This window comes from Drosophila suzukii, chromosome X (genome assembly GCF_043229965.1).
Source record: "Drosophila suzukii chromosome X, CBGP_Dsuzu_IsoJpt1.0, whole genome shotgun sequence".
NCBI classification, from domain to species: domain Eukaryota; kingdom Metazoa; phylum Arthropoda; class Insecta; order Diptera; family Drosophilidae; genus Drosophila; species Drosophila suzukii.
In genome coordinates, this window is record NC_092084.1 from 8,377,264 (window position 1) to 8,621,056 (window position 243,793).

Consider the following 243,793-nt stretch of genomic DNA (forward strand, 5'->3'; position numbering starts at 1 on the left):
CAGCCGGGGCAACACTTGACATTGACTTGGCTGGAAAACAGCAAAGTAAAAAAAGCGAAGCAGAGGTGGGGATCTCGGGATAGGGAGCCAAAAGCGTGGACTTGGGGCGACAATTTCACCTGTTGCCTTTTGCCGCTGACACAGTAACTTATATTATTTGCATGCGTCGAACTGGTTTATATAGGCAGGTATATGAAAAAAAGATGAGTATGGCGGAGACTGCCACGTGCAAAAAATAATAAACGGCATAGAGAATGATCTAGTTTTAGTTTTTAGAAGGAGGAGTGGACAATTACGGTCAGAGTTCAGGGGTCATTTCGAGGGGTCGCATGCTGTGAACTGGACATGGGATTAGTGAGGAATATCGGTAGGATTGAATGCGAGAGGCGTTAACCCATGTCTGCCAATTTAATGTGGGTCACTTGTGGCCCCGAGGCAATAACAAATGTTTTCCCAATTGCCAGGTTATTTATTCTCCTTCAGCACGTCATTAGATCATTGCTATAGGCTGCAATTAATATGGCTTTCCTTGGAAAAACGAACATTAACATTATTTTGCAGACCAAAATTGAAATTACAATGTTTATATATAATTTTAAAAAATATTTTGTGTATAATATAAAATTGTGCAATACAATTTATACAACTAATACAATTTCTTTGACCAGACCTTCTTAGCTTAAGTAAAAAACCCACCTTTCCGGTAATATTTCCACCTGAGGTCCTGAAATATTTTGTCTGCCTGGCCATTTAATGTGGGTCACTTGACTCCGGGGCAATTACAAATGTTTTTTCGTTTGCAGGCTATTAATTTTCCAGAGGCCCAGCCACTTCAGCACATCATTAGAGTGCAGATCTTGTTTAATTTTTTGGTGGCTTATTTTTCGTATTTTTTCGCAGGCTCAGTTGTTTTTTATTCTTCAGTTGTATTTTGTTGTTACCTTTGTTTTTTGCCTGAATGGGCCGATTGCGTGCGCCTCGTGTGCTGCAGGTCTTAACTGATTCTCATTGATTAATTGCCATCATTAGCATACGGCAACGACGGCATGATTGATATGGATATGGCCAAGTACGCGCATATATATCGCCTATATATATGCACATATCTGCTATATATGGCTGGACCACCGGCGAAGTTTCACCTCGGCAAAGTGGAATGTGGAGCTCTTAGTGCCGCACAGCACCTTAAAAGGCAAGTGGCTCTGAGTTTTTGGCATAGAGAGTTCCAATGGGCGCTAATTGTTAACAAATTGTTGGCCAAAAGGGAACAAGGGGGGAAAAACACGCAAGGTTCCTCCAGTATCGGCGAATATATCTCCCCCTTTTATTTTTATATTTTTTTGGCGACGCACGCAATCTTCGCGTAACTGAGAAAATCCATTACAAGCCTTACAGGGTCACGCAGCCCAAGTCCTAAACCCTTTTCCGATTTTACATACACACCCTACACCACCAGTAGCCAAGAAAGCCGGTGGAGAGCGGCATTGTCAAGTTTATTAGACCATTCCGCAGGATGGATGGCATAATAATAATGATGAGGCACATTCCGGGCATAAAAATCCAGACCCTGGGAACCGTAATTGAATATTAAATGCAAATTTTACACTAATTTGAGGCACCTGAAGGTCCAGAAACCGCTAACAACATTTTGATTAATCTCATTTAAATTACAGGTATTTATCTTTCAGGTTTTCTTTTTACTTTATGAGTTCTTGTTAATATTTTTGTCCTTAACGTAAAGAATCTTTAGCAAAATGCTATTTTTATGAAAACTTATTAACAATAAGGGAACTATTTTAACAAAAAATGTTAAGATAAAATCGAATATAGATTATTTTAAAACGTTTATCAATTTTAAATTGCGTTTTAAGTAGAAAATGTATTTAGATCCGTTAGCAGTGATAAAGTCATCACTTTAACCATCAAGTTAACTACCAATTCATGGCAATTATCTAATCTTAATCTAAAGGCCTCATCTTTGAAGGGAAGTAGCGCCCCCTTGGCCCATAAATATTCCCCCCAGGATCGTGAAATGTCCCGCATTCAGTGATGGATAGACTTATCGAACGAACTCAATTCCTCGTGGATCTCATTCACACGTTCTCATATTTCCTGTCCCCACTCGAGCGACCATTTAATGGCCTCCACCTGCTCCTCCTCCATTCTCGTCTTCATATCATATGTGATCGATTGAATAGACGGGGCCGCCCCATAATCTAGAGCCATCGTGATGATCGGGGCTCGTCATCATTATGCGGCCCATGGAGCTCCCATAACTTTCCATCAACAGTTTCAATTTCAATATAGTCCAGTCCCCCGATATTTACTTCGTATCCCTCGTCCTCTGTCAATCGATCGGGTAAAAGTAGCTAACTACCAGTTTTTCCTTCCTTTTCCTTCCTTTTCATTTCATTTATGTTTCTTTTTGATTTTCATACCCTGCCAGGGAGTATGTTAAATTTTTACCAAGTAAGTTATATTAAAAACTAAATATTGTAAATATCTGTGGAGTTTATAGATACTTTTTTAAATATTTAAAGGTAAAAATAACTAGATTAAATTCTTGTAGTATGTATTTGTTATGTAGTATCTCACTCAATAAGGGGAAGTCTAGATGTTATTCAAAAATAGCTTGAGAGATTTCTTGAGTTGATATTACGGGCTTAAAAGAGTGTTGAAAATTCCCTTCCATTTTGTTTACAATATTTTTTTTTAATTTTTGCCGTTTGTGTTTTTGCTGCTGGCGTTTTGAGGAGGATGAGCTGGGGACCTTTGGACACACCGCCTGGGGCAACAATTTCATTTTCACTCCCGAGGCACCAGCACTCGATGATTATGACGACGAGGATGATGATGATGAGCTTGCGACGACCGCAGGCAAAAGTGTGCCCCAATTTAATTGAAAGCGGTTTTCGAGCGGCCTTGGCCACTCATTTTTTCATCGGTCTTATTTTGTCTTTTGCACTTTTTGCAGTTTCATTTCGAGGTGTTGCCTTTTAGCTTTAGCTTTATTGATTGAATTGACGAAATGGAAATTTGTCAATTCTCACCTGGCCATGTGAATAAATATTTGTGGTCGTGCAGTGAGTTCCCGTTTCGAGACCTCTGCGGTCGACTTTCAGTTTTTCGTTTTGGTCTTTCGTTTGCCACAGGCAAGGTCAGAAAGTCTTTAAGATAAGGCGCTGAATAAATACCCTCGGCGCAGACAACTCAATCGCATCCTTGCGGCCAAAGTGTTATCCTGCCTACAAGAATAACCTTTTAATTAAACCATGACGATAAGCGCTCCTCCGAAGGAAAATAAAAAACGTTTGACGCTCTTCACGCGTGTTTGTCATATCGGAAATGAAGAACCGGACTTATCGCCATGGTTCTCCGTGAATGAACTCTCTCACATTTTAGGAAGGAAAGGGAAAAAAAAGGGAAAAAGGGGACTTAGAGGGGGAAGGGGTATCGCCTCATGAATGAAACTCGTTTGACATTTGGCAAACGATTAGATTGGACTGCAAGTGCATTAGTTTTATCCAGCTGCACAAGTTGTCTGCCTCCTTTTTTTACCTGCAGATACAATTGTATCTTTTCTTTTTTTTGTGTGGCTACACGCTACACGCTCGCTATCCTTATCGCAGTTTTTTCTCTGTCGATTTCTGGTTCTGTACTGGGTTCTTTCATTTACGATCCTGCCACCAACAACGTCTTTTTGGCCAGCAATTTTGCGGTTGGACCGCCTGATGTCATAAACTGCGTCCATTAAAATGAAATTTCAATTGCAGCCGAATAATCATCAGCGCATCCCAAGGGGCCAGGCGATCGCGAATTGAGCGATTAACTTGCACTTTCCCTGCTCCCAATCGAGATCTCTCTTCCTATTATGCTCAATTAATGTATGAACTTATTGAAAAAATTGGAAAACAGAGGCATTATTAATGTTGAAAATTTGTTGTGTACACAAATCCTTAAAAATATATTATATTTAATACTTAGTTTCATTTGAACAGTCCATTGGCACTGTAAGTTTCAAAAGTCCCTTTGCGGCACCGCGCTTAATTCAACCCTAGCCATATTTTCAATCCGTCCTTCCAATCATCTTTTTATGTGGCCCCCTGGCTGAGCTCGCATTTCACGCCTTCCTGCGACCTTCTGCAATCAATTAAGTCTTTGGCTAATGAGCATAAAACTTTTGATTTGCTATGCTTTAAATTGAATTCAAAAGGGGATATGTGCTTGGTAAAAAAGTGAATTGTTAAATGCCAGTTTACAGGTTCATCTTAATCCCCCTAGTGGCTAAACGAAAGACTCAAGCGACGAACTTGATTTTTTAACAGCTTGATATAACTTTGTTGTCAGCACAGCGGTGGCTCACTCTAAACTAGGAATGAGATGGCGCCTTCAATTAAAATCAAAATTATGCAGAAAACACTGATGAAGCTGCAAAAATGTATTTCTTTTATTTTTTTGAGCGTAATTATAAAACCGCAGGATATTCAAATTGAAAATGCAAACCGACCAAAAACTCATACGAAACGGAAGCCACAAATGGCAGCGTGAAATTAAAGGGCGTCTAACGTGAAATTAGCAGCTCGTTTCGTTCAGCGGATTTATGGCATTTGAATAACTCAAATTATAGGGCCTCCACTGACTTTTATCTCAATATTTGTTTTGGCCAAGCAGAGGCCGAAAGAAAAGGGAAATTTCTATAATTTGCATGGACTGCGGTCTGGCTTTATTTTTTGGCTATGTAAATCATGCGGCCTAAACCGCAAATTAGCCACACGTACGATATTCCCTTTTCTCGTTAAGCCGCGACTGAGTCCTCCTTAATGTTAACCAATAAATATCGGACAGTCTGGCGTGTTAATAGAGCAAGTGTTGTTTTGCTCACTTTCGGCGTTAAGTGTTTCGCACAAGAGGCTTTTTCTCCTTCGAATGTCGAATGTCCATCCTTGTCCGTCCGTAATCACTAAGTAAATAAATGTTGCCCGCTCCTTATTCCTCTGTTTGTTTTTCGAAAGTTGGACAAAATGCCACGCCCCCGAAACGGGGGCATAAATCATCGCCTGGGATGTGGGGTGCTGTGAATAATCGCTGATGCACAGAAAATAAAAAGCTTGATATCACTTGTATAAAAATAATAAGCCATCCTCCTGCTCTTCTTCCTCACTTAACAAAATCTCCTAATTTTGGTTAAATGGGGTCAGGTTCGAATCCCCCTGCTGCTCCTATAAAGCTTTTTTTACTATTAACACCCTGAGTATTAAATAATTATATAATGATTTTACAATTTGAAATTTAAGTTTGACATCTACATCTTAAAACGATAAAAAAAAACAACAAAGGGATTATATATTTATTTTCTTACTGTGTAGTTTTGATAGCTTTAAGCCGCGATATCCCAGATGTGGGGCCACACTTGTAATTATGTGTGAAATCCTTACTTTCGGAGGGCGTCGAAAACGTAGCATTTGCATGCCAAGGTGGGTTATTGCAAACGGGTTTATCCTTTGAATTTGTTCAGCCCTAAAAGTAGGTTACTCTTTTACAAGCGCGCTTGGACAATTAAGGAGTGCTGTGTAAACTCCAAGAAGCGCCATCTATCGGTTGGTTTAAAAGAAAAGTATGCAATGTTAACTTTAAACAACGCTATCTTTAAAAGATAAGTCTCAAAATGTAAAGTAACTAATGTCGGGTATCTAAAAGTATACAAAAATTTCCTTACAAAGAGAGACGATTTTTTATTTGCAGTATACTTATAGATACTCCTTATTTACCTATTTATAATGCAGCATGTTGGAAAATTCACTCACAAGCTCATAGAGATATCCCACATCAAATTTGGAATCCAGTTACTAAAGTAATGGAATCTAGAAATCCACCTAATATTTTTTAAGGATCTTAAGCATACACTTAATTTCCCGTCTCAAAATAAAATAACAAAATCCCTTTTTTATATAAAAAAAAATATTTATTTATTTCTTGCTTAAAATACAAAACTAGGTGAAATTCTTGAATTGCCACTTGCCAAAACATCGTGGGATTTGTCTTAAATAACCGCTGTTGCCCCGTGTTTATGATTCGTTTCCTCATGATTTAAATATCCTATCATCAAGCGTGTGTGATTGTGAAGATGCCCATGCACCGTGCACGGGTTAATGTTAACCCTGATGCTGGTGGTGCCACCAGCCGGACTGACGGGAGTTCACATAGGTCTTCAGGCCATCCTGTCCACCCGACGGAGCGGGCTGATGGGTGGGGAACAGATGGGGGCCACTCGTCTCGTAGTTGATGCCATTGTGCTGGTTGAAGATGTAGGCCTTTGGCACCTCAACTCCGGCAGGACCCACGGCATTTGTGGACACACTGATGCTGGAGACCACATTTCCCGCGTTGGCGGCTGGCAAGTAGGTGCGACTCGGCGGCGGTGGCGATGAAACCCAGCTGGTCTGGGGTTTCTGGGGCAGTGCAGGACGATAGTTCTTGTTATACGAGGGCGGACCAATGGGCAGGGCGGGCTGTTTTGGAATCGAAACGGCATTCGGTGGTCCATAGGCATTGTTCCTCAGATCGCACACAGTATTCTCAATCAGGGTGGCCAACGGAGCCGTGTAAATCCTGAAGTTGATATCGGCGTAGTCCAAATCGGAGAGCAGGAAGACGGGCATCCTGTCGGACAGAACCCACACATCCTTGTTCTCATCAATCTTCACATCAGCCGGGAACACCAGGCCCACATCATCGCGATCCACAATGCCATGGAATTGCGGTGAGTACGGCATCGATGAGTGCCAGCAGCCCACGGCATTCTGATCGATCAGATTGAACAACTCGATGCCATCATCGCTCATCACACGCGAGGTGGTGTGGGCATTCGGACCACGTTCATCCAGGGCCACAAAGTCGTGGTAACTGTCCTCCGTCCTGGTCTCATCCCGCAGAACCCTCGTGGAGACGGCGAACTGGCGATGGCTGGCCAGGGGACTGAAGTACAGGGTACGATAGCCGTCCGAACGAATCGGCGACAGGGACATGCCGAAGATACCCTCCTCGCCCCATTGGAAGTTAATTCCAGCCACATTGAAGTCACCCCTCAGGGGATCTGGGAAGAAGTACGAGTGGGCCGAGAATCTCCAGGACTTGTTCAGCTCCCAGGAGTAGGCAATCAAACCATAGCCCAACTCATCGGCAAAATAGGCATAGGCATCATCGCAATTCTTGCCAATATCCACGGCAATATTGGCGATGAAGGTATTCGGATTGGTGTCCACGGCGGGCAGTTCGTACCTCCGAATCCTCGTATCGGTGGTCAGGTCGAAAACATTCACGGCATAGGGACAGGGATTGGTGGTGGTGTTGCCAATGCCCACGGTACCGGTGTCCAGGACCCACAGACGACCGCACTCGTCCACCTTGATGCGATAGGCGGTGGTGATACTATTGGCGCAATCTCCGGCCGTATTCGAACGCCAATCCGGATAGGGAATCAGCTCCGGCGAACCCGTCAGACTGCGATCCATATTGATATAAGTCAGAGTGGCTGGAATTCCTGAAAAATAAGAGAGAATAAAGATATCATAACCAAAGCAATCGAAGTTTTTTCAATCCCCAAATGAAAGGTGGGCTCATTAAAAGCGAATATAAAATTGTGAAAAATTGTTATTACTCTGAAATCATTACATATTTATTTGTAATTTGTAAAACTTGACCTGGTTTATTTTTAAACCTGGTTTTTTATTGTATAACCTCTGCATTTATTAAAAAAGTAAATCATGCAAATATTTGTGAACATTTTTATTCCACCCAGCTTAAAAAGTGCGCTGTCTGCGAGGTAATAAAAAAATGAGATAGTAATAAAATAAGTATCTATAAGTATCCACTGGAAAGGCTATAAAAGATCTTAAAACTTGTCTTTTTAAAGGAAAGAAATCGTTAAGATCTTATGCAAATAGCTTTGCCTTTATGTTCGACACCCGGAACTTTAAATTATAAACCATTGCGCTGCGCTAACGACACTTTTAATTTCTGGAATTGTAAAATTTCTGGAAGTTCTATTTTTGAAGTGGCCTGGCTTGGGTAAACTTGAGTTTGAGTCATGAATTGGCTCATAAATTTGCACTGTTGCCGCAAGTTGCGTGCAATTTCGGATGTCATTAGCCGGTAACTGAAGCAACTCGCTCTGACATCACCATCAATATAAATGCATCTATGCGATGCAACTGTGATGTATATTTGTTGATATATACGCGACGACCACCGTCAGAGTCTCGAGTGATTTCCGCTCCAGTTGCTTCTTTCCATATCTCTTGGTTAATTGAATTCCCAGGCATTTCTGGTTTCTACGTTGGTTTATCTTTTTTTTTTCTGTGTAGCGTGCAAGCGTCATTGCCACGCCCCCTTTGTGGACCGAACCGCCCCATTTGATCGGCCCATAAATCAGCAATTATGCGATACATCTGACAGCGATTTTCCGCCCCATCGGTGCTTTTCACTGCGTGTGGTTTTCTGCAAATTAAGTTGTTCAGTGGGGGATTTGGGAAATTGGTTATTAATGGATTTGATTACAAAGTGGGATAATTAAGGCAAAATTACATCTTGATCTTTTGTTTATAAAGGAATTGGTGGCCTGAACTTGTAGACGAAGAATCCCTATAATTAAATCTTAATCTTTTTTTTTATAAAGGAAAAGGTAGCTCAAACTAGGTAATCCACAGTTAAAATATAGAATTTCTAAAGCTATATAGAAGAATCTCTAAGATTAATTCCTAATCTTTTGATCTTTTGAAACAGGTACACTTAAAGATAATTCTTAAAATCTATGTATCTCTAAGATACTTCTTTTGAAATTCGTTTTTTCTGTGGAATTTACTGATTCATTTTTTATCAAACAAAATGCTTGACAGCCCAAACAAGTAATTGAATTATCAACATTCTGCGTTTTTTCTTGCAACTTTGTAAGCCAGCTATCAAGTCTCCGCCCCCTCGTGAAAGTCAGCCATTTTTTGCGATCTCATTTGCGATTGAGATAGAGCCGCTTCTTGGCAAAGACCACACATATGGGGGCTCTGTGGCGGTAATGCGTCCACTCGATGCCTCGATGGCTCAATGGCTCTGTGGATCAAGTGGCTAAGTGGCTGAATGACCGGCGGTTGGTGGTTCAATGGCTAATGGTGGACTAATGAATCTGTATGAAACACGAGCTGTTGAGTCGTTATCCGGCCAATTAAAGTTGGCAATTCTCGGTTTTCGCTGCAGTTGCAGTTTCTCGATCACATTCGCATTCTCATTTTAATTTCATTTTCGATTTCTCAGACTCGATTTCAATTTGTAATCCTGTCGCATAGCTCATTTCGTATGTGGGAACAGACAGCGAAAAAAACAGAAAAATTGCCGCAATAACTGTCGGTTTATTTTGTGATCGGAACTGATTTACACGAACCTTCATCGAGGGGATTATCTAATGGATTTCGATTTGCCTAAGTCCCATTAATCATAGCTCATAACTGTCAACTTCAGGTGTATTTTTTCAAACACTTGTTGCCACCGCAGATTTGCTCTGACTAATTGATTTGGTTCGATGGCCATTGAAGCGTGCCTCAAAATATTCCACTTTGCCACAACTTTCACGTGCTTTTGTTTGCTTTAATTCGGGCTTTATTTTTTGCCGATTCGGCCTTCTGGTTTTTGTTATTATTTCTTCGAGATAGGCGTTCGAAATCTATTTCAAAAGAAACCCCAAGGCTGGGCCAGAATATCGGGAAGTACTTTGCAGTAACTAGCATTTACTAATTTAGATTTCAAGATTGAAATATTATATTATTGTAAATACCTATTTAACTACCTATTTAATGTAATTACCTATTTAAATTGTGGACTATTTGGCTAATTAGTAAATATTAGAATATTGTAACACATAAATGTTTACCTAACTATCAGTGAATTATTCTTTCATGCATCCACTAACATTTACTAATTTAGTTTTAAAGATTAAAATATTTAATCATGTTTTAGATATTGTAAATAATATTCCTTTTCAATATGTGGAATCTTTGGCTAATTGTAAACAATTTTAAAAATACTGTAACATATAAATGTTTACCTAACCATCAACATATCATTATTTCCTGCATCCACTTGTGAAATATGATTTAGTAGCAATTTTGCAAACTCGCGAAACAAAAACCATTTGCTAATTTGTGTGTGAAATAGTCTCTAAGCCGCAGAACAATGTCTTTATATTTAGACTTTGTGCAACTCTCACTTCGATCCAACTGAAAGCTAATCATTGGTTAATAATGGCATAATGCCATAATAAGTTATTGTTTGTGATTGGATTTCCATTTCCATTTGTGTGTGGCGACCCTGAAGAAGCCTTCACAACTCGGATGGTCATATAATACCATATAATGCCAATGCCGCGCTATTGGATCCGATTTTACAACGGTTAATTGTTTAAAGTTTTCAAATGTAAATGCAGCACGCAAGTTCCAGCCGGATTTATGAGAGGTCAACGCGCTGAAAACCGTCAAACACAATATTTGTCACTTTTCTGGAACTTCTTTTATGAGTTCTTTGTTGGCTGGAAATAGAGTAAGTCTCATAATAGATCTCATAATTTATGTTAAACTACCAAATGTTTGAAAAAAAATATTGCATTTATAATCTAGGATTTTAAATCTGAAATTTAGAAACATTTATTTAAGCATACGATCTGGCTTTATTTATTGGTTTTTTTTTATAAACAATTTATTTTGAAGTCTTTGAACCATGTTGTGTTTAGTTAAACTATACTAGAAACTATAAACTAATAATTTTTTTTTGGAAAGTTCCAAAGGGCTTTTACCTCGAAACCTTTTCAGTATTTTTGCCGGGAGAACTTCTTTAGGCGTTTGTGCTCTCTTTGCTTCTTTTCGGTTTTTCGGACAAAACTCAGTGGATCAAATCCTTAAAAGCTTAAATTTTTAAATCACATTTTTAATTTTGATTTGGTTTTTAAAAACTTTCAAACTAAAGATCGAATTCTATATACTTGGACTTCAAATTTTTAAAATAAACGTTTGACACTGGAAGAGAACTCGAAAATTCTTAAGTGCTGAGAATATAAGGTGCATAAATATACGGCGTTAAAGAATTTATTTAATTCATATTTCCCGTTTTTATTTTTATTTATCATTCTAGCACATACATTATCCATAATTGATATCCAATAGAATTTATTTTATTCAGACAACTAAGACAAGTCTCCTTTTTTTTAATAAAGGTTACTTTTATCATATCCTAATACCCAGGTTAAAAGAAACCCTCCTAAAGTATATTCAAAAGAAACCCTCCTAAAGTATGCCTCACTTATTTAAATATGCACAGTATTTAAATACGCAACAGCTCAGATCCTAATCTAAAATAAATATCTCTAAAATTCCTCACACATTTTTTTGGGCGCACGAACAGTCAATTTGTTTACAGCATCCATCGCTATTTTTCTACCGATTTTCGCTGGTATCGCACTCTTATTTTGGTCACTCGAACCAAATACGAAAACTGTGAACCGCGAGCAATCAATCACTTAGATTCCACACCCAATTTGTAAGTGCTAATGATGCCCAAAGTGAGATCGGCTCGCTTGCAATCTGCATTGGGGTCTCTAAAAGGGGTGGCTGTCCAGTCAGTGAATTAACTTACCATCTCGCCAGCGGGGAACTGTGACGAAGAGCCGGTTGCCAAAGTGCTCGACACCCACGGGAAGACCATTCTGAGGGATATAGTCCCCACTGGCCAGAGCCTGCTCCTTCAGGCGGGCATTCGGGAAGGCGAAGTCCAGCTGGTTCCAGTTATACCGCTCCTGGAGCTTATAGGCCGCCCACGAGGGCGTGGCCAGGGCGATCAGGGTCACCAGGATCCATCCTTTGTCCTGAAACATGGCACTAAACTCTTGGCTCTGAACAAACACGACGATCACTCGGGCCAACAAATGGATTGGCAAAAAAAAAAAACAAAAAAACAGCGAACTTTAAATGAAATGTTCTCAAGGAGGTTCTTAAGTTAGTATCTTGGTATCTTAGTATCTTTAAGATATCTGCTTAATCCTCTTCTGTGGACCGTGGCGCGCTTACGACTGTTGGCCACAATATGTCGGCCACGTTTTATATGAGGTTTTTTTTCTCCGAAGACGAAGGCAGGCCAATGAAAACGAAAACGAAGGCGCCAACTTCGGTGGTTTCAGTGATTCGGTTGTTTTCAACGGTTCGGGTGGCGGTGGTCCACTATATGATCTATTTGGTCACCCATGGATCGGCCAACTTCGGATACTTATGTTTTTTTTTTAGTGCGTGGCTTTTGTCTTCAGTGATTGATTTTCACGCGTGTTTAATAAATACAAGTATCTCAAAACTCCGAATTCACTGAATCAGCCAACACCTTTCGCCGGACTTGCCATTTTTCATATAATTTTGAAAGGGTATGGTTTTTGGCACACCGAATTCTTTGAAATTCCTGGCCTTCATCTACATTTAGGATTTTGCTGATTTATGTGCAAATCAACTACAAAACATTAGGTTCACATACAGTAGGTGGAGGCAATTTTATTTTACTTTTTTACTAAGGTTACAAATTTTGGATTATTTATAATGTATTTTAGGGGAGTAGGATTTAAAGCTGTAAGGTTTATATATGCAAAGTTTATATATGCACTTCAAAAGAATTTTTAAAAGGCGTCTCATTTTTAAATGGTATTTTAAATATGTAAAGTTTATATAAATTAAATCTAGGGCAATCAAAAATAGCTAGTGCACTTAACTATAATGTATGATATGTATGTAAGTAAACCAGATATGGTTATGAATTATATATTAGTATAATGCTTATGGATACAGAGTATTCAGAGCGGGTATTTCTTGTACAACATTAAATATGAATTACTTGGGCTGGCTTCGAATGGTTTAGCTTTGATTTCGATTGGGCAGCTCCGATGATTCACAATTCAGCGAGGGTCAAACATTTGGTTTCCGCTAATTATGAGCAGGTGATTTTTAGCATATTTATCGCACATACAATTCGAGAGTTACATAAGGCCGCCAAAATTAAAGAAGTGCGTTTCGGTAACTCCACTCAACTGACTGTAATTTGCAATGCCGTTGTGGTCCCTGTGGACCACCTGGATTTTAGGGGCGCCCTAAGTGGGTTTTGCTCTAATGGCCATCGCCGCAAGTGAATGTGAAAACTCGAAAAAAATCCGAAGGCGTTCGCATAACTCTTTGGCCCAACTGCAGCTGGTTAGCAAAAAAAAATAGGAAAAAATCTAAAAAAATAACGTTATACCACACGCATAATGAACGAACCAAATAGGTAAAGATACGTTTTACGACCTCAGCTGATGAAGTGGTTTGCATTAATCTGGAGTCCCACAATCTACACTTTGGCTAAGGAAAATCTTTCAGAAAAATCGCAAAACAAGTATTATTATTTGATAGGTGCAACTAAAGTCTGAGCAAGTCTAGGAAAAACAAATATATTTGGAGACAATTTCGTAACAAGAATGGTGACAAAGAATTCGATTTGCCTAGTAAATAAATAATAAAATCGTACCTTCCCTTTTTTTTTTAATTCTACTTAGAACACCTAACAAAAAAAACCTGGTAAACATTATGAATGATACTTCTAACAATATTTTTGAATTGTTTTCCTCGTTTTATTCATTCTTGGCATTTGTTTTCGCTGTTTATGCTATGGTAATATTATGCAAAATGCGAAAAAGCTGTGTGGTGTGCGGAAAAGTGGTTTAACTTGATCCCTTGGCCGCATTCTGGACTTCGGCTCACCCACAGAAAAATGAACCGAGACACGCGGCAGCCGAAACTATGTTGCACATAATTACGACTAATGCTGCTTAAATTTATTGCGATCGGCAGGTCCATAAAAAGCCACGGCTAAAATAACCAGTACGCTTTTATTAATTAATTGTGTGTGTTTGTTGCATAACGCAGCCGAGTATCCACTGAAAGCGCAATTAATGATGCGATTCGCCAGCAGCCGTTGAACCTATAATTTAAATCGAATTGACTCGTTTTTCTGTTTTTCATATCCATTTTGATTTTCATTTTGTCGTGTGGGATGCTATGTTTGTTTCGGTTTGTTTTGGGTTACACTTTTCAGTTTTCATTTTTCAGTTTTCGCAGATTTCAGCAGCGATGATTTATACGCGCTTTTCCCAATAATTGAAACGGGTTTGTCTTTGCGCCAGCACGCGAAAAACAAAACATCATTATCAAGCGCGGCGCACTAAGTGGCCAAAAAAATATAGTAGCAGCGGAACATGATAAAAAAAAATTAAAAATAAATAAACGAATCTCTTTGGCATAATTGCCACACGATTATGCAACCGGCATGCAACATTAGACATTATTTACACACAGGATCACTACAACTTAGGCGGAAAATGAAGCGAAAACCAAGCGAAATGCCGCATGACATTGCCCGGCCCGTGTTTCATGTTTTGTTTTCCTTTTTTCCCACTTATGGCAGCCTGAACATTTTCCTTTTTATTTTCTCCCCCCAGTTTGGATTTCCATCTATCATTGGCAAGTGGAAAACCTGTTGCCAAACTCCCCTAACCTTAGCCAACGACACACCACCGCACAGCATTTGTCGTTCGTTAAACACAATGTTTTCAGCGCTTTCTGCGTTTTCAAGTTCAATGTCCATGGCCCTGACCGCCGGGTCCCCTCTTCTTATCTCCCAGCCGGATTTATTTGTCTTGGCCAAAATCAGACAGGCCGCAAAGAAAAGATTTCCTGCTCACAGGCACCCATCGCAAATGTCCCGGTTTGACATGCACTGCGCTAAAAAGCACCCAGCTAGCCATCTTCTTTAATTAATAAATGTATTAAAAATGCCCTTAAACATAACATCTATTATATAGAGAATATATAACTTTATGGTGTACTAAAAATGATGTCCACAAAACGATTTCCCAATATATATGGTTAGACATCAATTAAATGGATTAAGCAATTTGTAATTAACATTAAAATACAAGAGATCGCCTTTTTGTCTATTTTAATAGTCAGCGGGGAATTCGATTAATTTATTCAAGCCAAATGCAGAGAAATTTAGATCTCTCCATAAGTGTGTTTTAGCTCAGAAAATTGCATCCTTAAACGGAATAATTAGATGCCAATAAAAGGCGCTGCTGCGTTCACTGCGCAAAAAACTAAGCAAATAAGTGAATAGAGGTTGCCGTAATTTGATTTCGGTGTAGACATGCCCCAAAACATTGCCTCAGACATAATTTGCCTGCAATTGCTGCGGTGCACTTGTCTCATGCAAGCGGAAAAATCCGTGGTCGAGAAAAGCTTAATAGTAATAGCTTTTCCGTGGTCTGCATAAATCTGCGGACTGCATTCGAAATTTATGAGCAACTCGACAACTTACTTATCTTAAGCCACCATCGGTTGCATTTCTTATGGGTCTTTAAGTTTACTCAGCGTGGTAATCGGGCAATTATCGATTAATAATCGCCCGATCTCCTCAAGGCGAACATTTCCATTAGTGGCGGTCCGAGAAAACTATAAGTAAGTAAATGAGATTGATATATGATATATATTTCGCATTAACTGGTTCACTGTTCATCATCCCGTTTCGCTGCATTGATTTATCAAAAGTAAAGCCACCACATTTGCCAGCAGTCAAAACATTTATGGACCACAATTTGTAGCTTTCAATTAAAATAACTAGATGGAAAATATTCATAAAGAAGCACTTACTGAAACTGGGTTTATAGGTTTAAATAAATTTCGTTAGGCGTATTTATAGGTAAGCGGGAAAATATGCATAAAAAGCAAATACCTTCTGAACTAAGGATAATTGAGCATTAAACAAATGGAACTGGCTTTGTGGGTTTTGAATAAGTTGGTTTCGAAATTTGCGGTGGGTATTTATAGGTCGAAATTTTAAGGATAGAAAATTATACCTATAATTTTATAGATTTACTGGGTGGCAAAATAAACTTGACATATAAATTTAAATTTAAAAAAAGTAAGATATATGTTTAATAAAGTTCCATAAATTTAGTGAGACCATTTAGTATATACAAATTTAACATTAAAATTAGTAGGTATTATTTAAATATAAATTAAGTAAAATATAATAATTATTATTTACATTTAAACTAAGTAAAACCATTTACTATTTTTAAATTTAATATTTAATTTATTATTATTATTTAAATCTTAACTTCAATTTTATTAAATAACCTACATGATTTTATAAGGAACCCTTCCCTCCATTTATTAACATGGTATATGAAATTCTGGTTGACATGGGTTTATTGATTAAAGAACACAATAAATTCTATTTAATTTTAATACAATAAATTAATAAAAAAAAGTAAACACAAAACATTGTAGAAATCCTTTAGAATTTTCTAGTTCCACCACCATGGAGGAGAAGCAGTGGTGTAGTCAGCCACGTTGATATAGTCCTGCTGGGCGCCTTCGGGCACAGATTCGCCCAATTCCGAATTCTCGACTAGGGACTCATCCAAATCCTTGGCCTCCTGGGGCTTAGCACTAGCCAGGGAACTCATGATGGCGAAGATGAGCACCAGACCCAGGATAATTTGTTGGAACAGCTTCATGTTTGAAATACTTTTGGACTTGTTGTGAGTGAAGAAAGTTATCAACTGCTGGCTTTTATAGTCCAATTTATAAAATCGGAACTAGAACTCAGGTGTTTTGCTGCGTATTTTCCGGCCAGCATTGTTTGTCTTTTCACATGCCCAAGGAGAAAAAACTGGGCTATGTTTGCTTTTATACTTTTGGCACGAGAAATTGAGCTGGTCAGGGTTGGTTTTTTGTATCTCCACATTTTTTTAGTTGCTACTGAAATTGAGATGTGCGTGCTACGATTATTTTTTTGCTGCTAGACGAACGTTTATTGATTTCCTGGTGAAAAGCTGCTGCTGCTGCTGCCACTGTCGCTTTTGCTGCCAATTAACTTGCTAAAGAGTTGCAATCCTAGCCCGGGTTGCATTGAAAACGTCACAGCCATGTCGTCTTGTTTTGGCACTTGCCTCGCCGCAATTAGTAATCAATTAAAAAGTATTTAAATTGCAACAGCTAAGTGACTGTTACCTGGCTTCCTCCTGGGTAATGGTATCACTGGCCATTTGGAAGCGCTTCTGGGAAGATACGATGGCACTTCCGGACATTAAAAACAAAATAAAAATGGAAATGAAAATAGGGGTTTACACCATCTAATCATTAAATTTCATAATTATTTTCCTTCACCTAAGAACTGAAACGGAAAAGATGCATCATCTATGAAAAGTTCCAATCATAAAAGTTGGGCAATTATCAGCGGGAGTGATTGAACTTGTCCAGGGTTAAACATCGATTGATTGCGGTGAAACGATCCCCGCTGCTTTTTCGAGTGTAATTAGCTTATTAAGTTCTCATTCTTTTTTTTTTTTGGCAATGTGAAGGACTGTGTGCCGAAACCCAAATTGTAAGCCTCTAGTTATGCATAAAAACTGTGCCTTTGTCTTGACCAATTAAAACTTTAGCGATAGGCAACTACATAAATATTATTATAATTATCAACTGAAGCTGAACCGGCCGAAGCCAACAAATTTTTGTTTGAACAACTGCTGCTAAACGGAGTTCTAAGTGGGGTGGTGTAGTTTTTTATTTATTTTTTTGGTGCTTTTGATGGAATTACCAGCTGGATGGGTAGGTTTTAGCCAAGCTAAACGACCGACCTTGTGTTTCTGGCCACGCTCTGCTTCCTCGAGTTTTGACGACACGCCGTCCAGAAAGTGCACTGCACATACAGAAAAAAATATGAGTTACCAATATTGTCGATTTAGCAAGTTTTCAAACTGAATTAGAAGAGCGAGGGGATTCTTTACCCCTAAAAATATATAAACTATGTCAATATCTATTTAATCTGCAAATTTTCAACGCATTTTGGCCAACTTTTCAGATAGGAAATGAGTTTGGCCCACAATAACCAAGAAGTCAAGAGTTCCGCTTTGACTTTTCGATTGCCTTTTTTGGGGGCGATTACGCATACGCCCCGGTGTCAAGGCTAACAATGATTTGCTCTAAAAAAATGTACGCAAAGCAGCAATGAATGTACTTCTAGCATTGAATTCAATTGGATAGCAGAAACAGGAAAAAAGGGGGTATGTCTGGTGTGGTCGAAGCGGGCAGTACTCTTTATTATAGAATTAATTAAATTCAATTCATTGTAAAATGAAAGGTAAACCATACGTCCCTTAAAAAAATATATTACCATATTTTTACAAAATATTCGTATACTCATTTTTCATCACAAGTATTAAACCCTTCAAAAGGGTATGAAAAACAATACGAAATAATTTGCCAATTGGTTTCCAAAATTAACAAATACCCGAGTGACTTAGTGACCCACCACTCCCCGTTTATATTATTGGCTTGTTGGCCCTCTGCCCACAAGGCTGAAACGGTTTCGATTCCGTTAGCGATACTGCCAGCAATGCATCCATCCATCAATCAATCAATGCTAACATTTCACTTTGCGATCGTTTCGGATCGAATCAAAGCAAACAAATTGAGCCACAAAGCACGGGCCAAAATCGCCTGTCATTTCTCAAGTTCCGATCGGAACCGGTTCGCTCGAGTTTACCTGATCACGCTGGGCAAAACTTTAGTTCAAAAGCTATTGGCAAAATGGTAAGTGTCTTTGGCTTTACAAGAAAAGCTTAGGAGTGAATGGGTTGTGTATGGGAATCAATGGTTGGGTAAATATCTGGTCAAATTTATAAGTTACTGTAAAATGTAGGAAAGTTTATCTGGTAAAAAGAAGACTATTTTACAAGAGAGCTTACAAAAATGGTTTAAAAATATATATTTATTCTACATCTGAGTACTTAAAAACTAAAAAAAAATATATTTTTACAATTAGGTCAGGATATCTATAGTTTAGTTGTACCACCAAGGAGAAGGAGCGGGTGTATAGTTGTTCACATTGAGGTAATCAGGATTGCCTTGAATTACGGTTATCGTCGTGGGCACAGCCCAAGCTCGACTCTCACTCTTCTCAGGATCTTCAAGATCTGGCAAAATCCTCCTTCGATTCCATCTCAATCTTTTGCTGTTCGGCCGCTGTTTAATGGTATCTGAATTGGGGACTTTAATATTTTCCTGTACCCGCTGACGTTCGAGCTCATTTATGGCCTCCAAAATTTGATTCAACTGTTCATCGCCTTCCTTCAAAAGGCTTTGAGAACTTTGCTTTTCACTTTTAACTCCGGTTGAGAGGATAGTCACTGCGACAACAAAAACAAAAATAATCCACTGACTCGACATAGTGCTGAACTCGATCTAAAGTGTTCTCAAAGAATTATCCACATATTTATACGCCACATGAGTAGCCAACTAACAGATAAACAGATAAGCTACATCTGTTGATATTGCATCGATTATTCTTGACATCGTTCGGTTCTGTTTGTAGAAGCCCAACGTCTTACGTAATGCTGGGTAAATGTTTGGGCAACATACAAAACCAGAGATTAAAGATATAATAGAAAGAGCTCGCGCAATCAAGGTTAAGTTCAATATTTTAGGGTTAAGATACGATTTCAGTAAGAATCTAAAGATCATTTTATATATTTTTTATTATATATAATATATATTACAGTGAAGCAGAGTTATGAGCTGATAAAGAGCTTACCTAAGATCAGATCCCAAATATGTATCCACCTTATCGCAACATAAACAACAAAATGCCACTAAATAAATTTTCATGTTTTTCCTTTCGTTTTTATTCAATATAATTAAAAGTCGTTTTTGTTCATAATTGTATCTCAGAAAAAAAATATAATAATAATTGTATCTGCTATGCACGCGTCGATTGGGATGCGTGATCAAAGGAAAAAGGATTGGGGCAAGGTCGGGGTATACAAATAGATATATATATATATCGTAGAGAATATATATATAAGAGGGCACAGTATTGTTCTTTTTTTAGGGGTTTTTGTGCTTAGTGGTCTACGAGTGGCTTGGATCTCCTCGTTTTTGGGCTCGCTCCATGTATTCCGATTTGGTGACTTTTTCTCTTGGCGCAAGGAGGGATCTTACTTACATAGTATATCCGCATTTATCAGTAGTTTAATTAGTGTAATATGTGTACAAAGCTAACGAGTCCTTGGGGGAGGAGTACGAGGAGGAGGAAACTTAAAGGACGTACATATATCAAACAATTTGTAAGAGTTATTATCGCTTGTGTGGGCCATCATCCCAAGTTTTTTTTTGTTTTATAGGAGTTACAGCTGCGAATCGTGACGAGTATTCTATTCAGGATTCAATGGGGCGGATGGCGATGTGTTTATAGGGTTGGATTCGATTGGATTGGAGTGGATTTACAGGATCGTTCCGGGCTTGCGGAGCGGCAGACGACGACGCTGACCCAAGAGTCCCAGTCCACGGGCCTGCTGTTTAGTGGTGGCCTCCGTCGCCTCCGTGGTTTCCTGCTCCTGCTTTCCGGCTCCCTCTCCGGCGGACTCGTCGCTTCCTCCGGCGGACGCCTCCTCCTTGGCGGGCTGCTCCGCGGAGGAGTCCGGCGACGAGTGCTCCTCCTCAGTGGGGGATTCTGTAAAATAATACAAATCAATTAATACTTATTACCCATTGGGTGACCCAAACCAATCCGTTTATTGGATCTATTTGCAATCACATTTTAAAGTAATATACATGATAAAGATTGTGATTTGATTCTTTAAAAACCTGCTTCAATAAAATTTAAGTTCCATTTTCCAAAATTTGTAAAGGATTGCAAATTGGTGACCCAAAACTATTCTTCAAAGGTCACAACTTGTCCATTCACAATCCAATTCCTACTTTCCCACGACTGATTTAAAAATTGGTGACCCCAACACCCTACCTGTAGTGGAGGTGGCTCCCAGGTGGAGTCGTCGCTTGGCCAGCAGGGGATTGATCTTCCTGGGCGCTGGGGCGGGGGCTGCGGCTGCCTTGGGCTTGACCGCATCAGTCTTGTGCGTTAGGGCGTTGAGGCGTGGCCGGGTCTTGAGGCGATTCAGCCCGGAAACGGGGGCCGCTGGAGCGGCAGCGGCGGCGGAATCGCCCGCCTCGTTGGCTTTGTCACCGCCCTCGCCGCCCGCCTCCTCCTCCTTGACGTCATTGTGATGGCTAGTGCTATCGGCGGCGGAATCCTCGGCCGCTGGTGCTTCCTTGGGCGCCTCCGTGCTGACTCCCGATCTTCCCAGTTTGCCGCGGGGCAGCAGGCGATTGCCGCCGGCGCGGTGCAGGTTGAAGCGGGACGGACGCACCGGCTCCGCGGAAGAAGCCGCTGGAGCAGCCGCTGCGGACTTTGCCTCCTCGGTGGAACCACTGTCAGCCGCCGCCTCACCGCCCTCTGAATTGGCGGGTGCCTTGGTGGTGGTGGTGCGACTGCGTCCACGTAATCCCAATCCGGGACGACCTCTCAGAGTGCTCCTGGTGGTAGTCGAGGAGGGGGCGGCGGGTTCCGCGGCGGCGTCTCCCTCAGCGGGGGAATCCTCGTTGGGTCGCTCAGTGGTGCTCGTGGTGGTGGAGCCGCGCAGGTTGAAGCGGTTGCGAGCTATAAAAATAGTGGCGATTATTAGGAAACGTTTTTATAATTTTCATATTATTCTTAACTTAAAATATACATTCGGCTAAAGGAATATAAGGAAAATCAAGGGAGACCGCTATGATAACGAGTATAAGTAGGCTAAAATGTTGATCTTTTTTTAATATGACCCTCTTAATAATATTTGAACGTAGAATATTAGGGAATTCAGCCACAAACTCATAGAAGTATCCCCCGTTAAGATCGGAATCCAATTACGCAAGTTATGGATTTTAGAAGTGCAGTTTTTGGGTCCCTACTGAAAGCCATTGGAAATTTAGAAAAATCGAACATGAAAATGGGCTAAAATTTGGACCCCCTTTTTAAAGAAATATTTGAATGTAGAATATTAGGGAATTCAGCCACAAACTCATAAAGGTATCCCCCGTTAAGATCGGAACCCAATTACTCAAGTTATGGATTTTAGAAGTGCAGTTTTTGGGTCCCTACTGAAAGCCATTGGAAATTTAGAAAAATCGAACATGAAAATGGGCTAAAATTTGGACCCCCTTTTTATAGAAATATTTGAAAGTAGAATATTAGGGAATTTAGCCACAAACTCATAGAGGTATCCCACGTTAAGATCGGAACCCAATTACTCAAGTTATGGATTTTAGAAGTGCAGTTTTTGGGTCCCTACTGAAAGCCATTGGAAATTTAGAAAAATCGAACATGAAAATTGGCTAAAATTTGGACCCTCTTTTTGTTGATATATTTGAACGTAGAATATTACAGAATTAAACGACAAACTCAAAGAGGCATCGCACTTCTAAATCGGGGTCCAATAACTCAAGCTATGAATTATATGCTTGACCCATATATATATAATAAAAATGCAGCAAAATGTTTGTTTAATTTTCAATAGCCTTGAAATAACCCTGAGCGCAATTTATAATACTTCAGTTGGTGCTTTCACTTTCTACCAATTCGTTTCAAATAACAACTTAAATTTTCTTTCCCAAATGTCCGAAATTTTAGTTCGGACTTAAGCAGTTTGCCCTTGACCCAGTCAGCAAAGTCAGTGGCAGCAAGCTGAAGGTTAAATGCTAATAACCTATCATTCAGATGCCATATTTTAAATAAATTAGATCTAATCAGCTTAAGCTTTGAGTATTTAGTGTCGAAATAGTGCACAGAAAATCATAACTTGTTGAAAAAATTTCCAATTTATAATATAAAATCGTTGTGTTTGAAAACTTTAAGTTGCATACATATTTATGAATGTTTGTTTATGCAATATAACTAGTTTGGTAGTTAATTTCAAATTAATTTGTAGCAAATACTTACGTCTGCCTCGTGCGAAGCCCGTGCTCACAGGTTTAACTTCCTTGGCAGCAACCACTTCCTCCTCGGCGGCGGGGGCGGCGGATGATGTGGCCTCTGGTGCCGCGGTGGTGCGGGCTCCAGGACGAGAACGTCCTCCGATCGAAGGACGGGAGAAACGATCTATTGATAAAAAATAATATTTATATACGTTCCGTTAAGATTGTGGTCTAATAAGATCATTACAAGGAAGTGGAAATCTTTCATAAAGGTGTCTAAAAGTAGGCAATACTATTTTTTTTACTGCATACTTTCAGGCACCTTTAGAAGTGATTTCAAAACCCTAGGGCCCTGGCCCAACTTACTTCTTCCAGTCTTGGTGGTTTCGGGGGCCACCGGTGCCTCGGTGGTGGTGGTGGTGCTGCCGCCCTCAGCCCTGTTCAACTTGAAGCGGTTGCGTCCGGCCAGACCATTCAATCCGGATCTCCTGCCACCAAAGAGCGAAGGAGCCACCGTGGTTGTGGTGGTGGTGGTGGTTGTGGTCGGTGCCTCCGTGGTGGTGGTTGTGGTGGTGGTGGTTGTGGTCGTTGTCGTGGTGCTGGTGGAGGAAATCTCATCGGTCAGCGTGGTCAGAGCACCGTCCTCATCCGTACTGGCGGTGTCCGGGATCAAAGTGGTAGCACCCTCGGCTCCATCGGCTCCATCCGGAATGGCGGTGGTTTGCTCGTTGTTCAGGTTCTCATTGGTCAGTATGGCATAGAGATCGAGGGCGGCCTTCTCCATGGAGGGTGTGGTTTGTTCGGATTCCTCCTGCTCAACGGGTGCTTCGGCGGCTGCGGCCTCCTTCTCCTTTCTGGCCTGCTCCTCCTTGGCCTGCTGCTCCTTCTTCCTGGCCGCCGCCTCCTCCTGCTCCACAGCAATCACCGGCTTCAACTCATTTTCACCCTTGCGCGCCGCCTTGGTCTGCTTCTCATCCGTGTTGAAGGTGGCACTGTCCACCAGTTCCAAGCTGGGACGCTTGACACTGATCTTCTTGCGCTCGGCGGCCGTTTCCAGGGAGTCCAGGGCTGGCGTTGGTGGCACCTCGATGTTCTTGCCACGGCTGGGGAACCGAGTGATCATGGGCAGACGTTCGGCCTCGATGTCCTCAGAGGCGTCGGAGGATCTGCCCTTTGCCTTGCCGCTGTGCAGGCTGTTCTCACTGGGTGTGGCCGGCGTGCTCCTCTCGATATTGGTGTACCTGGTCTTGCCACGCACCTCGGGCTCCGCGGATGCCTCCACCTTGCTGGGCTCATCATCCTCTTCGTAGTAGTAAACATACTCGTACTCGTAGTCCTGGCCATTGGGACCCTTTTTGATCTCAATGCGGGACTTCTTGCTGTTCTCACTGCCTGCACCCTCGAGGGCAAAGTTCTGGTTGACGAACTCCTCGTGGGGATCCACGACTATGTCCTCGTCCAGGTTGTCGATCTTCTTGCCAGCCGTCGGCAGGGTGGTCAGCAGTGGAGCAGGTGCCTCGGTGGTGCTGGTGGACCCCCTCTTTTGGGCCAATTCCACCTGGGCGGCCTCCTCAATTTCACGTCTCACTTCGGCCAGCTCCTCCTCTTCGATGGCCCTCTTGGCCTCGATGCTCTTCATCACATCCTCGTTGATCAGGGCACTGAGAACGGGATTCAATTCAGGGCGCTCCTTGGTGGGCAGCAGGTTCATCGAGTAGTCGGCGGAATCTGTGGCCCTTATGCTGATTCTGTGGGAGGTGTGGAAGCCCTCCTCTCGCTCCGCGGCCTCCGGATGTTTGTGCGAGGTCTCGAAGGGAATCGCCGGAGCTGGGTTTTCCTCGGCCAACGTGATTTGACTATCGCTGGCAGATGTAGCAAGGGGATCCGCTGAGTCTGCCGAGGATTGAGAGGCCAGGAAGGCCAGGAGGAAACTGTAGAAGAAGAAAAAATGGGGAGTTAATAGGTTAATTAGAAATGGGGAACGAAGGCTCTATATGTAATGTAATGTAATGCAATACCATCTTTCTGTCTTCTTAAAAAAAGTTGAAGTCTTTTATTGTATTCGATTGTTCATCCTCTTATTTCTCCATTGGCTTTATTATTTCAAATTACCTAAATGGTCATTAGTTTATCAGCTTTGGTTTAACAAAAAAAGCAACTTAATTAATAGCTATTTCTTTGATAACTTTATGTGAAATTAATTTGAGAGTAATGAGCTTACTTCACCTGTGATGAAAATCTCTCCTGTCTTGACTTTAATAGCTTAAGTGCTGCCTCAGCATTATCAGTGCCCCATGTGAATTCATGACTCGATGCATTCAGCCATGTCTAACCCAATTAATCTTACACAAAAAACTCTATAATCACACCGGGCTTTAACTTCAACCTCAACTGCATTTGCTGCACACTTAAAGCAAAGTATCTTAGCTATTTAGAAATTCGAGATGTTTTACTTTGACAATCCTATCTGTAAACCGGAAACTTCTTAAATATGTAGATTCAATTTACAATTCAATAATTTTGATTTAATTGTTATTCCTCCAACTTTTAACTAAAGGTTTAATTAATAATTTTTCAATATTCAACTTTGAGTAACTTTTCATAATATGAATATTTATTTAATCTATGAGCTTGTAGCTACCCAATAATTCAGGCCAATAAAAAGACAGCCAATATCTAAAATATCCTACGATTTTATTTAAATTGCCTAGGGTATGCTTTTTATTAAATGTATGTTAAATTAAAAAACTATTTTGATAACTACAAAAATAGTTATTATTTTGCAAAGGGTATTAATCAATCCGCGATACGCCTTTTGGCCTTTCTTTCTGGTTTCTGATCGGCGCGTGCTCTTAATCAGCCATCACGGCTAGCCGGTTTTCCGTTGGCTTATTCAGCTTTTCAGCCTTTTCAGCCGTTTCAGCTTTTCAGCTCCAGCTGGCGATCTTCGATGTGCTGCCTCATCTCTAATCTGGCATGAAAAACCTTTCACAATTTCATTAGCCGCACAAAGTCGATTGCGCATGCGATCATGATTTGGCCATCATCATGTCTAGCCGCCGAATGGAGCGTGCACCACCGGCCATATCGCCGTATGCCGTATAGCACCACCGACACCACCGACACCACCGGCAATATGGCTATATAGCACCGCCACACAATAGTTCATTGGGCTCTGCGAATCCGCATTGCAATGCAATGAAAGCGATGCTCAAGGCAAACCGCAAAACGGTTCCAAAACGACCGGGAAACTAGAGCCAGGAATCGCGGACCGGTTTTCCACAACGAAAAATAAGATACAAAAGGTGTTAACCCATTTCGATACCAGACCAGATCGAACCAGATCAGAGGTCCCCAGTGTGTATGGGGTTTTCCTTTACCCAGGTATATATCCAAGATGTAAGATATAATAATCAACATTTTTCGAATTCCGAATTGATTTTGATCTTTTAAGATTGGAAATGCATAAAATCCTTTTGTGAGGACAGTTTTCTATAACTAAATTATTTTCTATTCCAAGATTTTTTCCTGTGCATGCGAACAGAGCGCTCTTGACGATAACTTTTAACATTTTGAATTATGTGCAAGTCTGGCTGGCTGGCGTTCACTTCTCGAACAAGTTTTCGGGGACCAGCGAACAACCAACAACCAACAACATGGGCTGGCAACACCTTACTGCAAAGGTAGACAACTTCAACTTATTTTAATTGCAACAGCCCCAAAAACGGGCAGCTCAACAATGGCCAAAAGCCATAAGTCTGCGACTTCAAGAAAAGTTATAATTATGGCCACATCGCCGTGCAAATAAGTCGGTGGTGCAGCGGTGTCTCCTCGGACAAAAAGGGTCTACATCGGTGGTTGGGGCCATGTTATGCATGAGGTGACAATGCGCACAGCATGTATTTTCCCATTTGGAATTGCAGTACTCGCAGCAAAATAATATCCAACAATTAGTGCTTAGTTTCGGCTGGCAAAGGCAATTTATTAAATAAAAAAAAGAGTAAAAACCCCAGTTGAAAGTTAAATGTCATTCAAGCATTTAATTCCGAAAATTGGACCATGGCCAAAGATATTAGGACCTGAACTAGCCCATCAAATGTGTGAATAAGATTCCTCAATACCAGACCATTGCCTTGATTTAAAATGAAAAAAACCAGAAACACTGAATATTAATTAACTTGTTTCAATTCGGTGTCAATCATGTTTCTTGTCCAAAACTCACGTAATTTCCCGCAGTTTATTAGCTTCAATTAGTTGCTCAGACATAATCCGTAAGTGACTCACACAGAATGTGTGTGAATCGCATTCCGAAGAATCATTTACACTCATTCATGGCAAGATCGCCTTGACTCGGATTGCCATTAAACACCTTCAGCAAAATTGGATCATTTATTGCCTGTTTTTTCGAGCATTTAACGGCATCAACTGGCATTTTGCTACTCTAAGCTGTTAAATGATGGAAATTAACTACGCTGAGTGATGATTTTTGCCTTTAATAGCTACACTGAGGGGAAATACCAGTACTAAATAAGTTATTGGGTATTCAAAAATGTATATCTTTTGAAAAAGGGGAATGGTGAACGCTAGCATTGATGAACAATTGAGGATCTCAGAAAGGGCTGAGAATTAATATAGCACTATAATAGAATATTAATATAAAATAATATTAATATGTATTACGGAATATTTCTCCATATCTCATTTAAAAACCTGATCCGCTTTAAAGTACGAAAGTAAATATAGGTTTTGCATAAAAAATTTAATTACCAGGGAGTGCTTTATTACCCGTTTATTATGCTCCTCTAAGTGCACTATTACCGCTATTGTTCGGGTAACTCTTTCGCATAGGTAATCCCCATGTGGGGGTGCCTTCAGACGGAACTCCACTCCCAATCTTAACCCCATGTTGCCCATTTTATCTCTTTTCTTTGGCGCACTGCACTTCATGCAACCTGAAAATCTGCCAAAAGGGAGTGCTGTTAATTTGTTTCTTCTTTCGGCTGTTAGCGGGTGTGGCATGCAATTTGTATTATAATTTGGCAATTCATTTTGGCCAAATACGGCAGAAGAAGTATGTATTTGCGAGCGCTTTCAGCTTCGGATTCGGAATTTGGTTTTCGGTTTTTCATAAACTTCGGCGGCCATTGACGTTTTCGAGAGGCAGTGAAGCGGCAATAAGACAGTTAAAAAACCAGATAGAAAAAAACAAAAAACTGCTAAATCGGCGGCAACAATTGCAGTGGCAACAACAATGTTGCAGCAGCCATGAAATGTAAAGTAAGTTTTGCATTGTTAAGTGGATGCGTCGTCGTCTTCGTTGTCTTGCCAAAAGGTTTGTTGACTTCACCTCTCGCGATTGCCTTTGCCTTTTCCCCCCACATAATAAATATACATGCTTTTTTCTGCATAGTTGACCTTTCCGAAAGAGAGATCGCGGCACCTCGCCGGTTTGACCTTTTGCGCGCAAAAAATTGCAATAAAAAATATCATTGCCACGCCTTCATCAAGCATATTAACCCACTGATTGACTAACTGTCCGTTTGATTGACCAAGGTTAACAGTTCGCTGCGGGCGAAAATTCGGAATCAAGCGGAGATAGCGGTCCACATGGCGTATACTTAATTAATGTGGAAATCAACTTTTTTTTTAAATTCTGCTGCCAAGAGAAGGGATAACTTAGTATACAACTTATATGAAGCTATTTCCAAAGCCCTAATTATAATAAAATGAACTATTTCAAAAGCAAAAATCCCGTATTTAGCTAATTTTAGTAATAATTCCTTAACAATTCATTCCTACAAAATATTTTAATATCCTTGAACAAACTTATTATATGGAAAATTCATTTCCCATATAAAAACATTGTGTCCCCTTTATTTTTAAACTAACAATTACTTAGTATATTAAAAATAATTAATTTTATAATATAAAATATGTTTGTGTGGCGGCCTAAAAGTACTGTTTCCTCTACATATTCAAATATTTCTATAGAAATAAATGTTTTTCCCAAGGAGAGGTCATAATTAAACACTATCATTATGCCTACCAAAATAACAGCTGCATAGTAAACCCAAAACTAACTTTGCGTAATCCGCCAAATCGTTAACTTGACCTTGAACGGCTGCAATTGTTTTTCTTGTTTTTTTTTCTATCTCTGGCCCCTTCCCCTAAATAATTTCCTAATATTTTGCTATTAGTTTTATAAAGTTTACTTACATTTTGAGCAGCATTTCGAGCTGTGTTTGTTGCTGTTGCTGTGGTCCTAGGTTGCTCTCCTTGTTGTTGTTGTCAATGCTGTTATAACAACTTTTTCGTTAACTGCTTTTTTACATAAATTTTATTGACACTTTTGAAAGTCAACTGCCTGCTTCAGCTTCAACGAGAAAACAAAACAAAAAACAGTAAAAAAATGGGTGTAAAAATAAATAAACAGAGTGTAAAAATTGAATGACAGAAATTGATTTTTCGAAAAATCTTTAATTGTTATGCACTTTGGATTTTGTATGTGCGCGTTATTTTTTTTTTAACATTGGACACATTAGCTGCTGTTGTTTTTGTTGTTTAGTTGCTTTTGTTGATGTTGTTCACTTTGGTCATTTTTCAAGTTGCACTTTCACTTTTCACTTTTAGTTTACGTTTTGTACACTATTTTTGGTTGTTTGTATATTTTTTTTGTCAGCAGCAGAAAATCAAATCAATTAAGGAAATCGAATTTGTTTTTGGGTGAGGGAGTGTGTTGAAGTGTGTGGTGATTAGTTGGGTAGCAAAAAAAAAACTCAAAATAGGACTGGAAAACTTTATGGTTATTTTTGAAACTTACAAAAAAATATTGAAAAAAATTGTGTGTTTTAAAAATCACTTTTAGCGGCTTTTTCGCGCTCAAGTTTCGACTGGGCTTTGACTTCTTGAACCACTGGTAACGCTTATTTTATATGGCCAACCAACACACACAAACACACGCACACACACACACACACACCTGCCGGGAGGATATGTCGGCAGTACCATGGACTTTTTGTGAAGACCTCTCTATATATATAGTGATATATATATACGTTTATCTCGGGTCTTCGGGGAGCAGTCACTTTCGATTTCGCTGCCAGCTGAACGTGAAATGGCAAAATGATGAACGCTCCAACCATCGAAAACCGTTGCCGTTGCCATTCTGCCGCCGTCGACCGCGGCAGCGACTGCGGCAGAGGCTGCGACTTCGACTTCGACTTCAACTTCGGCTTTAACATATCGGTAACATCGGGCATTGGGGATTGGGGATCGGTGCTCGGGGGCCCCTGGGGTCTTGACTGTGCGAGGGAGAGGGCTACAGAAGCGCAGAACGATCGACAGGAGCGCTGGTCTCTTTTTTGTCTTTTTCGGTTACGACCATGTTAACACTAAATCATTCACACCTGCCGCCGATCGTTGTTGCTTTTCAATGGCGTTCGGCCACTAGGAAGTTCAAAACTGCACTAGTTTCGGCGGATCGGAGAGGGACTCCAGAAAAAAACCCACACTCGCAGAAAAAGTTAAGATTGGTAGTTCCCTTTGCTGAAAATAAATAATATATGTACTTAGGCGCTTATACTCAGTTTGGTAAAATATGATAGCCCATGTACTTTTGATAGAAACAAGAAAATTATAGAAAGCAAGTACCTAAAGAATTCGCGTTCTTACAAAAATGTCATAGTAATATAATCCGGTGCTCTAAATTTGTATACATTTTCAATTTATATATTTATATTATATATATATGTTTCAAGAAATTATTAAGGAAGGAAATATCTATATTTTTTGGACAGTTTTTTATCTCTATTACCTAAGTAGACCCCTACAAAAATGAATATTGCAAATACATTGCACTCAAAAAATGTATAAGTTCATATGGAACAGTGGCCCTTTTTCAATTGAAGTTCTTATTAAATTAAACAAGTTCTACATGGGTTTTTCACCTGATAATCAAAAATTTCCCGCCACAAAATATGGTATAAGCATACTTAAAAGCTGGGACATCAATACGAAACTGATACGGATATGCTTTATGCTTTTTTCTTTGTGCAGCAGCGACATTCACTTGCATTTTTTGGGATGCTCTCTGGTCGCCGCGGTCTCAACTAACTGCTGCTGATTTCATAAGCCAAAACTGGTTGGCAGCTGGTCTCAAGGCCGTTTGCTCGTTCGTTCGTTCGTCGCCGTCGCCGTCGTTGATTAACCGCATTACACATACGCCGCGTTGGCCGCAGTGGCCGCTTTTTTAACCGCTTCGCCTGCAATTAGCAGGGCACGCAACATGCTCGTATGCAAGCCAACCGACAGATCATCACCCCGATCTCCCTGGCCGCCCCTTTCCCGCCTCCGAGTGATATTATCCAATCTGTGGGGCTTATTGATTAACCGTTGCTCATTTGCCTACCGAGTATTTATGCAATTCCAGCAGCGAGATCACCAACTGGCCAACTGGATGCGCCATAGGTGGGGATACATACATCGTTAGTTCGACTCCGAAAGGTGGGGCGAAAACCCCACTAAAAAAACACCTGCGGACCAGAGTGCAAGTGTCCAACTGACACCTTTTCTCGCCATCCAGGGTATAGAGAGTATAATACTGGATGTTTACCTAACTCAAAAGAGAACCATATTCATAAGTCGAAAGTAGAAATTAATTCAAAATATATTATTTTATAATTTATACCAATTCACACAAGTTACCACGGTATATTCTTAAGCAGCGAATTCTTCAGATTCATAAACATGCTTATAAAAGTCATCACAGAGCTCTTATTTATCAGCAAAACATTTTAAAAATGGTTTAGTATTGTATATAAGTTAAATCGCTAACATTAAAATATATATAAAGGGTATTTTTTGGTCGATTTCATGGGCATCTTTCTTCTTCTTCTAAATATTTCAGCTGTTTTGAGTTGGGCTTCAGTTACGCTTTGAGTTTGGTTTGGTAATCCCCACAAAGTGGTTAAAATCAACCTGTACCCCGAAGCCAACATCTCTTTCTTCCTCTGTCTTATGCCATCTCCCTCTTTCCCTTTTTTGGATTTTGTTTACTTTGCAAGTGATTGATCAATCGATTTTCTAATTAGCATTGATCGATAAACTGGAACGAAAAGTGTTTTTTTTTCATCAGGTGCTCTTTACTTTTCTGGTCCCCCTCTTTTTGTTTGTATTTTGTTGGCTTGCAAATTCGATTATATGATAAATATTTGCAAATACCGAGAGGGGCAAACAGAAGAGGCTAAGAGCTTCCTTCTTTGCAGCGAGTGCAGCGAACCGGGAAGTGATCCTGAGTACCATATATGTGCATAATTAAGGGATCCTTAGGCACCTTATGTGGCCTTGGTTTTCCCCCGTGGATTTTGCCTTTTTTGCAGCAGCAGCAGCAGCTGCATGGACTGATTAAATTTCAGGTGATCGTCTTTTAGGAATATAAAAGTATACACAAGTGACTCAAGCTATTCCGAGGTCACATTGATCAAGTTACTCGGGCACATTGCTATGGATGCCACGATACGGACATACAAAAAACCCAACTAAAAAACTACGTACATGAAAATGAGAAAAAGATAAAGAAAGAAAACCAGGTTTCGATCGGGTGAAACAGGATGCATTATTGTGGGGAGTGCCTCGAGGTCAGAAGTCGAGTTTCGATGGTCATAAAAAAGTGCACGGGAGTGCTAATCGACTGAGGGCGTGGCACTTTGAGGCGGTGTCTCAAGGACGGAGTCAGGAATATGGAGGTATAATGATTGATAATAATGATGGCGATGATAATTACAATGGCACTGATTAAGGTCGGGGAGTGGGCAATTTGGTAATTGCATAAGACAAAAAAGTGGGGAAGAATTTAAAGGAGAGGCAACCGAGTTACCATTGTTAACTTTGAAGATATGTGGGCTATTTTTAAAAGTCTTTTATTTTGTACATCAAAAAAATATATATCATTGTCAAATTAGCAAAATAAATAGTCTCTTTTAATTAGCAAAATATTGTAAATTTTATGTGCGAATTATTGAAAAAGTTAATGCTGTAATCCCAAGATCACACTTTTAAGAGTCTTAACCAAAAGCCAAGACCGATGACATCACAACGACGCTTTTAAGCCAGTTGCTTTTGCCAATTCATGGGCCAAAAAAATAAAGAAAAACTCCAAATACCCGGTACCATTTCAAAGGAACCCAACCGGGAGATAAAAACACTTCAGGTACCGACTCTTTTATGTATTGTAAAAAACTCATAAAATTGTAATAAAAACAAAACCAGCAAAGGGGAGAAAAAAAGAAAAGAAACAACAACTGTTATCCAACATTTCAAGTGTTCGAGAGTGTATATATATAGAGATATAGATATATATATATATATGCTATATGTGGCCGTATCTGCATACAGATGTACGCAAACAGGAGTGGCCAACTTGGAATGTTAATGCGGCCTGCAGTCGTTGGCGTCGCCGAGATCTCCGATCCCCAATCCCCAATCCACTCAAAAAAAATGGAAAAGACACTCGCACGTAGGCCCAGCCATCGCCCCGTCTCTTTCGCACACCATCAGCCCGTCTCTTTCTTCGCTTCAGGTGCTGTCTCTTTCCCCTTCTGCCGATGAGAGTTACGTGAACTTTGAAGGGAGCTGAGGGCTATAACTGACCGGCAAACTGGACAAGAGCCAAAAGAATTAAGCACTCCTTAAGACTGTACACTGAAAAGAAAAACTGTCACCAGTTTCCAAGTTTAAGTAAATATTTTTAGATTTAAAAAAAATCTTATTGGAATTCTTAATACTTTGAAGAAGAACCTAAGTTCCAAACTAAAATATGATATATTCCAAATATATATATTACACTTAAAATAAATTATTTTTAACTGAATTTAAATATTTTAAGATCGTTATTTTGCTGTCATCTTTCTGCTACCAATATTTTCCACAATGTATGTATATCGACTGACTTTTTCTCAGTTTTTCTTATATTTTCAACCTGGGCGCGCATGTTGAGCCGAGTAAAATTTATAACTGTCAATTATTATGCAAGAGTTGTGTGTGTGCGTTGCGGGGAGGGGGGCGTTAAAGAGTGGAGGAGGGGGCGTGGCACGGGAGGGGACTCCTCTCACAGAGCAATCAGGAAATACCCAAACTTAATGGTTATAAACACCTCCCTCGGCCTCCCAAAAAGCAACCATTCCACTCGCATAGTCTGAACACGTAGTACCCCCAGATATAGTACCCCCCCATCCGGAGACCCCTAATGTTAACCGAAAGAACTTTTTTTTTACCGCTTCTTCTTTTTGTCTTTTGGCTTTATCTTTTATGTTGCGGTTAATGAAAATATTTTTAATGCCTCCTTTAACATTTCAATAACCACGCCGATCATAAAGATGTTGTCGATCATCATCGTTTCATCATGAAATGGTTTCCACGTAGGCTGCAATTAAATGATTCATTTGGACAATTTTTTTCCCCGTCGAGAACCTTAAACCGTTTTTAGTTTCGACGACCTTCCGAAGATTTCCGGCTCGAACGTATAAATTTGTATATATGGGCTTTATAATTTCGGTGACGAGTGGTTTTTCACATGCATAATAATGAATAATGAAGCGCGAATCTGAAGTGCAACTTCATCGCGATCATTTGTCGTTTTGGTGGGCAGAAGTCAGTGGGTGGATGGGATTTCCTTATTTGTCGAGATATGGAAATCAACTTGAACATTTAACAGGCATAAAAGTTCAACGTTTTTTCGAGCTGCTCTTGATAACCCCAAAATAGCATTTTGCAGTTTGATTTTATCAAGTTTATTTTCAAGACTCGGTCTGACTTGAATAATAAAATCTCTAGTAGGTATCTAGTCTTTATATCAGTTTACATTGTATTTATTTTACTTTAATATCCCAAAACTAATTTTTGACATTCATTTCCATTCAATTAGTTCAATAAAGATCTAATTTTCTTAAAAGAAAAAAGTCTTCCTTCTTTTTTACTAATCAATCTTGGATCTTTAACATTTCCCTGTCTTATTTACACTCGAATTATAAGCCATTTAACCGTGTCAATCTGTCAATCCCGCCCGCCCATCCAACCATCCATCAATCACAGCGCCATTGAAATTATGCAGCAAGAGCGAAAAATTCCAAATCACATATTGTTGATTAAATTATGATCGACTGGACTTGCCTGCAGTTGTTAAGTTTTAATTTTTATTTCATTTTATTTTGTTGTAATCACTTTGTGACCCACTTTGAAGTGCTTTTGGTCTCGCTTTTTGGGTGTTGTTGCTGCTCTGCGGCTTTTATTTTATTACGAAAATTTGTTTAATTTTAAACTGTTTAACTTGAAATTGAGTCACGACGGCGACGCAAGGCGGAGATCAAAGTGGAGATGCGGATCGAAGTGGAAACGCTGCCCGAAAGTTACATAAATTGGCATTAAAACGATTCAATAATCGAATGGCAAGGGGGCGTGGCAGATGGGGAGGAGGTCAGCGAGAGGGACAGCGGACCCAGACTCAAGAAACTCAAGCCGAACCTCAAACTCAAGCCTCAAAAAAGAAAAAAACCTGAAGCAACCGAGACGAACCACCGTTTGGCATTTGCATACAAGTGTGTGTGGAGCAGGCACAGCCGGGGGCAAAATACTAGGGTTAATGTCAAGGGTTCCGGCGGCGAATCTCCATAAAAAGAGAGGTCATTCCCCAGAGGTATTGAATTAATTCAAAGTAATTCAGATGGCTCTTTAAAATATATTTTGAAGATGGCTCCAGTATACTGTATATGATTTGCCTTTACAATGCATGAAATGTATTTCAATTAGCTTTCTTATCAAACACATTTTAATATGTTTTTTAACTTAAAACAGGTCTGTAAAAGATTTCTTTTTGATATAACTCAGCTAGCTTTTCCAAGCTATTTGCCACTATTTAGCTGGCCTCGCGTGTCTTTGTCGGGTGCGATCAGGTGAACATTAAACAACATGGGCTGCAAGTGACAGTCAGACCCCTTTTATTTTGTTGTTGCCTTATTTTTCAGACCCCGACCGAAAGGTGAACAACATTTTTTCATCCCCCCTTTCTCGCCATTTTCCCCTCCCTTTTTTCTGCATTTCTGCTCACCTTTCTCGATCCGTCTTTCGATGGCATTTAACACTTTGACATTATTGCCACAGCATACGTCTTTGATCAGTGATCATTGATCATTGATCATTGGGCCGGCGAGTGAACCACCTCACAACTTCATTAAATATTTTGCTATTTTGCATGGCAAACAACTTGGTCTATTTTTTATGATCGAACCTAATGGCCGGCAAGAGCGCAAAAGCGCTCAAGGTTAAGCCTTAAGCCCAAAGACGACTCTGTATGCTAACTAACTAGTTGAACTAGATTCGAGCGGCGAGCTGCGGGCTATGAATCCGGTATTTTGACTGTGTTTTCTAGGGAGGATTCAAGAATGTCCGATGAGTAAGCTTCGATTTGGATTGGCTTAAAGCGATTGCAATCGTGATCGCGATCGTGTTCGTGATCTACTTGTCAACACCTACACACGCCTTGGGATCTTTGAGTGCTGTGAGTGGTTCCGGTTTGGTTTCAGTTTCGTTTCATTTCGGTTTTTATTTTGGCTGCACAGGGAGAAAAGGTAGATCTAACAGGAGGAAATGTACACATATTTCAAAAAGGTTACTACAGATGTTGAGTAGTTATTATATCACTTTACATAATTGTATGCGCGAATTCTTTAGCATTTTTCTATTTCGAACCTTTCAAAATGCAAAGCTTGCCAATGAGGAGTCAGAAAGTGAACAGACCCAGACTTTTCTTTCTGTGTGGGCTTAAGTGATCAACGATCGGCAGATCCAGTTATGCATTTGGCATGCGGGGCACACTGATAACTAATTATGCGACCGCTCTCTGACGTAAGGCCCCGAAATGAAGGGCACTATAACCGATAATGCCCGAAAGTCGGAGAGAGTGATCGATTCGGCCTGGGATCGGATCGGATCGCATTGGATGGGCAAAGAAAGTGACATCTAATTGCGATGGAAGCGGTGACGGCGATTAGGGATAACCCATCATAAGCCCAGTTCCGCATAATAAGTGAAAATATAACTGCGATTAACGATCGCCAATTAACGATTAGCGATGCTCGCGATCACTTAGATTTCCCAACGCACGTTTATGGCCTTGCGATGCGTTCATTTCCCCGAAGAAATCGAAATCGATTAAATACCAGAGTCAGAGACCAGGCCCAAAAGTCAAGACCACTCTCATCCTCAATCTGCCAACCTGACTTTTGTTTATCTTCCTCCAAACAATTGGCCACTGTCACTTGTTGATTAGAAAACTTGTTGTACAAATAACCGCAGAAGAGGCGACTACTTTCATTACTTGTCTGCCGGTTGAACAATCGTCCCAAATGGGTGTTTTCTTTTTTAAAAATTGGCAATAGTCGAAGAAATGATCGGGGCAATCACAATCGACAAAGCGTCCATAGCATGCATATTTTGGTGGCTATGAGCGTGATTTATATATATATAAATATGTAATATTATGGACGCAACTATCAATCGCAGTAAAATAGAGTGGTCGAAATTCAGACAATAGAAACCTAAGTCGGGAATGTAAAATATATATTTCAAAATTGGGCATTTATACAGCAGCCTGTAAACTTTCAGCTCTATTTCCAATGTAGAGTAAGTTTTCATGATGTTTTGATGGTTATATCGTCTTTACGCTTATGTAAATTTCATCTGATGATCCAAAACCAGACTTCCGGCTAGTAGAAAATGAAATTAACAAGAATATTTTCGGAAATGTCACCTATACAAAATGTGCAAAGTTTGTCTCACCAAGTTTCGGCTAAGAACCAGTTATCAAATCGAATTTGCATTAGTAGACATAGATCTCGTTAAATTATTTCACACTTTTGGTTTGCTTAAATATTTATGAAGCTCTGACGTAGATTTTTTAATTTATACCACGAATATTTGATTTTTTATTTTAAATATTCCGTGGCCAATGAAGGAACATAGCCCGAATCGTATTTCAAAAGAATTTCGGAATGTGATTTTGGTGGGGATTTTCTTCGTCATTGTCAGTAATAAATTGTGGTTCAAAAATTCATCAGCTGGATAGGCTACGAAAGGAATTTTAAGTTTTACCTCTATGCTATGGAAGTTCGGCAATTCGTCAAACAACCAAAAACAACCAAGTCACTTCACTTTTTTGCACCCTTTTTTCACTTTCCAAACGCGAATTGTAAATCAAATCGATTGAATTTTTATGAAAACTGAAAAAAAAGCAAAACAAAAACGGCGAAACAGAGATTTTTTAGCTCTTTGTTTGCCGATTTCTGTTTGTTTGTTTGTTGGGGACTGGGACTGCAGATGGATGCACTGGATGGATCCATCCTGTCATCCATCCCAACCCCTCTCCATTTTTCCTTCCACCACGTTAAACGCGTCCAATTACCTCCACAGACTTTCCGTTAATGTTTCGAATTTCAAAAAACTCACGGCAGAAAAGCCAAAAACAAAAAAGCAAACAATAAAAGAAAAACGAGAAAGAAAGGCTCGATTTTTAAAGTCGAAGCCTTGAATACCCTTAAAGCTTATAATGGAAAAACACTATTTTGGTATTCCCAAAAAAATTGTTACTGGGATTTTAAATACTTTAAATCACAAGAATTGCATGATTGTTTCGCAAAAGCCCAAATAAGCTCTACAAATTATTTCGTTTGGAATAAAAATATACCCTGTACACAAGGGTATTACCAGAAAAAGAAAGAGAGGGAGAGAGAAGCGAAGGCAAACCGAAAACTAAAAACCAAAAAACAGAAGACAGTAGGCAAAAAATGTGAGCCCAGGAGAATGGGACAAAGCTGCAGCTGGAGAATGGGGACTGGAGAATGGAGAATGGGGGAGTCTCTGCACCCGTCTCTTTCTCCGCCAGTAGCCCCGTCTCTTTTCGTGTTTTTTGTGTGGGTGCAGTGTGGCATGCGATTGCACTCGCCCAAGTCTTGTGACTGGAATCAAACTGGAAGAAAAACGAAGGAAAAACCGTCAAAAACTGCACGGAAAGAAATGCATTTAAATTTGAGAATTATGTGTGGGTTAATAACGAGCTTTTACATTTTTTATAAGGCATCATCTTTTTTTTCAAAAAATTTTCAAAAAATAAATTTTTGAGATTTAAATGCCAAGTGATTGGAAATTTAATTACGAGCTCAACGAGGTATGACATTCCTTATTCTGGCTCCATTTCGCAATTTGACGGCGAAAAAACTGATCTTTTTTGTGCAAAAATGGGGAGTAAAATTTTATGGTCGAAAAATACGTTTATTTTAAGCCGTTTTTCAGTCGTAATTTAGTAAAATCGAGGCGCACAACAAAAGGACCGACTGTTTTGAGCAGCTAACAATCTCGGCTAACGATTCCCATCTCTTTTTGGGAAATTTATTTTTTTACCAAATTTCGCATTTTTTATAAGGGGTTGCTTCATTTTTTTTCGAAAAATGTTCAAAAAATAAATTTTTGATATTTAAATGCCAACTGATTGGATATTTAATTACGAGCTCAACGAGGTATGACATTCCTTATTCTGGCTCCATTTCGCAATTTGACGACGAAAAAACAGATTTTTTTTGTGCAAAAATAGGGAGTAACATTTTTTGGTCGAAAAATACGTTTATTTTTAGCCGTTTTTCAGTCGTAATTTAGTCAAATTGAAGCGCACAACAAAAGGACCGACTGTTTTGAGCAGCTAACAACCACGGCTAACGATTCCAGTCACTTTTTGGGAAATTTATTTTTGACCAAATTTCTCATTTTTTATAAGGGGTTGCATCATCGTTTTTTTTGAAAAATTTTCAAAAAATAAAGTTTTGAGATTTAAATGCCAATCGATTGGAAATTTAAATACGAGCTTAACGAGGTATGACATTCCTTATTCTGGCTCCATTTCGCAATTTGACGACGAAAAAACAGATTTTTTTTGTGCAAAAATAGGGAGTAACATTTTTTGGTCGAAAAATACGTTTATTTTTAGCCGTTTTTCAGTCGTAATTTAGTCAAATTGAAGCGCACAACAAAAGGACCGACTGTTTTGAGCAGCTAACAACCACGGCTAACGATTCCAGTCACTTTTTGGAAAATTTATTTTTTGATCAAATTTCGAATTTTTTATAAGGGGCTGCATCATCTTTTTTTTTGAAAAATTTTCAAAAAATAAAGTTTTGAGATTTAAATGCATATTGATTGGAAATTTAAATACGAGCTCAACGAGGTATGACATTCCTTATTCTGGCTCCATTTCGCAATTTGACGACGAAAAAACTGATATTTTTTGTGCAAAATTAGGGAGTAACATTTTTTTGTCGAAAAATACGTTTATTTAAAGCCGATTTTCAGTCGTAATTTAGTCAAATCGAGGCGCACAACAAAAAGACCGACTGTTTTGAGCAGCTAACAACCTCGGCTAACAATCCCCATCACTTTTTGGGAAATTTATTTTTTGACCAAATTTCGCATTTTTATAAGGGGTTGCATCATCTTTTTTTTCGAAAAATTTTCAAAAAATAAAGTTTTGAGATTTAAATTCCAATTGATTGAAAATTTAATTACGAGCTCAACGAGGTATGACATTCCTTATTGTGGCTCCATTTCGCAATTTGACGACGAAAAAACTGATATTTTTTGTAAAAATTTTGTGCAAAAATAGGGAGTAAAATTTTTTGGTCGAAAAATACGTTTATTTTTAGCCGTTTTTCAGTCGTAATTTAGTCAAATCGAGGCGCACAACAAAAAGACCGACTGTTTTGAGCAGCTAGCAATCTCGGCTAACGATCCCCATCACTTTTTGGGAAATTTATTTTTTGACCAAATTTCGCATTTTTTATGCATCATCTTTTTTTTCCAAAAAGTTTTAAAAAATACATTTTTCAGATTTAAATGCCAATTGATTGGAAATTTAATTACGAGCTCAACGAGGTATGACATTCCCCATTCTGACCTTTTTTTTTGCTTATTTGCAGACAAAACACTAACTCTTTGGGCAGTTTTGCCGAACCTGGGACTTTGCATGATCTCAAATCGAGACAAGTCAAGCTTTTCTTTCTGTGTAACAACTGCTGCCCGAGTCGCGACCAGAATCGCTGATGTTGTAATTGTTGCAACTGGCAACTGTCGCATGTGTTGCATGTTGCCGGTTGGCTGTTGCTGCTAGCCAGTTGTTGCCGTTACTTCAGCGGTTTTTATTACCCGATTTCATATGCGGATCTCGTCTTTGGCTGCCTGTGGGCCCCTCCTTCACAATATCTCTGTATTTGTATTTTTAGTTTTATTTTCGAGGGTATGCAGAAATCGGCTTAGGTTGGTTTGCCTTTATTTCTCTTTTTCCGCCAACCAGTTGGCACATGAGTCACGGGACTTGATCGATTGATCGACTGAGCCACGCTTGTCAATGTCTATGGCAATGTTAATGGACTTGTCAACGGCAGGAAAAGTGTCCAATGTGGCGAGAAAAGAGGGATAGAGAAATGCCTAAACTGGTTTATTTATTAGTTAATACAACCGAGTAGCAGTTAAATGTCAACGGGAATTCAAATTGCTTATTTTTCTGGCGCAGAAACTTCCTTGAATATCAATTCTACACAAGTTCAACGGTTTTTAAAATGGCTTGGTCCAATAAGGGTATATAGTGAAATCATGCTCCCCAACTGTATGTCCCCAAAAATTTCGAATATGTTTTAAAAGGTAAAAGGTTATTTGTATGTTGATTTTAAATACCAATTATCAGCAACACAATTTTTTAGATGTCGTTTTTTTAGCACCAAATTACTCCTTTATTTTGAAAATTGGTCAACTGATGATTAAGTATGATGCGTAGATATTAAGTAGATGGTAGATTTTACTTATATAATTTAATGGATATTGGCTAAAAATTATATATCTGTTTCAAGCTTAAATATACCTTTTTCAAAACTAGTAAATGTTAATTTCAAAAAAAAAGCTTCTCTTAAAAAGATAAAAACTAGTGACGATCGCACCTTCAAAATGATGGCAGCTAGACTGACATAAGACGATTCATCACCTTGCCAAACTTCGCTGGGTTGTCATCAACATTTCATCGGTGACACCGGCTTACTCTGTACATAATCTTTAAGTTGTGAACAGATACAATATTAACTAACATTTACGTTTACTTACATTTTTACATTTGAGATCGTGAAACTTGGTACTACAAACATGATAAGGCAGTGCAGGTTTGTGTCCCAACTAAGCGTTAGTTCTATATGCAAACACACCTTGTGAGAGGGCGCCACAATATCTTCCCGCTTACTTTTTGAAATCAAGGTACATTTATTTTATAGTTCAAGGCCCTGGTTTAGTGTGGTTAAGCCTTAAATTAAAAATACAAGTATTGGCTATTTTTGAATTGGTAATCAGAAATGTCAACTTCTTTTGTATGATTTTTATTTGTAAAAAAAGATAATAAATGAAATTAGTTTAATTTAAATCATGAAAAAGATTTTTTACGGAGCCCTGGTTTTTAAGTGCTGCTTAACAAATAAATTCAAATTTCAAAGTTTGGCGCTTGTTTGGATCAGTGTTGAGAAATTTGACTCAAACGATTCCAGATTATCAAGTTTTCTTTAAAAAATATTTAAAAAAAGTAATGAACTACTTTTTAATCTCTTTTTGCATCGATCATGATCAAGATACGATCTGTATTTGTTTAATTGAATGTTATCATAAGCAGGACTTTATCGCACGGCCTGTATTTATTAATTTTATTGATCTGCTCTCATAAATTTCGGCCCACTTTGCTGTTAATCGATTGTATCTCTCTATCGCTATCATTAATTTCGCCGCAATTATTATTAATAATTCGCACTTTTTATTTTATTGCAATTGCGAAAAGGATTTTAGGTGAGCAGAGCGATTATGCCACACGCATTCCAGTTGCATTTCCATTTCCAGTTTGATTTTCAATTTGCGTTCGATTTACACCCGATGGATTTCCTCCTTTGATTGCGAACTTTTCAACTCGATCCCCTCCCTTTTTTTACACAGTAAAAAAATTATATATTATAGCTTAGTTGGTATATATTTCTACTTTAGGTTTGTCCATATTGTTCGGGATTAAGGCAATTTAATATAGAATTTATGGTTCCAGAGTTGTTGAGAATATCATTGTTTTTATGCTCTTCAAACAATTATTTTATTATGCACATCCTAAGCGATTTTCTCTCGGTGTGCCACCTAGTTTTGCGTCTTATATCCAGGTTAGTGCCATAAATCTCGGGACTTAGCACTCGGTACGTATCCGTAGGGCAGACAAGTTACAAATGGGTGTCTCGAGATACACGGATTCATGTCAACCCATTGGTCATGGCCCACGGGAAGACAATTGCGACGGGGCGTCAAAACTTGTCTGCGAAATCATAGCCAAAAGTCGAAAAAAACCCACAAAATCGGAGCCAGAAGAGAAAACTATCTTTTTAATGACAGGCCGAAAATGGCAAAAAATGGTGAAAGAGGCGGGGGGATATGGGGGAAATGCATTTGCTGCGCCTGGAGCAGGAAGTCGATGCTGCAGATCGACTCCGTCGCAAAATCCAGACTCAAACTCAGACATCGACATCGGCGACAACTGCGAAGAGTGCGTAATTGCTTTTTAAGCCTGATTTTTGAGGCACGCCCTGGTGGCCCCCCTCTTTTCAAAGAAAAAAGAAAAAGAAATGCCATACTATTAGCTCTAAAAGCTGAGCGCCAAAACTGTGAGATTACGGCGCCTTGGCGGAAGAGACGTTGCCTTGTCGTTGGCCAAGTAAGTATCCCAAAAAGATACACATTTCGATGTAGAGACCGCCCACATATGAAGCTAATGCCAGAGTGCAGGAAAAAAGGGAGGTTTTCTAAAGGAAAAACCAAGACAAATTCATAATAGCTCTTTTGGAAATTCACTTGAATCAAGAAAGCATTCCAATGAACTTTAGGGAATTTTTTAATTTATTTTATAATATTATATAACAAGGTATAGATAGATAGGAAAAAAGTTAAGATCTTTAAAAAGGCTTTTTTATTTCTGATCATAAATTCTTTGTACGTAACTTCTTATGGTTAGTTTAAATAACCCATGCATTTTCTTAAAGAACTGCATAATAATTACCAATTAAAACCTAACCAAACTAGACCAAGTTCGACAGCGATAGGATGTGGAATATGGAGTGTGAAATCAGCGTGAAAACTAAACGCTACGGGGAATAAAAAATCCGATTTCGCGACCTCATCGTTAAGATGATCGGCGATAAGACCCATTGGTTCAGGCACTTGATGGCACATCTGGCCACATCGATTAATTAACCAACTCCAGCTCGTTATGGCCATCGATTTGAGCGATGTTCGAGCATTATCTTATGCAAAAGTTTCGCAGGCCTGTTAACTTGTCCCTTTTGGCGTGTGTTTTCTTTCCATTGCGTGTTTGTTTTAACGCTAATGTCAAGACTAATAACGCTTAGGGCCCATTATGGGTTTCAGGGCAGAAGATTGATCAGCGATTGAAGAAAGGTTCGGGGGCGGGGAGGAGCCCAATTAATAACCATACCCTCGCGAGTGGCGAAAGACTAGGGAATTTTGGTAATTACCATTGGGCAATGTTTTTAAAATTTAGGCAGTTTAGGAGATTACAAATAGATGGGGAGGAATTTTTACTAAAAATAAGTCAGGCCCTCAAGGTGAAAAACCTTAGGACTGGATTAAACGAAGATGGTGATTGATGACCCCGATTACTATTTCAGCTTAGCAGGTGTGAACCAGAACTGAGCTATCTGATGCCCCGACTTCATAGTGGATTGCCTGGTTTGGCTTTGGTTTAAATCTTTCATAATCTGTATTACATTTCATAAACTTATTTACCTATTTTAAAATAAAATAAAATTGTTTAATCTAATAACGTCACCAACCATGTTTGTATCTAAAAAAGAACACAGCTCTTATAATTAGTATTATAATTATCATAACGAAAATATAATGTTATTATGTCGTGTTGGTATTCGTTAGTATTATTTCTCAGTTTGTTAATAACTCGTTGTTTAAATGCTCAGAAAATGTATCTAATATTTACTCTATAGGATAAGATGCAGGAACAAAAAATATCTTTAAATAAATGTATAAGCTAGGTAGTGCAATGTCCCATTGTCCATGCATCCTACTGTCCCTATCTACTGACTTATCTCCTTGAAAGCGACCATTTTCGTACCGCCCCACGTGGTGACCCCTTGAAAGCGCCGCCGTGGCAGCGCGGCCATTGAGAAGCGGTAGCCGCTAGCGGCAGCCAAAACAGTTGTACAACATTTACCGGTTTGTGGGGCACGCAGTTTGGCTGGCAAAAAAACAAAGTACATATAAGCCCAACAGCTGATCGAAAGCGATCTCTTTGGAGTTGGAGTTCCATTCATATTCATGAAAGCCAGCGGTCGAGAGAGAATCGGTACCACTCGCTCTCTGCAACACACTTCTCCCTCTCTGACTCGCTCTCTTTGGGCTGCAATGCGCTGGCTTAAAAGTTTACGACTGCGCAGGCGCGCCGCTCAGACCGTTGATGGCGTTCGCAGCGACCGCTTGGCACACGTCGCGTTTTTAGCCGCCAGCGCGTTTTAAACCGCCAACCGCCAAAGTGCGTTTTTTAACCCCTGTAAGCCCCTCCTAAACGAATGTGTTTTGTGTTTGCCTCCATCTAGGAAGTGTTTAATGGCTTAACTTCTACACCATACCATACTGTATATATTCAAGAGAAACAAATAATACGCTTCATCGCCTTTATTTTCATTTGAGTTTTCACTTTACCTACTTTTTTTTAACGCTTTTTGTTCAAGTGCTCAAAGTTTTGATGGCGCGCCATTTCCGCATTTAGGAAAAAAAGTGCTTGAAATAATTACTACTCGAAACTCTAACGAAATGCAAATTAATTACAAATAATCGAATGAAATAAGTTTGTTTTTTTGGATTTTGTGTGTGTGTGCATTGTGGTTCCGCGCTAATAGTTTCCTGCATAACAACAACAACAGCAGCGGCAGCACCAGCAGCGATTACAATAATAATAATGAAAACAACAACTTTTGACCAAACTGGCCAAATAAAATTGTTGCGAAAGTGTTTCTTTTTTGTTTAGTTTTTTTTTGTATTTTTGTATTTTGCGTTGCATGTGGCAGCGAAGGCAAAAGCAGCTGCTGCAAGTCAAGTTAACTTGTTGCCGTTGCTGCTACCTAACAAAATAAATTTTATTTTTATGACTTTTATGCGAAGCCGATAAGATGACAGGCATAACAACAATAACACTAGGCTGCAGCAGCGGCAGCCAAAAAAAACAACTTTGGCTGCAACTGCAACACAATAGCCACAAGTTGGGAATAAAATTTGGGAGGCAAATCGAAGCTGGGTTGCTCTTTATGTTCGAAGATATACCTTATAAAAGGATATATCATCATTTGTTTTTCGGACTATGAAAAATTAATATCTAAAATGCAATGTATATACAAATGTAATTGGCTGACACACAAATATCTCTAAGGGACAATGTAAAATGTATTTAAAATTTTAAATTAATGTACATACTCAAACTGAATTCCTTTAAATATTAAATATATTATTTTTTATTTAATTGAATATTTCAATTTTAAAACGTTCCCTTCTTATCTTGGACATTCTAAATACTCGTAGATAAACTTGGTGACCAAAGGATTTTCCTAAGCACTTTTTTCTATACATTTAATAAACTCATAACTTAAAAATTGTGAATTCCCAATCCATGTACCTTTCCTGATTTATTAGAGTATTTTCTACAGCCAAGTTGGAGTGCGTGACCCCCAGCTCACATGGGCACCAAAAACTCTGCCTCTGTGTGGGTTATTATATCTGTGTACCTTTGTATCTGTATATTTGTGGCCAGACTTGCTCTTGGACCAAAGAAAAAAAACAAAAGAAAAACCAACTTTTGAGCCTGATCCCAGTTAAATCCACTTGAATGCCCGAAAGTGAAATTTCACTTTGCAGTTGTCGTTGCTGTGTTTGTTGTTTTGCAGCTGCCTTTTTTAATTCATTTCGAACAATTGTCATTACGGGGCGGTATAAATGTACCACAAAAAAGAAGTGATTTCATAATAATTTATTAGAATTTTACCAAACGCACAGAAGAGACCAAAAAGCCAAGGCAAAAACATATAAAGATGGCAGCGAGCAAAATTAGCAGCAAAATCTGCAGGAGCAGCAGACCAAAATCATCAACTTCATCATCACCATCTTCAACATCGGAAAAACCAGCAGATACAACGAGCCAAATCAACAGAGGATTAACACTAAATCACTTAGTGATCTGCGGTTGCCTGGCAATAATCTCCATGGCATCTGTAACCATGGCCAAACCACCGGATCAGGAAGCTATCCATCACAAAAATGGTAAGTTTCAAACACTATGTGTATCTCTCTGTGTCTGTGACTTAATTAGCTGGCTGTGAAAGTGAAACTGAAGCTGAAACTCTTTCGCTGCCCCGAGAATTATGGGGCTTAAAGTCATCAACATCCACCGGCGGCCAATGGCCAAAGACTCTCGACTTGGGATCAAGTTGAGCAGCTGCTGATGGCTTTGATTTGTGGCGGCGGCGCTTTCACTTTGCCAGCCTTTGTTTTGGTTTTCGTCGAAGTAGAGATATAACATGGGGGATAATACTGAAATTTAGTTTTATTTAAAAACCTATAGATAGTTGTCTTTCTGGAGGTTTTTCTAGAGAACCTCTTAGGATTTTAATAGTTATTTTACAATGTTTACTTGTTTGTTAAAGTAGAGATATAACATGGGGGATAATACTAAAATTGATTTGTTTTTTGGTCTTACATTTTAAGGAGAACATTTAAAGATCTCGAAACTTAATTTCATAATTTTTAACTTTATCTAACAAGGTAGATTTGGCTTGCATAGGGGGTCAATAAATTTGTAAACCATCTCAAGTTATGATATTTTGAAGGTTAATTCTATCAGCAGGGTTGAAAATCACACATGTGGCTTACTTCGCTAAAAGCGATTACAAAATTTGTCATTGGTTTGGTTTCAGTTCAATTAAAATGTGAAAAATCTCAGCTAGAGTTGCTAATTTGTCGGCAACAGTTGAGTAAGCCATATAAAACAAAAGGGCGAAAAGAAAGTCAAACAAATTAATCAGCAGAAACGAAGATGTAAAAAAAACCATATAAAAAGGTGGTCTGGAACTCTGGGACTGGGGATATGATACCACCGAAAAAAAACAATGCCAAAGACATTTTCCCAGACATCTCGCGCTGCTCTTACGACATCTTCGGCAATTACTGGAAGAGTTGTAACTCTGTAGACTGGTGATTGAAGATCGGGAAGCGAGGGGGAAAACGGGGGTATGGGGACAAGAGACCCACAGACCGCATTTTCCACTTGCTTCCGTATGCTGGGTTAATTTTCCTTTGTTGTATGGCAAGACAACTCCATCTGGCCGTTCATCTGCCTTTTCCCAACCACTTTTCCCCCCAGTCTCTCTCTGTGTGTCATTATGTCATTGCAGCCTGTACCATTTACCAATTACCATGCACCTTTTCCCTCCACTCGACGCTAAAAACATTTCCCCTGTGACATTTTCCTGGCCACAAAACAATACAAAAAAAATAATAATAGAAGGGCCACAAAAAACCTGGGACTCGAGGAGAATTTCAAAATATTTTCAAACTGTTTTGATCTGATCTGATGTCAAAAATATAAACAAAAGCATTTGTTTAAATCGTTAAACAATACCATGTACAAAAATTACGATATTTACACTGTCTTTCTAAGATTTATAGAACCTGAAAGCACTTAAATATTGTTTTTTCAAATTTAATAATATTGTATCCATTTAAAAATGTACTTTTAACGAACAATAATGATTTTAATATTGCTTTATAATTCATGTAAACTTCAATAACATGCCTCATTACATTTTGTTTCCATTACTTGACTAGTATTTATGCAAATGCAAGTAATTTCAGAACACTTGAGGTCGGTGATAAATGTTTATCTTAATTTGATTTTTATTTATAGCTTGTAGCACACAAATTAATTATGCAAATTCAAGTACAGCTTCAATATTCTTTATACAATAACTTGAAATACCCCAAACAAAAATTTGAAGCAATCTTCATTATAGTTTCGAATGCTTGAAACAATCTTTTGTGGCTGCAGATGTGTCTTAATATTTAGCAACTCATTGGGCCAAAGTCAAAAACCACAGATTGCATCACGACCGCAGTTACAGCTACCTTGTGACAATTTCCCAGGCCACGGGTATGGTTATATGGCTTATGGCTTGTCAAAGAGATGTATACATATATATAAGATCTGAACAATCTGCGCACTGATGATGACGCCCCCAATTTGGGCCACAGATCTCAACTCTCAACCATATAATGATCACATTGGATCCGAGATTCGAGATCCGAGAAAACGAGGCGGCAAAATGCAAGCGGAGCGTACAACAATTGCCATTCATTTGCACAATGAATGAAATTTAATGAGCGCACCTCGCATAACACAAATAATAAGTACGCGAAATAATAAGTGAAAAGACCTCTCGAAATAGCCAAAAAATGGAGGAAAATACATGCTCAAAAAATTAAAAATAAAATGAGCTGAAACGGACAAACGAATCTTGGCCATAACGTAATAACCAGAGGTAGAAAAGAGCCAACAATCGAAAAGCTAGCACTAAGGCATAAAATCGATGTGGCATGCAACATTATCTGGTACACAGAAAAATATTTATATATCTTTGTTTAGTGATTTGGGTTTAATCTTGATGTAAAATAAAAAAAAGATTCTTTGAAGCACAACAAAAATAGAAAGAATCTAAAAAATGTATACAATTACTCAAAGCATCTTGTTAAATATTATTTTAAACTTTTTCCCAGTGTAGCCGTAGCCTTTCATGATGTGTGTACCAAATTCGATTTATTATTTGTACAATTTACGAGCATCGATCGCCGAGGGAGACAGAAATCAGGAGATCTGGTCACGTCAACTACCCAATCCCAATTTTGTATCTCTATCTCCATCTTCGCCTTCTTCTTTTTCATTTTCATTTTCTGGGGCTACTGAATTTGCTACCACATGGGTTTTAGGCTTCTTGTATTTTCATTTTAGCCGGGCCGTGGGCGTTGTTGTGGGCGTTTGTGGTTGTTTTTGCGGTTGACAGAAGATCGGAGGGGATATCGGGGTTTTTTACGGCCCAATTTGATCAATTGAAATTGGAAAATTGATTGAGGTGTTATTTCTTACTGGAGATTGCAGGGAAAATAGAGCAGACTGATTGCTGTGTGAAGTTTGTGTGGTACAAAAAAGTAATGAATTGGAAGCATTATTAAAAATCAATGTAAATTCTTCTTGTTGTTGTTTATATTAATAGCTGTTATAAAATATTATTTTATATTTTTTAAGATATGACTGATTTCAGATCTAAAAACACTAAGCCTGTGCAAGCAATCACGAAAAACATAAAAAGCCTAGGCAATTTCAAGCCGGATCATAAACAAAATTTTTCTTATAAACGAAGCAATTTTGACCTTCAGGCTGAAGAGTTTTGGTTCTTAATTAACTGCTTAATTTATTAAGACTTAGAAAAAATATTATTTTAATATTGGAATACCATTCGACCTTTTTGGGTGTTGCTTTATTTTTAAATCATTCTAATTTTAAAAAATTTTTACGTGATTCCCCTAAGCTTGCGGTTTTCTTGATCGATTTGTGTGCCTTAATTTTGGGTGTGCAATTTGGGGATTTTCTTTGCTGCCCATTTACCATGAAGGCGTTTCTTCGCCTTCTGCCAGCAATTAACATTTCGAACTTTGGCCAAATGCCGCCTGCAAAGTATAAGTACATAAAAATTGGAACAAAGCCCCAATTCGTTTAGCTTTAGTTTCGATGCTGTTTGTTTTTTGCTGCTGTTGTTATTGTCTTTGTTAATGCCGTGCATTGTGTTTAGAGGCTGTTAAATTTAAATGGTGAGTCTTAACCTTTAAAAATTAAATTCGGCGAACTGTTTGAATGGGAACCGCTAGACTGAGTGTAATTACACACTTTTTCGGGGCACTGTGTTTGCGTTTCGTTATTGGGCAATATGAGAAATCGCAATCACAATATCGCAATCGAAATCGAAATCAAATTCGGAGGCAAGATCTTGAATAAAGGCCGAAAGAAATGCCGCTACATCAATCAATTTGGGAAAACAAATGGTGTCGCCAAACGGTAGCGACAACCCAAAAAATGCGAATCGAGCAATTTAAACTGATCGTAGATCGTTGATCATTGAGTTATGCAAATGGGGCTATCGATAACACACACTCGATGATTCGTTTACATAATCCACGGATTGAATGGGAGGTGGGTGCATAATTAGCCCGGCTCATTAATATTTTTGCTCTACATTGGGCGAAAGTGGCAGCGCAAATTAATCAAAATCAACACATCGAACCGCAAAGTGCGGCACATTTGATATCACGCTTGCCTTTTGTTTTGCATATTTTTCAAATCGATTTTATTTGCAACATAAAAAAGCTAATGAAAATGTGCGACACGCTGGGCAGGAGGTTTCTACACAAATCCCATGGATAGATACACTTTGCCTTTGGTTTTTTGCTTGCCAGATTACAAGATATTTTAATAGGTTTTTTTATGGCCTCTGAAAAATGTTCTAACTTGAAAGCACAGAAATTAAACTAGATTTTGCAACTATAAAGTTAGAGCTAACAAATTAATCATTTAAAATAAGATTTTGTAATGCGAATTTGAATGGTGAGTTAGTTCTGGTAGTTTATGGGAAACATTAAAGAATACTTTAGGCAATTTAATGCTTTAATAAATATCTACTAACGATAAGAGTGGAGTAATATGTATTTAAATACGTTGATATAGTTTCTGTATATTTGTAAAACTATTACTCTTGGGGTTTCTGGAAAATGTTGAACCATAATAATCTACCTTCAAGAGTATCTACATTTCGTACTATACACTTTCCATTTAAAGCACTTCCTCCGGGCTGATTAATTGCGTTTTGTTAGCTTCGCTTTTTGTCCTAACATTTCGACTGCGATTTTGCAGTTACAAGCGATAAACTTGAGTTCATTTTATTTTATTTTATTTTACTGGTGCCTTTGTGTGTTTCAGTGTTTCGGCGATATTTGGCGCAATTTGTTGAACAAAACGGTGTGGCAATCGACTAATTCGAACTTAATGATGTCTTCTTTGGCTTTCGCAGGGAAAATAACATGGATAAACGAATATAACGTAATTGCTCGGTGCGTTGGCCCATTGGACATTATTTTGAACGTCGCTTTGAGCCGAGCATTTTGCCCATTTTCGACACGCACCGCTGGCCATTGCAATCAATCAAAACTCGGCAAAGTTCCATTTCCCGAAAGCCAAGCCGAAATAAAAAAATAAAACGGTAGAGACAACAAACAAAATAAACGCAGCTTTTGGAGAGGTGAATGCAAATTGCGTTATGAACATAATGATCGGTTTGTGGGGAGTGTTGTAATAATCGCCTCCCCCCATTCCCAATCCAAAGTTTCCGACAGAAACAGAAAATCAATCAGCCATCAGTTTTGCAGCTGCCGAAAATGCTCGGTTATTTGGGGATCGTTTTTTTTCTTTGAGGATTGAGGATGAGCCAACACCATTTGGGTAAACAACTATCATTGGGGTTTTGTTTGCACTGCCAGCTGTCAGCCGTCATCGAATTGGATGGGTTTTGGGATCTGGGCTGGGTGTTCAGGATTTGTTGTTTCTCGGGTCCACCACTCGAGAGACCCCAAATATGAATCCGAGTCCGAGTGTGTGTTGCTTTAATGGTTCCCCCACTTTCGACCCGGTGGCATCGAGTGTGCTCCACTCTGATTACAATGTTTCCAAAGAGCCCCGAAATACATCATTATTAAATGGGGGTTATCACTGGGTCTGGTTTATTTAGTAATCAAGTTGATGGTGCAGATTTACTTAATAGCAGGTTGCTTGATTGATAAACATTTAACAATCAAATATCATTATATTGCCTTGATTTTTTATTTATTTTATAGAAACCACAATAACTTTACTTTAACGCTTTTTCAAAACATATTCCACTCAGTCGCCTAACAGACAGTTTTCCCACCGCAATTTTCAATCTGAAAACAACCCATGCAGTCAAATTAAGATCTTTTTGCTGACACTTTCGAGCCGAAAATAGCTTGCAGCGTTTTCGTGTCTTTTTAGCCGCGTTTTAAGCTGCTCGACCATTAGATTAATTGCATAACAAATTACCACTAAATGCCACAGAGCGACAAATGGCCAAGCGGAAAAGGTATCGGCCATCATATCACGTATACTATATATATACGAATGTATCGTATTTATTTCGGATGTGGCAAAATAATAAAACTAGATGGCCAAGAAGGTGGCATTTTGCATGTGTGTGGTATCGCAAAAGGAGTTGCTCCCATAACTTTTGGCAGCACTTTTGGGTACTGAGCAGTTTTCGAATTCTCTTGAAATTCTTTGAAGCACAAGAAAAAGTTGTCTTTTAATACTTCTTAATGTTTTTTAAACTGAAGATGATGTATCAACCATAAATGTGCATGCATTTTCACCGTTTTTGGGACGTTTTATTTGTCCCCTAACCTTCACCTTGTTGGCCAAAATGAAAAAAAAACTAAACGAATTGGCTCGAAAACGCTGGCTGCACATTTGAAAAAAAACCGTCCCCTGTCCATTTGTCCGATGTACGTGCCATGGTCTCTAGTTCCAGGCCAAAATGCTGCCAGTTTTGGGCTTTTGGCCTGGAAACGTGTTTGCGTTTGCTGACTCAGTGTGCTCTGCTCCCAATGTTTACTACTACTGCTCAATGCCCAAATGCTCACTGTCCGCCGGGGCGAATGAGATATATCATGGATATATCGTGTATATATCACGCATACGCCAAGTGTGCAATTGCAACCTAATTAACCATTCAGCCACACAAAGCGATATGCTCGTACCTACGAAGCCATTACATTTCATTTCATTCCATATCGTTTGACTTTATTTGATTTGATTTCATTTCATTTCATTTCACTTGCCGCCTCTGACCGCCAAAAATTGCCAAGAAAAAATCGGTTGGCTTGAGTTTGTTTCTTTAGGGCGCGTGCGCCCTTGTCTGTAAATATTTTGAAAGGGTCTAGCGCAGCCAATCAAAAACATAAATTGGCAGCAATCAAATCGAATCCGAAAGCCGCATCGTTAATCATTTCGGGATTTTGCACAGTCTGATTGTTTGTAATTTATTGTGATGTGTTTTTGATTCGGTTTTGATGCCTTTTACCTCTCTATTGGCTCGCAATTAGCCAGTGGCGATTTCTTTGGGCGTGGATTGTACAGCACGTGCCGGTTATAAGCTACCTTTTTTGCTTCAAACTCTATATTCTTAACTTTTTACACTGCTCTACATTAACTTTGTAGTACCTTATAATATGATGACTCACTTAACTGTTGGACAATGTTGTTAATACTTAAAATACAAAATATAAAATGAAAGTTTCGTATTTTGAAAAACTTGATGCTATTTAATGTAAAGTCTTTATAAAATCTAAAATATTTTATAATTAAGCACATATCCTTTTGCAACACTGGCCATTTCAGTAACATAACTAACAACCGTTGCAAGGTTAATCAACACGTATTTAAGCACTTGATTGACTGGCACATGCAATCGTAGGGATATCGATATGGTGGTGCAGAACCTACCTCTGTCCAAATCACCGCACCCACCAGGTTTGCAGAGTTGCACTTCGAAGTCGAGATAGAAGTCGATGTCTGACTGACAGCACCCACTCAAAGGCGCAGCTCGAAACATTGCACAAGCGTCAAGAAGTACATGAATGGGTTTCTGAGCTTGCAGTACAAGAATAAATATGTCTATGTGCAAATAGATACAATGCCTGGGCACTCATGAGATACGATGCCCAGCGAAGCGCTCAGCCACTGCACAATGATCAGTGAGGCATGCAGAGCCAGTCAGTCAGTCACTCAGTCAGTCAGTTAGTCAATCATTCAGTCAGTCAGTCAGGCAGTAGAACAAAGTATGGAAAATGCGAAAAACCTCAGAAACAAAACGCAACTAACTAGCCCGTCCTTGGCCAGTCAGCATTATATATAATTATTTCTACAAATTCTTCATTCTTCATTCACCGCGATCATGATGTGATCATGAGGCTCCGATAGGGAAGAACGTTAGCGGGTGTACGAGACAAAGACTTTAATAAGACCTAACGATGGGAAAAGTGTTCTAGCGAGAATGATTGCGATAGAGTAATTTATTGCATAAAAAGCTTGATTGTACAGAAAGAAAAATTAATATGATATGATGAGCAATTTTAAGATTTTACATGATCCTAAGAAAAAGCAAAATAATTTGATAATAATCAGGATTTTCTAAAACCATTGTGTTGTCCCTTTTTAGTACTATTCACTTCTTCAAAGTGAGAAATCATAAATGAAAATCTTATTTCTCCGTGTATTAACACTATTATTACCACAGAGCTGTGATCCAACATAATTTACAAATAAGGTAATTGTCTCTAGCATGATTTTGCTACGTGTGTGGAAGACCCTGAGGGTCACACACATATTTATGTCATGCAACAGTTAGCGGAGTCATAAATAATATTTAAAAGAGCCATTTAAATGCTATTATTGCGGCTGTGCGACTACGAGTGCGACTACAACACAAAATCACACAAAACCACTGCAACTGCGCTTGGCCAACCAACCACCGAACCACCAAACCACCGCCAACTCGCTGAGTGAGTGACTAACTGGCAGTTTCATTAGATTAATAATGGTAACAAATACACATAATGGAGATCAAGTGCTCGGCAAGCGGACTGCCATCGTTTTGCCAACAGCCAATATACCCTGCAATCAGATTGAGGGATTTGTCTCTCGGGGATTACCAATTGGTAGAGAATGATTACAACTTCCTGGTCGAACAATGTATTTATGGGTGAGATCATAACTGGTTATTAATGGTGGGTGACCCTGAATTGTTCAATTATTGTGACATGACATAACACTCCTGATTTGTCCTGACGTACTATCATATCACCAAGGTAATTCGGAGATTATTTCCTAAGGAATGGTTCCTTTGAAGCTAAAGAACAACTTTGGTGACCTCGATTTTGAATAAATTTACTCCTTACGACTACTATTACAATGACATTACCAAGCTTAATTCTTTTTCTATTATGTTTAGATTCCATTTTTAAAACATATATAGTAAAGTTGTAATGATATTGCCAGCAGAGGTGACCCCGACACATACCTTTTTCTCTACATCTTTTTGAATCTTCCACCTTTTAGAACCCCATTGATGGCCTCGATAAAATAATTACCTCTCTAACTTTAATTGTTTGGGCTCTTGGCTTTTAAAGCGTTCTTCACACCCCATTAAAAAGATATATACCCCTCCGATTTTAAGTACTTTTTAAAGACAGACAAATATGACTTATCAGATGGGATCGAGCAGCTAATGTGCCTTGTGTTCTCAGTTACGTTTCGATGGCATTTGTGATGTTCGTGAAAAGGCACTACAAATCATTTCTATTTCCAGATGCTGGCCAAGAATTCACGAGCCAAATGTTTGACATTTAAGCATTTAAACGTGGCTATATGGCTGGCATTGTTGTTCTTGGCTTGGTTTTGACATTGAAGCTCATCGAGGAGCCAAATCGAGGAGATCGTAGATCGTTCGACAGCTCTGCTCCGCTAATAATTTATGGCATTTTCACAACGACCTAAGGTCAGGCATTAAGTAATTGTTGTTTATTGGAAAATGTCATGTTCAATTAGTCGATCGATCGGGCGACCAATGTCAGGCGAAGAGTTCTGAGCTACAGATCTTCAAATGCGAATTGCTGTTAACAAATTGGAGCTATGGAGGTGGTAGAACAGGTGGCACTTCCCATTTTCATGTCCGATTCCCAGCTGGGGCTCAAAACCCCTGGGCTTTTTCGGGCATTACAACACTTAACGCATTGTAAGCCATTAACCCAGACAATAGCCCTGATGTTAGCCGGAAATATGGCCCCCGGGTGGGGGAAAACGAAATCAGAAAGAAAAACAAAAAAACGGGCTCTAACTACAAGCGAAACTCGGTCTGGCGTAAAACTGCAGCTTAATGAATCACTTCAATGACAATGCCGGGGTCAAAATAAAACTTAATGATAACACACACTCAGTCGAGAGGTTAATGGGAGAACGCCGAGACTGGAACTAAAATCTTTCGAGAGGGCAGAGATTAAGTCAAGAATGGTTACTGGAACTAAATTCAATTTAAGGCTTACCTTGGGCTTGAAAAGGTAGAATGTAATTACACTTACAATCCAATTATGAATTGGTACATGAGATATATTAAAAGAGACCACAGTCTCTAGGGATGATTAGCCCTAAGGTATCAAGAAGGTTTTACCATTTGTGGTAGGTTTTAATTAAAGCAATCTAACTGGCTGAACCATTTTAAAAACGTAATTTCCCAACAATGAAAGCACTGAATATGTAAAACTTAAAGTAGTTTCCTTGGAATTGCAATAAAAATGTGCCAGTGGATTGCAAAAACATGTTAACTTCTATTTTAGCCTTGGCTGAAATGCGGAGAAAAGATGGCGATAGCAATCTAAACATCTCATGATACATTTCCCGGATGAAGGAAAAATCGTGCTGTGACTAACTTTGATTTATCATATTGTATTAGATCAAGGCATGGCAACTCAATTAAAGTTCAGGCGGTGTACACGGTGAAGTTGTCATAAATAAAAGCGGTAGCCGGAGACATTTTAGGGCGGGGGGACGACACTTTATGGATGCTATTTATAAGACAAGCACTCGGCAGACCCATAAATCAATAGCAATGCACACCGTTGAGTGGAAGATTTATATGAAGCACTGAAGCGGGAATGTACCTAGTCGTGCACAGAGAGAAAAGTGCGAATTATATTAAATATTATGATAAATTTGATGGATTTACATGTGATTTTTGAGCTGCCATGTTGAAATGATGTGATTTATACGGTTTGTTATTCATATGGCTTAGAAAAAGGGAAGATATATATTTTAAATGTATCCCTTTTTGATTTGCCTCTGTTTAAATTCACAACTTGATAGTTATTTCAAACTGATTTTTTCCCTGTGCACATAAAGTTGGATTGTTTATGCATAGCTCCAAGCTTATGGCGATCATGTTGGCATGCCGGGCACGAAACTGTAACTCAGGCTCAAAACTGAAGCTAAAATTGAAATGGAAATTGAAACTGAAACTTAAACTGAAACCGAAGCGGAGAGCGAAGCAAAATTGACTTGGCTCATGGCTAAAAGATGGCTAATTGCCGAGGGACGTGTGCTGTGTGTAGAAATTAACTCCAATGCTAAAGTTAGAGCACGTTATTCAAATCGGAGCAAACTCATTTATCAAGCGGCGCAATTACGGCTCTTCTCTGCCATAAGTGTCTTGGTGTTCAAAGTTTAAAACCGAAATGGATATGAAATCGAAATCAAAAACGAAAACGAAACTAAAAACCGAAGCGAACAAAGGCATTCTAAATGAAATGATTGGCGAAGACTTTAATTCTATGTCATTTGCTTGTAGCGAATTGAATTGAAAATTGCCATCTGCATGCCGAATGAGCGGTTTGCTGTGTGCTCGGCATAATTGAACCACTCCCACCCAATCGCCACCCCCAGAAGTTTGTCCTTGTGGCGCGTTCGTGTCTTGAGTCTTTTGTTTCGTTATTGGATTCTCATTTTATTTTTTTGGTGGCCTGACATTTGGCGCTGCAGAATTCTTCTGCCTTTGTTGGTCAAGTTAAATGTCATCCGCTTGCTTTGAACTTTAAAGTTCAAGTGTGCAGCAAGAAGGCCCCACAATTATTATTAATATTCCCCTCCAGATGGGTTGGGTATTATACGAATTTAGTCCACAGACCCGCAGGTCTATCTATCTAATGACTGACCAATGCGGAAGTTATACATCTTCAACTGGGATCGAGGAAGAGCCATTCTATTTTTTTTTTGCAGTTTAGCAGGGCCAAGGCAAATGGAGCACACCCAGTTTAAAATTGACGCGAATGATGGATAGGTCTTTAGACACTCACGTACCAAAAAATGTAGTTCATTTGGAACGAGCAATTTCAAAAACTATGTATTACCCACATAAAATCTTAATTGCCCAGCGTTATTTTGAGACCCACAACTTTGAACTAGAATTTAGCTTAAAACCAATTCAGATTTAATTTGTAAGCCATAAAGTTTTTGACTTTGCAATATTCCCGTCAAGGGTAGATCTTCGATGAGTTATTACCATTCGTACTTTTGCTCATCACACTTTAGGGCGTGCCCCTCAAAAAAAAATCAGTTTGTGGCAACCTCGACCGACGGATTTTCTCAGCCAGCTAAAGGCGATGAGAAAAATGCAAATTTAATTATGCCCCAACAACAGCAAACATTGTAAATGGCAGTCAAGTTTACTTGTTTGTTTGTTTTGTTTAGTTCGTTGTTGTCTAGCGTTGTTTCTGCACTTTTCATTAATTTGGTTGTTTGGGTTTCGGTGTCACTGCGACGAGGCACTGCCCAGCTGTCCCAGACCATGGCATAGAAACCATTTATTCTAACATAATGATCGCGCACCCACTCCATCGCCATCGCCATCTCCACTACAACCATTCAGGCCCCCGATCTCCGGGTGATAATTTATAGCATCGAGTATACGCCGTGTTAGTCGTGTAAGCATCTTTTTCGCGCAATTACAACACAGAAAGAAAAATTGTTACCAAAATGTAATGATAATAAACGGAAGAAAATCTAGAGATGAATTTGAACTTCTCAAGATAAATTGTCATACACAAAAGCGGTTAATTTGCACAATTGAAAAATGTGATAATGGGAAATAGCCGAAAATTGAAAAAGTAATCAAGAGCAAGATGACACATATTGTCTAATCCTTTTTAAGATAAAATATAAAATCCATGTGAATATCTATCCCATTTTTTCTATCTGTGTATTGACAATTAATGGGCAGCATGTGCTGGCCAAGTGGTTAGTGGTTAGTCTTGAAATGCGATTCTCGGCGACTCGTCCGAGTGGATATTTCTCAGCCAAGTTCTACGATTTTCCCTGCCCCAACACCCGCAATCGCCATGTCCATCTCCATCCCAATAACAACTGACATTGACCGCCTGCATCGCCGGCCGGCTAACTGAGTTGAAAACTTCGAAAAACTCAACTAGCAGCTGAGTCATCATCATTATATTGCATTTTGCTTACAGCATAGCCATCATGCCATGGAGCTGGCCAGATTCTTTTCGGCCAAGTCAAGTGCAATCGAATTGCAAATGAAGACAAATGAAGTGGCTGGCTTGCTGCCCCAAGGTTGCCTCGCCTCAATGCGGAAAAACATGACAAAAAGGCGGGGAGCTACCATAACTAAACGAAAAAAAACAACTGACAGAAATAAAACAGCAAGTAGAAATAGAGACACAGACAAAACTGTCATTAAAATGTAACATAAAAAGCAGCTAATTGCAAACATTTAGTTATGTATGCAAGCTGCTGAAACGACCTCATAAATAACCCACACGACAACTGTCATTGTGAAAATCCAACACCCTCAACACTTGCTGATTGCCAGCGAAATATCAAAGGTTGCTAAAATACTTACGTTGGTAACAGAACTGAAAGGGCTATTAAATGAGACTGAATGAGGTTGCATTTTGATTGCGGTTTGCTTTAGAGACTTTTCATGATAAACATTAAAAACTGTGGTGTTGTGACAGGAAACCTTTGTTTATTTAGCCCCCCCTCCCCAAAAAAAAGAAAGTTTTCTGTGCGACATTGACACCCAAGGGTCAGATCTAAGCCACAGACTTGATTAATACCAATCCCCCCAGACTCCGCCATTATAACCCATCCCCGAAAGCAATTGCATCCAACCTGTTGTGAAAGTGGCGAATGGCGCTTGCAGTTTTTGATTTGGCTGCAAATTTATGAGGTGCAGAGGAAAAGCTGAAAGGCTGAGGAGGTGGACACGAAACACAACCCACGACCCGATCTGTGTTTACACGCATGCGCCGCTGTAAGTGCCAACAAAGTGCCGGAAAATTTCATACCGCCGCTGATGAGTTGCCACAGGAGATGGGGATTTGGGAAGCCCGGGGGATAGGTGGTGACTGCAAGTCGCGACTGCGAAATGGGGAGTGCCCCAGAGCCTCGAAAATATGGGGAAAATGGATAAGGAATGAAATGAATATCATGAGTGGAGTGAGTGCCGTGAGTGATCGAGGGGCTTGGGAAAAGTCGGGGCGAGATTGGGTGAATATTTGTGGGCTGTTAGATCTTTATGTGCATTTATTAAAGGAAACCTGGAAATTAATTTAAAGGCATTTATTGTGGCTTTTATGGCTTTATTATACAACAGTTGCAGCCAAACTCCTTTGTAGTGTTGGTAAATGCCCAGAACTTAAGCCAGTGTTGCAGAATCATTTTAACCATAGGCTACATTATTGTTTTTGTCTCCTTTAAGTAAGAGGCTCTGCTTATTAACTAGCCAATGCCTCATATTGTATTATTTTTCCATTTAAAATGCCCCTATCTGTTATAGCATACCAACCAGTGTTGTAAAAACATTGTCTAAGCGTGTTTTCTCACCGCCCCATCATCATTTTGTCGCCTTGATTGAAGAGCCGCCTCTTGTGATCGCCACTTGGCATTTTTTCGCTGCACTTACAGCGATCGTTTATCGTGCGGCAGCTATTTCTCGTATTATTTTTTGTACTTCGGTGGGGCGCGATAAGTGGGCCTACCCAAAAGATGATGGCGATGATGATAATGATTATGATGGACGCATTGAGGCGGCCATTTAACGCCCACTTAGACACGCTTCCCATTGCTCCATTACCATTACCATTACTCATTGCAACAGCCGCAGAGGCAGACGCAGACGCACACAGATACTCGGGGATCCAGTAACAATGTGTTAATTATACGGCTGACGCCCACGTCGCAATCAGATACAATCGTTCGTAAAATCAGACACAATCGGCGGGGACTGAAGACTGAAAAATTAAAGAAGAGCCGTGGAGAAAAACTCGCAATGACGATCGTAGTGTGCAATTTTGTTGTAAGTGACTAAGCAGACATGCTCATGTCATGGTGATCGCACACCGATATGGTTAAGTATATAGATATGTTCATGTATATAAGGATGGGTATACTTGAGCACACACCCAGGAGTTTTTGTTGTGGGCACGACGCGCTCAATTTAACGCATACGCCCCATTGTACCACACCATCCACATGGACATCTACCCGAACATCTACATCGCCATCCCATCAGGGTCATCGTGTTACGAGTACTCTCGTATATATGTTTACCCACCATATATATCATCTGCCTTGGATCTCATTTCGCTAGTTCACTCCACTTTTCCTTTGGCTGATTTTATTGCGCTCTGTCTTTTTGGCACTTTCATAATTTGCAGGCAAAAACAAAGAAAATAGTGAGCAAGGCAACTTTAATTGGATAATGAATAAAGCAATTGCCACAGGTTTTACATTGTGAGTGACAAAATTTATGTACTAATTTTAATCCTCATAAAAAAAAATAAAACCTTTGGAATTTTGTTTTCAATCTGAGATAATATCCATCAAAATGCCAGAGCAATGTCACCTTCAATTTAACAAGTTAATTAAGATGCACAGTGCTAAACACGTAAACATATTTCTACTTAAAAAGTTGATTCATTAAACTTGCTCCCATTTTTAATCAGTTATGTATGTGCATTAATTTTATATATTATACAAAGTGCTCTAATGGAAATTTAAGAAAACTGATCATTACACATTGAAAAAAAAGGAAAACAAATATTTGAATTCCATGTTTGTTATGTATCAAGAGTTACAAAAGAGCCCTGAAAATAGTCAAAGGGCCAGAGAGAAAGTCGTTTTATTTGCTTTGATTTCCAAATCGATACCATTTCATTTTTGATTGCCAGCCTGTGGCTCAAAAACGATGATTGATGAACCACGGACAGACACTCCAAATCGCCGCCAATTGAGTTGAGCTGTTCGACAATTTTGTATCATTTGATATTGATGTATGGAAAACGCTTGCCGATGCAGAGAGAAAAATCTCTGTATGTTAGCTTTTAATAAATAGTAATATCCAAATGGGCCATTCGAAAGCCTAATCATGGCTTGTATAAGTCTTAAAAGACTTGATAAAGAAATCATTCTATCAGTATCAATCAATTCATACTCACTTACCTTTTTCCATCAGTGTGACTTTTCCCCATTTGCTGTGGGTGTCCTGTGTACGTGATCGATTATCCAGCAGCAAATCGGGGCAATTTCGAAAATTAGCCGAATCGTGCCACCAAATATCCCCCACTCAAATAAATAATAAAGTAATCTATACTTACCACACGACATATCGGCGTGTGTTTGACCCATTTCTGGCAGCAAGTCACTATCAAGAGCCAAAAATCGACGAAAACAGACTTTTCGCTTTGAGCCAAGAGTCGACGAAACCCAATTACACTTAACAAACTCATTATGTTCGGCATTTGCCAGTTGAAGCGAAAGATAAAGAAAAAAAACTACCAGCGGGTGTTGGGCTAAAATCAAAAAAAAAAAATAGCATGCAGTGAAAACTTTGAAAAATTTCAAAAAGCCAAAAAAAATATTTACAAGCAGCAGCAGCAATTGTGTTGAAACGAAAATCGCATGCGAGTACGAAAGGCTTTTGGCTGATGAGGGTGGGGTCTTAAATATATGCTATTATATGGGGGAGATCGGGAGCTGCAGGGGCCAAAACATTTATGCCTAGAACACAGGCCAAAGCACACAACATTTATGCCAGCTGCCCGGCTCACATTATTATCGACTTTTATCGATACGACATTTGACTGCCCAGCCAGACCCAAAAAAAAATGAGAAACGAACAAAAAATGTACAAAAAACTGCAGAACAGACCTCAAAAACCAAAACTCGGGCCAAAACTAGAGTGTAATTGAGTTGGCATACGACTTCGCATCGCGTTAACTGAATCTGGCCCAAAAATCCAGTGGCCACGAAATGAAATGCCTGAAAGATGTGGAGATTGAAGGTGCCAGAATGCAGGCCAATGCAAAAGTATTTAACGCATTTCGAAAACTATTAACCTCATGTTTAATTACAGAAAATAATAGTATAAAATTATTATTACCGTTGGCAAACTCAGCAACCATAATTTTCAAGCTTTTTAATAATTAAAAAAAACTATGAACGAATTTGTTAAATTTTAGTATTTATATGGTTATTAAATGCATTAAATAATAGTTTTATATTAAAAATAGATAATAATGAGGTGTTATGAGTTATTCTATGAAAATAAAAACCTTGCAAAGTTTATTGATTTAAGTAGAGGGTTTTCTGAGCCACATTTGCCAGAGGAAATGTCATCTTCTGCAGCATTTCCTGCTCCACTGAGTGATCTTTAAAACTACAGACGCATGTTCGGCAACACATTTCACCACTCGATGTCTGAACATCGCACAAGGGCTCCTCGAAAAACAAAAACTCGAAACACCGAAGCCCTCAAAGCATTCGAGTGGTTTTCTTTGACTGATTTCTGATTTCTCCTCTTCATTTTGTATATTTTCAGCTGAATTCCCGGAAGAGGACAGCGACATGCTGATGGAGCCAAATGATTTCTCGCCAATCACCGTACTCAGATCGCATGAGCAACACTTCCATATGCCGCCGACTACGCAACTTCAGCCCCAAATCCAGGCCAGAATTCAGCCAAGAGCACAGCCCAGGCAATTTCAAGTGGCAGCCCAGCAAAATCCCGACGAGGAGGAGCAATTTCGACCCATTGCCAATCCGAATACGAAAATAGTGGGCGATTCGCATACACAGGCTGCCCAAAACTTCTATCCACCGTTCTACCACGAGGCACCACCTCTGGGTCACTCGAGACCCTACTTCGGTCATGGTCCTCCTGTGTCGGAGACCACTCCCCTGAACCTGCCCCTGCCACTTCTCGCACCCCAGCAGCAACCTCAGCCGGCAAATCAGCAGCGAAACTTCGATGCCAGCATACTGGGAAGCGGGGATTTCGGTGTCCTGAGAGGCGGAACCTTCTATCCGGAGGAGGAGATGCCCTACCATCCCGAGGACAACAGTGACTACATCTATGGCGATGCCAACAATGGCCACGGACGTCCCTCCGAGGGCTTCGTGCAGAAGTACACCTATCCGGAGGAGCAGTTCGCCAATTTCCGGGACTTTGCGGATATCAATACACCCGCCGATTCGGCATTCTCGCAGTTTGTGGTTGTCTATGCGGCCAAGAATGCCACTGCTCCGCACTCACATCCGCATCCCAAGAACATATTCGAGCAGCTGGAGCTGCTGGACAGGGAAAAGGAGTTGGAGAAGGCCAAGTCCCAGCCGAAAACCTCATCCAAAAACAAGTCGAAGTTGTCCAAGACAAAGCTGCAGAAGAAGTACCGCAAGAAGGCGGGTCCCAAAATCCAGGATCCCCTGGAAATAGAGCCCTTATTGGCCCTCAGTTAAGCGTCTATTAAAAAAAAAGAATAGAAACAAAAACAAACAAAACCTAAAAAACACCCATCACCACTTTCGTTTTCCCTTGTTAGTTTTATTTATTTTATTTCGAGATGAATGCAAGCCACCACAAAAGAAAAGAAGAGCCACACCCCTATATCTTAGTGTTCATTTCCACAGAAACACCTGTATTGCAAAAATCTATACCATACTATATGCTACATATCAGTGTTTTTTTTGGTCTGTCTGCTTTTTGTCTCGCATCGTTTGTTAATTCTTAAACTTAGCCCGTAGTCTACTATATCTATATATATATATATATGTGTCTTTATGTCTTATACGCGTATCTAATGTAATTATTTTTTGTCTAATTGAGCATAATTTTATTATGTGTGTGTACATAAAACGAGAAATGTTAAATGTAATTTTAAACCTAAATAAAAACGAAATAAAAAACAATAACACATGCCTTTATTGAGCTATAAAGGAGGGGTTCCAATATAAAAATAAGTTTATTGTTTCTAAGATGTCTCGTATTTTGCATACAGTGCATTCAGCAAAGTTGTAAAAGAGCCCGCTGTGCGAAATATCTAAAAAAAAATATTTTTATGCGACATTTTTAATGGAAATATCATTGAAGTGCTCACCCAGACGAGTAGAGGTCTTCCCAGCACGAAAAAATAGGCACCCAGGACAGTTTCGTGTTGAGCTCTTTGAAGGGGAAAAAGTAAAAGCCTTCGATGTTGTGGAGAAAGTTTTTGCCAAGGTATCACCTCGTAGAGCTTCCTCGAAAATCCCTCAGCCTCCAAACGCACCTGTTCTGCACCAAAAAGATAGATGCACAACTGGGTGGTGACCACCATGGAAAAGAAACCCAGAAAGGCAAAGTTCTGATCGGTATGTGGCATTATGTACTGGCAAATTACGGAGCAATAGAGTACACAGATCACGACAACCTCAACGAAAGCAATCTCCATAAAGGTGATATTGAAATTTCGGACTAGCCTTAAAAGACGAGCATGCTCGGCAAAAAGCCCACTTAAACCCAAATCATAACGAGTTGGATCGGAGTGCTCCTGGATCCACATCAGCTGCTTGCCAAGGCGATGGTACTGGGAACTCAGGCCCAGGGCACACCATCCATATAAGGTATCCACTCCGGTGGTGGAGCAGCAAAAGAAGGCTAGCACGAATACCATCAGGCAGCAGTCCATTGCGTAGATATGCGGCTGAGATACGTCGTAGGGGAGGCTGTAACAAGCACATACAAATAACTATCTAACTATCTAACCCGTAATACTCTTTGGTAAGATTTGAAGGGATTTGAATACCTTTAATATCTTAAATACAACTCACAGCACTCGAAACGAACTGACTGGTGCAAACTCCCCCGTGGAATGGTATTTCAGCATGGTCAAAGCCACTGGCACAAGCAGAAAGGAGACACTTGTGCCGGCGCACATCATAAAGTAAATGGCAGCCATGAGTTGGCCCCTGCGACTCTGGGCTCGCCACTCCGAAACGCCAAGATCCTCGTCCGTAAAAGGCGTCTCAATCAACTGAATGAGGGCCACCAGGTCGTGGGACTTGGCCAAGAATATGGCCATCTTCAGCAGCGAGGAGATCATCTGCAAGCCGTGCATCAAGGCCTCGGAGCAGAGCACGATTTGGTTGCGATGTTGGACCATAAAAGCGCACACGGTGCAGAGTTCAAAGCCGGTGGCCAGAAACATAATGCCATAAAGCATCGGAGATCGCAGAACTTTGCCCTTTTTGCCATTGTTATACGGTTGCAAGTCCAGGCCCATGCGGGCAAAGGTGAAGCGCTGCGTCCACAGATTCCCCAGAAACACCTCGATTAGCTTTGACATTTCGCCTTTGAATGAGGGCTGGGAATTGCCTATCAAAGAAGTTCAATTAAATATAACATTTTCGGGGGCTGGCCGGGAAAAACTTTGGCCAGAACTCAAGTTGTCGCCTAATTGGGCCTTAAAATACAAGTTAATTTAGCGCCCCCGGGCAGGCGGAGAAACTTGGCTAAGTGAAACTGGTCGACTTGGCCAGCAAATGATTTAATTATACGCCCGGGGCGACTGTCCGTCTAAAAAAGCACCCAGCACCACCGCCAAACGCACCACTCACACTCATATGCAGGGTACCGTGGGTCTAGAACTTTATTTTAAAAATATAGAAATATACCATCTATGATCTCTTAATAATAATATCTCATTCAAGAGAAAATTTCATACTTTTCTATAAATAACATGATAATGTCGGCTTGATTAACATTTTGTTACATAAATTTGTATAAAAAATGTATTAATATTATAAAATATTATTGAGTAAAAGGGTACTTTATAAATTAAACAGTGCCATACCCAGAATTTAAGATAGATTCTTGAAATATTTTTAAAGACAATTTTAAATTGTAGTACCTTTATTAGACATATATATTTTTAAGCAACACAATATCTAAAACCAAGTTTCCTATTTTCCTCTAACCTATACATCTTAATTGCGCTTTATTTCCTTTATAAAGTCATTAAATTCTCCCATTCATTGCCCTCTAAAAACTAACTGAATTTATGGGTCTTTGGTACCCCCTTTCCCAACCTTTTATGGCTGCTCTTTCTGGCCCACTGTGCCCCGTTCGTCATGGTTAACGGTAACGCTTTGCTGCTGGTCTTACCGACTTTTTTATAGAGATATACTTACATACGAGTCGTATATATCTTTCTACGACCGCTGCAGTCATGGTCATTGTCCGCTAGCGGTTCTTGTTGCTGTGGGCCGACTTTACCGACTCCACTGATTTTGCTGCTGGTTTTGCATTGCGTTTGTCTATCTATTCCCGACTTTGGCATATGTTTTGACATTCGGAGGCTGGCACTTAATTTACGGCCTCACCTTAGTTCCCCCAGTCGCTTGTAGAGAACTGCAAATGCGATATACATGGTATAAATGAATGCCAAAGTCGGGGAGAGAGATCTGTTTGCAGTGCGTAATGAATGTACCTATGTATGTATAATGTACATCTGGTCTAAGTATTTTTAATTAACTGAGAAAACTAATTACAAAAACTCCCTGACCCGCCTTCAAACTGACAGAAATTCAATTAAGCGGCAATTGCCGCCCCTTGCAGATCGTGGGAAAATATATACATATCCAACTGTATATTCAGATAAATCCGAATAGGTAAACAAAGAATTTATTTGATCGCCGGGCTAATAAAATAGCGACAGCTGTGAGTTACAATAAATAGCTGACTTAGGGCACCCACTATATTTGGCTGTAAATCAACCGCCAATTGCCATCTTCAACGCGGGCCCACGCGGCGTATGCTTGATGTGCGGCATTTAAGCAATTTGCTAATTAATAATGGGTTGGCCAGCGATTCAAATCAATCGGATTCGACTTGCAAATGCCTTAATTAATTAATATGCACAATAAACGGCAATTATGGCTGTGGGAAAGGTGTGCAAATGATGAATGGCGAACTTATGAACTCCACTCGGAAAAATACAAAATATTAAATTAAGAAAAAATGAGTTTAAGTCTTTTACGATTTTTTAATGACGAATATTGGTTTAATGGGGAATTTTTGTTTGCCAACCAAGTGGCAGGTTAAACAAATGTCACATAGCTAAGAATGGGCAACTGGCACTCCTCTTTCAAATTTTTTCGCGGCCATTTGTCAACGCGCCCTGCCAAAATATTCGACGGAAATTAGAAACTGAAAATCAGAAAATTATTCGAGCCCCCCAAAAAGTAAAAAAAAACAGAACCAATCCAGAGAGTTGAAAATCCAGTCAAGCACCCACACGATCCAATGTCTGTTGTCTTAAACTGTGTTGCCAATAAACGCGGGCCATGAAAATTTGTACAAGCCACGGATTCGGTCTACAAATCTGGCGACAAGCGCAAAATCACCAGAAATCACCTCCAAAAAGCCAAAAAAATATAGAAATAAGGTTTACACACTTGGCATCCGTTTGTGGCCTTATTTTCGGTGCGGTTTTTTCGGGCTATTTGCGTTTCGTGCCGCTGAAAACTTTATTAATATCCAAATCGTGAGCTTAATTGAAATTTATTGTTAATGAAAACAAAATTATGGCCGGTACACCGAACTATGGCCACTTGACACGAAAGAACAACGCCAGAGAATCCGAAATGAGTTCGAATCGAACCGAATCGCCCACCGAAGTCACGAGTTTCTCAGCCAAAAGAAGGGAGCCCATTTTTAATTTGGCATTTAGGCGCTCATTAAGTTGACAGAAGGCGACGGCTGAGTGACAGAATCGGTGGATATATGGTGGGTGGATATGTGTGGCCATTTGAATGTGTTATGCAGAACTGGCCAATCTATAAAGTGTCTGCAGAATGATTAAAGTTTTCCAGTTAATCGATGCTTGTGTCAAGAAACCTTTTTTGGAATTTTTTATTTAGCTTAAATTAATAAACAATTCTTTATTTTTTAAACCTTCTTTGGTATTTTTTGTTTAACCATTAGTTATTGATTTTTAATTTAAATTGGATTATTAAGAAATTCTTTATTTTCGAATTTTATTAATGGATAATCTTTTACCCCACCTAGGTACTTATGTAATGTACCCTTTCCAACACTGGTGAGCCATGACCACTGCCATTGATTCGAGTTCTGTTCAGACCCTTTTCTTATTTGGTGGCCAAATATTTACAATCGAACTTCTGCGAACCCATCATCGACTCAAACTTTTCTTGCCGCCGGCGGCTTCTGTTTGCCTAACCACTTTGAAGTCTGTGGCTTTTCAGCCTTTTAGCCTTTCACAGTTGCCAACTAATGCAAATAAATTGTGAGCAGTCACCTGTCAAGCGGGCTCATCAAGTCCCTCGGCTTGGCTGCCTTTTTATGCCACCAAAGTGGCAGAAAAACCTAGAGGAGACTGCCGTTTTGCGCCGAGGAAGCGATTGTTGTGTGTCCCTCAAACGAAATAATGTTGTGGCGGATGTAACCTGTGCATTCATTGCATAAATGCACTTTGAAAAATTTTCTTTGAATATTTTTCAAGCCCTTCAGGGGGCCTTCAAACTTTCTAAAAGTAGACTAGATGGATTTCGTTATCATACATAGCCTAACACTTAATGAATTTATAAGTAAAGTAATTTTTCTAGGTATATTAGAATCTTTGTCAGCTTCATCAACCGTTTTCCAACACTGCTTGAACATAATCGTTGCCTCGTTAAATGATATTTTTAGAAGGGCAACCAACTGCCAGCTCCTTTTAAGGATAATTTCGGCGTGTTCTTCGGTTTTTGCAAGTGTTTGCAGCTACCGTTCATTGTTTGCCGTTCTCACTTGGATTTTTGCACGGCTTCCTCTCTCCGGCAAACTGTCAATGTTAATGCTGGAAACTTGAAAAATTTCAACAACCGACGCGACTGCGTTGTATTTGTCGTTTTGTAATGATTTTAATGCCAAGCATAAACAATTATTTTCAATTGCAACACATTCTTTTGTTGTTCGTCGGCCGCCATTTGCCATCGTTTGTTTTCGGTTTTCAGTTTTCAGTTTTCTGTATTGTACTTTGTGTTTTTTGTGTGCAATTGGAATTGTAGATTTAAGATGTCGCAGATGTTCGGATGACTCGCTGGCTGCACAAGTTTTTCCCATCTGACAGCTCGATGAGTCAGTCACTCAGGCGCGCAGTCAGTCAGTCAATCAGTCAATCGGACAATCAGTCAATCGGATACTCGATCGATTGCCAACTTAGTAGGCAGCACGTGTCGAGAAAAAAGTGCGTTTGGCCAGCTGCTCTAAGTGGATTATTGGAATCAAGAAATATGTCTGTCAAAAAATGACATAAGTGTGTTTAAAAATATCTCAGTCAGGTAAGCAATCCTTCATTTAATAACCATTCTGATCTCCATTATTGGATTTTTCTTAAATACAGAAAATTTACCCATTACGCAAAACTTTTCTCCAGTTCTTCGGAGTGCAACAAAAGGCAGAGGAGGCAGCAAAGTGTTAATGGTCATTGTTCAAACAAGCGATCATAATGATTACTCATGTCAATTATTATATAAGACAGCTGTCGGCATGCGGCGAAAGCCTCAAAGAGCCAGCAAAATACAAAAAAATAAAAATACAGCAGAAGCAGAAAAAATAAAAACAACGAAACGGAGGCAACCGAACTGCAATTGATTTTGTTGTATAATTTCTACAGCTTTATCTTGTCGGCAGCTGCATGAAATTTATTGAAGATGCGCTGTGCTTTATTGCCATCGGTTTTTTTTTTTGGTTTTTTGTTCGACTTGCTTGGGGGAATTGCTGCTGTAATTCAACGACACAGAGGAAATTTCGCAAAACGAAAGACTTAAGGCACGAACTTTGGTTTTGTTTCTGACCGAACTTCTGGGGCTTTGCGCCATAAAACTTATCGCCCCTGATCTTAATTACCTGTGAGCTTTACTGTCCCTTATTTATCTCTCTTTGCTCAGCGATTTATTGCTGTTGATAGGCTGTAAAATGATGGATCTGATGGAATCATTTTTATATAGGCCATTGTAAAATCATATTTAGTTTATAATCTGTTGAAAATCTTCAGTTGGGGGATATCAAATATTTTTTAAATATTTTTAAAAATATCATTTTCTCTTTTCCGAATTCTTTAAAATTTGAATTCCCAAAAATATGTGCTTTAAATATAATTTCTAGATGTTTAAAATATTTTATATCATTTTCCCAACTCCGTAGAATTCGAGTTAAAATAGTTTTGGCCTTGCCGTTTCGCATTTAACTTTCTAGCAATATTTTTGTTTGGTAATCTAATTGGGTTATCCAATGGAGCAGCACCATAAGGGTTGTGTTCATGTCGGCGAAAGCAAGAAAACTGCCAATTTGGCCAGCAGAAGTTGTTGGATGCTGGTTATTGGAGAGAGCGAAAGTGAAATTGTCTTCATGGTTGTCGTTTTCGTTGTCGTTGTCGGCATGCAAATTGAAAAATACTCGCCGAATGTTGACAATTTCCAGGCCCCCGTGTTTTGTCTGAAGTTTTCCCCGCAGTGCACGATTTGCTGCGGAGCAGGAAACATTTTGCGGCTCTTGGAGTCGCGAATTGCGAACTGCGGATCGCGGATCTCGGCAACCGGCCATGAAAGAGGAAATCAATGTTGCACCGTCGGCGGAGAGCCGAAAACCGAAAACGAAAATGAAAATGGAAAATGGAAAAACAAAAGCAACAAGCGGTCGACACCAAAAAAAGAAAAGTCACACGCTTTTGCTGGAAAGCGAAACCAATTTCACTTGCCGGCCAAGTCAGATGCATTTGCGAGTTCGTAGTTTTTTAGTTTTTTAGTTTTGTAGTTTCGTAGTTATGAGTGCAACAGCAATAGAAATACAGGCAGCCACTGCAACGAGAGCAGCAGAGACAACATAATCATGGCAATTGACAAGATGTGTCAACCCAGACACTGCACTGGAAAAAATGATGACTAAAATAAAGTGACTTTAGCTGAATGGTTGATGGTTACCATTAAGCACCTACTGATTTTCATTCATGTATTACTTAATCACTCATTTATGGATTTTACTATAGGAAATTTATCATTCATTCGTTAAAAGTTTGTTTATTCATTGATTGTACGATCACTCATTCATGGTTATTTTAATAGAATTTATCGTTCACTATTATCCATTTAGTATTATTTTTTAAGGGTTCATTCAATCCTTATATATTGGTTCCTTCCTTCTTTATTGATAAACCAATACCACTCACAATCATAGCTATTCATTGTTTATTCAGTGAATGATTATTTGTTCATATTTTTAGTCGTTATTCTAATAATTCATCCATCAATTTTAGTCAAGACTTAATTCTTCTTTAATGATTAATTCTCTTTCTATAGATATTTATCTTTTATTCATGCAATAATTATTCATTCATTTATTGAATAGTTATGTCAAGAACTCATCGTTCACTTTAAATTATAAGTCCTGGTCCTTTATTCATTGAGAGTTCATTCAGTGTTTCTTCACTGATATCGATTGTATCATTTAGTGTTCATTTATGTAATGATGATTTTTCGGGATAAGTTATAGATACAATTAACTTTTATTAGTTTCGCGGAGTGCACGCGAGAAGAGAAGAAACAAGTGAAATGCGCAACACGAAAAGGAAAGCGAGAAGCGAGAGTTGCAATTGCATTCGACTCAAACTCAAACTCAAAGCGATGCAATTCGCTTCGATTGCATTGCGTCAAACGAGTTTCCTGTTGGCCGAAAGCGCGTAAAGTGCCCCCTCCTTCGAAGCTGATGTTGCTTGTTGCTGTTGCTGTTGGTGTTGCTGGTTGCTCGTTGTTGCTGCTGTTGGTTAGCAATTTTTCACAATTTGCAATTATTGAATTTCTTCGATGACATCAGCGAACGTGAAACGATAACGACGACAACACGTTGTCATAGTTGGATGTTGCTGCTGTGCTTGGTGTTGCCTGTGTTGCTGCTGCAATTGCTGCTGTTGCTGTTGCTGTTGCTGTTGGTGTTGCTGCTGCTGATGTCGATGGCTTCCTGTCATTTGATTTCATTTCGCTAATGTGCAATTAATTTGAATTTGCATTATGCTGTGGCAGCTGAGTGTTGCTGTTGCTGTTGCTACTGCTAATTAGCTGTTGCTGCTTGCCACACCAGGAGATTGGCCAACAAATGTTTGCACAGCATTTTCACAACAGGAGGGACGGGATGAAATCACTTCCTAACTCCTTTTGTTGTGGGTTTAACAAATTGCCACCCAGATACCCTTAAAAAAGGCAATTGATTTAAAGTGGATATGTTTATTTTGGTGGGGGCGATTTTGCTAGCATGTATACCGAACCCAAGAAGATTAGAAAACACAATGAGATATTGCATAAATATTCACACAGTGCGGAAGGGGAGGGATCAAGCCAAATATATATAATCATTTCAGCGCCTGACGCAAGATGATGTTGCAAGCTGGCAGCAACATCGGCAGCTAAGCAGCAACATCAACAACTAGCGACGAATGTCATTGACTAATGTTGCATGAAGCGCATAAAGCTGGCAAAAGGTAACCACAATAACCAAAAATCCAATCTATGGAAACCGAAACTCAAGCCCAAAACCGAAACCGAAACAATAGAACCGTAGTTGCAAGTTGCTGCTGCCGTTTTCTTAGTTTTTTTTGCCAACTTTTGGATGATCACAGCCCAGCCCCACACATAAAAAAATTTGGTATTATGTTCATTAAAAAAGCAAAGATAAATAAAACTTGACACTCAGTATTGATTGGGAAAGAAATCAAAGCAAACAAAATTACAACACATTTAAAAGTTAACAAAAAAACAAGTATTTTATATAGATTTCAACAAGTACAAAAAATGAAAGAAATTTATGTGAATGAGTATACATTTTTATTTTATTGCATCTGTAAATAACACTTTTTATTGCAGTGTAGCGGCTGTCGCCACATTGATGGCTCGGCTATAATTTAATGCCGTTCAGCAGACATCTTCGAAATGTGAATAGGTTGAAACAGGGTCATCTGAGAGGGGGATTTTTAAAGGGGGGGCTAAATTGGGTTCCAAAAAGCGGGGATTTCTGACGGCTAAATAGTTTTGGGAGTTGCGATTAAATTTTGTGTGGGTGGGGTGTGCATTTATAACGATGGTAGCCTGACATTTGTCGGCAAACGTGAAAGGGCACACAGACATTTTTCCGAAAATAGAAACATTCGTCGTTGTCTGTCAACCTGCGCCTCTTTTCCCCCCAAACTACACTGGAAAAAATATTTTAAATACTATTGCTTGATCCTCTATAAAAAAGAACTATACAAGATAGGTTTTTATATTGCAATACACTCTGGGCTTCATCGTTACCATTTATTTGATCTACTTACATCGTTTTGAGGCATTCTTGTTTATATTATTAGCTTTTGGACATTATTTCTTAAAATGGAAATGTATTTTAAGTTCATAGGATAGTTAAAACATTTAATATATTTTCTCTGCGTGTCTTAATCTCGCTCCTCCGATCGATTGGGCCTCAAAATGCCGCGCTGCCACTTCGATGCGCCACTCGGCGTGCCAAAATGTTAAATGGGACAAGACAAAGGCAAGACTGGCCAAGGAGCTTGGATGGTTAAAGGGGTCTGGGGGTCTTGGGAGGAGTACGGGAGAGGGTGCACGAGTGGGTTTTTCGGAGGAGGAGAACCGGCCACTTGCCACTTGCCACACCGCCAAAGCATTCGCCTAACCAGCCGAGCCTTCTCTCTTGGCCCGGCCAAATGTCAGGTAAAAATATTGCCAAAGAATCACAGTGAAATAATACGAAAAAAATATATAAAACATAAGCGCCGAAAAACAAAGCTGCATTCCACGGTGGCACAAACATTTGCGAGACAAAATGGGTTATTAGACAGACAGTTGCTTGCCCCTGCAACTCAGAAAAAAAACCCGGAGCCCTGGGTAAGTCATCAAATTTAAGAGGGTAGCAAGGGAGCTTATGATTTTTTGGGTATTTTTCAGAAAGAATATTAGTTCAGTTGAACTGATACATTTTTTAGGACTTTCAGTTAGAAATTTTAACATTGAATCGAATTCTTTATCAATAATAATGTTTTCTTTGACAAGTTGGCAGTTTAAATACTGATATAATTTGCTTGAAAACCTTCGAAGGATATTCAACAGTCGACTGTTTGTTAAACTGGGAAAAAATCGTGTGGCCTGGCAAATTGTTTGGCACTTTGTTGCAAATGTTTTTCGGTTTGCGCAATTCGCGGGCCTCCAAAAAAATTGACCCTTTATTTGGTGGGTTCACCTTGTTTCCGTTGGGTTTCTTCTTTATTATTTGTGTTTTTTTATGGCAAGTAATAACTTTAGGACTTTGTCTTGCATTCCAAGCTGCGATCGTCTGATGAATTCTTCTGAGCTGATCAATGCCACAAATGTTGCAAGTCATTGCCGTTTTTGCAACGATTTTGCGTCGAATTAATTTGAATTGAATCGATCATCATATTTCAAAAGAATCGAATCGATCGAATGCTGCTGATCAATCCGATTTGGCATTTGGACACCGATTGACAGCCGCCCCACACAGATTGCAAGTCTCGGACTTAAGATTAAAGATCGTATATCTCAGATCTCAAATCTCGGATCAGTGATCGCCGATCGCATAATAAATGTCCTACGACTGTCAAATGCCATCGAAATGTCAGTTCGGTTATCGAATCGGTCAAATGGCATTACCAGCGGAGAATCGATTCGGATTCTCAGTCACAAAATCAAATTGACAATTTTTATTATTGGGGGCTTACATGGACCGCATTCGATAACCTAACCTTGACTTTCAAACCAAAATGTCAGCGAGGGGAATGACTTGGACATGCAAAGCACATAATAAAAATAAATAAAAAATAAAGACAATAGTCAGTAAATAAATAGACACACAAAAGAAGCCAACGAAACAGAAAAACATTCGCAGTCAATCAATTGGACAAGCCGTACAAATTGTACATTTTAAACGGATCAAAATGATTTGGGGGGGGGGATGAGGGTTAGGGGCATGGGTGGGGGTCTAATGCTGATCAGGGGGGCGGGGCTGTTCAATGAGAGCCACACCATCGATGATCTCAAGGGGAGAATTAAAAAAAAACACTTCTTACCGCGGTAAACCTCTGGTGACGATCGCAGACTTGATAAAATATATATAGTAGCTGTATCTTTTATATGAAATAAATATATATTCATGATATATAAAAATATTTATGATATATATCATAGTGATTTTTAAGAAAAATAATGTTCTAAACGGTCAACGGTATAAAGTTCTGAAGATGATGATTGGTGACCCAAATGGTGACCCCAATCTAAAGTCTCCCGAGATATAATTCCAGTGCGATTCGTCACCCAAAAGCAGCTATTGAAAACCAGACAAACAAACAGCTGAAACAAATTACCAACAATTGGCGCTTAATCGGCCACATATTTGGAGATCATTTTTTGGAGGGACCAATGTCCCCAGCTCTTTGGAGTCGAGTGTGATTGATTGATGGATAAGATTGCGGCGATAAGACAGCCCAGAGAGGCCCACTCAAAGAGCTTGATAATCAATCCCCACAGCATCCATTGTGCATTTAACCATTATCCAGCTGAAAGATATCCGCGGAATGAGACGCTTGACGGGGATACCATAGTTCGGCGCACCCAAAACGAAAAAAAACCAGCAGTTCTTATGGAGATAAATTTCGAGCGATAAGATTAGAGGGCGGCCAATTGAACTGAACTGAACTGGGCAAAAACAACGGAGCTCCAAAAGCAAAGCAAAAACGCCCACGCCAAAAGGCCCAGACACAGAAAATTAAAACCGACTACGACTTTTCGAGCAGAAGTTGGCAAAAACGGAGCCAGAAGTTTGGGCCAAAAAATTCCATAGTTCCATAGGCAGACAGTGGTTGAAAATAGGATTGTTATGCTTAAACAATAGTTCTTATTCAGTGAATTAGTTCCGGCTTGTGGTTCATTATTCATTTATTTTCGGTATGTTTTTGACAAGTTTGACAACTAGAAAATTACAATGCTTGTTAAAGTACTATTAATTTTAATACGGGTTTGCCATTCTCTTGCCATTTCTTTCATATTTTCTTTAATGATTTGTATAATTTTGTTCGAATTTCTGGCTTGGCTCACCCAGTGCCCCATCGATCTACCGCCGACAGCTTCCTTCCTGCGCTGACTGTGCGCTGTCCACACACTTCCCGGAGCCACTGTGTCCCGAGGAGTTTGTGTGTTGGCGTCGCCGGTCGATTGGTTTCAATTTGTTTCCCATTTAAACACACTCATGTGGCATGTGGCCAAAGTCGCAGTCGAACTCGGATCGTATGCTACACACAAATAAGGAAGCAATTTGCTTCTCTCTTTTTTTCCAGCCACAGAGTTTCAAGTGAGGAAACGAAGCGAGACTGCGACTCGAGTGAACTGGGCAAAAATCTGTGCTCCAAACTCGCAAATTCGCAGACAAATTATGCGCAACGCCAACGCAGCGTCAGGGGAATAATCAAAAAGATCGCAGAAACAGAAAAAAAAAAAACTAAGTAAAATAAAAGGGTAGAAAAACCCCTGAGTTCCATGGCAAAATTGGGCATTCAAGCCAAGAATTTCTGCGTCTGGCGCAATCGCGTTCAATCGTTTATTATTTATTATTATGCATGCCAAGCGACACCTATGCGCTGATTGATTGACTGACGGATTGACTGAACAATCCCCAGATATGGCTATGCATATTCCCCGATCCAGAGGATATATCTTTCGCTGTCACATGTCAAGGACGAAAATGATGATGATGATGACTGCTGCAGAATTGCTGCATAAATTTGCATAACAAGAAATGCGAACAATTGCAAATCATTGCATTCAAAGCATTAAAAGACACTGGGAAAGTAAAGCAGTGCAATTTAAATTAATATATAAAAGAAACATTTTTATTCTGGTTTTAAAATATTTAATATTCATCCTCTTTCATATTAAATATTAAAAAATATATATTTTTTTTAATGTTTCCTAAATTTCAAAAAGGAATTCTTTGCAGTGTCATTCCCGTGACTCATGCTCCTGCAAAAGGAGTACTTGTGGTCAAGTATTTTCTTGGAGTGCAACTGCAACAACATCGCTTGTTGCATGTTGCTTGTTGCCAGCGGCAATGTTGCTCTTCATATTTCAGCGGCGCAACTCTGTCGCCATCCAAACGTCGTGTTTTTTGTTTTTTGGACCACCGCTTATCGCGATTTGTAACAATATGCTGCTGAATAATTTTCGTATTTTTTCTTGCCTTATTTTATTTATTTTGGTTGCTTTTCTTGTTTGCAACAGCAGCATTTGTTTGTTGTTTGCTGCCAGCTTTTGTTGTTTGCATTTCAATGTCTCTCTGGGGACTTTGCGTAAATATTTGCCATTTTATTGCGAGTATCTTTATCGGCATGGGAGCCAGCCACGAATTTTAATGTTTAATTAGCCCATTACGACAGCTCATCTCATCCGATGATCGTTTGGAGAAACAAAGCCTAATGAACTTCCGTTTTGCCTTGGCCAAGTCTGTAAACTGGGCTGGGAAAAAGGCCCAAGAGAAAAGCTTAATTGGCAGGGCCATCTAAAGGCTAAGATCTTTAGCTTGGAATCAGCAAATGTTAGGACTAGATTTACTTTATTTAAATTTTAAAACCATACTCTGAAATCGTCGTTAAATTCTCTAATACACTTTGTTCAAATATTTATTTTTAAGGAAGGTCCAAATTTTAGCCCATTTTCATGTTGAATTTTTCCGTATTTGCAATGGCTTTCGGAATGGTACCTCCAAAACTGCACTTTATATGCCATAACTTTAGTTATTGGATTCCGATTTTGACGTGGGATACCTCTATGAGTTTGTGGTTGAATTCTCTAATATTCTACATTTAAATCCTTATTTTTAAAGAAGGTCCAAATTTTAGACCTTTTTCATGTTACATTTTTCGGTATTTCCAATGGCATTCGAAATGGTACCCTCAAAACTGCACTTCAATATCCCATAACTTCAGTTATTGGACTCCGATTTTAACGCGGGATACCTCTATGAAATCGTGGTTGAATTCTCTAATACACTTTGTTCAAATATTTATTTTTAAAGTAGGTCCAAATTTTAGCCCATTTCATGTTGAATTTTTCCGTATTTCCAATGGCCTTTGGGATGGTACCCCCAAGACTGCACTCTATATGCCATAACTTTAGTTATTGGGTTCCGATTTTGACGTGTGATACCTCTATGATTTTGTGCTTGAATTCCCAAATATTCTACATTTAAATATTTAATTGAAAAGAGCGTTCAAATTTTAAACCATTTTCATGTTAAATTTTTCCGTATGGGAACCCAAAACCGCACTTCTAAAATCCATAACTTTAGTAATTTGATTCCGATTTAGACGTGGGATACTTCTATGAATTTCTGGTTGAATTCTCTAATATTCTACATTTAAATATTTCATTTTTAAGAGGGTCTAAATTTTAGCCCGTTCGCATGTCAGATTTTTCCGTATTTCCAATGGCTTTCAGAATGGGAACCCAAAACTGCACTTCTAGATTCCATAACTTGAGTTATAGGATACCGATTTTCATATGGGATACCTCTATGAGTTTGTGGTTGAATTCTCTAATATTCTACATTTAAATATTTATTTTTAAAGAAGGTCAAAATTTTAGCCCTTTTTCATGTTAAATTTTTCCGTATTTCCAATGGCATTCGGAATGGTACCCCCAAAACTGCACTTCTATATGCCATAACTTCAGTTATTGGTTTCCGATTTTGACGTGGGATACCTCTATGAGTTTGTGGTTGAATTCTCTAACACTCTACATTTAAATATTTCAATTACAAAAGGGTCACAATTTTAGCCCATTCTCATGTCAGATTTTTCCGTATTTCCAATGGCTTTCAAAATGGGAGCCCAAAACTGCACTTCTAGATTCCATAACTTTAGTTATAGGATTCCGATTTTCATGTGGGTTACCTCTATGAGTTTGTGGTTGAATTCCCTAATATTCTACATTTTAATATTTCATTTTCAAGAGGGTCGAAATTTTAGCCCGTTCTCATGCCAGATTTTTCTGTATATTCAAAGGGGTTAGAATGGGATCCCAAAATTGCACTTCTAAAATTTAAAACTTAAGTAATTGGATTCCGATTTTAAAGTGGCATACCTCCATGAGTTTGTGGTTCAGTTCCCTGATATTCTACATTAAAATATTTATTTTAAAATCGGATCAAAATTTTAACCATTTTCATGTTATATTTTTCCGCAAACAAAGTCGCAGGGGGGAAGGCTAGTAGGATAATAAAGGGTTAAATCATCCAAAGATTTCAGAAGAAGCCTTCGATAATTAATAGAATTGATTCCAAATCAAGTGCACATTTGATTCCAAAACAGAACCAGTTCTTCATCTTGGATCTATAAAAACAGACTGCTGATTGCCTCTAGTTACCCCATAATCAAGTTATTCGTGCGCATGTCAGCCGTATCTCTCCATCTAAATCAAGTGGCAAACATTTGACATTGTTTGCATCTGATTCGCATTTGGATACGGATTCCATTTGATTGCCAGAACAGAACGTCGCTATAAAGCAACAACCGATCCGAAAAATAGCAGTCACAAATTTGCATTTTGATGGCGGTCATAAAGGTTTTCGGCGGTGCGGCAAATGAATGCAATTAACAAGTGTTCTTGCAGTGCAGCCCACGCATCTTAGAATAATATGCCTCTGCCAAATTGAATATCCCAATCAAGTTCTCCACTTGCCCAAGTACCGCCTGTCTACGGTCTACTGTCTACGGTCTTCTGTCTTCTGTCCCCATCTTCTGGGGTCTGTGGTATTCGGTCTTCAGTCTTCTGTCTTCTGTGTGTGCAGTGATTGTTGTTTTAATTAACGAGCTCGGCTCGAAATCAATTGCTTCCACAGCCATGCACCATTGCACAGAAAAAAACGGATCATTTCCCATCTTGTTTAGTGTAATGAGTAATATAGTTCTGTATTTTAAATTGGGAAAAATATAAACACGTGTGGATCTGTTAGTTATAACAAAGTAAAGTTCTTGGAATCACATAACAGGTGTGTTCCATTTTCTTCATCCAACAGCAGTTACTTCTGAGGTCCTTCGGTGATGACCTTTGCTACTTCGCCACTGCCAGTTGGCCAAATGTAAACCAGTAATATAGCTAGTAGAATTACTGCGATTATGCCCAGAATTATCATCATCTTCACATTGGCCCACCAGTGTTTGCGTTTCAATCGCCCAGACTGTCGAACAAACTGAGAGGCTCCCAGTTCCAGTTGGTCAGCTCGTTCGGATAGTTCGGATAGCGCCTGATCGCGTTCCAGGACCTTCTCCACATTCACCCGCATTATGCCGACCACCTCGTCCACCTGGGCCTGGGTATCCAAAAGTCTCTGCTGGGCATCCAAATTGGTCTCCGATTGAGCGCAGGAATTGAACTCCTTCATTTCCAACTCCATTTCCATCATTTCGATAGCACCGCTTTGTGTAAATATTTCAGTTTGTGATGATGACATGGCTGATACGGTTTTCAGACCCGAATTGGAATTGAGAACTTTCTCAAAGCACTCCAATACATTTTTAGCATACCACAAAAAATGTGCCTAAATATTCTATGTGTATATTTTAATCTATAAATATTTTAGAAACTAAGACATGTTGATTATCATTTTTTCCAAGTGCTGCTGCTGTTCCACTGTTTTTGTTTTCTTGTATTTTTTACTGATGGGGCTGATCTACTTGAGCACTTCGGCTTGGATTTCATCTGTCTAATCTGGGGTCTCCGCGATCTGCTAGAGACATTGAACACGGCTGCTCCAAATGCTCAATACGGTTGCCAGTTGTGCCAGCTTGTTTATTAGCCCAAATGCGAGTTCGCCTGTTCGCTCGGCATTCGCTTTTGGATAATTATTTATTAAGGTTTTACATAACGCAGCCATCTGTCTGTCCCTGTCCCTGTCCCAGAAAAAAAATACACCACATACACTGTACACTTTAATCGATTCAAGGTTGTTCTTGCATCGACGGCGGAGCCAAAGATATAGATACAGCTGCAGGTACACAAGAAGAAACGATAAGATACTTGGCACAGCAACCATGAACTAAAGTTAAATTGAATGCCATAAATAAAGAAAATAAAAATAAGATGAACTTATTAGCTATAATAGTCTTTGGGGATCTACTACTATACCATAAGTACTAGTCTTTTTTTTCCAGTGCCGTCTTAGTAACAAATGCTTGCAGATCTAAGGTGATGAGCTGTTGTTTTGCCAGCTAATGTAGATAGAGATATTATTCGTGCGAATGTCGAAGTAGTCCCTGAACTGTGAACTCTCCGTTTTAAATCAAGATATGTTAGTGTGCGCTGTCAACTCATTCGGGCTCAACGTCTTAACTTGAATACTTTTTAGCATTACAAAAATTTCTGTAACGTTTTGGACTAATCATTTTAGACTGCAACCAAGGTGAAACCCGATACACCACTATCAATATACATCAACCATGTCCCTTTTCCGCTGGCGAGATCCCAGTTTCTTGCACACCCTGAACTTTGTGAGGGGAATCCGCACTGGAGCCAACAAGGTGGCGAATAGTCCCCGCCAGCGAAATCGATTGCGTCGCCAAGCCGAGTTCCGATCATCGGCGAGAACCCACGAAAGCAGATTTTCCCCATCTCGTCTTCGCCAGGGGAAAAACTTTCGGGCAGAGGCCGCCCAGCATCCGAATCAGAAGCTAACTTCTTATGGGGAGTACATGCAAATGATGGCCAGCCTGCATGAGAAGCAGATGAAACTGGAGGAGGACATGGCCCGGGCCGAAATTGCACTGAAAAAAGAAAAGGAACGAGAAGAACACGAAAAAGATGAGCAAGCAAATGTGGCACCTTTTATCCTGGTAAGAATTCCTACACAGAAAAAAACACATAAGAATCAATTTGATATTTGCATGGTAAATTTATTAAGAAACAGAGAAAGAGAGCATAATGCTGGTTGGCGGACTTGTATAAGTGATACGCCTTGTATATAGATATAATAGATACTGAATTTCATCAAAATGATCATCATATCTTATACATTTCTTCTCTATGTTCTATTATTCTGAAGTTATCAATAGTATAGTTATAAAAATCCTTCCCGTAACTTAGTGCGCTGAGGATGTGACTGGACTACGCAAGTTGTATCTCATGGATAGCGAGGAGCACCAAATCGAGATCCTCAAGATGCACGACTGTGATCGGAGCTTCATGGATGAGCCATTGGACGAGCCCGAGGTCGTAATTCAGAGTCTGCGAAGCCTCCAGATGTTTGAAGACAGTATTCCCTGGACACCGAGCAGTGAGATTGATGAGATTGTGGATCTTCCGGAGTTGAAAGATGGTGAAGAGCAATGGAACCCGGACTCGATTCATGGAAATTGGGTGCGCCGCGTGATGCAATTCCTGCGCTTTCGGCGACTCTCGTAAAAGTCCCTCGGAATCAACCGACTTTTCCCGGTTCAATCCCAATCTCAGTCGGTGTTTCCAGTTTACACTCTTCATTTCCATGCTTCAGCGAATGCGCAGCCATCTGGATAACAATCGTGGTCAGAGTCCGTTTAATTTGTTTGCGCTTTGGTCTCTTGCCCAATCTTCATTCGGCTTGGCTGGCCAAGTGAAGTGCTCTGTCCCAGAAGTTACATTTGTATTCCCAAGGGGTGTACGGCAGTTTTACCAGAACATCAAAAACGAATCATTATTTTGGAAAATTGATGAAATTTAGGATATTTAGCAGAGCACAATGAGAGAGTACAATGGGTCTTATCATATTTGTTAACCCGATCGTCAGCACACGCATGCAATATATAAGTTATAATTAAATTATTAATCATACATCTGTGGTTTCATTAAACAGTTTTGTATGCGGCTCTGGTAAATGAGGTTTCATTTTTATATATAAGTTGGACGTATATATCATATAGCTGTCATAGGAACTATCTCTATATTGTATACAAATATTCAGAGTATTTTTATATGTCCCGTATCCCCAAAGTTTCTACGAAATAAAGTTTCAATTTAGTTTAATAGAAGGACAAGCTCTGAGATCAAATCTGATTTCCGAATAATTTATTGAAAAATATCTGTGCCAAATATTGTTCCATGTTTGAGACAAAGTAGGGTGTCCTGTGGTCAATTCGTTGGGCTTTTGGGGTTTTCTCTATCTTTTTTCAGGTATGGGTCACCATGGGTGACCCCACTCAAGCGAACCGCATGCACTTCGCCTTCTGGGTGTAGGTAACAGCGCCATACTCCTCCACAATCTGATCGATGGCGATCTTGTTCAGATTCTCCAGATAAAGACGCGTCTTTCGCGACTGAATGATATAGCTGATGACGTCGTGCATGTTATCGAAGAAGAGGAATCCAGCGGTGCCGCAGCTGAGATCCAAGTATCGGAACCGATTAACATCGCAGGTGCATCCGTCGAACAGGAAGTAGATGAAGTCGTTGTTGTTGTGATATCGGAAGACCACGTAGTTGCCCCATGGGGCCATCACGAAGACCCGCTCGGCACACCGGAAGCCGGCCCTCAGCAGCTTGCAGATGCTGTCGTAGCATCCATTCTCCGATCCCACCACCGCCATCGTTTCCGGGATGCGAAGGAGCGCCGGATAATGATTCGGCTGGGCCCGGAGGACATCGTGGGGGCCAGTGGACTCTGGACAGGCGTCGAGCGGCTGCATCAGCTTGGGTGGTTCCGGACACGGCGGACATGGTGGTGCTTCGATGGGGGCCACAGCCACCGTGGACTTGCCCTTCTTTCCCTTGCCCTTGCCTTTGCCCTTCTTGCCCATGGTAACGGGGGGGGTAAGTGGCTCCTCTGCGACTTCTGGTCTATATGGACTATCTAGATCCCGAGGGGATCACTCGGAAACGCCTGTGCAATCGCCTTCGATCACTTGCAAATGGTTAGCGACGAGCCAAAGGGGCACATAATACCCTTGGTCAGCTGAGAAAATAATTAAGATTCAATGAATAACCAGCATAATGAATAACCGAAGGTAAAGCATTTAAAGGAATATGTAATTTAAGCTGGAATGTAATCTATCAATATATCAAACGGTTGTTTCTAAAACTTGCTTTATGCATTGGCATTCATAGATTAACGATTAAATGGGCGTACCAAGAACATTACCAAGAATTACTACATAAAAGCCATATATAATGGCTTATTAAAGGTTCATCTTTTCAAAAACCCATTGTGCTAAGGCTTTAATGTCAGCTAAAAATATTTTTTTTGAATATATGAATTTAATGCCCAAATGAAACTCGAAGAAACCTTTAAATTCTAGCAAGAAAATCAGCTAAGCCACGGCTTCAACAATAAGCCATCGACCAAGAAACACCACGAGGTTTACCTCTCAAAACCTTACCGCGTCTAATTGCCGCGATATCTTACTTCACTCACCAATTAGTTAAACGCGATTTGAATTTTAAACACACTCGACACACCGTTTCTTTGTCTCTCTCAATCTTAAAGTTAAGCCGAAAGGAAATTTTTGGATCTGAATGAGAACGAATCGGTAAAATTTTGTCAAGATTTCTGATGGAATTTTTTCCGAGTTTTTTTTGTGTGTTTTTGTGTGCTCAGAGACGATTTTACTACTGATTTTTTGCCATCTGGCTGCTGGGAACTAAGTCCACATACTGACAGTTTCGGCAAGGAGAACTGATTCAAAAAAATAACCAAATCATTTGCTCAAAGTGTTCAGATTAGAACAGGCCTACTTGGAAACGTTGGGGTATTATTGTAATGGGATAAGATATAACATGATGTCGTTTACAATATTTAAACATTTTTCTTGGGAAGAAAAAGAATAATAAAATGTGTTTTTCCTTGCAAATTACCAGAAACGTGTAAAAAATGTAATTGTCTGTTGTTGCTCACTTAAAGTGTTGAAAATTCAATTAGAATTCCATCAGAAAATCGGCGAGTCCAAACACTGTCTGCCTACTGAATATCCGACTATCCATTCTTCTGCACTTAAAGAAAAAGTTTTTTTAAAAATATTAATAAATAAAAATATTTAAATAAAATGTATCAAATAAATCTCTTTAACTTTTTAACAAACTTTTAAGTAAATGGCTAGCGGTTCAACACTTAATTCCCAAAAACCATTGCTAGAATTTTCTTAGATTATTTTTTCCGAGTTATATAACGTCTAGAGTCTGTTCATCCATCTCCCTGTTCGCATATCTATCCATCTAGGTGTCTGGGCATCCAAAACTGGCTGCTGAAGCGCAATTCTGCGAGAGACAAATGCAAATTAAGCAATTGCCCGCGGCCACAGCAAGGCAGCTTAATTAAGTTGTGTTTGCCAAGGAGACGCCAGATATCAGATATAGTAAGGCCAAACCATATAGCCAGACTGCAGCACATATTCTTGGGCAATCAGGTGGGAAGTGCGATTGCAAAAGGATCCTCGGACGCGGAAAAGTGAATGGCTGTCAAAGCAATTAAAATGTGTGCCCACTGTGCACTCGAGACCCTTGGCAGAAATCCAAAGTCTGGGGGCTGGATTATATATATATTCAAAGGGGAGAACTCAGATGTAAATTGTGGAAATATGGAAATAATTAAAAGTCAGCGAGAGGGAGCCAAAATATCCGAGAACCTGTTGCAATGTGTTTTTTGGCGGACAATGGTAACCCAGAGCCTCTGGTTCCGCACAGTGGTTGTATATCATTTCTAGGGAAAGGAAACCCAATCGAGAAAGTCCCATTAAAATAATCAAAAAGAAAGACTTTTATATTACTTCAAATATAGTTTCTAAATAAATAGTGAATGGTGTTGTATCGACTGTAAAAGCCTAAACATAAAACATGTGAAATAATGTTTATCCAAACTTTATAGTTTACAATCATGCTATAAAAGAGAAAGTATTTTAAAAGTTGTGTGTAGATAAAATAAAAGCCCATCGCCTGACTGCCATCGATATTTCACCAGGGTTTTGTGTGTGTTTTTCGGTAGTTTGGCGCCAAAACTTCTCACCACAGTGCAATTGGTATGATCGCATGCAAATCTATTAGGTTCCAAATTCGAATTCCCCCCGGAGATCGCTGACTAAGCCACAAATGACTCTCGACAGCCTGAATTTTTGGTCTAGCCAAGTGGCTATGGCTTTTTCTATGACTTGGTATGTTTGTTGGTTTTCGGTCTCGTGTTCCTTGACTTTTTTATGCTGCCTATTTTCCACCTTTTTTGTTTGCCCAATTTGCGTCATTAATTTGTTTGGCGCTCTAATCAAACGAAGCCGGCGAATGGTGTTTACACGTACATAGGAAAATCTATGAAGTATTTGGAAAGTGTATAAAAAACTATAAAGAATAATCTATTAAGAACCCTAATATTATTGCAATTATTTATTTATTTAAATGACCATAAATAATGGGATAAGATATCCCACGAACCGCTGAAATACAAGTCGCATGCTTTGCATAATTCCGTGAAATTTATGCCTCAAATGATGCCCATATACAGATAAGCACGTGAAATCATGCCTGGTATTTTTGTATTTTTTGCCCAGTTACCATGATGATGACACCGCCATTGCAGTCGCAACCACACATATCCAGTGGGTTCAGTGGGTTCAGTGCTGCCTTCTGGTGCCTTGGTGGTTCCAAATCCAAAACCGAATCCAAGTCCGCATCCAGTGGGGCACAGGCACACTTCTTCTACGAGTATTGCTTCATCCGAAAGAAACTCTCGGCTAATGGGGCAACTCAACCTGTCTCGCCGGCAAACGTGAGTCGGCAGGTTTAGGACACCCATATGGAGTTATCTCTGTATATACAACTATATGCACAGATGTGGGTGCTCATCCATGGTATTATATAACCAGTTGCCACAATGTGGGAGCTAAGCAAACATCTGCTAACTGCCGGTAATTACCTGTCACGGGATGGGAAAAAATGGTAGGTCAGTGAACCCCTCACATTCTAATGTCCAGAATATATTATTGCATAGAAGATATATCAATATAAAGGGATATAATAAATATTAAGTACCAGTAAACCCCTTAAACTCTAATAAAGATATATCAATAAAAAGGGATTTAATAAATATAACGTATCATGCTATCTAGTCTGTCCTCTAAGAAGTCATTTCATTAAACCCCTTAACCATACTTAGTACTGATATAGAAATGTCATTATTCTTAGGTCATCATCCAAAAACATATTTAGTAACTTAAATATCTTAACAAGTAAATCTTACAAAAATTTCGTTTGCAAATCCTTACTATACTCCTTTAAGATATTACCATTTTAAACTTATGTGATAATTTTCACTATGTTTTAATCTAATATATCTAAGAACGTTAGTATCTTAAGTAGTTTTTCGAAAACTTGGTCGTTAGATAAAGCTTTTCTTGGCTTCTATTATAGATCATAAAAGTTTTCCCAAGCCATCAGCCTATAAAGCTTGGGTCTTAAGCAGCGACAACTACCAAAACCGAAGCTTAAGTTCGAGTTACCAAGCTTTGAAGACGTCGCATAAACTTGTGCTGAATAAGTTTATGCTGAATTTGTTTGCGAAGGGGAAATGCCGCATAGTTTATGTGGGAATATGTGGGTGATTTCGGTGCCCACTCACTCCCACACTTTCTCCTACTTTCTCCGTTCGCCTGGCTCAAATGCATCTTAATTCGCAGCTGGAACATAAAAAACGATTCGTTTGAGTGGCGACAGATGTCCTATCCTTCGGTCTGCTTGTACCAAATACAACTGCAAAATACAGAAAGCAATCGAACCGCCGATTTCTGGGGCACAAAAGTGCAACGAACTGAAAGGCGACGCCAGCGAGTCTGGGCCAAGCCAAAAATAAGAACGAGGACCAAGTCATTGGGTCACAGGCCAAATAAAAAAATAAATGGCCAAGGATGGACGGGAAAAGCCAGCGGGGCAAAAACTCCCTGGCGCCAACAAAATTTTTATTGCAGCTCTCTCGAGTGCAGAGAAGGTGGTTTCCGTTTTTTTTTTTACCTTTCTGATTTTTTGAGCAAGTGCAGGTGTATCCCCACTGCAAGAATAAACAAAATGCAAAACGCAAATTCACAGGCCAAGTCAAACAGCAGAGTCTGGCTTGAAGTTCCCGGGCAGCCAAAAGGTTGAAGTTCCCTTTAAGCCACATAAAAAGAGGAGGGAGAATGGGAAACCTTCGAGTGCTTAATCCCAAATTGTATCTTTAAGTTTGGGTTGCTGTCCGCCTGTTTTACGAGTTTCCTGCTCAATGGAGTAACCCCCATAAATCCCCGGGACCTTTTCCTTTGTGCTGCCCTTTTGGGTGACCCAAAACCCAAAGAACACCCCCCTCCCCCCAACAACTCCAAAAACATATACAGGTGTGATTATCTTTATATCGATTTGAAAACTTCTTTGTAAGGGTCACAAAATCACTTTGAAGTACAATTACTCTCAATTAACAATGTAATGAAGCGCAATCGGTAAAGCCGGGGGATTTACCTTAAACACAATCAACACCCCCTCCCCCCACGGGTATTATAACTTTTGTAAATATATATTGTTTGCGGTTAAGTTTTCTTATGTGAGCAATTAAGTTCGATGTGTGTATGCTGCAGAACTTCAAGTGTTTTATTTTGTAAAGTGTTTGGTTTCATGTCTTTAAGTCATTAAACAAATATTCAAATGCTTTATATAGGTGGGACATTCTTTTCTTTGGTATTTGCCAAGATATTCTTCGGCTAAGCTAATTGCCCGCCATTGAAGCCCACCAATTTCAATTATTGCCAATTGTTTCAATTGTCTTTTAGTTAATTGCCTACTTTATACCACCCATTCCCCTCGATTTCAGTCAGTTGAGCCAAGTTGAGTTGTTTTTAAATTCCAAAGTCGTTTGTGGCATCAGCTTGGATTTGTTTTCCGCGTCCTTTTCGGTGGGGGGATAGAAACAGGGGATTGGGATTTGTCGTGAGCAAGACGCTAAATAAATATGACACTCGAAAATTGAAACCCCCTTTCATCCTCTAAATGTAAATGATAAAAGATGGCAAGTTCCGATGGGGTGGGTTGAAAAGGGGGAATTTTTGCTGGGGACGGATGATTGGAATTCCATTTTTTGTTTGTTTGTTTGACTGCGTGCAATTTGCGTTTTTTTTTCTCTTTCTTCGGCTTTTGCCGTTTATTTTAGGCGCGTGGAAATGCGCATAAGAAATATGCAAACAAATGATACACTCGAAAAAAAAACCGCATGGAGCACTGAGCAAACATATCAATGCAAATCGTGGCGGGGAGGGGATGCCAAGTACCAAAACTGGGCCCCCAAAAAGGAAAGTAAATCCCATATCACTTGGCCAGCATTATATCTACCCTCTCTCTGCCTTTTTTATTGCTATCTCTTACAGGTGTTGATGATAGAGCGATTTGGCCAAAGTTGGGGCGCCAAACTGCGTGGCTCAGCGAAAGGAGAAAACACGGTTAAACTGGACACGTGTCTCTAGTCCGGGAAAAGCCGATATTAGAGTGGGTTCCTGGATTGGGATTGCGAAAAAGGGGGAGAAGACAGCACACTCGCGGAAATATTTCAAGACTAAGTATTTGAATTCGTAGATGTTATTTTCGCTTTATAAATTAAGTATGTTTCTGTGCATATAATATCAATATATTATAATAATAACTTCATATAATGACCTCCAAAATATATTTAGTTCCCTCACTTATTTTTGGATTTTTTTCGAATAATGGATTATTTGGAAAATGGGATCCTGACTTAAGCAACTTTTAACATTTTGGGCATATTCTTGCTATCAACAATAGTAATATATTTATTTATAACAAATATAAAACCTATTAATCTTAAGATATATCCGTTTTCCTAGCAGGGCATCAAAAAGCACATCATCCAGAAAAAAGGCAGCACAAAATATCCGACTATTTGGGGGAAAGAACCAAAAAACTGAAACAAAAAAAAACAAAAAGGCGTGGGCCACGCCCCCTTCGAGTGAGCCATGTGTGCGTAAGTGTAAGTGTTTCCTCCCAGGTGTGTCTGTCTGCGTGTGTCTATGTGTGTGTGCGTACAAACAAGCCATTTCCGGCAGTTTCCAAATGGTGTTGTGTGTGTGTGTGTTGGGGGGTTCGAGTGGCACGATGAGGCTTTTATTTTGGCCAAGCTGCAAGCCAAATAGCAGAATACCAGGACAAGATACGAGATACGAAGGACGAAGGACGTTAAGCACCGCCGTGAGCTTCGGCTTGAAGGCCCAAAAGTGTCCCGTCTGGAGCCCATTGTGCACAGTGGGCCAAAAAGCACTCTTTTACGCCTCTCGAGGGGAGAAAGCGGAGAGCATTGAGTGCACAATTTACATGCTCAACGGCGGTTGAGATAAAAGCACTTAAGCCGTTGTCCATAAACTTACGAAATAAAAGGTAAAACCGACTAATACGTGGGGTAATAAATTAAGATTGTGTAATTAGTAGTTGCCGTGCTATTTAAACTGTTGTTCTATTAACCAACCATTAAAAATGAAACCACGATTTGGAATAGCTTCAATTTTATGAAACATACCTCCAGCACGGAGTTGTAATTATTTTTAGAAACATTAAGCACTCACTTTGCTTTCAAGGCCCCTCACTTGGACCCCTGTAACCAATGTGTGTGTTCGGGCTGCGGGGGATCCACAGCTTCTCATCGCATAAGTACGCCCTAAAGGCGGAATTGTTTCCCATTTGTAGACTTAACGTTCTTGGGGGGCCATCATCGAACATCGAACATTGAACAGGGAACAAGGAAAATGGGACATGGGGCATTTCGTATTGGGAACAGGGTTTTTGGTCACACACAAAAAAAACTATTAGAGATTAAAAAATGCAAGTAATATAAAAATTTCTAAAACAAATTCACAATCCTTGCTAATAAAAAACTAACTCAGCATATAATAAAGAACTTATTTAAACTTTCATTAGATGGGATAGATATTTTTTTGCCGTGTAAAAACCATCAATGTACATAGGTGTATGACATTGACGAGCGAGAGGCAATGTCATCGGGCAAATCGCCAAATACCAAGGTACCGAGGACTAAATGCTAATGTGTAATTAGGCAGCCACTCGTGCTGTCCTTAACGATATCCTGTGCATATATCCTGTACAGCTCTCGTATCCCCCATATCCTGTGCCGCCCGTACTCTCTGATTTCCCCTGATTTCCCCCCATTTCCACCTTTCTACCTTTCTGCCGGCCAGGTGACTAATGGCGAATCAATGGGGTCAGACGACGAGGACGAGGACGAGGTGTCGCCAAATCCCTTTAGGGATTTGATATCCCTCTGCTTACAAATCGCTGTCGCCAGCATCGCACGCCCTCAAATAATTTATTGCATGTTATTAGCATCACGCATACGCCGCGATGCCCATGATTGATGCCAGGACATCCTTTCAACCACCCGCGGCACGCAATGCAATCTAATTGCCAAAACGAAATCCGCACGGAAATAAAAAAATAGATTTTCACGGTGATAATATCTATTTGACATGGGAATACATACTATAAAGATAGATAAACAGTTTTCACTTCTTTCTTCCCTCGATTATAATGGATATTTACCTTCACTGGGAATTATATTATTATTAAATAGAAATTCGTAAGTAAAAAGCCTTTGCATTATTAACTTATAAGCCGTATACCAACATATTACCATAATAATATTTAAAATCAATTTTTTTTTCTCCAGGTGTATCAGCTCGCATTAATCATACGCCGCGTGTGTTGATAAATGGTGAGCAGTAAGCAGCCACTAGACAGTTTCAAATGCAGCTCAAAAAGTAGTTGCACCACCGATAACAGCAGCTCCAAAAAGACCAAAGAAAAGTGCATGAAATGCGGGGGAGGGCAAACATTCTTGGTCCAAAACAATTTGGCAAAGTATGCCCCAGGCAACACGCTGCCACAAAACTTTTCGAGGGCCAACGAATGGCGGGATGTTTGAAGTCCCCACGCCACCATACCTTTTACAATTTCTGCTGGAAAGGCCGTAAAAAAAAGAGAACATACCCTTTGCATAAACTTCAAAGTCCGGCGGGAAACACAAGCAATGTTGTAAGTGCCCCAATCAATTGTGGGCGAGCTAGTTGGCCAACAAAGGAAAACCAGTTGGCTCACAAGGAAGACCTTAATTAAGCGTTAAATACACATTTTGGTTAAATCAATTAGGGACTTCACTGATTCTCGGTCGGGATTTAGGAATTATTTGAAGATTTACAGAAATAAATGCGAAGGAAACATTAATTAATGAAATATTATTAGCTTATAGTATACACTGATATAGAAAAAGAATAATTTAAGTAAATGTCTGTCAATTAAATACCAAATATTTGAACTAAATACAAAAACATATTTTAGACAAGGTGGAAAATATAAGACACGATGTTTTTCATTTTTATTTATATTTAAATCAACATATACATATATAAAACCGCTTAAAACCGCATGAAATCTATAGATCTACTACGATTTTTGTATCAGTGTGAAGAAAATCAAAATCCACATTCACATTTTATGATAATTTCTAATCGATATTGAAATTAAATCCATGGTATTTGAGCTGCCTGCTGCCTTTTGTTTTGCTTGAAACGCCTGTCTTTCATTCATCAAATTAGCCAGATAATTAAAGGCGAGTGAGCCGGAGCCACAGCCTCATCCAAAGCCACATTCACATCCACGTCCGCATCCGCATCCCCCCTAAATAGCCGTTTTCAACTGTCATCCGACACACACTCTCACTCGAATAACAGTGGACAAAGGCCTGGAGGCAAAGCCGCCCGACATGCGTGCATGGCTTTCGAACTTTCACCTTTCACCGCCCCCCCCCCATTGGGCAGGCATGCAAACGGCATGTGTGCACCACTGGCCACCCACTGGCACGCCTCCTTGCACCACCGTGTGTCTAACTACATCAAGTTATTAGCGCTAATAGAGCCAAAGTGAGGGATTAGATCGATGTTATGACTCCTGGCTGCATCCGAACCACCGAACCGCCGAGCAATCAGGCCAATAAGCACACTCAAGAAATTCGAGGAGCTACTCCTTCGGTTAATCAAATTAGGGGCTGTGCGGAAACCAGGGTGTTATAATCAGTAATGCATTTTAGAGGGCTCCTACAAGGTTGCCTCAACAGGAAAAGTTAAAACGTAAACTGAGAAGTTTTAAAAAACTTTCAATCAGTATATACTGTATATTTGTTTATCTTATGGGTTAATGGAAAAGGGATTATAATTATACCTGCATTTTTAATAGCATATGAAGAATATAACTGAAAGGAAACTTTATCCTGTAAATTATGGTAAGTGCTGGGAGAAACCTTGTAGCTCTAGACTTTTATAACTATTTCTTTTCGAGCTTTAAGCCACAAAATTCGTTGAGTGCAACAGCAATGTGGCAACATGGGTACATGACCATATTTTGCTGCTGACAAGGCAGGTATCCTGCACAGAAAAAAATACAATGGTAACTGTGAAAAAATATGAATTTGTTATTTGGTTATAAGTCAACAATATGACTAATAAGACTTTTTATAAATATTTATCTATCTCAGACGTTTTAAGTCAACATTATCACTAATAAGACCTTTTATAAATATTTATCTCTCTCAGACGTGTGTACTATTTTTTTACGGCGCATTATCTTTATCCTAATTGTGACTTATATACCTACATTTTTCTCTGTGTGCCCTGGCACCTGTTGTTGCTGTTGGCTGTTGCCTTTTGGCTGAGTCTGTTGACAGGACTCAGTCGCGTTGACAGAAGAGTTGACGTTGATGCTGGGATGTTGTTGGTGGTGCTTGTGCTGTTGCTGTTGCCGCCGATGATGAACGCCCCCGGGCGGCGGCTGTGTGGGCGTGGCACTTGTAAGCGATGATGAATGCGCTGCCACCGTGCTCGTCTGCTCGGCTTCCTGGGCAACTTGTGACAGTGACGACATGTCAACGACTTCCCCGGCTGCTTCCGCTTCCGCCAGGTGGGCGGCTGCCACGCCTTCCCCCACTCGGGTAGACGATCTGTTTAATCAAATTTTTGCACTGCATCGTGGGAAACTTTTGATATTTCGCATTTAATTTGACAATAATTAATTGAATTGTTTCGCCGGCAGACCGAAAAAGTTTTCACCATACCTTCCATTAAAACGTCCCCTAACAAACACACGCTCTCAAAGATTCTAGGACATTAAACGCAGCTGCTGTCTGTGTGCCTGTAAATGTGGTTACACTCTAAGAAACATGTATACTTCTCAAATTTGGCAGTAGGTTTAAAATTAAACATTTATTATTTTCCTAACTAGAAAGGCTTAAGAATTTAAGCCAAAAAATACTAAAATACAAAGAATTTTTTAGCCGTTTTTTAATCGCTGCTTAGCCAAATCAAGGCGTACAACAAAAAGACCGACTGTTTTGAGCAGCTAACAATCTCGGCTAACGATCCCTATCACTTTTTGGGAAATTTATTTTTTGACAAAATTTCGCATTTTTTATAAGGGGTTGCATCATCTTTTTTTTCGAAAAATTTTCGAAAAAATAAAGTTTTGAGATTTAAATGCCAATCGTTTGGAAATTTAATTACGAGCTCAACGAGGTATCACATTCCTTATTCTGGCCCCATTTCGCAATTTGACGACAAAAAAACTGAAATTTTTTCGGCAAAAATAGGAAGTAACATTTTTTGGTCGAAAATACGTTTATTTTAAGCCGTTTTTCAGTCGTAATTTAGTCAAATCGAGGCGCACAACAAAAAGACCGACTGTTTTGAGCAGCTAACAACCTCGGCTAACGACCCCTATTACTTTTTGGGAAATTTATTTTTTGACCAAATTTCGCATTTTTTATAAGGGGTTGCATCATATTTTTTTTCGAAAAATTTTCAAAAAATAAAGTTTTGAGATTTAAATGCCAATCGATTGGAAATTTAATTACGAGCTCAGCGAGGTATGACATTCCTTATTCTGGCTCCATTTCGCAATTTGACGACGAAAAAACTGATATTTTTTCGGCAAAAATAGGGAGTAACATTTTTTGGTCGAAAAATACGTTTATATTAAGCCGTTTTTCAGTCGTAATTTTGTCAAATCGAGGCGCACAACAAAAAGACCGACTGTTTTGAGCAGCTAACAATCTCGGCTAACGATCCCTATTACTTTTTGGGAAATTTATTTTTTGACCAAATTTCGCATTTTTTTTAAGGGGTTGCATCATCTTTTTTTTTTGAAAAATTTTGGAAAAAAAATTGTTCTTAGATTTAAATGCCAATCGTTTGGAAATTTAATTACGAGCTCAACGAGGTATTACATTCCTTATTCTGGCTTTATTTCGCATTTCGACGACAAAAAAACTGATATTTTTCGGCAAAAATAGGGAGTACCATTTTTTGGTCGAAAAATACGTTTATTTTAAGCCGTTTTACAGTCGTAATTTAGTAAAATTGAGGCGCACAACAAAAATACCGACTGTTTTGAGCAGCTAACAATCTCGGCTAACGATCCCTATCACTTTTTGGGAAATTTATTCTTTGACCAAATTTTACATTTTTTATAAGGGGTTGCATCGTTTTTTTTTTCGAAAAATTTTCAAAAAATAAAATTTTGATATTTAAATGCCAGTTGATTGGAAATTTAATTACGAACTCAACGAGGTATGACATTCCTTATTCTGACCATTTGTTGTAGAATGACAGCCAAATCACTGACTCTTTTTGGCAGAAAAGCAGGACTGAGATTTCTGTCAACATACTCTTTTTTTTGCAGTTTTTCAATCGTAGTTTAGTTTAAGTGTACTTGAGCGTGGTTGCGTGCTGCCATTAAATGCCACTGTGATTTGAAAGCTGCGTGCCAACACTCACTGCCAGACTTTCTCTTTGTGGACGTATACATATATATAAATAAAGTACATGCATATATATCCGTATATAGCTCCAGATCAGGCGACGGCCTATCCCTAAGCATTCCCCGCATTCCTGTTTCAACTTTTTTTTTCCAACTTTTCTTTATGGTAATTTGGCGAGGTTTTTACGGCCAGCCCACGTAGAACTTGAAAACAGGAGAAGTTCATAGATACAGATAAATGATTACCGAACAAATCTCAGCAGGCTAAGTTTCCAACAACAACTGTCGCTCAGGTGTGATAAATTTGGGATTTTCCCGAGGGATTAAAGAAGTCATACAATAATTTGTTTGAAAACGAAACATGCGATTTAAAATCAGTTATGTATTTATGCGACAGAGAAAATATTTTTCAAACAAGTCTTTAACAATTTAAGAAGTCATAAAATAACTTGAACGTTTTTTAATACGCTTAAGGAGCAAGCAACATACAAGTATATTAAAAGTAGCAGATTTTTATAAAGGCATACTAAAAAAAAATGATTGTCACAAGATGAATTTCAAAAATTAATTGTCTGTGGAAATTAAAGAAAAATAATTGCAAGAAACCTCTGAATAATTAAAAATGTTACTATGGTAAATATATTTATTACTAACTTAGCATATTTCATTACCCACTTTCAGTTACCCGAAATGGCCATTAAAATTAACAAGAATTTCTGCAAAGCGCCAAATGGGTAAGTGCTTTAAAATAATCTTGCCCACACTTCCATTAAAATTAATCAGCCATTCCTTTTAATCAGCCAACAATGTTGGCTGCAGCATACATATTTGACCTTTAGGTTTTCGCATGCAACCATTTGTATCTCTTAGATGCAATTTGAAACTGCGACTATTCATGCCATCACCAAGTTGCCCCTTTAGTTGAGTAATTAGCGTGAGTTTGGAGAACTGGAGAACTGGAGAAACTCCCTGCGACCCAGGATTCACTGCCAACTTTCCCACGAGCAGCATAAAACTTTCAACAAAGTTGTGCTCCAGATTCCACAGGATTGGGATTGGGTCAGTGCCAAGTGCCACAAAATAGGAAAACACATTTCGAAAATTGATTGCTGGATACACGGGGAGAAATATGTATGTTTGGGGTTTGCATATATTTCTCACGGTTGTGTATGTAATTTACGCCTATCTTCGTTCTCAAGTTTAAAAACTGTCTTAAAATTTTTTTTTAAAAATATTAAATTAATCAACATGTTAGATGGAGTCTTCCAATCGATTTTCCCCAGTGCAAATGAACGCAGAACGGGGGCGCCTCGCTTTCGGATCGACTTGGCATTGGGGTTCCGAGGTACCGATGAAGTTCATTGCCTGCGATGCACGATGATTGCAGCATATTTCCAGGGGGATCGGATCGGGGATTATTGCTGCCAGCTTGTTATTAGCCATTAGCTTTTGTTGCCAGCAAAACATTGATAAACAAACTCTTGATTGAAAACCAACAAAGCGCATGGCTCAGTAAATTTCCGAATGCACCCAAGAGGATTCGTTTCGCAGCCCTGAGGCGTCGGAAAATCGGGTGGGAAAATCTGGGTGGGGTGGGGTAAAAAGGACGGGGAAAAACGAAAACAATGAGGCCGCCGTGTCTAAATGTTGAACAAGCGTGGGCGGCAGCCTTTGTCTGCTCTGGATTGCAGCTAATTCTCAGCTCCTTGTAATGTTTCTCTTTCATATCCGCCCGCCCACATTAATTAAGGGGATTCCAATCGCTACAAGACCGATATGCCGAGAACCCAAAGGGCCCATCGCACACACATTCCCAGACACAAGGCTCATCATCAGCCAATTGGAATGAGCAGGCATCAGGAGTCTGCCTTTGATGTCCTTTCCACACGGACTCCTTGGCCTGTGACTAAATGCCACTCCATTCATAGACAAAACTCCAAGGCGGAAGACCCAATATAGACCGATACTGTTAGTCCAGGGCAAATACGCTCATAGAAGACCTACACAGAAAAAAACCCATAAGGATCTATTAAATACTCGCATGGTAAATTTATTAAGTGTAATTTTTACCATGGAGCTATGTCAATTTTATATTATGGAATGGTATTTCTTGAGAGTTAGAGAGATACAACAATTTTCGAAAGAGATCATCAAAGTCATATGCCCCGTATGTAGATGAAACTTGTACTTAATCTCATCAAAGTGTTAGCCATATCAATATTTGTATACTTATAATCCTCATTCCGACTGGAACTTCGCAAATTCCTACATCCCATTTGAACTGCTAATGAGAACACTTTCCGAGATTTTCGGGCCCAGGAATTTTGGGTCTTCATTTGGTCAGAAAAACAGTTGCCCTGCCAAAACGAGATGTACGCAAAGTTGGCCAGCCCTGTTAGCCAAGTCGAAACCGGACAGTGTTTCAATGGGCTTAGCCAGATGATGATATCGCAGTCAGTTTCCCTTTGTTATGTCTCTGTTTTCCGTTTTCTGGCTTTCTCCGTCTCCCTGATTTCGATGTACATGGCCTTCTCCTTCCTGCAAAATCCCTGGCGAGTGCAAAAGATTAAGATTATGCAAATCGAAGTACAACATGCAAAATGCAACAAAAGGCAAACAGGAGAGCTCGGAATGGGTGGTTTGGGTGGTGTGTCAACAGTTAGCTGACACGACTGACAATGTGTAGGCCCCCTGACCTCCCGGTTTTTCCGATCTGGGGGAAAAGTGGGAGATGTGACATTAATGATGTCAGGGACTTTGAGCAGGACCAGAACGAAAAGGGAAGGCACGCATATGTATATATATACATATTGAATGATATGGAGAAGGCATAATCCCGTGCAGATATTCAGCTTTAAGAGCCTCCTGGCCTTCGAGCACAAATCAAAACTCATGGCAATCTGATTAAATTCCATTCCTTTCGGCTGGTCATGGCCAGCAGGCTCATTAATCATAATACACTACCTAAGAGAAACCATCCCCGGGTCCCAATGAATCGACACCCAGAGGCCTAATAAATCTATCGAGGGGGGACTTAAGACTCTAAAGAAAGTGCCTTTAATCCAAATAATCTTGATTATTTTTCCACACACTCAAGTGCTTCAAAATTAGTGCTTTAACCGGAAAAACCCTTCTTATATATACAAAACCCTAACCTTTGCCACCGATTCCCCTCATCCTCATACCAAACTAAAGTTTCGGCCCGGTCACACGGGATGGGCCTCATTAATGTAGGCCCAAAATGTCAAATAAGTGAAGGATATTGCTTTATTTTTTGCCATTTTATTTGCACGCACACACAGCATATATTTGGCTATATAGCCCAATATATATACATGTAATATGGCTTACATACGTCAATCGCAGGCAAAGCAACAAAGTTGAAGACGCGTAAATTGGTCGAAAAAAAAACCCAAGAAATCCTAAAGAGAAACAACAAAAGAGGAAGAGGAAAGCAAAACACAAATAATAATAAAAGAAGTTAATGAGATTGGAATACAATAAAACTTAAGCGCATTTTTAAGGTTGAGTCTTACTCAACTTAAGCTCCGGGAAAATCGATTGCTCCCGTTGGACAACAACAATCGTAGGGCAGGGGGCAAAGGGGGCAAGGGGGAAAAGCAGCTGACAGGACAGCGAAAGCAACAGGATCCACTGCCAAGTCCGCAGGACAACGACAAATTGTTTGGGCCTGTCCCGAGACCAAGGCGCAAATGCAGGCGCCAGTCAAAGATAAACTCGCGTTTATGCGGGGCGAAAAGGGGATCATGTATAATTAAAATAATAAACTATAATTTAGAGTCCTTCAATTCCGAAAGCTTCTAAGCCTTTCTCATTGAAATCTGCTATTTATAATATAAAACGCGAATTCTTCAGGATCTATGTTTTTTCGCTTCAGCTTAGGATGTCTAGAGTCTTAGTTCTGATTAGAACCAAATATGCTCGCGAATTCTTAAGTTTCTTGAGACTTTTACACTTGTGTCACTCTCAATGAAATTTGGTATCTTAACATAAAACGCTAATTCTTCAGGATTTTCTTGCAGCTTAGTTTCAGCTTAGGATGTTTAAGCACATGCCTCGGAAGAGCCAACCATATTCGCGAATTCTTAAGTTTCTTGAGGCTTTGGCACATTTTCCCAAAAGTACTATTCGAATTAAGGATAAGTTTGTGTTTTTTGGTTGCCATAAACGAAAGGGTCCCCACTTTTTTTTCTCACTTACGCTGCCCGTTCTGTTTGTGCTGGGAGTTGGATTTTCTTCCACGTTATATATGTATCTGTATATCTTGGGTTTGCTGTTTAGGATTGGGGCTTGGGATTGGGACTGGGGCGTTAAGAAGATGAGTCTTTGGCCGGGGCATTCGTAAGCATTCACAGGCTGTGGCCACAGCTGAATCATGGCAACTTATTGAGCTCTAGCCTCCCTTTTCTTTTTTTTTTTGCTTTTTTTGCAGAACCATTCCGGACACTCGATGTCCGGCATTCGGCATTCGAGGATTGGCTCTCATTAAACTTGGCATTCAAATCACATCGCAAACGAAAGCTAGCCCGGACTTCACTTTCACTGCCACTTTCACTGGCGCTTTTTCCACTCGGAATCACTTAGGGGCGGTGGTCGGAATGGCAATGGGAATGGAAATGGCATGGGAATAGGGGCGTGGACGTGGGTGGGTCAGCCTGTCAATCTTAAACAATTTGCTTACTCACCGAAGTCTGTGTGGCCAGCAAACAGAACAATAACCGTGGCACATTAAATAGGGGAAAAACCCGAAAGAAACATGCTACTAAAAAATCATGATATAAGATAGATTAGGTGAACTGAAAATAAAATAAAATATGGCCAGGGTGAAATGTGATATTTTTTTGATATTTTACGTGTCTATTTAAAATAGATTGATTTTCTTTCCCCCCCATGTTTGATCTCGAGCATCAAAAGTTAAGGAGAACTTTATGAAAAACCAAAAGAATTTGCTGTAGACCTCACATTCAATATATTTTTTTTCGTGTGAAAATGCCAGAGTCAGCTGTCGAGGAATTTCAGAAGTTTCCTTCCTGATTTGCTTCCTCTGTGGGGGATGAACTGACATAACACCCCACCCCGTTATTATAGTCTATATCCTGGTATCCTGATATCCTGGGACATCCTGCCACATCCTGCGACTATGAATGCCTGGGAATGCGTGGTGCCGAAGGGAATGTGGAAATGGAAAATGGCAGAGGTCTGCTGGCATGCATTGATTGGCCATCGGCATTTAATCACGGCACCACATCCTGGCCCACTTTAAGACAGGCCACCTCACCTTTTCCGCACATCTGTTGAATTCCTTGGAAATTGTTGACCACAAGTCCGATGCGCAAACAAATGAAATTATTCCACAATTGCATTTGCATTTCGACTGGGAAATTCCTCTCTTGAATGGTAATGAAGTCATCAACGGTCAAACGGAAAAAGTCGATAGCATGGTTGCACCTCAATCGACAGTGGGCTTAATTAAACTGAGACAACCCCTTAACATTACCGAAAAACAATAAAAGTAGGTATTTAGTTTTCCCCAATTAGAGAGCCAATACAAAATAGGTTCGGATATCAAATTATGTCATCGAATTGTATAGATATAATGGAAACGTGCTGCGACAAGTATTAAAACTAATTGCCCACATTGTTCGGGCTTAGACAGAAGATTGCATTTGCATTAAAATTGTATTATTTCGAAATCTAAAACTATTTCCCATTGGCCGTATTGTGCGGGTGCATCCAATCAAGTATCGATTTTGGCGGCAGGCACTAAAACACGAGCAACCACAATAGTTGACATTTCGCGACACTGTGTTGTTCGCCAAAAGCCGCTAGTCAAACAAACAGGACAACAAGTTGCAGCCATTAGACACACAGCAACATGAAATAGATACTAGATACTTTGTTTGCTTGGGCCCGCCACGAAAATTTCAATTAATATGCGTCCTACGCCGCCATCACAGAGCCATTTTGGGAGCCTGGAAAAACAGAGATGCACGGAGGTTTCTTGTAAAACTACACTGTTGAAATGATATTTACCGTGCACCAATTTGCCATAAATAACGACCCATGTTTTTATATGAGAAAAGAAAAAAAAGATATATTTCGAGAATATCGTGTTAGAAGTACTGAAAATGTTGATTGTTCATGATTTAACATTGTAAAAGTTTGCACAAGCGAGTTTCATGTTACTTGTTGAATATTTAATTCAGATTTAATTAAAATGAAATGTTAAATAATAGACATGACCCAGTTTTAGAACACAATAAAACTTTAATTGAAAACTTTAATTTGTAAAGTAGATAGAGACCGTAGTAATGGTTATGGCATTGGTAAAATGTTTTTTATTACCCCTAAGCTTGGGCAATCATGGCAAAATCATAACTGGTTGATTTTATACGAAAGGATTTCCTTGGCCAAGTTAAAAACCACAAAATATACCCAAAACAAGAAAAAAACACACCAACCTTGCCAACCCTTCACTTAAACTCACTCAGACACTCAAAGACGGTTCTGTTTTTTGGGAAACTTAATTTGGGAAACAATCAAATAAAATTGCTCAAGCCTGTTGCCAAATTTCTGACTTGAACTTAGGGTAATGTGCGTGTGTCTGGCAAACCCTTTGGCATCCCAAAAAGTTGAAAGAGTTATTAAGAATTTGCTCATAAATACATGCATGAAGTTGCCTTCAACTCCGAGCCGTGGAAACAGCCTTGAACGGGCAACTAGGGAGCTGTTGACAGAAGTGCAAACCAACCAAGTCCCAAAACCAACCGAAGCCACTCAAACCCCAAGGGAGCTTTTAAGAGGGAGAGGAGCCATATAGCCATGAAGGAAAAACCATTTGACGCTTCATTTGAATTTTCAGCGGTGCCAAGTCAGTTCGCACTAATTAACTGCCTTCTCAGAAAGAGGGGAAAAGTGCTGGAAAACCCGAAACAGGAGCAGCAGCAGCCGGTTGGGCAACAACAAGCCAACAGACCACCAAACACCAAACACCAAAAAGAACACATCAATCAATCATCGTCATTGTCATTATCATTAGCATGCCCAGAAACGCAGAAGGAGACGAAGTCGAGTCGTAGTCGCCCAACAAAGTCTGCTGGCCATCATCAAATTTTCATTACCATCAATAATAAGCCAGGGCCAGGAGCAGACAGCAAATGAAAGCAAGGGGCATGCTGCACGGAGTAGATAGGGACAGTAGGAAAGTGGGAACATGGGGTGGATGAGTAGGGATGAGATGCGATGAGATGAGTTGACTCGAATCGAATTGCTTTCAAATTAGATTTACCCGACTGTGCTCCATGCACGTAGGCTTTGGCCTTATTGTTATTGATGTGCTCAATGTTGTGACTAGTCCGTTGCACCACCCCTTGACCTCTGACCCCCCAACGGCCAGCCCTCTCCCCCCTGTGACCTCTACCATCCAGTGCAATTTGGCCAACTCCTTTGCATGTCGTCCTCATAAATCATAAAATCATAAATCAACAACATTTCCAAAGAAATGAAAAGCCAAACAGGCCAATCAGAGTCGGAAAATCACCATATGTCACAGGAGGTTGGAGAAAATCGCCACATGAATCAGAAAACTAAGAACTAAATAGGAATATGAAAGATGTTTGAAACAAACTACATGATAGGTCTTTGAATAAGTGGAAAATATGCAATGATGACATGCTAGGAACTAATAATAGCACTCAGTTTATTAATAAAGCATTAATCTGAAGGACACAGCAATTAGCACAACATTAATTAAAAAGTAGATACGGATTTTATTACTTTTCCCCCCGTATATTATTAATCCATTTTCGCTGTGTGCGAACGTATCTACGGAATATAAATGCACAGATACGAATGTAGAGCAATTGCATCAACTGCATTAAATGTTTGCAACTAAAATTGAATTTGTTGCAAATTAAAATGCAATTATAAGAGTTGGAAGTTGGATATATACTCGTACACAGTTACTGCTGCCGGGCAACGCAACAATTTCGAATCCGAGAGATTGCCAACTGCATGCTGCCTTTCACTTGGCTTTTCCTTTCGTTCTCAAAGAGTGAGTACTCGAAAGCCCCAGTGCTTATCGGGCTATATGGCCATATATACACCTCCAACTTGCCACGCCCCCTCTGCGGGGGCAATACGTTTCACGGGGAGACGAGGCGATGGCGACACAAATGGACAGACGGATGGATGGACGGACTGGCAAACCGCAAACAGATGCGGGTTTTTGCCAAAGGTTTTGTTTTGCCATTTGGCCAACACATCCACACTTGCGGCCAGCAAGGAAAGATTATAAAAACAATAGGAATTTCACAGGAAATGAAATATATATTTATGTCATATTTATATTTGCTTCAAAGGAAATCAAATGCTGTCCATCAGTCAATAGAGAAAACAAAGTTGTTTGCATAAAACATTGAAGTGGCATTGTTGTTAATTGATTAAATTGCCAAATTTATGTCAATAAAATATTTTATCTTTTAAATCTAGTATACCTAGTACATATTTTTTGTTCCCTATATCGTGCTAGCCCCACCTGTAGTGCTTATATCCACGTAAGCTTACCGCGATAGAGAAACACTGGGGGACAAAAGTAGGCGGCTAGCGACGGGGGCGTGGCACCCTGCTGACAGCTTGTGGCACATTTCCACATTTTCACAGTTCCACGCTGCCTGCATACCAGACATAAGGATCCCAGATAAAAACAAATAACATATAGTATATAGTCTGTATATATAGAGATATATTCCCCGCTTGGTTTATTTTCTTTATTTGATTGGTTTTAACGCGCAACGCGGTTAACAGTAACTAAATAAGTTGGTCGTAGAAGTACAGTGGCCACTGTTTAGATGGAAATAAAAGAGGGAAACACACGGCCCAGAGAACTCGACGTTATGGGGTATTTTCCACCCCTATTCCATTCCAACAAGCCACTTGATCCTTATTGCAGGCACGAGGCACTTGAAAAATGGAAAACTTTAAGCTTTTTAATTATTGCTCTGAAATTTCAACTTATTATTTAGCCAACTCAGCCGACTTTCCACCCTCTTCTGGTTCCTGTCTAATTTTATTGTTTACCCACTGCCAGAGTTTTCCTCGCATTTTCACAACCGCAGCTCTGCGGCATTGATGGCATCGTTTACCGACCACCCACCGAATCCAATTTGTAATCGAACCGAAGTACAAACCGTTGTTTAAATCGTGAATTAAATGCCCTTTCTGTGAAGCCATCGAAACTTAATACCAAGCATAAATCGGTGGTTAATCGCATGTCCAACACTTTATTGGTGATGGTGAAATTAATATAGCTAATGCTATATCTGTCGATTACAAAAATTTTAAAAATTGAAAAGATCCGGCTCGAAGGACCAAAATAAAGTTATTTGCTCCCCCAGGCTAGCGCCTTTGAATTTTTATTTTTATATTATCTCTGTAAAAACGTGCATTTAATTTACTTTGATATATGACACAGTGCAAGGGTATTGCAAACTTCTTTTGCGCCAAATATTTTGGCATCTGTTGCTCTCCCTTTCGTCTTTCTGTTTGCCAGGTAATAATTGAAATTTTAATTGAACATTTGTGCCAAGGCAGTGGCATAAATAAACACCTGAAAGCACACTATACGCACTGCATATTGCATATTGTAATTTAAAAAACTGTATGGGAGAGTTACTTGATGAGAAGTGGAGAGAGAAAGCAAGGGATGTGGTAAAAAGGGGGTACACCCACCTGGTTTGAACCCAAAATACCGCTGAGCCCGCAAAATTCATTAAAACGAAATCGAAATCAATTGGGCGTAAAGTTTTATGTGGGCTTTTATTTATATACATATGTATATATATATTTTATTTTTTTTTCATTCAGCCCACCTCGCGTTGCGTATACGCCATGGCTAACGAGCTGAAATGAAAATTTTTATGTGCGCCACATAAAATTATTGTAACGCAAACAAAATACAGCCGAGTTGAGGCCTCGAAACCCCCGACTGTTTGGCCGGGAAAGTCGGGATATGGGTATACCGACGTAATCCGACGACGTCGTTAATAATTCAGCGCTCAGTCGAAGCCATTTAAATCACAACCAGTCGTTCCTGGCCACATTAAATTGATCCAATTGAAATAAGCAGCAGTCGGGACCTAATTGAATCGTTTCAGAGTCATAAAAGTGTTTAATAATGACAGCTAAGAAGTATAAAATGTTGACCCTTCAGGGCTTTTACTTTGTGCAAAGCTAATATAAATAAAATATTTTATTAAATCAATGTGAAGTGTTAAAAATAATCTCTAATCTTCCACTCTATTCAATTGTAAGCCCAGCGATTTCAATTTACGAAAATAAAATTAAGCAAGCAGAACAAATTGTGGATGACATTATAACGAGCCGCCAAAAGCGGTTTCACACTTGGTGGGAAACAAAAATGTAAATAAACGAGGCGTCTAAGTCAGCGCCCAAACATATGCAACAATTTATATCGCTTTTCGCGGCCTTTGACCCGCAAAGCATGACAGGGGGTGAAAGGGGGCGCACATTTGTCTTCTTGTATCATTAAAAATTGACTGGGAGTTTATTATGATTGAACTGTTTCCATCTGGCATGTGGCACCCGCACGGCATTAATACACATCAGGCAACGACTCCGGCTCGAAACGTACGTGTGCACAGAGAGAAAAACTTGATACGAAGTCAATTTTATAAGAAATATATATAGCTTACGAATCTCTGGGGTCTTAAAGTCACCTTAAGGTGTCTAAAAGTAGGCAACAGTTTATTTTGATGCTTAACGAATGATCATGTTCTTTGTTATATAGACTTCATATCATTATGCCATTTTAACTTCAATATAAATATATGCCTGACCTGTGAATACCAAAGCTGTGATACTGAGCTGTTTGTTTTTCTGTGTAAATATACGAGTATAGACGCATAGACAGGCCGAGACTTCATTTACATGCTGCACACACACACACTTACAACCACTGGAAAAGCGAAGCAAGCGGGGAAAAGTTGGGAGAAAGGCGAGAGAAAGTCGGCAATGCGGAATGTGTGGGCAGGTGGGAGGAGCATACTTTCGCCAGCCGCAGACAAAAAATCAGACAGGCGACGAAAAGCGTTTGAAATATATTTAAATACAGACAGCTAAACAGAATACTCGTACAATATTTTAGAAACAACGTATATGTAATACCCATATTATCAAAGGAAGCTATTTATGGAAACGCTCCATAAATCTCAACATCCTGTAACTGAAATCTGATAATTCATGAGGGGAAAGTACAGCTGTTCTTATATTAGTTCCCCGAATTTTATGAACTTTATAAAATAGGCTTTCAAAAAACTTATTATCGATAGATTTTAATTAAGATTCCTGTTCCATCTTGAAGAACTTTTGTAATCAATCCAACGAAATACCATCGACACTTTCGTACGTCCCTTGCAATTGCTGCTTAAACGCCGTCAGATGATCGAGATGCGAGGTGGATTAAGGAAAATGTGTTCTATCCAAGAAGGGGGCGGGGAACCACCCGCAAGGGGCGTGAGTGGGTGGCTGGGCGGCTTTACTTGGACGACGCGGCGAAGCGGAAATGTTGCATGCCATGCACACACAATCCGCTTACCAACTGAGCCCCAAGTATGCCGGAGTACGGGTAACAGACACATCGACAGATGTTGCACCCAACATTGATTTGCATGTTAACAGATGTGATTGCTGTTCGTGGAGCAGGTGAGGGATACAAAAAGAAACCAACTACATTTTATTTTAGATAGAGCTCTGTTGTCCTTACTGTCCTTAAATTTTGAAAATGGTATTCATATATGACAACATGATATGATATTCCTCAACTTCGCTTTCTTGATAGCCTTCCTGTTTTTTATAGCTTTCATAGGTTTTCCTTTTTCCATTTTGGGCATACCCCTATTCTTCATCACTTCTTTTGGCAAGACCATCCCCACACTCCTCGCAAAAAGAACTCTGTTGTCTTTACTGTCATGGCTTTTTGAACTAAGTTATAACTATGTAATTAAATTTGGAAAATGTTCTTCTAAGATGATGATATGATATGATATTCCTTAACTTCGCTTTCTTGATAGCTTTCCTGTTTTTCATAGGTTTTTTTTTTTTTCATTTTGGTCATACCCCTATTCTTCATCACTTCTTTTGGCAAGACCATCGCCACACTCCTCGAAAAAAGGTAGGTATATATTCTATATATTAAGTTTCCTCCGATTTTCTTATTCCCAATTACTTTTCTTGGCACTTCCATTTCGTTGACAGATTTCTTTGTCTCCTTCCTATAAAATGTCTTAGATTCAGGTTATTGATTATACCTTAAAACATAACATCCTGGGGAGAATAGAGTTTAGATTGACAAGATCGATGGGTTATCAAAGACCCCATTTTCCTCGGGGCGTCGTGACCACTGTTAATCCATTTGTTCAACCGATTCCCAGCCAACTGCCCAATGCAGCCGCAACTTTGTAGTGGGCGAAATGGAACTTTCGCCGATCTCTTTGCTGCGGCTGCATTCAATTGTCGTTTTCATGGTCTGTCTCACAATTACGAATGAAAATTAAAAAGTTTTCCGGAACGGACGGAGAGGTACGGTAAAATGGTCGTAAGATGATGTGGGAAATGGAATGTGGAAAACTTTCGCCGCAGCAGCACAAACTGCAACTTTGTGGTCGGCACGGTGCGTTTTTGTTTCGGTCTTAATTTGAATGTTTTCCTGCCACTTGGCATCGAACGGCTTTCAGGGGACTTATATCTGCTTGATTATTGCCCGAGATCCCGTGTCCTTGGTAGGTGGCAATTATCTCGCCGTTTATTGCCGATGGTCCGGAGCGGGAATGGAAATGTGAATGATAACCCCGAGCTGTCGAAGGAGGTCGGTGGAATGGAAATCGGAATAAGCCTCTTATAGCAATGTCAATGCCACAGATGTGGTATTAACATACCGCGATCATGAGGCTGTGTCAGCAAACCACACACAAATACAGTTTTATTATATTTAAAATCGCAAACAAATTATGTTAGGAAGAAGAAACTAAAAATAAATATAAAGTTCAACCCAATGTGGAAAACTATCTTATAAAACTTGATTTAGTATTTTCATTTACTACTCGACGCTTTTTTAATCTGATAAGATTTTGAGAATAACAATTATTTAGTTTTTACTGACTTAAAGCACAAAATGGCTTAAAATTATTTAAGAAAGCTAATCCAACAAGTGGCCCAAGAAAGGAATTCACAAAATACAAGAGATTTTCTGCAAATATATCAATTGGAAAATTAGAATTCTAAATGAAATGAGGAAATACATAAGAAATGCGATAAAACCGTGCCGAAAGATATTCCATTTTTAAAAGAATGCTATTATTTCTTTCTATTATTCATAATAGTCTCGCTGCTATCCTTCATCCTATCACATTGGTGGCAATCTTTCTGCCTACAATCCATCTTTGGTCCTAAATAATGTACGCCATTTATTTGGCTCCATCGCGGCATCCATCATAGCGTTTGCAGTTAACCTTTTCGCAGCATTTAAATGTATCCTATGCCATCTGTATCCCGTAGATACTGTAGCTGTTGCATCTGCTGAGCTGGAAAGCTCCAAAAGGGAAAAGCTTCGCATTCAGCTAAAGCTTCGCCCCGCTTTTCCGCCGTTTTCCCACCCGATTTTCCCGCGTTTCCTCCAGTTTCACGGAGGATGAGAATGGTGTTGCCCCGTTCGCAGAGATGGGAAACTCGCTTCTTTCGGCTTTTTGTATGCTGCTGTTGGCTTTCCTTCGTTTTTCGGCATGCACTTGTGGCGCTTTTCCACCCGAAAACCCGCTTTCCACTTGGCCACCACCCACCAGCCACCACCCACTAGCCAACCTCTCTCACCTTGGCACACTTCGGCTGGCCGGATTCGGATTGGGGTTCGGATCGAGGTTCGCTATGGTCCCTCGGTCGGGCATTTAGATTTCGGGCATGCATCAAGTGTAACGCTCGGTTCGCTGCCAGTTTTTCCCGGGAACTCGACGCAGCGTGTTGTTCCATCGCTGCTGCCAGAAAAGCATTCCATCTGAACAACAGTCAACAGCCAACAAAACAGTCCACTTTTGGCCAGAAACAAAAGAGCATCCCAGCCAAAAAAAACGAGCGCAGAATTCAAATTTTAATTCTTCTCGACCAGAGTGAACTATTCTTTTTTTTCTGAATTTGTGCTTATGTGTTTCGAGTGTTAATTGGGGAAGCTTCAATTACCAAAAAATTACAAAGTGCAAATTTGTTTCGGAAAAGCCACTCAAAGAACAGGTACCAAGCAAAAAACGACTCAATTTAAACAAAAGACTTCCTTCGCTTGTGTTTTATCAAGTGCTTTGATTTGATATAAGTTTTTCAAGTAAATTATTTAAATTGTTTACTTTTATTTTAGTTAATTTGGTAAAAATAATTGGCAAATATTAATTATTTACTTAGCATTTGCCAAGAAAGTGTAATTAAAATTTAAGTTTGAAAGACTTTTGACTAAATGATTTAAATTAAATAGATTATATGGTGAAATGTCCTAAACTTAAATTAATTTATTTTATTTTAACTTCATTTCGATAGGTTAATTCTTTGAGAAATATTTGTAATTAATTGTTACTTAAAAAATGTTTAGGTTGGGTTTTTTTTTAAAGTAAAATATGGTGAAATAAAAATTTAGGAAATTGTAGTTAGCAGTACTATTTCCCCAAATTATATTCCACCGATATTCGCTGGCTACCGCAACATCATCATCGATCCGATTCGGCGAACGATAATTCATTTGTAATCTACATTGATCATAAATAAACTCATCGCTTGTCATAATTAATTCAATGAAGTTTTTTGTTTCTTTTTTTGCTATGAATCCTCGCTCTGATATTTTGGTATCGTAAATTACATTGCTCATACGACGCGTTGAACGCGAGGCATTTTATGTGCAAACTTTTATTTTATTTTTGGTTTACTTTTTTTTTTTGTGCCCCTGTGATGATTTATTATTATGCCATTATTGGCTGACTTCTTATCGCACTTGTCGCAGCTTTTTGCTTGAATGGGATTCTTTTTTGGACAAACGGAACCAAAGGAGTTCAGTATATCTCCCCGATGGGTGTGTGTGGTGTGTGTGTATGTTTAATTCATTAACTGAGTAATCGCAATCGATAATGCGATAAAATGTTTATTCTACGCACAGATAAACCGCTCTATTGGCAGCGAATGTGACCATTGTCATGGCCAACTGCCGATTATTGCACTTATTACTCATCAATGTCAGGGTTCCATCTAATTCCTTTCCGATCGTTGTCTGATATTTGTATTTTTTGCCTTTGGGAACCTCCTCTCGGCACCGAAGTGCAAATTTCGATACTGGTTAATGGCCAGCTTAACGACTTCTGTTGCCCCATTTTAATGGCCTTTTGTCTTAGACGCATATAGGAATTCCTTTCGTGGGGCACCATTAAATGAGCTCAATCAGCAGAAAGAGATATGGGGGTTCTGTTATCTGTCTCGTGTGTAATCGCTCGCTCATTGTTATGACTGGCATGCAGATTAACTTCCCGCTGGATTTGGATTGGTAACTCCACTCCGCTTCACGGATATGCCTGGGTATTGGGTATTCGGAAATTGGGAAGCGAGAATCGGGAATGGCGGGATTAAGGGAGCTCAGAGCGAATTCACCGAACGATTTTCCTGGATTTGTGGCAAACAGCGCGTTTCGGCAATGTAAATAGAAAACGTACAACAAGATATATATGGGCAAAGAAAAAGAATAATGTACATACTTAAAAATTAAAGTATACTTTAAATTTTATAATGCAAAATGTTGCTTAAAAACCTTAAAGAGTATTAAGTACCTTTTAATAACAATAAGATTTAATAAATTTCAAGTATGCAGTATAACAAATAATCCATTTTTTGAGAATTTAAACTTAAATGGAAAAATTTAACGCAATATTCGCCTTACACTTTCGAAACGCACTGTTGATGATTGATACGATTGCAATTCCCCTATCTCTTTTATCGCGAATCAAGTTATTCATTGAGATATTCCAACTCCGAGTCCAATTCCCCATCGACTTTGATAAAGTCGCATTGGCACTGAAACACTAATTGAAACGACAACAATGTGACACGCGAAAGGGGGCGTAAGGACCTGCGGAGGGCGTGGCCGGGAGCTGGGCATCCCAGTGGGAGTGAGGAGAGCAACAAGTCAGCTTCTAAGTCGTGGGACAGTTCATTAGGGGATAAAATTCAAGACAACACGCTCGCACACACACGAAACTAGTGGAAATTGTCTCATTAGGACGAGCACGCATCGCACTTACACACTTACAAGAACATGCACTGAAAGAAATCTTTAAATTTACTCAAGTTACTTGATATGTTGACCATTCTTTACCCTATTTTCAATGACTTTTAGTTAATTGAATTATTTTTAAGCATAGTTTTAACGCTTTTATAAGATCCATAAAACTCCGAACTTAAAAAGTGAGATTCTTATTAAGTCAAACATCAAATCCTCCCCATTTTTTCCCTCTGTATAAATATATAGTCGCGTAAAAGGCGAGGCCATAATTTCCCACCAAGACGCTTGTCTATAAAAATCCTCACAAATTGTCGTCGTCATTGTTGCTGCTTTCCTTGTCGGTTGTTATATATCTCCCAACTATTGTTGTTGCTGTGTTTTTTTATTGTAGTTATTTTTTGTGTTTTTGAGCTGAATCTGTTGCAGGCATAAAGATGAAGTCGAACAGCCGAAGAACGGCGAGCTGACATCTCAGGAAACGGAAAACTAGAGCGACAACTTTGGCGAAAAACAAAAGACAACTTTTTCCGCACACTGGTTCCTTAAGCAACTGGAAAAAAAGAATCTAAGATGGCAGGAACTTTAACTAAACTTTTTTTCGAATTTACCATGTAACGCAGAATATTATAATAATGCCGGTGGTTAATCCAAAAGTTTCTTAAACAGTCGAGCATAAAATTTAAAGAAGCTGTGAAGTGGATAGTCCTTAGAATAAACCATTTTACATTTTTAACATTTCGATGGCTTTATTAAGAGAGATAACTTAGTTCCGCCTGTCATTAATAACCAAGTTAAATAGTTAGTGCTTGGGGAAAACTGCATAGCTCAACTAATTTTGCGCCCAAAACCGCCAACTTCTCCCACTGTGGCGAGCAACAAGCACCATTTCCACATCCCCATCCACACACATGGCCCATGGCTGATAAGGAGCTCTTGTGTGCCGGCATGTCATTTGGCTGCTTTGGGTCATTGGCTTTTCCTCGTGGAAAATGTCCCCAGCCTCAGAATTCACAACTCAGAATTCAGTTGTTTGCACAGCAAGAAAATTGAGTTTGAAATGTGTAAGGGTATCCATTTAAAAAGTTTGTATCAAATGTAGCTTAAAAAAGGAATCAACAATCGTCTAAAAAATGAAGTACTTAAATAATAAGAAATTTAAACAGTATGATCTTTATCTCACTGATTCAGCAGTGATTAATATCTTCAAAACGCGAATTCTTTAGATTTCAATTTCACCTCTTTCTATTCCGAATATTTTTCATAATTTCTAAAATGATCTACCGAATATTGTTTCTACTTTTAATGGATATTATATGACACGTTTTAAGTGGAAAATATTAAAGACAAAAATGTTATCATACTTTTTTCTGGGTGTAAACTCGGGTAACTTCAGTTCAGTTTGGTTCTATATACGCTTTTTGGCCCGATTCTTGTTGCGAATGATAAGAGCCAGTAAATTTTGTTGTGTTTTCCGAATGGTTGTTGCTCTTATTTCTATTTGTTGTTACTCTATTTGTTGTTCTTTTATTTGTTGTAGGTGGCTGTTGCTTGTTGACAGTGCGGGTGCTCTGTTTTCTCATTTATTTATTCCTTTTTTTTTGCGTCGAGTGTGTGTGAAATTTTTGTAATGCCTGCGGCGAAGATGCCACCCATTTTCAGCCCTTTTCCCCTGCTTATGGACGTGTGTATGTTTGCTTAAATTGCCTTTTTCGTGTCATTCATGAGACAGACACAAATGCGTGCCTACATAAATGATAAATATGCATGTCCCACGCTAACCCCAGGAACACAACCACCCAAGAACCGCTCTCTTATCTCTTCATGCTAAACAAAACCGACACAAAATGGCATTTATAATTACTTGAGCCCTCGTTTTGGCTGCGGCTTTGCGATTAAGTCGATCTGAAAAAGCCCCAAAACGAAATACCCCAAGCCCCTTTTTCCCTATATCCACCTACATTTGTAGGTTTGTACATATCGGCGCCCAAAATTACTTAAACAACTGGTGATTGTGACATATCAAAGTGCGCCCACCCGTTTTCATAAATATTCAAATCAATTTAAACAAAGTTTAGTCAATGGGCAACGGGAATTCCTAATGCCACAAGGAGTTGGGTTTTATGTTCAATGCGGTCTGATTATGGGGCTTAGTTTATGGAGGGTCTAAAGTAGTAAATCTCCCAAAGCCACCTTACATTTAGTAGGCAATTGCATGTGTATAGTATTTTTCTATTTAACAGTTCTTCTTGGTATCTTTTATTTTAATATTTCATACCCTCCGCAGAGGGTATTATGACAATCCCCATCACCTTTCGAAATGTATTTTTGGAAACATTTTTAGCAGAAAAACTGGACTTAGACTTACGGCAAAATGCTCTTTTTTGTCGGTTTTTTAATCGTAGTTTAGCCAAATGAAGGCGTATTGCTAAAAGACTTACAGTTTTAAGTAGCTAACATCACAGGCTAACAATCCCTAGCACTTTTCGTAAAATTTATTTTTTGACCAGTTTTCACATTTTTTATCATCATCATCTTTTTTTTCGAACAATTTTCAAAAAAAAAAAGGATTTGGAGATATAAATGCCACTCGATTGGAAATTTAATTACGAGTTCAACGAGGTATGACATTCCTTATTCTGGTTCCATTTCGCAATTTGACGACGAAAAAACTGATATTTTTTGTGCAAAAATAGGGAGTAACATTTTTTGGTCGAAAATGTGTTTATTTTATGCAACTTTTCAGTCGTTATTTAGTCAAATCGAGGCGCACAACAAAAAGACCGACTGTTTTGAGCAGCTAACAATCTCGGCTAACGATCCCCATCACCTTTTGGGAAATTTATTTTTTGACCAAATTTCGCTTTTTTTATAAGGGGTTGCATCATCTTTTTTTTCGAAAAATTTAAAAAAAAAAAAGTTTTGAGATATAAACGCCAATTGATTGGAAATTTAATTATGAGCTCAACGAGGTATGACATTCCTTATTCTGGCTTTATTTCGCAATTTGACGACGAAAAAACTGATATTTTTTGTGCAAAAATAGGGAGCAACATTCTTTGGTCGAAAAATACGTTTATTTTAAGTCGTTTTTGAGTCGTAATTTAGTCAAATCGAGGCGCAAATCAAAAAGACCGACTGTATTGAGCAGCTAACAACACCGGCTAACGATTCCAATCACTTTTTGGGAAATTTATTTTTTGACCAAATTTCGCATTTTTTATAAGGGTCGAAAATTTTTCCAAAAAAAAAAGTTTTGAGATATAAATGCCAATTGATTGGAAATTTAATTACGAGCTCAACGAGGTATGACATTCCTTGTTCTGGCTTCATTTCGCAGTTTGACGACGAAAAAACTGAACTTTTTTGGCAAAAATAGGGAGTTTCGCTTTTTGACGAAAAATACGTCTATTTTAAGCAGCTTTTCAGTCGTAATTTAGTCAAATCTAGACGCACAACAAAAAGACCGACTGTTTTGAGCAGCTAACAGCTAGGCTAACAATCCCTAGCACTTGTCTGGAAATTTATATTTTGATTTTTGGCGGGGGTTTTTATTTGCGAAAATTCGACAAAATTTAAATTTTTTAGGTTTAAATGACAATGAATTATTAATTTAATTACTACCTCAATGGGGAGTGACATTCTTCGTACTGTCCTTATTTTGCTTATCATTTTTACTTGTATGTTTTTTTTTTGTTTTCTTTTGGGTAGCGGTTGTCTATCTATTTAACCTAGTTCGATTTTTGGAGGACTTAAAGTCCGATTCGAGGCTCTATTTGTAGCTAAAAAATTATAAGCAAGAACAGCAGTAAGCCAATAAACCGAGCAAAAAATATATGTATTTTCGAGGCCCGTTCTTCATTGTCATTGTTTCGTCATTTATTTGTCTACGCTGCTCATCCTTACCCCAAAAGAAGCCCACCTCCCTTTGTTTTATTGTGACATTTCATTTCATTTCGCCTTGCCTTGCTTTTCTTGGTTCTGATTGTTTATTTGTTTTTCATCAGATTTCCACTGGCTACACCCCCCATATAAAGCTGTAAGGCCCACCGGCCCCGATTCATTAGCATTCTGCCCGACCAGAACCCAAAAAAAAAAAAAAGAAAACCGAGAAAAGGGAAATTTATTTTGAGGGAACCCCCCGAGGAATTCAGTTGTGTGTCTTTGTTTGTTGTGGCCATTGTTGCTGTTGTTGTCCGTTGCCTGTTGCTTTGCCAATTGTTGCTGTCCTTTGATATATGGCATCCCGTTCCAATTCAAGGTTTATGATATGATAGGAAATCAAGTCAATCAAGTGGAATCGTGGCTTATTAATTACCCGCGTTTGGTTGGGGATGGTAATTGGCCATCAAGATTAGTTGGTTCAAATTTAAACTAATAATATAGCAAAATCGATGCATTTTTAATGCCCCTCCATTTTTAAAGACCCAGCCGAAACCACCGAATTAAACAGCAGGCGATCTCTGTTGACCGACAGAAATGAGGTAAAAATTGAGAGGATGTGGATGTGTGGGAACATCCAACATTTTGTGACCCTTTTTCCAGGAGGTGGAGGAGCACCCTGCTCTATGTACTGGGGAGCTTTATGTTTATAGTACATGTACACAAGTATTTATGCTTTTCAATTTTAGTGCTGCACCTGGCTGAATGCTCGGGCGGTGGGTTGTTGTCGCTGTTGGTATCGCTTTTGCCTGGTTTTGCCTGGTTTTACCTGGAGAGCAGGTGAGCCAGTGCATTCAGGGCCAGTCACGAACATCAGCCACACATAAAAGCCCAAGCAAACACAGCGTAGGTAGGGACATTAGGAACCCAGTTGGGGGGGGGGATGGTACTGCTAATCTGGCCCATACGAGCACCAACCCTCCACACAAATTGCAAGGAAGGGCCAACAAATCCATGACCAAACGGGAACGTTTTTGCATTTTATAAAATTCAATCGAAATACTGGTTCAGTAGCAAGTTTCTCCCGATTGTCCTTCAAAAAACTCCCAATTTCCACCTCAACCGAAAAAATTATCGAGCTTTTCCCCTCCGGCAATTCTGCATTTCAATTCATTTCGTTTTATGTCCGCTACGTTTCATGATTATTTATTTCGAAATACGTTTTACGATCCCCGCCAACAGTATTCAATGATTTATTATTATTATTATCGTTATGTTTATTCATAAATTGCATTGAATGAAAAGCGGAAAATGTTCCAGATAATAAAATAAGCACCCAGCGAAAGGAGGAATATAAAAATAGGGAAGAAGCAACTGGACTAGGAAAATACTCTTGAACTAGAAACATTGTTAGATATGTTTCGGTATTTAAAATGGCATTCTGTTGGAAAGAGAATTTTAATTTCCAGCCCAATAAATTTTAAATATTGGCTTTTAATGCCCATTGGAACACAAAAGCACATTGAAACAAATATGTATTTAAGCTCAAATGAAATTTGTGCCTGATGGCGAAAGATTGTGCAAAATTATTGCCAAAGTTGTAGCCAAATAAAAAAAAATCCAATCGGGAATAGTTGGGCAAGATTTTCACTCTCCATTCGATGTCCTGGGAAACTGGAGCACAGACTCCCCCTTTTTTTCGCCCAGCTTCTCACATTTTTCCACCATTTCATTGGCAATTTCGCCGACTTGCGTTAAACTTTATGCAAATCGAATTGTTCAAGTGCAATTGAAAAGTTGCATTTTCTCCGCTACTTTTCAGCTTGACTGCGAAGGATGTCTGCCTGGGAAATATAAAAAAAAAATACATAGGGAAACCAACAAAAATGTACACAAATTAATTTAGTAAAGAGAAGCCGAGGAGGAAAACCAAGACGAAACAAAAGAACCGCAGGCAATTTCCTTTCACCCCTTTTCACCGCCACCTTCAGCCCCCTTTTCCCCATCGGCGAGCTCCTTTGTCTAGGATAATCCATTTATTCAGCTGACTGCAGTCAATATGCCGCAACTCGTTTAACTTGAGCAAATTTTCGGGCTCCTAAGCCGCAGCCAAAGTTTCACTGGCAGTTCGGATCAACTGGTCTTAAGAGCCACTGCACACACACTCTTCCCAAAAAAAAAAAAGAGAAGAAAACACACAGCTGCCAAAGTTTGACTTGCTTAAGCGTCTTTCAGTCTTCAGTCTTCTGCGGGAAAAAATCAGACTCAAAACGCAAAGGAGCTTAGCAAAAGTGAATTTTAAATGCCCCCAAATGTAGGCAAAGAAAGCGCTCAGTCGGTTTACAAACAATATTAGCAGGATAAGAGGTCAATGTATTTAGAAAGAACTACACACAGCTATAAGTATTTCATTTAAATGGAATTATAAATTTTTAATTATTTTATATATTTATTTTATTTACTAGAAATTGAGAATAAATGGCATAAAGTACATTCAAATGTTGTACATTAAAAGACCTATAAACAATCATATGTATGTTATTTAAATATTAGTATATTATTATTAAGTACTGACTTTATATACGGGCATTTTATTATATATTATATTAATTATTATTTTATGTTTAACAAACTTGCTGAAAGCTTTATTTCACTAACACTTGAGAAGGAATACCCTAAGGTACAATACAGAATCCTTTCTGAAGCATCATTAAAATTTATACAAGTCAGCTAATTGTTTCGACAATAATAACGCTCAGCAGCAATTAATTAATTACTGTTCTGCAAGTGAAAGAGCACTTATTCCCCCTTTTTTTTGGCTGCTGTCTTTCCGGCTAAAGTTGATCCATTTCGAGGGCCACAGAATATGGATAATGCCCAGCAATTGAGTTGGTTTTCGTCTGCCTCTCGGTCTCGCCGGCGCTTCAGCTTTTCCTGCCTTTTCCCGGGTTTTCCTGCTCTGAATGCTGAGTGATTTCAAGGAATTTTCAAGCGATTTCCGCTCCTTCCTGGCAACTTGTGTTGCTGCAACTGCAGCTTGTTGCACATTGTGCCAAATAGTGCAGTTCACAAAGGAAACGCGTGGAAAACAGATACCATTTCGGATTTTATTTCAGAGCCCCTTGGCACATGGGCGTACATATGTGTGTAAGCTGGGGGGGATTAAGCTGCACTTCAAGTAACATTTAATCGCTTGAAATGCATTCGAAGGAGCACTCGCCCTCTTTGCTGCCTGCACAGAAAGAAAAAGTGTGGTGAAACGAAATAAAGTTTATGTGATGATAATGCTAAAAATATCACCAGCTCTCTGTCATTAGATTTATATCAATGGTATATTTAGTTTTGTTTGGTAAATATCACTTTGATATCGGGCTAGTTTTCTTTTGAGTGCATGGTTTTGGGTGGCTGACGGACCGATGCAACAACGAGGGGCCAACTTTAAACTCAGGGACCTGTACTTTTACTCCATTACAGTCTAATTAATGTCAGCCACATTGTTCTTCACCCTGCTTTTGCTAACATAAACTAAGTTAAGGAAGAGCTGAAGCTGCTACAAAAATACCCATAAAATTAAAATAAGCAGCAGGGCATTTAGTGAGCGCTGCACGCAAAGAAAGCTGTAGAATGCAGACTTTGAGTCTGAGGGCTTTCAACTGCCACGCCCCACATAAATCTGTTTAATTAGCCCGAGTTTCGCCAACTTTGAGAAAGTTTAACTTTTTCTTAAATGTCCTGCAAGGTGCGGCGTAATGGGGCATTCCATTTGGTACTCTACGGGATCAGTTAGGATCAGGAAAATATAGCTGACACAAAAATAAAATTACATTTATTTGCCTAGATCAAAGGTTAAGTTATAAATTTTAAAAAAATTATTTAAAATAATTTTAAAATATTTTTTCTTGAGCTTGGATTTTTTTTTATTAATATGAAATATACTTAAAGCTATTTTTCGAGAATTTAAAGCCTTTAGAAGTGTTTATTTTTGTATACCTGCCTTCCATGGTATCTATTCTATGATATTTATTTTCTTTACACAGTAATGAAACCTTCGACAGTTCCTTGGGGCCCAAGTCGCCCCCTTTTCGTGTTGGTATTTATTGTTTTTGCCTTGGCAAAACGGTTTTCGCTTTAATTTCAATTATCAAATGCTGACACCCAGCACCCAGCACCCAGCTGAAAGATAAGCAGGTGGCTTGTAATTTATAGCTTTTTTCGCCTCTTGTCTCATCCAGAACATTTTCCATTTGCAGGTAAACAGGGGAATTTGCCAAGGAAATTATCATCATCGAGTCACGTAATTAAAACGAAACGTAAGACTCGAGAAAGAAGAGCAAATATTTGCATTTTCCGGCGGTGAACGGCGGCGGAAAGGGAACATCGCTGGCGGGGCTAATAATAAACTAAGGGCGAATAACGCAGGACTAAGGACCAAGGACCAACAACTACCGACCGTTAACGTGGCCATAACAGTTTTGCCAGTTAGCGCTACAGTTACCGCTACAGTTACAGTTACTGCTCCACTTACACTGACTGCTGATAATAAAACGTCACAGAGCGAATCGAAGAACAAAAAAAAAAGAGGCAGAAGGGCACACTGAGCGAAAAGCGAGGGGGGTCCTGATCTATCAACAAGGACATCCAGGACATCCAGAACACCCAGTGAAGCCAATTCCAAGGATTGCAGGATGCGGGGCCGTCACTTGCGTCGCCGATTCAGCCTGCAGCCCTCGTTCATGAAGGATGACAACGCCGAGGACAAGCCAAAGCGTGACAAGTAAGTTATGGCTGAGTAAACCCCGAGAACCCCCAAAAAAACCGGGTTAAAAAGTAGCATATGTACGCAGGGTTTTACATCTCTCGCCTGAAAAATGGCAAGCAATACGCTCCTTGAGCCAAGCACGACCATATTAATGGTTCATAAAAGCGCGCACAAAACGCACTATGGTTGCATACATAAAACTTTGGACCTTCGAGAATAGTTAACCCAGTTTTTAGTTGGAAAAGTTTACTTTTTAGGTCAACTCTACCTGATTTAATAATATATTTGGGAAGTGTCACATATGGGCAATTCTGCAATTTTGCACGCAACTTTCGTAGTTCTTGATTGGCACCATAATTGGTGCTAAGGTTTTATTTGGTCTATTCCAGCAGCTACAAAAAAATAAGGTCTAAAATATACCAAACAAATACTAAAAAAATACGTCAAAATCAATCAAATAATATACAAATTTATCTAATTAAAAGCAAATATCGGGTCAAAAAAATATAGAAGTATGATTTAATCATTCGGTTAGAAATGCCCATATATTTTTCTATAAGTGTAAACGACTCATAAACTAGTCACCATTGTAGAAAGGCATTATAAAATCATACTTGCGATATTTATGGCTTCGGTGGTAAATGTTCTTGAACAAATAAGTGCTCGTATGATGATGTACGAGATGCCTTCGATAAATTGCCCCCTAATGCAATGCAATTTAACCACTAATACCACCCACAAATCCATATTATACCCGAAGCGAAAACCAACTTGGACTGTAAGGACTATAAATATGTGGGTGGCATTTGGAATTCAGCATTACAGCGTGACAAATGGGGGACACGTGTAAGTCTAGTTGGGGATTTCATCCCAAAATCCGAGGGAATCCCTGACAGCGAACCCAGCAACCGAAAGTTAACCCAAGATAACCAGTCAAAGTGTCAGAAAGTTGAAGTGGGGGCCCAGACTTCAATTGCTGCCCGCAATAATTGCAAAAGAATTTTGCAGTCGAGGAAACGCGAGAGGGGAGAGTGCAAAATTTCGGTCTGAACTTTATCGGAAAAGTGTCGAGGAAAGTTTTTTCAAGGACAATGTGGTCAGATCCGATCCGGCAGAAGATATTCAAGATATGGTAGATGCGGCGGCAACTCATATTCTCAACTGGCATCTTTGTTTTCACTTTTTGGGGTAACATTTTCATTTCTTCATCAAGTTCAAAGGACGGAACAGGGAGGAAATTTTAAGCGTACGAAACGGAATGGGAAAATGAGAAAGGGAAACAGCCGTATCCTGTCCGTAGTTTGCATACTTTTCCTTTGTTTCGCCTGTCAGGACAAGAATTTCATGTTCTGCGGGCCTTTGATTACATTTTTCTTTTTGTTGTTTTTCCTGTTTTTCCTTTTCCCCATTGGGAAAAATATTTATAAAACGCCGGGAAGGTGCCAAAAACAAAAAATAGCAACAAAAAAAAAATACAAGACAAGACAGAATCGCGCTTATTAAAGTCAAATTTGATCCGTTGTTGGTTAGCCGTCTGCCGTTGGACAATTATGCCACTTCTGCTCCTTCGATAGCTCCCTTTTCTCTGGGATTTCCCTGATTTATCGTTTCGCAGGACGAAGGAGGAGCTGTCATCCTCGGATTCTGCGGCTTTGTGGCCATTGTCCAGCCGGAAATGGCATTGGATTTCATCGCAGATGTGCCGTGTTCTCCGCCCAGAATATTTCCTGTTCACTTTCGCTGTCAGCCAGCAGCCACAGCAGCTGAAACAGATAACGAAGTTTCTTTTTTCAGCATTCAGCATACATGTGACATTTCGGAATTTCGAAAACAGATAACCACATTCTGCATCCAGTACTTTCCCTTAATTTCACATCTTGCCAGCGAATACCAATTAAAAAATCGGATTGTTGCATTATTGTTTAAAAAAGACTTTCTTTGCAAACAATCGTAAATCTTTAACCTGTTTGCAAAGCAATAAAGCTTTGGACAGCAACTTAAAAAGTTAAAAGCTAACAACAGCAACTATTTAATGCTATCTGCTTAGCACAATACAAAGAAAATATCGTGGGCCATCTCTTAACTCTTACATTTGTAGATTTTCATGTGGGCAGCATACAACAATTGAAGTAAAAATGTAACTAATGCTTTTAAATAAATTTAATTAAATTAGATACAATTCAAATCGTAATGTCTTTCTTATAGTTTATGTAAACTTAAGCTGCAGCGTACAGCCCTTAAATGAATTTAATTAAATAGAGTAGAGTTAAATCTATTGCTTGAGAAACTATTGTACGCCAAGCAAAGACCTTTTTAATCATTGTTAGTTGTCCTTTTTTCGAAATCCATTTAATCTGCAACGTTTTAAGATGTATTTCAGCCGTTTTCCCAACCTTTATAGCTGACATCGCGGCCAAAGGCAAATAATTCCCTCGATTCCCAATTAATTTCCAGGCACACGGAGAACACCTGCACTATATAGTACATAGTATGTATATAGTATAGTACCTGGTATATACATAGTATATGTACCGCTCTGTTTATTGAGTGAGGGTCCTTTTGTTTGCTCTACTTTCGCAGTTGACGCTTTGTGATGTTGCCGTAATGATTAATTTTAAATGTGGCGCACAGATTTAATGAGTCGCCCATGGGGATAATGTAAAACCCATTGAATTTTACCGTGAGTGCGGGGGGGGGGGGGGGTTTGTTATTAAATCATGCATCAAAATGAAGGGAAAAGCCTTTGCGCAGTTCCCGGAAATTAATTGAATTGCACCGAACTTAACTCACTCAAGTCACGTTTTACGTTTCATGTTTTTCCTGCTCCACCGCCATATCTGCCCCACTCTCTACCAAAAATCACGCATACGCAGAGTGGGCAGGAATAACGCGGTGGACGATGCCATCGGTCCGGCCAACGCCCGCCACAAAATCGTCGTCATGGGCTCTGCAAAGGTGGGCAAGACGTCGATAATCACCCAGTTTCTGTACAACACATTCAGCACCAAGTACAAGAGGACCATCGAGGAGATGCACCAGGGCAACTTCTCCATCGCAGGCGTCAGTCTCACCCTCGATATCCTCGACACAGCCGGTTCCTATGAGGTGAGTGAAAATGTCCAGATGCACTTTCAGAAATGTAAATTCTTTCCACAAAATCAGTTTTAAAGGGGTGGCTAGGAAATCCCTAGAAGCTTATAACCACACTTTCTAGTAATATCGATGATTTTGTTTATTTTTCCAAACTGCGATAGCTAAGATTTTTAAACTCTTACCTAAGAGGTTAATGAAAATGTAAAATAGGCCTTACCTTAAGTAAATGGGATATAAACTTTAGATGTTGGAAACCGCTAGAAAATACGTTGGCAATACAATCGATAACAGTATCGATACTATCGATGACTTCACAATTGAAATGCAATCATTAATAATATCATACCATGATAGTTAAACAGTTAAATTCTATAACTTTTTGATTTATATTTATCCAAAGCTAATTTATTTTATATCTATCACTCATTCTATTTGACTGTTTTCCAGTGACTGACAACGGGGTGCAAATATTTTTATGAGTGCACCCACTTTCCACGCTGGCTTCATTAAGTGAATCAAATTGTTTGTGGCCAGGTGGGGGCAAAAAGGAGCTGGCACTCATGCTGGCTTATCCTGTGGCAGGACTTTCAGCAGTTTCAGCTGAGCTCCCCAGTTGCCCAGTTCCCCATGGAACCCGTAGTCGAGCAGCAGGGCTTTTAATTTTAAATAACCGACTCTAATGGGCTGCAACAGGGCGCCAGCAGCATTTAGTTGCTTTTCAATATTTTCAAAGGGCGACAACTGGGCAGGACTCGGGATTCAGGTTTCTGGCTGCTGGCTGCTGGCTCCTGGATCCGGCATCCTGGATACATGGCTGCTGATTTTCCAGGAGCACCTGGCCATAATCATCATCATTATTATCATTATTATCATCATCCAGCTGGCTGCAGCGGAAATTACAGCCTGCGATTCAATTTCGCTGGCACTTCCGCTGCGCGTGAATTGAAATACTCTTGTTCATGGGGGGGTTTTGGGTTGTAGTGGGCGTGGCCCACCTCTATACTCTTTATAGTATATATATACATGCCTTATGAATGCAGGCACAATGCGGGATGTATGCTGCAAATGGAGTCAGTCAGGCAGTGATTGCAAGCCCAGTGAAGCCAACTGAACTGTGACTCTCGACTCGACATTCGATGTTGTGTCCTTGACGAAAAATGAGGGAGCACTTCATACAGTGTGTGCACTGAAAAGAAAAACCTACCATGTCATAGAGGTTGAAAAAAGAATTGACATATGAATTTTTAGTTGCATTTGAGGGAACAAAACTGATGTTAAATTGATGTATTTCCCATTATTATATATTATTTTGTAACTTTTACCAAGATTTGAAAGTGTTTATTTGCCAAAAGCTGAGATTAGATAAATAAATATCATTTTAAGAAATACACTAGAATTTATAGAAAGTTAATAGGTAATAAAACTATAGAAATATTTCTTGCCGTGCATTATATGGCATATTCCATCTGCCACCTGGCACCTTCCATTCGACTCATGGACAATGCAATCGCACAACAGATATGGCGGCCAGAATGGAACTAATGAAACGGATTCGCCCGGCAGCTCAAGCGAAGCCCTGGAAGTGGGATAATCATTAGGATCCAACTCCGAAATCAGGCCGAATCGCAACCCTCGCTTGATGGATGCCCAAATAAACAAGACCCCGCACCCTTTTTCGCACCCCTTAGAACGGATATAGTATGTGCTCAATGTACATATATAACAACAGCCGAGAAAGCAACCCGGCAAGGCATAAATTTTAACACATTCACGCATTGCTCATAAATTTTACGACCCCTGTTGCGAGGGGCGGGGAGGAGGGGGGGATTGCCAAAAGGGGTTATAACTATGGGGTCTATAGTGCTGCCCCTACCCAAAAAACATAAATCGCCTAGTGGCAGGTCACATCATGGGCTGTGTATACATGTGTTTGGTGCGTTGGGTTAATAGGAGTCCTTTGGCAGGACGAGCAGAGCAGGTCAAGTCTGGTGTCACATAATCCTGATATATGCGTGGATTGCGAGGGGGATCAGGAGGTGGAGGTTGAGGGGGACTTTCAGCCCCACTAAACCCTGTGGAAAGTGCACTTTTCCCCACAGCAGCGCATTCGTCATCTCTGCGGCACACGGTGCGGATGCGCAATCATTTGCAGCCAAGTGGCCATAAGCAAGTGCCATTGTTCCATTCTGGCCAAAGACAAACACGGCCACCAACCGCAGAGGACAGTGCGTTTCGCGGCCTTAAGACGTTTTAGCCAGCCAGCAACATTTAAATTCTTTAAATAATATTAAATCAATATTTTAACTCATTTAAATCAAGCAGAAGCCCATGACCAAATGGAATCCTATTGCTTAACCGCATTTTAATCAAAATGATGTGATAATTCCACCATCTCTTTAATTACTTTTAAAAACTCGTAATGAAATGCAAAATAATTAAAAGGAAAAGGGGGATATTATTTATGCAAAAGGCGACAGGAAGCAATTATAATATGCAATTGCACGGCAGTAAATGATTAAAGGTTTGCTCAGACACTAAAGCAATTGTTGAAAGCGAAGTAGAAGTACATGTTCAGGCCGAGAACTTACCCAACCGAAACGCACTTTAAGCCTGGTCATCGCTTTGGGCCATAAACTCTCGAATTCCGCAGCTTGGCCAAATAGTTTTCACGCTGGCTTAGTCCCGCCGGGTTCCGCCATGCGTATGAGTGATATTTTTGCGTGTGCCAAAAGATAACAGGCCGCAGGCAACCACACACTTCCGACCCCTTGTTTCCGAAACGCCCCTACGCCCCTACGCCCAGGGCCCCCCTTTCGCCACCCCTGGTCAATATTTGTTCCGCATCTCCAGCGGCAACCGAGTTTACAGGCCAAGCAGGGCGAATAACTCCCCTGTTTACCTGCTACAAATGGTATTTGCACAAAAATTCCATTTAGCAAATATTTTTAAAATGTACTTACACACTCTGGGCAGAAAAAATAGCATTATCTTCAACTAATACTCCTAAATTCGTAATTTTGATTATCTATTTAAATCCTATGGTTCTGTAAGAAATTTATTTTATTAAACAAGCCTTGCTGCAACAATCCAATTAACAGCCATAAGCTCAAACCGAAACTTAATATTATTTCAGTAAAATCGTAAGTGTACTGGATGGTTTATTTTCCCCCCCGTGTCGACCTGTAAATTACCCTTTACTCAACGAATACTGATAATTGTAATTGAATTGGGCTGGGCTGGGCTGAAAAAAATTGGAAAATAAAGCTGCCATTGTTTGCCGACCAGGCTGACATGTAATTGAATTCACCCACCCTTTTTCCACATTTTACATTTTCCATTTTGTAAATCAATAACGCAAACGTTATGAGTTCATAATGGCATTTTAGGGGGTCTTTTGTTTTATCCCCTTTTTTCAGGACTCCAATTAACCCAAACTGTGTTCAAAATTGATCACACATTTCTGGCCACAAGCGGTTTTTAGTGCACGGGATTGTTTTTTCACAGCAGGCAGCTATAATCAAATAAAAAAGAGAAAATACCGTCAAAAATCAACACATTTACCTTTGACATTATGCTATTGCACAGCTGGGAGTAAAATATTCGCAGGGCTTTCAAATAAAACAAGCAGTTTGGTCAATTAGAGAGTTATCATACCATATCCTTTGTAATCTACCTATTTGTTTTGTCATAAATAGAATGCATATCAGAATACCATTTAAGGATTTTCATATTTACGCTTCTTGAAAGCACATTATTTACGTTCAATATCGCATTTCCGAATTCCCTCCAGCTGTAATATATACCATTGTTAAATCTATGATAGATTCCCAGAACGAAACAAAGAGTCCACTGTATAAAATGCAATTTTTCTACAAAGCTAATATACTAGTTTTTATCCGATTACAAAGAAATTCCCCCCTTTGTCCGATATTAAAATTTGTTATTGACAAAGACTTGGCTCAAATGCAACAAAATAAAAAGGGGGGCAAAAAAGGAAACTCAATAAATGCAGAGTTGGTCACACAGAACGTGGCACGTGTGAATCAAGTTAGTGAACTTCAAACTAAGTTAAAGTTTTTGCATTTTGTTTCAGGTTTGAGCCGAATCAACTAAGTGCATTTTGAGTGCGTGTGTTGCCCCGGCCTTTGTTTACCTTCGCCCAATGTGTGAATGCAATTGCCAAGACTTTGGCATCAATTTCCATGGCCAAGCCAAAATCGAATCAACTTCCGGCAAAAGGAGCCAAATTTAAAGAATATGCAATTTGGGGACAAATTCCAGGGGCGGCATTTGCATTTCCCCGACAATATTTGCCAAATGATTGCCATTCGGGTTTCCATTGGCATCTATCAATGAAAAGCGCAAAACAAAAGTCACACAATTGGCAGTCCATTGAGAAATCAAGAGCCATGGTGGCTGAAAAAGAATAAGCACTGGGAAAAAAGTCACACAAAATAAGTAGCCAATAATAGGGATTTTTCTAGGGTTCCTTGGTTGTTTCATAGATAATCTGAAACTGCTAAAATAATATTTTAAAAAACAAATCGAATTCTGACAGCCCCATTTTCTAACAATATCCTTAAACTCATTTGAAATGAGTTCTTGGTTAGAACTTAAATGCATTTGGCTTAGGTTCTTATAACCCCATTTTCAAACAAAACCCTTTAATGTGTTAAAAAATTGTATAATAAAATAATACAATATTATAATATTATAATAATACAATATTATGATGATATAATAATATGGTATAATACTGTTCAATCTTTCATTTGAAATGAGTTCCTGCTCAGAAATTGAAGGCATTACCCTTTTCGATTGCATATTTTTGTGAAGATATTTTATATATTTTCTCTCAGTGCAATAAGAGCCGAAAAAGTTGAGCTGACATCGACAGGAAGCGGCTCAGGATCCAGGGTCCAGGATCCTTGTGGTGTTGGTTTTGGCCTGTCGTATGTGTAACAAGTGGGAAAAATACTGGGGAGGTTGAGGAAATTGGGCCACGGGGCGTATGTGGAATGGATGGCAAAAACCAAAACTCGAATGCACAAAATGCTAGAGAGCAAAGTTTTCGGGTCAAAAGATGAGCTGTGCTACTGCTTCTACTGCTTTCACAGCTTTACTTTCTCCCTTCGTCTTGAGCGTGTTATTTACAGTAATATGCTATCATAACAAAGGCAGCAAAAAAACATTTCCAACCCGTTTTTTGATGAGATGAAAACATCGGTTTGCCCCGCAAAGGAAATAAAACGAACGAAAAAAGCTGGTGAAAAAGAAAGCGAAGAAAGGAAGTGCCCCAAAATGGAAATTGTCTGCCACATGAAAATGATTCGGCAGCATGCGAGTATAAAGCTAAACAAATTCAATGGCGAGCTGAAAAAAATGCGAACAGGACACACGGGCAGGTTTAAACTTAAAGCTTCCATTTCAATGGAATAAAGGACGATGGTACATTTTCAGGAACTGGTAAGCTTATAAGTAGGAAAAATAAGAAGTAAACAACCTGGTGGACTCTGAAATTCAACGGAATAGCGCATAAACCGATACTTTTTATATTTATTACTCTTATTACTTAAATATAACACCCAATACTCAAAGACCAAAGGCTTATGATTATGATGCATACATGAATATAAACTAAGGAGTCCTGAGTTCAACATTAACATTTTTAAAATGTACAAATAAATGTATGCACGTTAAAACTTGCAAAAGAAAAGCTTAAAGGTTACCCATTCCGATCTGCAAAATTGATATGAAGGCCGTTAACAATTTGCTGTCCATTTGATTGCACTTTTCCCTATGCCCAATAATTTACCATTTGCTGGGAAATAGATATTTATATTTATTCAAATTGGGGTTTCAGGTTCAGGTTCAGTTTTAGTTTCAGTTTCTGTTTCAGGTTCAAGTTCAGGTGCAAGGTCGGGGTTTATCTTCTCCCTTTTTTTTTGGGGTTATCTGAACTGCACGACACTTTGTTGGTCATTGTGTTCTGTTTTTGTGTTTTTTTAGAGCTTTTCTTGGGCATTCACTCTTTGTTTTCACTAGCTGGGGTTTTTCATTTGGACTTTCATTTCTCAGTGGCCTGCACATTTCAATGGTAGCCTTTTTATTAACACGGACTTGGGGGTTTTCCCCCAGAACTTCCCTTTCTTCTGCCCCCATTTCCGGGCCCAACTTGTCTGTGTGTGCGTACTCAATTTGAAACTAACTCGGCAGGCACATGATTTTGAAAGCCATTAGTACTGGGGTGGGCGGGACCAAGTTGGGTCGCCCCAAACCATTTCCAACCATTCATTCGCATTTCCCCACACAACGTATGTATCTTGTGCCCAAAATGCTGCGGTTGCGGTTTCAGCCGCCAGTCAGACAAACGAGAATGGAGCTGAAGACGATGCCAGTGAACTGTCGCCGCAGTTTTTCCGCTTTTCCCCAGACTTTTCGCCAGCCTTTTCCCCTTTCCGTACTTCCGTTCACCACCCACTAAACCTCCTGTGAATACGTGGGCTCTAATTCGTTTCATTTGTGTTATGATTCATTTGCTATTCAGCAATTGCAGGGGGTAAAATTATTGGGAACTTAGAGGTAACCACAGGGAAGAATAATAAAATTGATGTAAAGGAATAAGAATCCCTTTGGTTTTGATGAATAAGCACCGAAATATTTTCTCTTGTTTTTATATAGGTATAATTTTACCATGAGCTAACAATTTTCTCTCAGTGCACTCCACATCGACAGAGCTCCCAAAAATCGGCGGAGAACTCCCAGTTGTCCTGGGACTTTGAAAGATTCAAAACACAATTCACAAATTGTACACATGCGAACTCAGTTTTTGGGTTGGGCATCCTGCCACAATTGTGAACATGCAATGACAGGGGGGCAGAGGTCAGGGTGGAAAGGGTGGAAAGGGTTGCAGGGGCGTGCAGAGAGGGGGGGCCACATGCCAGAGGTCAGGGTCAGAGTGGTGGGGCCATCAAGGACCTTTAATTAAACCAGAGACAAACAGGGGCACACTTTTGTGTAAATATTAATTAAGGAATTTGGGATTGCAAGCTGCGGTGGGCTTTTGTCTGCATTAATGGCAACGTGATTTTCATACTCTTAAACCAGTAATTTGAAACGTTGTTAAACAATGGAATGGAAGTTGTTGGGTCATAAACGGGAAGTGGGAATTTTAATAGCTGCATCTTAGGGAAAATGTTTTGTAAATGTCAGGTACTTTAATACATTTTATTATACATCTTAAATGACTACACTGTTTTAACAGTGCACGAATGCAATCAAAGTCAGCCATAAAGCAAAAAAAATTTGTTACTGCAAATATTCGCCTCGCTTTTGCGAATTTATTAAAATATTGCGACATGACTGGGGGCCAGAAACAAAAAAAAGAAATATTTAGTATCACAAAAAAGCGCTTTGGCAGAGCTGAAAAACCGGGAAAATGATCCAATTTAAAGCGCTGCGATGCGTAAGCACTTTCGTGTGAACATTTCGCTAATTTTGCAGCAATTTTCTTTTGGAAAAATATTCAGCTCGATGGCGAGAATATTAGAATATTATGCACACTCGCTCACAACACAGAGATTCAATTTTTTCCATTCGCATTTTCCTTCCACTTGAGGGGAAAATGTGAAAAGTGTGAAAATGTTTAACGGGCATAGGACTCAAAATTTACATTATTATCCCTGATTATTCAAATGGGTGCGTGTGTGGGTGTGTGAGTGTAATGTGTGTGTGTATCTGTGTGTGTGTGTGTGACAGTAATAATATGCAAATTATAAATGAGGAAACAATTGTCGTTGATGATTGCCGTTGCTGTAATTTACATGCCTTGTTCAACACTTTAACTCATTTTTCTTACCACGCCGCATTTTTGGAATTCATTTTTACACTGCAGACATTCCAGAAATCGAAAATGTGTTGGAAAATTGAGCGTAAATGCCGCCATTAATATTTTAAAAATTCATTTTTAGTAAATTAAAATACTCAATTTGTTAGTCTACAAACCGATTAAGATAATTTATTTATACTGTGTGACACCTCTGCGAAAACAATTATGAATATACATATACGGAAAGGCATTTTTCATCAATGTTTGCTTGTTAAACAAACTGCCTTTAAATTCATGTGTGAGAAAAACTGGCATTCATTTCATATTTATGTGGCAAGTCAACGATATATATTGATATAGTTTTTTTTGCCAGATACTTTTTGACAAATGTCAATTTAAAACGTCTGATAACTTCGGGCCAAACTTAATGCATAAATTAAAGAATTATTCTTTATAATAAAATGTAATTTTCCGTGCGGCTAGATAAATATTTCTATAATTAAATTAATGTGACAAGTTAATGAAATACCTAACAATTGAATTTCCAAATATTATGTCAAATTAGCCAGGCGGAAAAGTGCAATGAAAGAATTTTACTCAACAATATTTGTCCAACTTAAATTGTTGTGACATTGAACGAAATGAAAATGAAACTGTAATGGTTTTTCTATGAATTTCGCAGCGCATTTTTACTCTGTAAAAATGAGGTGTTGGTAAAAAACACACAGATTTCCTGGAAATTAATCATTTTTGCTGGTACTAAATTATTCGGGCGAATTAAAAGTGGTCACGTTTGTTAAAATATATCCGCTAATAACGTTGGGAAATTTGTTTCAAGCTGGCGAACTTTTTTAATTAATTCATTTGAAATCGAATTAAACACTTGAGATAGATACAAAAATCATCTTAATTACAATTTTATATTTTACGATGAAAAACGTATTCTGCGAAGCTATAACTAATTCATTCAAGGGTTGCACATAAATTACTGGAAAGTTGATACCACTTGTTAATGTGTCTAAAGGTATGCAACAATATATTTTGAGTCCGAACGCCCATTGCATTTATTTCACTCCCCACATATAAATACTGTGGCAACCCTAGTTAATGGGATTCTTTTAATCTAATATAATCTAATTTTACAACTTATAAAGTATGATATGAAAATCTAAATGATGTTCACACTTTGATTTTCTTTTTCCTACAGTTTCCGGCGATGCGTGCTCTTTCCATATCCTCGGCGGATGCTTTCATCCTGGTCTACGACGTCACCGATGCCACAACTTTCGAGGAGGTACGCACCATTCGCGACCAGATCCACGAGACGAAGGCCACCACCGCGGTTCCAATTGTGGTTGTGGGCAACAAGATCGACCTTTTAGCCGACGGCGAAACCGAGCGCGAAGTAAGTCCTAGTGTTAAACATTTAAAGCTACATTGAAGTAAGAACGCGAATTCTTCAGGACCAAAAAAACCAAAATCCTAAAATAGCTGGTCACACTGAGATTATTTGTTTCGACTGGTCTTCCAATTTGCATCTATTTTAGTTGCCATATATCCAAAAGCGGAGGTGTGGCCCCATATAAGTAAGACCGCAAATTCTTCAGAAGCAAAGAAACCGAAGTCCTAAAATCGCAATGTCACACAGAGGTCATTTGTTTCGACGTGTCTGCCAATTTGCATCAATTTTAATTGCCGTTTATCCAAAAAGGGGAAAGTGTGACCGCTTTGATTGTTGTCTCTTCTGTGGGGAATTTGCTCGAAGGCATGTTTATACAATAACCGCTCCATTGTGCCACTTGCCACTTGCCACGCCCCCCGCTCAGCCCACGAAAATTGCTTTTTATCCAACGGAACACGAGGCGTTTTAGCAATTATGTAAAGTTTGTCAAGCGCGCAAACAAGAGGGTGTAAAAGGACAAACAGTTTAATCAAAACTTTGGCCAACTGACAGCGTGGGGTGCCAAAAGAAAGTCAGTTAAACAATTTGTCAGAATATTTGCAGGCGAACGCCCCGAAAATCTGGAAACTGAAATGTGAAATCCAAAAATGATGAGCCACAGTGTGAACACGGTGTTCTACTACATAATATATAGTATAGTATGTATATTCAATGTGAGCACTCACTTTATTCACTCCATTCACTTTATTTGTGGCGGCAGTTAAGCAGCAGCCAAAGGACATAAAACAGTGCCCAGCTGTTTCGGATGTCAAAGGCAACGAAAAAATGTTACATTTAAAATGTCAAAGTGGGCGTTAGGGCGGTAGAGTGGGCGTGGCCGAACGAGGGGGTGTATGCAACATAATATCACACAGACGAACAGACAGACTCGCGGAATAAAGTGCAAACTACGCGCGAAAGTCACACAAAATGAAATGCCATCAAGTGTGGCTGCACTGCGAGAAAATCTACATTAAAAATGGCATACACTTTAGTTGGACATTTTTCTGGAACCCCTTAAAATAATATTTCAAATAAGGATTTCATTTTTTGTTCTGTCTACCAATATTCCTATACTTATTTTATTTTGGTCTTTTTAGAATGAAAATTCCACATTCATTATATTTTATTATATTATATTAATTATAGTTATATTTATAGAACCACAAGCTTCATGTCTTGTGTACTTGAAACAGTGTGAGCAAGTGCTGAGTGAGATTATTTTTAGACTGTTAAAAACTGTCGGGTTAAAATTAAATACATTAAACTTTAACCAAGATAATTGTTCGCAAAGGACTTGCAAATTAATTTTTAAATAATATTTCTTACTGTGCCCCCTTTCTTTCCCGCGTTTCCCTTGGCAGCTTTTGCATAATTAGTGAAAAGTACGAAGCTTCCCGGGAAATTCGCAAGGCAGGGGGCTTGCAGAAGAAAGTGGAAAGCCGGCGGGCATCATAAGAACTGCGGTTCTCCCTCCCCCTTTCCCTTTACCCCTCCGCCCATTTCGCCCATTTCCCAGCAAGTTGCAGAACTTTTGCTGTCAGCTGCATTGCAAAATTTCCCCGAAAGAAACGAGCTGCAGGAATTTGACAGACGAAAAATAAAGAAAATGCCAACGGCAGGGGGGCGAATAAAATGAAGAATGCGATTCATTTGAATGGGAACACAGCGACAGCCAATTAGAAATGCAATCCCCACCCAGGGATGTTTGTATTCTTATAAATTGTTAAATTGTTGGGGGGATTGTAGGCAATTATGATGCAAAATAGTGTTTTTTTAAAAGAAATGGCACTATTGGAAAGGCTCCTACTTAATGCGAACTCTACATTTTGTATTGCGAATCCTTGCCACATCGATATATTTATATTACCTTATATAACTGAAGGCTATAAAAAGTCCAACTATATTCCCCAATTTCTTTGTTTGTTCGCCCTCGAAGCGAACTTTTTGCGCGCAATCAGCCGCCACGAGAATGAAATAATCTCGAATAAAAGAGACCTTAAATAATAATAACCACCGAGCTGATGCGAATTTCGACCGACCCCAAGTCGAAGTACTTTGCATATCTTAAGTGAGCATCATTTGGCCGGAGAATTTCGCTTCTGCACAAGTTTCTGGCCCAATTTCTGGCCCCCGGGCCACACACCAAAGTGATTCTAATAAATTCCGGGCATAAAAACTAAAGGAAACTCACAAAAACACACAGAAAAAGGTACGAATATGGCAAATACGGGAAAGTTTGCGGCGGAAAAGTGCAGAGGAAACTCCGCTTTGATTGTGAAAACTTGAAAACGAGAATGGAACCCAAATGGAACCGGAAATTTGAGTTGTTCAACCGAAATGTGGAAAGTTTACCGGTCTAATTTATGCAAATTTTAGTTGCAGTATATCAAAGGGAATCAAAGGGGAATACTTATTTATTTTTTACGTATTAAAAATTGGTCAATCTATCTTTTACATAATTTAATTTGCGAGCCCTTATTTGTTTTTAAAAACTCTTAATACTAAAAGCCACATTATTGCATAAAGACAATTCAATTAGAGTCACTCTTAAAATGTCAAGAAGTTCTTGAAATGTCTGTCATTTTATGGGCATTTCTTTACTTTCGTTTCGCTTTTTATATTGTTATAAATTTAAAATCCCTTTGGCTTATTTATTTGTTTCCCTCCCTTTTTTCCGTTGAGAGTCACAGTTGGTCAACTTCATTTGGGGCTTTATACATTTTAATTTGCCTTTGTTTATCTTTTCTCTGGCCTGTTTCGACATTTTCCGTTTGCCTTATTTGTCACTTATTTGGTGCGTTTTTTGCCATTATATACGTAGTTATGCATAAGTAGTTCGGGGACCCGGTTCCACCTTCTTCCTCTGGGTGTATTGACTTTAACCGAGTTCTGATATAATAAAAATGCAAATTGCCAGCAAACGCCAGACTGTCGCGCTCCTTGGCTTAGCCCCTCGAAACCCCCAGGATTCTTCCGTCCCATCTTCAATTATTCCCCCTACACAGGAAGAAAAAAGCTGAATATCAATTTTTGCTGCCTGGTCGCATAACAATTTAAGGTATACACTGATAAAAACATTCCTCCATTATAGATTTTATTCATTTTAAAAATAAAAAAGAATTTGTTTTTCAATATGTATTTCCTTTTAGTGTTGCATTTTATATCAGTGTATTAAAGATTTAAAAAAGATTTAAGCTTCTCCTTCCACTCTAAATCAGAAATAATAATAAAAAGCAGTAAAAAACATTTGTTTCCGTTGTATATGGTCCGGGTTCGAATACTGCGGTTGTTGCATAAAGTTATTTTTTAGAGATACAATTTTACAATCATAAAAAATTTGTATTATACCAGAATGATAATTTCTTACCCATTATTTACCCATATCATAACATTATACTTATCCTTTTTCCAAGTGCACTTTCTCCCTACTCCGTTTTTTTGGCTCCTTAGCCTTAGTCGGTGTGTATTTTTTTGTTCAACGAAGCGAAATCAACTTTTTGTTGTCGCCTTTGTGCTACTGGGCTGCTTTTTTTGTACTTTTTTGGGTTAGACCGCTTTAAACCTTGGAATAATGATGGGAGGGGGGTTTCAATTGGAAGGAGGGGTCCTATGTTCGAAGGGGTCTGCTTGCCCTTTTCTCGTTGTAGTTGCTCACCGCCGCTCTTTGAGTTTGTTCATTTGGAAGAATTAAGCCCCGATGTTCGGTTAAGTTCGGTTCGAAGTCAGCAAATTTCTAGACCCGTCTTAGGACCCTGCCCTTTTTTACCTTCTTTACTTTTTTGCCATTTTTTGTTGCCGTTTTTTTCACATTTATCGCCGCAATTTAGACGTCTATAAGGATTTTCGTTGCCGATAAGAAATAATAAAGTTCATGTTCACTTTTATGGTGTGGGGATAAATTGATTTTTAGTTGGGTTGTATGAGATTGAATGGTGTGGGTGGATGGATTTATGCGAAATGAATTAATTTGTGATACTTGAACTGGAAACTGGCTGCTCATTGCTTTTCTATCGCTCAAATTGTGAGAAGAAATAATTGGAGATGATTTTTGGTTATTAATCTTTTTAAATAATTACTAAACTTGTTTTTATAACTTTAATTAAGAGATGCTCTTTCGTATATTTAACTACTGATTCTGATGGTATCAAACGAATTTAACACGTTGTTTTTTAATTCAATTAACTAACCAATTTTATGCAACTTTACCTCTTTTTTTTATAGGTTGAGTACGCCACCACAGAATCGGTGGTCACTGTGGACTGGGAGAATGGGTTTGTGGAGGCCTCGGCTGCCAGCAATGAGAACATCACTCAGGTGAGTAAATCCCGCCAACCCATCTATTAAGTGACTTTAAAGTGACTTTGATTACATCACCAGGTGTTCAAGGAGCTGCTGGCCCAGGCGAAGATCACCTACAACCTGAGTCCGGCCCTGCGGCGTCGCCGGCAGTCGTTGCCGCAGCAGATCGGCAACAATGGACCCGGCACCCCGTTGCACCACCACCAACACCACAGCCACCACCACCAGTCGCAGCACCACCACAATTCCGGGGGCGGCTCATCCGCCTCCACCTCGGCGGCAGCTGCAGCAGCGTCCTCATCCGGCGGATCCGGTGGCTCCCATGCCCCCACTCCGGCCCAGCTGCAGCATCTCCAGCGAATCCAGGAGCGGAGTTTGGGCGCCAAGCGCAACTCGTGCACCATCTCCTAAAGCAGCGGAATCCGGGGATTCGAAATCGCACCACGGCAGCTTAAAAAAAACAAAACTAAAGCTAAACTAAACGGTCTCCTACAAAACGGTTTTCAATACTTCTCCAATAATGCAAAACAAAATGGGGCTTACTTCTACGTGAACCAATTACCAAAAACCACAAATCTAAGGTGAATAGAAAAGGTCGATACTTATAAGGGAGAGAAAGGAAGAGATTTGCTAAAGAGCACTACTGGTCTCTTATTAAAATTGATTTCTCTCTAAGAAAGCAATGGAAAATAACTTGAACTTAAAAATCACTAGAGGTTTAATATCGATTTTGGTATGATATCTCAAATTCTTATGTAACATATTTGTAGTTCGAAAGTCTGTCGGAAAATTTCCTCAAGACCATGTTCTATTTTTCACTGCATACTGTTATAGATACCTATTGAAACGTTTTAGACCTCTAGAGATTTGTTCTACATTTTGCCAAGAAAATAGGTCAATTTTCTTTTAGACCTCCAGTTTTCAGGGTAATATGACTAAGCCGAAGGATAAACATTCCCTTCCCACAATTGTCCAACTATTTGCATCGACCCGCACTAATGTGGAGCTATCTGGACTCAAATGTACCTCTATCTTGCTATTATCGCTCCAATAACTTTAGTACCTATATCTCAAGCCTCTGGTTTCTCAAACTCAGCCCTCAGCATAATAATATATGGAATGGATGTGTTACGGTAGAGAATATTGAATCGTTAGACAGCTCTATAATTTACTCAGATAAAAATACAGAAACTATGTAGTCCCTAAATCGAGGCAAAGAACATTCTTTTAAATGTGTCTCGGTGTTACTCTAACTCGATTGTTGTGTGTGTGTGTGTCTAGTTACAGTTTCCCCCATCCCGACAGTACAGGAATATATATATAATAATTTATATATATTGACTTATCTGTGTATAGATTACCAGTGTAGCGAGCATTTAGGACCGGCCCGTGTACCTAAAGACAGCTAAGACATATTTTTGTAGACAATAGGTCGATAGAACCGGATTTCTCCTGGGCGTCAGTGTTGGAACGTTTGCCATTGTGCGGGTTGCCAGTGTTGAGAAGCGGAAGTGAAAGCTAAAGAAACCGAAACCGAAAGCAAATGCATAGTTAAGAAGTATCACTGATTGGAGGGGGATAACCTAAAACCTATCTGTAGAATCGTAATGAGTGTACATTTAGTTAATATTTTTTTTTCGTTACCATTTTACGGTTAGCTAGTAGTGTTGGTTAATGCCAGGCAAAAAGATTGAAACAAATGGTTAAGATTGAAAACGCAATGAAAACACCAAAGAATAAGACAAAGACAAAAGCAAATGCAAATAATGAATACGAGTATAGATCGATAAATATATATATATGAAGATGTTATCGTATGGAAAGTTATAGTCGTGTTATAGGGTTACTTTTGAGATACAGAACGAAAAACGGGCCAAAGTGAAACGCAGCTATTATATTGCATACATCGGACATCACACGTAATCTATTTGTGGTACAATAAAGTATATACCCGGATTCAAACCCCCCAAAAAAAAAGTGGAACAGAGTGTTATATTTATATTATAATAGTTATATGTATTGCTACAAGAAATACTTCAAAATACTAATATACCGAATTACTATGCGAATACGAGTACTAAACGGAAATCTTAAGGAAATACCAAGGCAGATCTTAAACTTATACGGATATTGATGTGTTGCAAACGAAATGAAAACTTTAAAGAATTTATGTAATTATTTAATTTCAGCAAATCGTACAATATCAAGTATACATATATCTGCGTATATATCTCTGTGTGTATCAGTGGTTGTTTCAAATACAATATAATTCCGATCTTTGGCAGGCCAAAGTCCCTTAAACTCTTGCTGGTTGATGGGTATCTGATATATTTTTTTTTCCATCGGTTCTGTATTTGTTAAGCTAAATGAATGGTTAAGGATTTTTTTTGTTTTAGAAGGATTTGCTTGCAAGAGTTTAAAATAAAGTTATAATACAATTGGCCAAAGCGCAGAGCACCCAAAAAAGAAAAGATGAGTATGTAAGTGAATAGATGTCATTATGGTACCTAGAAATACGGACATGAGTGTGAGCATTACGTAGAATAATTCGCATTACAATTGATTTAGTTAGGCGGCGCACTGTGGCCAATCACCGAGGGTACAGTACATATGTATCACTCGATCACGGAAGGGTTTTCGAAATTACAAACTAAGTTCAAATTTAGTTTGAGGACACAGTGCGTTAGTTAACAAAAGAAGAAAGCAAAGCCACGTAGAATTGATTAAGGTGTTAGCGATCCCTATAATTCGTGGGTACTTACTGCTTAGGCTCAGTATTTATGCCCAGCAAAAGGAATGCTAAAATACTTCTCGAGATATATTTAAACGTCTACTTTTTTTGAATGATAAATAAAGATATAAAGATATTGCAGATTAGGTTTATATTTCTTTATAGGCAAAATTTGCATGAAGTTTTTTGAGGAATTATAACAAAAAGGGATTACATTTTGTAGACATAAATACAGAGTCTTATGTGGGATGGCCCCAAATCCTCTTGTTTCTGGAGTAGCGGTCAAGGTTGTATCTGCACCCTATCGCATATCCCACACTCCCATTCCCGAATCCCATTTATAATACTAATATATCACTATCCTAACATTCTGTAAGTCCCCTTTAAATGCGAACTTCTTTGGTTCCTAGGCCACAACCTCTGCAGCTGGATATCTTACAAAATAAATATATATTAATATGAATATTTACATACGGCAATACATATATGCATATACTATATACATACATATACATAATGAATAATTAAAAATGTAATTGATAAATGCGAAGAGACAAGAACCGGAAATAAATGCAAGGGCGAGGAAATTTTTTTGTGCTTAAAAGTTTCTATTGTGTTTTTCATCCCGCGAAAGTTTGGCCATCCCATCCGAAAGCTTAAAGCTTCGACCACCACCGTTATCATTTTGAATCCTCGGCCTTGGAATCGGAGTCCCCACTGTACTTGGCCTAGACACAGTGCATTTTGGAGGCGAAGGACCTGCCGACGGGGGCGTGGCAAATCGGCTCGGATAATCGATAGTGTCTGTAATCGGCAATTCGGTGCGATGCAAGGCCAAACAAATAGACGTGAAATGTGCAGGGAAATGGGTCCAAGGATAAAGGTTGCCCAAGAATTGTAGTTCGGCCAGAAGGATGGGGAATATTCCCTGCAAAACAGTCAACTATTATTATCTTATTACATTTATTTAGTTTACCACTCCATATGTCTGAAAACTATTTTGTTTATTTACCCGTATTTCTATCTAATTCGTTATGTTAGTTTATTTGTTATACATTTATAGTTTTGTTTTGTTTTATAGTAATTTGTAACCAAAATTCCTGGGATAAAAATTAAGATAAGGTAAGTACTATAATTTTGTATTATTTATAAAGTAATAACAAGTAAATCTTAAAACATTTTCGTTAGAAAAGGCGAATTCCATAATATTGTAAAAAACATAACAAAACTTATGATTCATAGATACCCGAAATGCACAGCTAAGGAACATAACATATTATATAAAATGAGTTGAGCTAGTAAATGAATTCCACAAGACCACGAAATTCGTAATATGTATGATTCATGCGTACTGATACGCAATTTATGACAAACCTCCACAAAATTCGGGTTTAATCGTTGAAATTTGAAGTGCTGGAAGTAAAAAACAATATGAGTAAGGCGTTTTGAGTTCAGATTTTGGAATACCTCGGCTTGAAGTTTATTTTAAAACTTTCTTTCTTCTTATAGATCCTTTAGAAACTAACAAGTTTATTTGGAACCCATTAAAATATATTTTCAGATGTTACCTAGTTTCTTTTTGCATTTTACTGTAGACAATAATCTGTTACATTTTCCTAGGAAAAGATAGGCCCCAATCCTTCTGCGTAGGACATCAATCCGCTGGAGCTGAAAAAAAGCGATGAGGACAATGTCTTTTCATATCAAAACAGACGCAGGCGCATTCGGGTCCACGTTGCGTATTCGCCATGTGAACTCGGTACAGTGTGCACCATAACACAGGAGTGTGTGTCCGTGTGGTCCGTAGTACTACCGTACAACCAGTACTACCAGTCCAGTACTACAGTTGTAGTGTTTTCCTTTTGGCCCGGGCTTTTTCTCCTTGCGGTGGGTCAGTGGGTGGTGGGTCAGTGGGTTCTGTGGATGTGGATGTGGATATGGAGGTGTGTTTGTGGATGTGGATGACTGGCTGGCGGGTCGATTGGCGGCAAACGTCGCCGACAGTTGGCTGCCAGTGGCACACGGGCATTCCAGCAACTTGCAACACGCCACGAGGACCTAGAACCGAGAACCGAGAACCGAGGAACTGAAACCCAAACACCGATTACCCAAGAGCACTGGCTCCCCGAAACAAAAAATAAACAACCGAAGACCCGAGTTTTGTTTTGAAACTGAACTGCAGTTTTGTCCACCGGCCGGCGTCCCCACAAAACAATGGGATAATCCTTAATCGGTGGTATATTACTATAGCCACAACCAGAACCAGTCAAACTTTTGCGCTTACGTTTGGGCAGTTAAGGCTGGTTGTCCACTATACGGTGCATATAGTACATATACTACACATAGTACATAAAACGCGTGACCTTGGTGGGTAAGCAGTTAGCAGGCGGTGTGGCGGGGTGGTGTGCATCGGAGGACCTTGAACATAGAGGTGTAAAGTGGAGTGAGTGACAAGCAATAATAGAGTAAGTGCTTACCTCAGGTGATATAATGGTTAAACAGAAATCGAAACCATACTTAGTGTCTAAAAATGATGGTTTTTGACCATGCAATCCAGTTTAAGTATAAGTAATTGCATGTTTCCAAAAAATGTAAGAATAAACCATATACCATTTTATATTGTTTGAATCATTTAATATTGAATGACCTAACTGGCATGGTTTATTAATACTCATTTTTACAATGAGTCAAAAATGTAATATTGGGCTGAAACTCGAATTTTATGTAAGCTTAAGTTATTCAGAGAACTTATTAATATAACCGATTTATTCTTAATTTTCCCCAACCGAGATGGCAGTTAAGAGTGCCCCATTCGCATCATAAAACGGAAGTGGTGAGTACCACGTTGACCCAATTCGACTGTGATTCGGGTCCCAAGCGGGATTGGATTTGGAATTCAAGATCACTGCCAGTGGTGATTCTGCAGAAGCGATAAGACTGGGTAGTGTAGAATTCCGGAAGGGCAGCCGATAAGTCGTGCATAAGCGGAGTCCCTGATAAATCCCAGACCGAAACCCGTACGAGCACACCACCAGCCTCATTCCTAGCGATAAGCATTAAGCATTGAGCAGCCAGCCTGGCCTGTGGTTTCTTTATATTTAATAGAAATTCTTCGGTTTTTGCATACGGGCAATCTGTGTTCGAAAACCGACTCTTTATCGCTATATACATCCTAAAAATGTATTTTATGGTGTGGGTGCCGTTGGCGGGCTTAAAAACCCAGCCTTTTCGTTGGGCAGCAGTTAGTCGCCTCCGGTCGTTGCAGTTAAGCGGTCGCTCTAGGATCTCATATCCTTATCCTAATCCTTTTTTTTTTTTTTGTGAGTTAAATATTGAGAGTTTCCCGCGGTATCGATGGCGAAGTTAATTATATGTCAGTTTTTCATTTGGCCTGCCTAGCTTACTTCTGTTTAAATATTGCTAGCTGCCTTGTGAAGGGCTTACGTGTGATTGCGGCTCAACTGGCAGGATATACAAACTCGAGATAAAAAGGATAACTTTAATCCTTCGGTGTTTTTTTTTGTTCATCCAAAAAGTGATTGAAATCATTATTTTAATGTGCATAAGTACAGAACAGTAACTGATGAGTCAGGTTTTGCTGTTTAATAAAATAAAATTAAAAGTGTGATTCTATTTCCCGCATGCTTTTGAAATTCAAATTGTCCTCTTGCATTATTTTTCTACCGCAATTTAAAGGATTGAAGGATTTTATAAAAAAATGAAACGATTTTGAAGGACATATAATATTAACATATTTCTTACAAGTAGTTTGGTGAATATTACTTATTGCGTCTCATTTTATTTTACCAATTCATATTTCGTTAGAAACCACTCTTCTACCATTACATCTACACTATAAATCAGTTCTTAATTTAAAAAATGTTTTATATATTAATTTATTTAAAACCTTTTGCTCATACAATACATCTTATAAATTTTGTAATCCAAGCTGAACAACATTTAAATTTGAATTTATGGCGCGCACAATGCATCGCTGTACTCCTCCGATAGTTATTGCGCTAGTCGCGCCAATTAATAATTGTATTTGTTCCTTGTGACTCATTTGTTTAATTAAAACAATAGTTAAAACAGTAGGCATATTTATGCAACATTTAAATTAAAACCAAAACTTCGTCAATTGCCATGGAATTTCGTTGAAATGCTTGTCCATAATGCTATAGTTTTGGTACAATAATATTGTTTTTAACATTATGTTCTTAATTTTATTTCATTTGTTCCAGTTGCCAAATTATTTTATGAAATTATTTCAGATAATCACAAAAAGGCGCAATTAGTAAGACCAATTTGTCGTTTTTGCCCTCACGTTCAATGTGACCGCATGGCGATAAGGCGATAGGTATCGCAGATGAGCTATCGACAGCTCGATATATCACGCGTATGGGATATCGATGGTTGGTCATGTACAAAATACCATTCCTCGGGTAAATTAAAACGCGAAAATTGCGTGGAAAATCGGGGAAAAGCGCTGCGACAGGCGGCGGAAAAGTAAGCTAACGGTACGCTAGCGTAACGGCAAGGCGGCGGCATCTCGCGAGCGGGCAATTTCGGAGCGGCGACGACGAAACGGCAGTGCGCAAATGTAAAATGCACGGAATATTCGCATGTGCAGTGTGATAATAAATAAACGCCACACAAAATTTTCGGCGCAGGGGCAAACACACCAATACACAAAAGCGGCGGCGCGTTCGTGTGCGTGCGCCTTTTTTTTCTCTGTGTGAGTGTGTGTGTGTGTGTGCGTTCATATCTGTGTGTTAGTGTGTTATCACAAAGGAGCTGGGAAAAACAATAACAAAAACAACAGCAACAGCACGCAGGTGCGTATGTGTGTGTGTGTGATGGGATGGGGGGAGAGAGGTTGGAAATTTATTCGATTTTCCACTGCGACAGTGCATACGGTTTATATACGTATGTATATGTTCATATATGTATTACATAGGGTTTGCATTTAGTGGTATAAGTGAGTGCGCAAAAGTTTCCGAGAGCCAAACTAACGGTTCTTGCCAGCCTTTTGTATGTATGTATTAGGTAATCTTGTGTGTGTGTGGGTGCTTTTTACCGTTACAGCGGCGCCTTGAAAGAAAATCCAACTGCGAGTGTCCGTAATTAAAACATGCGCCGCAGCTAAGAAAAGTGAAAATGTAAGGGGGGAAAAGCCGAAAACAAGGGCGGAGAGGGGGTTAAAAATGGGAGGCTGTGCACTTGCATCTGTAATACATGGCGTATGCGTAACACTTATCAATTCCAATTTGAATCTTACGCATCTCTGTGTGTGTGCTTTTGATTCTGTGGCCTTAGGGGTTGCAAAAAGCACCCAAACCACCCCCTGCAAATGGGAAACTGTCAGATACACACACACCACATGAAGGGAAAAAACAGAGCGAGATGGCTGGCTCACAGCAGCCTTCGTTGAGAGATTTTTCACTCCCAATAATCGAGGACGCCACTGTGATGTGGGGATTATTTGGGGGTGGCTTAAAAAGTACAGTTCCCATTGGAAGAGGCGACGTGGCTGTATTGGGACTAACAGCTGCTGCTGGAATAATAGCAATTGCACAATACTTTAAAGTAATATTATTAATTTGGCTGAAATAATTATGTGTAGCAATATAAAAGGGGCAAAACAATAATCTTATTATTTCAATGAACTCTACTTTGCACCGCTACTTTTTGTGCGCCGCCACTGTAAATTCTTGCCCGTCGCTTATACATACATAGTTCTCATGTGTGTTTGTGGGTGGGTGGCTGTGAACGGTGGGAGGTGGGTGGATGGGGTGGTTGGTGCGCCGTCGCCGCTGCCGCGAAAAACGAACCGCCGCATGCGTAACTTATTTTTTCTCGCCTTTCTTTCGTCTTTGCGCTGTTATCATTGTTTTTGTAGACTGTGCGTCAAGTACAAATAGAGCGAAAGAGAGGGACAGAAGAGAGAGAGTACGAGTAAATAGCTATTGATTATATATTTGCAAGAGAGCGAGGGAGAGAGAAGAATGAAGGGAAGAAGCGCACGGTGGGGTCGATTCTAAACATACGAAAACGATTCTTTAGAGAACCTCTTTAACAAATTTTTAAAAATTATAATCAAAACTGAAATTTGGAACACGTGGTAATCATCAAATTTTAGATTCGTAATAGTATTTGTTGAAAAATATTAGGTTAGGTGTTCCCAAGGGTAGTATAATTGAAATTTCCTTAAACTTCTTTATCAAACAAATTTTGTAGTGGACGATAATTGTACTCTATTAATTTTGAATGTTTTTGAGAGACGAGAGACTGATAACACTGTAATTAATGGCCCACTGTGCCAGCTGCACTGATTTCGTATTTGATTTTCCAGCCCAAACTGCCTGTACAAGTGTGGGTGATCAATGCGCCTGTGTGAGCGTGTGTGCGCTGACGCAGTGGGAGTTTGTTGTAGTGGGAGTTGTTGTAGGCACACACAAACAAAATCCAGAGGTGTATTAAGTATTTTCAAAAGTTCTCTATTCAAAAACGAGTAATAAAAATAGATCATAGCTACGGAGGCAAAAGCATTAGAGGGTTTAAAAGGAATAGGGGCTAAACGACTCTCACAAAAAATGCATCTGCAATGTGTGTCAATGCCACATAGGAAACTGAAACATTTTTAACAATACTTAAATTCATATTAAAAGTTAACGAAAGAGTTTATTTAACAGATCCTGTGCGCAAGCGCCAGTGCAACCCTGTGTTCTTTTCTAGTAAATAAAATATTTATCTTATTTTTTGAGAAGGTAAAAAATAAAACAGGTACCAAAATATTTAAGCTACCTTTCGTTAACTCCACGCAATGGCAGATAAAAAATGTCTGACTAGGGGTGCCTTAGTAACTGACTAAGTGGGTGCTCAGTTGCCTTGACATCGGCTTACGACTTGGGGCTTATAGCATGCATCTCGGGGCACTCGGCGCAGTTTTTCCAGCTAAACACAAGGAAGGGAAAAGCGCTGCGCACGCAACCCCACAAAAACAAAAAAACAGACTCGGGCCACTATACACTTAAGGTCATGCAAATAGGTAAGCTTCAATGACTTATTCTGTGGTAGATAACTAAAGAGCTTTGACCACTATATATCATTGAACAGCATCAATAATTTAAAACGAATTTTTGCTCTTGCTTAAGATTTTAAAATTTTTGCATTTCCCGAATTCATTTATATTTAAATAAAAACAGCTTAATTTTAGAATTCAAATTTCTTTTTTACAAAATTTAGTGAAATTTGAAATATTTCTTTAGATAATACCTCCATTCTAAATTCATTTACGTTATTGTAAAACTAAATATCTATTTTCGCATCTATGGCTCTTTCAAGGCGAAAGTTGAATGATCCCCCTGCCCCGAATGAAGAGCCAGTTTGGTCAGCATCCAGTTAGGTGTTCTAAGGGATGAACAAAATCAGGTTGCTCTTTGCCCGTCCTCGTTCATCCCACCATCAGTCTGCCTGATTTTTGATTTCAACCCAGTTCCAGTTGCAGAAGTGGGTTCACTTTTTCGGGGCCTTCACTGTCTGTCGCCGGATGTTTGGCACGCGCAAGTGAAACGGGCTTACAACCCCTAAAAGGGGATGGGATTGGTGGTGTTTTACCTTCCAAATGTAGAGGGTGGTTGGGTGGTGCGAGCAGTGCATGCGTGGTGGTTTAAAAACGAACCCACGAACCCAAAGAAAAAAAAAACGAAAAACAGGATAAGGCAGTGTTATCATGGGTTAAAATTCGAGCTCGGCGAGTTTGCGTGTGTATTTGGTGCTGGTGGTGAAAGTTCCGGGGCCTTAGGGGTGGCTTTTTCCAGGGCCCGAATCTCTGCTCTCAATTTCCCGACGGGGGTGTTGTTAGCCCATATAGCCGTGCTCTTCTGGCCAAATGTGGGGGAGTTCAAAGGGGTACCATATTGTATTATAGTATCTGCCGTATGGTCGCAATGGATTTCGGGCTTGCTATGTTGCACATTTCACCTTTGTTATTGTAGCTTACGGGGCATAATTTCCATATAGCTTTCCTATCGAAGCTATATAGACAGAGGAAGACGGCCAGACCTTATATATATAGCCATCTCAGGCGGCGATGTCGACGCATGGGCGCAGTATTGATTTTTCACTGCGTCGACGTCGCTGCTTTGTCGCAATCACTCCATGGGGTGGTTTCTCGTGCCCTCTCTTTCTCCCCCGCTACTGCTCTCTCTTTCGCGCAGCTAGCGCCCTCTCTTTCTGCCGCCGCGTTGCCGTCGTGGGTTTCCGAGTTTCTGAGCAAACGCAAATAGAACTTGAGCACAGAGAGCCACTAAAAGCGGTGCTGAGTGGTTCGTTCGGGAGCCCTAATCTCGTTCCAAATATTACTTATTTTATTTTCTGTGCTACAAAGAGTGTGTGCCAAAAGTTCTAAACTTGCTACCAAAAAAAAAATTCAAATTAAAAAGTAACCGAAAATAGACGAGTAGTAGCTAAAAAGAATTCAAAAAATATAAAATAATAAGAAAAAATACCAAATCCCCAGTTGGTTTGCCCACCACTACACGTCACTTGAAAATCCCTGAGGCAAGCAGAAACCATAAAAAACAATTGATAAACCTTAATTTTACTTGAAATAAGTGCTTAGTCGGTCGAAAAGCAAGTACCCAAAATTTGAACTCTATATCAGTGCGCACGTGCAACGGCCCCCAAGAAAGCGAAAGAGAGGGCTATACTCGGGGAGAAAGAGAGGCTAGATTGCAAATCTGTGCGGGAGCAGAAGAAGCTTGGGGATTCTGCGCACTGGAGAATCGAGAACGTAGAATGCACATGCTCAGAAACGGGGAGAATAAAGCAATGAGAGCGCGAGATTGGTGTTTGTCTAATATTTTTCAAATGTGAACAAACAATATAGTCAAAAGCTAATAGTTATAGATGAGTTGAGATAGTACACACACATTATTAAAATGTTTTAGGTAATAAACAATGAGTATTTATTCATTTAAATAAAGTACCTATAGATTTATTTTAAAACAATTATAAATATAATATTCCTAGTTGTATTTTACATTTTCTTTGCAATAAATAAAAAAAAAGAGTACGATGAGTATGCAAGAAAGATTGGGGTAACCTGGCGCAAGAAGATAGGGTCTTAAACAGAACCAGATAGCAGAAAAACAAAAAGATAGAGATACAAAGAAGTAACGTGAGTCCAATCCTGTATCTTTCGGTTTGTGTCAGGGTCAGTCTTCTTCAGTTTTCCGAGCTACCTGTGCCACATGCATGCCTTTTGCTCACCTTACCCCCATATTTATTTACATATAGTACACGTATGTACCCAAGTTCTCGCCGTTTATCGGCTCCCGAAACCAACCGATACGATCCGATCCGATCCATTGGGGCCCTACGAATAAAAAAGCGACTTAAACGTCGACGGCGCTAATCTGCGACTGCGGATCGCTCGAATTACAAACAGTTGTGCATATGTACCTTGGTATATATGGTATACGGGTACATATTGTTGCCGGGGCTGCGTTATAAAACTCTGAATTGTTCGCTTTTGTTGTTCTATTATTGTCGTTTGTGGTGTTGCGCATGCGCGCTTTTGACCTGATTCACTTGTCGCTTATCAGCAGAAAAAAGCGATCCAAGTTCTGTTGTCGCTGGTATACCCTGTACTCCCGGTGATATAGGGGTATATTTTGAAACTTATACATTGTTGACTGGTTGGCGTAATCAACCCCTTTACGAAACTCGTTTCAGCTTGGGGTGCAAAGCTTTATAAATATTCTAATACTGTATGTTTGTGAGAACTCACGACGTACCACTTTTGTAGAACTCCAGATGCTACAGCTTCCATAAATCTATTATGTTAAGATTTACTTGTATCTACATAGTTTCTACAAACTTGTAAAGAAAGCTTATGAATAGAAAATATTTTTCCTAAAGAAGATGCTGGGTAACTTTGGGTCTCTAGGGTTCCCCTTGTTTTTCTCGCCCTGTGCCTCGTATAATAATGTAGTTTGTTATCAGAGACCTGAGAATTATTTTCTGTCTTCGTGTCTCCAAACAGCTCTTATCACACTGCGCATGCGAATAAGGCCTTCGGAAGTCCAGTGAAGAGGGTCTGAGGCGAGGAGAGGATCAGCAGCAGGGAGCAGGGAGGAATCCCACCGCCAAACTGGCCACCACAAGCTATCGGTTGGTTGTGGCGCCGGCGGGCAGCCGGAGTACGACTGGCAATGTGGTGGTGACCACCACCTCCTCGGGGAGCAACTCCTCGAATGGGGGCAACGGTGGCGGAGGAACTCCTGTGGGGAACAGCAGTTCGGGAAGCGGTCTCAACGTGACCACCATCACAACGACCGGCGGAGGAGGCGGTGGCGGCCAGTTACAAAGTGCTGGCAACAGTTCCCAGAGCAACGGAACCACCTACAAGATCGAAATGCTGGACGAGGATATCCAGAGCTTGGGCTCCGAGGACGACGACGAGGATCTGATCAGCAGCGATGGCAGCCTGTACGAGGGAGATCTGGGTTCCATGCCCGTCAACGATGATGTGGCACACCAGCTGGCGGCCGCAGGACCAGTGGGCGTGGCAGCAGCAGCGGCCATTGCGAGTTCCAAGAAACGCAAGCGGCCCCATTGCTTCGAAACGAATCCTTCGGTTAGGAAAAGGCAACAGAATCGATTGCTACGCAAGCTGAGAGGGATCATCTATGAGTTTACCGGCAGGGTGGGCAAACAGGCGGTCGTTTTGGTGGCCACACCGGGTAAACCCAACACTAGCTACAAGGTTTTCGGAGCCAAACCGCTGGAGGATGTGCTGCGGAACCTGAAGAACATTGTGATGGACGAACTGGACAATGCACTGGCCCAGCAGGCGCCACCACCGCCCCAAGATGATCCGTCGCTTTTCGAACTGCCCGGCCTGGTCATCGATGGGATACCCACGCCCGTGGAGAAGATGACCCAGGCCCAGCTAAGAGCCTTTATCCCGCTGATGCTCAAGTACTCCACGGGACGAGGAAAGCCCGGCTGGGGAAGAGAGTCCACTAGACCGCCCTGGTGGCCAAAGGAGCTGCCCTGGGCCAATGTGAGGATGGATGCCCGCTCCGAGGACGACAAGCAGAAGGTGGGTGGGGTGGGTGTTCCAACAGCCGCCCCCGATCTCTATTGGATCGTACTAATCATGTTCATGTCGTTCTCACACTTCAGATCAGCTGGACGCATGCGCTGCGCAAGATCGTGATCAACTGCTACAAGTACCATGGAAGGGAGGACCTGCTGCCCACCTTTGCCGACGACGAGGACAAGGTCAATGCTTTGATTTCGCAATCGGGAGACGAGGACGAGGACATGGAGTTATCGAATCCTCCCACCATCCACACGGTTACGACCATGACGCCGCCGACGGGCAACAGCAATGTGAGTATGCCAAAGGGTCTGTTTGGGGTTTCGGTTGGGGTTTTTCGGGATAAAAAGGATATTCCTAGGGAGAACAACAAACTATCTTATTGGGTTAATAATCTCCAGTGGTCGGATTCCAACGACCTTACATTGCTTGGCATTTTCCTGGGATAACTCACACCCATTACTAATCCGCACCCGGCACTTGGCAACGCATATATCACATTACTAATCCATCAACCAATTCGCATCGAATCCTCATCACAGCAACCGCAGCAGGTGAACGTGGTGAAGATCAACAGTGCGGGCACGGTGATCACCACCCACACGGCCCAGAGCAACACGCCGGCTCCTACGATCATCCAGAGCACCAATAACCAGCATGTGACCACGACGGCCACGCTGCCCGCCTCCACGAAGATCGAGATCTGCCAGGCGCCGACTCAGCAGCAGCAGCAGCAGCAACAGCAGCAGCACCACCAGCAGAACCACCAGCAGCAGCAGCACCACCAGACCCACTTGCCCAGCACGGTGCACATCCAGCCGGTGGCCGGCGGGCAACCGCAGACGATCCAGCTGACCACGGCCAGTGGAACGGCGACGGCCACCGCGGTGCCGACGACAGCCGCCGCCGTAAGTGCGGCCCAGGCCCAGGCACAGGCCCACTCCCACTCGCACGCCCACTCGCAGGCCCAGGCCCACTCGCACTCCCAGTCGAGTGGCAACCAGACGGTCACTGCCCAGCAGATCGCCAATGCCCAAGTCTGCATCGAGCCCATTACGCTCAGCGACGTTGATGTTCGTACTAATCCGGATGAATTGCCCTATGAATTGCCGTTGTACCCACTAATCGAGCCGGGATGGGGATCGGGACCTGTCAGACTATGCACTCTGGGTGACCAGGTCAAAGGGGGATATTCATTTTGTGAACTTTCAAGGGCTTTTGCCTATTTAAAATATTCCTAGTTCGTCAATTCTATTCTTGAACATGGGAACTTAAATTCTACTTACACTAAAAAATTCTTAAAGATATAGATTGTACACAATGATTTGAGGACAGATAATAAGGAAATACAAATATCTTGAAAGACTAACTTTCTTAAATTTGTTCAAGAAGTTTTTGGTACTTCAAGTTCACATACAGATATTCTTAAGAACGTTTTGTTCTTGAAATTCGCAAATAAAGAGTAATATGTAATGTTTGAGGAACCTCTGTGCATAGCTTACTAGTCCTGACCCTTTTGCCCCACTTTTTCCGTTCACTGAATATTGTTTTGGCTCAATCTTCTGTTTTTGCTGCTATATATTGTTAATCCTTGATGTTGTTGCCCCAATGATCCTCTTGATTTATTCCATTTAACCTGATTTTTTGTTTTGTTTGTTTGAACTTCTGTTGCAGCTGGTTGTTATCGAGTTATTGGTTATTTCCATCATTATTTGCATCCACTACAAATCGAACAATTGCACCCACATGTAAATACGACTTTTGTCACTCTAAAAACAAACAACAATTACATTTTTACCATTAATTTATGCCTAATAATTATTGCTTGCTATTTATGCATTTTTTGTAGTGTTATGTAGTGTTATTACAATGCTTATTGTTGTTCGTACCTATGATATTCCGAAACTAATTGGACTAATTCTTTGTATACAGTACACCACGCAAACGGTGCTCTCACAGAATGCCGATGGCACCGTGTCGCTGATCCAGGTGGATCCCAATAACCCGATCATCACACTGCCGGATGGCACCACTGCCCAGGTCCAAGGTGTTGCCACGGTGAGTCCATTTTGAGATCCATATATATACGATATCTAATTTGATTATTATTTGATACAGCTCCACCAGGGCGAAGGCGGTGCCACCATTCAGACGGTTCAGAGTCTCACCGATGTCAATGGACATGAGAACATGACCGTGGATCTCACCGAAACGCAGGATGGCCAAATATATATCACCACCGAAGATGGTCAAGGTATTTATTAACTCAGGAGATAAATTTATCTAATAATTGATAATAAAATTCCCTTTTTTTTTCTCAATAGGCTATCCCGTTTCGGTGAGCAACGTGATCTCGGTGCCCGTCTCCATGTACCAATCCGTGATGGCCAACATGCAGCAGATCCAGACGAACAGCGATGGAACGGTGTGCCTGGCGCCCATGCAGGTAGATACGAGTGCCAATCGCACCACCACCACTGCCGCCAGCTCCTCATCCTCTTTGGCGGGAAATGGCGGCGTTCAGTGCTACTCGCTGATCTCGACGGGATCAGCGGTCCTAGGTCGTCGCAGTGGTGCGTTAGTGGGCCAGCAGGTAGCTCCCGGGGGGCGTTACTACCTGGCCACGGCCACCACCAGTAGCAGCACCACCAGCTCCAGCAGTTTCGGGCAGCTCAACAACAATAATAGCACCCTGGCGAATAACAATAATAGCATAAAGATGCCCATGCCCATGCCCATAGTTCTGGCCGCGCCCAGTATTCCGCAGGTGGCCAGCACGAGGACCACCAGGAGGGGCGTGGCTAGTGGAGGAGGAGGAGGTGGAGCAGATGGAGCTGCCGCCGGAGGAGGCGGGGTAGTGATGGTTCAGAAGCGTAGGAAACCGAATGCCTCCTCAAAGAGTAGAACCCATTTGAAGGCAGGCGACAGCAGCTGCTCCTCCGGCAACTCCTCCTCCATTCGTTGTGTGGACAGCGCCAGTTTGACCAGTGTGCAGATCCAACTGCCGGCCATCAAGCTGGAGCACCTGGAGTAGGGTCCCCCATCCAAGAATCCAGCCCATCTCGAATCTAGTCAAATGCGGCTTTGCACAAAACACACAAAATCTATGAGAACCTAGCAGAATAAGAAGGAAACGCACGAATGCACTTGCCATTTAAACTTAGACACGCACAATGTGAATGCCAAAAACCCAAAAAAAAAAAACTTAGTAGAGCCAAGGAAAAACCTCAGATACTAACTATACGAATTGAATTTAGTGCCGAAAAGAGAACACCAAAAAATATTTGTTGATAATTGAAACCGAAAACCAAAAACACACAGCGAGAGCGTTAAATCAAAACTAAAAATCAATAACTAAAATTGTTCCTAGTTAACAGAGCTACAAATCATTAAACATTTGTTAGTTTTAGCCCTTTGTTTAGTAGTTAAGTAGTGGAGTACATACATAATCGTGCAAAAAATCTTGCTTAGAGCGCAACACAAACCAAATATTAACCAATTTAAGTTGTACAATTGGGTTAGTTCTAGCCAGTAAGTAGCAAAGCAAACAGGGATCAGCCAGCCTAGATGTTCTAGTTCTAGCCTAGACGTACAAGTCACCTCGTGAATTATAGCTCCTCAAAAGCCACCTTTTTCGACCCACCCTAAAATACGAAACGTAGTCAATTCGCATTGAAAATGCGCCAAAGCGGGGAAATGAGTTTGCCATTGGAGCTAGTTTACATAGCTTTAGTGGGAGAAATATATGTGCTATAAACATATAACTATATGGAGGGGATATTCGGTATATTCACCTCGAAATGCGTGCAAAATTAATTTTATGTTGATCTATAACTATTACCATTATTGCTATTGTGTTTTATCCGATTCATTATTGCTATTACCATTATTATTGTGTTTAAATGTTTGATTTTTATATATATATCGCAATTATTTGAATTGTTTTAGACCAAATTTTATGTTTAATCAGGCTAAGTGAAGTGCAAAAAGGAACGATTGAGAAGCCAACAAATTTTATTGAATAAATCTTTTGTTGTTGTGATTTTATTATAATTTTACTTTTGAATTTTTGCTAGTATATGATGTAAGCTGAAACGCTAAATAAAGCCAGCAAACGAATTTGAATATTATGATTATTTTTTGATTTATTATTAACCCCACATCTTATTTGCAAGACCTGATTTTTCATTGAGTTGGTGTGAGTATGTTTTGCTATTATATCTTATACTTTTTATGCTTTGTTTTTTATTCTTTTTCACCAGATAGAGAGACTGAAGAATATTGACGGAGCCCTCGACCTATATATAAATATATATTAATACAGAATTATACTAATTTTGTAAACTATCTTTTTTCCCCAAACAGGTGGAGAACGGCGACCAACTGGAGACCATCACCATGTCGCCGGGAATGCACCAGATGATGATCCAGGGCGGCCCCGGCCAGGAGCCCCAGCTGGTGCAGGTGGTCAGCCTGAAGGACGCCACCCTGCTGAGCAAGGCCATGGAGGCCATCAACTCCGGCAACGTGAAGTCCGAGGACACGATCATCATGGAACAATAGCTGGAGCCCATAGACGGCATGATCTCGCCCGGATTGAGCGAGTGACCTGCCGTATCCCCGCCCGGGCATCGCAGCTCTCCTGACTGCTGACCGCCCACTGCTTACTGCCCATCCCAAAGTTAGGGTTCCTTTTGCCCCGCCAAGAGGATGTTTTCCAAGTACCTGAAAGGTGTTGCTAACGTAGGGAGGAGCAATGGGAACCCCTCGGACTCGAACTCGTCTATTCAACCATCGACCATCGACCATCTAGTCATCTAGTCATCGCATGTCTAGTCAAGAGAGCGTGCTCTGTATAAAGCGATCAATCAGTCTAGTCTTCGCATAGAAAATTATCTTTAACTACTCGTAACACCCCAAAAACCCTAATACTCTATATATATTTTTTTTTTGAGTGCTGTTCTTTTTTTGCTCTATAAATAGTTCAATTCTGGGCTGGATACTCATAGCTATAATATATCGTAACATACATATGCCTAGGTCTAAGCATTATAAGCGTTAATTGTACGTACAACCCTCTCTCTCTCTATATATATGTATGGTATATATACTCGTGTAACGTTTGCAATAATTAACCAATTGAATATTTAACGAAACGAGAGAGCAGAGATTACAAATGAATTATACAATTTAGGACAACTGATGATGATGAAGAACCCCCATGCAATGTAAACAGAGAGCATCACTTTAAACTTAATTAAATTACCTAATTACTAACGATAACGAACCTATGCATAACTATTGAATAAACCAAAAAGTGTACGACAAAGTGAGCCTCTATTGGGGATGTGACCCAATGGAGAAAGGATGAGGATGATCAGTAGTTTCGTAACCACTTGGCAGGATGCGGTGGCTCTCGATTTGCTGATTTATTTGGCCGGCCCATCGAAGCAGGAAACCCGCTGACGCAACGATCCGGAAACTGGAAGGTCTCTGTCTCTCTCTGGCCTGATCCACTGAGTGCTTTTGTCTTGCTGGCTGAAAACCCAGCTTCGATACGAAAATTACACGCCGAAATGTGGGAAATAATGGGAGGGAGGAGTGGACATGCGGCACACACCAAAACCAAAAGTATCATAAAGTTCATAGAGGCAGAAAACACGTTTTCCTTTGAGCTTCGAGCATTGAGCTGCATTGTAATTTAAACTAAGCCCGCGGAACGTTGACCCGCTGCTCCAGTACACTACAAAAACTGGCGGCTCCATGGAGCGGAGGTCTGCAGCTGGAGGTTGGAGGCGGAGGAGGCCCAAATGGAGACCTGCCATGGGTCGAGGTTGCTGCGCTTCCTCGTTGCATGTGGCTCGAGGCCCCGTCTTCAAAAGAAAAAAACCCCTATATCAATCTGATATTTGCCGGTACGTATTCACAGAAATATAATTTTGGCATTTTCTGTTTTACAGAGATTTATGGAGGCGATCAAAAGGAGTTTGGCCAACCATTATGGCTGTGATCCCATCTTAAACGATCCCCCATCTGAGTCATCAGCTGTCTGCTGCTTAGGAGTTTGATATATCCAACAATCTGGGATCGCCATCCGCCCCCTTTTCGCTCACCTTCAGCTCGTTTTTGGGGCTGCGATGTAGCGTCTTCGGCTGGCAACTTGCCACTTGCAATGTGCAACTTCAACTGGCGGCGACAGCAGCAACTTGCAACTTGCATTGGAAATTCGCGTCTGGGTCGTTTGCAATTGACGCCAGTTTTGTTTACTTTGTTTTAGCCGCCTTTGTGCCCCTTTTCCATGTGTCATCTGCCCCTTTCCACCGATTTCCATATCTATGGATGAGTTTGCAAGTTGTGTAAGAGATGCTGATGCGGGATTTATTATACCGCTGAAATTGCACTTTCGTCTGGTGCCATCTGCAATTAGTAAAGTGTGACCACGCCCCCGAAAATGTCCCGAAATCCGCCCCCTTTTTGCAGGGCATCTTAATGAGGGAGCGGAAGGGAGGAGTTTTCGCATGTTAATTGCATTTTACGGGAGCTGAAAAAACATCTGCAATATATAGGTATGCAGGTGTTTAGGTTTGAAAGTTGAAGTTAAGTCACTGAATGATCCATATTTAGTGGGTTAGATAAGCAAATCTCACTTTTGTGAGGTTGCATTATAGATCTCTTTTCAATTACTCACATTTTTTTGGAGGTTTTCTTTTAAAATAGGTCATACATTTATTTTCTATAATTTTTGTTGTTGCCTATTTTGTTTTAAAATTAAAATAGTGAAAACTATTTCCTCGAATGTCTTGCAGACAATGTAAAAATCAAAGATGTTGCATAAATCGAATTTATGGTGATGGCTTTTACAATAAAATTTCGCACCTATGCTAAAAAGGATGTCCCACTTTTTACACCCTTGTCTGTGGGTAATTAAAAAACTGAATAATGGCTTACGTAACACTTAATCATTGTTGCTGAAGGTACATTAAAAAAGAGTATTGTATTAGATATAAATCTTATTTTAATGAGCTACTGATTATGTGTAAGTGGACATTTAATTGCTTTTTTGCTAATATAGTAGTTAATTTTTCCTTTGATCAACTTGAAAAATTACCATATGGCACTTTTCCTCCATAGATCTTCATCTTAATCCCAGCCTAACGAATTGGACATTTTTTTGACCATGTTTTGGAATTGGCATTTTTGCTGCGGCAATTTTCTGGTTTCCTGCGACTCGTGGCTGCATCGAATCCGCCTTCGTCACGCCCAAAATGATGGATCGACTGGCACTGGCCAGTTTGATCGCCTCCGCCGCCGGGCTTTGTCATCGTTTTGGGCCAAATTGCCAGCGATATCCCCCAGATGCAGATGCAAATCAAATAATGGCATCAATTGTACAGCGCCGCAAGTTGCAAGTTGGCCTGATGTTGCTGCTGCTGCTGCAGTCGCATTTGCTGCTGCGGATTATGCAATGGGAAAGGTGCAGCAGCAACTTGTCTGGCGGGAGATGCGCATTTGCTATACAAACAAATCGCTGGCCGACTACAAACTGTTGCAGATGCGACAATCGAATGGAGTTGCAGTTATGAGTTGTCTGCACTGCAGCTTTCGCCCGCTGCCTGCTGCCTTTTGCCACCCCATCCCAACGTCGCAACACTAAAAGATCCCAAAAGTAAGACCCATCGCCTGAGTCCGCCCCCCTGACTAATGGCGACTTCGCGACGATGATGCGGCAGCATTTGGCCCACATTGCGCCAATGTAGTGGCTCCCCCCAGGTGCACTGAGATAAAATACCTGGTACTACTATTTGATGTTACAAAAAATCGAAGATCCATCAAATATTTAGTAAATACTTAACCTATCGGATTAAATATAACCCCCTTTAGGTGCCCAATAATAGTAAGTTCAGGATATAAATTATACCTGATAATTGGGTTTCCTTTAAGAAATATATACCATTCTCAAAGTTCAGAATGATTTACTTATAAATCAATGAAATATCTATTAAATACTTAATATATCGGAGTTAACATAAGTATTTTGAGGTGCCAAGTATACTATTTAAAACTATTAAAATATCCCTGGAAAAGGGTTAAGTAGACGTTCCTTTTAGGAATATATATATCTTGTACAACCGAGTGATTTACTTCGGCACTTTTAAATCATTTTAATAATTGAAACAAATTTAGTAATAATAATAATAATCTAATAGATCAGATTTGAGATAGAAACTTTGGGGTGCCAAATAATAGTAAGTTCAAGTATATTCTTAGATCTTTTTTTAAACTGTTAGAATATGCTTTTAGAAATACATATCTGAATGTCCAGAATGATTTATTCTACATAGATAATAGTTCAAAGAAACATACTAAGCTTATAGTCAAGTAATTAAATGGTATACGAGATCCCCTAATCAAGGAATTCGTTTTTAGGTGACTCCAAACATACAAAATAAACAACCGTATCAATTACCATACCAATGTATCTTATTTTTCGCAGTGCCCAAGCAGTACCTCCAACATCTGCCAACCACACGGTGAGCGTGGAAAACGGTTTTTCCTTTTGCTTTCTGGCAGAGCGAAGCTTTTCCGGTTAATGTTATGTTGCCTGTGGTTTGGTATAAAAACTCTGGCTGCCATCGGTGGTCATGTCAGTTGTGGATTCGCACTTAACCCACTAGTTAACCCAAACGGAGCGTTCCAAGCGATGAAAGTACGGCTCGTCGTTCGTTATCGCCAGGATAACTATAGAATATTACTTATCTAAAAATATTACGCATGCGCAGCGTGTTTTTACATATTTTTTTCAAGTGATTCTCATGGAGTGTTCTCTTACGTTTCAGGCCTTTGTGTGTCTCTTGCTCATTGGAGCGGCCAGTGTGACGGCCAAGCCGAAGCCCGGCGGCGGAGGAGGCTGGTCCTCCGGCGGAGGAGGAGGCGGCGGTGGCGGAGGCTGGTCCTCTGGCGGCGGAGGAGGAGGTGGTGGTGGCCATGGAGGCGGAGGTGGTGGAGGAGATGTGCAGATCATTAAAGTGATCACGGAGAGCGGCGGAGGTGGAGGTGGAGGAGGCTGGTCCTCTGGCGGCGGCGGAGGAGGAGGTGGTGGCTGGTCTTCTGGAGGCGGCGGAGGAGGAGGTGGTTGGTCATCCGGCGGAGGAGGAGGTGGTGGCCATGGAGGCGGCGGCGGCGGTGGCGATGTGAAGCTCATCAAAATCATTAGCCTGGGATCCTCAGGCGGCGGCGGAGGAGGACATGGCGGTGGCGGAGGAGGAGGTGGCTGGTCTTCAGGAGGAGGCGGCGGCGGCGGAGGTTGGTCATCAGGCGGCGGAGGAGGTGGTGGTCACGGAGGTGGCGGCGGCGGCGGCGGCACCAAGGTCATCAAGATCATCAAGCTGAGCTCCGGAGGCGGCGGCGGTGGCCATGGAGGCGGTGGTGGCGGAGGAGGAGGCTGGTCCTCCGGCGGAGGCGGCGGCGGTGGCGGTTGGCAGCCCGCCGGAGGTTGGGCCTAATCCCAGCCTGGAATCCCAGGAAGCCACCATCGAGGCAATCCACGTCCACTCTTGTAAATACTGTACATATCCAAGAAGCATTTATTTTTTTTGTTATTTTGTTACCCTGCCCCACAGAACTGTTACTAAATTAAGCATGAGACTATGTAGCAAATGGCATTTGCCTGAAACACACAATTTGTATATTAAATAAATGTACCCTAAAACTGTTAATTCTTAGCCTTTTTATATCGTGTGCCAAGGTCAAGATTATATAAATTTACAAAATAACCTAAAATCTTTAGAATTTTCATGCCTTTGTGACCAGAACGAGTTGCTCATCTCTAATCTGAACTTAAAATTTAAAAATTACCTAATTTTAAATTTTGATGTGATTTGTTAACAATCAAAATACATAACATATTCAATTAAATAGATCAATTTCTAAATTAAAAAAAAAAATTTAACATAATTTAAAAATAGTCAATAAAGTATGCATTTGAATTCAATGTTAATGCCCAGCAGCCACTTGCTAAATATTATGTTCGTCTGGTATCAAAAAGCGAGAAATTTGGTTTTTGGTAAATTTTGATCCGAGTTGTGGTCAATTTTGTCGGGCAAATTGGGAGATTCTCCGATTTGAAGTACCAGGCGAACAGAAATTCCAGTAGGTCGACTGTGAAATCGGAATTTCCAGCTGCCCCCAAGTGTAGGCAACAAAAATTTCATTGCAGGTCATATATGCGGCAGCCCAAAAGTATGCCACAGTATTTTTATACAAAAATTTAAACAACAGCACACTTTCAGGCATCACCCAAAATATTCTTTAATAAGAAAATATGTAGTTTGTTTTATTTTGTTATGTATATGTAGTTACAAAATATAGAACTTGAATTAACTTACAGTTAATAAAATAAAAATTTGTTCAAATACATAGAACTTAAACTAACAGGTTTATTTTAATTGAATTTACAAAATCAGTGCATGCATTTGAATATCCAATTAATGGAGCTCTTGGCTGCCATGGTAGGCTGAATTCCAGGTTCATGTGCTTCAATTGAAGTGCTTGGCACTCGAGACGTACGTTCTGTTTGCTTTAATGTTTGTTGCCTTGCTCCCCCATCTTCTGGATTTTTATAGCAGGAGAAAGTCGAAGGCATCGGGGGGCTATCAAGGTCGGCCATAAAGTGCAAAGAAGTTCCAATAAGAAATAAGAGAGAAAAATTAATAATATATAGTAGTTTCAGCAGATCAGACTTTAAAAAGTATTTAAACTTTATTACTCCGGTGGCTATGTGAATGTTAAAGCTCAGATACTATCGATTATGAGTTAGTAAAACCTGAAAACTAGCAATACGTTATGTATTTATCAGTATAATAACAAATGTGCCAAGTTTTACTGTGCCAAAATTACTGTTTACTCTTGTATGCTTAATTACAAATGAACTTGTTTGTATGTTTGCTCTTTCTCAATTCAGATCTTAACTAACGGGATGAGAATACGAAGAGATATTAAATCATGTATTGCTTGAACTGCGACCCGGATTGCCTCTACTGAAAGCCCAGGAAACTTGGGACTTCCAACCAGTTGGAAAGCATCCGCATTTTCATTGGAGCTTCCTTAAGGCACCTGCTTCGGTTCAGGGGAATTTTCGAGCTTACTAAGATATAGTTATGCAGCTCAGCTTTTCAATTGCTTCTCACATACTGATGAGTTTAGAATGAAAACAATTACTTATCTTAACGAAGTCGGAATACGCTTACATTGAATGTACTTGTTTGGCTACAGAAAAAGAACCTTGGCATATGAAGATGTTCTACCATCAGACTTCTGGACAATTGATGATCCGAGTTACATCTTAGTTGACCCTTGTAAAAATAAGGCCAGGTTAGATACACTGGTTCTATCTCCCCCTGATTTATTCACCACTCTGTCCGATTCTCTCCTATTTAGCAGATGAGTAAGAGGGATTTTCCAGCAGATGTCATGCATATAATTGCTCATACTCTCCCCGATTTCGGGTACACCTTGCGTATGCGTAATCTTTACATTCCAGTACTATTACAATATCGATATTATCGTTTACGATGGGTTAATCTGTAAAGGACTTTTTTATATATCTGTTTTGTTTTGATTTCATAAGTACTATACAATACAATACAATTAAAAACTGTTAAAATGTTCAATTCATTTTTAATATATTCTGCGGTTAACCACACAATTTGCGGTTCAAACTATTTATTCATACAGTAGCTTTATTATAAACAGAATATTCATATATTCTACGATTAATGGAACTTAACCCAAATAATATTTAAAGAGAGGGATAGAAAACTGGAAGGCACAGCTTTAGAAAACTATTTAAGAATCATACAACTCGTTGAAGAGCATGGGTTCAAAGGTAGAACTTTGTAGAACTAGTCAGGGCATTGGTAAGTCCCCGATTTTAGTATCTGCACTGACCCATTGAGTAATTAATGTTTAATGCCCGCCGGCCAACGTTATTGTTGTATAAGTAACTCCCCCTATCTGTTCAAACCCGATCGCCTGAGAGAATCCGATGGCTCCCAGTGATGACGACAACGATGCAGCGTCAAACAATGGGTGTCATATATAAAGATGCACCCTACAGGTTGACGACTAGTTAGCCACCAGCATTGCACTCGAATAGAACGGATTGGAGGAGCATCAGCATCAGCAGTATCTTCAACCGGAACCGGAACTCCAATATCAACTACTCAACTAAGATGAGGCACTGGCAGCTCTTTGCCTTTTGGCTGCTAATCCTGGCCAGCTGCGTGGACTTCAGCACTCCCCATCTGCTCGAACTGAAGAAGAAGCTGCTCTTTGGCGGCGGAGGACTTGGTGGCGGTGGAGGAATTGGAGGTGGTGGAGGATTCGGTGGTGGCGGTGGAATCGGTTGGGGAGGTGGAGGTGGTGGAGGCCATGGCGGCGGAGGAGGCTACAATGGAGGCGGAGGAGGCGGCTATAATGGCGGAGGAGGTGGTTACCACGGAGGCGGAGGAGGCGGTGGCTATCCCGGTGGAGGTGGCGGCGGATATCACGGAGGCGGAGGAGGAGGCGGTGGACACCCCGGCGGAGGCGGCAGAACCATAGATGTCTATGTAGTCAAGCCAGTCTACAGCGGTGGCGGAGGAGGCGGTGGCCATCAGTGGGGAGGAGGTGGTGGAGGTGGCCACAATGGAGGAGGCGGCGGAGGAGGACATAACCAATGGGGTGGTGGCGGCGGCGGAGCACCTTCCCAGTGGGGTGGTGGTGGCGGTGGAGGCGGCGGAGGCAGTGGCTCCTACGCCAGCAGCAGTGCCAATAGCTGGGCCTCCGGAGGAGGAGGTGGTGGCTGCCATTCCTGTGGTGGCGGAGGTGGCAATAACGCCTACGCCAAGGCCTCTGCAAATGCCTACGCAGGCAGCTGGTAACATTCTAAATCCAAAAGATTTTCAACCTGGATACTATCTTTTTTTTTAATATTGTAAGCTGTTCTGTGAATATTTAAAACTTGTGAAAGCCGAAAAACATTACTTAAGTGAACCAATTCCATTTATAAAAAGTTAATAAAATGAAAAGTAGCAAGCAAGAAAATAATGAAGACAACTTATTTAAAACTCAAAAGTGGTTCAAATATGGAAATGTAATACCTCATTAAACAAGACGGATTAGCAAGACATGAGGTATCCCACTTCAAAATCGGGATCCAATTACCCAAGTTATGGAACTTAGAAGTGCAATTTTGGGTCACCATTTTGAAATCAATTGGAAATACATACAAAACGAACATGAAAATTGGTTAAAATTGTTAACCGTCGTTTAAAATAAAGATTTTAATGTAGAATATTAGAGAACTCAACCACAAGCTCATAGAGGTATCAACCTTTAAAATCGGGTGCTAATAACTCAAGTTACAGAATATAAAAGTACAGATTTGGGTTCCCATACTGAAAGCAATTGGAAATACGGAAAACTCTAACATGAAAATGGGCTAAAATTTTAACCCTCTTTAAAAAGAAAGATTTTAATGTAAATTATTAGTGAATTTAACCACAAATTCATAAAGGTATCCCACTACAAAATCTGAGTTCTACAACTCAAGTTATAGAATCTGGAAGAGCAGTTTTGGGTCACCTTCCTGAATACCATTGGCAATTGGGAAAAATCGAACATGAACAAGAGTCAAAATTTGGACCCTCTTTGAAAAGGAATATTTTAATGTAGATTGTTGGGAAATTTAAATACAAACTCACAGAGGTATCCCACTTCAAAATCGGAGTCCAATAACTCAAGTTATGGAATCTTGAAGTGCAGTTTTGGGTCACCCTTTTGAGTACCATTGGAAATTGGGAAAATCGAACATGAACATGGGTCAAAATTTGGACCCTCTTTGAAAAGGAATATTTTAATGTAGATTGTTGGGAAATTTAAGTACAAACGCATAGAGGTATCCCACTTTAAAATCGGAGTCCAATAACTCAAGTTATGGAATCTTGAAGTGCAGTTTTGGGTCACCCTTTTGAGTACCATTGGTAATTGGGAAAAATCGAACATGACCATGGGTCAAATTTTGGACCCTCTTTGAAAAGGAATATTTTAATGTAGGTTGTTGGAATATTTAAATACAAACTCATAGAGGTATCCCACTTTAAAATCGGAGTCCAATAACTCAAGTTATGGAATCTTGAAGTGCAGTTTTGGGTCACCTTTCTGAGTACCATTGGAAATTGGGAAAAATCGAACATGAACATGGGTCAAATTTTGGACCCTCTTTGAAAAGGAATATTTTAATGTAGATTGTTGGGAAATTTAAATACAAACTCATAGAGGTATCCCACTTCAAAATCGGAGTCCAATAACTCAAGTTATGGAATCTTGAAGTGCAGTTTTGGGTCACCTTTCTGAGTACCATTGGAAATTGGGATAAATCGAACATGAACATGGGTCAAATTTTGGACCCTCTTTGAAAAGGAATATTTTAATGTAGATTGTTGGGAAATTTAAATACAAACTCATAGAGGTATCCCACTTCAAAATCGGAGTCCAATAACTCAAGTTATGGAATCTTGAAGTGCAGTTTTGGGTCACCTTTCTGAGTACCATTGGAAATTGGGATAAATCGAACATGAACATGGGTCAAATTTTGGACCCTCTTTGAAGAGGAATATTTTAATGTAGATTGTTGGGAAATTTAAATACAAACTCATAGAGGTATCCCACTTCAAAATCGGAGTCCAATAACTCAAGTTATGGAATCTTGAAGTGCAGTTTTGGGTCACCTTTCTGAGTACCATTGGAAATTGGGATAAATCGAACATGAACATGGGTCAAATTTTGGACCCTCTTTGAAGAGGAATATTTTAATGTAGATTGTTGGGAAATTTAAATACAAACTCATAGAGGTATCCCACTTCAAAATCGGAGTCCAATAACTCAAGTTATGGAATCTTGAAGTGCAGTTTTGGGTCACCTTTCTGAATACCATTGGAAATGGTGAAAAATCGAACATGAACATGGGTAAAAATTTGGAACCTCTTTGAAAAGTAATATTTTAATGTGGATTGTTGGGAAATTTAAATACAAACTCATAGAGGTATCCCACTTTAAAATCGGAGTCCAATAACTCAAGTTATGGAATCTTGAAGTGCAGTTTTGGGTCACCTTTCTGAATACCATTGGAAATTGGGAAAAATCGAACATGAACATGGGTCAAATTTTGGACCCTCTTTGAAAATGAATATTTTAATGTAGATTGTTGGGAAATTTAAATACAAACTCATAGAGGTATCCCACTTCAAAATTGGAGTCCAATAACTCAAGTTATGGAATCTTGAAGTGCAGAAGAAATTGGGGAAAAATCGAACATGAAAATGGGTTTACATTTTGACCCTCGTTTAAAAAAAAGATTAAATTGTAGAATACTAGAGAATTCAACCACAAATTCATAGAGGTATCCCGCTTAAAATTCGAAATCCTACAACGCAAGATATAGAATCTGGAAGTGCGGTTTTGGGTTCCCATACTGAACCATTGGAAATACGGAAAAATCGAACATGAAAATGGGTTACAATTTTGACCCTCTTTTAAAATAAATATTTTAATATAGAATATTAGAGAATTCAACCACAAGTTCATAGAGGTATCCCACTTCTAAAACGGTATCCAATTACCCAAGTTATGGAATTTAGAAGTGGAGATTTGGTTTCCCTTTCTGAAACCCATTGGATATACAGAAAAATTGAAAATGAGAGTGCATTAAAATTTCGACGCTGATTAAAAGAAAGATTTTATGGTAGAATAATAGAAAATTCAAGAACAGCACCGCGATTTTTAAATTTAGTTGATCGTTCATCATAGGAGCCCGAAAATGACAGGCGCATCTCAGAGGGATTTAAAACTTGAATCCCACAGGCATTTTTATACCTACCCCTCAACCCTTTAGCGGTGCTGGCTTTCGCACAATTTAATAATAACCATGCCCACATATTTGCAATATAAAAACCAGTTTGCCCACAAACTTGGCGGGCTGTGAAAAAATGTAAACAAGTAAAAAAGGAAAACAACGAACGAACATGTTCGAAAAATGCCAAAACAACTTTTGCAATGGGTGAAAGATATTTACAGCCAATTTCATGCTTTCCCCACTCCTCGCTTTAACGCCATATTTGTGCGTGGGTGAGTCCGAAAATTGAGGAAGTCAAAGGAATATCTGGGATAACCGAGGATCATAAGATGGTGTTGGTATTTTTAGATTTTTTAATCAATTATAAAGGTAGGATATACAAAGTTGCATCGCTTTTTTGTCGTTTCAAAGGGGTTATAATAACTGAACTTTGATTTTACTTAATTTTTTGATAAATAAGATGATTTTTAGGTGACCTCCATTTCCAAAATATATTTACTTATATACTTTAGCCCAGTTATTTGTGTTTGACATTTGATGACTTCTGCTCTCTTCTTTGTAAATGTTTTTGAAGTTCAATCGCTGAGATATGGATCAGCAGTCTTAGGCCCAATCATCCCAACCGAGTTTCGACATTATTTTCTTCGCTTCCCTTCAGTGGATTTGATGAAAAGGTTATTGATCGATTCGCCTCGAGATTCTTGACAACTTCTCCACTTGTCCCCTCTCTTTTGATTTTTTTTTTCGATTTTTCTGTCTTTCAGCGAGCAGCTGCGGATGAGCCAGATTCCTCCGACTTCTACTGGAAAAACTCGTTTCGCGTTTTTCCTCGAGCGTTCAGGCAAAATGGTAACTCCTTTGGCGCCTCTCTTCTCTTTGAATTTCTTGGAAATCAATTGAAGGGGCAGAAAGAAAGATTTGTTTATCACGCACTATTAATTATTCACTTGTTTTACTTGCCTAAGGGCAAAAAATATAATATTCAACATCATCTACCATCTTCAAAAGTGCCCTTGTTTTCTCTGCGTGTACATTTTCCTCTCTTGGCTTCACTTGAGCTTTTCCTTAAAGCGTCAACAGGTTTTTGGTCAACTTGGCCAATTGCAATTGGAACCAATCCGCCTCTCACCCGCTTTTTGCCCGCTTTTCTGCCAAGCTGAAAGTTTTTCTTGCCTTGCTGGTTTTCCACAGAGGAAAATTGAGGGGTACAACTCACCCGATTCTGCTCCCATTCTACTAATACTCCCATTCCCATTCCCAATCCCGTTTCCCAATTTTATGCATTCCATCTGGCGCATTTTCCACTGCAAATTGCACTCTTGATTGGAAAGAATCGCATCGAACTGTCTTTGGTTCTGCTCCATTTCAAGCGGAATTTTAATACCTCCACTGGGGACTTCATTGGCGGAATTGGGACAAGCGGAAAATGGAAAATGGCTGGAGAAAGGAGCCATTAAAGATGCTGCAACGGGAGTGACAGGAAGCGCAAGAGCAGAGAATGGATGGCCCAATTATTGTATGTAATTTGGGATTGAAGTTATCTTTAGACAGAATTAACCAAAATCAAAAATATCACCCCAAGGTGGGATTTAGCTATATCTGATATTAAATTATACAATTTATTATAGCTTTATATAAGAACAATACCCTAACAGTTAATAATATTATATTAAAAACATTATAATACCATAGATCAATGGTATGTAATTCTTCACCTATGTATATCAGAAGATATATTGAGATATATATTGCTGCGATATAAATGTTAATATATAATCTAATTCATTATTATTTTCTGGTTATTACCTGACTTCCCTTCGGCTTAAAAATAAATAAAACCACTTTTGGCAGGCGAGACCCCAAAAAGATGGGGTATACGCGTAGTGTTTTAAGACCCCGTCGAGTTACAACTGTAAAACCAGTTAAGGATCCCCAGCGATCGTTTGACATTTTGTCGCCTGGCGCACGATCGCACCACAAAAAGGGGTTACCAGAGGGGGCCTTTGCAACTAAGTTGTGGTAGGGGGCCTACGACTTTGGGTGGTGGGGCCGAAAGACCTCGTCTACGCGACTTGCTCTTCGGTTTTCTTCGCCCGTTCGGTTTTCTTCAACCCGAAATTCAAGCCGCCAGTCTTCGGTTCGAGCTCAGCCAACGAAGTCGCAGAGCGGAGAAAAATCGCAGAGAATCAGAGAGTTAGTGTGAGGGAGAGACACATAGTATATACCCTCTCTGTCGCACCCTATACGATCTAGGCTTTTGGCCAAACTGTGCGTGAAATCGGTAAACCAAAACCAAAACCGAAAACAAACTGAAACCGAAATTGAAAACCCAATCCAAAAAATAAGCAAACCTTTAGCCAAAAAAATAAATCCTTTAGTTCGCGTCGCGTGTTTTGTACCATATATACTATTTTTTTATACATTTTTTTATGGTTTATATAACAAAGTTTTGAATTAATTTCATATTTTTTAGCCAACACGAATTTGAATTTAAAATTGGACACATACGAAAAGGTGAGCTAAATCAATATATGAACTAGGGGTCTAAAGACTAGTTTTTAAGCGGGCTGCGAACGGGTCTCAGAGCTCCACTCAATGTCAAAAGTTGGGCTATCGAGTGGACCACCCCCCGCCCACTGGAATTCGCTAATTAGCATGCCGAGCTGATCTTGGCTTTAATCGCAGATCTTTGAGATCTCTTTCGAGAGCCCAGAGACCCAAGCTCGTGCCGAATCGCTTGAAAGCCATCAATCTCCATTTAAACCAGCAGAGACAATAAAGCGACAGATATAATTATGCGAAAACAACGCAGTCTGAACATTCCTCAAGATACTTCATAGTATCTTAGTTCTTATTCTTGGCTGAATGAAGTCTTGGGAATGCGTAGACAAAAACCCCGCTTGAATGGCTTGGAATGCAGGTTATGATATTTGAAAAGACGTGACAAGGTCAGCGGGCATTCTCGGGGGTTCAAAACGGGATCCTGTTCTGGAATATCTTTCCCTGATTCGGAGATTCCTTTGTTTCCCAAATTCCCTCGCAGTGCTCATCAGAAATTCCGGTCAGGCACAGGCACACACGACAAAAAGACAAACGTTGAGGTCATTGCTCAAATCATTTAAGATTCAGATACGTTCTCGGTCTGCCACTTTAAGATTCGGATACATTTTCTGCCCGGCTCTCAAGAACGACCGACTTTCGGCTGGGGTTTCGGCTTTGGGGATTCATCCAGAGGAAAGATGATATAGGGTCAGGTCTCGCGATTTAGACATCAAAGACCTCTTCACGCCACAGTCTTTTGTCTCTGGCTTTTGACTTGATTTGACTTCACTTTATCTCACTATACTTAACTATGCTCTCGAGTTGACGTGACTCGAAGCGGGCTAATTGAAAGTCAGGGAGTATACCCTAAAAGTTCTGGTACTGCCCACTATAATAATGCAAATAAACTGCTTTGTTGGCTTACTTGCAGATACATTAAAATATTTAAATCATACATTTGGCAGTACACCAACGAATTACACACTCCTATTGTCGAATAATTGGTTAATAATAAACCTTTTACTGCGCCTACCCAATTAGGTTTTTACAATAGAGTTTCATATTCATATTTTTAAACAACTGTTATTACATATATTTTTTTATAAATCCACATTGTAACCTTCACAGCTTCCATAGAGCAACTAAAATTCGACCTTAGTATTTCTTCCCTTCGCTCAAATTTGTCTGTGCTGTCTTCTCTTTACTTTGTGGTTCTTTTTATGGTCGTATGTTCAAGTGAACGGCATTAGAAATGGAAAGAGGGAAGTACGAGGGGCCCGGGGGCAAATAGATCTACCGAGAGATAGAAAGATGCTCGAGTATCTTGTATCTTCATATGGTATTCGGCATTTGGTCGCTGTTTGTTTTCCACTTGCTGGATGAGCGGAAGATCTGGGTGTGGTCCCCGGTGGAAAGTATCTTCTGCCCGTTTGGACAGGCGCATCTCTCGGATTGATTGCATCCTGGTTTCGAGATGCATCCAAAGTGAAAGCCAGATCGATTTACCTGCCCTGTCGCCCTGCTCGAAGATCCTTAACTAAAGGCCTAACTTAAAGCATCGACAGCTATCGAACCACGAATCCGGCCAGAGACAAAAGTGAAATTGCAAGAAAACTATATAAGAAAAAAAACCTGCACATAACGACAAACAACTAACAATAAACGACTTTGGACAACCGAGGACGGACAAACAGTTGGCCATAATAATTGGCGGAACAACAACAACAGCAACAACAGCAAGTAGGACGCTTGAGTGGCTGCCAAATGCCCGGAATCGATCCGATCCGATCCGATCCGAACCAATCCCCACTCCACTGCAATCCACTCCACTCTAATCCAATCACATCAAAATGTTTACTATCCAAAACCGAAAAATTAAGCTAAAAATTACCAGCAATAAAAATACTCTAGCAGCTGGGAGTACTAACTTCGCAGATAAAGGGGGGAAATTTAAAATTACACCTCTAATTCCCAGGCACTATAATGTTTAAATACCATACTAAAACGTAGCTTAAACCGAGTTGAAATGTTTTGGTAGGCCATGGGAAACAATTTTAAATAGAAGGTATTACACTATTATTTCCAATAAACCAAGTTCAGCTCAAAGAGAAAATGTTTGCTGATCCAGAGTATCCATCGATTCGGTTTGGATCCTTGGCCAGCTCGATTCGTTAATCGAATCGAAATGGAAACCAAATTGGCCTCCGTGGGGCTGGCAAAGCCAAATGAGAAATACAAACCACACAGAGGTAAAAACAAATAATTAAGCATGTACGAAAAGAGAAATATGATTAAAATTCCCGGGGCATACGCAGATCACCCCGTCAAGACCTCTATTATAAGGTGGCTACGCCAAGAAAGGAAAGCGCGTTCGACGGCACGAAAAATTATTTCAAATATTTTCGCAATTTGTATTGAAAGTGTTTTCGATTTTTTCCGACGCCATCATGCCAAAAGGGGTTAATGAGACAGGGGGTGTGTGTGGAATTCACCGGCGGCAGGTGTTAAATCGGCAGAATATGCCATAAAAAAATCTTTATTGCCATTGTTCATTTTGAATTAACGTCAAGTGAGGTATTTTTTGTTCAAAGCTTAATGGGTTTGTCTTTGTATTTAACTACAAAAAGAGGAAAAAGAACTGCTAGAGAAATATAAAAGATTTTCAAGCTAATTGGTAGTTTAAACAGATAAAAAAAATGTTTAGTTATAATGCCAGTTTATCTATAACGTTTCCAAGAACTGTTTCCTTTATGACTATTCTTAAACCTTTTTTCCGATACCGTAACTCCAATTTCTTTGGTTCCATTCGATTGCATTCCTTGCTCTTATCAATTAGTCTGCAAATTTTTCTTGTGGCTTTTATTTTTTTATCAACTTTTTTTTACGTTCTGTTTGTGTTCCATTTGATGCGTGACATTCGTGACTTTTGCGACATTCCCCGGAATATACTCATATATATACATATAACCCCCTTAGCTGCAATTGCACCAAATCCCACCTGTTCCAGTGTCCATTGCCAACTGGAAAAAAAAAGCTAAAAAGTGCATAGGAGGCAATCCAAGTGGTTGCCAATGGAAAAAAAGAAATAATAAAACAAAAAACTGAAAACAATCAAATCCGAAGAAGCCGAAGAAGCAGTTGCTTTTGTAGCAGTAGAAATAGCTTTGAAAGTGGCACAAAGTAATTTTAATGCTGAATGGAGCGTAAAGTTGTTCAACTGCAATTGCAATGGATTTTTTTCGGTTTTTTTTCGCCTTTTTGGCCAACAAAAGAGGCAGAAATCCAAAATTAAAACCAAGTGCAATTATTTTTGACACACACGATGCAATCGCACACTTGCTTTTGTTTCACTGATTGTTTCTTACAAAAGCTTACAAAATCTCCGAAATTCAAAGGCTTTCCAGAACGGAATAATTTTGCATATATCGAAGCCGAATCAATGACCATCTTCAAATCGATCGTAAAGTGTTTAGGTTTATTGATACGCATTGGTCTCAATTTGCATGAGAAAGCGAACGAATGGGGGAAACAAAGACGCCGATGATGGTGAGGTAATAGGCAGGGAAAAAGCCAGAGAAATGCCTAAATTAAGCTCTTCTTCGCCGGGTGACAAACTCAAGTCCCCCATTGGTCAACCTGAAAACGGAATGCGTATCCCCCGACCAAATCGAATCGCTACTTATTTCTACACACAGAAAAAAATGATATCAATTTGATTGAAAAAAAATTATATTTTGATCGAATACTACTATCATTTTGATATTTTTTTGATAAGTACTTCCAATTTAATAATTGTAATAGATACAGTGGTTTAAAACTATATGAAACACCTTCAAAGTGCATATAATATTAACATAATTTTTCTCTGTGTAGTGGGTTGTCTTTTTTTAGGTATCGTGGGACCCTTTGAGTGGGGAATTACCTCATCCACTGCATCAGCCGCCCCTTGATTATGAGCTGTATTAATCCCCACCCAAGATGATGATTAAGTGCAGGTGGCTCACATTATTTTCAGTTTATTTTCAAGTTATTAGTGTAGCATTCCGTATTAGATCAGTGTTTCTTAAGCATAAAAGTTTTCTAATGCATTTGAAACAGAATTTATAAGTTAGATTGTTCAATTTATTATTTTGGAAAATACTTAGCTCATAGAGGCAAAACTTTAAAGCAACATTTGTTAATCATCATGTGAAATAGGTGCATTCGTTTGGAAACTAAAGCTAACCAATTTCAAATCAATATTTAAGAGGATTACCGATTCCAGTTGTCCATCACGATCAGTAAACGAAGCGGAACAGATTTATTTTTGGGAAGGGTGAGACATTGTGACCCAATTATCTTTGGAATTTGTTCGAAATAACACTTCTACAGATTTTCAATCAGTTTGGATTACAATTTTAATTGGAAAGACTTTTATAAAGCTCGAAAATATGTTTTTTACTGGGTAATTATAATACTTTTTATTTACTATATTTTCCATTCCTATAACATCTTTCTTAAGCATATTAAAAATATTTAATTCCAGAAGTGAATTTTATTTTTAGAAAGCTATAAAATGTAAATTCTCCAAGAGTTTTTTTATAATTGGGTCAATATAAGCAAAACAATAACCATAAATCCCGTCAAAAATTCAACCAGAGAGCTTTCTTGTCGTTGCTAAATTTGGCAAGATCATTTTCGAAAAATTAGAAAGCATTCTTCAGGACTGTCAAGATCCGAGCTCCTCCCTCAAAAAACTTAGCATTCTAGTCCACTCCCACTCGATATGGTCACAAACTGATGGATGGGTCGCAATAATGCTGTCATACGATCCCAAAAACTCGAATCGAGTGCCATCATCGCAACGCCCGCGCTTAGCTCACTTGACTGGATGGCGATGATCTAATCTCAGATGGCAAATGGCGACATCAAGCGACGCCACTGTTTTACATCTGAACTTGAAAATTGCGCGAGTGGGCGAAAAAAGGGGGTTTTGCGGAGTTGGGCACTCCAATTGAAAGACAATGCCGCAGACTCCACGGAAAACTGGGAAATATACGAAGAAGAAAAGAGCGGCGAAGATTTGTGGTTAAGAGCTTGTTTGGGGGAAAAGTTCATTGCACTTGGCGGTGAAAAATCGCTGACTGTTTATTGCTGTTATTTGTTGTCATTGTTGACTTGTTGTTTTCGCTGTAGTTGTTATTTTGCAGACCAAATTGGCGAGGAGGAGGCAAAAAGTAAAATAAAACAAGGTTCGCTGTGGGTCTCCCATTTTGCCCCCACCTTGAAATATTGCAATTCAATGACTCGAGAAATTTGTCGGCTGCGTTTGTCGCTAAATTTAGTTGGAATTTCGATTCGAAAAGGAAAGTGCTGCCTGGCTATATAATAGATGGTATACCTATACAAAGCAGTCAACAAAAAAAATGCAATCCAAAGAGGCAAGCACAATGATTTGAACGCCATTAGCAAAGCCGCTTGTATTTTTATGATTCTTGTTAAATGGAAAAAATCTATAGATACATTTAATTGCTTAATCTCTTAATATATGATGATATATGATTAACGGCGTTTGTATATTATAACATGTAAACAGGTGTAATAACGTTTAAAAATACATCATGATTTTTTAAACAATTTCTGGAAATGTTTGATAAAGTTATAGTAGAAAAATGTATAATCTTGGTTCGAATTTTTAAAGCTTATTAATAAATACGTTTCTTGTCTTCGAAAAGTTATTTGAAATTTGGGGAAATTTCAGTAGATGAACCACTTTCCAAAAATCCCTACAAAAACCAGGAATATCTATACGTTTTACAACACTGCTCTTAGTGCAAGACCCAATTCATTCCCCTTGGCTTGTCCTTCTACCACTCTAAAAATGCAATGGCACTCGGGCGTTAAGACTGTCACGTCCACTTGGACAGGAGTTTCTGCTGCTGGCGCATGCCACGGCATAAAAATATAAACAAAACAAAGAAACAAAAACACCAAGACCCATAACACGAATTATTGAAATTCATGCCACCTACACAAGAGTTAAGACGCGCCAAAACAAACCCAAAAAAAAAATAAAAATAAAAACAAGCAAAACGAACCAAGATTTTGCATATTTTCACCTTTTAAATGGCGGTGTGGTGTGTGTTACTGCTGTGCTTTCGGCCATCTCCTGGTATTTAGGCCAAAACTGAGGCACTGGCTCTGGCTCTCTGGCCAAATTAGCACTTGGGCCCGGCTGAAATGTTAAATGTGTTAAGGCGAAGTAGAAATCTCGATCGCACCTGAACATGAAATGCAAACAATAAACAACACCCAAGTCGGCAAATGGCCAAAACAAAAACGAAACGAATTTCAATTGGAACACACAATCCAGAGAGGGGTGGGATATGTGTACAGTAGATCTTCCATAAGTCGAGCCAGAAAAGCGCGCTAAGAAACTTTAAATTCACAGAAATGTTAAAAAATCGTAATTTATCAACAGTGTTTAAGAATTTTCATTTGTGAACAGTGTTCAAAAATCTTTATTTGTGAACAGTGTTCAAAAATCTTAACTTGTGAACAGTGTTTAAAAATCCTAATTTTGTAAACAGTGTTCAAAGTTGATAGTTTGTAAAACTGTTTTGCCCTATTTCTGTTTCTGAAAGTTACATTTGTCGGCATACAGAATTGTTTTTAAAAGCCATTGACACTTGATTTTATTAAAGTTAGGGAGGTTTGACTGTATCACTCTTTTCTCATTGTTTTTACCACCGTCGAGGTGCAAATTAATTGGGGCTACTCGATTCGCTTCGTTTTGGTTTCGTTTTGGCTGCGTTTTTTCGCTCTGTCTTTTTCTTTTTTTTTTGCTTGGCGTTTTTCGCTATTTCTTCGATCGATTCTCCAATTATGGCAATTAGCCAACAATTTCGCTTTGCATGTGCATTAAAGCAGACGGAGGGGGAAAAGGCCAAGCCCCAAAATCAGTTTCGGTTTCGATTTCAGCCATATCGAATATCCCCTCTGAATCAACATTTATCGCTTCGTTGCATTTGAACTTTTTCAACTAATTTTCGGCACTGAAAAGGGGGTAGAGAGGGGGGACTCAAGTGGGTCTTTTAATCTACGGGATGCACGAGAAAAGAAATGGAGACTGAAACAAGGTTTGCCTCATATGTTGTAATGCGCCATAAAATATTACTTTGTAAACAGTCGGCCAAGCTGGAAGTTTGTTGCCTGGCAAATTATAATAAGGTTTTTATAATTTCAGTTTAAATAATTACTTTACCAACACTGGTTAGGCATGTTAGCTAACCATCCAAATTAATCATAGTTTAATAGAAGCCTACAATAGACTAATTCAATTTATATAAGACTCTAAAAAACCGCTTCGCCTGATAAAAATAGCTTAAGAAAAGATTCAGTCTTAAATAATTGGGGATTTTCGATTACCAACACTTTATTTTGTATTCTATACAACTAACCAACACTAATTAACGAGTCAAATAAACACTTGCCAGAGAAAATAACTCAATTTATCCACATATTTATCTGTGCCCCTCCGTGAATCAGCCGAAATCATTAATCAAGCGACCCAACTTGTAACAAACTGCATTCATAATCGCAGCCACGCTGCGTATACGTAATGTGACTACATAGATATTTGGCTTTATGGCCAAAGTGCCGAGCCTGCTGTATGGATATCGATCTCATGCCATTGGGATGCCTGTCTGGCTGCCGACTGGCTGACATATTTGGGTTGAATGTTAACAGAAAAAAACAACAGAGGAAAACAGAAAACAAAAGCCAGCCAAACAAATGAGAAAACCGACTCGAAGTCGAAGCTTTTGAATGCCTGACCACAGCAAAATCGGCAAATGTCGCAATTAACATATTTCTCATGTGTGCAAGTGCACATGTACATATGTTGGTGTTTAATGGGCCCAAAAAAACACCATAAAATCGGGGAATCGGGCCGAGATCAATGGCGTTCTTGTTGTAATTTGGCACAGGCAAATAATACCTTAAAAATGTGACTTTACATCGTTAAAACCCTCTAAAAATCAGCAGTAAATACGCCCCTGGGTAGTCGTATTCGTATTCACCTGACATTGTCTCGAACTTAACCTAAAGTGTGAGTAAGGCATGAATCGTGGCCCGAACAAGAAACAAAGCGTTTGTTCAAGTGATTAGCCCAACCCTGAACAGATTTTGGACCAACCCCTCGAAACTGGAAACATGTATGAGAAAGATATGCGAGTAGATTTAGGAGTAATCAGTCTGAAAGGTGAGGAGAGCCATGTATTACATAAAAATGTGACTATGGGAAAACTCACAACTGCGTATCGGAATAGTTGGGGATATAAAGCTGAAACTGAGATACAAAGGAGATTAATCACAATAAGCAGAGTAAAGATTTTATAAAAATACCATCTGAATATGCACTCTATGTTGTATGTATGTCGGCTATCTGTAACCTCCAACTATCTTCCGCCATAGAGTGCCCCATCCTCGCTTAAACAAAGATTCGTTTTATGTGACATTTCAATTAGCGCTGTGTCAAGACCTGACATCAGCATAAAAACAGTTTAACTATGGTTGAATCACAGCCACATAGAGACAATAGAGAGATAAGCATTGAAAGATAGAAGATATATGCATGTTGTAGAGTGATACCTAATACGAGCACATTACTAGAGATATGTACCTATAATATATGTATGATTGGTGGGGCTTGGGGTAACTAGCCCACCTGTCAATCGTTAATCACAGGCGCAGTCACTGGCTAATCACGGCTGGAGTCACCGGCACACTCCACGCATTCCCAGTCGTTCGATGCCGATAATTCCGGAATAATTGCATCGGATCGGCGTAAGTCGAGCTCAGTTCATTACTGACACATTCAACCGGCGGCTAATGACACACTTGGTTTGGTTCACAGCCCGACGATTGGCTTGATTGAATGATTGGCCAATTGATTGATGCCAAAGTCAAAGACCCGCGCATTGCGTTCAATTTGGGTCAGCTCCAAGCATCAAGCTCAAAACTCCGAGATCCATTAGAACCGTCCGGCAGTTGACATAACCACTTGCGCAACCAAGAGCCACCAATGGAACCAGTTACTAGAGATCTTGGCTAATGAACCAACTCATTAAGGCAGCCGTTCCGAACGCAAAACAAATATACCTATTAGAGAATTTACAATGAGCAATTACATCATTATATTTTTTGACTATTTCATACATTTTTTTAATGCAATCAAATAGAAAACCCTACAATATACAAAACTCTTTTAGTAATCCCTTAAGACCCTTTAAAACGTAAAACTGCAGTTCAAGTTATGCGAACCCTGCTCAAAATCTTTCCCAAAGATCTCGCAAACCTCAAAATTTCTCCCTGCGTTTTCTCCAATTTCAACTTATCGTTCGGTTGCCATAAGGCATTTGTTTGTTCCGCCGTTTGTTTGTCTAATTACGCAACCGGCGGCGGATGCAGTGCCGCTGCATTGGTGGTTTGACCAAAAGCGACTCCGGTTCCGTTTACCCCGCCCCCGAATTCCGAGCCCAAAACCGCAGTGCCAGCAAATATGGCAAACCCATTTCCGCGTGTCAACAAACTTCTGCAGCTCTGCACATCAGTGAAATTTTAAAGAGCAGGGTGGCGCAATAAGGGGAACCACCGGAACCTGGAAAGTGTCCGCTCGAGTAACTGCACCCACAGCGGGTGCACCGAAAGAAAATACTATACGCATTTGAACTCTCTCTCTCTCTTTAAATATTACGAAAAGAAAGACTAAAGAAACGTTAGAGTATTTCGGAAAAGGTATATCAATAAGATAAGAACAACATTAAAAAACCCAACTATTGATATCCTATATCATATTTGAATATTTGAACCAATATTATTATTGGAATCCATGATATATTATCAAAATATCAATATAAATGGGATCATATAGGTGTGAAATATCATTAATAATCCCACTTTTTGGCTGTGTGACTGGCTGAAGAAGACTGCGCATAGATCTCGGGTTGCTCCGTCTTCCAAACTGCAGTTGGTTGGGTTCCAACTTTTACTTTGGTTCATCCTCCGCCTCCGAATGGCCCATCCCCGATCCCAATCCCCTCCTCCTCGTCCCCAGTAGTGAAAAGCCAAGAAGCACGTAGACATAATTTATTGCCAAATGCATGGAAGACTCGCAGTGGACACGCCTCGCTGGCCACGTTCGTGTGTCGTGTCCATGGATCCACAGATACTCGGATGGCTATCTATCTGTATCTGGCTATCTGCCGTTCCCCCTCTTGGAACTTTTTCGATTTCTTCGAGGGCCCGGCCGTAAATTGTTAAAAACTCGTCGAAAAATGTGCAATAATTAAAGCGTATTAAATAGAAAGAAAGAAAAGAGTGCAAGGCAAGCGTAAAGTTGTTACTCGATGCGTCGGCAGCCTAACGAGTCTTAATTAAAGTGAAAATGCCAAAAGATCGACATGGATACGGCTGTGAATACTATATATCCATGCTATAGATATCCATCCACTCTAACTCTATCTCTATCCATTGCGAAGTGCAGTGTCTGGTTACCCAACTCTTGAGGGTGATGAAACCCCTTGCCTGGGAGAGAGTGTCCATTGGTGCCAGATATAACAGGCACTTTTCCACCAAGTGGGATTCAGATATCAATGACAGACCTACAATATATAACGCTAAGCTCTACTATATTGTTTGCTGCTGCATTATAAAAGTCTGTCCGTTCAACCAAGCTTTAGATCAAATTTAACTCTCTTTTAGTCGTCAGCCATAATCATCATATCTAATAATTTACAATAAAATTAGTTCAAGATACTAGCCGTTAAGTTCAAGCAAAGTCACATGTGCTAATTATAATTAAATGTAATTTTCACTCTTCAATATTTTCCTATCTCATCAGCTGACCTCAATAGACTAACAAAAAATACAGTTTGCTTAAAAGTGTCAATTGAATTTTGGGTGGCAACAATTCTATACGTGTACTAAAGGATTTATGGGAATTGTAAATATATTTCCTAACTGTTAGTATCTGTACTAGCTTATAATCATGTTGTTTAATTTGTTATCAGATTCATGAATACCATCTTAATAGTAATACGTATAAAATTGATAATCCTATAAATAACCAGTTCTTAAATACCCAGTTTACTCACCTTTGACCTCCTCTTCCTCACATTGCAGCGATGTCATAATGGAGCCAATGACCATGCTGGTGTTGGCCTTCCAGCTGCTGGCGCTCTTCTCGATCGCCGGCGCGCTGCTCATCTACCTGATCTGCAAGGTGCGCGAGGATAGCGCCTCGGCCAGTGCGGATTCCCAGCCCAGTCGGGTGGTCCTGGTCACCAGCGCAGATACCGCACTGGGTCTCCAGCTGTGCACCCACTTGGCCAACAAGGGATGTCGGGTTTTCGCCGGAATGAAGGAGGCCCACGACTCGCTGCCCGCCAAACTCCTCTGCGGCTGGATGAAGATCCGCGAGTACAGTGAGGAGCCCATTGCTGGCACTATAATTCCGATGCGTCTGGACGTCACCCGGGAGGATGTGCTGCGCGAGGCCACCGTTTCCATGGGCGCCCACCTGAATGCCGACGAGCGCGGCATTGCAGCCGTAATTAACACCAGTGGCAGTGTGTTTCGCGGCAAAGTGGAGTCCCAGGATGTTCAGCAGTGGGAGCACATGCTCAAGACCAATATCCTGGGTACGCTGCGTGTGGCCAAGGCCTTTGTGGGCTTCCTGCGTCCCACACGCGGCCGGCTTCTTTACTTGGGCGGTGGTGGCGGAGGCGGAGGAAGTGGAGCTGCTCGCACCGGTGGCGATGGACTGGTGGCCTTCAATGCCTCCCGCGTGGCCGTGGACAAGTGCGCCGAGGAGCTGCGCAAGGAGCTGCAGCCGTATGGCGTCAGCGTGGTGGCTCTGGACACCTGCGGCATGACGGCGGAGTCGTTGTACAAGGCGCCAGTGGCACAAAGTGAGTAATTCCCACGGTAATTTGGGAGAGAAACATAACATTCCTGGTTTGCCATCCCTTGCAGCCATGTCCTCCACCGCTGGAGCTCCCACGCAGTACACGGCGGACGTGCTGAGTCCGGGCGCCCTGCAGGTGATCGAGCGGGCCCTGTGGGACTTTGCCCCGCAGCAGCGCTATCCGCTCCTGAGCCACAACAAGTATCAATTCACGTTGCCATGCCGCTCCTCGCTGCGCCTCCAAAGGCCGGTATCTCCAGCCGTCGGCGAGTCCGCCACCCAGTCGGTTTGAGACCCGCTTCCTTCCACTTCCTGTATATATGCTCCTGATCCCGTCCCGATCCCGATTCCGTTTTTCTTGACCTTATCCCGTTCCAGGTCCTGCTCTCCGTACTCTGTTTTAATCTATCTGCAAATTATTTTTGTTTGATAATATTTCTTCCTTTAGGAAGGCCTTTATAATATTTACTTTATACTCGTTTTTGTACACACTGCTAAAGGTGTAATTGATGGACATTGTACGTGATGTTACGATATATGAAAAAATAAATCTTTGTGCTAATCTACGAAGGCGTATTGTCGTGTTTGTCTAACATTCGAGGGTTATGCAGGCTTCTTGGCGTCTGTCCTGGCAGCTATTCCTATTCGTACTTGGAGATAAAGTCGTATCGCAGCACGGAGGCGGGGAAAACTTCGCCAGCTTTCGCCAATGGGCGATCAGAGGTTGCTGCTGGCAGGTTGATTAAAACATCCGCACCCACAATGCTCTGTAGGCGGCTGCTTATCTAGGGTTCGCGCAGGATAATGATAATTACATGGACTTCATTTCAAAGTAACCCGGCTTACCTGATCTCCATTAACACTGGCGTACAGCTCTCCAGATTTGGAAATCACTGAGGCTCGAACAAACTCCGGACGGCTATCCAAATAGAAACCGTTCAGCAACTATAAAAAATTAAAACAAATTAGAATTGAAAATTGCTGTGAACATTTTACAAGTCATTGACAAACAATCCCCAAGAGAAACCACTAATCACTAGCTTTTAAGATAATTGTCCCTAATTTCAGTAGGTACACAAACTTCCGCGTTTACCCAAGCTCCCTGTATTTAAGGTGACTTTACAAACTATTTTTTTTATCGCCAGTAAACAAACGGATCGCGTTATCTTCCCACTCGAAAGCAAAAGTGTCAGCCAAATAAAGCGAACAGCGTCACATGCGACGACCTACAGCAATGAGCGTTCTCGAATCCTCTGATTGATTGCCAGCAGATAACCATCATCAATCATAATAGTCTGTCGCCACTGAAGATTTCGCAATGTGGTTAAATCAAAGAGGAACCCACCTTCACATTGATCACGGGCAGGGAGCACTTCTGGCGTTCCCAGCCGGCAGCCCAGCGGATGGCGGGCAGGGCGAACAGGTGGAATGTGACGAAGGCTGACACTGGATTCCCGGGCAGGCCGAAGAAGTACTTCTCATTGCGGCTGGCGAAGGTCATGGGCTTGCTGAGGGGCACAAGGCATTAATATGGAATTCTGGACTTTTCTTTTCCCGGTAAGGAAATCTTACCCTGGCTTCATGTTCACCCGGCCGCAGTGAAGTTTAAACTGGAGGTCCTCCAGCACGGGCTTCACAAAATCCTTGTCGCCCATTGAGACACCGCCACTGCAGATGACAAAGTCCACCACCTCAAAGAGATCAGACAGCGATTCCTTCGTCTGTTCAAAGCTATCGCTTAGCACGCTCGTGTGCACGCAGTCGAAACCAAAGTAGAGCAGCAGTTCCGCCAACATCGTGGTGTTCGAGTCGAAGATCTTGCCCGGAGTGGGTTGATCACGTGGAGAGAGTAGCTCGCTGCCAGTGGACACTATGGCCACCCTAGGCTTGGGCACAGCCAGACGGTTGCCCACGGAGGCCAGCAGGGATTTGACCACCACAGGCGAGGGATCTGGAGCGGGAAAAACACGATCCTTGGTGCTCAGGTCGTGACCCACAGGCCTGTAAGCAAAAGAAATGCATTAGTTGCTTTCCACAGGCTAATCTTAAATACCTACCGCACGTCTAAGCCAGCCATTGGCTCCACTATGATGTCCACCAGGCTTTCCCCGCCGTGCTTGTCCCGTTGCAGCAATATTGTGTCCTCCACCTGCACCACGCAATCCGCCTCCAATGGTAGAGGTGCTCCGGTGTTGATTTTGAAGCACTCATCCTCCGCCAGTGGCGATGAATTGGGCTGAAAGGCATACGGAAAATGGGATTAGGAATCACGATCTTAACTCCAAACTAGACTCACTGCATCTCCGGCGGCTATGCAGCCCAAAACGCGCTTGCTGCCAGAGAATCCGGTGGACTTCATGGCGTAGCCATCCTTGATGGAAGCCCTGAAGGGTGGAATGTTCACGGGCGAGTTCAGCTGCCACAAGATCTTGTCCAGACTGCTGGTCCTCTGCACCGTGTCGAAGATTATAGAGAGCACCTCCTGGACGGGCAGCATGGGAAAAGGGGAATTGCGGTCGGAATCACTACCGGCCCCCGTTTTATGGGGGCAAATGTGACCCCTGGGCGCGGATCCTTGCACCTCCGCATGGGTTTTGCGCACCAGAGACACCTCGTCACCGATGAGATGCAGAGCATGAGGCAGGAGTTCCCTCACGGTCTCGAAGCACTCTTTAACGGCCTTTTCGCTGCCCGGAAAATTGAGGATCAGGGTATTCCCCGCAATGCCACAGAGCCCGCGGGAAAGAGCCGCGAATTGGGTCTTTTTTAGGGATTCCAAAGTTATGACCAACGAAAGTTGGGGGCACTCCTTCTCCAGCAGCGGTCTGGTGGCCTCTGGAGTCACATCCCGTGGAGCGAATCCTGTTCCCCCGGTGGTCAGGATCACCCGCAGCTCCTTCCTATCGATCCACTTGCGCAGCACCCGCTGGATGTGGTCCTTCTCGTCCGGGACAATACTCTCTATCACCTGGGCATTGGTGAAGGACTCGGCGATCAGTTGCTTCAGCCTGGGACCACTTTTATCCTTTGCCGGTTCCTGGCAACAGGTGTCACTAACTAAGGGGAAGAAATACAGGTGAGTTGCAGGTTTCTGGACGGATTCAGGGCCACTTACTGGTCAGAACTCCAAAGGTAATCGACTCCATTACGTCATCTACGGCGGTTTCAACTGCTCCCTTTGACGGTTCTCAATTAAATTGTTAAATACAATACATAAATTAGCACGCAAGCTTTCCGCTTGCTTTTGAGTTATCGATACTCGATTGCCGATACATCAGTAACGAATTCTAGTGTGTGAACACTGGTTTCGCCGGCTGAAGCTTTAACCCTACAATGGGCATGTCAATAAATGGATATGCAATATAATAAATAAATACAAATATTTGGGTTTCCACATCTAATTTATATAGTTTATCAAGTTTGATATACTCTATGTATTCATGCATTAGCTGGCACTTTTTCATAAGAACTTTTGGCCTTTAGTAGGGTTAACATGCATAGATGTAGAAAACCTAAATAAAAAGTACATCCATTTGTAGTCATATAGCTAGATGGGTTATTTATTTACACTACCCTACAACAGTACAAAAACACGGATGACTGATGGCCACCGGGTGCTCCTGGCGTCCTGGTCGGGATTCAGGATCACTTGGCCTGCTTTTCGGCCCGCGCACGCTCCTCCAGGGGATCGTATCCCTTGGCCATCTTCTCCTTGAACTGCTCGTAGGTGCGCTTGCGATCGAAGTGCTTCACCCACTGGCCTGGACAGGATTGCTCGAACAGCTTACGGAGGCTCTGGCAGGCGGAGGGCACCTTCTCCCCGCTGGTGGAGCTGTGCTTGGGAGCGTGCTCGTCCAGACACTTCCAGTACTCGTCCCGGTTGCTCCAGCACTTGGTGCGCTCAGCTTTGTCCGGGAAACTCATATTCCTGCTGCTTGGGGCAGTGATTTCTCGATGGTTTTGCCGAGCCGGTTTCCGGTTACTTGGGTTTTCTTCCACTCCTCTTCGCTGTCAATGGGAATTCGACTGAATTTCCGCTAGAGATCCAACTCTTCAGGTCTTTGAAACCGCTTTAACAGAAAAACACACCATTCAACAATTTAATTTAAGAAAATAGCAGGAGAACACAGAAACCAACCTCAAATATTACAAAACAAAAAATCAGCTGTTCTGTCCGATAACTTTCAGTAAACATTTAAGCATGTGGCAACACTGCAAAGCCATACTTTTGGCGCGCCAATTTAAAATTTAAAATTAAACTTTTTGGTTTTGTTTTTATTTTAATAACCCCAGAAAGCCTTTTATTCCTTAATAAGACTTTGAAAAACACAATTTTTTTTACACACTGATGATATTTTTTATTTATCGCAACACTTTTGCTGTTCGTAATTATTGTTTATTTGATTGATTTAATATCTTATGGCTAAACGTTAACGTAATTGCAAAAAAATAGTGTCTCCCACGGAGGTAAACTTTCGATTTTCCAACTGATCAGCAATTTTTGGTTAAACAACTAAAGAAATGTCTTGGCAAAAAAATAAGCGAATCGAAGCAAACAAAACAAATAAGATGACAGCTTGATGGCTGTCCGCGATAACAATTAAAATTAAGAACATACGTGTTTTTTTTGTGAGTTATGCTATAATTTCTAAGTGTGATCCGATCCGGATGCAATAAACCCGGGGACATCGAAACCGTACATATTCATTATAAATCTTGTTGCTTATCGTAGGTACACAAATACGTATAGAAATGCCAGTAGAAAGGTCGCAGGGGGGCGTCCTATGCCCTTTGGCCCTTGACCTTGTGGCTGGGGGGGGGAGGGGGTTTGGTGAGTGGGGAGATGGATAACCTACATCTTAAGCTACATACATACATCCTATATTGTCGTTACAAACATTTACACCTTACACCTATAGACGCAAAACACACATCGAAGTGTATAGCCCGATATCCAAGTCTATATAGCACACACGAGGGGATCGTTAGACGCGGGGATATGCTACGAGGGTTGGGGTCCCTAAAATATATACGATCGGAATCGGAGGGGCTCACACATTAAGTAGGCCGCAGTCCTTCGTTTCAATGCTCTGTCGACTATCGAGGGGTCGTGTCCCAAAATGCATTGCAGTTTGTGATCTTGGTCGGGTGATAGCTGGATAGAAAGTTCCTGTATAATAACCATGTTGGTCTGAAGCCATTTCGGGAGTTTTCTAGGGCGTGTTTAGGTTTAGGGCTAGGGTACTATTCTCTTTGAGGCACTTGTGGCTTGGCTAACGTTGCTTGGCAAACTAAAAAAAAACACTAATACGAATTGTGCAATAAAATGCTTACGAATTTGGATTGGATTGGAGGAGGAGTTGGTGTCCAGTTGGGTGCGTGTGCGTGTGTGTGTCAGTGGGCCTGGCTAAATACAAAACAACTTCAACTTATTTTGCGTTAACGACTATCAGTACTTTACCCTGCACAAAGACATATATATGTTAAATATATATAATATATGGTTGTATAGACACTGTTTTCTTTAGCTTATCAGCTATATGCTAGTCTTAATCAATGTTCGATATCAAAAACATATTTTCTGTTTAATAATTCCTCGTTTGCTTTCGGTTTATTGTTACATTCACGCGCTCAGTACAGTGCACTTTAACGATCAATATTTTCGTTAAATTGTTTCCAATCTCTCTAAAGAGATTTGTGTGGTTAAAATGAGGGGCAAACCTAGTGAAGAGCTTTTACACTGGTTTATTAAACAGGCTAATACAACTATAAAAAAAACACTGTATTTAGACAATTCCCTCGAACCAGTTTTTCTGCTCATTCTATTTTTAAACCTCTGTCTCCCTCGTTCTTATGACTAGATGCACTTCTCCGCCACTATGTTCCTCCATTATCCTGGTAATCCCTAAGTCTAGTTTTAAGTTTTGAACATTACATTTCGCACACGCACACCCAAAACGTCGGAAGGGGAAATGGGAGTTCTCATATTAGTTAGTTTCTCGTAAATAACATAAAAATAATAATGGGTGATTACAGGTAGCGGTAATAAAAATATTAATAATAAGGGGGGGTAAGGTAAACAAATGAATAAAACTCAAACAAAATTAATAATAAACAAAACACTAATTGTATACGTAAAAATAGACAAAAATTTGTAAACCATGAAACATTTGGCAGTCGAAGAAGAGGGCCCCTCCTGGGGCTCCGATTTCGATTTCGATTTATCATGCGTACTATATGATATATACTACATATATGGCGATCGTTCCTGCTGGTGCTGTGATGTCTGATGTATGTGGCTTGGTGGGGATTCTGTTGTGTCGGCTGAGACTGACGAGTCTGGAATCATTTCGAGTTGAGGTTCTGGTCCTGGTCGTGGTGGCCTACGCCTGATCCATCTCCTCCGGGGCATTTGCAGATAGCTGCGCTTCCGTTTCCGGTTCCGCTGCAGTCGCTGCATCCGTGGGCGAGGCATTTGTGCTTGAGGATTGGGAGGCGTACTTGCAGGAGGCCGTCAGGCAGCGACAGCCCACACTGGAGCGGTGCTCCACGCGCCAGAACTTCTCCCCATAGTCGTAGCTGAAAAGAAACAAATGAAAGTAATTAATGAAAAACAATCAAGACAAATTTTTGGTGGCAATAATTAGCAGCTTCTGTGTAACATGATAATTGAACCATGCCATTTTAATTTTAATGTTTATTTTATTAACTATTTCTACCCCATCATATGCTTTTTAAGTTTTTTTAATTGGGGAAGAAATAGTTCAATTGGGTTTATGAAAAAGAATTGGTCAATAATTTGATCAATTAGCGACCCAGTAATTATTATAAGGGAAAAACACAACGTTTTAATCTAACTTAAAGTTGTATTCAAAAAAAACTTACTTAAACGTATGTAGGGTTGTATACAAATGTATATTATATTACAAAAACTAGCTAATATATATTTGAGGTTTAATTAGCAGTTTCCTCAGCTATAAGTTTGGGTCAACCAATATCGTTAGATAGACTCACCATATCTCCTCTCCGGCATCGATGTCGCGGCATGCGAAGAAGGCGATCTTGGGAAATCTGTAGTCCTGGTGCTCGTAGAAAACGCGAACGGGCAATATATTTGGCTCACACGAGTGGTTGAAGAACCGGGTCACATTGCCATAGTAGTTGGCGTCGATGCAGTGCCCGTTGTCCAGGTCGAAGTAGTAGCTGTCATCGGTGCGCCGATCGGCCTCCATGGCGGTGAGAATCTCACCCGTGTAGCTGGCCACAAAGGTGCCCTTGGGCACATTGGCCAGCGCCCGGACTCCCCAGCCCTTGGCCTGCTCCTCGCACTCGACGATCTGCAGCGGTGTCCTTGTGCCATTCTGCACCACGCGGTTCTTGCAGGAGAGCTGTGGCAGCAATAAGATGAGATAGTCAGTACATAATTTCTGAAATGGTCACAAAACTCCTCCCGCTCACCTGATTACAGCCGCAGACGTCGTTGCACTCGAAGATCACCGCCGGATCCTCGTAGTTAAAGTCGGCGGTGAGGCGGCTCTCCGCCGTGTACCAGTTCTGCGAAGAGGCTCCGTTGCACTGGCACCGATCGCTGCTGCAGCTATCCGGGCAGGAGCAGATGCGCATCTGGGAGACGCGCCGGTCGATCTGCACCGAATTCTGCTGGATGATGCACTGGGTCACGTAGCGAAAGTCCGGCCACATAAGCGAATCGGCCTCGTCCTCGCTCTCGGACATGGCCAGTTCGTTGCGCACCGCCTGGATGGGTCGTGCTTCCCGGCCATTGGAGGCGTCCGCGCAAACCACAAAGGTACGCAGGCCCAGCGGTCGGAAACTGCGCATCTGCATGTTGAAACCCACGGTGCGGCCGCACTCAGACTCCTCATTGGGGATGCAGTCGAAGGGCAGCTGCTCCGCCTTGTTCTTGATCATCAGATCCGCACCATTGGCAATCAATGCGATGCACATTCGGGTGACCGAGTGACGACAGGCAATATGGCTGGAAATCATTCACCTGATTACTTCTTACTCATTAATGGACTTAGCTATACTCACAGTGGAGTGTCCCCTTCCACATTCTGCACATTACAGTCCGCTCCCGCTTGCAGCAGCACCGTAATCGTGTCCAGACCATCGTTGTGTAGCGTGGACCAGTGCAGCACCGTGTTGTTGTCATTGTCGCAGATGTTCGGATCGGCCTCCTGGTTGAGCAGGAAGCTGTGGAGGAGCAGAGTATTAAACAGCTTCGAGTGGCCAGCTTAAGGATAAACCCACCTAACGATATCCGTGTGTCCCAGCTCCGCTGCCCACACCATGGCCGTCCAACCGCCTTCATCCTGGGCATCGATAAAGCTCAGAAAGCTGGTGATATTCCGCGAGGCTCGATAGCTCTCCACAATCAGCTGAGTGGCCTCCACGTTGCCCAACTTGGCTGCAATATGCAGACATGTCTTGCCATCGGGACCCTTTGGAAGATGCATATATTAGAATGACCAAAGATTCTTTGACGCAGGCAGGAATAAGAACCTTGATGGCCACATCGGCTCCACATTGCAGAAAGAGATTGAGCATGTCGCACTTCTCGTTCATTACTGCACACATCAATGCCGTCCGCAGTTCGCTGTCCACAATGTTGACGAAATCCTGTGAGCTGGCTCCCTTGCAGAGCAGCAGGTATGCCATCTGGAGAGTGCCCGAGTGGGCCACCAAATGCAGACAGGTGCCATTCAAGTACTCCCGAATAGGTGTCAGCACATTGAAGTCGGCAGCTATTGCAAAAGAACAAAATAGCAAATAAGTTGAGTTAAAGATAAATGGGGAAGGCAACCCAACCAACTCACCCAGAATCTCCGCCACTCGCTCCAAATCATCGTTCTGGACCGCATAGTACATATCCCGCGAGGTGAACTCCGTGGTCACGCGTCCACTGGCCGAAACCACATGGCCACGTAGTACCACATTCATCACGGAGTCTGGAATCAACTGCGCAAAGTTGATCGTGTTAAGAGCCTGGCTGGAGCTCGAGTTTGAACTGCCCGCCTTGCCTCTTTGGGTGCCATTTGTCTTCGAGACGGAGGAGGAGGACGCTGCGCCGGCGGCGGAAGATCCCCCCTTGCTTTTGGCCTTGGCACCTGGACTGCTGGCCTTTCCAGCGGCTCCAAATTGAGCCAGATGCGAGGAGGTAGTCAGCTTGGCGGGTTTGCTGTGTGGATGGTACAGGAAATTAGTCGTTTGTTCGACAATATTGTAGCTAAAACCAATCCCTGATAAAATCAACTTACATCTTGTACTTCTGGGTGGGCAGAAAGACGGGCAGCGACTGGCACTTCATGGTCACCGTGGAGGTGCGCTCGGGTGTGTCCAGTCCGCAGTGCGGGCACTTGAGTACCAACATGGGACTGCTGAACTTGGCTCCTTGATCCTCCCGATCGCCCCGACCCTCCTCGTAGGGAGTGTTCAGAATGAAACGCTGGGCACAATCCGGGTGAAAGAAGTGCTGCTGCTTGCACAGCACAAATTTGCCCTTAAAGAGAAAGAATATAAGTATTCTTTTTGTGGTTAATCAAACAGATGTGGTTCTTACCTGTGTACAAAAGATGCCACATCCTGCACAGCAATTGTGCGAGTGCAAGCGCTTCTTGTGCTCGTCGCACAGGATCATGTAGCTAACCCTTTGGCTGGGTCTCAAAAGATTGTGAACCTCCGAGGAGAGCTCGTTGCAGCAGCCAATCTTCTGCTCGTCAATGTGATCGATGGCACAGCAGTAGGAGGAATCCGGCGCATTTCTGGCATAGTACTGGGAACTCTTCTGGCACAGACAAATGAACTTGGCCGTTTTGGAGGTGCTGGGCCTGGCATCCAAGTCCCTGATGGGCGTAACATCGGCCAGGATCGAGGTGTTCAGCGAGTGAAGCTGTTCTGCATCGAGGGTGGAAACGGATACTCCAGCTCCGGCTGCCACAGTTCCGCCTCCGGCTCCCCTTCCACCCACTCTTCTCGTCAGCTTAGCTGGCTGCACAACTGGATTGCGGGATAATGATTTCTGGGCAGCTGCTGATGTTGTGGGCAGCTCCTTGGTAACCGTGTTCCTCACCCTCAAGGTAACACTTGGTTTCCCCACCTGCACCCTCGTCGTGGGCACAAACTCATTGTCCGTGTTGGAGCTGTCGTTGTCCGAGGCCTCCTCGCTGTGATTCCTCTGCAGTCCCAGATGCTTCAGGTGCTTCTCCTTCTGCTTGGCCAGTTTCCGTTGCTGTTTCTTGTTCAGCTTCCGCTCCTCCGGAGATCGATTCGCATTAATGCGCGACGCCTTGATGTCGCTGAGGAACTGCTCCACATCCGGACACGGGCGCACCTTGCTCTTGGCCAGCATGGCTGCTCCATAGTTTTCAATGTCGCGCTGGGACTTGGAGAAGAGTCGCTTCTTGATGGCACTTGTGCCAGCTGGATGTCCCGGACCTCCTTCGAAGTTGCTGCCATCGGACTTGTCACTCTTTTGCCTCGAGGTTGACGAGTTGGAGCCACCTCCGCCCGTTGGTGGAGTCTCAAACTCTCCATCTGCCGCTGCAGCTGCTGCACTCTCCCAGTGGGTCATTCGCTCAATGTGCTTCGTTTCGAACTCACAGCGCAGTTCATCGTTTTCCAGAATTTTTGGCGTCGGTTTGATTCTCCGCTTCGAACGCTTAGGCAGTTGCAAGTCGGCTCCTCCAGTGGGAGTCGTTTTCTTGTTGCCATTGGTTAGGGGAGGGAGTGCGGAGGAGGATCCCGGCTCCAATTTCGCACCGGGCTGAATCTTGGCCTTGCGCCCTCGTTTTTTTGGTGGCGTCTTCTCATCCAGCACGGCTGGTGGCAAGGGCACTGGGGTGACCTCCATCAAGGAGAGCTCTGCAGGCGGCTGCTGGTGGGAAAGGGGCTCGGTCTTCACCTCCTCCCAGGTGCTACCATCGGCGGGTAACCGATTGCCCAGCCGGACACTGCGACGCATCCTCTTGCCGTCGCCCGAGGGAGCATCTCCCAACAACTCCTCCTGCTCGGTTTTCACCACAACAAGGTCGCCGAGTTGCGCATGTTCCAGCTGTTCATCCGGCATCTTCCTCTTGCGTCCCGGCTTCTTCTCCACCACCGAATCCTCGCCCAGGGGCAGAACTTCATTGGAGTCCACCACCACCTCGGCCTCTGGTCGTATTTTCTTGGCTCGACCCCTTCCTCGTTTGGGAGCAGGTGCTGTGTTCTCTTCGGGGGATGAAGTAGTCATTGGAGACGGTTTCTCCGGCTCTTTCTTCACCTCTAGACCAACAGCTGCTGTAATCTCCTCCAGTGCTGGCACCTCCAGACGACAATTAACCTCCACTTGCAGCTCCGTCAATTGCGGCTCGGGTTCTGTAATCTCCACCTGAGCAGGCTCATCGGTGTTTGGCGTGGGCGTGGCACTGGGCGTGGGCGTGTCTGTGGGCCGAGGGGTTCTCCGAGAGCGCCGCGTACCGCCTGGCGAAACTTGTTCCTGCAAGATACAGACACTCATTCAGCAAATCCTCAGTATCAGATATTGAATATATACTGTCCAGAAGGACCAGCCCTGAAGGAATGCTTCGAATGGCTTCGTCGGTTGCCAAGACAACTGGTTCTACCAAACACACGGTGCCAGCTGGCCAAAAGGATGAATGGAAGGTTAATAAATAGTCTCATGAATGGATGCCATAAGTTTAAGTTCAGAGAAATGTGAATCCAATCCCTCTTGAAGTACGGCAAACTATTTATTTATTTGCTTTCATCTTCCTGTTTATCATTCGAGGGAACTTGTTTATACTTTAATGGGAATTCAACATAATACCACCCGGAAAAATGCTATGTTGGCCAATTTTGTTTAGGATCGCTTAGGAGAATGCCCAAATAACCGATAACTCGATATTTCGTTCCGGTTTGAGTGGCATTATATAAAGCCAAATTGAGAGATTATTATTTTATTGTAGGGCAACTTTTCCCCACTCCTCTCAAACTAATTGATTTCTCCCTTTCTATTCTGAATCGTAAAATTTACTTTATTAATTGTTAAAGTTCGCTTTCGTTTATTTTTTTATCAAAACACTAATTTAAGGCAATTAACATGTGCATTTGTTAATTTTTTGCATATTTGGCTGAAGCGAAATATGAGTTTTAATATTTTTCTTCCCATTCTCTGGTTATTTTTATGAACAACTAATGGAAAAATATATTTATGGGATCTGTAAATACCAATCACAGGCAATATCAGGTACCTTAACTATATTATCATTTCGAAATCGGGGTTAATGAAGATAATATATAGATCTTTTCCCTCAATGAACTCAAAGATCTCGACCATATCATACAATCAATAATGAGTTGCAAGCAAGAAACCTATCTATATTTTAGTATGATAGATAAGAAACTTTTGTATGATCATAAAACATTTTGAAGAACAGAAATTCGATTTTCTTCACGATTACAGCTTTTACTTTATTACAGCTTGCCGGGTAAAAGGTTTTATATGTTTTCCGGTCATTAACGTAACTATTCACCCAAGTTATGAGTTATAGTTTAACAGAAACTCGTTATCTGCTCCTAGATAATGATTAGGAATCAAAAGTGAGCCAAAGTCTCAAGTTGAAATGGCATAGAAATAAGTTGGGGAGTTCGAGTTTGGGGAGGTGTGTTAACTTGACTGTAAATCATTTGTATAAATTAAGGCAAAATGCAAAGCTTAAAAGCTCTACATAGTTAAATTTTTTTTTACTCAATACCAAAGCTTTTTCCTAGGCGACGATAAAAATTAACAATGGCACATCTGTTGAATAGCAAATGTGACATTTAAATATAGGATATAGATAAGGCAAAATTGCAGACCTATAAAATGAAGGGGGGGGGGCACGAACCCCCCTAACACTTAATGCAGTTTCTGTTTTGCTTGAGATTTAGATTATTTATGAAGTTTAGCTGGTAAAAACATTTTTATTGCCAAACTAACTGATAATGCCACTAAAATAGCTGGGCCAGTCAAGGGTTAACAACTTCTAAATTAAACCAAAAAAAAAAAAAAAACAAGCAAGAATTTCGAAGCTCACACGCACACCACCACGCACTCACACACATTTACTCACATTTTTATCAGCTGCTGCCGCTGCCTCAACAACAAGTGGAGATGCTGCCTCTGCCGCCTCAATTGTTGTAGTTGTTGCTGCTGCCTCTGCCTCTGCCGCTGCTGTTGTTGTTGTTGCTAATTCTGCACTTGCTTCCTGTTTTTCGGCTGTTGCCACCTCCGCTGATTCCGCTGCTGCTTCTCCTTCTTCTTCTTTCTGCTGCACCTCCTTTTCCTGCTCTTCTTCTTCCTTTGCCAAGGACTTTTCCTCTGCTTCTTCTTCTCCTTGTTCTACTACTTCTTCCTTGTGTTGTTGTTGTTGTTTTTCAGCGCTTTCTTCTTCCACTTTTTCGGCATTCTGGGCTGCCTCCGCTGCAGCTGCTTCCTCTTCCTCCAATTTGACAGCCGCCGCATCCACAACATCCGCCAGAAGACCCTTAATATCCTCGATTTCATCCAGATTTTTGGATTCCTCCTCCTCCTCCTTCCTGCTCTCTCGCTCCTCCTCCTTGTCCTCCTTCTCCTTGTGCTTCTTGTCCTTGCAGGCGAACTGATTATTGGCCAAATTGCGCCACTTGAGCGTTTTATCCTCGGCCAAATCCAGATTGAGGAGCGTGCCCCCCTCCGCCGTGGAGGTGGCACAGTCGCTGTTGAAAGTGCTGGACATGCTGTTCAGCAGCTCCACAAAGTCCGTCATCTTGGCAGCTACTGTTTTTCCGCTTTTCACTTGGTGTTTCCCCTGATTTTCTTTGTTTTTTTCGCGGTTATTGGAATCAATATTCCATGGTTAGACCATCGAAAGAAACCCTCATCAGTTTTGGGCTCTGGAATATTATATGTATTTTTTTTTTTAGGCGATAAGATTGCTGCCTCTGTGGCAGCGCAGCAGCAGCGCCAGTGCCTTTATGTTCTCTTGGATTTTTTCACTATTTTTACACGATTTTTCTTGTTCGAAACGCGAATGATTCAATTTCAATACTTAAATATCAATATCGAGAGCTCCACAATCACAATCTTTTTTCCCGTTTTCTTCTTTCCCACTGCGCTTTTTGGTGGCCACAAAGTTAACTGTTTTTTCCTGCTCTCCCTCTCTCCCCTTACGGTCACTCCTTTGTTGTTGTTGTTTCTTATTGGGCAAAACAAAAAGCACGCGACGTCACTTAAATAAATCATTAACTAAATTATTAATAATTTGTAGCACTTCTTCTCCGAGTTTCTTCGTTTTTTTTTTTTTTTGGTGGCCTTAAGAAGCAGAAAATGTTTGTAGAAATCGCTGCTTTGCTGATTAGCTCACATGCTGTTCGAATATGGCCCTCTCTCTTTCTCTCTTCACCACCTAGACCGTTGTTGTTGCTGCTGCTGCTGCTGCTGCAGTCACTTTTCTGTGTGATTTTGGAATTGTTAAGCTGAAGTATTCGCAGGCGCAATTCGGCGACACTTTCTGGCTCTCACTTTCTTTGGCTTCTTCTTCGGCATAGCCCGCAGGTTCAGAAGAATTATTATTAACAAAAAAAAATATTAAGAAAAGCACACGCACACACACACACCGTCGTTGTGTTGGGGACGCACGCACACGCACGCACACCGCGAGGAGCCGAGAAACAACAGAAACAACCGTTCACCGCGCGCGCACAAAACAAACTGAAAGATGCAAATACACTGCAAGATATATACTATGTTTTTGCTCGGGGTTTCATGATTGCTTTAAAGCGTGAAATTGAATCTGCTCCTGTTTTTGCGACATTTTTGCATTTATTAATGCATTTATTCAATCTCAGCTGACAGAGATGACGGACCGGCGGAAAAAGGTGTGACCGATTATTAAACCGATTACTTTATTCCATTCGCCTGGGGTAAGCTGGTTTGTATTAAAGGAAAAGTGTGTGCTAACTAGTATTACATTTTATCTTTTGTCAAAATAAAACTTGCAAATTAATTTCCATAGCCACTGAATATTAAAACAAATTGTTAGAAGTTAGACGTATTTATGTATTTCTATCGATCTGGCAACTCCGATAATTATATAGAGTTAGTCCCATCGGCATTCGTAAAATATGATGTATATTTTACCGACTCTTTGTTAACAAAAAAATGAAAGTAGCCATTTTAAGGTACAATTTTGTAAACACTGACTTCCCCATCAATTTACCTAACAGGTCATCAACTAAGGGAATCTATGCACAGTCTAATATCCCCCGATTTCTTTTTTAGTTAAACAATCGGGGAGGATTACTCCGGTCTACAAATTTTTCTTTTTCGAAATTGTTTCTAAATTAATTTTTAAATCGCAGGTTTTTTTACATTTCTTTCATTTTTACACATTACACACAATTTGTGTAAGAACGTAAGTGTCAGCAAACGTAAACAAACGTAAGCCACCGTAAGTGTCAGTAAAAAGGGAGACAGCATCAGCGTAAGTGTCAATAAAAAGCGAGATGCAAGATTCTGCGAGAGAGAGAACAACAACAACAACACAACAACTGGGGCCGGTGTGACCGCGAAAATATCGATAAATTTTACCATCCGATTTAAATACCGCTTTTAAATCGTAAAATATACCAGAACCAGGGACTTGCTGAATTAGCGGAGACATTCAAAGAAGACCTTTTGGTTGCTGTCTGTGCTAACTTATTTTTGGGTGTGTGCACACTGGCAAAGGCGTGAAAATAATTATTAAAAAAACAGCTCTTTGTTGTTATTGTTGTTTATTAATACCTGCACAGTGATATTATTGTCGTTATTAATTATAGCACACACCTGCAGGCACACACACACAGAAACACAGAGTACAGTCGGCACGGGCGAGGGGAATCCCACGTAGAATGTGAGAAAGATGCGCATGCGCGGACGAAGATTGCTTCCGATTATTTTGTCGCTACTCTTGATCGTCCTGCTGAGCCTGTGCTACTTTTCGGGTCACCTGCGGGAGTCCAGGGAGTCCCCCGTCGACCAGTTCCTGCTGCACTTGCCCCCCGAAGCGGAGGAGGAGCCACCTAACCCCAATCCTCAGCCGAAGCCAGCCAATCCTCTCCTGAATCTCACGGATTTCCAGTACCTGCTGGCCAGCAATGTGTGCCGCAAGGCGGAAAGGGAACTCCTAGGTGAGTGGTTCACTGAAAATGCTGGAAAACCTTATAAACCCATTACTCCTCCTCCTCCTCAGCCATTCTGATAGTCACCTCTTATGCTGGACACGATGCCCTGCGATCTGCCCACCGACAGGCGATTCCCCAGAGCAAGCTGGCCGAGATGGGCCTGCAGAGGGTCTTCCTGCTGGCCGCCCTGCCCGCGCGAGAGCGTTTCATCAGCCAGGAGCAGCTGGCCAGTGAGCAGCAGCGCTTCGGGGATCTTGTCCAGGGCAACTTCATCGAGGACTATCGCAATCTGAGCTACAAACACGTAATGGGTCTGAAGTGGGCCTCGCAGGAGTGCAGGAATCATGCCAAGTTCATCATCAAACTGGACGACGACATCATCTACGATATCTTCCATCTGCGCAGGTACTTGGAGGCACTGGAAGTGGGTCAACCTGGACTGGCCACCTCCAGCACTCTGCTATCGGGCTATGTACTGGATGCCAAGCCACCGATTCGCCTGCTTGCCAACAAGTGGTATGTCAGCAAAAAGGAGTATCCACATGCCTTGTATCCCGCCTATTTGTCCGGCTGGATGTATGTGACCAATGTGCCAACGGCCGAGAGGATTGCCGCCGAGGCGGAGAGGGCGTCCTTTTTCTGGATCGACGACACCTGGCTGACGGGGGTGGTGCGCACTCGTTTGGGCATTCCCCTGGAGCGGCACAACGATTGGTTCTCCGCCAATGCGGAGTTCATCGACTGCTGTGTGCGGGATCTCAAGCAGCACAGCTACGAGTGCGAGTACTCCGTGGGACCCAATGGCGGCGACGACCGCCTGCTGGTGGAGTTCCTGCACAACGTGGAGAAGTGCTACTTCGATGAGTGCGTCAAACGGCCGGCGGGCAAGTCGCTCAAGGAGACCTGCGTGGCGGCGGTCAAGTCCCGAGCCCCGGAACATGGTTTGGCTGAAGTGAAGCCACTGCGGCTGAGGTGACCTCGGACCTCCTGGACACGGACACATTGGCCCACCACCAATGCCACCTTCCACCGGCGAAGCCAGCTCAGTAAATAGTAACTAAGGACTTCCATGTGCAAGAGGACGCGAGAGTTATCCCCGTGGAGGGGATATCATCCACCCGTCACTCATCTTAGCTTGTAGCTTAGCCTAGGTATTGCAATCAGGGGTGACCCAGAAATCTTTTCCAATCGAATTCCTCAAATCTGAGCAAATTTGCTCCGAAACACATGTAAAACTACAAATTTTGGTATATAGGTGGATTTCTTAAGTATCTCAGTATATTATGCCCCAGAGATGCAGGAACTTGCCTTTTTACCACTTTTTTGATGATTTCTTAATTTAAATTGATTCGTACATTGTGAAAATTACAATATACTGCAGAAGTATTCCATCTTCAAGATTATATGGTAATAAGTTGTATGTCCTCTGAATTTTCTTACCGAAATTACTCAAATTTTTGAATCATTTGATTTGTTGTGAAAATCATGAATTGCAAATGATGGTTTTACGTCAATATCATTCATTCAGCTTAAAAGGACATATTGTTTTGCTTGGGACATATTTAGAATTCACAACTAAAACCGAATTATTAATTGAATCGCGTTGATGAATTCAGATATAGTATAAGCAGAATAGTTACAATATTGTAACAATAAAGTTTTCAACTTAAACAGACTCCGTCCTCATCAGATTGTTAGATCTTAATATTTGTCTAGCGATTAATTATGAATAAAGCCCGCATTTATACAATATAATTTACATAAATAAAGAAAATTCTTACAAAACTTCCGCAATCTACAAAACATATAAGCAATAAGTTGGCACTATAACTTTAAAATATCTATTACTGAAAAACCGATAAAAAAAAGAGAGTTTTTGACTAAAAACTGATACAAACCCTTAACAAAAAATGGAAAAATTTGCCAAAAAATAAATTTCTCTTAAAGTAATTGAAACTGTTAGCCTAGGATGTTAGCTGCTCAAAACTGTCACTCTTTTGGCTGTACGTCTTGATTTGGCCAAACTACGATTAAAAAACTGTTAAAAAATGCGTATTTTTGTCCAAAATCTGAATCCCAAAAATAGATGATGCAACTCCTTACAAAAAATGGAAAAATGGGTCAAAAAATACATTTTTCTTAAAGTAATTGAATCTGTTAGCCTTGGATGTTAGCTGCTCAAAACTGTCGGTCTTTTGGCTATACATCTTCATTTGGCCAAACTACGATTAAAAAACCGTTAAAAAATGAGTATTTTTGACCAAAATCTGAATCCCAAAATTAGATGATGCAACCCCTTATAAAAAATGGAAAATTGGGTCAAAAAATAAATTTTTCTTAAAGTAATTGAATCTGTTAGCCTTGGATGTTAGCTGCTCAAAACTGTCGGTCTTTTGGCTGTACATCTTCATTTGGCCAAACTACGATTAAAAAACCGTTAAAAAATGAGTATTTTTGACCAAAATCTGAATCCCAAAATTAGATGATGCAACCCCTTATAAAAAATGGAAAAATGGGTCAAAAAATAAATTTCTCTTAAAGTAATTGAATCTGTTAGCCTAGGATGTTAGCTGCTCAAAACTGTCGGTCTTTTGATGTACGTCTTCATTTGGCCAAACTACGATTAAAAAACCGTTAAAAAATGAGTATTTTTGACCAAAATCAGAATCTTAAAAATAGATGATGCAACCCCTTATAAAAAATGGAAAATTGGGTCAAAAAATAAATTTTTCTTAAAGTAATTGAATCTGTTAGCCTAGGATGTTAGCTGCTCAAAACTGTCGGTCTTTTGGCTGTACATCTTCATTTGGCCAAACTACGATTAAAAAACCGTTAAAAAATGAGTATTTTTGACCAAAATCTGAATCCCAAAATTAGATGATGCAACCCCTTATAAAAAATGGAAAAATGGGTCAAAAAATAAATTTCCTATAAAATGATTGGGATTGTTAGCTTGGGATGTTAGCTGCTCAAAACTGTCGGTCTTTTGGCTGTACGTCTTGATTTGGCCAAACTACGATTAAAAAACCGTTAAAAAATGAGTATTTTTGTCCAAAATCTGAATCCCAAAAGTAGATGATGCAACCTCTTATAAAAAATGGAAAAATGGGTCAAAAAATAAAGTTCCTTTAAAATGATTGGGATTGTTAGCTTAGGATGTTAGTTGCTCAAAACTGTCGCTCTTTTGGATGTACGTCTTGATTTGGCCAAACTACGATTAAAAAACCGTTAAAAAATGAGTATTTTTGACCAAAATCAGAATCCCAAAAATAGATGATGCAACCCCTTATAAAAAATGGAAAATTGGGTCAAAAAATTAATTTTTCTTAAAGTAATTGAATCTGTTAGCCTAGGATGTTAGCTGCTCAAAACTGTCGCTCTTTTGGCTGTACGTCTTGATTTGGCCAAACTACAATTAAAAAACTGTTAAGAAATTAGTATTTTTGTCCAAAATCTGAATCCCAAAAATAGATGATGCAACCCCTTACAAAAAATGAAAAAAATGGGTCAAAAATTAAATTTTCTTTAAAATGATTGGGATTATTAGCTTAGAATAAGTAAAGCCCTACAAACTGATCGTTGGCCACCTGATAATTCTCCTGTTTACCTGGTGTTTGAAATTGAAAAAATCGCCCATTTACTTCAACACATTGAAAGGCATCGTAACATTTTTTCAGTCAGAATGCTGGATTTGTGGCTCTCAGACACCAGGCAAACAGAAATCTTAGCAAGTGGCAGCTGGTACTTTTAGCAAGTGAACTTAAATAGCTGTTATTTTTCAAGATGGCGGCCCTTTCCGTATTTCCCCACCTCCTTTTGACCAATAGGAATCAATCTCCATGGGAAAGAACCGTAAGTTGTGAGCCAAACGCAGACCAGAGATGAGCATCCATGGCCGTGTCAGGAGCTTGTCACGAGTTTGTCGCGATCATGTCACGAGCTTGTCACGATATGCAAGAAGTAACAGTTAAGTCCTATGCATTTGCTCAGGCCGAGCCAAAAGGAAGAAATCACGAGGGCATCTCTATGTAAGCTTGGAATAAGTTAATCAGCTGATCGTTTTATACCTACTAAACGTTTATGTTCGCCTGGTGTCTGAAATTAAGAAATGAAGAAATCTGACCATTTTTCGGCGAGCAAAGAAGGTATTTTGGTTTTATGATTTCTATGAATTGACATTTCAATGAGGTCTGAAAATCAATTTCTTGATCTATGACACCAGGCCAACATAATCCGTAGCAAGTGGCTGCTGGGTTTTAACATTTTCTTAATGGAAGAGAACCGTTAGTTTAGTGTAAGCCGACTGGAGGTGGGCTGTCGCTTGGTCGGCAACAAAAGGCCTTACATATTTTGAAATGGCACACCTCTAGTAAAGCCTTAAAAACTAATCGTTGGCCACCTACGAATTTTCCTGTTCACCTGGTGTTTGAAAATGAAAAATCGCTAATTTACTTCAACAAATTGAATGGATTCGTAACATATTTTCAGTCAAAGTGCTGGATTTATGGGTCTCAGACACCAGGCGAACAGAAAACTTAGCAAGTGACAGCTGGTAGCATGAAGTGAACCTAAATAACTGTCAATATTCAAGATGGCGGCCCTTTCCATATTTCCCCACCCCCTTTTGACCAATAGGAATCGATCTCCTTGGGAAAGAACCGTTAGTTGTGAGCCAAAAGCAGACTAGAGATGGGCAACCATGGCTGTTTCACGATCTTGTCACGAGCTTGTCACGATATGCAAGAAGTAACAGTTAAGTCCTATGTATTTGCTTAGGCCGTGCCAAAGGGAAGAAATCACGAGAGCATCTCTAAGTAAGCTTGGAATAAGCTAATCAGCTGTTTGTTTTACACCTACTAAACGTTTATGTTCGCCTGGTGCCTGAAATTAAGAAATCAAGAAATGTGACCATTTTATCGACGAGCAATGCAAAATGCAAACGCAAAAAATGTTCAAAAAATTATTTGCTGGAAAATTATGGAAAAATCAGTGCTTTGATCAAAGATACAAAAAATGGTTCAAATATGTCATTATCGTTTCTTTATTATCATAAATAAATTTAAATTAAATAAATGCAATACAATTAAGCACAATTCCATTGATTTGCTATCGATGAAATTACTTTTCTTGTCTCTGCTTCTTCGATCAGTTATCCTTAGTTCCGTTTTGATTGCTCTTGTTTGCTGTTTATTGCGTTCAGTTTACAATTAAATAAATGTGAGTGCGTGTGTGGGTGTGTGTGAATGAGTGTGGAAACGGGTGAGTGTGTGGGTGAGTGTGTGTGTTTGAGTGCGAGTGTGTGCGGCTGCAGTCTCTATAGAAGTTACAAAAGGGATCATGATACATTGTCCTTGTTTCTCTCTCTCCCACTTATCTGCCCTCTTTTTCGCGCTCTCTCTCTCTTTCTCTCTCTCTTTTTCTGGCAAGGACAATGCTCCATTCCCGTTGTTCCCTTTCGTAACTTTATAGAAAGTACGCGCTCGCAGCTTTTTTCCTTCTTGCTTTTTTCTTTTCTTCGTTTTTTCTCTTACTAATTCGCATACGTGAAATGTGCTCGTGTGTGTGTATGTGTCTACTAGGAAATCGTTTTCTATTCATTGCTCTCAAGGGAATTTGTATCTCACGCTCTAAGTCTAAATAAATATAAATAAATAAATTGTATATTAAGTAATTAATTTATATGTATATCGTTTAAAAAAAAAAAAACAAAAAATTATACGGTTGTCAGTAGTGTGTGTGAGTGGGAGGGGCTAAGCCCGCCTGGGCAAGAGCGAGACAAAGATATAGAGTTAGAGTGTCTATGTGTGTGTGTGTGTGTGAGAGAGAGAGCGTATGTGTGTGCAAGTGACAATTTTGTTGTGTATTCTCTTTTTGTTTTCTTTTCTTTCTTGTTTTTTTTCTTTTCTTCTTTCGTTCTATCGCTTCTTCTTTCAGATTCCGCTCGTTCCACTTATGCTACGATCTTGTGGGGCTGCATCCACTTCTTCATGTAGTAGCAGAACAAGGTGGAGATGTAGAGCAGGATCATCAGCGCACAGGTGACCGCGAGGGCCAGCACCGATGTCTTCGTGGGGCAGGGCTCGATGATGGTGACCGTTTTGTCTGCGGAACGAAATGGAATGGAATGGATGTACAGTCAGCACTGAGAGATCAAATGCACTTTTCCACACTCACCTTTGGCAAAGTCCGTGCTGGGATCCGCCTTGAAGAACTCGCGCTTCTCATCGCCAAAGTCCAGGACCAGAATCTCCTGGGAGATGTTCATATCGTCCTCGCTCTTGGTCTCATTGCTGGAACGAATAGAATGAAACAGAGATTTATATCATGCCGTTGCATACTTTTAAGCGCAGATTTTTGATCACCCTTAATGGTCAACCCCAACCTACCTCTCGATGGAACGACGACGCCTCCTGCCCAGAGATTCAAACGACTCCATGTTCCATTCGCACACAGCCGGCTCACAGGGACCCAGACAGTACTTGACATTGCACTGGAAGATGACACCGTAGCTCTCCGTGAACCGGAAGGCCTCGTATGTGGACTGCAGGGCATTGCCGTCGGCGGTGAAGCCGGGGAAAATGGTGGGATCGGTGGGGCAGCCGTCGTCGTCGATGATCTTGAAGCTGGTGCGGGCGTCCTTGGCCATGGCCACACAGGATCGAGCAAAGATGCCATAGGGAGCTGTATGACAAAGGAACCGATTAATAAGATAGCCCCTTGAGAGACACTCTCCATACTCCACACTTACTGTCTTCGGGGATCTCGATGCGGAAGTTGAGGCGATCTCCAATGCGCACAGTCTCCACCTCGCGCTGTCGTGTGTCCAGAATGCGGATCCTTGGTGGTGGGGCCTCTGGCGACGAGTTGATGTGGATCATCTCCGGGTCGCGGATGGGCATCATGCCGAAGGTGATGTTCTTCGAGCTCATGTCGTACGTGCACTTAACCTTGTAGATTTTGTCGGCCTTGGTCATCACCACGCTGTGATGCTGCAGCACCACTGTGTTGGAGTAGACACCAGTCTGGAATGCCAAGTGATTAGTATGCTTTTCTACATAAGTTCTAATGATCTCTCGTTACTCACCACACTCTGTGTGTTACAATCCTGTCCAGCCATGGTCAGATCCAAACGGAAGGCGTCCGAGTTGATGACATCGATGTTGCAGGTCTCCGAGCGACCCAAAGCGTAGATACGTCCATTGAAGGGCTTGTTGGTGCGCACCTGCACGGCAATCCTGGTGTCCTTGCAGTGTACGGAAACTGGAAATAAACCAAATCGATGAGGCAATGATCCCTTTCTACATTCAATCAACACTCACCATCGTAGCAAGTTCCGGTCTTGTCGCAGTTGACGTCATTGCGGGTCAAGTTGGTCAGGTTGGGGTCCTCAATGGTGTCCAGGCTAACGGGCAGGGTGTCGATCTTGTCGAGAGTTCCGGGCGGAGAACCAGCTCCCGCACCGGCGGCCTTCTCGCACTGATTCTCAAAGTACTGACCAATGGGCTCGCCATGATCGATCAGCGGGCGCTCGTGGTTCAAATAGGTGGAGGGTCCATCGGGCAGGGTCTTGTGATCCAAGTGGTACAGTCGGCAGTTGTACTGGGCTCCCTGGGGCTGGCCCAGGTACAGGAAGGAGCGGCACAGGAACTCGGATTCAATCTCACAGGCCAAACGGCAGGCGGACTCGGAGGTGACCTGGAGTTCCTTGTCGGTATAGTAGTGCAGACCCACATACTGGGCCACCTTCTCCTCGGAGACGCCCATCTTTTGGGCATTGCCAAACGAACGAGTGTTCTTGCAGGCCTGGGCGGGCTTCAGGCAGAGATTCTCAAAGTAATCCGTACCCTGGGCATCCACCAGCTGGACAAACTGGCCGGAACTGCGTCGGTCGGAGTCGCTAAGCACACACTTCATGTTGTTGTAGTCGTACTCCACCGATCGGCAGACGAAGCGGCGCTCGTTGAGGCAGGCGGACAGACAGGCCTCCTTGGTGCTGGTGTAGATCAGGGCATTGTCCAGGCCACGGATCACCTTGTTGGGCACCCGCTCGAAGCTCCACGGACGATGGCAGACGTTCTCGCTGCGCAGCTGCAACTTCACCATGTAGTACATGTTGGCGCTCCTTTGCGGAGCTGCCGACGGATTGGCCGCCGAGGAGTCGTTCTGCAGCTGGCAGTGGGTCTCCTGCGATGGCGACAAGGGGTTCACCACGAAACTGAAGGCCGCCGCCTGGCAATCCGCCTCCTCGCGACACCATCCCTGGCACTCGTACAGGGACAGGTTCTTCACGCTGTAGTACGTGTTGCCTGGAAAATCGAAGTCCGTCAGCTTCTCGAAGGCCATCCGGGCATTGATTTGACCGGGCAAAGCCACCAGGAGGACCAACACGGCGGAGAGGAGCAGCGGACCCATGTGGAGACCCATGTGCGCCGAAGATCGGTTGGGATTTCTCCTACTCTCGGCTGACTGCATTGCGTTCTGGAAATGGAAAATCAAGGTAAGGGTTTAGTAATGTATTATTTTTAAAGGAAATAGCTCAAAGTATATATCAACTCTACAAAACTATTGAAAGGTACTAAAGACCATGGAATATAAGTGAGTGGATCGCACATTCTTTACAAGTGAACCAATCTTCTTGCCCAGAACTTAAGTGTTGAGTGCTACTTCCTTTCCTCACCTTCCTGACCAGCAATCTCCGCCCCTTTCGTTCCACTTCTCTAACTGCCAGTGCTGACAGCCTCCATTTGAATGGAGGAGTCTTAGCCATAGATCAAAACGGGCAGAAGGGAACTAAGTGGGGGGACCAGAAAGTGGTTAGTGCCTCACAGTTGAGGTGGTTCAGTGGTGCAGTGGCTACTACTTCCGCCCTTGGAGTGGCCCATTACACGCTTAACTAAGCGCCGAACCACCGAACCAATAAAACCGAGCCACAACAGCTCTCATTCCGCAGACCAGTTCGTTGGCTCAAGTGCAAGACATCTTCCCACATCCATGTACACATCAAACTCTTTGACTTTCCACGGACTTTAATGAGCTGTCCAAATGGGGAAGGGGTTTTGGAAGGAGATTGGGAAGGGGAATGTGAATGTGAATGGGAAGAGGGCTACGTTTTATTGACGATCTGCGGTCTGAGCTTCTAACGGCCCACTCCATTCCCGTTCCACAAATCCTATTCCTATTCCCCTATACCAATAGCAATTCCAATTCCAATCTCTGGCAGCCGCTGCGCAAAACAACATTTTGGCATTCTTGTGGTTTCGTTACCATTGGAGCAGGCAGCAGCAAATTGCTTTCTGCGGACAGAGCCAACCCATCTGGGTAATCCAACCCGTCCACCGTACCAACCAATTGACCCCGGATGGTGCATGGCGGTTCAGGAAGTTGACCTGCAGGTGCAAAAGGAGCGAATGGTTGCCATGTGGTGCCTGCTCATGTGCCAATAAGTGGGTGGTCCCCACCCAAGAAAAGCGAAATCGAATCGATGGGGAATGGGTTCCTTATGCATTGAATAGGTTATTGATATTTTGAGTAATTCATTCAACTGGTAATGAGTAACTTATGGGTAATGTTACTTATTCATGAGTTGGGTGTGAGTATTAATGAGTTTCTTGTGGTGTTGATGGTTTATTGATATTTTGGGTAATTCTTTATATCAGTAATATGTAACTAAAGGGTAATGTTTCTTATTCAAAAGTGGGAAATGAGTATGAATGAGTGGATGGTTTTTTGATATTTTGGGTAATTCATTCAATGAGTAATGCGTAACTCACTTATTCATAAGTGGGTAATGAGTATAAAAGAATTCCTTGTGGAGTAATGGTTTACTTATATTCTGCGTAGTTCATTCAATCACTAATAAGTAACTAATGGGTAATGATCTATAACATAATTCATTTAGCATGCATTGAGTGCAATTATCATATGTTGATCATTTACCGTTCCCAGTTAAACAAGTAAAATGGGTTAATCCTTTCCCAGGCTGAGTTATTCATCTAATGGCACACCAATTCGGTTAATTATTCAGCATACATTCATTCGACGGCCTGAGGGGCTGGATCCATTTGATTCATTCATTCATCCCGAGTCATGGATTATTTAACTGCATGCATTTGCATTCATTTATTCATTTCGCAGTGCCGTCTACAAATGGTCAAAGTCTTGCGGAAGCTAATGCCATATATGTTAGCCAGCTGTTGGCCATAGCCTCCTCTCCTTCGACTTCTTAGCTCCCTTTTGGCAATGGCAATGGTACTGGTAGTAGTGCCTTCTTTTTCCACCTCCCGCACTGACTTATAGAGCGGCATTTAAGTCGAAATTTATGGGTTTTTAAACGCCCCCCATAAGAAGTGGTTGGGGGGATTCGTAGAAGGAGGTGGAGGGCAGATCGCCATAGCCCCCAAGGCAATTATATTTACATATTCAATTCAATTTGTTTTGCGAAAATTGTCCAGAAACGACAGAAACGGACACAAAACTTGCAGTTGGCGTTGGACTTGCAGATGGAGTTGGACCTGGAGTTGGGCACTGCCAATGCAATTATTTCATGCACTTCCATTTCCCCCGCCGAACCGCCCTCTATAATCATAGACCTCGGAACGTGGCCATTACCAGCGATATTAAACCAGCCCAACACGAGCTGCAAATGGCCAAATGAAAACCGAGAATCGTTGCCACACAGCACAAAAGCCGCAGATGGTTTTACGTTTTAGCCAAGCCTATGGAAATTATATACTTTAACTTAGGGTTTTTCTCCCTGTGCACTGAGTATTTGGAATGGGAAATGGCAAGCGATATAGCCGGGGCATCGAATTCTCCGCGGGCCAGTGCCAAATGTTGCCCGTTGCCGGCGTGTCCGATTGCAGGGCAACATCAGCAACATCGACAGCGACATCAGCAACATCAGCAGCATCTGCAGCAGCAACAACATTAAACAGCGACAACAAATGTTCTGTATGCTGTATGAAATAGGTGGCAAAGACAGCGAAGAATGCCCGCTGATGTTGCTGTTGCAACTTGCGATCCCCCTCGAAGCGCACGACAGCAACAACGGCAACAACTGCGACAGCGACAAGAGCAACTGCAACAAGAGCAGCAATAGCAACAACAACAGCAGCAACAGCAACATCAGCAACCCGCAGCATCGCCAGCAGCAACTCAACGGGAGCCAAACTGAAATTGTCGTTGCCCCAGCTGCAACTTGTGTTGCATCTTCTGCAGCAACAGCAGCAACATCTGCGATTGCTCTCGTTTTGCATGGTCCAGGACAAAAAACAGGGGATGGGGCAGGATTAATGTCCAAAAGTCAGAACAGACAATGCTACACAAGTCCAAGTAAATACCTTAAATTACTTGGTACTGATTTTTAATTATCCTTAAACAAAAAAGTACTTCGAAGTGAAATCAATGTGATCTAAGAGTTCTTATCACTTAGACGCTTTAATAACCATATAACAGCTTAATTCGCTGGAATTCCCTTATAATATATGTTCTTAAGGTTTTCGAGATATTATCTTTTCTTTTTCGCATACTCCCTCTTGGAGAATCTACAGAATTCAGAGCTTGAGCAAATGAAATGCATTTGAAACGAGGCAAAAGAAACACTGGGCCCTAACAGAAGCCAATTACAAAGGGCCCAGCCAGATTGTAGAGATCTGAGGGCCGAGATATATATTGCCCAGAGATTCGCCCTGGACATCTCCGGCTGTTGACGTCATTGTTGCAGATTTGCTGACTCTGGTTCTCCGGCTCTTTCTTCAGTTTCTTCGGGTGGGTTCTTCTGCAGAAGAATTGCAATTGGCCCCCGACGATTGCCAGCTCACGAATCTCGTTATTTATAGCCGGTGTTGGGTTTATTTTTGGCCTCCGTTTTGCGTCCTTGACCATTTCTAATTTGAGGGTCCCATCATTTCTGGCATTTGCCTACTGCAATTATAGAATCCTCAAGGTTCATGAAGGTCACCACCCCGCAATGCCAACTGTTTGTGTTGTTTCTTCTCTTGTTTTTTGTTTTTACTGCGAATGGTAATTATATAGCCAGGAATCGGAGATCGATGGACTGCAGCGCTTCTCATCAGCTGGTGGCCATCTCAAATGGTCAATGGTCAGTGCTGGCACGCCCCCTTTAGCCCCCGCCTCTTTGGCCCCTCTTGGTTTTTTTTTTTTCTTTTTACTTTGGTCAATTCTTGTGGCCAGTGGCGCGTACTTGGATTTAAGTTGGCTACCCGGTAATCAAGAAAATTTGCAGTTACGACGGGGAACGCGATGGGATGGGAAAGGAGAGGAACGGGGGGAAACGGGAACGAAACGGAATCGAAACGAATCGCAGAGAGAGAGCTGAGGACCCGAAGAGGGGTCTTCAAAAGGTTATCATTAGGCACGCTTACTTTTGCCATCTTCCACTCATTCCCATTCTCATTCTTGTTCGGGACCTCTAATTACGCCAAAGAGAAAAGCCAGAGAACGGCAATTGCATCATAAGCAGATACGATACTATATGAATAACGAAAAGAAACGAAACGAAATGAAAAGAAAATAAAAGAAGAATGGACCTGATCAGTGATCACATCATTAGAGAGTGAAGGGAAAAATGAAAAAGAACGCATAATGAAAGGTCAAAGGGGCTTGGCTTACACTAATGACAATGACCAGTGAAAGTAGCTTGGCCAATTAGACAAGATGTGGAAATTTCCATTTCTTTTGCAGCCAGAAGAATCAACTCCCACTCTGGCGTGACAGTCACAGTGACAGTCACATTTACGGCCACAGTCACAGTCACGGCATAACCAATTAAACGGAGATGAGCAGGAAACAGTAAATGCCAAATAATTGGTCATGCCAAATCCAATGCGATTTGCCTGTCAATCAAAGGAATTTTTCATATCATACAAGATCGAAGAAGGAGCGCAGATTCATTCAAAAGGGGGGGGGCTGGATGGCATCCTCGACCATTCACTTTGCACACGATGCTAAAACTAAAATAACCTCTGGAGTGCACACGATTTCTGGTTTTCAGTCACAGTCACTGTCAATAGCAAAGTGCCAACTTGGAAATGCAAACACTCACCGCCAAAGGAATTATGAGGCTTCAAGTTGGTTCTATTGAGTACCCTGTATTTATTAAGCCTAGTTGTTATACCAAACCATCTTTATCTTTCATATAATATCGTTTAAGGGATTTAATTCGATTGATAGTAAAGTAATATCAATACTTCAATATTCCAAATAGAAGATTAATACAAAAATCAAGGGAACCCTGTACCTTGTGGACCCCATAACTCCATTTCAGCGTTCTTTTCTCGTTATGAGTGTGAACGGATGTCAGTCCGTCTGTCTGCTGTCTTTTGGCCCTGTCTTTTGGTGTTTGCCTGTCCACTCGATCAATTGGCGCAAAAGGAAATGGGAAACAGCAAATATACACACATTCGCCCAGGAGAAACCTTTTCATTTAATGCAATTTGTTGCTGTTGTTGTCACAACACGCGAATGTGATGGTTACACTACAAGAAAAGCAGCTCAAATATGAAAAAAAAATCGTTAAATATCGAAAATATCATATTGATATGTGGCTCAAGATCATTTTTAAAGTTCCATAACAAGAAGAAGTTAAATAGTTTATGGATTTATTAACATATCATCGCAATGATCCTGTTTATTTAATATCGTTTAGATGGTTCAGTTTTATTTCTTCTATAAAGTATTTTTGGCCAATTACATACAACTTTCTCTATTTTAGCCGATTTATCATTTGTATTTCGATCAAATAAATATTCTAGAAATATCATAATGAGAATGTTGAGAGTTCGAGCTATAGAGGCTCATCTTAAACCTAATGTTCCTTTATCATGGTGATTTTTCTTTCTGTGCAGTGGAAAAGGAGGGAGACAGAACACACTCAATCACTTAGTTGGTGGTAAAAGCCCCTTGTTCCTCGACTTTTTCCACGTTATGCTGGCACCTCTCTCGCTGCTTTTTGCAATTATGTAATTTTCAATCATCGCCGGCTTAAAGATGCGCACTGCGAAAACGTGCAGCCGACCAAAGTTGAAGCACCTGCCATGCACCATGCGTGCTGCAACTCCCCTTTTCCCATTTTCCTATCCACATACATATATATGTATATATGTACCTATATAGGATGGGGCTTTTGTAATAGAAGTGCGAAGCAGCAATAATTGCTATCGAACAATGGAAGCGCTGGCCAGCTTTTCCTTGCCCAGCTGGCTTTTCCCACTCGGAATTCCCACTTTTCTCAGGCTGTCGTTCTCATTCCCATCCTCAGGTGGTCAAACGTGCATTTGGGCCTGCTTCTAAACGAAAATATTAAAAGTTATAATTAAAAAAGAAAAAGCCAGAAAAAGAGATGGGCACTTGAGTGGCGAAATTAAATGGAACGCCAGATCAAAGTGCTTGCCAGTGTTGCTTGAAAATACGTTCTATACGTTTTTTAATTTGGAGCAGACATTTTACGCCATCATCATCATCATCCAAGAAATCATGCCAAGGCGCCATCTATTAGACCGCACATGTACCATTAAGAACCGTTACCAATATAATCGAGTTGACACCCACTTAGTGATAGGAATCCGGGGGTAAAAACAGGGCGGGGAGCTACTAAATTTGATCACCCATATGATATGGGAAGAGAAAACTAATCAAAAGAGTTACAAAGTCTGGAGTTGGTAACCGAAAATGGGAGTACCATTAGAAAGAACATATAGCCAGTTATCAGGTAGCAATGTTTGGTAGAAATGTTAGAAGTAATACCTATGAAATGTTAAAGAAAATGTTTAGAATGTAGAATTCCAGGATCCTCAGATCTTCCGTTTAGTATGGTGTAAAAACTGATGTTACCCACTGCAAGGGCATAGTGATAGCCCACAAAATCAAGTTGGCCAACAAGAACAAGGCTAAGAGAAAGGTGCCGCTCCCCAAAAAACATAAATACGAAAAAATGGGGGGGAATTTTCGCGGACAATGTTCTTTGGGCATGTGAAAAATGGTTGCAGCTGTTTGGCTCTTTGTTTTTGTTTGGTGGCTGCCCGTTGTTGCCTTTTTTTGTTTTTGGTTAGAACCGGAAATTTATTGCATAACAAGTTGGCAGAAACGATATCCTCTTCTGGAGGAGCTGCCTCAAGGTTGTTGCAGCGCACACATAGCAACATGTGGGGAGTTATTTGAAAGTGCTGCCCCATCGACGATGCAGGCAACAAGATATGCAACACGGCAGTCCACGCACATAGATTCGATGGGGGTTTCAGGGGGGGGGGGGGGTGGGGGGTGGTCAATCCATGGGCGGGACAGCAAACGGGTGTGGTTCCAAACCTCCTGGTCAGCCGATGGAACGTGCAACATTCAGCAGAAAACGAAAAAGAAACCCAAACATTTCATAAATTCTTCGCCACGGCATAAATGTTTTGAATGTTGTTCTTCTTTTTCTTCGCTCCAGATGCCTATCGATAAGGGGGGATACTACGGGCTGTACCAGGGGGATCCCACGGGGGGACCTATAGGTAACCGTCTTTGGCCCCACTCTTTTTGGCAGTTGTCTCATCAATCGCTCATTGTCAGTTGGCCCGAAAAGCACCGAAAGAAAAGTACTACATCAATTTTGAGAAATGCTTTAATGCTATTGTATTAAATATTTAAGCCATTCCAAGTTTTAGATTACATAACACCTAAAAAATGTTTTTTAACATTGATTCTCTATCTTTAAAGGCATTACTTTTAAAAAAATATTGTATTTACTATTATAAGCCATTCCAAAGACTCGTAAAAAACTCTCTACAAGATCGTTTCTGGATCGTTACTTTTAATAAAAAACGATTCTGGATTCTGCAATCAGCTGTTGCTATAATTTTAATTAACTTTTTTGAGCAGTGCAGCAAGTGCAGGGCAAAAGAGACTTTTCGTTCTTGGAATCAGGATGGGATGGCGGGCACTTCGTTCCCGGCTCTTTCGCGGAAGTTGGCCAACAAAAGCCATTAGCCAAAGAGCCAAAGAGTTGCACTGAAAGATGGAGATGGGAAGATGGCTTTGGCTGTTGCTGAGAGACTGAAACCGAAGATGAGGTTGAGGATGAGCATGAGGATGAGTAGAGGATTGGGGCTGGCAACAAAGAACAGGAGTCATTAGAGGCGCATTTGAGGCCGCGGAATGTGTCGGAGCCGCAGAAACCAGAGAAACTCTCTCTCTATGTTGGAAGACTGAAGTCGAAAGAACGAAGACTGGAGACTGGAGACTCCAACTCCAACTTCAACTTCAACATCAAGTTTCAAGTGGCGGGCAAAAGAACGTTGCATGATTTATGGCAATTATGAGCAGCAACCTCCAGTTTTGCCACGCCAAGAGAAGAAATGATGATGATGACACGGGGCAAAGGGGGCACAGAGTTGTGAGCTACAAACTGCAAGTGCAGGCTTCAAAGTTTCAGCAATTAATTGCAATTGTGGGCCCTAAAATGTGGGCATGGTCAGGGAAATCAGCGGTGGAATGCCCGGCAAATGGAGGCAAAAAGCCAGCCAAACCGCTGTAGTCATCATCCATTGCTCGGATGAGGATCACCATCAGCGAATGCTGGAATGCCAGTCAGAGTTCCGATGTGGAGAGTCTCAAGTTCAGGTAAATGAGAGGTGATCTCTTGGAGAGGCGACTTCCTTGCGATAGCTCAAAGATTTTAAGATCAAAGAAAGTGGTTCCTGGAATCTAATGGATTTAGGATTATTGAAGAACAGATCAGTGCACTTCTGATGATCAGGTTTGGTTACCTATTACCTTGTAATGAATACTATGTAATAATGGAATGTCCCAACTATCACTCCTGGTAAAACACACATTTATTCTAGGCCATCATCTCCCCGGGGACGCTCCACATTCCAACACCAGGAATCCTCCCGATTCTTCCCACTGATCCGCCTCCAGATTGGAAGAGCCATTGCTCATCGATCAACGAGTCGAAAAAGAGATAGGGAACTGTCAGGCGGCATCATAATCGAGATTGTCCAGCGGATCGCATCGGCATCACTTTGTGGTTGACATCTCTGTTCGCTCCGATCTCAGTTCTTGGTTTTCTGTCCTGCGTTCCTGCATTCTGCACTCCCCGTTTTGCCCAGTTTTCCAGGGGCTATCTGGGATGCATGTATTTTTAGCCATCTATCTTGGCCACTGGCTCGAGGAACACGGCTCATTACAACGCGACCGACACTTGGCCGACAAAACAACTACCGCATCTGCATATGGATAACCCATTTGGGTGTGGACCTGGCGCTAGACATCCACATCCTCGGAATCACAATCGGCTTGGATGGCTGGGGCTGGCTTGTATGGCCGGCCCTGGCGCGGTAGCCCTCATTAAAAATATTTGCAATTTAAAGAGGAAAACAAGAGTCTCTTCTCTTACTGACCACTTCGGCCTATTTTTAAATGCAAAACTCGCGCCGTCGCACGACAAGACAATCAGGACATGGAAATAATTGAATGCGCCAGGCTGCAAGTCGGGCTGCATGAATGGGAAGGGGTGGCTTACACTGCAAGAAATGCCCTACGTTGTAAAAAAAAAAAATTCTTAAACTTAACATGACATGTAAATAAAGTCTATCCAGTTAAGTTATTAACTACTTGCATGAAGAAAACAGAATTGCTAGTTTGCAATTACCCAAATTGTTTCTCCCTGTGCATTTAAGCTTAACTTGGCCACAGAAGCCAGTGGAATGGCAAATGGCAGCAGATGAAGATGACCAATTTGCTGCAACATGTGCAACGGCCAAACCCCGAGACCGATAAGCAAATGTAAACCAACTGGCCACAGTTGCCCCTTCTTAGCCACAAACTTAAGTTCGCCTAAGTGGCCCATTGTGGCTCATTTTGTAGTTTGTGCAATTTTAAGAACAACATTTAATTAAAGGCAGCCATGGGGTGAGGGGTTCTTGGGGGAGGCAGTACGTGACGTCCACCTGATCAAGTGACTCTAATGTGTGTGTTTCTATCTCTCCTTTGATTTTTATTTCCTCCTCGTATCCACTGGGAAAAAGTTAGTACCATTTGCTATAAAATAGTTCCTATCAAAGATATAGTTTGGATTAATATTTAATAATTTAAAAAAAAATTTAAACTTGAAATGGTACTGGTATTTGTCCTATCTTTTAAGTATTAGCAAACAGTTTATTTTTCTACAGAACTCTTAAGTTTGTTTAGGAGAGAAGGTTCTTAATTGGCCACAATAGTTATTTGGACAAGACAAAGCTTTTCAATTTAAATATTTGCTTGGCTATTTTTTACTTTAAAGAATAGGTTTCTATTGAAAAGAAAACTTTTCCATTAATTTGTTTAGCTCTAGCTGCCCACAAAAATATTGACTTCAGCCAAATAGAGGGGTACAAAACAAAAGACTTAGGCAACGAACTTGGCTGAAAATCGAGTCAAAGATTGCGGATTAACAGAAAGACAGAGAGATACCGTTTCGTTTCATTCAGTTCTGTTTCGCTGCTAACTGTTCAAGGCGATTAGGCCAAATTACCAACATTTTTCTAACAATTATGGGCCATTATTGGACCAATTAGATGCCCGCTCTCAAATGAAATGCGCAAACAAATTGAAATTGAAAGAAAGTCGTATGCAAATTTGTGCGTAGCAGGTGAGAAGAAGTTGAAGTTGATGGTAGTCGAAGTCGAAGTCGTAGAGGAAGCGGCATTCGCTAGATAAACAAGCCAAACGAGAAGATGCGGGCTTACTGAATACTGAATACAGACTACAGAATATGGAATACAGAATACAGAATACAGAGGATCGGAGGGGGAAGTGCTATTTGTTTAAGTTGGCTTTAACAGCTTGCGGACGTTCGCCGTTAGTTGACCTGGTTAACTGTCAGTTGAATGAGCGATAGAGAAACGGGGCGGCGGCTTATACTTGTACTTGTACTATCCACAATTTGAATGCTCAAAATTTCAAACAGCCAACAGATGGCCAAAAGGTCGCAACCCTCCGCGTTGAACCCACACAAAAAATGAAATGAGCCAGTAGAGAGTATGAAAAAAAAAAACACAACGCACGTACTTAGGAAAGATGATCAAAGGCTCTCGTCGGGATTAGGATTAGGAGGAGGCGGATTTGGCAGGGGGCGGGGCAGGGGCAGGGGCAGGAGGCGTGGCCAGGCACTGTCATTAGCCAGCCCTCAACCCACTGGAGATGATCATACGATAATGCTGTTTGCTCAATTCACTTCTCTCTCCAGTATTTTGCTACACAGAAAAAAAAAATAGCTTACAGATATGATTAAATCTTAATATAGTCACGTTTATAAGAAGATTTAGTTGTAAGATATTATATATTTTTCCCTGTGTAGCCTTATCCTGTCTCTCTCGTTTGGTTGCATGTTAATGACGCACAATTGCAGGCTGCAACATCAGCAACATTGCAGGAGAAAAAACGCATTGGAATGCCAACAATGGCAACTTGGGCCCATTATACTCCAATGGACCCCACGTCTGTCGCATTAGCCGATTTTGTCGATTTAGTTGCGGCTAGTTATACGCCTAGAAAACTGAACAAAAAAAAAAAAAAAATGAAAAGCCCAACGAAGACAAGCTGGCACCACCTCCCATTTCTGCCCACTTCTTTCTTCTGGTGCGTGGCCCATTGGATTTGTTTTGGCCATGTTTTCTTTTTAGCCATGAGATGAGTGCTAATGATGATGCCTGCCCTACGCTGTTCCCCCGTAATTGACCTTTTCTTTGACGACTCTATCTTTGCCGCAATCTTTCTCTTTCTTCGCCACTTTCATTGTTATCCGAAGTATGAAATCTTAACGAAAAGTACATGACTCGCGCTTAATCGAACATTTCTGTGGTTATTTACTATAATCGGTAGTTATCTTTTATCGATAATACATATCGAAATTTCTTAGAATTGTAAACTTTCCTTTTGATAAGTGGGATAACTCAGTATTTTCTATCTTCTTAGCTTTCAATATATTATTGTTAAGACATGCCTCTCTTTAAAAGATACATTCAACGAGTTTACTGCCAGAATCCCTAGACCTATCGAACTAATCGCCGATTATCTGGAGAGGATGTCTCAACCATTTCCTAATGCCATCGAACGTCTGTCCCATGGGATCGATCAAACAATCGGCGATAATTTTTTGCCTGGGTGAAACTTTTCCACTTTTCGCTCAGGTGTCGAATGGCTTGGATGTGCTGCCTGGATTGGGAAAGTGCGTTGTGTGAGTATTACCCTCCATCCTCCCCATTCCCATCGACCAGGTTCTTCCGCCAAATCACACTCAATTGCAGTAGGAGAAGTTGGAGAGTCTGAAATGCTGGGATCGAGAAGTGGGAGCCCGAGTCGGGAAAGCGGTCACATGGAAGTAGGCCAAGTTCTGGCCAACACACATACTTAATCGTACATACAGACACGTCGCCACTGGCGGTTTCGGTTTGGGCTTGGGTTTTGGGAAGCCATGTCAAAGATTCCGCCATTTGGGCCTGAATTTAAGCTGCAATCTCTTGGACTGGGGCATGCAAATCCGTTCAAATGCTGCAATTGGATGTGGGTCAGGCGGATATTCCATTTGGCTGGGTCCACTTGGGTCCACCGATCTTGGACACTTGCTCCCCCGGTTCCTTTTCCCACTTGAGGTTGGGGCCGAGGTGTTTGGGAAGTTGGCTGAAACAAACCAGTTCCCAAGCCATCTTTCTTTCGCTCTTTCCTGTGCCTTTTCTCTACACAGAACATGCTTTTTGGAATAGGTATACCCATGTTATTTTTTTAATTTCTTAAACGGAAATCAAAAGAAACCACAGTCGTAAAGTTAATATTTATGATATGATATCTAAAGGATTACGACTCTTTTCCTATGTTAAGGAATGACCTTGTTTTTTTCTCTCTGTATGTCTCGATTGTCACTTCTCCTTCTCTTTCTCAATTGAGAAAATGAGATTGTGCGGTTTCTCGGTTCGGTTTCCTACTCGACTCGCTTTTTATGCCGCTGGTAATCATAATGATGAGAATGGAATCTCGCGTATTTATGCCAGGCATTAATCGGTTATAGGTGCCACAAAGCTGTTCACAGACACCAATTGAAGAGGCACTACTTAGAAAACTGGATGTGTTACCGGGACCCGTTTAATGTGTAAACCATAAATCTGCAGTTTCATTTGCTACCTTTCATTCCGAGTTCGCCATGTTTATTACCTGTAATTTCTCCTGCCTTGCGGTTAAATTTATAAGATGATGCCTGCGCTTAAGATGGTCTCATTAATCGGCCGATTTAACGAGCTAGTATTGCTTTGTATTTTATTTAAGCACTTTTTTTTACACTTAGCTACTCGTATAACATTTATTCCCTATCATAGAATCTCGAAATTGGTAGAGTTTTGATTCAATCGAACCAAACAAAAACGATTTTTTCGATACACAAGCTATCGTAAACTGCAGAGTTGCTTCTACTAATTTAATGGGTTTCTTAAAGAAATGTTAAATTTGGCAATAAAAAAAGACACTGATTTGATTTACAGGAAATGCTATTATCGTTTCTTTGCACAGTTTCTCTTTTGCCAATCAACTGTCAATCGATCAGATTCTGTCATCGATTTCCTAAACACTAAACTTTTGCTGCTCTAGTTTCAAAAATTTTCACCACAACTATTTGGTGTTCGTTTTTGTGCTAATTGCCAACTAAATTTTGCTGCTTTCCGGCCTCTTGTCTTTTGCATTTTCGTTCACTTTTTTTTCGATTGTCACTTGAATGTGGAGCGACCTAACCCAAATGCTCATTATGCGCGGTGCAGTGCCAACTGGGATAGCCCCCTTTCCAACGATTTTCCCCTGTTTTCCCCTGCTTTCCCCCTTTTACCCACGACTACGTGCCTTGTCAAAAGGTTTCAACTTTTTTTCCCCCACATTTGTCGCTTGAGAACTTTTCATTTTCATTTCCCTCGGACGGAAGGAGAGGAGCAGAAGTTTATTATGCGCATCGCTGTTTGGCACGACCTAAGACAATCTGGCCCACAGAAGACCTGTGTACCAAATTTCCAGCCGAGAAACCACCTCATTCACATGCCACTCAGGCTCCGCTGACTTGGACTTGGACTCGCATTTGGATTTTGGTGTGGCGTTGGACATGGCCAGAGGTGGAGTGGAATCGGAGGCGATGGGAAGTGGGAAGTGGGAGGAGGAGCCGAGATCGTGGCACGCCGACATGTGACTGCGATCTCCAAGAGCTGTGACTTCGTGGGCACAGTGGTTCACAAGCGATTCCCAACTGAAAACTGAATATTTTTGATACAGAAAACTCCTGTTTACTATATGAAATTAAAAAAAACCAAAGGAAATACATTTAAAAAATGTAGTATTATGGAATATTTCAATTCTACTGATATAGAAAACTTCTATTTTTTATAAGAACTTGCAAAAACCAAACGAAGTACATTTAAAATAAGTATTTTTTTTGGAAAATTCGTATTTATTTGTAAGTGAATAAGCTAGCTGCACACAAGAATCATTTTACATCTCTTTCCATTATTTTGCTTACTAAAAACCGAAATCGATTCCATTGTACGACTGACCATTATTGTTGTTGTCATAACATATGCCAAATGAATATGGCCAAGTACAACACCAACAATTGGCAATAGGCAGCAGCAAAAATGGTGGAAAAAGGGAAGTCATGGAAGCACTGGACAATGACAATCGCCCTCCGCCCATTTTATTTATCACTTTTGTCGATATTCTTGACTTTGAGTCCACCTTTAGAGAAACGATAACTTCAAAAACATTGAAAAAAAAAATTATATTAAAACCATTTTAATTATCGTATTCTAAATATTTTTGAGCTTAAAAAAATGTGCAAAACCATTTTCAATTTTGTAAAAATATTTTTTTAAATAAGAGAACTTGACCATTTTTTCTAGATTTTAAGCCTAAGTATACAAAAATTTTTTTAATTGATCGTTTTCGATTTTCTTCTGTGTATGATATATATGTGTGAGTCATAGATATACCGACATGCATGTTTCGTTTCGATTCGTGAAAACGTGCCTGACATGCAGAAAATTCAATAAATAAAATAAAATGAATTCGGTGAAAGCGAGAACTTTGGGGGGCGGTAAAGGGGGCGGCAGAAGTCGTGTTGCTGCTAATGGCCTCCCCCGTCCGCCCCCTCATAACAACCCACTCCCCCTTTTTGGCATTTTCCCATGGATCTCTATTTTCGTACTTCTTTGTTTTTATGGTTCAAACGCGCCTCACGCTTTGCCAAAAAAAAAAACCTGACTCTCATAAATCAATCAAGAAGAATAGTTAAACAAGAGGAACGAAAGGAGGCGGTCCAAAAAACAATATAGAAACCATCAGACTAATTAAAAAAAATGACGAACGAAAGCAAAAACCATAAACGAAATGGAAATTTCTTTAAGCCAAACAAATTTTTGCCTACCTGATTTGCTTTCGATTTCTTCTGGGTCTTCAACGTCTTCTTCTGAAAGTACAAACAGAAAATAATAATGAGCAAATTTGTATGTGGGTTGTCTAGGCAAACAATAGAAAATAGAAAACAATATGATAAATGAGTCAAAAGAAATGGTAAGCACTTCTTTTGCTCAATTTTAATGAGTTTACAAAAAGGGCCATAAAAAGGCTATCAAACAAATGGTGGGCAAAAAAAACTAGATATACATATATCCCAATAAAAACCCACATCAGCTTAAAAACCGTTGGCAAATGACACACGACACGTTTTTTTTTTTCAAGGCACAGGGGGCGTATACTTAGTATTTAGGTTGCTTATGGGGGTACACTAGAAAAAAGAGCGGGAAAAAGTCTTTTTGACCGTGACACAGAGATAAAAATGCAGAAGACAGGAAAATGTAGGGAAGGTACAATTTAGTTGGCGGAAAGAAAGATCATATTTAGAAAAGAGCCAAAGTGAGTGGGAAAATGAGTGAAAGTTAAGTACTTTACATAAATCATGCTTATTAGGGTTACCTCAAAAAAATCAAGAAGGTTAAGTAGTTAAAATCCTCATAGCTTGTTTTCTTTAAAGAAGTTTTAACAATCTCTTTGGAAATCAAAAGTTTAAATATTTTAATTAACATAAACTAAATTGGGAACTATTTCAAAAATCTTAATCCGGACTATAGAGTTCTTTGGTTTCTCATCGGCTTAAATTACTTTTTGTGGTTCTGGGCAATCATAATCTTCGCCTGCTGCTTCATAAACCCATTTACCCCTGCCTTTTGGCAGACTCATCTCTATAAACAAAGCCCATCAATCTTGTGATCTAATCAAAAGCCACCGATCGAAGCTCGTAGATCACACTAAATTTTTGTGGTTTGCTGCAGTTTTCTACGCGAAGTCTATATCTATACAGTTCTAACGGTAAGTCGCAGCTCATCCATAACATTTTTGGTTTTTTTTTTTACCTTTTTTCGATTGTTAAATCAGGAGGAAGAAAAAAGAGAAAAAAAAACCGAAACTGAATTGCGTTCGCTCTGCATAAATTGCGGTCCAGAAAAGTCTCCCTGTGGCCAGTCTTTTGGCCACTTTGCAAGTCTTTATAATAAACCAAAAAACAAAAAAAAAACCGGAGAGAAAAGAAAAAAGTGCAGGGCCAAGGCAAAGAAAAGAAAAATATGTTATGCATGGCAATTTTCCATTTTGAGGCCTCCGACTTTGTCTAATGTCATGTATTATCCGAGGAGAGGCGAAAAGAAGAACAGGCCAAGTGTCCAGAAGGCCAGGTCCATTGTCTTTTCTTATTTTTCTTTTCCTTTCTTGACTTTTTTTTCCCTCTTTGTGGGCAGGGCGCTAGCCAAAAGTGAAATATTTCAAACACCAAGTCGTGTCGCATTCCCAGAGATCTCTGCCCCCTCTATAAGTCGTATCTTCAAGATGCAGATTGCCATTTTTTTCTTTTCTTCAGGCTGCCTTTCTGGTGTGTTTGCAGTGTCATCTTTGCTTGAGTAAACAGAGCAGCACAAATGGAGAAAGGGTTGCAGAGGAGATGGGACGCGAAGAGGCGTCTTCTGGGCAGCGAAGATTTGCATTTGCCCCGCAGATGGATCTTCTTTTGTTCGGCCTTCTCATGTATGCAAATCCCGGCAAGATTTAATGGTCACACACAACGGATATGGATATGGCCAGATGGTTAGACGGTTAGAAGGTTCTTTTTATCCATTCTAATCAATTCAATTACACTTCAAGTCCTTCAGATAATTGCAATGGCGGAGATAGGGTCAGGAAGTTAAGAACAAGAACTGAACATAAAGATAATTTGTATGGGGAAGAGTTCGTCTGAAGGAGTGTAATACCTTACTTCAACTTTGAAGTAAACGTAAAAACGAAGAGTTAAGATTACGAAGGGCTTCCAAAGGTCTTAACTTTAGATTTTCTGTAATGAAGTAGAACGGAGGTTTTTGGCCATCGTACTTCAGGTACTTTGTAAAATCCAATCATAGGATTAGGAATTCATGCTGACTTAGTTATAATTAAATCTATTGGCTTGGATAATAAAGGTCTTATTGAAAACCCTGCCAACTCTTAACATATTGCTACACTCGAAATACCAATGCATATGGCTAACTATAAATAGAAAACCATTATTTTAATATCTGTAGAATATATTTCAAGGACCTCCCTTGGACTTTGTTAGCAAGCCATTCTGCTCCAGATCTCCCGAAATTCCCCATGGGTTTCGATCTCTGTGCTGTACAAACGATGTCTCTTTCTTGGTCCTCTATTTTCGCCTTGTGTTTCCAGCTGCTGTTGATTTTTTTGGCCATTAAATTCGAGCAGCGACGACATTACCCAAATGGCTGACATGGCTGGGACATTGATGATGTGGATGTGGATGTGGACCCCAGAATCTAGAGTCCAGTATCCAGTATCCAGTATTAAGTATCCCGCATTCAGTATCCAGAATCCAGAGCCCCCAGACTAAAGTTCTCCTTGGGGATCGCTTGTGCGATCTTTTGGTTTCTCGTTGTTCGGTTGTTCGGTTGTTCGTTTGGTTGTTTTGGCTTGTTCTAATTGTTGTTTTACCTCGTTCGTTTGGCGTTTGCGTGTGTGATGGGTCGGTATACATAGATATAGCAATGCCTATATAGTGCCTGCATATCTTCTGGCTCCTCCGGTTCGGTTCGGTTTGGTTTGGGTGTTTAACTGCGATTTGAGTCACGTTTCATTACTCGTGATGCCAGACAGTAATCACTTGATTTTCCAAGCGGCTTTCTTGTTCCAAGGAGTTGCTAGTTGCCAGTTGCTCTTGGTGTTGCTGCTGCTGCTGTTGCTCTTGCTGCTGCTGCTGCTGCTGCTGTCACAGACCAGATCAGACACGGAAAGCTGGCCAACTGGCTGGCCAACAGACCTTGGCCAAAAGGTGCTACCAAAAGCGGCAGCAAAAAGGCACACAAATCTTGTTAGGCAAGTACAACAGCAACATCACAGCAGCAACATGGATTCTTCACCGGGTTTTAGGGGTATTCTTTGGGGGTCATAAATAGAGCTTTGCACTTACGCTACACAAGAAAAAAAGGGGCTGCAGATAACTCTTTAATAAGTAAATATTGAAGAATAAATATACATAAAGCTATTAACCTGAAACCGATAATCAATGCATTTCGGAATCCGTTTCAATGAGACTTGTGTTTCATACATATTTAAAAATAATATTTATAGGTTATTAATTTGAGATATTGATTTTTCTCAGTGCCACGTGACTCACGAGTTCGTGCCCTCGGAGGATTTGGAGTTGCCAATGGCCAGTTGCTTCTAATTTGGTTTTTATGCTTTGATCTCATGACGCTTGTCATTGCGGTCACTCGCACATAAAGAGAGCCAGATAAAGTTGGGGTTAAAGGAGGGAAAAAGAGAGGGCAAAAAGGAGGATAAAAGGTGGCCAAGGGGAGTCCAAATTGCCGGCGACGCCAGCGATAATCAATTAACCTGGCTCACTGGGCAGTCGCCTTCGGATGTGGCCGAGATGTTGCTGCGGTGCATGCTGCATGTTGCATGTTGCTGCGGGGATAACCAATGGATTCGCCGCTGGAGTCCTCCTCCCCACAAAATCTCCGCCGTTGATGAAGTTTTCCGCTGACTTTGATTGCGGTTGAATTTTCATCGCCACATTTTCCCCCGACTAGGAATTTTTTTTTTCAATTTTCCTTTTTTGCGGTTAACCTCGAAATGAGGCCCAAAGAAAATTCCGCAATTGCTTTTCACGGAAAAACTCAAGGCACATTTACATTTCTTCTGGGAGAACGCAACATGTACTTAAGATTTTTTACGCTTTTCCATATTATCCCCGGCTCACTTATAATATTTACAATTATAATTTGGGTGCAGTTAAATCATAGCATTAATGTTGCGGTATATTTTTAGAACATTACCATGGTTTTGTAGGCTATTTGATACCTTAACGAAGTCTAAGTTTCCCATTTCCTTGTGGAGAAAATCGTTAAGTACACATAAATTGTTAACAGATTGTTTGGCGATAAAGCGATTGAAAGTCTGGGCAGATTTGTGGGCGTGTCGTCGGTGGGCGATTTTCCATCGCGTGCGACATTTGACTTGGTTTTCGGCTTTGACTCCTTTTTCGACTCGATCTTTTGGTTATTTTTCCCAGTACGAGTAGGTCCGCCTTTCTTCCTGCCACTCTTCATCTGATTTTACATGGCACGTACCGCAGATTTGTTTTTCTTTTTTTGTTTTTAACAATTTTTTGTTTGCTGTTTTGTTGTTTTTTGGGCAGAGAGGCAAGAAGGAAAGGCTTTGGAGGCCCAAAAAAGACGGCAGCTGGCCAAAGCCAAGTCATCCGAGTTGGCCTCCACTCTTAAGTAGGTTAATTTTGACCGGTTTGTCTTCGTCTTCTCGTTGTCTCCATCTCTTTTCTGTCCCGAGTCTCAAGCGGGGTAGACATTCTCAATTTCTCAGTTTGTCCGTGGTCGCTGATGTTCCTGATTGACTGGCGACTTGGGACTGCGGCATTTGCCTGATTAACCCAAGTTTCAGCTGCTTTAATGAGGCAGCCACATGTCGCCTGGATGCTCCCCCCTGGATTTTCCTTTAACAACTCTTGATTATCCCTCGACTTCATTAGAGAGATCTTGTTGTGCATTAGAGGAGCTTGAAAAGTTTGTTATAATAGCAGAAAGAAATTGATAGTAGCTATTATTATTACTATTAAATAACGAATTCTATAAGTACTATTATAATCTATGCAAGCAAAATGAGGCAAGCTAAACCCAAGATCGTTCTAAAGATCATACCAAAAGAGATTCAGATTCTAGCAAGCATTTCTCTTTTCTTTATAAGCAGAAACGCGAGGGAGACAGATGCCTAATTCTCGCTGCGAATGAGTTGGCTAAAGACTTGTAAGACTTGCTCTACTCGATAAGCCTTATTTGAGATCTGCGGCAATTTCTTCTTTCTATATCAGCCTGATGACGCTAATAATGATGTTGCACATAGCAATGATCGTGATCATCGTGATCATTATGATCAAGTTGGTCAGCACAGCGTGGAAATGGAACAGATTGGAACGGAGCGGAGCGGATCGGATCGGAGCATTTGTCGCCATGAAATCATGTTAGAAATTTGAGACAAATTTCTTTGTCGTTTGCTTTCAAATTGCTTTTGGCCATTTTGCTGTTGGCGACGGCTAACGGCAATCAAATGGCAAACGGAATCAGAACGGAATGCCAAAAACCGGAACGGAATGGAATGGAATGCATTGACCAGGGAATACATCTATGGAATATAAATTAATTTATTTCAAAGTTCTCTTATAAAATGTTAGAAAAAATCAAAGTAATTACAAATTTAATCAATTTAAGACAGACCTAAACCACAAAAGGTTGGTTAGCCTTGAAAAATTGTAGCCAGTGGAACGATATAGTATGAAATGAATCTTAAGTGGAATGTAGGGTCTGATCTATAACTGATTGAAAATCGATGTAGCGAATTATTTAAATTCTTTGGCAGTGAGATTTTCAGCCAAGGCTGCGACTTCGACTCCTACTCCATTTGGATTCCACCTTCTCTATCATCTCAATACTGCCCACTCCCCACCTTCGTTACCTTATCCCAAACCCTTTGCTTGATTTATGGAACCATTCGGATCACTCAATAAGCGACTTCTTCTTGGGGCCTTTCGACACTTTCAGTCGAGTGCTGGCCAAGATCGGTAGATATACCACGAGCATACATATGTATGCGTGTGCGGAATGGGGAATCGGAAATCGGGGAGGAATGCACCTCGATGGTTTCATATATTTACATAGCCATCAGCCCCAGTTAGCACTTGGCTTAACCCACAAATGGACAGGGCCTGTGCGACTTGGAAGCGGGTCACAAGCAGCCCATCCAGCTGCCAAAGGGTTAAGGCTGAGGCGGTGGGCTGTGGTTTGTAGTTTGTAGTTTGACTTGACTTGACTTTGGCTTTGGCTTTGGCCAACATCAGAGTCAAAGTCACAGTCGTTTTGGCCTCGCTGCCTTAACAGGCGAAAAAGCGACCAGAACGGCGAGTGCACTGAGAAAAATAGTATCTAACTAACAGGAATGAGGGGAGTTGAATAAATGAAACACTAAGATTTAGAATTTTAAGGCAATTATGTTTAAGACAGTTTCCAAAAATGATAATATGGAGATGATATTAAGTGAAAGTCCACTTAAGATCATCAGAAACCAATTAGTAAACATGATATATTTTTTTTGCATAATATCTTTCTATATTTTCTCCGCGTGCACCACCTATAGTGGACTCTATATCCAGTCGCTGGTTATCTTCGTCTTGGTCGTCTGCCCCTTTAGCATAAAACATAAATAGCAACTGCATTCAAATGAGTCTGACAAACAAACTGAGAAACTGAGAAACTGAGGGGCTGTGTGGCGTGGATGAAAAATGCAAATGCTTAGACCATGTTGGGTTCGAGATGTCGGTTTCTGTTTCTGTTTCTGGAGGGGCTTAGCCAGCCGAGCGTGGGCAGCTCCATAGATGGCGATGCCGCCTCAAAAGATGATGATGTCCTTTAGCCGCATTTGGGGATTTCGACGGCCCCTTTTCGGAGACCAAAGACCGAGGACCGGAGATCGAAGATCGGAGACCGAACATCGAAGATCGAACATCGCAGGAGAAAAAGCGACCGCTGAGCTCAGCAAATATTCAATAATTGCAATTATTTCTCATATTTAATGAAGCCCCTCGCTTCGGCCATCCGGAGTGATTTTTTTCCTTTAATGAGACTCCCAGTTGGCAATTTGGTCGCTCGTTTATGGCTAAATTGCTAAATTTGGCTCGACTGAAGGGGATTAAAGCTGAACTATTGAGCGTCCTTTGTTTTTTACAGTATTTCCTGTTCCTAATTCATTCCACAAAATGTAACTCCTCTAGAATATCACGGGTTTTTCTTTCCTAAATTTAATCATTAAGTTCCACACAATATTTTAAATCCGAAATATTTGTATACAATTAGATAGTCAGCCCTCTAAGCTAATTTCAATGTTATTTATTGAGATACCCATGATTTTTCTTATATATTTCTATGCCTTTTTGATATATTTTTCTGAGTACCTCTGCCAGTTAGCTTCCCTTGAAGAGCTTTTCGCTCACTATCTGAGATTCCGGGCCGAACTTGGATTGAATTCCCGGTAATCGCTGGACAGAAATCTGGCCACGAAATGGGTCACGGAGAAAGACAGCTTGAGCGGATGGATGGATGGTCCCGGCTCTGGTGGCCCTGGATTTTTTTCTTTTATTTTTTTCGGCAATTAAACAAGAACCAAACAGACTGTCAACCCTATTTGACTAACGCCAAGTCCGTGGAAAATCTGGCCCCAAGTTGGGGACGGTGAAGAGGAAACCAACCCATGCCGATGCCATCGAGAAGAGTGGAAAAAGAGTGATGACAGACAGTCGGGCTGATTGACTGATGGGCCCTAAGTAACTGAAATTGCATAAGTCCGCGCGCTAGTCCCCATCCTATTCGTATTCCTATTCCTATTCCTATTCCCAATTCCTTGGCGGATCCTCTGGGCTCTGGCTCTATTCCCGATGCGATTCGCTTTGGTTTTCTTTGCTTGGCTTTAATGCTAATCGAATGTCTCCCGTCTGGATCTTTGTCTTTTGGCCCCCATCCGCCTGTCAGTCAGTCAAAGATTCTTCTGCTGCCGAACGAAGATGAAGTTGGCAGTCCACACAAGATGGAGAATACAGTATACTAGACCCCAAACAAACCTTCACCACACAGCTCGCTCGGTTTCATAAACTGAGCAAACAAATGAAAGCTGCCAGCCACCGTTGCTTCTGTTCTGCCGCCAAACGACTCTTTCTTTTGAAAAAATGAAGAATATTTCTGGAGATTCTGTTGGGTTTTCCATTATTAGATGTTGCGTGCCTTAATATTTCAAAATGTTTACTACTCGTGTATAAGGTTCTTAAAACTTCCTTACAAAGAACATTTTTGGATCTTAGTTTAAGGTATAGCCGTTTTATTTTTTTACTATTATAGAGATCATTGTTCTTTTTTCCTTCCAAAATGAGCGGTTCTTGTTTGATTTATAACCTTACCCTAAGTCTGTCTTGTAAGCCCAGTGTTTTCCTTGTTCAAAGTGAAACTGTACAAGAGACTATGGGTGCTTTGGGCCCCCGTAAATCAAAAATCGTTCTCATAATCTTGTCTTATCAGCGCCCCATCAACAGATTTCTCCCCTTTCTTTCTTTCTTTCTCCGGCATCTTTTACTTTCATGCTCAGCTGCTTGTTTTTCTATAGATGTTGCTATGTTGCTGCTGTGCTGTTGATGTTGCTGTTGTCCGTATTAGGCAGAGCTTATCTCATTGAGGTTTTTTTTTTGGATGGTTAGGGGGGCTGGATAGATCTTAGATCTTAGAAGAGGGGGGTTTTGGAAACAAGCTGGAACACTGTGTGACAATTTGTAGTGCACAATGCCTGGCTTTGTTGCCTGAGCCAATATTGCTGCCGTTACTCAGCTTGTTCTTCAGCCTTTTCTTCCATATTTCTCCGTCTTTTTCCTTCGCCCGGGCCTGGTTATTTCTTCTTAACTTCTTTTCCTTGACTCTGTGCCTCTCTGGCTCTCGAAATTGCCCATAAAGTACAAAAATGTATGTGAATGGCCTTTGGCAACGGCTGTGGCGGCAACTTCGCTTTTGCCATTTGCCATTGGCCAGTTCATGAAGAGCACACTTTTGTTGCCGCCGTTACTGCCGCACGCAATTTGGAATTTATTTACACAATAATTGGCAAGCTGAATCAATACAAAACGCTCTTGGCTGCCCACAAACAATAAATTAACAATTGCCACTTGATTGCTGAATAAAAAGTGATTACCAGCAGGGCAGGCAATCGATAAATGTAATTGAAAAGGTAAAAAGAAAATATAGGCAAAGAATAATAAAGAACAGAGCAGAAGAATTGGAACTGGTACAGAAATCTATAGAATAATGGTCCACTGAATTAATCGATATCCACTTAGGGGTCATACAAACGTTATTGCTGGGAGGGGATGATATTCGATACCTACTTATTTATGGAACGATTTCTACGGATTCTACGATTCTTCTATCTTCCCACTCACACTGTTTACCCAATTTAACTTGCAGTGTATATCTCTCCAAACCACTTTTACCACTGTACTTTAGTGCAAGCAATTTGGAATTTGATTCCGATTAAACTGACCATAATAAAAGATTTATGATTTCGCCTGAGAGCAATAGCAAATAGCAACAGAAACTTTTCAGATTTTTGTGTGGAAAACAGAACTTCCGCTCGCCACCAGAGAAATGGATAAGGAAAGCAGGCGGAGTTTGGAGGGGAGAACCAAAGAAACCGCAGAAAAGCCCCAAACTCAGATGCCCATGGCTTGATAAGCACTGTGGTTGAGTCTCCAAGTTCCACGGCTTTCAGTTTTAGTCCAAGGCATTCTCTAGATACAAGCGATAGATACATCCAAAGACCAAGACTTCCTCATAGCTAAGGAAGAAGAAGAAAAAAGAGTGGATGGGCGAAAAAAAAGCCCAAGTGCATAACTTAATTAGTGCATGGACAATGACCGAAAACTTTGGCGAGGCCGCGACAGAGATTCATCGCTAACTATCGATTATCGCCCAGGCATGTGAGAACTTGTGGTAACGCCCTCAGAAAAAAAAGACCGATAAGCTATAAGGCCCAGTATAGAGGACCGAGACCCCGGACAAGCCCAGAGAAGAAGCGAATTAAGAATAGACAAAGACAAAATTAATTGCAATGACAGGCGACTGCAAAAGGTGCGGCTCTCCAACTGAAACGCATCTTGGCATCCACATCACCTTTCCAAACAGCATCCACATCCAGATAATAACTTTGAGGGACAGGCGACTCTGGCCTTCTACACAAAGAACTATTATGTAGATTTTATATTTTCCAGATTTAAATTAAACATTTTAAAGTAATTTGTATAAGAAGAGATAGTTCTTTAAAGTTAAGCAAGAAAATTACATATTATATAATATCTGCCTAACTGGCGCCCAAACAGGGACTGCGAAGCCAGCATTTTACTTGAATATTGTCTAGATATTTTTGTTCTGTGTACACGCTCCAGTCTTTTGTTCTCTTTTTCAAATTCTACCATTTATTTTCGTTTTGTCAGCAGTAAGCCAAGTGGCCAACTTAATTGTCGAAGAGTCGTCAAGGCGGCTCAAACAAATCAAAGCGAGCTGGACTGAACCTGAACCTGGAAGCACTGAGCCACCGCACCTCTGCACCACTGAGCCACTGCACCACCAATTCCCTCCTCCTTCGGGCATTACTCAATGTCACCAGGGGGGCGGAAAACGGGAGGCGAAGAATTGGTGGCTGGGCGGTAGAATGCCGCCAAAGCGTTTTGCGTTGATCGTCAATTAGTTACACTAAGCCGCCACTGGACAATTTATGGCTGCTGGAGATGGGAAAGCGAGTCACTCACGAGGTTCTAAAGTAGAATTGAGATTGTAGAGGTTCCTTAAAATACCTATACTATACCTATAGAAAGCATGTTAGCTCCATAATTAAAAGGGTGCATGTCATAACGCCCAGTGTCATAACGTCTATGGCCTTATAATTTAAATAAGGACGCTTTTAGAACTCATACATTTTAATTATAAACATTACTTTATTTTAAATGCACCTAACAAACATTTGGAAGTTGGCACAATGAGACTTCTGAGTGGGTGTTATGACACTTCCTCGAGTGTCATAAAGGGCGTTATGACATGCACCCAGTTAAACAAAAATATGTTTGGCCCTGACACAACTAACAGCTCTATTCGTGCCTGAAAAAAAGGTTTTTTAAAAACCTCTTTAAAAACATGTACCATGTATGCAATAACGATCGTGTCACGCAGTCATCCCTAAATTTGGCAAAGTCAGACCTAAATAATTGTAAAGACGATTGTGAGTCGAGGGTGCGCATTAAGGCCGCTGCAGATGGAGAGATGGATAGATGGATGCGATGGCCAAGTGGACAGATGGATGGACGAGGTTCGTCTGAGTGACTAATTGCCGGGCGATTGCCTCCTGCACCTCAACTAAAAATAGAAGTGGACAACCGGAGAAACATAGTGGCAAAAAAGAGCCTGGCCGCAATGATGATTAGACTTAGATTGGATTGGGTGGAAAGCCATTCTCCATTCTTCTCTGCCGTTTCTGCCATCTCCCGCAACCTCAACTTCTGTCTACTGTCTTCGGTCTTCTGTCCGATCCAATCCACTCAACACCTGCCTTGATTTGTGATCGCAATTACAGCGGAAGACATAAAATACACAAGTCCAGGTTGAACCGAGCCCAAGTTGAGTGGAGTTCACTTCAATCTCCCACCTAAAACAAGAGTTTCCACCACAGCCTGTCTTTCTTCCATCCGTCTTGTCTTCTTACCTTCTTCAGCTCAAATCTTCTCGTCTGATTCTTCTGCGATTGCTTAGGCGGCTTGAGCTGCAAAGAGAAAGAGAGAATTTGTTTCTGTTTAGATAAGGTTTGATTAAAATTTATTATTCTACAGGGATATTTGTTAAAGGGAAATATGATGATTGTTGATAGGCCTTGTTCAACGATCAACAATCACTTCATTCACTTAGATAAAAATGAAGTGGTCTCCGATTTCTCTAGGATTTTGACAGCTCTTTTTGTCCACTTAATAAGCACTTTCTCCGCTGACCATTTTTCACAAACATCTTAAGTACACAGGTATTTTTTCCGATAGAAAACCCCAGCTTAATTCAATCATCTTATCGAAGCTGCACCAAATTTATTAGGAAGATTGTTTTCTCACTTTTCGGGTTTTGGGGAGACAAAAAAAACTTGACTTTCAACATGTTATTGAAAGATCTTGAGTGAAGTGAGCTCAAGATGATCCCAATTCCGGCATTTCTACGCTTCAAGTTCGTCTTGAGATTGGGATCTTTTACTCGACCAAGTGTTTTCTCTAACGGACCGCAGTCCACTCCACTCCACCTGAAAACAATGCCACTTAATTATAACATATCTTGGCCCCCCATCGCATCTCTTGCCTATCCATACATATATATATTAATAACAGCAAATGCACTTTCCAGTCAAATGATGTTGAAAACGAGTTTCCAATCGATTTGTGCGGCTGCTGCAGCGCGGCTTCTTCTTCTTTTGTTATTTTCTCCTCTCGTTCCGTTTAATTTAAGCCACTTTCTGAGAGGGGGTTACATATATATATATATATATTGGCCTTTTACGATGGCAAAAGTTGAAAAATGAAAATTCCATTTGAGGCGGCGAGCGCGCCTCTGTTTTCAGTTACCATTCAGATGCCGAAACTCCGATTCTGGTTCTTTGAAAACATGTTTTCTGTGGCATCTTCTTGCTGCGTAACGGTAACTACTAGTAGGTAGATACACAGATACAAAGATACACGGCTTTTACCCCGCCAGCAAAAGCTAATGGCATATTGATATACACAGGCCCCCCTAACTATATAGCACCACCACTATATGGCTGCCACACCCATTTTTGTGGGTTAAAGTCGCTCGGGTTGAGCGTTCTTCATTTTCTATCTTTTTTTTCTCATTTTCCTGCAACAACGAGATTTGCATGCAACATGCTGAGTAATTAAAACAACAGTGAGCGGTGAGCGGCGCAACATGCCGGCAATTAAGGCGGAGAATAAATGATTACTTGACCGAATTGCAAGTCTCCACCACCGAGAGCCCCCATAAAACAAAAGACTCAAGACACAAACGCGACCAAATGCGGCTAGGGAAAGCGAAGAAATAAATAATCATTCTCCATTCAAATGAAATGGCTATTGCCATTGCTAATGCTATGCAAATGTGAAGTGCAACGCCTGGCTGGATTTGCTCTGGATTTGAAAAATCTGGGGGAGTTGAAAGATGGTAATACCAAGAGAAAGAACATTCGTACACTCCAAAAACACACTTTCCACCGCCCAGCCCTCCTCCAATTGCCATTTGCATACGCATGACGTTCGTAATTAGCCCTTTTCTTTGTTGTGTACTCATTAAAGTCCGAGTACCGAGTACCAAGTACCAGGTACAGTGAACCCCAGTCCAGCCCACCTGAGCCAGGGAATAGAGCACACATAACCGAGAACAACGAGGTGTATGAACCTAATGGGCGGCACTCACGCACCCAAGAAAAGCTTATGTCTTGGCCAACTCGTTTTCCCCAAGCACGTCAAGTGCACCAAAAAACGAAAAACCAAAAAAAAAAAAAAACAAAAACAAAATATATAAAAAACTGAAGAAAAAACATTTGGAATGTGTCGAAACGAGAACTTGAAATTGACACTGGTCACGGACCCTAAGAAAATGAAATGGGAACACTTTCACACGTTCACCGGTTAGTTTTTCTGCTTTCTGCTGGGAAGAAGACCTTTCTTTCAGCGCCCCATCAATCAATTTAAATTTAAATTTGAATTTTTTGGTAATTTACACCGAGTTTAACCAAAAAAAGGAAAGGAAGAACAGACGGCTTTAATTGGCTGTAATTATGACCTGGGCATTTCGTGCTTTACGTAGATAAGCTTGTGAAAGTTATAAATGCATAAAATGCCTTTCTTTTCAAAAGCTTTTTTTTTGTTCTGAAGAAAATATGCTAATTTAAAATGTAGGGAAATTGTAAGCATTCGTATTTTGTGAAATTTCTTTTTGCTGCTTGTCGGAGGTAATTATTTTATAAATACAAAGGTGTTAAAATATAAAACAAGCAAGCCAAATGTTCTTGAAGTTGGTTTCTGCTTTCTCTTAAATTAGTTTATGTGATTTGGAAGACAATATTTGTTCAATGAATGAAACCCATTCATCAATGTTTGATTGAATGATTCATTCGCAAATTACCGACTTTGACCTCCATAAAATGTGTGTTCATTCTTATTTAAGGAAAAAACATACAAAATTCCATTCAGAAGGTATTCTGTTGTAAATCATAAACTGGTTAGGATTTTATCAGGTATTATTAAGACCCTTAAGTCCCTACAACCTTAAAACTTTATTGCCTGATTTCTATTTTATTATTCCCAAAAAAAGTGTAATCAGAAAAGTGATATTCTATAATCAGAATTTAATTGTCCTTATGCATGTATGCATTGGGATTCACTTTGTGAGTAATTTATTACAACTCAATCGGCATAAGTGATTCGCTTTGCTCCGGAACAATCAGCTATTCAAATTAGCCGGCAGTTGGTTTTGCATTCGTTTGGAACCGGGCCATTCATTCCATTCATTCATTCACTTTATCATTTAAGTGCATTCATTTAGCGTTTACTGCTATCGGCCTCATATTCCATTGAATAATTTTATGGCCTAATTGGGAACGAAAGTTTGGGTCCACATCTATGGCAGCGTCATTGTGCTATGACAACAACAAAAAAAGCACAAGAAACCATAAGCCAATATACCGAATCCCAAATACCGAAACCAAAGCCAAAAACAGAGATCCGAACACCGAACACAACTTTGGCCCACATTTCCTTCCTCTTTCTCTGCGCCGCCAAGAACCAGCTATATAAGTCATAACTAAGAAGCATTTCGTTTTAATATGGCTTATAATACCAAATATGGGGGGAAGTTGGGCTGGGAAGTCGGGGCTGTAAACAAAACAACCGTTGGAATAGCACAGATTCCTCAAGCGAGATCTTTGATGCTTTTTTTTTCGTTTGATAGCATTTATAACACTGTGTTTTCGTTTTGTTTCCGTCAAAAGAAAACGAAAAGATTTCAGCTGGAACGACAACACAAGTGCCAGATCATCGTCATCATCATCACGATGGCCGAAGAAGAAGAATCTACCCCATCACGATGATGATCTGGCTTATATTTGGTGTAATTACCATGGCCAAACGACGAAGCAAATTCGATTTGGAACAGTTTTCGTTTTATTGCCAAAATAAAAACGAGAAAAGAAGAAAGACGATCCCAAAGAGCCACTTTCCTGCAATTTCATGTCTTTCGCTTCAAGGCCAGTTGGTTTTGGAGTGTCTTTCTGTGTTATTTTGGCACTCTAATCATAGTATCCTATGGTTATGTTCTACTTTTGGTTACTACTCATAACTCTGTTTTCTGCATATGGATATAATTGTTAATGTGATTTCTAAGAATACCATTTATGGGTATATAGGTTTGCAATCATTTCAACTCATTTCTCCCTATATATTATATTTAAATGCTCTCTACTTTTACCAGAATTCTAGCCTCTTGTATGCAGAATGAAGCAATGAATGTAATCCTTTAAGCTATAATCAAGAAAACATCTCTTTGCCTTTAAGACAAACTCTTTCGCTGACTTTGAGCCAGCCTGAGTACCCATGAGCCCATCTCTTCAGAACCCACTTCAATCATCACTCGTCACTCATGTGATCCTCACTCGCCACTCGTTGCTCATCACCCATCACTCGGTCTTGTATCGCCGCACCATTCTTCAACAGACCCTCGAAATCCCAAGTGGCAAGTGAGTGGGAGAGCTCTGCTCATTCGCCTGGCAAATCTCCAACTCCAATTGTGTGTTGTCATGCGTCTGGCCCGAACAGGTGCCACCAATTGAATCCGACTCCGAATCCGAGCTGACCCACATAGGCAACCCAAAAAGAATGAAAGAATACTGGGGAGGAGAGGAGAATCTGTGCCAAGCCAAGCGGCACAAGCCAAAAAGAAGGCCACCAAAGCGGGAAGCTAATGAAATCGGAGATGCTAATGAGGGGAGGCTGAGAACACGAAGAGTGCTGTTCATTAGGTAATCAAACGTCAGTCAAATGCTCTCAACACGGTATTAAAGTGAAGATCAAAGGAAGATCAGGATAGAAAGTCCAAACATTATATAAGGAATCATTATTCCAATCTATGTATGCCAACGCATTAGCGCATGGAACCCCTATAAAGAAGTTACGCAGTCTGTAAATCTATAATTTATCTGTTGGATTATAAAGATAATATATAACGTTATTATTAAAGAATTTAATATCCATTTAAGACAGTTTCAATACATATTAAAGAAAGAGGAAGCAAAAAAGCAGCTGCAGCTGCAGCCACCGCCAGAGGGCGCTGTCTTAATAAAAACCAACTTTAATCTCCCCCTTGAAAATTTCCAAAGTCCGTTGATTTTTGTGTTTTGATGTGCCAGATTTTAACCGACCGAAGAAAGGGGATCTCGAACAGAGAGAAGAAAGACGAAGAAACGGGAGAAGAACGGCCAGGTGGAGTGACCGCCAGAGGGCGCTTTTCCCGACTCATCTCAATCAGACCGAATTCATTCGTTTCATTTGGAATTTCAAATTAGTCGGCCGCCCGCAACCAATTTCCGCTTTTGGCTTAAACTGGGCCAAAAACGTACGTTCGCGTTTAGCATTAAATCTTTACTTTTGTGTTCTGTTTTTCCTTTGCTTTTGTTTCTTCTGTTTTTGGGTCAACTTTGAACACGCATTGGAAAAGAGAAATGTGCCGAGTAAGTTGAGAGTTTAAAGTGGAAATCCGTCTTTAATGAGGAGAAAATGCGATCTTATTTGTCTAGTTTTTCTCCATTTTTTTTTTATTTTTTCATTTTCTGCCTCAATTGATGGATTGCGAGGCTGGTTTAATGGCTCTGTCGTTGATTTGCATCGCGGCAAGACATTAATTGATGTTGGGATGCTAATGCCTGCCCCTTGGGGTCGGCATTTCATTTCGGTTCTTTGTTTGCCGCTTTTCTTTCCCGAAGTGCAGAAGTTTTCCGCCTGCAGGTTCCTGGTTCCAGGTTCCATTTCCCAAATCGCCTTTAATGGCTCACTGTGTTCCATGTTTTGTGTTCTATGCTTTGTGTTCTATGTTCTTTGCGCCTCACTTTTTTTCGTAACTTTTTACGATTCGATTATAAAAGTATAACCCGCACTCTTGGGCCGAGGTCGTTTTAATGCAAGATTATTACATTATTTCCGGGGTGCTGAAAACAATAAAGTTTTCATTCGAACCGAGTTCGTTTTGCTACTGGGAAACCCATTAAACCAAACGCCAGACACCACACCACATCTGGGGGCCCCCCTAAAAATGGGGTTGGGTTGGGTTCGGTTTTCGTGTTGTCCCCGGTAGCTCTGCCTATGTCTCCCTCTCTGTCCCTCACTGTTTCTTCACATTTCCAACCGCAATGTTCTTCTGCTACTGCTTTTCTTCAGCGGCGGTGGTTTTTTTAATGCGTTTCTCATGCTCTCGGGACCGTTGCTTTAGTTTTTCTGCGCACACGCACAAGAACACTGGCCACTAAATGCTTTCCTAATGAATTGGGTGACCATACCGCTGGGTAATAACGGTTAATTGCGTTAATGACTTTAGCAGAAAACTGAAACAGCCAACAGCCAAACAGCGAGAAAAGAGCATAGGGGGCTAACCGCCAAGTGCAACTTTTCATTTTCATATTCTAAAAGACTTTTTTCTAAACCAAACCTTTTTGAAAATTGTAAGTGAGTTAATAATCAGGTATTTTCCACAAAATTGGGTCAAAATGGGCATCACTCCGTACTCTTACGCTTTCCAATGAAATTGAAAATGTTGCAAGTTCTGCAAACGCATCCCTCATTGGTCATGCACATAAACAATGTGCCACGGACTTTCAAGGAAATTTCGAGTTTGCCGCCTGAGTCTTTCCTTTTCAAGTTCGTTGCCTAAGTCTTTCGTTTTCAATGTCGTTACGGGGGAAAAAGGCGTAAAAAGGTTCACGAAAGGGGGAATTTTGAGCAGGTGACAATTGGCCGGGCAAATAGCAGTGAAAAAAAGCAAAGAGACCTCCTGCACAGAAACCTACTCACTCCGAAAGGTGTCACTTTTGACGACGAGAAAGGAGGCAATCATGATCGTAATGGAAACGAAATAAAAAAGGGAAAGAAGAGGTGCAATAGAATGGGCGAAGAAACGCACGCATTTTTTAAATGGAATTTTCTGAAATTGTTTCTTTGCTTTGGGTGTAGATATTTAAGGAGATATATTTGTAATTTAAAGTTTTTGGAACTGACTATAGACAGGATGGTTGGGCCTATAAGTTTAGGAAAACAATTTTTATATTAGCAGATTGTATTATGAATATGAGAAACTAATATTTCAAAGTAAAGAAACTTTTTGTTAGAAATCCTTCTAATTTTATATTCAAACTTAAATTTTGATCTTTAAAACTTCTTTTTTTTACGTTTAACCAAAGAGATTATTTCTTTTAATTTTGTTTTTATTTTCATTTCATATTTTAGGTCCTTTTATGGTTTATTATTTTCAACTTTGGTACATAATCCTTGAGCTCACAACTTTAAAAATCTTGTTATCCACTTTGGTTTTGAAACAAAAAAATGTAAAAAAAATCACTTTTCAGTTTTTTTTTGATTTCCGTCGTGGTCTTACCTTCTGCTTAGTTAATATTGCACTAGTTCCGTGGCTTTTTGCGTTAATCCTTTAGCGAGTGTTTTTCAGTGTGTTTTTGCACTTTCACAGTTTGTGTTTTGTATTGATGGTGATTTTCGGTGGCTGTTCACTTGTGGTTGTGTTCACTTGCCAAAATCGCAGCCGCAAGGAGTGGGATTTTTCACACACGCGATTGAACCAAAAAAAAAAAGAAGAAGTACAGAATGTGTCCACGCTGCTGATGATTCCGCTGGTGAAGATGATTTTGGTGATTGGCGATCCACTGCTGGCTGGAAACTCGAGCGGTACGAGGTGTTAGCACTTCAATTGCATCACGCGCAATGGCTGCTGTTGGCGGTCGAGCGCCACTTTTATGCCTTTCCCAGCGGTCCGATCCGTCCAAGAAGAAGAACCATCCAAGCCCAGACCCAAGCCCGAACCCCAATCCGAATCCGAAACCCGGAGAGCGGCGAAGAACGGACAGAGAAAGCAGCAGCAAGCCCCATTTCCACCGCACACGCACACATACATGGCGCACTCACACGGTCCAGCGATCGTACACAAGGAAAAATTTATTTCTGAACTGAACGGAAATAGTACGAGTGCTTTGATCAGTACAAGACCTAGGTAAAGTTTTTGGAAATATGTGTTTTAAGTTTCTATAGGGAATTTTAAGCGATAGACAATCCTATAAAGAACACATGAAGAAATCTTTTAAAATTTAATAAAATGAAAATTATTTAAAAAAATAAACACAGGAATAATAAGTTATCTTGAAGAAATGTTTAAATATTTGTACTTGTTAAAATGTATTTTTACCAATATTTTTAACAAAATTTTGTTGGTTAGTTTCAAGCTCCTAAAGGTCTGGTCAATAACTACATATTTCTTATTAAGAAAATTCTGATTATCAACAAACTTTTTCTAAGTGTAAAAAAAGTGAGAGAGCTCACTGAGAGAACGCTCTTCAAGATTACAACTCTCTTCCGAGGCCGCTCTCTCCCTCTCTTTCTTGTAAAGTTCATAGCATTGAACTTGAAAGAGAGACAGAGAGAGTGAGAGAGCGAGAGCGCAGAGCGACCTTCTTCTTTTGCAACGGCACCTGTTAACAGAGTTACAACCATTTGCATGTACAGTGGGCCCCACGCATAGGATATATATTTTATTGCAGTTTCCGAAGAATCAAGCGTTTCAAAAGTATATCAAAATTCAGAAGAATAATAAATGATGTATAATATTGTAAATATGTTCGTAAAAATAAAAATAAATAAGAAAATGGTCCTTATCATTAACTGGACATATTTAACAAGGTTACGACCTTATGTTTCCATTAGATCACTACTTCGAGGTTGCTCTGCATGCCATATTTAAACGTCAAGGAAATGTTCATATTTGAACCATTACATAAATATTTAACATTACGGTCTAATAACAACTTAAAGTTAGTTAGTATAACCCAACTTGACATTGCTGATCCTTACTAATAATGTGTCTACTAATATTTAAAAAGAAAAGAGTTTCCCCCAAAGCAGGGATAATAAAACGAAAGTCCTTCAAATAAGCAGCTTCTTGCGATTGGAAAGTTTTTATCTGCCCAATGCGTACAATAGTGGTAATAAAGCTGTTATTCCAACCACCCAGGGCGTTATTTCTGGCAATGCCACCTGATACACTCACAGAGATATATTATATTCCCCACGATGAAGTATAGCAAGCCATAGCATGGCCATTAAAACAGGGTCGTAATGGACAAATTTTGATCGCCCGGCAAAAGTGCGGAACGGAATGGAACGGAACCAAGCGGCACTTTATTTGAACTGGCTCGGTGAAAGGGGGATTCCGAGGGGTGGGGGGCCAAGAGAAATGACGATGTGAAACACATATTTGCATTATACATTAACGGTCGCCAGTGCCAGAGGGGGATGGGCAGGGGCG

General features: G+C 40.6%; 19 protein-coding genes across 33 annotated transcripts; 8 read left to right on the forward strand and 11 right to left on the reverse strand.

Moving 5' to 3' along the window:
• Positions 1-5,953: 5,953 nt before the first annotated feature.
• On the reverse strand, positions 5,954-12,098 carry y (L-dopachrome tautomerase yellow). Its single transcript, XM_017083335.4, has 2 exons — positions 11,671-12,098; positions 5,954-7,540 (listed from the first exon to the last, which is right to left on the reverse strand). The coding sequence occupies exons 1-2, from the start codon at positions 11,906-11,908 to the stop codon at positions 6,153-6,155; spliced, it is 1,626 nt and encodes a 541-aa protein (XP_016938824.2). The 5' UTR covers positions 11,909-12,098; the 3' UTR covers positions 5,954-6,152.
• A 4,189-nt stretch (positions 12,099-16,287) lies between these two features.
• LOC108016548 (uncharacterized) lies at positions 16,288-16,662 on the reverse strand. The gene has a single exon (XM_017083222.3). The coding sequence runs from the start codon at positions 16,619-16,621 to the stop codon at positions 16,409-16,411; it is 213 nt and encodes a 70-aa protein (XP_016938711.2). The 5' UTR covers positions 16,622-16,662; the 3' UTR covers positions 16,288-16,408.
• Positions 16,663-18,888: 2,226 nt separating this feature from the next.
• LOC108016757 (uncharacterized) lies at positions 18,889-19,338 on the reverse strand. The gene has a single exon (XM_017083503.4). It carries the CDS (start codon positions 19,332-19,334, stop codon positions 18,948-18,950), a length of 387 nt encoding a protein of 128 aa, XP_016938992.2. The 5' UTR covers positions 19,335-19,338; the 3' UTR covers positions 18,889-18,947.
• Positions 19,339-19,761: 423 nt separating this feature from the next.
• On the reverse strand, positions 19,762-30,031 carry LOC108016549 (nucleolar and coiled-body phosphoprotein 1). Of its 2 annotated transcripts, none has more exons than XM_036820668.3 (6): positions 29,901-30,031; positions 29,112-29,268; positions 23,262-24,826; positions 22,921-23,079; positions 20,908-21,603; positions 19,762-20,616 (listed from the first exon to the last, which is right to left on the reverse strand). In XM_036820668.3, the coding sequence occupies exons 2-6, from the start codon at positions 29,123-29,125 to the stop codon at positions 20,387-20,389; spliced, it is 2,664 nt and encodes an 887-aa protein (XP_036676563.2). In that variant the 5' UTR covers positions 29,126-29,268; positions 29,901-30,031; the 3' UTR covers positions 19,762-20,386. The 2 variants fall into 2 exon arrangements, with proteins under 2 accessions (XP_036676563.2, XP_036676564.2); XM_036820669.3 differs by having other exon boundaries at positions 29,875-30,013.
• Positions 30,032-45,464: 15,433 nt separating this feature from the next.
• Positions 45,465-65,793, forward strand: LOC108016663 (uncharacterized). 3 transcript variants are annotated; one of them, XM_017083374.4, is made up of 3 exons: positions 45,465-45,570; positions 47,067-47,330; positions 64,625-65,793. In XM_017083374.4, exons 2-3 carry the CDS (start codon positions 47,102-47,104, stop codon positions 65,539-65,541), a joined length of 1,146 nt encoding a protein of 381 aa, XP_016938863.2. In that variant the 5' UTR covers positions 45,465-45,570; positions 47,067-47,101; the 3' UTR covers positions 65,542-65,793. The 3 variants fall into 3 exon arrangements, with proteins under 3 accessions (XP_016938863.2, XP_016938864.2, XP_016938865.2); XM_017083375.4 differs by having other exon boundaries at positions 45,472-45,570; positions 47,048-47,330; XM_017083376.4 differs by having other exon boundaries at positions 45,479-45,552.
• Positions 65,794-66,053: 260 nt separating this feature from the next.
• On the reverse strand, positions 66,054-67,403 carry Or1a (Odorant receptor 1a). Its single transcript, XM_017083224.2, has 3 exons — positions 66,889-67,403; positions 66,180-66,783; positions 66,054-66,122 (listed from the first exon to the last, which is right to left on the reverse strand). The coding sequence occupies exons 1-3, from the start codon at positions 67,401-67,403 to the stop codon at positions 66,054-66,056; spliced, it is 1,188 nt and encodes a 395-aa protein (XP_016938713.2).
• Positions 67,404-82,097: 14,694 nt separating this feature from the next.
• LOC108016705 (synaptobrevin-like) lies at positions 82,098-82,661 on the reverse strand. Its single transcript, XM_017083432.4, has one exon. It carries the CDS (start codon positions 82,613-82,615, stop codon positions 82,184-82,186), a length of 432 nt encoding a protein of 143 aa, XP_016938921.3. The 5' UTR covers positions 82,616-82,661; the 3' UTR covers positions 82,098-82,183.
• Positions 82,662-83,447: 786 nt separating this feature from the next.
• LOC108016695 (uncharacterized) lies at positions 83,448-84,966 on the forward strand. The gene is made up of 2 exons (XM_017083419.4): positions 83,448-83,993; positions 84,244-84,966. The coding sequence occupies exons 1-2, from the start codon at positions 83,601-83,603 to the stop codon at positions 84,559-84,561; spliced, it is 711 nt and encodes a 236-aa protein (XP_016938908.2). The 5' UTR covers positions 83,448-83,600; the 3' UTR covers positions 84,562-84,966.
• Positions 84,967-85,183: 217 nt separating this feature from the next.
• Positions 85,184-86,794, reverse strand: LOC108016688 (uncharacterized). Its single transcript, XM_017083411.3, has 2 exons — positions 86,543-86,794; positions 85,184-86,083 (listed from the first exon to the last, which is right to left on the reverse strand). Exon 2 carries the CDS (start codon positions 85,926-85,928, stop codon positions 85,332-85,334), a length of 597 nt encoding a protein of 198 aa, XP_016938900.1. The 5' UTR covers positions 85,929-86,083; positions 86,543-86,794; the 3' UTR covers positions 85,184-85,331.
• Positions 86,795-111,976: 25,182 nt separating this feature from the next.
• On the forward strand, positions 111,977-142,926 carry LOC108016986 (ras-related protein Rap-2b). Its single transcript, XM_017083933.4, has 6 exons — positions 111,977-112,275; positions 122,425-122,948; positions 125,807-126,038; positions 135,062-135,259; positions 139,520-139,612; positions 139,676-142,926. The coding sequence occupies exons 2-6, from the start codon at positions 122,860-122,862 to the stop codon at positions 140,006-140,008; spliced, it is 945 nt and encodes a 314-aa protein (XP_016939422.1). The 5' UTR covers positions 111,977-112,275; positions 122,425-122,859; the 3' UTR covers positions 140,009-142,926.
• Positions 142,927-146,725: 3,799 nt separating this feature from the next.
• Positions 146,726-157,491, forward strand: ewg (DNA-binding protein Ewg). 10 transcript variants are annotated; one of them, XR_010654707.2, is made up of 7 exons: positions 146,726-147,163; positions 152,377-153,447; positions 153,522-153,731; positions 153,981-154,511; positions 155,113-155,186; positions 155,371-155,496; positions 155,557-155,692. XR_010654707.2 is itself a non-coding variant. In XM_065867515.2 (7 exons), the coding sequence occupies exons 2-7, from the start codon at positions 152,749-152,751 to the stop codon at positions 156,470-156,472; spliced, it is 2,412 nt and encodes an 803-aa protein (XP_065723587.1). In that variant the 5' UTR covers positions 146,727-146,845; positions 152,377-152,748; the 3' UTR covers positions 156,473-157,491. The 10 variants fall into 10 exon arrangements, 8 of the variants coding, with proteins under 8 accessions (XP_065723587.1, XP_065723586.1, XP_065723589.1 ...); XR_010654708.2 differs by having other exon boundaries at positions 146,727-147,163; positions 153,981-154,346; XM_065867515.2 differs by lacking the exon at positions 155,113-155,186 and adding an exon at positions 155,763-157,491 and having other exon boundaries at positions 146,727-146,845.
• Positions 157,492-161,634: 4,143 nt separating this feature from the next.
• On the forward strand, positions 161,635-163,162 carry LOC108016806 (uncharacterized). The gene is made up of 2 exons (XM_017083585.4): positions 161,635-162,145; positions 162,276-163,162. The coding sequence occupies exons 1-2, from the start codon at positions 162,029-162,031 to the stop codon at positions 162,939-162,941; spliced, it is 783 nt and encodes a 260-aa protein (XP_016939074.3). The 5' UTR covers positions 161,635-162,028; the 3' UTR covers positions 162,942-163,162.
• Positions 163,163-163,742: 580 nt separating this feature from the next.
• On the reverse strand, positions 163,743-187,093 carry cin (Molybdenum cofactor synthesis protein cinnamon). Of its 3 annotated transcripts, XM_070997243.1 has the most exons (9): positions 186,934-187,093; positions 186,115-186,875; positions 185,876-186,054; positions 185,391-185,819; positions 185,164-185,326; positions 184,665-184,763; positions 184,288-184,603; positions 183,007-184,227; positions 163,743-165,018 (listed from the first exon to the last, which is right to left on the reverse strand). In XM_070997243.1, exons 1-7 carry the CDS (start codon positions 186,962-186,964, stop codon positions 184,460-184,462), a joined length of 1,806 nt encoding a protein of 601 aa, XP_070853344.1. In that variant the 5' UTR covers positions 186,965-187,093; the 3' UTR covers positions 163,743-165,018; positions 183,007-184,227; positions 184,288-184,459. The 3 variants fall into 3 exon arrangements, with proteins under 3 accessions (XP_070853344.1, XP_065723854.2, XP_070853343.1); XM_065867782.2 differs by having other exon boundaries at positions 163,743-164,087; positions 183,007-184,603; XM_070997242.1 differs by having other exon boundaries at positions 183,007-184,603.
• Positions 165,669-166,358, forward strand: LOC136117375 (uncharacterized). The gene has a single exon (XM_065868315.2). It carries the CDS (start codon positions 165,669-165,671, stop codon positions 166,356-166,358), a length of 690 nt encoding a protein of 229 aa, XP_065724387.2.
• LOC108016805 (D-beta-hydroxybutyrate dehydrogenase, mitochondrial) lies at positions 183,045-184,384 on the forward strand. The gene is made up of 2 exons (XM_017083584.4): positions 183,045-183,822; positions 183,887-184,384. Exons 1-2 carry the CDS (start codon positions 183,045-183,047, stop codon positions 184,108-184,110), a joined length of 1,002 nt encoding a protein of 333 aa, XP_016939073.2. The 3' UTR covers positions 184,111-184,384.
• Positions 187,094-187,350: 257 nt separating the features above from the next.
• Positions 187,351-188,068, reverse strand: LOC108016552 (cytochrome c oxidase assembly factor 6 homolog). Its single transcript, XM_017083225.4, has 2 exons — positions 187,957-188,068; positions 187,351-187,888 (listed from the first exon to the last, which is right to left on the reverse strand). The coding sequence occupies exon 2, from the start codon at positions 187,740-187,742 to the stop codon at positions 187,464-187,466; it is 279 nt and encodes a 92-aa protein (XP_016938714.3). The 5' UTR covers positions 187,743-187,888; positions 187,957-188,068; the 3' UTR covers positions 187,351-187,463.
• Positions 188,069-189,848: 1,780 nt separating this feature from the next.
• Positions 189,849-198,604, reverse strand: G9a (histone-lysine N-methyltransferase G9a). The gene is made up of 10 exons (XM_017083732.4): positions 196,931-198,604; positions 193,399-195,315; positions 193,097-193,338; positions 192,656-193,017; positions 192,342-192,583; positions 192,090-192,280; positions 191,871-192,032; positions 191,277-191,814; positions 190,833-191,206; positions 189,849-190,397 (listed from the first exon to the last, which is right to left on the reverse strand). Exons 1-10 carry the CDS (start codon positions 197,603-197,605, stop codon positions 190,202-190,204), a joined length of 4,899 nt encoding a protein of 1,632 aa, XP_016939221.2. The 5' UTR covers positions 197,606-198,604; the 3' UTR covers positions 189,849-190,201.
• Positions 198,605-199,531: 927 nt separating this feature from the next.
• Positions 199,532-201,788, forward strand: LOC108016634 (beta-1,3-galactosyltransferase 5). Its single transcript, XM_017083331.4, has 2 exons — positions 199,532-200,009; positions 200,072-201,788. Exons 1-2 carry the CDS (start codon positions 199,742-199,744, stop codon positions 200,977-200,979), a joined length of 1,176 nt encoding a protein of 391 aa, XP_016938820.2. The 5' UTR covers positions 199,532-199,741; the 3' UTR covers positions 200,980-201,788.
• Positions 201,789-205,020: 3,232 nt separating this feature from the next.
• On the reverse strand, positions 205,021-242,215 carry tyn (trynity). Its single transcript, XM_017083570.4, has 9 exons — positions 241,859-242,215; positions 234,897-234,953; positions 223,432-223,473; positions 207,323-208,481; positions 207,088-207,263; positions 206,752-207,025; positions 206,390-206,684; positions 206,178-206,293; positions 205,021-206,105 (listed from the first exon to the last, which is right to left on the reverse strand). Exons 4-9 carry the CDS (start codon positions 208,473-208,475, stop codon positions 205,954-205,956), a joined length of 2,166 nt encoding a protein of 721 aa, XP_016939059.2. The 5' UTR covers positions 208,476-208,481; positions 223,432-223,473; positions 234,897-234,953; positions 241,859-242,215; the 3' UTR covers positions 205,021-205,953.
• Positions 242,216-243,793: the final 1,578 nt, after the last annotated feature.

What these genes read in the sequence shown, in the direction of transcription:
- y (XM_017083335.4), bottom strand. Translation starts at nt 11,908, where the DNA reads ATGTTTCAGGACAAAGGATGGATCCTGGTGACCCTGATCGCCCTGGCC. An exon ending in AGTTCCCCGCTGGCGAGATG is followed by an intron (nt 7,541 to 11,670) that starts GTAAGTTAATTC and finishes CTTATTTTTCAG; the next exon opens with GAATTCCAGCCACTCTGACT.
- LOC108016548 (XM_017083222.3), bottom strand. Translation starts at nt 16,621, where the DNA reads ATGAAGCTGTTCCAACAAATTATCCTGGGTCTGGTGCTCATCTTCGCC.
- LOC108016757 (XM_017083503.4), bottom strand. Translation starts at nt 19,334, where the DNA reads ATGTCGAGTCAGTGGATTATTTTTGTTTTTGTTGTCGCAGTGACTATC.
- LOC108016549 (XM_036820668.3), bottom strand. An exon ending in AACCACCAAGACTGGAAGAA is followed by an intron (nt 23,080 to 23,261) that starts GTAAGTTGGGCC and finishes TTTTATCAATAG; the next exon opens with ATCGTTTCTCCCGTCCTTCG. An exon ending in GGGCTTCGCACGAGGCAGAC is followed by an intron (nt 21,604 to 22,920) that starts GTAAGTATTTGC and finishes CTATTTTTATAG; the next exon opens with CTCGCAACCGCTTCAACCTG.
- LOC108016663 (XM_017083374.4), top strand. Translation starts at nt 47,102, where the DNA reads ATGGCAGCGAGCAAAATTAGCAGCAAAATCTGCAGGAGCAGCAGACCA. An exon ending in AGCTATCCATCACAAAAATG is followed by an intron (nt 47,331 to 64,624) that starts GTAAGTTTCAAA and finishes GTATATTTTCAG; the next exon opens with CTGAATTCCCGGAAGAGGAC.
- Or1a (XM_017083224.2), bottom strand. Translation starts at nt 67,403, where the DNA reads ATGTCAAAGCTAATCGAGGTGTTTCTGGGGAATCTGTGGACGCAGCGC. An exon ending in GTCAGTTCGTTTCGAGTGCT is followed by an intron (nt 66,784 to 66,888) that starts GTGAGTTGTATT and finishes TGCTTGTTACAG; the next exon opens with CCTCCCCTACGACGTATCTC. An exon ending in GAAGACCTCTACTCGTCTGG is followed by an intron (nt 66,123 to 66,179) that starts GTGAGCACTTCA and finishes ATTTTTTTTTAG; the next exon opens with ATATTTCGCACAGCGGGCTC.
- LOC108016705 (XM_017083432.4), bottom strand. Translation starts at nt 82,615, where the DNA reads ATGTCATCATCACAAACTGAAATATTTACACAAAGCGGTGCTATCGAA.
- LOC108016695 (XM_017083419.4), top strand. Translation starts at nt 83,601, where the DNA reads ATGTCCCTTTTCCGCTGGCGAGATCCCAGTTTCTTGCACACCCTGAAC. An exon ending in ATGTGGCACCTTTTATCCTG is followed by an intron (nt 83,994 to 84,243) that starts GTAAGAATTCCT and finishes CCCGTAACTTAG; the next exon opens with TGCGCTGAGGATGTGACTGG.
- LOC108016688 (XM_017083411.3), bottom strand. Translation starts at nt 85,928, where the DNA reads ATGGGCAAGAAGGGCAAAGGCAAGGGCAAGGGAAAGAAGGGCAAGTCC.
- LOC108016986 (XM_017083933.4), top strand. Translation starts at nt 122,860, where the DNA reads ATGCGGGGCCGTCACTTGCGTCGCCGATTCAGCCTGCAGCCCTCGTTC. An exon ending in ACACAGCCGGTTCCTATGAG is followed by an intron (nt 126,039 to 135,061) that starts GTGAGTGAAAAT and finishes TTTTTCCTACAG; the next exon opens with TTTCCGGCGATGCGTGCTCT. An exon ending in GCAATGAGAACATCACTCAG is followed by an intron (nt 139,613 to 139,675) that starts GTGAGTAAATCC and finishes TTACATCACCAG; the next exon opens with GTGTTCAAGGAGCTGCTGGC.
- ewg (XM_065867515.2), top strand. Translation starts at nt 152,749, where the DNA reads ATGCTGGACGAGGATATCCAGAGCTTGGGCTCCGAGGACGACGACGAG. An exon ending in AGGTCCAAGGTGTTGCCACG is followed by an intron (nt 155,497 to 155,556) that starts GTGAGTCCATTT and finishes TATTTGATACAG; the next exon opens with CTCCACCAGGGCGAAGGCGG. An exon ending in CACCACCGAAGATGGTCAAG is followed by an intron (nt 155,693 to 155,762) that starts GTATTTATTAAC and finishes TTTTCTCAATAG; the next exon opens with GCTATCCCGTTTCGGTGAGC.
- LOC108016806 (XM_017083585.4), top strand. Translation starts at nt 162,029, where the DNA reads ATGTTATGTTGCCTGTGGTTTGGTATAAAAACTCTGGCTGCCATCGGT. An exon ending in GAGCGTTCCAAGCGATGAAA is followed by an intron (nt 162,146 to 162,275) that starts GTACGGCTCGTC and finishes CTTACGTTTCAG; the next exon opens with GCCTTTGTGTGTCTCTTGCT.
- LOC136117375 (XM_065868315.2), top strand. Translation starts at nt 165,669, where the DNA reads ATGAGGCACTGGCAGCTCTTTGCCTTTTGGCTGCTAATCCTGGCCAGC.
- LOC108016805 (XM_017083584.4), top strand. Translation starts at nt 183,045, where the DNA reads ATGGAGCCAATGACCATGCTGGTGTTGGCCTTCCAGCTGCTGGCGCTC. An exon ending in CAAGGCGCCAGTGGCACAAA is followed by an intron (nt 183,823 to 183,886) that starts GTGAGTAATTCC and finishes CATCCCTTGCAG; the next exon opens with CCATGTCCTCCACCGCTGGA.
- cin (XM_070997243.1), bottom strand. Translation starts at nt 186,964, where the DNA reads ATGGAGTCGATTACCTTTGGAGTTCTGACCA. An exon ending in GCATAGCCGCCGGAGATGCA is followed by an intron (nt 186,055 to 186,114) that starts GTGAGTCTAGTT and finishes TATGCCTTTCAG; the next exon opens with CCCAATTCATCGCCACTGGC. An exon ending in TGCCCGTGATCAATGTGAAG is followed by an intron (nt 184,764 to 185,163) that starts GTGGGTTCCTCT and finishes AATTTTTTATAG; the next exon opens with TTGCTGAACGGTTTCTATTT.
- LOC108016552 (XM_017083225.4), bottom strand. Translation starts at nt 187,742, where the DNA reads ATGAGTTTCCCGGACAAAGCTGAGCGCACCAAGTGCTGGAGCAACCGG.
- G9a (XM_017083732.4), bottom strand. Translation starts at nt 197,605, where the DNA reads ATGACGGACTTTGTGGAGCTGCTGAACAGCATGTCCAGCACTTTCAAC. An exon ending in GGACACACGGATATCGTTAG is followed by an intron (nt 192,033 to 192,089) that starts GTGGGTTTATCC and finishes GCTCCTCCACAG; the next exon opens with CTTCCTGCTCAACCAGGAGG. An exon ending in GTGGAAGGGGACACTCCACT is followed by an intron (nt 191,815 to 191,870) that starts GTGAGTATAGCT and finishes AATGATTTCCAG; the next exon opens with CCATATTGCCTGTCGTCACT.
- LOC108016634 (XM_017083331.4), top strand. Translation starts at nt 199,742, where the DNA reads ATGCGCATGCGCGGACGAAGATTGCTTCCGATTATTTTGTCGCTACTC. An exon ending in GGCGGAAAGGGAACTCCTAG is followed by an intron (nt 200,010 to 200,071) that starts GTGAGTGGTTCA and finishes CCTCCTCCTCAG; the next exon opens with CCATTCTGATAGTCACCTCT.
- tyn (XM_017083570.4), bottom strand. Translation starts at nt 208,475, where the DNA reads ATGCAGTCAGCCGAGAGTAGGAGAAATCCCAACCGATCTTCGGCGCAC. An exon ending in GACCGGAACTTGCTACGATG is followed by an intron (nt 207,264 to 207,322) that starts GTGAGTGTTGAT and finishes GTTTATTTCCAG; the next exon opens with TTTCCGTACACTGCAAGGAC. An exon ending in ATTGTAACACACAGAGTGTG is followed by an intron (nt 207,026 to 207,087) that starts GTGAGTAACGAG and finishes TTGGCATTCCAG; the next exon opens with ACTGGTGTCTACTCCAACAC.